This window comes from Ctenopharyngodon idella, chromosome 9 (assembly GCF_019924925.1).
Source record: "Ctenopharyngodon idella isolate HZGC_01 chromosome 9, HZGC01, whole genome shotgun sequence".
NCBI classification, from domain to species: domain Eukaryota; kingdom Metazoa; phylum Chordata; class Actinopteri; order Cypriniformes; family Xenocyprididae; genus Ctenopharyngodon; species Ctenopharyngodon idella.
Window position 1 is genome coordinate 13,737,509 of NC_067228.1, and position 240,937 is coordinate 13,978,445.

General features: G+C 36.4%; 2 long non-coding RNA genes across 3 annotated transcripts; both read left to right on the plus strand.

Moving 5' to 3' along the window:
• Positions 1-100,831: 100,831 nt before the first annotated feature.
• On the plus strand, positions 100,832-227,659 carry LOC127519331 (uncharacterized). The gene is made up of 4 exons (XR_007931785.1): positions 100,832-101,038; positions 142,797-142,926; positions 226,835-226,871; positions 227,011-227,659. It is a non-coding gene; the product is annotated as an uncharacterized LOC127519331 (long non-coding RNA).
• A 454-nt stretch (positions 227,660-228,113) lies between these two features.
• LOC127519225 (uncharacterized) lies at positions 228,114-229,842 on the plus strand. 2 transcript variants are annotated; one of them, XR_007931749.1, is made up of 3 exons: positions 228,114-228,535; positions 228,700-228,743; positions 229,035-229,842. It is a non-coding gene; the product is annotated as an uncharacterized LOC127519225 (long non-coding RNA). The 2 variants fall into 2 exon arrangements; XR_007931750.1 differs by lacking the exon at positions 229,035-229,842 and adding an exon at positions 228,824-228,969.
• The last annotated feature ends 11,095 nt before the right edge of the window (positions 229,843-240,937 follow it).

Genomic DNA, 240,937 nt, shown 5'->3' on the forward strand with positions numbered 1-240,937 from the left:
TCCAGGATCAACAAAATGTGTTGATCCAGGAACATATCTTACTTGGCAAAATCATGGTGACCGGCACGGCACCACCATTCAAAGCAGTATTTTCAAATGAATATCAAGATTAATATGAAAATCAATATTTTTACCCAGCCCTAATTAATGTAGTTTTTAGAGGCATCTGTCAAATGTCAGTGCCTAGAGGAAGAACGTGACACACATGAATATTTCCATGTCTTTTGTTGTCATTATTTAAGGCAAAGTTCACATGTACCATCTGCGTGCTTTAGCACTTGAGGGGAAACAAAAGAGGAAGTGAAGAATTATACTGAGCGAGTTCCTTCTCTCTCCTCAAGTTTATCTGAAGATCATCGCTCAGGCTGTACAAACATTCACTTCTTTGACTGCATGCTGAGATTTGTCATCCTGTGCTCTTTCTTGTTTATCCATGTTGTGAAGCAGTGGAGTATCTACACGGTGGTCTCCCTAGAGCACTTCCTTCCAGCACTCTGGAGAGCTTCTTCAACGCTCTTCTGTCTCTCTACACATTCTTCAATATCTTTCCCCCCCCTTTTGAAGTGGGAAATGAATCAAAGAGGTCTTTATAAAGGGTTTTCTTACTTTTGTGAAGAATAAAGGAACATTTTCAAGAAGTCATGAGTTTCAAGGTTCATAAATAGTCCCTCAAATCAATGACTAAAGCTTCTGGAAATCCTATTTGCGTGTCACACAAACAAGATGAAACATGATTAAACCTTGATTTAGGGTGAACAACTGCATAGCTCCAACTGTTCCTGTTAAACCACGTTACACATTGTATTCATTTAGCCTACCTCTGATTATATATGCCTAGATAAGCAAAAAAATGAATCTGTGGCTTTGAGAGGGAGCTTGAAGTCCCCGGAGATCCACTCGAAAATAATCTGTGCCGATTACTTTTAGAGGAGCCACATGTCGCAGTTAAACTCTTTGTTCCGGCAAAGTCTCCGGTGGGGAAGAATACAGAGCAAACATCAAACTGAGAAAGGATAATAATGTTATTGTTTCAAATCGTTGATTCTTTCTTTGTATAGGATTAACACTAGAGATCTTCTCTCTGGGATTTGCCATTCAAGGAGTGCCTAGTTCTCTTATCGCTCAATGTGTTGATAGTTCAGGACTTAAATGAAGGCCTGGGATGGATGTGAATTGGGAAACAAAGTTCGTATTGTCTCAGAGAGGACCAGAGGTGCAGTGCGGTCAGCATTAGTCTGACATCAAAACACAATTTTTGTAATATCATATGAATACGCTGTATGATTCAAGTAGAAAGCCTGTTCATACACATATGGCTCATGACAAAACAATTTGTCAGTGTTTACACTAAACACATGTAGACAATGTCAAAATTCCCCAATTGACAAGAGTCATTACTGCATGAATAATACGTTGTTTTTCACAACAAAAACTAAACAAACACACTGAGAGAAGAATCAGTGAAGCAATTTGGGATAAAACGAGTTTCATGTCCAGAATGTGGACGTCACGGTTGCTCATCTCCACACCTCGGCGTTAGGGAACGTGGCTGTCTTTATTTATAGCCATTGGTTGCGTTTCACATCACTCTGAATACTGAGCTTGTTTAACTGCTATTGTGAACCTGGACATGACAACACACACACATACGCCCTCTACTAGAGAAGACAAATGCTGAGTGTGTTTAAGCGCACGGCCTTGTGAGAGGTGCATTGGGTGTGTTTGGGTGTGTGTGGATCAGTATTTGTTTTCAGCAAGTGTAGTTTCAGGTTGGCCAATGTGAAAATGATTATCTGTCACTAAAATATGCTGACACATGAATGTCTGTAAATATGACTAAATAAATACAAAACCAAAATCAATCCCATAGGATTGGAGGAACAGCCCCACTATTTGTCAAGCTTGTAACTTTGTGCAATTACACCATGACCTTAATGGATTAGCACTGGTGAATGCTAATAGCAATAGACATGACAAGCTTCTCTTTGTAGTCTTGAATTGTATATGCCCAACATGCAGAATTAAAATATATAAGTTTAAATTAATTCTGCAGAATTCCACATATTTCTCACCAAAGTCAAACGTGGAAAAGTTAGAATTTGAATGGCCATGATTCTACATGCCCCAATATACCTTTTCTTTCAATACCTATTCTCTTTCTTTCTTTCTTTCTTTCTTTCTTTCTTTCTTTCTTTCTCATATTTTAAATAATTTCATATTTTTAAACATTTCTTTTTAAATTTTCTTAAATATTTCTTTCTTATGTACACTACCATTCCAGATTTTGGGGTCAGTAAAGATTTTTTTCAAGAAAAGTTCTTATAATGTTATAAGAGGTTTCTTTTAAAATAAATGCAATTCTTTTGAACTTTCTATTAATCAATAAATAAATAAAATCTGGGGGAAAAATAACAGTCTTCACAAAATATTAAGCAGCACAACGGTTTTCAGCATTGATAATAATAATAAAAAAACAATGTTTCTTGAGCACCAAATCAAAATATTAAAATTATTTCTGACACTGAAGACTGGAGTAATGGCTGCTTTTACATCACAGGAATAAATTACATTGTAAAATATACAGTTGCAAGAAAAAGTATGTGAACCCCTTGCAGAATCTTTGAAAATGTGAATAATTTTAACAAAATAAGAGAGATCATACAAAATGCATGTTATTTTTTAATTAGTACTGTCCTGAGTAAGATATTTTACATAAAAGATGTTTACATATAATCAAGACAAAAAAAAAAAAAAAAAAAATAGCTGTATTTATTAAAAGGACCCCATTCAAAAGTTTGTGAACCATTGATTCTTAATACTGTGTGTGGTTACCTGGATGATCTACGACTGTTTTTTTTTTTTTTGTTGTTGTGTGATGGTTCTTCATGAGTCCCTTGTTTGTTCTGAGCAGATAAACTGAGCTCTGTTCTTCAGAAAAAATCTCCAGGTCCTGCAGATTCTTCAGTTTTCAAGGATTTTATGGATATTTGAACCCTTTACAGCAGTGACTGAATGATTTTGAGATCCATCTTTTCACACTGAGGACAACTGAGGGACTCAAACACAACTATTAAAAAAGGTTCAAACATTCACTGATGCTCCAGAAGGAAACACAATGCATTAAGAGCCGGGGGGTGAAAACTTTTGAACAGGATGAAGATGTCCAAATTTTTCTTATTTCGTTTAAATATCCATTTTTTTTCATTTAATACTGCCCTTCTGAAGCAACAGAAGATACTTACATGTTTCCCAGAAGACAAATTAAGTACAATTTACCTTGATCTTCAAATTCAAAAAGTTCTTTTTTATTAGTTGTGTTTGAGTCCCTCAATTGTCCTCAATGTGAAAAGACAGATCTCAAAATCATTCAGTCACTGCTGGAAAGGGTTCAAATATGCAAAAAATGCTTGAAATCTGAAGAATCTGCAGGACCTGGAGGATTTTTCTGAAGAACAGAGCTCAGTTTAACTGCTCAGAACAAACAAGGGACTCATGAACAACCGTCACAAAACAAAGAAACAGTCGTAGATCATCCAGGAACCACACACAGTATTAAGAATCAATGGTTCACAAACTTTTGAATGGGGTACTTTTAATAAATTCAGCTATTTTTTGTCTTATGGATTATATGTAAACATTTTTTATGTAAAATATCTTACTCGGGACAGTACTAAATGAAAAATAACATGCATTTTGTATGATCTCTCTTATTTTGTGAAAATTTTTCACATTTTCACAAATTCTGCAAGTGGTTCACATACTTTTTCTTGCAACTGTATTTAAAACACTGATTTTAAATTATAATAATATTTCACAATATTACATTTTACTGTATTTTTTATCAAATGAATGCAGCCTTGGTGAGCATTATATGTTTAAAAAAACATTCTAAAAAAAATCCTACCAACCAAAACTTTTTGAACAATATAACCATGTATATATAGAATATACAACATATACATATTAAAATATTAATAGATTATTAATACACACACACACACACACACACACACACACACATATATATTTGAACGATATAGCCGTGTTTATATATACAATATATATTAAAATAGATTATTTAAAATATTACATATATATATATATATATAATTCTACAGATTTCTCCCCAAAGTCACCTTCAAAAATGTAAATAGCTCCATAGATTCCAGCTGGGCTTATTAGTAAACTAAACAACACTGTTTACTGTCTTCATTCCCACAGTGGCTCCTCTTCCACTGTCATGGACTGTCAAACGGCCCAACGTCTAGAGAGCTTCAGCTTACTGAAGCCTACCAATCAATGTGATTGACAGCTCTCAGGAGGCGTGTCACAATAGATACCCCACCCTCTGTCACTTCCACCTGTCACTGAAGAAGCTTTGAGCTGTCCATCAAAACGTTGTCATAGCAATCACACCATTTCGACTTAATGCGAAGAAATTTAGCTCATGCTTAAACACACACACACACACACACACACACACACACACACAACAATAATCATAAAACCTGATTCTAAAGCCCACGTGAGACCACCCTATTGCTCAAATAGCGCATAGGACACACTCTGGCTGTCTGTCCCCCTGTGCGCACACATTCAGGCAGAATTATGCATTTATTAAAATCATTTTTATTTCTAGAATTCCCTCATGTGTGACTAAAGCTGAGGTCGGGATTCAAGACCACACTGGGGTTTGAGTGTAAAAGATCTGAATTAACACGCTGATTCTCCGCTCATTTGCATTGTTGGAATAACAGTGGTGGATCTTTGCATACATAAATATAAATTGATGAATTAGCTCCTTGCCTCTGTGATTAGATAGTATTAAGCCTTTGATCATGTGATCTCTGTTAAAGTGACCTGCATTCTCACAATGTGTATGAACCCTTCATACAGTACTACAGACTATTTATTATATGAAAGAGCAATTGATTTTTAGATTTGTGACATACAAGTCATGTTTTTTCATCTTAACCACATAACAAATCATTAACAAAACTGTGTAAATTCATCTAAATACAGTTTCATTAAACTGTGAGACATGTTTGACATGAATTCAATTTTTGTTCATGTGCTCCACAGAAAACTGTCTATCTGAAAACTATCATACCATGTAATGTGCCTCATTATGTGTTTGTGTTTGATACCCACGTCACAGCAGCAAGTCTGAACATGAGATTGTAATGATGATTTACTAATCAGCGATACAATAAAGCTGTACTGATTCAGATGGGATAGGGATCTCATTATTTTTACTAAGATGGGAGTGTCTGTCTGGATGTGAGCATCATGAAAGATCAAGTGCATCACGAAACCTACCTAAATAAACAAGACTTATATATGTGTGTGTGTGATATATTTATACCATTATGTATATTGGAAGGGATTCATTAAGGTGAAGATCATGTGGGCTTTTTTGAGCAGTTTCTGTGATTAGACTCTCCTTATTGATTTCATTTTCTTTTTATGTCGGATGGGATGCCAGCAGCACTTGAACCACCATCTGTTACATTACCCCGAAACTTGGCAAAAAGGTCTAAATCCATAATGAAGGTGCACCAGGCAGCTCAACGAGAAATTTTATATTTAGTCACGGTATTCAACGAAGGTCAAAACAAACGAGGAGACTCCAATCATAGACATTCCTATCCGGGACCCCAGAGTGTGCCAAATATTTCCCACTGGACCCTAGAGTGAGCAGGACAACAGCAGGAAATTTGCTCTGTAATTTTTATCGAGGTTGTGCAAGAAAAACACAGACATGTTTGATTCAGACAGGATTGAAAATACATCTGTCAAACACAAATTTACCTGAGCTCCTCACGGCCAAATTACTCATTTAAACAAATACACCTGCATGATGAAAGTAAGAAATATCAGTTTAATTAATCAGAGACAAGTCACAACATGTATGTCACAGTAGCATCTACAAGTACAAAACATAATAACCATCAACAGGTTATTACCAATTTTAAAATATAAACATTGTTTGACAACTCATATACAGATTACGTATAAAAATAACAATATTTTTATATTAAAAAATATATGTTTAGCTCATGCCGGTGAAAGCACCAAAGTGCCTTTTTGGCTGTAAGCTGTACTTGGAGTTTTAGGCATATACACAAAGAAGATTTCCCATATTTCAGATCTTGTTCCATTAAACGTGACAGTCTGAACAATATCATGCATTTTAGATGTTAATGATTCTCTGCCATACAAGTAAAATCACACTTTTTTGTTCTCTGCTCTGCTTTTTTCAACCCTGTTACAATTGTCTGTCCATGACTTTACTTCTTCTCCATCTGGAGTGAGCGTGAGAAACTTCTCTGTTGATTCATTTGTATTTTTTACAGAAAGAATGACACCCGGTTTGTTCATGGTTATCTTAAGTTGAGTTCTTTTGAAATCTTCTGTCTCTCCCTGCAATGTATTTCCAGTTATATAGGGTTCCTCCTGTCTTTATAAGTTGAGTCATGTCAAAAACTCCTTCAAAATGTGGCGTTGGTCATGACAGAGCAAGTAAGGAGTAAACCGGCCACTTATTTAAAAGTTACACACTTATATGGTGAATGTAGGAAGGTCAAATTGTTCTACTGGTAAAGTTTTGCCTTTATGTAATTTTATTTATTTTTTTAATGACATTTTTTATTGTAACATAAGCTCAGTTTTCAACTCTTTCCCTGGTTAAGGGTTAGCATGATTTTGATTACAACATTAGCATGATAATATTAGCATTTTCACTTCTAAACCATTCATTATATTGGTAACACTTTACAATAAGGTTTCATTAGCTAACATTAGTTAACTAATTTAGTTAACATGAACTAAGAATGAACAATACTTCTACAGCATTTATTAATCTTAATGTTAATTTCAACATTTACTAATACATTATTAAAATCAAAAGTTTGCTAACATTATATATTGCACTGTGAACTAACACGAACAAACAATGAACAACTGAATTTGTATTAACTAACATTAACAAAGATGAATAAATACTGTAACAAATAATTCATGTTAGTTAGTTAACTAATGTTAACAAACGAGACCTTGTAAAGTGTTTTTAAGTTTTATTCTACTACTTCTTTATGTCTGAAGCTGGTACTTCTAACTCAATTTTTCTCACATTCTTGTTGTGATGGACGTCCCTATCATACTCCTGTCGCACTTCTGTCAGCCTGTCATCTCGTGGCAGGTCATCTGAAGACAATCAGGTACAGAGAGAGGAACGGAGCAAGGGAACGCAGTGAAAGATGAGTGTGAGAGGAGGAGAGGAGAACAATGCGAGGGCTGTTGAGTAAAGAATCACAGAACAGGACATTAGCCAGGAAAAGACTGAGAGAGAGAATGCTGAAGATGACGGTACTAGATTACACGCTAATGGAATGAAAGGACACCTGTGGAAGATCGAATCTGGATGTGGGAATCCATTAAAATGCAGTATTATATTAAATCTAATTAAATTATACTAGAAGTAAAAAAATCTATATCGTACAAAGGCTTTTATATTTCTGAATTAATTAAGCTTGATTTGTTAAATTACCTCCCTCAGTCATTACAGTCAATTTAATTTACATTTGCATCAAAATGCATTTGAGCAGAAAAGTAAAACTTTTATTTACATTCTAAATTTATATTATATAACTTAGTTAAATGATATAATATTTATAATGTTGTAATTTAATTAATAATTCAATTTTCTGCACATCGCTACACAAGTAGGTGGCTGTTCAACCAAAAAACACAGATTCGGTCAGAAACTAAATGGGTGAGTCATTGAATCATTCACACAAGCGATTCGTTCAACAACTGATTAATTCATGAATTAAACGCCACTGCTGCGTGTTGCTAGGAAACACAAAGGTGAATTCTACTGTGGATTTGTTTGGAAATATTTTCATTGGTGTCTAAAATGTAAGTTACAGTATTAACTACTTGTTTATTGAACTGTTGTATAAAAGCAATATCGCATTTGCAATAGTAGGCCTACAATAGTACTCTTGCTCATTGAAGTTCTTATAATAAGTTTAATATCGCTCTTTTTCAGAATGTTCTATTTTTGTTTTATTGTTTCTCACTTGGTTCATAGGGAATATGCTCATTTGTTTGTGTGTGTAATGTGGGCTATAAATGCCAGTCTCACAATGGGCAGCATTGTTTAGACACACACACACACACACACACACACACACACTAATATATATGCAAACAGGAGTGAATGGAGACAGATGGAGGGAAAAAAGGGGGAAAATGATGAATAACTTTACAGTAAAGAGCCGTAATGCCTCCCAGCTTTAGCTTACATTTCAGTGCTTAGATAGCATCTCAAAAGCGCTGAGTTTAATCTATAGGGTCATATACATTTTCCTTTTATTTCCATCTCGCCAGCATTATAAATTCGGCTGGAGAAAAGCCACTTAATAGCTAAAACGGGTGTTAGCTACATCAAGAGACTTGAGCGGTAAAACTGAAGCAGCTGCTTTTAAATTGGCCTTAATGAGATGCTGTTACTGACGCATGGAGCTCTGACACGCAACCCCCCCCCATACACACACACACACCTTTGCTGCCTGAAGATAGCTCAAAGTTTCTTACATGATCAGGGGGTTGCTTCAATTTTTTTTTTTTTTTTTTTGATTTACACCACAAACCCACATATCATACCATGTTCACGGCGCTCTCATTCATGTTTAGAGTTAGACATACACAGATGAGACCCTCGGCTATGTTTTAGCTGTGGGTCTTACACCCCTCTTGTTGCCATGGGTACACTTTGGACTGTGGAATCCACCCCAGGAGTGTGTGTGTGAGTGTCTGTGTGTGCGTGTGCGTGCCCAGAACCCAACAGAGATCAGAAGAGCATCACTCTCAAGTTAAGATCGATATCTTACCCCCCACCCTTCTGAACTTCTACACCTCATCACACACACACACAGAGATAGATGGGTATTGTGCATGCCGCTCATGAGCACTGTATCTCAGGATTAGACTGAATACGAGGACAAAAATTGTTGTTGTGAAAATGAAATAATAAGGAATGGGAAGAAGAAACTGGATGGGTGTAATTGCAATTTATTTCCACTTCAGAGCCTGTGGGGTAAAAGAGAGAGAGAGATAGAGAGAGAGAGAGAAATAAAGAGGGAAATCCTTTAATATTCACAGCCTTGAGATGAGATGAGAGAATACAGCCATACCTTCAGGTCCATGAACATAATGAGCTTTTTATTTCACCCTGTATGTGTGTGTGAGAGAGCTTTGTGGTCAGGAATTAGGATCATCCACGTCTGAATGCTCTGCGCAGTAATTTATGTGTTCATGGAAGCATCTGCCTCTATCTCTGTTTCTGTGTAGAAAAATCAAGTTGCTCTTTATTTACAGTATGAAAGTAAAAGAGTCATGTCATGACACCAGCAGTCTGAGAAACCTTATTCACTGGCGTATTCTTTGAAAATGAATCCGGCGTAATAGCATATAACTTCTGTCTGTCTGTCTCTCCATTACACATGCACACATGCTTCAATAGATGTATGTTGTGGCGTTTGTAAATCAATGGAGCAGCGTGTAATATCTCTGACTGGTAATGATCGATCACTGTGGTCTTGTTATGTTGCATTAGTTTGAGACCAACTGCCGACAGGCGCTTTCAAACTAATCTGGTCTACTGGGAGGTCTTCATCCTTTCAACTTTCATTCCATCGATTGGGCCCATTTAAACGCACATGCGTTCATTAGTGAAAATGTACTCAACTTGAGAATATACTGCTCATTCGCATATCTTTGCTGTAATTTAATTCACATTTGTACATTAACAACATTATCCCAAGAAACCTATTTGATGTCAAATAAGAATGGTAGAGTAATATTGCCTTAATTTACATAAAAATAATTTTACATTATATTAATATAATATTCAAACTTGATATGTGAATTGTTGCTGTTGCTGTCAGTTGTCTCTGTATAGGCCACTATCTGTCAGTGTTACTCAGATGATTCCACTGCTGAATTTAAGTATGACATTAGCATGTAAGCTAATAACAAACAAGACAGCTCACTAGGTTTTAGAATAGAGCCATTGTGTAGAGTCCTCCCTCTAAATGTTTCAACATTGTTTTGCTCTCATGTGCTCTTTGTACAAACTCAGTGAAATCACCACTTGAACAAAGAATGAAAAGCAGAGAGGAATAGACAAAAAGTTGATAATGAGGGTCTCTCTCTCTCTCTCTCTCTCTCTCTCTCTCTCTCTCTCTCTCTCTCTCTACAGATGTACTCACTCTTATCATACCATATCGTCCCCCTGGAATTATAAGGTTCTGCATTCTGAGCAGTTTTGAGATATTGAGCTTCAAAATTTTTGCATTCCATTCAACTTTGTAGATAGAACCTTATGATTTTCTAAATAAAAAGTCCCAAAATGTACACAGCATTAAAAAAACATCACATAATGTAAATAAGTTGTCACAGAATAAGAATATGTGAATAAATCAATTTTGACAAAAATGTCAGATATAACCTTATAATTCCAAGGGGACAATATGCCTTATATAATACCTCTTTCTTCTCATATTATACAATAATTGCAACATTTATATATTTATTATTGATCTAAGGTGTAATGGTACACAAAACTGATGGTTTGGTACAGCACGGGGGAGAAAGCTAAACATAAAATTGCTTTAATTTTTTTTTTATTATTAAACTGTGGTTTCTTGAACAAATTGTGTCTCTGTTTTAAATGAATTCAATTATAATTAAAAGTTTCTTAAGGATAAAAAAATTATCTCTGCTAATGCTGTAAATATAGGGACCCCTTACATGCACATTACTATGATATTAAAGGTTAACAACAGAGCCCAAACTATTAGCCTAAATTCATTTGCTACTTATTTTTTAGTTATAATAATCAACACTCAAATAACAAATTGTATGCAAACATGTAAACTGCACATAAGGCAGTTTTTGCATTAACTTCTACTTCTACTTTTACTCCAATGCATTGTTGAAATATCATTTACAACATTATTTAAAACATACATTAAACAATCAAGACATCACTAACAGGTTAAGTAAAATATAATGAATATATTAATATAGTGCATATATTTAGTGAAAGAGGTCATTTCTCTAGGGAACTAACCAGCTGTGGACACTGAATGACTTGCCGTAATGCTACGTGATATAGGCCTAGTGTTTACAAGCTGTTTTATTGATGTCTTTCTGCCGTTGAAACACTGATTGAGCGATTACACAGGATATGATACAGTTCAGTAAGTTGTACTGTATCTTTCAACATACATTCTGATGTTCATTCATGTTCATTCTGTAACTAGTATTAAAGTAGTATCTGCACTGCCTTGAGCTGAGATGCCTATACAGTGATCTGTCATGCCACATTAAAGAGCATCAAAAATGGCACTTTTTGTTTGAATTTCTTGATAAAATGGACAGAATTTGAAAGATGACACTTTGTTAATTAGCGAAAGTAACAAAACGCGGAGCTTATTGAGATTATTGGTGGTTATTGGTGGTTAGGCTACAACGCTGTATTCGTTGTGTACACATGCGAAATGAACTATAAGACACGTACCGTGAAAAGGCATAATAGAGGGAATAGTATACTGACTATATCCTAAAGTCTCTCTCTCTCTCTTTGTCTCTCTCTGTTCAGCAGCAGCCCTACAGCACACTTGTTTCATACTACAGGTGGATGGGCTGATCTCATCCTAATTATATTCATCAGTGTGTGTGTGTGTGGTCCTGTTAACTCTACGTTGTAGGGACAAAATGTACCCACAAAGATGGCAATATCCGAAATCCTTGCCCTTGTGGGGACATTTTTGGTCCCAATGTGGAAAACAGCTTATAAATCATATTAAATTATGTGTTTTGAAAATATAAAAATGCAGAAAATTTTCTGTGATGGGTAGGTTTAGGGTTAGGGGATAGAATATACAGTTTGTACAGTATAAAAATCATTATGGTTATGGAAAATCCCCATAAAACATGAAAACCCAACCTCTCTCTCTGTGTGTGTGTGTGTGTGTGTGTTGAAGAGTGCAATCTCCTCTCATAACAAAGAGAACAAGTCTCCATTGTCTTTTTCGTATGGATGGGCTACAGGCTTTTATATGTGAAATAACAGTGTGTGTATGTGGTGTGTGTGTGTGTGTGTGTGTGTGTGTGTGTGTTCCTCATGACATGCTTTATTCTAGCAGCACTCAAGCTGATGAAAACAATTTTTCTCTATCCTCTCTCACTTCCCCTCTCTCACTCACTCACACACATGCAGGTATATGATGACAACAGGACAATGCTGAATGTGTGTGTCGAGTTTAACAGCCTGTAGCGGTAAGATAGGACGACATATCTGCTGTCCGACCCAGAACATTCCTGTAATGTAAGAATGACGTTGAACTAGGACACTTCACACATACACACACACACAGTAAAAACTCTACATATCCGCAGTGTGTGTGTGGGGGAGGATATTTGGGTGTGTGAGTCTCATCCAGCCGGTGGGAGTGTGTGGGAACCTGTCACAATAAACGGAAGAGTGGTGTAACATTACACCTAACTGCTGTGTTCAGTAACACACACACACACACACACGCTCACACTCGCACAAATGCACCGTCACTCAAAACCCCAAACACACTTTCACCCCAGACCCTTCAGGTAGAGCGCCAGTGTCACATTACAATGTCTGTGAGAAAACACTCACTAAAGCTGTTTACAGTCCTGAGCTTTGGTTTACTGCAATAAAGAGACTGATAGAGCTCTCTCATCTGATGCAATCACAGAAGGGAGTAGGGTATCCAAACAATTCACTGGATGTGAATTTAAAAAATCCAGATTCATGTACAAACTATGCAGGTTTATTTTATACAGTGTAACATAACTGATTGTTTAAATGCAGTTAAAGTACATAAAGTCAGAACAGAAGTGCTTGAGCGCAGTTTAGAGGGGTTCAAACTCTTTTTAATAGGGCTGTATATCAATGTACAATATATCGATGCATCGCGATTCGTGGATCGTTTCTGATATTTTCCAAATGCATCGTGAATTGATTCTGAGCTTAGTTTTAACAGCAGATGGCGCTCTAGGCAATTTTTTAACCGCACACTCAAATGCTCACGAAGAAGAGCGCTCGTGTGTTCGGCTGAGTCTGAGAATGTATTTGCAACTCAGAATGCTTTTATGACGTGAGATTAATGTAAACAGCCCACTGCAAACACCCTTGTAATTCGCTTGAACCTTTTTGAACTTTATAAATGATTATTTTATAGAAGGTTCAAGTGGTGTGTGTAAGGATTTGGAAGGAAGCAGAGTAAGGCTGTTTCTAAAGCATGCAGTGCTTAAAATTAAAGCTATCTATCCATCCATCCATCCATCCATCCATTTGGCTTAAAACCCTTAAACTTCAAGCTTTTAAAACCAACCTACTTAAAACTCTTTTGGCCAGGCTTTCAGCATCATATTTTGTCTTGACAGGCTTTTTTTTTTTTTTTTTAATCTGGTTATATTTGTAGAAATATAAAATACTACTCATTTATGACTGTACTTCAGTCCAGTAACTGAATATGGGGGTCAAATGGAGTCCAACAGTGTGTGAATGTTTATCTATCTTCCTTTTTTGAGGGTTAGATGATATGTGCCTGGCATATTCTTGACTTTTACACAAAACATCATTGTTCTCTCTAATACTGTAAACAGGGCTTAAAACTATAAGAGTTCATTTTGACCGACAGCTCTATAAAATGTGCTTATATATGAGTGACTATAAACATGAGGGTTTAGGTGTGCTGTTGAGGGCAGGTGGATTATAGTCCCTATAGAAATACACGAACATATTTATTGTTATGTTAATGCATTACTCACATACACCATATACAACCACCTGTGAATTGGCATGGTAACCGTCTCCTTATTTGTTTTGTTTATATGACCTCTGACCTCAGAAAGAGGCCAAACATGACGTATGGCTTATGTTTATGTGCAGCTATAGTGCTAAAACTAACAAAATTGAGTGTTGATACCGCTCAGACTTTTAAAGCAACAGTTTTACTGTTAAAAGTCTTATTGGATATAAAAACACTGTAGATAAATGCAGTTGTCTTTCCTCTCTGTGTTTATTCATTGTACACACAAAGTTTGGTTATTTGAGTAGTGACAACTAAACTTTTTTAAATACGTATAGTGTGTATAGAACATTAAGTAACACACCAACACTGGAACTGAGAAAAATGGCTTCAAAGTTTATTGATTCAGACTTAAATAATAAATTCAATAAAAAAAAAAAAAGAAGTGTTTCAAGGCTGCCATGGCTCTCTTCCAAGAAGTTTTAGGTCGGCATAACACTGGCATCTTAAATGCAGTTAAATCAGTTCTTGTTCAATTCAAATTAGATTAATTCTTTTCATACATTATAAACTGCTTTTGCAACTTTGGCCTCATATTACGACTGATTTCTTATCAATTTTCACTTTCCATTTCATGGTTGAGCCAAACCCATTTGTCACAGGTCAGATCATAAGAGATCAAAACGTTGCTATATCAATGTCAAACACTGCAATTCCTGCATTTGTAAAAACATAAAATACAAGTAGTATTATGTTATGACTGTATGACTGTACTGTGTTATGACTGTACTTCAGTCCAGTGACTGAATATGGGGGTCAAATGGAGATGTGTGAATGTTTATCTATCTTCACACGCAATCATAACTTTATGTGATTCACTCCCACATTTAAATGCATTTGCCACTCCCAAAACTTAGTATATGTGGTGTTTGTTACCTCTACTTTTGTCTACAACACACACCCACACACACATTTGCATTTGCTATTGTGTAGCTTCCCTCATCTCTCTGTCTAAAGCTGACTGAAGTGTGACTAAACACATTTCCATAAGTCTCATCTCTCCACTGCACGTAATCTTCCTCTGCCTCTCTGGCTTTCAGTTCACTTTAGCTTCTTTGTTTGTGAATGTTCAGTATTCATTGTCTTCAAAATATCGAGATCTTCACACAGTATGGGATCAATCAGACTTTTATGGCAGTGGTCCTCAGAGCTTTAATTGTTTACGATGGCAGAGGAGATTTTATCTGGATCAGGTACCGTTTACATAATGTCTCACTGTGCTGCTAGAATTTTCATAAAATATGCATGTGTGCATGATGGAGGTGACGAGAGAGTGTGTGCATTTGCCTGATTGAGGTCTCTTAAATGGATAGTTCGCCTTTACTCATCCTTATGTAGTTGCAAACCTGTATGACTTTCATCTGTGATAAAAGGAAATTAAAAGGAAAAGGAAACCAGTTTTGGTTACCATTGACTTCTGCTGTAAGAAAGAAAAAAAACTTTTCATAATGTTCAAAAGATCTTTTATGTTCCACAAAAGAAAGTCTGTGGTTTGGAACGACAGTAAATGATTTTTGGGTGAACTATCCTTTAAAGCTGCAGTGTGTAATTTCAGAGACACTAGTCGCACCAAAAAAATGGCTGCATCTGAAGCGAAATCGCATTCCCTCAGAGTGGCAATCGCATCCCCCCCAACAGTAATAGAATGATGGAGATGATGATAATAACAGTAATGAATCAGATGATACTTGATTTAACTCACTCATGTTTTGGAAGCATGATGACTGTTTTGATTTGGGTGACTGTTCTGGACGTTGTCTATGATCCTACACCAACACAGAGGACAGAAGGATCATCTTACAAGACAGCCCGTCACTTAACAGTAAGATTAACCAATAATCTACCTGCAAACAATCCCAAACCCAAGTTTAAAGAGATTAAACGACATCTGTAGTACCTCTCTGTCAAACCTAGATGAAAGGAATGAAAAGAGAGATGAATGGAGAACCTGAAGAGGTGAACCATTTATGAAGAGAAGAAAAAGACTCTGGGATTAAAATGTATAAATAGAAAATAGTGAAAATACACAGACGCACAGATACATTGCCCACAAACCTATGCATAATAAAAGTACAACATTATGAGCTCATGATGAGCAACATTATGAGCACACAAATATACACCAATCAGGCATAACTTTATGACCACTGACAGCTGAAGTGAATAACACTCTTCATCACAGCACCTGTTAGTGGGAGGGATATATTAGGCAGCAAGTGAGCATTTTGTCCTCAAAGTTGATGTGTTAGAAGCAGGAAAAATGGGCAAGCGTAAGGATTTGAGCGAGTTTGACAAGGGCCAAATTGTGATGGCTAGACCACTGGGTCAGAGCATCTCCAAAACTGCAGCTCTTGTGGGGTGTTCCAGGTCTACAGTGGTCAGTATTTATCAAAAGTGGTTCAAGGAAGGAACAGTGGTGAACTGGCGACAAAGCTGACCCGTGTGGTCTGATCCAACAGACGAGCTACTGTAGCTCAAATTGCTCAAGAAGTTAATGCTGGTTCTGACAGAAAGGTTTCAGAATACACAGTTTGTTGCGTATGGGGCTGCATAGCCGCAGACCAGTCAGGGTATCCATGCTGACCCCTGTCCACCACCGAAAGCACCAACAGTGGGCACGTGAGCATCAGAACTGGACCACGGAGCAATGGAAGAAGGTGGCCTGGTCTGAAGGTGCCCTGCTACAAAGCAAAAATGGTTCAGGAATGGTTTGAGGAGCACAACAACGAGTTTGAGGTGTTGACTTGGCCTCAAAATTCCCCAGATCTCAATCCAATCGAGCATCTGTGGGATGTGCTGAACAAACAAATCTGATCCATGGAGGCCCCACCTCACAACTTACAGGACTTAAAGGATCTGCTGCTAACATCTTGGTGCCAGATACCACAGCACACCTTCAGGGGTCTAGTGGAGTCCATGCCTTGAAGGGTCAGGGCTGTTTGGCAGCAAAAGGGGGGCCGATACAATATTAGGAAGGTGGTCATAATGTTATGCCTGATCAGTGTACATCACACACACAAGTTATGATGTCTGAAAGAACAGATCAAGACTATCATTTACATACATTCAACAAAATAACTTAATACATAACACATACTGTACAGGTACATAACAACAAAATAAGACTTTTTTCAAGACTGTCTACCTCCCAATTACACAAGTTTTAGACTTGCATAGCATTAGCATGTCGTTAAACTGATCATTTTAATCTTAAATTAATCATTTTTAATGATAAGTTTTAATAACTTTATGTAATTTTGTCATTTTTATTAGTTTTGTAGCTATATAGCTTTAATCTAATTTTATTCAACTTAAACTTATATTATGTCAGTTATTTTCCTATTTCAATTAATAAAAATGATTTTTAATTGTTTTAGTTTTAGTTAACAATAACAACATGTGGAAAGAGAATCACAAACTCCTCCTCTTTCATATAGCGCAGGAGGCTGTAGGCAATTTTAGCTGAAAAAGCATGCACAAACACACATTTTAAAACTTTGCCAGAAATAGTACACCAGCTTGGAACTTTTTCATACTGTACAGTGTGCTATGAATTGATACATACAGTGGGTAAAACCTAAAAATGGCTGTCCACCAACATTTACCATCCAACCTGGCAGAACTGGAGAGGATCTGCAAGGAGGAATGGCAGAGGATCCCCAAATCCAGGTGTGAAAAACTTTCCCAAAAAGACTCATGGCTGTATTAGATCAAAAGGGTGCTTCTACTAAATACTGAGCAAAGGGTCTGAATACTTAGGACCATGTGATATTTCAGTTTTTCTTTTTTAATAAATCTGCAAAAATTTCAACAATTCTGTGTTTTTCTGTCAATATGGGGTGCTGTGTGTACATTAATGAGGAAAAAAATGAACTTAAATGATTTTAGCAAATGGCTGCAATATAACAAAGAGTGAAAAATTTAAGGGGGTCTGAATACTTTCCGTACCCACTGTACTAATTCTAATCTCTCTGTTTGTCTTCAGTGCATTTGTTTTCACCTTTGACTTCCTGTGATTCTTATAAAATTCTTATAAAAAGGTTTTTTTTTAGGTTTACATGTTAACAGCATTTGTTCTACCTGTCAGCATCTGCTTTATGCGACATCAAAGGTTAGATGTGGATGTACATATGGTTGCACTCACAGCACACAAACACAAAACTGACATGTTTATGGACCAGAAAAATCGACACAGTAACAGAGATCAGAACAAAGGACCCTGGGAAAGTTCAGAGGTCACTGACAGCTGTCACCCCTCACATTAACACCTCAAGATGTGAGGAAGATTCTGATCGGACACGGTGGTCCCCTGGGGCACAGGTACAGGAAGAAAATCTGTCATCAGATGGGTCAGCTGTACAACAGAGACGAGCCTAAAGAGAGTTAGTGATGGGACGTCCGACTCATTTCAAATTAGTTCTGTGTCAAGGAACCTGTGCAAAAAATGTTTCAGCGGTTCTTTTTTGTCATCACTAGTGTGCTGGTATTGAAAATGCCTATTTTCAATATCAGGCAGCATAACGAGCCGTTTTGTACAACTAAAAATAACTGGAAGCGAATGACACCGGAAGCCAGACACATTAAATTTACAAATGGCCGCGCCCGCTCTTACCTAAAAATAAGGTGGATATGGGATTGTCTGCGGGTCCCATAATGGCCCCATGCCAATTGCCCACATGGATTTCATGCAGGATTGCACTTGCCACTAGGTGGGCCTCAACCGAGCAACATGCACAAGACCCATCTCAGTCCTAGCTTTAAGTTTTATGTGGGTACTACTAAGTGTCTACATGGGCTGAAATAAGGGTTGGAAATGGGTTTGTCCACAGGTATGTTGGCCACGTGCCAATTGCCCATGTGGGCAGTTGAATCACCCATACATTTTTTTTTTTACTTCATGCTGTCCAAAAAATGAATTCAGAAAATAAAAACATTCTTAATTTATAGAGTTGTATGGACTTCTGAACTGCATTTTCAATGTATTTATAAATAAATGAATAGAACTTGAAAAACAATGAATGTCACATTAAGGATCCATCTATTAAAATCAGCTATTTTTTTTTCCTGATTTATCATTCGCCAAATGAAAATCTGTCCAACAGCTTCAGAATCTCTAATGCACATTAAAACACACACACCTACACTATAGTCTCTGATTTTTTACACTGACTGGGTAAATCATGTTGCACGTGTCTCAGTTCACTACTGCATGATTGCACACACACTCGATTGCACTCACCGTTGGGTCACATTGCCCCTATTCAGACAGGAAATGACAGAAACATGTTATGATGGGGAAATGTAAAATATATGTCAATCAATTTGACAAGCCTGTGACAGAATGCAAATGAAAGAGGCTGTTCTCACATTCTTGTGCATGTGTGTGTGGTGCAATTGGGCCTTTGGTAAAACCCATACCAAGCCGAGTCAATGTTTGTAATTGTGTTTGTGTTTAAATTGATATTGAGCGAAATGTTCTCTTGCAGAGGCTCAAACAACATGATGCTCAGCTTTCAGTATCTAACCTCATCACAAGACAAAAAGAAAGATAAAGCTATTGAAGTGAGCCCACCGCAGACACTCGGAGAGAGAGAGAGAGAGAGAGAGAGAGAGAGAGAGAGAGAGAGAGAGACAGAACAGAAAGGTTAATGATAAAAAACACATTGGGACTCAAAGAAGCTGACAGAAGCAAAAAATGGACAGGCGCTGGAAAATAAGTGAACACGAAGAAGCAAATTGAACAGAAAATGCTCAATCTTCCCTTCATTCTCTCTCTCTGTATTGATCTTTTTCTTTTGACTGATGAAGTCAAGCAGAGATGATAAACAGATGCTGATGGTTTTCTCTGTTAGCACAGCTCTGACGCACTGTGATGCTAACACACTTTACACAGCAGAATAAGAACTCTGACGGAGCGTTTGATGGAGAGGAATGCGTAAAGATGCTTTAAGAGAATGCAAAGAGTCAGCTCATTCTGAAACCAAGCTGAAATTCTGAGAAATAGATTTTTGAAAGCTCAACTGGACCTGTCTCTCTGATACTATCAGTGATCAGAGTTCTGAACATTTGGTCGCATCAAATGAAAATACATTTTATTAGTCAGATCTGAGTTAAAGAATTAATATTAATGATAACATGTTTGTCAGATTTTCAAGGAGATTCAAGCAGAAAGGAGCTCTACTTGCTTGACTGCACTATCAAGATGGTCTTATGGTCCCAATATACTCATGGTGAAGTTATTTTTTGTTCTTTACCAAGGAGTAAAAGAAGTTTGAAATATATTTTCAGCAGTGTACCATTAGCAAACATCCAGATGTCACCCACGCTGCAGAGATTGCCATTTAGATGGATAGCCTATGTAAAGCATTTAATCATAGCGATGCGGATATGTATGCACAAGCTGTGCAATTCAACACTCCAGTAAAGTCAAGTCACGTCAAACACTTAACATATATATATATATATATATATATATATATATATATAATGGTATATAAACATTTATTTATATACCACTTTATGCAATATATTGCTTAAAAGCAAGCAGCTTTACAGTATTAAACATGAAAAACAGTGTCAATGTCACTTTCAGTAAGCATTACAACTTCAATTTCTACTATAAAGCAGTGTGAACATGTTTTTAAAGGGTTAGTTCACACAAAAATGAAAATAATGTCATTTATTACTCACCCTCATGCCATTCCACACTCATAAGACCTTCGTTCATCTTTGGAACACAAATTAAGATATTTTGGTTGAAATCCGATGGCTCAGTGAGGCCTGCATAGCCAGCAATGACATTTCCTTTCTCAAGATCCATAAAGGTACTAAAAACATATTTAAATCAGTTCATGTGAGCACAGTGGTTCAATATTAATATTATAAAGCGATGAGAATATTTTTGGTGCGCCAAAAAAAAACAAAATAACGACTTATATAGTGATGACTGATTTCAAAACACTGCTCCATGAAGCTTCGGAGCGTTATGAATCTTTTGTGTCGAATCATGATTGTGTGCTATATAAGCTATATAAGTCGTTATTTTGTTTTTTTGGCGCACCAAAAATATTCTCGTCGCTTTATAATATTAATATTGAGCCATCGGATTTCAACAAAAATATCTTAATTTGTGTTCTGAAGATGAATGAAGGTCTTACGGGTGTGGAACGGCATGAGGGTGAGTAATAAATGACATTATTTTCATTTTTGGGTGAACTAACCCTTTAATTGTGTCTGACATCGATGAACTGAACAGAATGAACCAGAAAAGATCAGAGAAGGCAAAGCCCCAGAGTCTACCTATTACAGTATGTAATCGCCACAGACAAACAGTAGTTCTAAGGTGTTTACCATTTCGAGCTTTGGCCTGATTTTGTTTGAGACTACGTCACACCAGTAAACTGAATGTGTCTGGCTTTCGGTGTCATCTGCTTCCAGTTATTTTTAGGAGTACAAAACAGCTCATTATGCTGCTTGATATTGCAAACTGCTATTTCGTTACCATATTATTTTAATGTATTGTCGAAATTATAAAAACACACTGGTTTGTAGTGAAAAATAGCTTTTCCATTTACTGCACTTCAAGTTATTCTTCAAGTTATTTACCTATAGCGGCTAATCAATCTAAAATCTTGCACATTCACAGCAAATAGCTTACTTCCGCCTTGCAAAATAAGGTGATATCGGGACATTTAAGCTTAGAGTATACTTTTTAGGCATATGCTAGGGTATGTGTACAATGTGTACAAATAAATTTCATCATCAGTGTACTATGTGCTTACCGTGTGGGTGAAGATAGATTTTTCCAAAGCCCAAATTATACTTCAGTTTTGACGCAAGCACTTATCATATATGTACAGCCGAATGCATAGCCATCAAAGTATACTTCATTCATATGCATTTTACATTTACATTTAGTCATTTAGCAGACGCTTTTCTCCAAAGCGACTTACAAATAAGAATAGTAGAAGCAATCAAATCAACATGAGTACAACAGTATGTAAGTGCCGTGTCAAGTCACAGTTTCATCAGCGAAGTGCTTGTAGAAAGAGTAAATAAATAGATGGAGAAAGAGAATAAAAATCGAAAAAAGAAAAGTAAAATATAAATAAAGAGTAAGTGCTAATATTACTAGGTCAATATGCACACTAGAAAGATTCATCCTTGTTCATTGTCTGCATTATTTCTCTCCAGAAGTTATGAACATGCTCGTTTTTGGACTCGTTTAAGCTAGATCTTATAACTCCCTTACACATGCGTCAACAACACAGGCATTTATTGTTGTTGCTGTCTCTAGTAGTTTGCTGTTGTTCCATATTATGCTGATGATGAAATTTACATCACATGCACTATGCACATACTCTAGCGTATGCATAAAAAATTAAGTATACTTTGGGCTTAACAGTACATATTCTGTACGTAGGGGCAGACTTAACTAATAAGCGAGGTAAGCGAGCCCCATAATTGGAATTTGCTTAGGGTCCCCAAATCACTAAGTCTGCCCGCTCTGTACGCTCAGCTCACAAATGCACCTTGAATTTTTTTGCACTAATTAGATGGCAGCTCTTCCCTTGCCTGCAGTTTCATTGTTAAAAATGAACAGATGAGATGGAACAACAATAACAACTATTAGAGATAGCAACAACAATAGACGCCTGGGTTGGCATCTTTGTTCTAGGTTGGCACCTACGCAGGCACACAAGCCTGTGTGTGAGAAGGTTAAGTTTAAATGAATACAAAGACATTTTATCACTCATAACATCTGGAGAGAAAAAATGCAGACACTGGACAAAGATGAAACTTTGTAGTGCACGTGTGTCGAACACCTGTGTTCATGTACGATATCAAATGGAGTATACCTTAAAAGGCAAGCGTGTTTGGCTAGTGTTCGTGTCAAAACTGAAGTATACTTTTTTGGGCTTTACTTGTCTGAAAGGGATTCTTGAGGAAGTAATGAAGGAAGAAAAAAGGATGATAACTCACCCTCTTTGATTTTGTTGTTGGATGTTGTTGACACGAGAGCTGCGTCAGACTTAATGATGATGAAAGGAACCTTTCTTCTTCAGACCATGTGCTGGTGTGCATTCCAGCACTTTCACTACACACACACACACACACACACACACACACACACACACACACACACACACACACACACACACACACACACACACACACACACAGGTTTGTTTTGCTATCAAAGTGAGGACATTCCATAGGCATAATGGTTTTTATACTGTACAAACTGTACATTCTATCCCCCTAAACCTACCCATCACAGAAAACATTCTGCATGTTTACATTTTTAATAAAACATAGTTTTGTAAGTTTTTAATGCTATTTTAAATATGAGGAATGTCCTCATATTTCATGTTTACATCGTAATACCAGTGTAATACCCATGTCATTATACAAATTTGTGTCCTCATAAATCACAAAAACGCTCACACACACGCACGCACGCACGCACGCACACACACACACACACACACACACACACTAAACCTAACCCTACCCATCACAGAAAACTTTCTGCATTTTTACATTTTCAAAAAACGTAATTTCGTTATAAGCTGTTTTCCCCATGGGGACCAAAAAAATGTCCACACAAGCTGAAAAATTATTGCTATTATTTGGTCCCCATAACGTACGGAATGCCGGGTACACACACACACACACACACACACACAAACACACACATACACACACACAGAGAGAGAGAGAGAGAGAGAGAGAGAGAGAGAGAGAGAGACCTACAGGGTTCATAGCTCTTGGTTTGAGGTAAATTTGCTCAGAAAGAGTGTGGACAGGCATTTTTGTATGTCTTTTTACAAGAGAGATACCATGAATGCACTGCAAGTCCCTTTGGATAACAGCAGCTGCCAAAAATATACATGTAAATGCACATCTGAATCAGGATATCTTCAGTGCTTGTGTGGGAGAGTCACATTAAATTCTTATCCAAATCAGATGAAACTTTTTTTTTATGCTGTCCTGATAGTGCTCACATTAACGATGAAGATCCAACAGTGGTAGTGGTTTTTCTACACATCTCAACTGCCGAGTGTTCAAAATCAAAATGTATTCCTAAATAATCCATCAGCAGCATCAAACCAGCTCCTGCAGGTCTGAATGTGAAACCACAGCAGAACACATTTGTCAATAGCATACAGGCCTCAGGATTAGGAAACTGATTTCTCAAGTGGCTAAACCCGAACAAAGGGAAGTTTTGTCAATTAGTAAATGGAGTAAAAATGGAGTTAGAGGAGGTCTGATCGATCATACCACCATTCCCTGAGCGTACACAGAAAATAATCAGGAAACAGACCAGGAAAAAAGACAGAACTAATTTGAGCTGACTAACTTCAGAAAATTCAGCAGTAAGCGCAGGACAGCATAGGGGCCAATATGTAGTGAGACTTTTGAGGCAAGAGGAAATGAAAAGGCTGAACCATCAGAACAGTAAATTAAAGGATAAAGAAAGGCCTATGTGTCACTTTTCAAGCCACTAAATATCAAATGATTTAATAATCAGTCATTAGGGACCTCCATCAGGAAAAAAGAAACCTTTTTCTGTCACGATCATCTCAACAATGGCCTCATCAGATAAAGCCGAACGCACTTCATGTCTGAACATCAACACCTCCGGAATCTCAGTGGAATCAATAATCACATTTTCATAATCCATAATACAGTGTTTCCCCACCGATCCCAGATCTCATCAGTATCTCATTACAACGTCTCCATTGTCTCGTTGGAGAGTCGAGCGGCGTCTCGCTTGCACCATCTCAACTGAATATATCAGAGACTCCCTGATGGCTCAAAGACTGTTTTGTGCATGTGGAGAACTGTGTTATTCTGTTGAGCAGTGTCATTCTTTAAACCAATTACTCTAGATGCTCGATGACATGCAGATGAAGTGAGGGAATCATTGAGACGGCCAAAGGAGGAGAAAGGGATTGATAGAGAAGCCATCACTTAGGTTTTGGAGAGAGATAAAACAGAATGAGAGAGAAAACGCAAAAGAAAGACACTGTCAGATTATGTTCAGAATGAAATGCTAGCATTACTGTACACTGCCTATATCATAAAACAAGACATATTAGTATGTTTTTACAAGTTTTATTCAGTATGTTGTAATTTTGTGTGAAAATGTCTCTTTACAAAATATTCTAAAATGTGAAGCTATTAGTTAATCTACATTATTTTCGAGGTGGTAGGGTTGCTAGTTTGTATAGCCTATTTTAGTAGCAAAGCTATTTTGCTGATTAAGTGGCTGTGTAGTGTTGATTAAAGTGTTTGAGTTTTCAGTCAGCTGTTTAGAATCAGAATTAACAATGTCCGGTTCGTGAATGAATCATTCTTATGAGTCGGTTCCTTGCAATTAATCGGTAAAATGATCGGCAGTTCACTCCTTTGGAGTGGTTTCTCTATCTGTAAAACGCTAACGGTAAACGTCAAAACACAAAGAACAAAAACAGTGCTGGTTGAATTAAGTATTTACCTAAAATAATTTCAAACAAGCCTGCAAATGCATTCTATTGTTTAATTGCCAGCACTGAATAAGGTTTAAAGGGTTAGTTCACCCAAAAATGAAATTCTGCCATTAATTACTCACCCTCATGTCATTCCAAACCCGTAAGACCTTCGTTCATCTTCGGAACACAAATTAAGATATTTTGATTAAATTCAAGAGGTTTTTTTTATCCCCAATAGAAAGCAATATAATTACCATCATTCAAAGACCAGAAAAGTAATAAAGACATTGTTAAAATAGTTAACGTGACTGGTTCAACCTCAATGTTATGACGAGAATACTTTTTGTGCGCAAAAACAACACAAAAATAATGGCTTTATTCAACAATTTCTTCTCTACCCTGTCAGACTCGTACGCATTTGACGCAGTTCAGCGCTTCCGTGTTTATGTCAGAACGCTGGCTCACTATTGGCCGACTCCAGTGTCAGCATCACGTGCATGCGTCTTGGTGCTCACGTGAACTGCTCGGCCAATACTGAGCTGGCGTTCGGAAGAGTGTTGAGCTTTCTCCTACGTCCTATTCTTCTGCAAACCAGAATGGCAGCACAGCTGTAAGGTTTGTTTGAGTTGCGCCCTCTACTGTACAGGAGTGAATTTGCATTTCCTTCAGTCTGAGGTTTATTTATTTTACTTTTGGTGTGTAAGGGCCTTTACATTTGCCAAAAATAGAACTTTTTTTTTTTTTTTTTTAATTAAAAAACAAACAAGCAAGCCCAGCCCAGATAAGAAAAAAAGTAAAGCAAAAGTAACGTAACACATTACTTTACATAAAACGTAACCAAGCAACACAATTAGTTACTTTTTTTAGGGAGTAACGCAATATTGTTATGCATTACTTTTAAAAGTAACTTTCCCCAACATTGCATTTATAATAAGAGCAGTATAGTAGTATACTACTACTACAGTGTTCCGCACATTACCTCAGTTGGTCTGGGGTGAACTGATGCGATCTTGACACAATCATCATGGAGGAATGGCAGAAGCCATATGGCTGAATCACACATGACAGATGAGAGAGTCTGTGATTTCAGAAAGAGGTGGAGGGCAAGAGTGGGAGAGAATAATATTACTCAAGAGAAGAGAGCAGACCTTCAAGACATTAAGAGGCAGGAAATAGCCTCACTCTCTGTCCTGTCAGGATCTGTAGAGGCTGACCCTTAAAGTGACTCTTTAAAACACAATCCCTCAAGACGCTCTGCTGTTTGACCCATTTCAGGAAGTCGCGATGGTGTAAACGAGCTAAATGAAAGAAATAAAAGATTGAAACACACTCACACACATAAGTGCACATACCCTCAGCTCTCTCTAGGTGCGTTTAATAGCCTGTATCCCTAGATAACACCTTGCCAAGTCAACTTCATAGGGAATTCAGCTATTGTAAGAGATATTGTTCATGTTCAGTCTGAAGGCCACTTCACACAACACAGGGAACAATATTACTTCACAGGAACTGGAGAGAGAAAGTGCACAAAATACGACAGTTAAAACACCATTATCAGGACCATGCATGAAGAGACATACACAATATAATTTACCTAAATTAACTAAAGTCTCTTATGCTCGTTAAGTCTGCAGTTATTTCATAATACAGAAAAAACAATAATATTGTGAAATATTATTACAATTTAAAATTATGGTTTTCTATTTTAATATACTTTAAAATAAATGTAATGTTGAAAACAGTTGTGTTGCTTAATATTTTTTTGGAACCTGTGATACTTTTTTCAGGATTCATTGATGAATAAAAGGTTAAAAAGAACAGCATTTATTTAAAATATAAATCTTTTCTAACAAGATAAATCTTTACTATCACTTTTTATCAATTTAACACATCCGTGCTGAATAAAAGTATTAATTTCTTTCAAAAAAAAAGAAAGAAAAAAATTACTGACCCCAAACTTTTGAACGGTAGTGTATATTGTTACAAAAGATTTCTATTTTAAATAAATGCTGATATTTTTAAACTTTTTATTCATCAAAGAATCCTGAAAAAGTATCACAGGTTATAAAATAATATTAAGCAGCACAACTGTTTCCAACATTGATAATAAATCAGCATATTACAATGATTTCTGAAGGATCATGTGACACTGAAGACTGGAGTAATGATGCTGACAATTCAGCTTTGCATCACAGAAATAAATTATATTTTAAAGTATTAAAATAGAAAACCATAATTTTAAATTGTAATAATATTTCACAATATTATTGTTTTTTCTTTCTTTCTGTATTTATTATGAAATAAATGCAGCCTTAATGAGCATAAGAGACTTTGTTCAAAAACATAAAAAATAGTAATGTTTCCAAACTTTTGACTGGTAGTGTACATGGAGGTGTTCACTCTGACATACACACTTTATATATATATATATATATATATATATATATATATATATATCAAACCAAACATTTTTGATATTTTTGACATTTTTGATATTTTTGATATAGTTTTTGCTAGTGGGTGCAGGACACTATAGTTCATTTATGTAAGTGAGGATAGCAAAATAAAGTAAACTGTGACATATTATACCCAAAAATTCTTCATACAGTGGACTACCAGTAAAATTGATAAAAATTTGGAACCAAAAATTAATCAGACACTTTGACCTGACCATGTTTTGCTTAAATGTTATCTGACATAACATAACAATAATTTTTTTCTGACACAGTTTAACTCTGAGATTTTGTCATATTTTATTACCATTTTTTAAACTATAGTAAATAAACTCTATTAATGAATGAAATGTTCAAGGTGTCTGAATACATTTTGGTTTGACTGTATATTCCTGTTTACTGATCCCTATACACTTGAGTTTCAAGTAAGCTGACACACACACACACACACACACAAATATATGTAACTTACATGAAACTCATGAGCGTATAAGCATCAGTAAACATAAGGACACTCTGAATAGGAACACTGATTCTTTCCTGCTTTTAATATTCCAATCATACACAAACACTCAGTGCCCACGTGGGTCGGCACTACATTCAACCTAAAAAGCCTATTTGATCAGTCTCCACACATTTTTTTTATTTTTTTTTTATCTAGGATGTATTTTTTCCCCGTTTTTATCATCAAAAATCACCCTTGTGCATTTTAGCTCTTTGGATTTTGAGTTTCAGCTGTGTTTTTCTCCTAGAATGTAAATCAGAGAGTGTATACAGGACTGTGTATGTTTAACTTTGCTCTTTGCTGTATACGCATGTACACACACACACACACAACAAACAACCGCTAACAGCACAGCAGCGATACACAAAGAGCCTGCTGGAAGTAACCTATGCAGCCAGCATGTTAATGTCATCCAGCGTTAAGGAGTCGTGTACGTGCGTGTGTGTGTTGGTATGAGTGTGTGAGTGTGTTTTCTCCTCAGCGTCATGACAAACAGAGGGCAGAAAGCCGCCCAGTGGCCATGTTAGATGTGCTGTTCTCTTTAGATTCAGTGAATACCTGCCGATCGCTCCCCACGGCGTTAATAAACCCCGTGACCTGCTGCTTTGCTCATTTGTGCTTGTACACTCGTTAATATTTATGCTGCCATTAAACATTAATGCCCGGAGTCAACATTACGACAGAAGCTCCAATCAAATTCAACTTACTTAACTTTATCTCATAAAGTTGCTATTTGTTTCACTGTTGCCTCGTTATTCTGTGATTTACAGTCCACAAACATGACCCAGAGAGGTTTCTGTGTGGGTTTGGTTGGTCTATTTATGGAAATCTGCCTGCGTTACATTCATGAAATGTGTGTGTAATAGTGATGTTTCATTTATCTTTCCCTCTATGACAGCAGTGGGAACCAGAGCACAGCAGAAGTGAGGTCACCTTCCCATCTGAAACAACAAGGACATGTTTGTTGGGGGAGGAGATGCACAGGAAATGTGTGTTAAGTGTTGAGGTCCTTCTGGATAACTGGTCTCGTTCTCACGGGGGTCTTAATAGCGTCTCAGGGGAGCGCATTCTGATCTGTTTACCTCGTGTTGTCTCTCGGATGTCGTTCTCTTACTGACCCTCTCTCTTTCTCTCGCTCTGATGTGACAGATGCGACAGGTAAAAGAGATTGACGGCGGCGGGTAACACGGAGAGCGTCTGTGTTCACGCGCATTCCCAGAATCCTGCTGGGTTGTGAATGGCAGGTCAGCTCCCATTAGCTCCTGTGTCCTGCTGGACAAACAAACTTTTATAGGGTCGCAAACAACCTCCCTCACACAAACACATGAATAAACATCTCTGACCCCTCTTGAGTACTGAGTTAATAAAGGAATGTCCGCTCACACACATACATACGTTTAGATAGCTGTTTAAATGAGGACATCAATAGACTTCTATTGTTTTTATTTAAAGCTAGTTATAATGACTACAGACTTACCCACACCCTACCCTTAAAATACAACTGAAAAACACGATTTAAAGGAAGGCTTTGTCAGATTTAGCAAACTTTTGAGGACAACTGACCCTTTGCTAACCCTTGCCTTCCAGACCAATAGTACTTTAGCAGCTGTCGCCATCCACCAAGAGCTTTGCTCTTCTAAAGTACATTTATGGAGGATCTGTGTTTGTGTATAGTTTTAGGTGCAATTTTATGGAAATTATCCCAAAATACAGTAACATTTTGGGTCACTTATAATAGTGACACAAGGCATACAAGTGAATAAACATAAAATTAAAGCAGAATTAAAATACACTGAAACAAAACTAGTTGTTGCCTCAAAAACCAAAGTTAAGCCCTACCAAAGTTAACCCTAACCCCAGGCTTGAAGTCTGAAGGGCTGTAGGCGATAGATAGATAGATAGATAGATAGATAGATAGATAGATAGATAGATAGATAGATCAACGCTATCTCACGACCAATTCATACATATTCGTACATAATGTACAAAGTGGCTAATTCATACAAATTCATACGACGTCACTCGTACGAATTCATACGATTTGTCTAAACCCCAGTGACGGGTTGGTTTAGGGGTGGGGTTAGGGGTAGGTCATTCGTACAAATTCATATGAATTTGGCAACCGTAAAATATGTATAATTTAGCAAAAAAAAGAACAAATTCGTGCGAGTGAAGTTGTACGAATTCGTATGAATTAGCCACCTCGTTAAATACGTACAAATTGCTGTGAGATCGTGATGATAGATAGATAGATAGATAGATAGATAGATAGATAGATAGATAGATAGATAGATAGATAGATAGATAGATAGATTGATTGATTGATTGATTGATTGAGTCCAACTCTGGTTACTGCAAAAACTTTTTTTGGCAAATAAAATGTTTTGCTATGTTAAAAAAAATTACATCAAAATATATACATATATGACTGACCACTTAGTCATTTTGCAAGCACATACAGTATTTACTCATAAGCATCTATAATTCATTTCACACATGCTCAAGGTGTTGAGTAGGATCTCACACCTCTCGGCCACATAAAAAGACTAATGATAAACACACACACCTTACACACCACACACACATGCAGTGCTGAATGATGAGGATTAGGAGGTAAAAGAGGACGAGAGATGTGAAGAACCTGTGATGATAGATGCGCACACAGAGCCATTCACATCAGGCTTATAAATGTGTGTGTTTTTGGAGCGTTTAGATTAGAACACTTAAATAAATTCTTCTCTAAATTCATCTCCGTTTGATGTAGCTGCAGAAAACGAGTGAAAAGAGATTCAATTATTTACGATGATGAAGGTTCAGCTGGAAAAGTGCAGCATATGTGAGACAAAATGTATTTAAGAAGCAACGGCTGATATATTTTTTATTAAAATACTTGGAACATTTCAGTTCCTCTCCTTATTTCACCCAGCACCACACACATACAGAGGTGAGTGGTTAAACTCATTCGGCATTTACCAAACTGGGAAGTGCAGAGATAAGCAGGATTAGTTACAACAACAGCTGTTTGACTTGAGATGGAGTCAGTCTGTCAGTGTCTCTCTCCTAAGGCAACAGGAAACTTCAGAGATGGGAAGGTTAACATGGCTCTGAGTGACAGAAGAGAACATGAGAGATTGGCGGTTAAATAAGGAAGGGTGGAGGAAGAAAACAAAACAAAAAACAACCAAAATATCCCCCTCCTTCAGAATGGAGAAACGGGATGTCCTCAGGACGGGACTGAAGTGGAGAGAAGCAGGACAGGAGGGCAGAAAAAGAAGTCATAACTTGCTGACCAGTGCAGTTCATTTTTATGTCCACATAAAATACGGAAATTTATTTCTTAATATATTGGAAACAGTATTAAAAATTTTAGGAGTAAACAATATTAAAGATTTTAAAAGATGGACATTATATCTTTATATTATTTCATGTTATATAATATAATCTTTATATTATATTTTATAGTTCATTTAAATATCATAATTAAGTTAACATGGGGTGAATCTCACTACTTTGCTTTGGACAGATGTTGTCTTTTTGCCATGTCTCCAGGTGCTTTGCAACTTTTAACACGAAAAACAGGCAATTAAGAAACTATTCCATTTTTTAATGGAATAAATTAAAAATGTCAATAAAAATGTTTCAAACAAAACATGTTTTTGGCAGAGAATGTGATCTATTGGTTTTACCTGTGTCCTCTATTTTACTGCCTTCCTGTTGGTAATATACCTTTAAATAATAAAAGTTCAGTCCTTATGACACCAACTTCCAGGAAGTGACATTGTTTTGGAGGGCAAACACCTGCACAGGCTTCAGTAAGTACTAGCAATGTTTTTTTTTTAGTTCTAGTTCTGTGGTTTGTTGTGGTATACTACCACTGGTATTAGTTGGTTTGTCTCAATGTTAAACTTCATAAAATCACACAAATCATTATGATTATAAACATTATGAAGTCAAAATGTCAAAACGTGATTATGGGACTAATTATGAAATCACAGTTTATACAATAATGACTTTATATTTTACATATATTTAAGGCTAAAATCATTTTCCAAAATTAATTTTCTACATCTGACCTTTGACCTTTTTTTAGGGTTTCGTCATTTCTAACTGGCATTGTCCTATTAGGGCAAATTGTCTGAAACTTCACACACATTCAAATGCATTTTCACTATCTGAAAAGTAGTGAAAAGGTCTTAGTGTTTCAAAAAAAAAAAAAAACATTTAAATGTTTTATTAACTAGAAGGCCAAAAGTTACATAAGTGTACTTTAACAAAACATTATTTGTGTAAATAGGCCTGTTGTACAAACCAAATTATGCGAAAAAGCTTTCCTTAATTTAATTAAGTTCATTGAACAAATGAAGAGACCGCTGTTCATAAAGAGACCGCTGTGACTTTATTTGAATTCATTTTTAGTTTGTGTGTGAATTTTGTTTTATCCAATTTTTTATTGTAATGAGAAATATCAAAACTCTCTCAGTTTGATCCCAAATTTAACAACACCAGTTGCACACAATTGTTTGTTTTAGTGCACTGTTAGCATACACAAATACCATTTGGCAACTTGTTTGGTGAGTTTAATGTTTTCTGGCATGTCAGCAAGTTTTAAGCTAGTTCAAAAAGCAAGACAGTCAATGTAAATGACGCCTCATTTTGCGCATTGTTCTCATTGTGTGAACTGAATGTTATGTTCATATATTTTAAGTGCTCTAAGATGAATTGGATAATGATAGTTCTGTTTCGCCCTGAAGGAAAGGTGCAGGTTGTCTTCAGCACACACACACAAACAAGTAACTCATGCAGGAAAAAAAAAAAAAAAAAAAATTCTCACCTTACTTTTCCAAAGTAATGTGCACAGCACACCTACCACCTACACAAATACATGCTCCAGTCACAAGCTCTTTTATCTGTACACTGTATGTTACAACTTCTTTATGAGCAGGCTTATCAGCCTATTGTGACAGAAAGCGGATCCAAATATTCAATTTGTGACAGTACTTCTTTAACACGGCACATTACAGCAAATCCCAAAAGCTGCTACTTGAGATTAGCAACACATTTTAAGCATAATGTTGGTGTAACATGCTCTAGTTGAGCTGCAAGAATGTTTTCATGCTGTTGACAGACTGATTGAGTTTAATTATTTCGCCGACGTGTCGGGTTTGGTTTTGTTATGTCTGCGAGTCTGTTGGGCCTGATATCCGTCACTGAGGTGCCGTGGGGAGGCACATGTAAACATGACTGACACGTGTATGGAGGTTAAACACAAGATTAGAGAGTTCTCAAAGCTTTATGACCCTCACTTCCCCTCTGTGGTTTTAAAATGCATTGATCTTTGAAGGTTTCTTCTTTTTTTTGAGTGGCACATTTCAGATTGTGTACTTCCAGGGGTCCTAATGCTAACCAAGCAATATTATAACTTTTCCACAGTTTTCTGTCACCTGTTTATCATTTTCAGAGTCTGGCTGAATAGATAACACCCATCCAAGTATTTCCTTTCTCATCTTCTCTCCTGTCCTGTATTCTGTTCCCTCATTCCCTGCAAGAGTTGTCAAAATCAAATAAGAGACTCAAGACTAGTCTGCCTATTCTGAATTAGATATGGCAGGTTGTTAAACCAAGTTGTCTGAGCGTGGAGAATTGGCCAACCAACAGAGTTTGTGTCGTAAATCTGATATTATTCTGCCTGACCAAAGATTTTCACATTCAGCCCACAACAGTTACTATAATTATATTGTCACCGCTCACAAAATGAAGTCTAAAGATTTCAACCTTTGTCAGGCTTTTCGGATGCTTTTCATTATCTGTAAATATAGTGATTAAAATTTACATGATATGCTGATTAATTAATCTAATTAATTGCAAATGAATCACAGATCAACATGAGAAATTACCCCCAAAAGATAATTTAAAGTCATTATTGTGTTAAATGGGAAAGGCATTAAATAGACATTACAAAAAAGTAGCTTTAGAAAGAAATATTTTATTTAAAGAAATTTAAAGAAATAGTTTATTTTTGTGCAAACTATCCCCAAAATATGAAATGATTTTTTTTAATGAAGTGATACTCTAAATAAGATACTAAAACTGCCAGTAGGTGGCGGTAAATGTCTTCTAAATCAATAAGTCATTGAATCATTCATTCATTCGATTCGATTCATTCAGGAATTAAGTAAATGGTTCTCTTTATGAATGGGCCATTGAATCATTAGTTAACCCTATTGATTCGCTCAATACGCGAATTCATTCGGAAACAAAACAGCAGGTGTGTTCGACTTGAAGCGGCACTACACAATCAGACGATCAGCCGTCTGCTCTCTAATCGCTCTTGCGGTACCGATCGGTGTGCTCAGCACCGCTTCAAGTCGAAAACACCTATAGTGCTGCTCGGAGATGCACAACAGTTCTGCTGTGGCTTTATAGGTAGGCTAATATTTTCGTTCGCAAAATTGAGCAAAAACAGACAATCTTGTGTCTAAAATATACCACAATATTAATTTATTATTTATTGAACATTTGTAAATCAATATCACATTTGCATTTGTGCTATTCGAACAAACACGGCACTCATGTCAAGGGGGCATAATGAATTTTATCTTTATTTTTTTTTTTAATTTGGCCATTTTACCTGATTTCCATTACTTTAGTGATTTGGGTGGGAAAACACAGACAAAACATATGAATAAATGGTGCTATCATTGGGTGCAGATTATTCTCAATGAATTCCTCGCTAAGTGTGAGTTTGTTTGGACAGATCAGACTGAGATAGAGACTCTTGTTGGTGCTGTGAAAAAGTCCATGCTGACAAGCTGTCGTTTAGCTTTCCTGTCATCCCATTTTGAGTGTTCCCCACACCTCATTCATCCATAACCCTAAGGTTCACAGGTCATTGTACTTCACCGCTCCTAGCCAGAGGTCAGAGGTCAACACCTCCTTTCAGCATGGCACAAGACACTGTAGACACGCTTATGATAACAATGTGATCCAGATGTGGAGAGATGGAGAGAGAGAGGCAATTAATGCCTTGTACAACCCTAAAGCATCCTAGTAGGGTTGACTGAACCTCTAAGATAGGACCTTTGGTGTCGGCATGGTAACCGCCATGGTAGCAGAATGTGGGCGGAGTCACGGGGGGTGTCGAGTGAGAAATCGGCTCCATAGCTAATGAGCAGCTGCTGGCAGTTTCTCTGCAGGACAGCAGACAGGCAGAAACAATATTTCAAACTCCTTCAAATGAAATAATATGATAACAAAGACTCCTGGGGCAATGTGTGTGTTCTGGAACGTGTTTGGACAGGGGGTGCAACTCCTCCCGGTGAATAATCACGCACTGGCACACACACACATGCAGACACGGCTTTCATACCTCTCTCACTACTGAAGAATGTGTATAGACTATGTAATTAATCTAAAATTCATAATCCAGACTGTGATCTGGCATATGAGAAAAATAAGAAGACATGCATACACTCGTACACATTCAGGAGCATTTTGGACAGGAATGCAAATTTAAATTATGGATGGGTCATGATTTTTGAGTGGTTTATTAGTTGTTCAAAAACTGAATAGTTAATTAGTAAGCTATTATTATTTTTTATTTCTTTTTTTGTAGTGGTGTTTTAATGGCAATGAATTTAAGGACGCAACTTCTCAATGAACATTTTAGCATGCTGATAACATGCTGCCGTTTAAAGCAACAAATGTCACTACAACATATAAGCGCATTTTGTTTTATTAAGTAAAATTTAAATGTACACATACAGAGCAGGGATGGCACTCTACTTGCACTGGCACTGTACTGTTCTATATGTTGGAAAAACTTGAATAAGTGATAGTGAGAGTTATGTTAGTGCTCTAAGTTTTCTTTGTAAGGGGGCTGGGGTTCAAATCTCAACCTTACCTCTGTTTTGTATGGTCAGCTAACATAACCTTAACTCATAAATATGGCAACAGAGCTGCAGTAGGTTGCAGGAGAATATGGCAGAAACAGAAATAAAACATTGTAAATATTACATGCCAGAAGTCAGTGAATTGGCCAGTGCTTCAGGTGTCAGTGCTCAAGATGACATGATGGACATATATGACGCTTGTCAGATAAAACAGAGTTTAATCAGTAGCTTGTTTACCCACCACGCAAAGCACGCAATTGCGTGGGGGCCCCGCGATTTCTCTCGAGGGGGACCCCACGGTGGTGTAGTTTACGTGATACGCAGGTATGCCGTATACTCACTAGGAAAGGTCAAGGATTTGCATATACCCGCTTTAAAAAGCTCAAGGAAACGGATTTGGTGCTCTTTAATGTGCCGTGATAGATCGTAATGCCTTAGTTCTAGAGAAGCGGCAGCCTGATGCACACGTGAACTGATCCTCTCCTCCGCTTTAATACCAGTTACAGCGCGAAATAAACATGAATGAACTAAAGGTATGTTAAAAGATACAGAACAACTTACCGAAGTCCATATCATGTCTCGTGTAATCGCGCACAATCATTGTTTCAACCGCGGAAAGACGTTACTAAAATATCGTAATAAACAAATGTAACGTCACATTTACCTCAGAACAAACATATTCATCATGACCATAAACTCGTTAGTCAGCTAGAAAAATGAACTCTAGATAGGAGCATTTAGCTTAATAGCCTATATGCACCATATAACATATTAATTATAATTTTTAATGTTCTTTAATAGCCTATATTATGCATGTTTGAAAAAATCCATCAAGTTGACAGCCACCATTTAAATGTTTATATTTAAAAAAAACCGAATTGGAGTAGAAATAATTTTAAAGTTAGTAGGCCTATTAAAACTTTATTATTATAAAAATTTCCTTAAGTGTAATTTAAGTTTGTATACAAATAAGATCATTTTAACCTACAATATTAATGTACTACCAACTTTATTAGGCCTATTATAAAAATTTCCTTAAGTGTAATTTAAGTTTGTATACAAATAAGATAATTTTAACCTACAGTATTAATGTAGTGCTAACTGATCCATGTATATTTTACAGCATTAGTTGAGAGATTTTTTTTCTTGAGAAAATTTGCCATGTACTGTACCTGATATACAGTATATCCAAAATAACTGATGCTGAATCGAATTGCAAGCTTGTGAATCAAAATGCATGACTATGATGAAAGACTGGCAGGAAATGATGCAAAACAGAAAACAAAGTCCAAACAGGGTGATATTGTGATATACTGATAAGCCTAATCTTTCCATTATTGTTAATAATAGTTGCAACCTGCACTCTTAAATGTGCATTGAAACTTGCCAGCTGATAAACCCCCCCGGGAACGCGATCACGGGTCCCCCTCCCGGAGATTTGCTTAGGGCCCCCAATAACCTAAACACGCCACTGAGTTTAATCATACAGAACTGGCTAAATATGTTGGCTTTTAGGTATTTTTTAGGCTGTTTAGAATTAGAGTGACAGCAAATCTCAAGCCAAAAGTTGGTTAATGGTTGCAACTGTTCTCAGTTTAATGTACTGGTGACTCGACTGGGATATCGGATAACCTGCATATATACAGGGAATTGTTGATACTCCAATTGTTATAATAAGAGTATGTGATGTAATGTAAATATTTTATTTAGTCGACATACCATGACGTCACTGCCCTATTCTAAACAAGGGATAATGTAAATGGACATTTTTGGCTGTTGTCTAGTATCTCGGTGTGTTTTTTTCTTTGTAAAAAAAAAAGTCTTTGTAAAATTAACCCCTTCTAGACTAGAGATTTTGATGTCAAAGATTTCCAGATATGATATAAAGCCAAGATAATTATTGAAATTATTCACTGACAGTGAATAATTTCCCCAACCTTAATTAATGTTAGATGTAAGCTTGCAGAGAAAAGTTTCAGTTCAGTTTCAATTCCCTGCAATTTTTGTTAATTTGCATAGTTAAAAAAGCAGTTTTACAACCTTAGTGTAGTGAGCAAGATGACAAAGGCAAGAATAAAACTGCAATAATATAAAATGTAAATGCGTAAAATGATTGCATTAAACGTCTAATAAGTTATTTAAGTTAACACATTTTTTTTCACTCTCTGGGCCCCAGTTTGTAAACCCCTTTTTCAGACAGCTGGCGACTAGTCAAAATTTAAAATATGTAGTTTTGCACATCCCTAATTTTCAATATCCTTGACACTTCATCAATTTCCAATTACAGTCTCTTTCTAGTTTTCTTTTCAAACGCCTACTCTCTTCCTGAGTATTTTCAGTGGTTTTTCCACTCATTTTTTGGCATCCTTCCTCTCACGGGGGCAACTTGACAATCTAGTCCGTGCCAAGAACAAGAGAGTGAGAAAGAGAGCAGGACTCCAGCAGCATTCATCTGTGATAATTAAAAGTCATAAATCTGTGATGGTTTTTGGCTATAGGCCTTTAGACCTGACGTTCTTCAAAGAAACACTGAGACAAACCTCAAACACAGATGACATAGACACTCCACTATTGATTCTAAAGGCTCTTTGAAGTCTAAAAGATGTGGTCTCATAATGGAAGAAGGAAGTATATTTTTAATGCCTCGTCCCTCCCTCTCTCGCTTTAGGGGGGGAATTCTCTAACTTTCTGTCATGGAGAGGGAGGGAAGGGCTGAAGCGAGGGAGAGAGCTGAAAGACAGGGCCTCATTGTTTACACAAGGGCACCAGGGTTGAACTGACGTGTGCATTCATCTTTAATGTTCACGCTTAAAATATGAACCTGCAAGAACCGCGCTGACAGACACACACGTACCTTCTCTCTCACTCGCTTTCTTTTTTCTTTCACTTCACACTTGCATTACCATGCTGCCGGGTTGGACTGAGGGATTACAGGCATCTGGTGGTTGGAAGAAGTGAAAAGACATGATAAATAATGAAAGGAAAAGAGTGACCTGAAATAACAAAATAAATAACTGAATCACCTCCCTATGTCATTTCCTCTCAAGAGTCTGAACCTTTAAAAAATATGTCGTTTTTCTACAGTAAATACTTATTCGTCAATATAAACACATTTCCAAGCAGGTTTGAAGAAATAATTTCTCTTGAGGTCTGTGTGTGTGAGAGAGATTCAAAAAGCCAGTATTGTTCAGTCATACTTTAATAAATATGCAGTGAAACATAGTGGCAATGAATGAAAATTCGAACTGTTAGAACACTGTAGTGAAAATAATCTATAATGCAATATATATATAAACAGACTAAATGGATAGACGGGCAATGGATGTCTGACAAGAAAGGAAAAAGGGCTTTCACTCAAAGCAAATCCCTTTATATATATGAAAAGGGCTAAAAGGGCTTTTCTTTGAGTGTACATTGTAATTTCATTACAGTGTACATAGTTTGATGAAGTATTTCTTCAAATTCATAGTTCTGTGTAGCTTTGTGTCTGAAGTTAATTTTTTTATTTAGATTGATCTTGTCACATTTCATCATGGTTTGTTTTGTAAATCTGTCTCAATGTGATGCAGGTTTTGCAAAGAGGTGGTTATTCAAGGGTCAGGATTTTAAAAACTATATTGGTCTTGACTGAAAACCTACAACTTGCAAGAGAGTGTAGCAAAGCACCATATTTCATTCTGTTTGCAATTATGTGGTTTATATACAAATCTTAAAGGGATAGTCCACCCAAAAATGAAAATACTGTTATCATTTACTCACCTTCATGGGGTTCCAAAACTATATGACTTTTTTTCTTCTGCGGTACACAAAATAAGATTTTTTAAAGAACTTCAGGAACCAAACAACATTGAGATATTTTTTGAAAATATTTTCTTTTGTTGTGCGAAAGAAAAAGTCATACAGGTTTGGAATGACATGAGGGTGAGTAAATGATGACAGAATTTTAGTTTTTGGGTGAACTATCCCTTTAAAGGTACAGCAGCAAAACAATGGTCTGTTTAAAAATTAATATCAGAGGGAGACAATGGTTATAAAAAGCTAAATTCTAAGTAATTTTTTCATCGTAAAAAACACTAACATTTGAAGCGGACCTCAGAAAAATAAAAAATAAAATGTATATGCTGTGATAATATAGTTAAGTTAATAATATTACTCCAACTTCAGGCTGTTTGAGGTTGACAAACCTTGCAGCAACTTGACGCTTTAATGTAGTGACAGGTGTGCATTTATCTGCATTTACAACAGCTTTACGTATGAGAATTTAGTGCCAAAACTCTGTTTTATAATGAGCATTCTGACATAGGCCTCATACAGTAATTAACCCCCCATAGCACCCGAACAAAGCCCTGTTAATGCCTCCCGGGCCGACAGAGGGTGTGCAGCATGGTGTGTCTGACAGAATGGGGTGATAATGATGATCGGGAAAGAGCTGCTGTATCTGTCTGCTGTGCTGCTGTCTGTTAAAACCTGAATCTCTCCAGGTTCCTTGAAGTATCTGTATATAGATGTTTTTCTAAAGCACCATAGCACTTAAAACGGTTCTTCTAAGGCATCATAATGTAAACTTTTATTGTTAAGATGTATTATCCATCAGACTTTAGATTATGTGCTTCTATGGAACTACATACAGATACTTTACAGCAAAATTAGTTTTGCACTTTGTCCATTGACTCTTTAAAATTTCCAAATGTGTTTGCCACATTAAAGTGTCTCTTAAGAGAGAAGAAAGATGTTCATTTGTCTGCTCACTGCATTACTGTAATTAAGAATGTTGTGAAAGCTGACATTATTAACAGTGACACATAAAATAAGCAGTTACAAGCAGCTCTTGCTGCCCTAGCTTTAAAACCTTAAAATAAGATTTAATAGGAAGTGAATTTGTAAACATGCTTTCAAATGATAATTTAGTTATTATAAAACATGCCCTATCTGCTGCTATATTTATTTAATTGACAATTAACAAGTTTCTACATTTCACATGATTGAATTAAATGTGAGAAATGTATTTGTGAACAATTTTTGTGTTTGTTTTGAAATTACAATAAAGTTTCTGTAACAATCACTGTAAATGCATTAGCACAAACACACTAGAAAAAAACATATTTTAAGGATTGTGAATTTGTATTTTATATGGCACCTGGTAAAAAAAAAAAAAAAAAAAAAAAAATCTTTCATTTTACCCAGCAACATTAGAATTAAATAATTAATATTTATGAACTAATAAGTTTCATAAATTTGCACATTGGAAGTGGAAAGGTCATGAATAAAGTGGACAAATATCAAGGTTAAACATGATGTTGTTCATAATGTTCATTTTGACACTTCTGGTTTAAGTGTGAAATATATTCAGTGATATTTTCATTTTCTGCAGTGATATTTTTTGATGTTGTATTCTTGTTAGTGCAAGTCAGTGTCTGTTGAATATTTTTATTAGTTTATTGTTTCTGCTTTGAACCATCTCTGATTGATTGATTGATTGACTAATCGACTGGTCCAGACTGATTATTCGGTCTTTGTCAGGGTATTATTACTTGTCAGGGTGTTAACTGTCCCTGTGAACCGAGACTTGGATTAGTCAGTGTATGAGGAATTCATAATGAGTCATGAGGTGCATTTGAGTGAAAGTAAGTACAAACAAACATTAAGAGCTCATATAACAATCACAACGTCTTTGACAACAGGTGTCAACCTCAAGTCTGCGTGTGTTAATACAAAGACGCCACTGGGTTTTCTGATAAGAGAGTTCTTTTTTCCCCCCAAAATAGTCTGGAGGTTGAATAGATCTTTATCTCTTCAATCATTTACAATTAGTGAAGCGAAGGGCAATCATTTCATTTCCCTTTAACTCTGCCTTTATCTTCCTATCAGAGCATGTGCTGACATGAACACATTCATTCCATCGGCACGTGGAAAGTCCCGCACTCAATCTCAAATTCTCTCGCTCTATAATCATCTGTTAAACATGATGTAATTAATCTTGATACTAGATAAGATGTTTTTATGCTTTATTCAGAGGGGCACAGGTGTCATGAGTGACATACGTAAATATTTGTTCACTGTTATGTTACTTATTTTGACTTTTTATTTTATAAATTATTTCATTTTAATCTTAATTTAATGTTGTATTGCTATAAAATAACAAAACCATTTATATAAAAAAAGTTGTGTTTAGAATTCCAAAATTGCAAACCTCATATAATATGAATAGAAAATAAAAAAACCTCATTTATATTTAGTTTGACCTCCTGCAGTTGACAGTCAACATTTTCTGAAGGGTTAAGCAGCTCCTTTCACTGACTGTGAAGACTTTTTTAGGCCCTGTTTTGTACCCTATTATGCAAAAATTGTCTTATGCTTTCATTTCAATCTGTCTTTTGACTTCTTTTCATGTGAAATCAAACATAAAAAAGAGACTGAGACAGCATGTGGGTGTTTTATATATTTTTTCTGACTTTGAATCTTATCAGTTGAGATGATCGAGGTTATCAATAGTCTGTCCACCATGCATGACCCGCTGGCAGCAGCTGGAGAGAACAGAACAAACAGGCCTCTCATTTCAGCCTTTTATCCTGATCTGTCAGCTGCTGTTAGGAACAATCGCTTTATATTTCTGGTTATTATCTTTCAACTGTAGTATTTTATTTATTAATTATTATTTATTAATTTGCTTTCAAATGGATTCATAAATGTGATTTCATTGTTAATCTTAGTGGGATAGTGTTACAAAAGCTATAAATAATGTCATTTGTTTTCTTTTAAATGGTTTGCCATTTTCAGAGTGTCTGTTTACACTAGGTGCAAATAGCGTCCCTTGTTGACAAACGCTATTTACACTAGCTCCGCCCACCAATGTCTGGTTGAGCCACTCAAGTTTTAAAAAAGTTCAACATTTTCAGTGGCGCAGCAGTAGTGAGTAAGGCTCACAGACCTGCCTTTTACCGCGATCGATGCGGGTTCGAATCCGCCTTTTGCCGAGCTCACTCTTCTCCATTTTTCAATCACATATCACATCAGAAAGACATTTATTTTCAATAAAAATAAAAATAACGTTCTAAAAGTGGAAATAAACTGCCTAACGAGTATTTAATATTATCAAAAGTGTTTATTGGGTAGGGTTAGGGGAAGGTGTGGGAGGGTTTTTATTCTCCCAATAAGGCAGCATCCATTTAATAATTTTAATAAATATTATCATTTACACTCTATGATATTATTGCATCCTGTTAAAGTACAAAAATACTGAGGTGCAAATAGTATCTGCCAATATAAAGTATATATAGCATCTAATTACTATTTACACTTATTGCAAAGAACTGCTATTTTCACCTAGTGTAAATAGCATATCGCTAAGAAAATGCTGCTATTGTCACTTAGTGTAAATAGCATCTAATTTCTATTTACACTTAGTGTAAATAGCATCTATTGCAAATAGCCGCTGCTTTACATTTATGTTGTTTGTTATATAATTTTTTTTTATTAGAGTGGAAATCCATTTACTAAATAATGTTAACTGGACTGACTGCTTCATTTCAAGCTTACACATGTTAGGCACATACGGCTTGCACATTAAACACACTTTTTAATCGTCAGCAAAAGACTGCCACTTAATGAAACTGACCTCTGTTCTTCTTCATTGATGTTAGGAGGAGAACAGTGGCCACTTGGAACTCATGTCAGAAAAAGTTTCCTTGCTTACATCTTTCAGTGAAATGGTGTGTTTTCACAAGCATGAATTTACATAGCCTACCTTTTTCCTTTAGCACAGGCCAAGTGTCTTTGCATGCGGCTGCGTGTGTACATACTTGCGGCTCTTTCTTTTAAGAGCCGAATACCTTTTAAAGGCAGTTACAACAGATCCTCATCTCAGAAACACGCAAAACGGTTACTTAGCCGGTGTGTGTAATGACTTGTTGGGTTCCTTTCCTGTTGATTGTTGCCATTCACTGTTTAGCCTTGAAGTCAGATTCTTCTACCCGCACACAAACACATACAAGAATGTGGCTGTATGAATATTATGGAGGTATGGTGGTTCAGGAGGAGTCATGGGGGAAATATGCTGCTCTTTGATGCTTGTTTAATGTGTTGAGGAAATAAATACAAATGTGTTATTGTGCAAGTGACACCAGGCTTCTTTTTCTCTCTGTTTCCTCCTCTGAGGCTTCACAGTTGATGAACTATTGCACATTGTGTGACCTTACCAAATCGTGGAATGAATGCCTTATGTTTTCAAGTATAAATTTTGCTCAATAGGCTTGTTGGGATGCCTTGAACCATACCTAACAAAATTCGAAGCATGCATTATCGACGTGAATTCTGGTGACCTCTTGAGACCAGGGAAGTTTGAATGAGCTTAAGGTGGTTCTGTTTACCCTGTTACACAGTAACCTAGTTAAACAGAAGAAAGAATTTCTTGCTTGTATCACTAATATGTGCAAAGAAACTGACACAAACCTCTTTGTACTTGTGCACTTTCATGTTTGCATCGGCAGACTTGCTCAGGGGCATGCTTTGAAAAACACAGAGTAAGCCTTATATGTAGTGTGCAGTCATGTTTTCACACAGTATCACTGCAATTCAGCAAGTGATTTATTTCCCTTTTGATAAATGAATTTCAAATAAAGTTCGAAGGAGTTTGCTTGTACTAATTCTAGTCTGTATGGATACATTACAGGTTTCTTTTGTTGTTTGTAGTAGATTTGCCTAGCTAAGCATACTGTATCTTAGCTTGTCCAACCAGTTCACCCGTCTGTTTGATCAGTCTTATCGTGACATATAATCACTTTTTTATTTTTTTTTTTTTTTTTACTGTTGTAGATCTGTTATCATTCTATTTGCCTGCCACTGTGCTTATCCAAACATTACTAATAATATTGAGTAAATATATAATAATAATTATAATATAATTATAATAATAATAATAATAATAATAATAATTGAGTAATATGACACATAATATAATACAGTTTGATAATTTCTTATAATATTAGTCAAGGCTTTCTTAGTTTTAATTTTTGTTGTGTAGTTTTAGTTATTTAAATTTTACTGCCATCGTTCAAATGTTTGGGGTCAGTAAGATGTTTTATTATTTGTTATTTATTCCTGTGAATTTTCAGCATCATTATTCTAATTTTCAGTGTCACATGATCCTTCAGAAATCATTCTGATTGGTTCTCAAGAAACATTTCTTCTTCTTATTAATGTTAAAAAACAGTTTTTCTGATTATTATTATTCTTTGTGTGTGTGTGTTTTTACACACACACACACAAAATAGTTTTTTTTTTTTAATGTAATGTTTTCTCTATGTATTATGTAAGTAGGTTTTTTTTTTGCCCTGCTTTTTTTTTTTTTTTTTTTTCCCTGCTATACCTTAAATGTGTTAGCATCGTATTTGCATGAGGACTGACTATCAACACTGCATTTTTCTCACAGGCAGCAGGTTTGCACTGACTCATCCTTCAGTAACAGCTTCTTCGCAAAGCCTGAATCACATTGTGACTGGATCACAAAACAATCTGTGCTGCATAAACTAAGATCAAACTGAAATGACCAGGGACCTTGTTAAAAATAAACTTCAGAAACCCTTTCCTAGCCAGGGCTCCAGACTAACATTTGAGAGCAGTGGCGCTGGTGCCACTGCCAAGTTCTACAGAAGGTGGCGCCAGCACCTGATTTGGTGGTGCTGTTTTTTTTTAATCATAAAGGTAATTTAATCACTTTAGTATTTTTTTGCATTAATAAGTGCAGTTACTAATAATATTACATGTTTATTTATTGGAAATTTGACAGTAAAGCACTTAACTTGAATTGAGATGCAGATAAAATTTACTTATTAACAGTAACATGCAAAAACATTTCTATAGGGAAAAATTTAAATATTGTACTCTTATAAAATGTACCGTACTGAACTGACTGACAGCTTCAGTGATTATAAAAGAAACGCTCTTGCCTTCTGTGTAATTCAGTCACGATTTGAAGAAGTTTTTGTTTTTCATGAGACTTTTTCTACTTTTCCACATATTAGGGAGTCAATAAGTGCTGCTCTGCCACCATTTCATGTCTTTTTTTTTTTATCGTTATTCATGTCTTTTTCATGTCGTTATTTTTCCTTAATCTTTAAACTTTTAGTTTTACAAATCATCACAATAAAAATAACATTAAAATTGGATAATATTTAGAGCTTTTAAAGTGTGAAGCACTTTAAAAAGTCCTTAAAAATGCTTGAATTTCACTCTCAAAAGTTCGCATGAACCCTGAAATTAATATTGTAAAAGCATTAGAGTATTTCTGCCACAATACAATGGTTACTACATTAAATCCATGGTGATCTGTGGACTGGAGAGCCTTAACTTGTCACAGTGTTTTTCCTGGTTTCAACGTCAGCGCTATTTGATCTGATATCTGTGGTTTATAGAGAATTATGCGCAGAATTTGAATGCTTCCAACTAGATCTTGCAGCAATGTTATTAATTTTTGCAGCAAATTCGAACGCTTTTTCACTGGATCTCCCAGCATTGGTAGTAAGCAGTGTCACGTGATCGCTGCACTGTTTATTATTGCTCAATGCTGATAAACGGTCGTTTCACTTTTGTTACGTTTGCCGTTTGATGTTTCTCATATGAAACAGAAATTGCAGCTCTTATCAGTTGTGCAATTTGGTGGCCGTACCAGTGCAACCTCTTACAAAATTTAATCGCACTGACAGAAGAAAAGGTAGCAAAATGCGACCATTCAGTCGCCGTCTGAAGCCCTGCTAATGTTAAGATCCTTCAGAAGGATAAGTAAAGCAATGCTTTAATATAACATGCTTACCAAAGCCCTGTTTTTTCACTCTTTGACGCGCTTTATTCTGTGCTTCTGGGAGACACATTAACATCATAGTTTGAGCTTGAAAAAAGAGAAAGAAGAGTGAAATATGAAAAGCTGCATGAAATCCTTCATCCAATCCTACTAATTATCCTGACATGAGGAGGAACATAGCAGGATAATGACAGTGTGCGTTTTGATCTCTGTGATTGTGTGTGTGTTATAAAGACTGGAGACAGTCCAGAGAAAACAGGATTATGGTCCAGTCTCTATGGGATGTTAGTCACACATGCTGGAATCAGTGTCCAACAGTCAGAACCAGCACTGAAACTTTGGGCCGTTTTCCCATTGGGCGAGTTCAGAAGACTGTGTGTTTAAGTAAAACACAAAGCGATTTTGTGTGTGTGTGTGTGTGTGTGTTACATGTGAGGCTCTGAGAGGCGCGTTGAGGCGTGTTTCTGTGCCATCTGTGGGTTCTGTTGTAATTAACATGTCAGATCTCTCTCTCGTGTTCAGTCTAGCTCGTTGTGTGTGTACTCATATGTGGTAATTAAATGTTTTCTCACTGGATGAGTGTGTGTATGAGTGATAATTTAGATGTCATGTGGTACACATATGCAGTAGTCATTTATGTGTTGCTGTGAGCTTGTCTTTAATTGTTGATGAGTGTGTTTGTGTGCAGCTTTACTAAACTTGAGTGAAAATTAAAGTGAAAATTCAGATTCTGACATCATTTACCCACCTTCATGTCGTTCCAAACCTATATGACTCTTTTTTCCTTGGAACATAAATGGAGATCATGTTTTTCAAAGAATGCTCATACAGTGATAGTCAAGAAAGCTCCAATTATTATTAAATAATTGTTTCCAAGCTGAACAGCTTTAGAATTTTAATGATGTATTATGATATATTGTAATTTATATTAAAATTTGAAGTAATTTTAAGTACTGAGGCCCCCTGTTTGAAAATCACTGTCCTAAATGGATCATCGAAAGTAGCTCATATGACTTCCAAATCTTCAGAAATAGGGATGTTCTTTATTAAATTGGTACCACATCAGTATTATTATCGATTTTCTTTTTTATTTGATCAGTTTTGGTTGATATTGTATGTTTAATTTTGCATACTAATTTCCCCTGTTTTACATTGAGATTAACTTTGCTGTCATTGGATAGTCAAAGTTAATCTTTAACAACAATAATTTAATTACACTGTTAAATGTAATCTTTAGCAAATCTCAAAATGAATGTCCACATTTCATAGTGTACAATATAATTTTGTGATGCCTAAATTAGCCTAGAGTAATTTAAAACGATTGTTTTTAGTCTGCTATTTTTCTTTTATTTTGACATAAATAATATGTATATAAACTGTCCCTTCAAAATCTCAAGAGAGTAGGCGTGTTTGTGTACTCTCACCGTCAGTCGCTGTCAAGGTTTCAGATGTAGACGTTAATGCATAGAGCTGCATGTTTGTATTTAGATTGTCATGTAGAGACGGTTTCCCCTTCTAATCTTCATCAGACCAGGTGTTACCTCAGTAATCTGTGTCTCTGAGAGCGTGATATATTGGAAAAGCTCTCTTTTAGCTACAGCAACTGTGAAACTGGGAGTTACTAGCTGTCATAGTTCGGCGCATTATGAATGCTTTAGCACTGGCTTAATAACTAGCTGTCAGAGTTGACCACCGGCATTAAGAGATCTGGCTACGACAGCGATTTTATGCAGTCTATAATAGTAACTGTGTGTATCTTGGGGCAGAAAATCCCCTTATTGACTTTTAGAAGATGTCAGAAGACAGGAGATTTGTTCAGAGTTTGAGAGTGCCAACAAAAGCTAACATTAACAAAGAGTACCGTGGTACTGCCTTGTTTTGGCCATTTTTAGAGATTTTACTGGGAGGACTTTCATTTGTATGTCACGTACACATATTTTGAATTAATCATTTTAAACAGTTATAATTATTAGTGTACTAATAAGATCCTCAAAGTCAAACAACAGTTATGTTATTATGCTAGCTTGCTGACATGTTTTACTCCACACAAACATTCACATTTCCAGCTGATGAAATATTTCAGAGCAGAGCAAATTTAGAAAGCCTGTATTCACTTTAGACATTTTAACAACCTTTCCGTGGCTTTTTAAGATTATACTTATATTAGGTGCTTAGGTCTTCCATGACCGTGGGAACCCTGTGGATTGTTTCAGATGCATTACATCAGTCTGATTGTATTAGAAGTTCCTCTGCTTCTTCATTTTGCCAGAAAACGAGCCGAGAGATTTGATATTTATCTCCATTTACAGACGTACACACAAACTCAGGAGTGTTCCTGCTTTGAAGTGCTTATCTCTGACCACAAACACAAAGAGCACAGTGTTGGGGATCCGAGTGATTTTATTCTTGCCGATGTGAGAGAGAATAAAAGCTAGAGGAAAAGGAGAATATAGTGACATTCTGTTCATCTGATAAAACTCATTTATGTGAAAAAATGCACTGTTCAGGATTCAAAGAGAATTTGTAAAATGGCAACCTTGTCATATTTTCTCTCTCTTATTTGTTCGTGTAAACCTATTATGCTCTACTGAATATAAAAAATACTGACATATACATCTCTTGTTCTGTAGCTCTTTGACCCTGAAGTGCTCGTCTCTTTTGATAGTGACAGGACTTTGCATTGCCCCGGTCCAGCTGCGTTTCTGTACCGTCAGCAGAAAAATGACTAGACATGTCTATCTGCATTTACTATTCATATATTGTAAGGGAGAAACTAAGTGTAAACACTGTGATGCTTTTAAAAAATTGCTCCTTTTGTTTGGGCAACCCGACATGTCAACTTCTGACTTGAACAGTGGTGTGAGTTAGGAAACTGAAATTAAATTATATTTATAGTAATTTATATATTTATAGTATTTATATTTTTCCCCAAATCATGCAGCCCTAGATTTTTTTACCTCCAGGAACCAACTGTTACATTGTATTTGACTGAAGATTTAAATAATGAGTTATAGAAGAGTGTGCTTTATGCTATTCAGCATTTTTTTTTTTTTTTTTTTTGGTAATGTCTCACCATTTTCATTAAGACAAACACCAAAAATCAGGATACAGCACAGTATAGAGTGTGTATGTTTGTGTAGAGGTGCATCTGTGTGTGGGAATGCCATTGTTTCCATTACTAGCCTACCTAAACATCACACGACCATCTCGTCATTAAAATCCCATTTCAACATCACGGGTGACGATTCTCTCTTTAACCTGTGACCTTTCCCACCACTGTCACCAGCATTGCTGGGCACAGTTAGCATCCTGATGATAAGAACGTTCGCACTTAACATTTTTTTCTGCAGAATGATGGGAAAATCGTTGTAGCTGTCAGTCATTTCCTATTCCATGCTGGACTGCCAGACCGTTGACCCCTGACCTCTGAATACATCACAGCTGCAAGTTGTTAGGAGGTTATCCAGTGGTTGTGTGTAGGTTATCAGCAGGTTTAGTGGAGTATGGCAGACAGAAGCCACACACACGCACCCTACTAAGAGCGAGTTTAGTTTGAGTGTACGTGAGCAATATGGCAGAAGCTGTGAAGTTTGTTTACATTCACAGTGATGTTCTGTTTTAAACCTAATGAGCTGCCTACATTGGCAATGTTTTATAGTGTACATTTAATTATGCTGCCTCTTAGGGGTAACATTTACCGTGGTTCAGATAATTTTTGTGAGCAAAATCCAGTTATTTCAGTAGGAATCCATGCCATCTGAAATTTGAAAGTTCTCTGCATTGACCAACAGAGAGCTGCTTGGTTTGAAAGTGATATTTGTGTGGGTCACAGTCTGGCAAATGGGTCCACTTCACCACACTGTGAAACTTCTCATTCAAAGTTGTGTTATGTTTTTGTCTGATGTGTACGATAAACGCTCTGTTCCGCTCGGAAGGGAAGCTCGCGCAGATAAGATCCTCTCTGTGTGTCGCTATTGTTACCATGACAAACAGAATGACAGTGCTACGATCGTTATTATCATTATCAAAAGAGGGTTTGATTACCTGCCAGCGCATACTGACTGCAGCAGCTGTGGCATCGTGGGATATCAATGAGACACTCTGAGAGACATATGAGCAATGCACTCAATAGAAGGATAAGAAAAATTACCGGCGTAACAGATAAGGCTTTATGAAAGCGCTGAAGATGGAGATAAGGGCGATGACAAAGCATGAATGCCACATTGAAATGACTTCATAAATTAAAATATTTAAGCTCTGCTCCAAAACCTAGTGAGCTGCCTCACTGCCTACATGGACAGCTGCCTTCTAAGGGAGTATGCTAACCAGTGACAGATTTAAACATATGCATCAACTCTGTGAATAGGGGTGGCCGATATGACAAATCATATCATATCACAAGTTTTTTCATGCAGGATCTCTATCCACGATCTTATGATAATTCTTTTTCATGTTGGTCCAGCAGAAATCTCTTTATAAAACCCAATCAGAAAGCACCTGAAGTTTATTTTATGTCCTTCCTTGAGCAAGGATTGCTGGTGTCTCTTTCAGCCCCGCTTTCTTCAGCTGTTTTGGGGTTAGCTAGTGTAAACGCCCCAGGGCCAGCCTCCATCACACTCTCTGCCTTAGCACCTATGTAGTAACTCAACAGCTCTTAAGTGCAGTTCTTCTGGACTTTTTCCTACATTTCCTGTAGAGCTGCTCGATTCTGGGTAAAATGAGAATCACGATTTTTTGGTTTCAAATATAGATCACGATTCTGAATATACAACTAAGCAAAATAATACGATATTTACTAGAGGTTCTGACAAAATACTAATTGCTGGACTCTTCAAAATTTGAATGAATTATTATTATTATTTTTTTTTTTTAAATGTTTTTTTAATGAATTCAATGATTTATTAATAAATACTTGTTTCATTACTGGATGAATCAGTGTTTTTGAACGAATCTTTTAAATGAATGATTCAATGACAAATATATATATTTCTTAACAGTCACTTGTCACCACCTAGTGGCGTAAGATGTAATCGATACAAGTCTGCGGTTTTCCGCTGAATTGGGCTACTTTTACACTGTTGCCGCGGGTTGAATCGACCAAAAATAACGTTAGATTTAGTCCCTGGAATGCGAATTTTACCAGGGGAGCCCCGCCAAAAACGCGAAATTTCCCGGAACGCGATTTTTACCGTGGGACCCCCCTGAAGTGCGATTGGGCTACTTTTGGGCGGTTTTTGTTGTGAAAACCTGGCAAACCTGACCGTTATTTGAAGCGCCAAGCTAGTTTCAAAAAGTGCTTTGTTCTTTCATCGCTATCGTAAACATCAGTGTTTATATTCTAACTTTAAACTTTTATCTCCAAACTTTTTATTTGTAACAGAAATAACTACTGTGTGGTTCAAACCTGCTCTCTCTGTCTCAGTGCGGCAGCATGAAAATAGATTTGAAGGTTCCGATATGATTTTGTCAAAGGTTTAAGAGACACGGGCGATTCGTTGTCATTAATAAAATAAGATCGCGTGGGTGTCTAAATCGAGATCGTGATCTTTTTATGATTAATTGCGCAGCTGTATGCTCCTTTAGTATCCCAATCGATGAAAAATATTTCAATGCCTGAATAAACTTGAATAAATAAATCAAACTGAATCACAACCCATTTTAGACCATAAAATGTTCATCCAATATAATCGGTCCAGTGAAATAATACAATGTCTTACCTGCCTGTCAATGTATGTTTTTACATAGACATCATACATCATCAGCGCATTTCATGCTATGCAGAGTTTATACAGACAGACCTGCAGTCATGAGCACCGCAAACAAACAGCACCCACCTTTTACAGTTCCTGCTGAATCAATACAACGAGCTTATGCTGCGTTCATGCCATAACTACCGTAATTAAGAGATGGCAACCATGACATTCTAACCAGAGCTGTTCAATCAGACTCAGATGCTGTGTTCGAAATCGCCCCCTATACCCTCATTCACTATTCCCTACATTACTCCACTTATATATTAGTCCACTTGAAGGAGTGAATGAAACGAGTGAGTGAATTCGGACACTGAGTGCACCGAAAGGGCTGCCGATTTCGTATAGTTTGTGCTGTTGTTTAATAATCTTTTGAAATGTAGGAAACTGGCAGCTCCAGTAGTAATGAATATTTATGTTGAACTAGCATGTTCAAACCTTTTAAACGATTTAATGATCAATTAAAAAGGAATTTATACCTGTATGATAATGCTGGACCAGCGCGGTTTGGAAAATGAATGGATGATTGATTCAACTGCGGGCGCCATCTCCTGGCGAGACGCGGGAATTCATTCAGCGCGCAACTCTCACGGTGCATTATGGGTATTCTCTAGCTGTTGAACGTGCATTGGTTGTACACTCGTTATTGCGGTGCATTGTGGGATTGAATGAGTGCACTCAACATCGTCCGCTATGGTTTCGGACACCACTACAAATGGCTGTCCCCTCAAATAGTGCCATATTTAAGGGTATAGGGGGCAATTTCAGACACAGCCAGTATTTTGGCCCTGTCCCAAATGGCACACTTCTATGCACTTTCGGTCTTGTGGACTTACAATGGCGGCCGCACGCGCGTGTCCGTTAAGTCCACGAGACCGTAGGGTGTCCCATTTGTCAATTTTAAGCTTCAGAAGGGTGCTCGCTATCGCCCCCTTTGCGGCCGATATGCGCCCTCGATGCGCACTTTTGCTGAGCCCACACTGGCGCGAGCTCTGCGGCAGACTTATTCCCGACAGTCAAAGCATCGTTACGTCATGAAAGTGCGGACTCGTAGGAAGGCCGTGAGTGTTTAGGGTGCCATTTGGGACAGGGCCTATGTGTTTCCATCAAATGTGCCACACGAGTCCTGAAAAGTGAAGCTAAAGCCTCTCGATTGCCCCCAGGTGGCTGGATGCAGTATAGGTTATAAACCCCGCTCTCTCCATGTAATATAATGGGACGCGAGACAAACTAAACAGTCAAATTATACGTCAAATATATTTTTTTTTCCAAAGATGGTTTCTGTCATTTTAGGCAGCTTTTATTACGCTGATGTTAGTTAAAGTGTTCGTTCTTTAAATAAGTTTGTTTTTAGTTAGTTATTTGATGCTATAAAAATGCGGGTTTTGACGTCATGATTGACAGCTGAGATTGACAGCTTCTCTGAGCGAAGTAGTCACTGAAGCACCAACAGACTTCTTTCTGGATCTTTGGGAGGAGATTGGAGCTTTAACTTTAATTTCTATATTTCCAGAACTGTTTATTTCACACCGACATAATCAGCTGTTCTGCAGTATTAACCGTTTCTGTGGGAGTGTGGGTGGGACTTGATATCGTTCTCACTACTGCACAAACTTGGGCTCCAACTTCACTATGCGCAGACTTGAAACTCAAGATGTCAGCACCATATTGGCACACTGGCGGCTTAACTTACTACAATGGAAGAGAGTGAAGGTGTGTTGTCCATTTTTTTTTTCAGTCTATGGTTTCCATATCAACATCGAAATGAATCTGCAGCAGTCAAGCTATCTACGTTGTTATGTTCATTTTTATTGTAATGTTATGTGCTTTGAGACATGAGATAGTTTATCGCTGTCTCTTGTTACGCTTTGATGAGAACAGCTGTGTGTCTTTGGAGATGCTCTGAAGGGAGGGTGGGGATGTTATGATTTAAAAAGCTAGCTCGCTATCACTAGCCTCTCTGAAAATGTCCTATTGCACCTTTAATAGATATATTTTACTGTGTACAGCAGCAATACCTTGGGAAATACATGATGTGCCCCGGTAAAAGTGTTTTTTAAATGACAAAAAATATAGATATACTGTTCAAAATGAAGATAAACAGTATTTTACACAGTTAATGTGATGAATTACACTTCTGGCTACTGCAACTGACTTCATGCAGTATATCCACTCAAAATGACCTTGGCATAAGTTATACATACCGTTTGAGAGAAAATGGAGTTTTATAATATTCTCACAGTGTTGTGGAGTGATTGTGCATCTGGAGGTGAATTGAACGGTTGGTGGTATGTGTTTTTCCCTAACAAATGCTGCTAGTGCAGAGAAGAATCTACCCACAAAACACACACACACACACACACACACACACACACACACACACACACACACACGTACGTTCCAAAGCAGATAAACACAAAGGAACTGGAAGAAACTGCTGTGCAATTAGTGTCATTGTTGTGTCATTTTAATTCCAGCGGTGAAATTACACAGATTCTTCATTTATCGCACCCTTTCTTCTCTACCTCTGCAGACATGGCCAATCGCTCCTTTTCTTTTGTCTGCACAAATCATCCTGTGGTTCTAAAGCAGGATGGGCCCAAATCACAGGGGACGAGAAGCAGATAATGAAGTCAATCCTCTCTCTCTGTCTTTCAATCTCCGGTTCAGTTTTTCTACTGCTATGTCTGTTTTCTGCCTTTATTTTTTGTCTCTCTCTCTCACACATGCACACACTTGTTTAATCCTCTGCTGCTCTGTGCTAAATGCATTTTTTTTTTTTTTTTTTACAAATACACCAAAGACACCTTGCTTTCTCTCACGTGTTTCTTTTTATCATTATTCTCGTTTTGTCTCTCTCTGCACCTGAAGTAATGGATTGATTGGCCATAGAGCACACTGGGACTTTTACATACACTACTGTTCAAAAGTTTGGTCAGTAAGTGTTTGTTTGTTTTTTCTTGTTCAACAAGGATGCATTTATTTTGATCAAAAGTGACAGTAAAGACATTTATAATGTTACAAATGATTTCTATTTCGAATAAACTACACACTGTACTTTTGAACTTCCTATTCACAAAAAAAAAAAAAAAAAAAGTTTCCACAAAAATATTAAACAGCACAACTGTTTTCGACACTGATAATAATAAGAAATGTCTATTGGGCACCAAATTAGCATATTAGAATGATTTCTGAAGGGTCATGTGACACTGAAGACTGGAATAATGATGCTGAAAATTCAGTTTTGCTTCACAGGAATAAATTACATTTATAATATATTACAATAGAAAACAGTTATTTTAAATTGCAATAATATTTCACAATATTACTGTTTTTACTGTATTTTGATCAAATAATTGTAGTCTTTGTGAACATAAGAGACTTTCAAGAACATTTAAAAAAAAATCTTACCGACCCTAAACTTTTGAAAAGTAGTATACATAAATACAGTTAACATAAATATAAACAAAAAGATTTAAATGGAGAAAGGGTTTTGACAGTGTAGTTTTTTCTGCTTTGTAGAATGATACCTGAAATGATACACCTGGTTCCTTGTGACCGGTTTCTGTTTTCCTCCTTTTCTTCCTATTCTCTGTCTTTTGTTCTCCATCTAATCATAAGCATTTGTTTGTGGCACAGCTGTAAAACTTTAAGAAACTCCTCATTTTTCTCTCTCACATCACACACACACACATGCGCACACACACACACACACATGCGCACACACACACACACACACACACACACACACACACACACACACACACACACACACACTGACTGCCATGACCAAAACACATTCAGCTAACATCACAAAACATTTGTGGTAATGTTTGTAACTGAAATGTTGCAGATGGTCATTTGTTATTTATAACTTATTCAAATGTATATTATGCAGAAAGTCGAATGTAATTGAGTATGGGAGCTTATGAATATATCTGGCAGGTTTAATGTAGCTTCAGCTTCCTGATAATTGAACAGCTTTTCCTGCTGCGAGAGCACAATACTTGGTTATTGTAACATTTCCTGCTTTATGCATTTGTTTGTTCTGCTTTATTAGTTTCTTCCCTGGAATGCTGTTTAGTTTTCATTTTCACAGCTGTCTTTCAGTTTACCACGATGAATAATGAGACTTTAACTGTGGGGTTTTTCTGGAAAATTTGAAAAATGTGCTCTTTATTTTAATAAATCACAGGTAGCTTCCAATTACAAAACACAGTTCCCATGAAGCCAATTCTTTCAGTCTCTGTAAACCTAGAGTTATGTCAATTCTGTATTTACTTTTTCATATTTGACAAGAATATTTTCTAAAACCATAATGCCATGTTACATTAACTATGAATTGTGCTAGATCAATAATGGCTAATCCAGTTAATCATCAAATATTTGTCTGCCGATTACCAGAAGTGGTCATTACCCAACTGTGAATTTTGAGTAAATATTGTCTATTCACTTCTTAAAGTATTCATTTAAATTTAGAAATGTTTCATTTGCCATCATTAAATTGAATTATAGCCTTTATATAACATTGACATCTCAGCATCAGCCATTAAAATAAATGAATAAAAAATAATAATAATTAATTTATTCCTGTAATGGCAAAGCTGAATTTTCAGCAGCCATTACTCCATCTTCAATGTCACATGATTCTTCAGAAATCATTATAATATGCTAATTTTTTTATTATTTATTATTAATAATGTTGTAAACAGTTGTGCTGCTTAATATTTTTATTTATTTATTTTTAATATGTGGAAACTGTGATACATTGTATTCGTCAGAGAATCCTGTAAAAAAGGTTAAAAAAGAACAGCCTTTATTAGAAATACAAATCTTTTGGAACATTATAAATGTCTTTATTGTCACTTTTGATCGAAGTATTCATTTTTCAGAAAAAAAAAAAAAAAAAAAAAAAAAAAAGAATCTTATTGACCCCAAACTTTTAAATGGTAGTGTAAATGAAAATATCGCAAATACCTAAAATACAAAATTTGGCTTTGCAATTCAGTAAAATGATTGCTTAAATCGGCTAGGGGTTGGAATACATTTATAATTGTTGTATGGTCATTGATAGAGAGAAGTGATTCATTCTCTTTGCTAACTGTGTGTTTCCTGCTTAGTGCAGAAAGCCATTTTAAAATGGCAATGGCAAAGTAATGGCTGATAATGCACTTCTGTTATTAGCAGTTAAATAAGGCATTTCGTTATTTGTGGTTGAACAGGCACCATGAAAATGCTGAGCGCACACATGATTAATGATGTGGAAGGCTCAGGAGGAATATTCTTTCCTACTTCCTTCTGTTTTGACACTGGATTTCTGAGCTGTTCTGCCGGTCTATTGCAGTCCGTTTAGTTGCTGCGTTTTGGATTTTTCCTAACATCACCCGAGGCAGTTACATTACCCCATCTCGGTGTCCCAGTAGCAATACATGTTCTTTCTGAGTGACATGTTTATTGGAAGAGGAACCGGAGTCACACACAAACACTCTTTACATTCTTTTCCTGCCCAACACATACAAACATATTAGACATCTTGTCTCGTTCTGTGTGTATATTCATGTTAAGTGTGTGTATTTACTGTCCCACTTGCATAAATATTCAAACATCACTGATTTGGTCGAATATGAGAATTCTGTTTGATTTTGTAATTACACACATTATACACCGCAAAGAATGCAGTCGTATTCCAGGGAGCTTGATGAACTTTGACCCCTAACTGCGGTTCTCAGGCATGAAACATAATGACCATGATGAGACAAAACTTCTTAAGCAAAGAAAATATTAATATGAGGTTTTATTTAATGTTTGACAGTGTAAAAGTGTTGATGTTACAGTAATGGTGCAGAAAATGTATGAAAATATAGTTAAACTTTTCTTGACAGGCCAGTGCAGCGCTCTTGAAACTCCACTAATTAACTACTGCAAGCTTAATAAAAATGAATTAAGGACACTCTCGTGTCTCTGTCACCTCCATCCTGTCTTTCATCTCTCTGTTTTCTTTTGATGTCTTTTCCTTCTCTTTCTCATCCTCCTCTACAGCCTTATGTGTGATTTTCTCTCAAGGGGCGTTCAATGTGACAGCGATTTGTAGTGACAAAAGACTGGTAGTCATTTATTTTTAAATAGACTTGAGACCATTGGTGTGATGTGGTGTGGGCATGTCTTGGTGAACTTTATGCTAATGTGAATATCTTATGAGCCACAATGTTTGTCTGATACTTCAGTCAATGGAGGATGTTAGTGCGGTCAAATAGGAGGTGGAAGAGGAAGAGATGGACATTTTGCTAACATAGTTAGCAATATATCTAATATATCCCACATATATTTTTAATATATTTTAACATCCAAACATGAGACAACTTTAAACAACACCATTATAACACCTCAACACAGGTGAGAATGTGAACAGTGAGGAAGAAATTCAGCTTTCAGGTGTAGGAGTTAATTTTAGCAATGCAGTGTGATGCTTTTCCTAGCGTTATGTGAAGGCTTTTCACATTCGTCGCCGGCTCCCATGAGCACCTGGGTTAGATGACAATCTTTATTTATCTGTCTTGCAGGAAGTGTGTTTTCCTACAGGAGAGAAGTGTGTGTGATGGACAGGTGATTATTTGAGGAGCAGCTTGTGTCAGTCTCTCGATTGCCAACGCCAAATATTTACGTCTGTGGTGGACTGTCTCCTCTACAACCGTCCCCTTTGTAGCTTAGGGTCCAAAGGTCAAATGTTGAGGGAATGTTTCCCATAATCCTCCCATCCACTTATATTCTCTGTTTTGTGCACTGTTTCTCTCTTTCAGTTTCCCTCTCATTTGTTTGTCAGTGTAAATGTCGTTCTCACACTTCCAAGTAATGAGATCGGTATAGGCGTTTGACTCAGGTTACAAATATTAAACACACAAACAGTCTCACACCCGTCATGTCATGATCATAATCCTGATGCACACTGGTTCTTCCTCTCTCATTGGGAAAGGAAAGGTGTGGTCCCTTGTTTCTAAATAAGACCAATGGAGACTCTATATATAGGTGCTGTTTTGGTAAACACAGGAAGTTGAGCTGTGCAAGTCAGGACAGGGAGGGTGTGTGTTTATGTGTGTTCGTCCATAGAAACCCTCACTCCTCAAACCACTAACTGATAAAGCTAAAGATAAAACACAAAAAAGTCAAGTCAACACAAAGAAAGTCCTCTGAATGTTTTTGTAGAGTGTTAAAGACATGGGATGACATGCGAGAATGTTAAAGGCCCTTTTTGGGCTGACCTTTGACCTGTTCAGGAAAAAGTAAATGCACTCGCTTTCATAATATAGCATGTTTTGTGGAAATATGTAAAGAAAGCATTACAGATCCTTTAGCTCCTTTCATTTTGTTTATGTTTTATTTAATTCTAATGAAATAGCTGCGAGTGCTGAATTACTATTCATACAGGTCACTTAACTTGACGAATTAAAATTGTGGGGTAACACAGCGCTGTTTTACTTGGTCAAAACCATCATACTAAAAATACATTTGAGTGTGTTGAAAGTTACACTGGTTAAAATAGCTGATTTCTCTGGATTTAAACATTGCTGGAAACATTTGGAATAATGCAAGTACACAAAGTCAACAAAATATATAACACTGTTCTAGTGTTTTTTGGATATTTTAATGCAAAAATCTTACATTTTGTACCTTTAAAGTGGGTAAAACTATCACTAATGATGACAAAGCTAAATGTGACATTTATTGTAATGGGTTTGTGTGATGTATTGAAATTTAAAAGTTTCAAAAATAATATTAAATGGCTATGATTTATTCATTTTATTCTCAAAAAAAAAAAAAAAAAAAAAAATCACAAAAACAACTTAATAAAGGTATCAGTATTGGTATCGGTAATAGCTACTTTGTAATAACTCCTTGTTAATACTTGGTATTGGAGCGAAAAAAAAAAAAAAAAAAAAAAAACAGGTATCACCCATTCCTGTAGAGCATGTTTTGAGGAAATGAATGCATATGTAAATGAAGCAGCAGTGATGCATCACTCTGTTAAACGAGTCTGTTTATCTCCAGACAGGTCTAAACAAGTCACCTCAGTGGAGAAGCACAGATGCTGCTGCCCTCTAGTCTAGTTTGGTGAAAATGAGGAAACAAAAGACAGATGAGAATCTCATTCTATTTTCACCGTTTTACTTCTCTAAATAAATGTGAGAAAGAGAGTGACAGAGCTGCTGTACATATGTGACAGAAATAGAGATGGAGATAGAACAAAAGCTGGACAGCTCATGAAGGCCTGCCACTTGTTTATTTTCCCTCATTGTGTGTGGACACAGTCATCTTTTCTGTTAGATTGATGCTCAAGCACAAACAGACAGTGTCTGGAAGAGAGACGTGAGAGAGAACAATCATTTATAGCATGTTGCACAGTGTCTGCACCAGCTTTCAATCAGAAAATCATTTATTTACATAACTAATCAGAACATTTTTAATGTTTAAAGGGTTAGTTCACCCAAAAATGAAAATAATGTAATTTATTACTCCCCCTCATGTTGCTCCACACCCGTAAGACCTTCGTTCATCTTCGGAACACAAATTTAGATATTTTGATGAAATCCGATGGCTCAGTGAGGCCACTATTGAGAGCAAAGCCACTGAAATTCTCAAGATCCATAAAGGTACTAAAAACATATTTAAAACAGTTCATGAGAGTTCAGTGGTTCTACCTTAATATTATAAAGCGGAGAATACTTTTTGTGTGCCAAAAAAACAAAATAACGACTTTTCAACAATATCTTGTGACGACTGATTTCAAAACACTGCTTCTGAGCTTTACGAATCTTTTGTTTCGAATTAGTGATTTGGTTCTCCTATCAAACTGCTAAACTGCTGAGATCACGTGACTTTGGAGCTCCAAACCACTGATTCGATTTGTAAAGCTCCGAAGCAGTGTTTTGAAATCGGCCATCACTAGATATTGTTGAAAAGTCGTTATTTTATTTTTTGGCGCACAAAAAGTATTCTCGTCGCTTTATAATATTAAGGTAGAACCACTGAACTCTTAAATATGTTTTTAGTACCTTTATGGACCTTGAGAGGTTCAGTGGCTTTGCCTCTTTGAGCCATTGGATTTCTTCAAAAATATCTTAATTTGTGTTCCGAAGATGAATGAAGGTCTTACAGGTGTGGAACGACATGAGGGTGAGTAATAAATTACATAATTTTCATTTTTGGGTGAACTAACCCTTTAAGAAAAAGTTATGTGGAGGTCCGTATACAGAAAACACATATAAATAAAATAAAATAAAATAAAATAAAATAAATAAATAAATAAAATAAAATAATAAATAAAATAAAATAAATAAATAAATAAAATAAATAAAATCACTTTAATGATTCAGGTTCTGGCTCCTCTTAATGATTCCGGTTCTTTAATGGTTCCATTACAGATTCTTTAAGTATTTTAAGGAATAAATGTCTGGAAAAAAGAAATCTAATTCCATTGCCAAATGATGAGATAATTGAAATAATAAACACAATTCAAATAATTATTTCAAAAGGACTTTCCACTGACTTTTTAATGACTTTTTTTTTACAGACATTATAAAGGAAATCCTATAATTTGCCTTAATATTAAACAACAATACTAAACAAACTATTTTCTTTTTTTAATTAACACCATTTTATATAATATATATAGTAAGTTAATTTAACTACACATTGTCATATAATCAACCACTCAGTAACCATACAAGTCTCATAGTTAATTTTAAGCTGCATGTGTTTGATTCAATTAAAAGAACCAGCTCCTGAAATGTATTTGTTTTGTAACCCAACTACGCTGGTTTGTTTCATGCTGTAGAATCAGTTGTAATGTTGTTACGTCATTGTATAAGTATTGCAATAAACTATTTTAGTTTCATCTGCATTGGTGCAATAACCGTTATTGGAACGCAATGTTGTTTGCAACCCTACAATGGATCACATTGAGACATGGCCAGCTTTTATCTTGTCATGCCTGGTTAGGACCCTTTAAGGCAAGTCAGTTCACTCGCCGGTCATCTTGGTAACATCCCCAGGCAGCTGTTTTTTTCCTTCTTACTTGAATGTAGTTCTATTACATGTTATATTATATGTTACGTGTTGTGATTTATCCCATTTGTGTGACAGAAATTAGGAACGCTGAAACAAACACAACTTGCATATTTTTCAGAGAAGTGTATGTTAAGAGCGTTTGGTCATCCTGTTATAGATTCAGTACATATGTCAAGAATTTTTATTTGTTTTACACACAATGTGAGACACATGCACACATGAGTACATATGTTCCTTCACTTTGCTCATTCCACCTGCCATTGCAGCCATCGGTATTTTGACATAGAGAGAGAGAGAGATTGGATGGTTTGGAATGATGTAAAGGAAAACTGACAGAAGAATGGATGAGTGGAAAGTGAAAGAGAGAGAGCTGATATATGTTACTATATATATCTGTGCAGACCCAGACAGAAAAGGACATGAAGACATACATAGATATAAACCTCAGAGCTGAATGGAAGACAGACATGTGACAGTTGAAAGAAGCTAAAGAGAAAGAGAGAGTGTGTGATAAAAGGAGGAAGAGAGGGAGGTGAAAGAGAAAGAATGTTCCGCTCACATTCAGATGGTGATTTATGGGTGGTTCTGGCTTCAGGCAAAATAGTTCGAAAATTATTAAATGGCTGCAATTAAAGTCATAAAATTGAGGAAAGAAAAGGGGCGGTGGAGATGAACTTGACGTCTGTCTGGTCTACTAAATTTTACAGTGTCTGTCTTTGTTTGTGTTTTCTTTCTCTCTCTTTCATTTCATCTTGCATTTTTAGTTTTATAGACTTTTACTTTGATTACAAAAGTATATGTCTGTTCTCTCATATTCAGTCGTAGCTTCTAAAAAAAAGCTGGATAGCGGCTCTTTTGTGCTGCTTTATTAGCAGACTGTGATCGCTTTGGGCATTTTGGCGTCTGTAAAAATGTTGTGGGATTTGTTCAATCAGTTTGATGCAAGTGAGAGTTTTGACTCCTCCAATAAAAGGCCAGTAAAATGCTGAAATACAATGGATATTGATTGAAGTCCTGGATGGATAGATTGTGTGTGCGTGTGTGTGCGTGTGTATGTGTGTACATTATTTCCATCTCACACATCACATTTGTAATTTAGAATCTGAGAGATCACAGCATAGATTAGAGAATGTTGCTGGTTGTTTTCAGTATAGTGATGATTACCAGTCACTGCTCATCACACTTGATGTGTGTCAGACCCTATTTATGCCTGATATTAAAGGGAAAGTTCACCTAAAAAAATATTTTTTTCTCTCCTCATTTACTCTCCCACATGCTATTCCAAGCCTGTGTGACTTTTATTCTTCTGTGGAACACAATAGGAGATATTTTGAAGAATGTCCACGCTGCTCTTTTCCATACAGTTAAAGTGAAAGGGGACCTAAAACATCATAAAAGTACCATTAAAATAGTTAATACAAATTGTGTGGCTTATTCCAATTATTCTTAAGCTATATGATAGCTTTCTCAAGAGAAAATTATTTTACGGGTTGATTATGAATTCATATCATTTGATTCATATTTTTTTTAAAGCATGAACGTCCACCTCTTAAACCTAATCCACATTTGGGTGTAAGCAGATAATAGGGCTGGGACAATATATCGATGCATCGCAATTCGTGGATCGATTCTGATATTTTCCAGATTCATCGTAAATCGATTCTGAGCTTATAACAGCAGATGGCGCTCTAGGCTATTTTTTAACTCAAATGCTCATGAAGAAGAGCGCTCGTGCATTCGTCTGAGAATGTACTTGCATCTCAGAATGCTTTAATGATGCGAGATTAATGTAAACACCCCACTGCAAACACCCTTGTAATTCGCTTCAATCTTTTCGAACTTTATGAATGATTATTTTATAGAAGGTTCAAGTGGTGTGTGTAAGGATTTGGAAGGAAGCAGAGTATGGCTGTTTCTAAAGCATGCAGTGCCATCTGCTGTTGAAAACTAAGCCCAGAATTGATTCGAGAGAGAATCGTGATACATATGGAAAATATCAAAATCAATCCAGAATCATTTCTAGATTCGTGATGAATCGATATTGTCCCAGCCCTAATATGAAAACATACAAATGACATTATACAAATTCATATGAACTGTCCACCAATTCGCCAAAACATAAATTGATTTTGATTGAAATTGACAAATTTCCATGAAAATATATTGTGAGGAGCAGACCGAAAACTCCCCATAGCTACCAACTATTCATGCAAGTTGAATTTGTAGTGACATTTAATCTAATGCCCTGTATGTGAATCTATGTGATGACAGAGTTTCATTTTTGGATTATTTATCCCTTTAACATCTGCTTTAGGATGATCGGATCACAAGTGGTCAGCGGAGACAGAATGATTTATGCTCGGTTCATGACACATGCATTTTTTACACACATGTTAAAAAAAAATCACACAGTTGCTCCCAAATATACCTGAATGTTGATATCACCACAAATGCGATATTTCAAGCTTTTTCAAGTTTTGTTTTTAAAGAGAAAGCACATCTCCTTAGTTTTACCCTGGAGTCTGTTGCATTCTGATATCAGGCAAACCAGAGATATTCCAGAGATAGTCCTGTGCACGTATACATATGGAGCTTTTCCAAGAGTTTGATTGGACGGTTGTTTTCTTTTAGAGCCGTGCACAGCTGGAAAAGTTTAAAACTCATGTTTTGGTGGAATTATTATATGTTTCACAAGTAGACAGTGATTTGATGTTGTCCAGGATGCATCAGGACAGATTAACGTTTATACTTGGCAAACGTGATTTATTTTTGACTATCTCTGAATGTGGTTTAAGCGATCTGTTTACACCTGCTGCCCACTTTTGATCAGATAACTTGGGATGGATGTCAATACTAGATGTAAACAAGATCTAAGTGGAAGGAGAGAGAAACGGAGGTTTTCATATCTGACAGATGTTTTCATATGCCCTGATCCCTAATCCAATCTTCTCTTCAGTATATCTTCCTCACCCCGAATCTTTGTCTCGGCTCATCTCTCAGAATCGCATCCACACATGGCCGATCCCCATCATTATCCAATCACATCCATCCACCGCCCTCCATGTCAGCGGCAATACAATCAGTGCCATATGGTAGCCACATTCGCGAGACCCCGCACTTCCTGATCGCTTCCTTTCGGGAGGCGGCGCTGGGCAGACATGCGGGAAGATGTAATCAGACGTTTGGCAGAATCTGCAGCAATCAGGCACGCCATCAGACGGTTTTTGGTCCTCGGCCACCGGGGCTTAAGGGTATCTGGGGTGTGTGTGCGGGTAACATCAAAGTTCCTGGATAAGAGAAAGAGTTGGAGAGGGAGGAGATTACATGGATTAGGACGGAGGGGGAAGGAATAATGTAATTAAACACTTGTCGAGATTTTATTCCACCCCATAGACATGAGAGAGACTCTGTAGGGGCTGATATGCTGATTATAACTCACGCTGCTCCATATTTGTTGACAGAATACTGTGTGTTGGGCATTTGCCCTGGGAATGACTCTTAATGCCGTCATATTAGAAAGAAAGATGGAGTATTATAGGAGCATAAATGTGGCGAGACAATGAAATTGCATTCCTTCTGAGTTGCGCACACACTTTCCATCTTTCAGCACCCTCTGTAATGTTAATGGCCGCCCGTCTGTTGGACGCTACCTTTGTGTTCCAGCTCAAGCGAGGATATGATGTCATCAGGGCTTTTGTGTGTCAAATCCAGTGCAAACATTAGATGTCTAAAGTGCTGATGTATGTGTGTACATACCTCAGGTACACACATTTCTCACATACATACAATGCCGCTCAGTGATCAGCTCCAAAGAGCCATATTATAGATTTGTTTTACAGTGTTTGCAAGGCATCTCTGTATTGAAAGTCATCTTATTATTATTTACTGTATCTTCTCAACATACAGACTGCATTCAATTCAATTTTATTTTGCAAACAAATTCCTAGGTGTGCTAGCCATTTCATCTTAAAGGGTTAGTTCACACAAAAATGAAAATGATGTCATTAATTACTCACCCTCATGTCATTCCAAACCCTTAAGACCTTCGTTCATCTTCGGAACACAAATTAAGATATTTTTAATAAAATCAGATGGCTCGTGAGGCCTGCATTGAGAGCAAGTTAACTTAGACTTTCAAACACCCAGAAAGGTACTAAAGATGTTTTTAAAACAGTTAATGTGACTACAGTGGTTCAACCTTAATTTATGAAGTGACGAGAATACTTTCTGTGCGCCAAAAGAACAAAATAACAACTTTATTCAACAATATCTAGTGATGGGCGATTTCAAAACACTGCTTCATGAAGCTTCGAAGCTTTACGAATCTTTTGTTTCAAATCAGTGGTTAGGAGCGTGTATCAAACGATCTCAAACTGCCAAAGTCACGTGATATCAGTAAACGAGGCTTCGTTTCATCATAAGTGTTTCAAAATTTCAATGGTTCACGTGACTTTGGCAGTTTGATACACGCTCCGAACCACTGATTCGAAACAAAAGATTCATAAATCTTCTAAGCTTCAAGAAGCAGTGTTTTGAAATCACCCATCACTAGATATTGTTGAATGAAGTCGTTTTTTTGTTTTTTTGGCGCACAAAAAGTATTCTCGTCCCTTCATAATATTAAGGTTGAACCACTGTAGTCACATGAACTGTTTTAAATATGTCTTTAGTACCTTTCTGTGCATTTGAAAGTCTAAGTTAACCTTAAAAGTCTAAGTAGGCCTCACGAGCTATCGGATTTTATCAAAAATATCTTAATTTGTGTTCCGAAGATGAACGAAGGTCTTACAGTTGTGGAACGACATGAGGGTGAGTAATTAAAGACAGAATTTTCATTTTTGGGTGAACTAACCCTTTCATGTCACAGACCTAGTGCTGGGTAAAAATATACAGTACCATTCAAAAGTTTGGGGTCTGTAAGATTTATTTTTATTTTTTTATTTTAAAGAAAGATCGTAGTTTATATTTTGTATGATTAATCGTGTTCTTTGTTTGATATCAATATCGATAATTAAAATCCCAAGATCAATCTCTTACATTTGTACAACAATTCCCATCCTGCAGATGCCACTGCGTTCTGCTGAACTAACTTACTCAGCCGCATAATTTGGACCATGTTCATTTATTTTTTAATTAATGTGAGTTTGCCGTCTATATTGAGTATTATGCAAAACAATTTGTTTGTAAACCCCATTTACAAACAATAGACTCATATGAGCCAGTTCTTTATAGTGAATCAAAAGCCTACAATTCAACCAGTGTATTGTAAGTCTAATTGTTGAACTGAATGAGTCTTTTGAGTCAGATTTTACAGTATGCACATTATTGAGTCAACTCGAGCTGTTAACTTGACCTAAACACAAAAACACACTCTCTCTTCTGCATGTGTACTGGGAGGGCACATTATTCTCCTGCCTCACATCTACACATTCACACCACTAGCTCTCTTCTCCATTCTTTCATGCTGTTGTACATCCTTATCTGCTGTTCTTTCATGCCTGCAGTGTTGCCTCAGGTAAGACAGGCCTCAGGTAAAAGACAGTAAGCATCTTGAGTCCACATCCACACAGTATATTATGTGCCGAAGATGCCTGAAAGAGAGACATACCATTTAGATGTTTTCCTGGTACAAAAAGAAGTTTATTAATGGTAGTAAAAGTGTAACAAGACCACCTGCCCTCATCTAAATAACAATGTATGGCTTAATTAAGCATAATTTAATTGCAGCACAATACCTTTAATGGACAGTGCTTTTAATCACGCCATGGCCTCTTCACAAAGCTATAAAGCACTCTGTCGATTGATGGCCTACTATGTCATTTTCTCTTAATGGACATCCTGATCTTAATGCTGCTGTCACTTTTAACGTGTGCACTCTCATTTATGTCCTCGAACAAGTTCTTGGCTGGCTTGACATTTGGTTTTCTTGCTTATCCAATCGGTTGTGTGGTAAATATTAGAATGACACCTCCATTGTTGTTTCTTACTCACAAAAGCGCAGACTACAATGGAAAAATGTGTTTGGCTTTTGACTGAAACATGTTTGTTCATGTTTTAATGTGTTTACAGCACACAATCAATTTCTGTTTGATGAAAAGAAATGCACAAACGTGTAGACAAAAAACACCCACAATTGGAGCATTTCATATTTACAGAGCCCTTTTTCTTTTATGAGCATAAATTGCCTTTGCGATACATAAACACGACTGCGAACATAAACACTGATAGTATAAATGACTCGGCTGCCATTGCAAATGACAAAGCAGTGCAAACAGACTGTTATTGTCTACAATAAAAATAATCACTACATACTTTGCGTCGACAATAAAATGCATCTTTGTTTCCAAATAGACCATTTTTGCAGCGCTACTGAAACTTGATTGGAAGCGGTGGCAGTATGTTTGGTGAGAGTTTCCCCTGTAAAAACTGTAACCGCTAAAAAGAATGAATTAATAAATAATGCATGAAGAGTAAACAGTGATCCACCTGAGGCTTGCTGTTTAAATGTAAATACTGAGCTGCGAGAGAGGCGTGGTGGGTTCAATTACCTTTTAAATCCACCCACTTTAATCATTGTAATGTCTTGTTTGATTTACCGTATTGTTTGGAGGCTGTTTGGGAAAGTTTGGGAACAGATGGCGGCATTAACACGCAAGACGGATCTAAGATTAACGTTGAAACTTGTTGTACCTCGACAAACATTTGCTTACCATCATTCCATTCCATTAAACGCTCTCACTGTACTTGCTTGTTAACGTTGATGCCAGTTTAAAATTCTCTCAAATGGATTTTTTTGTTCATTTTTTCTTTGTTCTTTAATTGTTTCTTTCCCCTTTTATTCAGTATAACTGTTTTGCAAAAGATAACGACTTGGGAAATAAACAATATAATCTTACAGAAGCTGGTTGGTGGTTGCCCAAGAAATGTTGTCGACTTTTGTGTAATATTGAATAGGACAGACACACCACACATGCCCTCCAGACATGTTTTGTAGCCTGGGTGATTTTGTCATCATCATGGCAATTGGAGTGAACACAAACAAGTATTTAAAAAATCTGACATCACGCTGAAAACTGTTGCCTACTTTTCATGCAGTCACAGACAATTTATGTTGATTATAATGGAAGTTACTTAGTTTTACATCACTCTGACTCTGTGTGTGGTGTAAACACAATGTAATTCTAGATTAATTTCAATTGACAAACAATGTCGAAACTTGGCAACCTAGAAATCAGCTGATTTGTGGTCAATGTTGTGTGTTTTTCAGGTGTTTTACTATGGCTTCAGTTGTAGCTCATCTAATCATATTTAGAATGTATTACTGGTTTGAGTCTTTCACTGTTTACTCAGGTGTTGCATGAAGTGAAGAAGCGTGATGGTAGACTTCTTATAATCTTATAAGATCTTAATAAGATAATCTTATATTTTGATTTGCACCCAATAAATTCCACATGAAAAGAAAACAATCATTTGTAAACAATTTAATTCATTGGATCAACATAAAAGCCAGGAAAATGCAAACTTAAATGTCACAGTCTGATTTAATACATTTTCAATTATAAGCAAGCATATAATTTTTCACTAACACAAAGATATTAATGAAATATGATTGGATTTAATTTTTGGACTTTGCTTTTTCAGAGTAGGATATGGTGTTATTTTAAACATTTGCCATTGTCTGAAAGCACTTGGTATTTGCTGTTGGCAAATGCTCTGACAGCCAATACAATTATGAATTACCATTATAAAAGTGCCATAATTATATATCTAGGCATTATTTATAGATACCTGAGGCAAAATTCAGATGCACAATGGTAGCATCTTCAAACATAAAGTGCAATCAATCTAGAATGTGGCAAGACAAAACATGGATACCACGGCTTTCTCCTCAGACTGCTAACACGCCTTTGAGGGTGAAAACACATTGGGTGGAGTCACTCTACATAAGTTGGAATATTATCATTTTGGCCCTTGTTGCAATACCACCAGCAGCCCACAGGTTGTACCAATTACATAGTGCGGCCATGTGACCCACATTTTCCCATGGTCATTAAGTTGCGACCCAAAAGTTTTAGGATTTTGAACCACACAAATTTATTTCATAAAAAAAAAAAAAAAAGTTAACACACACAGGTTTGTTTTGCTATCTTAGTGAGAACATTCCATAGGCGTAATGGTTTTTATACTGTACAAACTGTACATTCTATCCCCCTACATTAACCTACCCCTAAACTTACCCATCACAGAAAACATTCTGCATTTTTACATTTTTAATAAAACATTGATTAGTATGTTTTTAAAGCTATTTTAAATATGAGGACTCATATTTCATGTTTACGTCGTAATACCAGTGTAATACCCATATTGTTATACAAATTTGTGTCCTCATAAATCACAAAAACGCACACGCACACGCACACACACACACACACGCACACGCACACGCACACACACGCACACACACACACACACAGTACCATCCATCCCACTTTACTTAAAGGGGTCATGAAATATTTTTTTTTTATTTTCTGTTTCCTGAGGTGCACTTATAATGTTAATATGATTTATACCTCAAATAATTTTCATAATTAAGAAATAAATGGCTATTTTCTATTTTCTACTTTTTTCTGATTTTAGCCCTCTTATTTTTGAATGCTCTGTTTGAAGGGCCGTGTTTGTTGTTTGCAAGTCATCACTGACGTGACTAGGACGTTCGTTAAAAATAAACGGAATTCTATTTTTCTCTGACATCGGGATCCTTCGGCAGATTATGCAAAAATGATGTTTCTCTACAGCCAGGAACAGCACAACGTCTACGTGGCATCACAGTCTTGTTATTATTAAAAGTAGGCGTTGTTGTCTTGACGTCACATGCTACCTCTGTTCCAAACAAAGCTTTTTTACAGCTTGATTATATAAATGCTTTTTTATATTCATGACGAGGACATTTTAAGTTATGGAACTTGCAGGATGTATTAATGATACAAAGACCTCTTATATGCCAAAAGACCAAGAAAATTTTGATTTCTCATGTCATCATGACCCCTTTAGCATATAGATAAATTGTAAGAATATCACCGTACTCATAACATTGTTGAATAAACTGTAAGGTAAGGCTATTAAATAGCAATCCCAAACTAGTTTTTGTTAGTACATTAAAGTTAGTAAGTTGGTATGAGCCACCACAGTCCTCAAAATGTAGAATTGGCGGTTAAGGTTACAAAAACAGTTACCATGGTAAATACACAGTACTAATTTGAACTGTTAATAAAACCTATGGGCACTGATCCTGATGAATAGAATAAACATCATACCTGGATGCAAATCATTCCTAGCTAATACACTATACACCCCTTTCGAATTTATTGGCACTTTTATGACTTACTAATTGACATGCTCATAATTTTAACCACAAAAAAGTAATGACACTGACATTTAGCCTGACATCATCTCATTTGACAGCAGGTAATGAATCAGGACAATGCAAGACGCAGGTCAGTGCAACAAAAAAGAAAACACAAGGTCTGGTGGCACATTTTAAAAATTAAACTTCTTTTAATTTGAGCGCCTCATTTTTAGAATGAGACACTGCAAAAGATGAGAGTGCAATGGTCAAACACATCCATCTAGCACGTTTACATAAAAAACAATGTAGTGCAGTGGAATTGAAAAATACATTATGTCTGAAGCTGGAACACACCAAGCCGACGCTGATGAACTAGTGGCGATGAAAGCAGACTGCGACACACGAAACCGACGCTCGACACCCGATGGCCAAGTAGCACGTCCATTCTGCATCTGCGTAAGAAGAAATGCCTTTCCGTACCAGCAGGTGGCAGTAGCTGAACAGCCAATCAGAATGATCAGATGGTCGGACCGACAAGCTCCGACGCTGATTCATGTCGAATCGGCTGAAAAAAAGTAGACGAAGTCCAACTTCAGCCGACGGTGCGGAACACACTGAGAAAGCTTAGTCGGCCGATGAACAAAAACTGCGTGGTGTGTTCCGGGCTTGACAGAAGACCAAAGTCTTTGCAGAAGAGTCAGCTTTCACAGACGTCTTGGATCAGAAAAACATTTAGAATCAAGTTTGTTGTTGCTGTTAGTTTGACTACACACTCTGCAACCCACTCAAAATGATTTTGCGACCTGGTTGAGAAACACTTGTTAGTGTTTAATGCTCTGATGTGTTGGTAAAAGTTAGCTTTAGCAAAAAAAAAAAGAAAAGAAAAAAAGAAAAAGAATGTTTAAAAAAAGAATCCCTTTCTTTGTGTGGATAAAGGAACACTAAAACATCTTCTTCACATATTCTTCAAAATATCTTCTTTTATGTTCCACAGAAGAAATAAAGAAAGAATGTCAGATTTGGAATGACATGAGGGTGAGTAAAGGATCACAGAGTTTTATTATTTGTGGGTAAACTAAAACAGAACAGATCTTCTAGTTACATGTAAAAGAGAAGAGTTTGGTAGAGCATTTTGGATTATTGCTTCAGTTTTTATGGCTGCAAAGCTGTACGAGTAAAATTATGCCACAAAAAATAAATAAATAAATAAATAAATAACAATTATAGCATTTTGTCACAGCTACTCATCTGCAAAATTAGCTTGTTACTGGAAAGCTACACTATTTTCATTGTAGCTGAGCATTTATTGTAGCATTTATGCTTCTTCCTTGCTCAGCTACAATGAAAATAGTGTAGTTTTCCAGTAACAAGCTAATTTTGCAGATGAGCAGCTGTGACAAAATGCTATAATTGCTATTTTTTTGTGGCATAATATTACATGTAACACTACTGAAAAATGTAGTTAAGTTAGAAGTGTCTTTTAGTACTTCCCCAAACTGCTGCATTTATGCTTCTTCCTTGATATGGTAAGAGAACAGTCTCTGGAGTCATTGGAAAGCAGAGAGACAGAAAGAAAAAAAAAAAAAAAAAACGACAGAAAACACTGAAATCGTGCACATAATTCGACAGCTAAGAATCTTGTCAAAAATAATCTGATAACATGTAGACGATTTCAGAGCTGAGAAACGGAACCGACATTGTTTGTGACCCTGTAACGGGTTTCAACAAGAAAATGTTAAATGCTTCAACCCGAACAGATGAACAGAATGGCCTGCAGTGACAACACATTGAGGAGATAAACACTTCCTGGGGTACCATCACTGAGAGACATACATTTGGTGTAGTATCTGGTGTGTGTGATGCATACTCTGTGATGTTACAAATTGCTGTCTGCACCATGAAGATTAAATGAAGCCTCTTAAGTGTATATCCCAGATACTGTTATTGTATCAAATTTCTGAAAAATTCCCAGCAAGCATTTCACACGGTCCACTGAGTGACAGCTTAAAGTACTGCAGCACGGGGGGAATACCTGCTGTAAGGCAATACTTTACCACGACCGCTTGACTGCTTTTACACTGTGTATCAAGAGAAAAGATTGAAAACACAATGAAATGGAATACTGGTATATTGCGTACTGCACAGTATACTACCTAGTATTTGTTACATGTATTATGTAAAAACAGCATGCAACAGTAGTATGTTACATTATGACATTATCTCACATTGCAAGACTTTAGGTGTATTTCATTTTTTTTTTTTTTTTTGATACTACAACCTGAATTCCGGAAAAGTTGGGACGTTTTTTAAATTTGAATAAATCGAAAACTAAACACTTTCAAATCACATGAGCCAATATTTTATTCACAATAGAACATAGATAACATAACAAATGTTTAAACGAAGAAACTTTACACTTCTATGCACAAAATGAGCTAATTTCAAATTTGATGTCTGCTACAGGTCTCAAAATAGTTGGGACGGGGGCATGTTTACCATGGTGTAGCATCTCCTCTTCTTTTCAAAACAGTTTGAAGACATCTGGGCATCGAGGTTATGAGTTTCTGGAGTTTTAGTGTTGGAATTTGGTCCCATTCTTGCGTGATATAGGTTTCCAGCTGCTGAAGAGTTTGTGGTCATCTTTCGTTTAGTGATGTGCCAAATGTTCTCTATAGGTGAAAGATCTAGACTACAAGCAGGCCAATTCAGCACCCGGACTCTTCTACGACGAAGCCATGCTGTTGTAATAGCTGCAGTATGTGGTTTTGCATTGTCCTGCTGAAATACACAAGGCCTTCCCTGAAATAGACGTCGTCTGGAGGGGAGCATATGTTGCTCTAAAACCTTTATATAACTTTCAGCATTCACAGTGCCTTCCAAAACATGCAAGCATGCACTTATGCACCCCCATACTATCAGAGATGCTAGCTTTTGAACTGAACGCTGATAACATGCTGGAAGGTCTCCCTCCTTTTTAGCCCAGAGGTCACGGCGTGATTTCCAACAAGAATGTCAAATTTGGACTCATCTGACCATAGAACACTTTTCACTTTGAAACAATCCATTTTAAATGACCCTTGGCCCACAGGACATTACGTCGCTTCTGGATCGTGTTCACATATGGCTTCCTTTTTGCATGATAGAGCTTTAATTGGCATCTGCAGATGGCACAGCAGACTGTGTTTACTGATAGTGGTTTCTGGAAGTATTCCTGGGCCCATTTAGTAATGTCATTGACACAATCATGCCGATGAGTGATGCAGTGTCGTCTGAGGGCCCGAAGACCACAGGCATCCAATAAAGTTTCCGGAATTAGGGTTGTATTTTAATTCAGCTATTAAAGCTTCTATCATTTATTTCTAGAACAGATAATATAAATAATCTACTAGTTAAAAATGAAGAGTCATAAAAATATCAATGGGACCACATGGCTTATTAGTACAGTTGGTACACTTATTGTAAGTGGTGACAAAGGTCTCCATTGCAAACCTTCATATCTCTGAGAAATTTTGTCTTTTTAATAGACTTTTAAAAGAAAAATTGTATACCAACTGTATGTCTTTTGTATTTTTAACAATTTTGTGAGGTCCATTCAAATGATGAATGAAGAAAAAGATTGTGCAGTACTATTTCTGGTTCATTCGTCAAATTGAAACGGACGTTTTACCACATTGCATTGCGGCATACGGTGTTCCTCAGAGTGTGCTCTGTTGAATACTGCAAGTGTATAGATTCTATACATGCAGAAAAATTGCATGCAGGGCATACAAACTGCATACTGAAGAAATAATATGAATAGTTTAGTGAAATGCTTTTCCGAAGTTAGCTGCTGTCTTTCTCTCCCACATGGTTTCTCAAGTATGTGACCTCCCAGCGCAACTGAAGAACTTCTCAGCTTGAAGGACGCGGGCAGAGACAGAGAGCCAGGTAATCTCGGGTTTCCTCTGTGACAGCTCAGGTGAGACACAGAGCCACTCTTGTCTCTGATCTCCTGCAGAGCAGAGCATGCAGCGCTTTTTCTCTAATGCGCACACGATCATGTCCGCAGTATCAAAGCTTCTGAGAGCGAATGAGCTTTGAATTATCTTTTCCTGTGCCCTAGGAAACTACTGTTTATGCAGCTGTGTCAAAGGCACAATCAAGTCTGGTTTGAGTTTTAAGCCGCAGCATTAGCTGAAGATTTAAGCTTTTCCTCTAGGGCCGTCTTGACACTGACAGTTGAATGGTCGTTCCAAAAGGGCCTGAAGGTAAATATTGAATGGTTGTCATTGTTAGGTTGGGTTGGGTTGGCGGATGGTGCATTTGGCGGAGAGCCCGGAGGCGTATTGAAACCGAGTCCCGTATGAGAGAGACTGATCACTTAATCAGCGTATAAAGCTGAAATGGTAGAGAAAACAGCATGGAAAGGTCGAGAGGTGAGACAGAGGAATCTAATTCCATTTCCCACTGTTTCATAATGACTGGGGTTTATTAGGTGAAGAAACATTGGACTGGTTTATTCATGAGACTGAAGCTCAGCTAAAGCTTTTGGATTTAGTTTGATCATTGTGCCTTTTGTTAGACCTGAATGCAAGTGACAATCTGACTCTGGAATTTATTATTTGTAACATTTTGTTGAGGGATTGATTTCAGTCATGGAAAGCAACAATGGTAATGTTCTCTTCAGCACACATGGACATTTAGATCTGTCTTTTTTCCATGGCTCAATTAGTATTACGCCAAAAATAGCAACTTGGGGACTACACTTCTAAACATGTATGACATTTTCTTCTGTGGAACACAAATTAAGAAACAGTTTTGGTTACCATTGACATCCATTGAATGGACAAAAAACACTGCAAAATTTCTTATTTTTTTTGGTGATTTAGAAATTGAATGTCGTTTAGTTTATTTGTGGAAATTAGTTATTGTTTACATTTCAGTTTTGACATGATAAATACTGGACATAATAAATTGTCCACTACAGACCTGATTTCCAGAAAAATACATTACATAGAAAATGAGAATGATCTTAAGTTAAATTACCCATGTGCAACCTAATTATGTATGAGCTAAGCCTACCATTTTGGGATGACAACCAGCATGTCTGTGCATCAACTGACCCCACCACTTTTTAAATGTGATCCATGTCATAATACAGGTTTTGTTATGAATATCCAGTAGTGGATGGATTTTGTGAATTTCATTATGAAGAGTTTTGGAAGAGTAAAGATGACTGCGAGAACAGTAATGGTCACTCCTCATAGTAACACTCAATTGAAGAAGCTTTTCCAGGAAGAGCTGTCATCTGGTCGAATACCACCCTCAGTGTTCAGAGGCTATCATTTAACTGTCCTCATTTGTTTAACCAAAGCCCTGATTACGTGTGTGTTTGTTGGGTTTGATAAGCAGTGATGCAGCTTAGCTCTTGTTTCCTCTTACAGAGTGTTTGCTTTTTTTTATTTAATGAGGGCTGGCGGTTCAGCAGTATTCTAAAATTATAAAAAAAGCAAACAGTTACAGTGTAAGAATCATCTGATTTGTCTCTCAGACGTTTAGATAAGTCTAAAGGAACTGAATGGTCTGTAGTCGGCTGGTTTTGGGCAGTTTGGCCATTTGATTGCACAAACAAAATTTGCCTAAAAAATCTTATTCCCTTACTGTAAAGGACAGGCCACTGACGGCCCAACCAATCACCCCACCTCCCTGTGATTCATTTAGATATATTTACAGAGAGGATGAAATCTGCCTCAGGCTCAAGGCCTATTCACGTCAAGAAACAAACAAAAAGCACTCTGCTCATTCACATTCAAGTACAACTCATATGACAATTTGGATTTCACTCATTTTTATTGCGGTGTACGACTTGCTAACTTTTTCTAGAGTTAAAAGCGCACTGTCTTGCAGTCAGTCTTTTTTGCTGTTAGGGTTAGATGCAATTTCTATGCATGTCTTTTTCAGAGATATCTGTCAGCTAATAGGGATATTTTATGCATGCTATTCCATAATTTTTTTTAGCACCTTTAACAAAAAATTTAATTTATTTGACAGAAAAAGACTTGTTTTAAAACAAAACAGCCAATGACTTACAAGAGAAGAACATTTTTTTATTATTTAATGCAAAATTCAAACCACCTGATACAAATTTAATTTTAATATACGTTGTGATGTTATTTCCATCAAGGGATGCATCAATAAGATGTTGGGTAACACTTTATTTTAGCGTCTTTTAACTAGTTGCTTATTAGCTTGCATATTAATAGGATATTGTCTGTTTATTAGTACTTATTAAGCACATATTAATGGCTTATTCTGCATGACCTTATTCTACATTCTTAATCCTACCCCATACCTAAACTTAACAACTACTTTACTAACTATTAATAAGCAGTAAATTAGGAATTTATTGAGGGAAAAGTCATAATTAATAGTGAAATGTTCCCCATAATAAAGTATTACCAGATCTTGTATTGACAATGCAAGAGTCAAGCACTTTGTAAAATCTGATCCAGCACATCCCAAAGACTTTCAATGAATATAAAGGGTTGGTTCACCCAAAATGAAAATTCTGTCATTAATTATTCTGTCATTCAATTCATGTCATTCCACACCCGTAAGACCTTCGTTCATCTTCGGAACACAAATTAAGATATTTTTGATGAAATCCGAGAGGTATATGACTCCTCCATAGACAGCAATTTAACAACCACTGTCAAGGTCCAGGAAGGTACTAAAGACATCTTTAAAAAAGTTGGTGTGACTGCAGTGGTTCAACCTTAATGTTATGAAGTGACAAGAATACTTTTTATGCACAAAAACAAAACAAAAATAATGACTTTATTCAACAATATCTTCTCTTCTGTGTCATTCTCATACGTTGTTTATGTTCAGTGCTTCCAGGTTCTACGTCAGAACGCCGACTCATTATTGGCAGACGCTGTTCACGTGATGCTGAAGCAGGAGCTGGCCAATGAGCCGGCGTTCTAGAACCTGGAAGCGCTGAACATAAACAGCATAGGAGAATGACACTGAAGAGAAGATATAGACAAGCATAAGAGACATAAGAGAAAGCATTTTGAAAATCTTATATCAACCGCAAACTTTTGAACAGATTTTATATTTCTGGCTTGTTTGTTACAGTTATGATTCTTGTAAGTTTCCTTTATACCAGATCCAGACACATTATTGAAAAGATTTAAGAACAAAACAAACAAGTAATTTTATGAGTCTTGTTTATAGGGAATATTGAGTCTTGGAGTGAATATTCCTTTCTCTCTCATATTTTAACAAAATCGCAATACCTTTTCGAAACTAAAGATAATAAGAGAGGCTGACAGTTAAATCAGTATATTCTGGCTAAAGCCTAAAAGCACTGCAGTATCTGCTTCCACAACACTGGTTAAAAAGTAATGTCTTTAGACATGGTGCCATATTTATACCATGGATTTGTTCCTTGGAGTTCTTAGAAATACATTGAGTACCATGTAAAAACCACAGTACACACAATCCTTCATGTAATCCTTCAGTATACAAAAATATAAGGGTATTACCATCTGATACAATCACTGTACTATGACACCACTATGGTGTCTTCTGTAAGGGAGAAATCACACACAGAATTGTTGGCATACTTTTCTCTTTGTGTAGGCCGCTGTGTAACAAATCCATTGCAGCAAGTCAGCCGAGCAGAGAAAAGACATTTGTCAGAAAAGAGATGGCCAGACACAAAGCGAAGGAGAGCGGAAATGTTTTTCTGATAAGCACGCCTCCAGGAGCACTCCGCTGGCCCTCGGTGATTAGAGACGCGCTGGAGTACGTCCAGAACACGTCAGGCTGACCTTGACACGTGCTTCATCATGCTGTAAGCGTGTACTCCAGAGGGGCTGAGAGCTCAGGAGTGGATGACACAACAGGCTGTGTAATCACAAATTACACCCCATCCTCCGATACGGAGTTACCACCGGCCGTCGTCTCCACGTTTGAAAAATCAGCTCCCATTCAACATTCATGCGACACACATAACGTTTATTCATCCACCAAATGCTGCATATCCCGAACTATACAGCGCATGCCAAGTCTGCGTGTTTCAATCTGTGGTATGAGCTCCACAACATGCTATCTAGACAAAGTCACGCATGCTGGAGAATCCTAATGCTCTATTGATTGACTCAGGCCTAAGGCTTTGAATCATATAGGCCTGCCAAAGGTTATCATAATCAATACGCAATAACCGTAATAGCGCTCTCAGCCCGACTACAAAAGAATAAAAGAACAATCATGCAAATTTGCTCGACCAGAGGTTATGGGGGCGATGATATCAGTGGTTACAAGGACAGGGTCCCAGCGTTCCTCAAGCTAGTTGAGCTCCCTAGTTTGGCTGCCATGGTAACCTTGACAAAAAGTGCCGGTTTGCAAAAGTGGGAAAGGAAGTGTCTATTTTTACCCACAGGATGGAGAGGGACACATAGAGCTGCATGATTTTGTGGATGAGAGATGTCGATGAATATCTTTAGCACATTTTTAGAGGTTTGTCTCTGTTTTGAGGGAATGTAACTGAGGTCTGTAAGTGTGTGTGTTGAGGTGGGAAATGAAGGTTTCTCTCATTGTGGTGTTATAGAAGTGTGACTGTTACACCTTTCCTGGAAGCTGTAAATTGGTTTTAACACTAAACGTCTTGCCTTAATTAAACAGAGAGTGTGTTGATATGACTCTTCAGAAAAAGAGTTTAACACACATTTGAATGGATGGCGCACACCTATAAACTGAATGGCTAGACTGGAACATTCCTCTGTTGACATGCCCTCGTTTTCATAAATGCTTTGGACATACCTAGAGACAGTTCTGATTTGCCTGGTGTTGTCTAAGGTCAACCATCTGTCTGTCTGTGTAAAATGTAAAATCATTATTGATTAGAATAACAGTAGTGTAAAAACAGTAGTTGTAGTAGTACGCTGTAAAAAATATTCTGGTAAATTTACTGTAGAAAACTGGCAGCTGTGGTTGCCAGAAATTCACCATAAAAATACTGTGGCATTGTTTCCAGTTTTACAGGATGCCTGTATATTTTACAACTTAAAACGAAACTGTATTTTATTAAGTGATATAATGTCATTATGTCATTATGTCTATGTATATATATATATATATATATATATATAGTCACCAAAACTGAACAGTTAAGAGATAAAGTTGCGCCTTCTCTCTCTTTCTTTCTGAGCTCATATAAAGTGGTAATGTGTGTTTTCAATGTCTTTGTGTGTCCAATAATGAGTGGAGTCCAGTGGGAGAACTACTGAGAACATTGATATTGATGATGTCGTTGTAGAACCCCCACAGATCAGAGTAATTATCATATTCTACCATCAACACTTGAAGAGACTCGGGGGACAAATGAATTGCGCTCACTGATAATGCTGTTTATTTGTACATGCAAGCTGTGCTGAATTAAAGGTAGGGTAAGCAATTTTTTTTATAAACACTTTTTGTTAAACTGGTTGAAACTCTCTTCACATCCTGATAGCAATCAATAATAGAAGTGGACTAAACACTAAAAAATGTACATATGTCTTCTGTGGATGTCTCAGGACCAAACAACGTTTGTCCAATCATTGCATTTGGACCGAATGCAATGATACGATGTCCTACTTGCCTGTCAACATATGTATTTCCACACCTCCTTTCACCCTACTCACGCAGACATCACACGTCATCAGCAAGTTCCATAAGACTATGAAGAGTTGTAGACACACAGTCACGGGGTCAGTTTAATACTCACAGGGCGCGCCGTCTGACAGCCAGCTTTCTGTGCGCGTGCTTCGGATGTGTGCGTTCAGAAAACCATATATCAGAAGTTTAAACTTTAAAACGCATGCAAATAATTAACTTTCCTGATGACAAAGAACTGCAATGTGACTTGAGCGTGGCCGCGATAGAGATGATAATCTAAGTATCCAAGGGAGGAGTGGTACAGGTTCTGCCCTCTTCTGGATGTGGGGTGGGGAGCAGCAGCTCATTTGCATTTAAAGATACATGCACAAAAACACTTTACAATAAGGTTCATTAGTTAAACATTAGTTAATGTATTAAGTAACATGAACTAACCATGAGCAATACATTTGTTACTGTATTTACTAATCTTCGTTAACGTTAGTTAATGAATATACAGTTGTTCATTGTTTGTTCATATTAGTTCACAGTGCATTAATTAATGTTAACAAGTTTTTAATAATGTATTAGTAAATGCTGAAATCCATATCTTAAAATATGTCAGTGCCATTGTTTTGTCTCAAGATGGACACCAATAATGTTTTTTTCTAGTGTACGTTTTTAAAAGCTATTTCAATACCCTAATTGAACTGATCCTGGCTTAGTCTAAGCCCTGTCTGTCAAATCAGGCCTACATCTTGTAAAAAGGGCTATAATAGATCCCCTTTAATGTTGTCTCTCATGACGCTTTTTCAGACTCTGTTGTGCGCGTTCATGTGTTTTGGAGGAGGTGTGGCTTTGGAAAGCACTATGAAGGGAGGGTGGGATCTAATGCGTTCAAAGCTAGCTCGCTATTGCTAGTCTCTCTGCAATTGCCTATCCTACCTTTAATTTTAGGGGTTGTAAGTAGATCAGTAATAATAATAATAATAATAGTAAGTAATTGGACTTTATTAATTGCACTTTATTTATCAAATGAATGTAGAATCAATATATATGTTTTTGATAATATTTATTTAGATTTAAGCTCTTTTTTAACTTAAACCTCAGAGACACCAATTATTCTGATAAACTCAAATGATTAAACTGGTTTGCAGGTGTTTTATAAACAGGCTTTTTGCTCTAAAATACTGCATAGGAGAAAGAAAGACATATTTTCAACCTGAAAAAAAAAAAAAAAAAAAAAAAAATCCATAATTGATTTTTGGTTCAGATGATGTGAGAACCGATAGGAAAGACTGTTTATGTTCTGTTCTGATTGGACTCATAAGTGTTTAATTTTGTTCAGTTCAAGAATGTCCTAAAATGAGGTCTGACTTTCCTCATATTAGGACACCCAGAGCGAGAGTCGAGGTTCTTTCTGTAGAGATCTGATGAAGCACAATTACCCTAGACATCTGTCTATATTTAGGATTCAGCAACTACACTCTACACTAGTGTGTGAGTGTGTTCAGTCTGCTCCTGTTTTACAGTGAAAGTAAATGAGGTTGTTAAATGTTTCCCCTTTGACCTCTATAAGATGTTTATAAGGTGAGAGTTCACATTTGGAGTTCATTGATGCATTGACAGGAAGTCACGTCTCCCCAAGGATTGCGGTTTGGAGTTCAGTATGAGATTTAATGGTTTTAGAAGGAAGTTGGAAGAAAAAAAGTGTGATAATGTATGCAAGTAGAATTTCTGACTGTATCATCATCAATATAGAAACATGATGAATCACACATCATTCCTTTATGTATGTAGCCCTGCATTCCAAGCGAACGGTCCTTGAGTCTTCTACATGTTAAGACAGACGGTTGTGTGTGTGCATGTGTTCAAGCCTGGGGGTTTTCTGGTTATGCATTAACATTTGAAAGGAAGGTCAAAAGCACATCTGGCAAGAAGTTCATGTACAGAACACACATGAGGAGACCTGTCAGGGTCCTGACCTCCCCACACACACACACACACACACACACACGCAAGTCAGTTTAACCTCTGCATCAATTTTATTCATCAAAGCTCAGTCAGCTATCATGAATACTGCATGATAAAGTACATCTTTGATTTTTAACACAGACACGCAACCTCATTTCTGTCCCTGTATGCTTGAAGTGTTCCCGTGTTAGTTCAGGATCAATGGGGGAAAATGGAAGCAACCAAAAGATGATAGATTAAACATTTGTAGAGTGGAGGAGAGATCAAATAAAAGAGAATATAGAAGAGCCTGAATGGCATCAGAAATGAGAGAGAAGAAGAATACCTTTTTATTATATGCATGCTCATTATTGTAATTATTGCCATATTTAGTCTTATTTTTTTATCTTTATTCCTTTGATTAATTTATTTTGCCCTTTACCAAAAGCCATGTTTAAAATTGGCATGAAATGGAAATTGTGATCATCGTTTCTCCTCTATTGTGATTTGTGACATCAGAAGGGCTTTTCACACTTAAAATAGTTAACATTGGGTCATTCTAAACCCCGGGTAAACAGAATCCTAGGTTATCTTGCTTCACGTTTCACATTGCTCATAATTTACCAGGGGTTAACAATTAATCCTGGGTATTCATAGACTGACGTTTAACATTGTACATTCCTAAACCCTGGGTTAATGTTCTTATTTGCATATTTGCGGTGTCAGTGTCATTGATTAGATAAATGCACGCAGCATGCGTCCTGTTTACATAGACTAGCTCTAGCATCGCGCATCCTTGTATTACCGACTGTACTATCAAGTTTATACTGAATGGACATTTCGGACTATAAAGGTAAGAATGAAATGTTCTCTTCTTTACATAAATTGTCACGTTTTCTGTCAGCATTTGACATTTTTCCTCTCAAACGTTAAATTTACTGTTTATATACAATGCGCAGTGTTTCCGTGACTGTCCAAAGCAGGAAAATATGACTATGTGTTTGGTTGTCTGTTGCTAAGTGAGTTTGGCACCACAATGCGGGGTTAACACCGCAAAAGCGGTGCTAACTCTGCTGCGGAGCAGGGTTTCATAACCCCGGGTAAAAAGCAGTGCTAAACCGCTTTTAAATTACAAGTGTGAAACATTTCTTTACCCGAGGTTAAAAGTGGTGTTTAGAGCGACAATAACCCGGGGTTAAGCGCAGTGTGAAAAGCCCTAGAGAGTGAAACGGCTTCTTGAACTAGAAAAACATGTAAGGCAGGACTTGATTTTGTTCATGGGGAATTAATTGGATCGTTTTTGTTTGCTAATTGCTTCAATCTTATAGTATGTGAGTGACAGGTTACTGGAAGACAGGGATTATTGTCCCACCCTTGTGCCAGTGCACACGTCATCAGTGAAAAGATGTCGTTGCGAGGGGTTGGGAAAGTTAATGTTTTTGATTAAAGATAAGGGCTAATGAATTTTTTTTTTTTTTAAAATGCATGGGTAAATCATTTATAAACACTGCAGTATTCTATTTGCACTGCAGTATTTTCCTTCTTTTTGTTTTATATATTTACTCCATTGCACTTTTGTTTTTACTTATTTTGCACTGATTTGGCATTACTCATGTGCAGTTAATATCTTGCCAGTAATGCATAGTAGAGAGAGCGAGGGACATGTGTCTTTAAGAAAGCGAGAGAGAGAGAGAGAGAGAGAGAGAGAGTGAGAGAGAGAGCATGTGTCGTTGAATTCTTCAGCTTTAAGCATTGTCATTTTTCAACACATGCAGTCATGTACAATGACACTGTGTGAGTGTGTGAGAGAGAGAGAGAGAGAGAGAGAGAGAGCTGGTACTGCTCTCACATTGTCAAGGCCAGAGAGCTGCTTTATGAGGCATCTAATCTATCAAAGATTCCTGACCGCAGCTTTCAGCCCGACCAGCCTCTGATCTCAAGTGTTTTTCATTCAACAACTTTTGCTCTTTTAGATGATAAAACTCCCACTGCAGCTAAGAATGTGCGCGCTCTGAAAGAGCCATGCAGTCGATTACAGAGCCACTCGTTCACCATTATGTGACTGAAACCTTGAGCGCTAGCGAGCATATTGTCATTACTGCTTAACAGTGATATGAGCATCCACGCACTCCTGCTTGTGCCTTCATTGTTTCATTTTTTATAGTGCCACATTTCGTCACATTTTGTAGACAATTATCAAGATCTCTTTTTTTAATTAGCATTGTAAAATAAGTATTGCTAAATTATTTATTTCTAATTCTGTGGCCTGCAAATTAGTTCTGTTAATATTTCTAGGAATTATTTTGAGCAGTCTAAGTACGTATTGTTGCTGTAAATCACATTGAGTGAATTTCCACCAGCAGTCTATCAGTGCGCACGTTAGTGTCCTGTTATATGAACTGCGTTTACCTTACCGGAGAACTCTGCAAATGCAGGCATAGCAAAGTTCAAGTGCTGTCGCATGTGACGGAGGCATTAGTGATGTACTGTCAGGACCCAGAAGCACTTCACTTGAAATCCGTGAATATAGTATTTCAGGGACTGGTCCATTAGAGCTGTAATGTCTGTGTGTGTGTTCACACACTGTTAGCTTGGCAGACACTTTAAAAAAGCATCCACTCTTGACTTCACGTCATGGTGGTAGTTTCTGATACAGAGATGCTATCGTAGCCATCTCGTCTCTTTTCTGTTCTTGTGTTTGTTTTTGACAAATGTATCTGAGCATGTAGGCGTCCATCCTGGTCTGTGACGTCACCTTATTTAGCGTGTGTATTTGTAGGCTGGACAGTGTCTCATTAAATGGACAGGTTTACCTCTCCATGGAAATTAAACATCTCCCACAGCCAATTAATGTTCATTTAAGTCCTGCTGACTAACATTATATTGCTGTGGTTTCATAGGACAAGTTGGTTCTTCTGAACTACTATCAGAGGATCTATAGAGATAAATTCATTGTTGTCTCGAACACTTGATGCCATCTTTATGTTTTTGACTCCCATGAAAAATTATTTGTGAGATATTTTGAGATTTAAGGTCAGCCAGAGGCAACTTGAGAGCTTAGTACTGACATTGAGGACCTGTAGAGGTTTCACCAAAGTCCCTGTAAAGACACCATTAACTTGCTTGACAAGTGCAGTTTTCTTTCCTCCAGGAATTCCTATTGAAACCGGACGTTTAGGTGGGACTTGACGAACTATGCTGTGCTACTTGGTAGTTGGTTTCAGGTAGTATTATGTATTAGAACATTGTCATTCTGGAGAGCATCTTATTGGACAAAAAACAAGGGCTGGGTATTAACACAAATTTCACGATTCGATTCAATTTCGATTCAGAAGCTTGTGATTTGATTCTGTTTTTTGAAATGTAAACATTTAAATGGTGGCTCTCATGAAACTTGACAGATTTATTAAAACATATACATTAAATATTGAAGAACGGTAAAAATATAATGAATATGTATGGTGCATATATTTAGCAAAATCCTCCTCTCTAGAGTTAATTTTTCTAGCTGACTAACAAGTTCATGGACATTGATGGCTTTTCTGATGTATTTATCTTTTTATAAATGTAATGTTATGTGACATTGTTTACAAGCTATTTTATTGACGTCTTTCCGCAGTTAAAACACGATACGGATTTCGATAAGTTGTGCTTTATCTTTCAACAAGCCTTCTGATGTTCATTCATCTTTATTTTGTGCTGTTACTAGTAATAAAGCAGAAGAGACGATCAGTTTACGTGCGCTTTGCGGTGCTGCTTCGCTTGATCTGAGGCGGCAACAGTGATCTGTCACGCCACATTAAAGAGCGTCAACATGATATTTATTGTTAGAATTTCATAATAAAATGGACAGAATTTGAATTCTGAGACTTTTTGTTTCATATCAAAAGTAACAAATTTTTCAGTTCATTCATCAACTGAAAACAGCACTGAGAAATCTTTTTTTTTTTTTTTTTTACCCAGCCCCACACAATCCCTGTAGTGCAAGATGAGTCATCAATAGTTTTGTTGCATTTTGTCAAAGTTTATACTCCTGTTAAAAAATTAAGTCAGAAAGACTTTTTTTTTTAAAGAAATTGTTACTTTTATTCGCCAAGGATGCATTAAATGGATGATCAAAAGTAACAAAGACTTCAGAAGGAATTTTAGATTTCAGAAGGATCCTCACAAACTTCTGCACACTTTTTGCAGACTTAGCAAGTATCTTATTCTTAAATCATGGCATTCCACCTAATGCACATGTACATTCTACATCAATAAGACAACAGTTTGCCTTTACCAATAAGAATGGAAGATGGGACTTCTTTGCTTCTCCCATTTAGTTTTCCACAAGTGCTCTGTCTCCTCCCCTTATGCCTCTGGTGTCACATGGGAGACTCTCACTTCTTATATTTTTCTACAATTCAGCCGGCAAACAAACACATGTGTTTTTAGGTTCTGTCCACATGGCTGACCTGAATTACTTTGATGCGTGACTGAAACTGACTCTTGTGCTGAGTCTCTTCGGAGAGATAGTGAAGAACGCTGGTAAATTATTGAGAGAAAAAATACAGAGCAGCTACACAGTCCCTGCATAATGAAACAAAAATAAATGAGGAAAATGGGACAGGCCTTGTAACTGGAGACTGTGTTTGTGTGTTTGTTGATACAGTCAGGTCATGATGCATCTACTTCAGTCACATTTTATGTCGGATTTTTACTGAGTGTCTACAATAGTTAAATACACATCACCAGTAATTAATTTTATCAGACAGTGCCGACTTTATGCAGAACACTGGCCTTTGGAAAAAATAACCTTCACAGGCCTCCCACACATGTGCTTGAAGATATTAAACAGGGTCAGTTGGAGATATGTAGCACCCGTCATGTTTGCACATCTGTGAGCAGAATATGGTCAGAACCATATAGAAATCTCATATTTCATTGTCATTCAGAAACCACCAGTCCTTAGACGTTCTTTTATGCTAGTCAATGTCTACTGTCAACGGTACACACATTTCCAACCCCTTTGAGCCTTCTCGGCTAAAAAAAAAAAAAAAAAAAAGCCCTAAATTATTTATGAATTTCCTGAAAATTTAAATAATAAAGTGAAATGTCGTGGCCTTTCTGAATTCCTCCGTCTTTAATAAGCTCTGTGGCGTATAACACGGGGTGCCACAGAATAACTTTACAAGATTAAAGGCGCTGGGTTTCCATATGAAGTGGATTACTGTAATCTGAATTTATTGAGTTTTCTGATACTGGGTGATGAGGAAAGTCTTTTAAGACTTTGTAATGACATCAATAAAAAAAGGGAAAGTAAGCGGTTTGAATTACAGTTTTAATTTGACTTAAATTAATAACTAATTGGGCTTTAGGCTAGTATCAGGGCAGTATCGACACATCGTTTCAATTGCAGTTTTTCAGCTCTGGCACATTTGGAGTAAAAATAAGAGTCATTTAAAAATAATCATTATTTAAATATCTTATTAAAATTTTGCTTTAAATTTTGGATTATGTTGGGAGCCTCACAGTCATGAACTTGTGTAAATGGTACAAACTGATCATGTATTGATTTTATTTGATCTTTTTATTTATTTTTTACTCTATAGTAATGTTCTGTTCTTGGACACATACAGTGGTAGTACCATGGCTTTTTTGAAGTAAATTTTATAATCATTTAGTATCATGGTTATATATTGGTACTTTTTGTAAAGGTTCTTGCATGGTGTAAAATGATGTCTATTGTAAGTCCATTTAAATGTACATGTAAATGTATGCATTTGGCAGAAACTTTTATCCAAAGCGACTTGCATTGTAATTGTAGGTATATATTTTATCAGTGCATGATAATTAATTAGACTTAGTTAAAGCTACAATATGTAAGATTTTTGCAGTAAAATATCCAAACACCACTAGACCAGTGTTATATATTTTGTTCAGTTGAGTACTTACAATATCCCAAATGTTTCCAACTATTTGTAAATCGTGAGAAAATCGCGATTTTAACCAAGGATACGGGACATGTACGGTTTTATTTTGTAGAAACACTAAAGACACTTTAATATATTACATGTTTTATTAGACAAGGGAACAACTGTTTGGTTACATTATAGACAGAAAACTAATTATTGTTATATAGCTCAACATGTTTAGTCTTATTGTTTAAATCTAGTTTTCCTGATTTTCTGAGAGAACCATGCTTTTACCATGCCTCAGAGAAAAACACTATTTTGTCAAGTAGCTAAGTAATACAGCATTTTCTCCATCATACAATACATTTTAAAATTAATTGCATGCCATTTATAGTAATACATCTTTGAAACACAACGTTAATCTGAAGTTAAACCTGCCTCCTGATAGGTTTAATTTAAGCCTCAATTTAGTCACGGAGTAGCTCTAGTCTTCCTCCAGGAAATCAGCTTATTAAACTCTGGACTAGACTAAGTCTAGGACTATTTTAAACCATGACAGAGAAAGCAGATTTCTGTTAATCTGGTTTAAAGGGCCATTTTATTCTAGGACTAGGCTTAATCTCTGTCCGGGAAACTGCCCCATTGTAGCTTTAGACTTAGACTTAGATTCACAAAATTACCCAAGTGCATTAATGTCAGTTAGGGATCAAAATTTGATTACAGCCCAGTGACAAATTCAAAAACAATTTCTGTGCTTTTGGAAAAGCCTCAGAGATGCTTTTTAGATTTTCTGCTGAGTAATTATGTTTACACCTTTTGTCAGAAGCAAGATGCATTGTTTCAGAGATGGAATAAACCAGGGCAAGATTTGTCATCAAAAGAGACCTAGCCCAAAATCAAAGAACATGCAGTGAACTAAAATGTGACTCAAATAAATATGCTGACTGTTGAATCGAGAAGAGACTCTATGAATGTAAATTAGCTAAGTGTGTGGCTCAATGTATCTCAATGTATCTCTGAGGGAAAGACTGTGAACAGGGCGAGATATGTATTGTTTGAGAGTGAAATCTATAACTGATATGAACGTCTGACTGTTTGCATTCCGACTCCAATGAACACTTCCAAACCATACTCATAATGTTTCCACACACTTCTGTGGCGACTCTGTCCATGTTTACAAATGGTTCTGTTTGGACCGATACAGATGTACTGTTTGATCAATAGCATGGTATTTAAACACTTTTTGATTGTGATCAGGTGTTCGTGAAAGACAGACTCGAGTTATTGTTTAGGCTACTGTCTCAAATATTTGTATAGTAAAGTTAGTAATGTGATGGGCTGTACATCAGCAAAACAAACTCTTAAAGGTTGACGTGAGCCTCTTCAAAGTGAGTGGGGAATTCACAAAGAATAAATTGCACACAGCGATAGCATTGTTTATTTGCATGTGCTGTCTTGGTTTTTTTGATTAATTGACTCACTCAATGGAAATGCGTAAATCGGGTAATGGCACAAATAGCCAAACATTTAAAGCTGAAAGGAATTTGAACCACACGTTTCCTATTCTTGCAGGCCAGATCTTACTGTGAGGTTGTGGACAATGTAGCAGACTACTGAGCTCTGGTATACTTATTGGAACTGTACACAATCACTACATGACTGCGATCTAGGCAGCTGAATTTACGTTTTTTTAAATGTTGGAAATGTGCTCGATTAAACAATACATCTCTCTCTCTCTGTGTGTGTGTGTGTGTGTGTTTGTGTGTATTTTTCCTCCATTTTTATGAATAACTGCTGTCATACTACCACTACTACAACTACTACTACTACCACTACCAATATACCACAAGTTCTTATTAAAAATGAATAGAACTAGTTGATTAAAAAGCTTCTAATGTCTTAAGTTTCAAACACCATCTAAACTTTGACCTTGACCTTGGTGAAACACAATTACTAATGAAGGTCCTATCCATATCATTACCATACTAATGACCATAACCATCTCCTCACTTCCCTCAGACATGACATCATCTGACGTGACAGTGTCAGAAACGTCTGTGGTAACACAGTCCAGATCTGTTCCTCACGCCAAGGGTTTTTAGTCGTTCCGGTCTGCAAAGAATGTCAGATCATCAGAGAAAATTACCATGGTAATTAAACTGATGGATGCTTATATTCTTGGAGTGACTTTCCACTCCCATTTAAATACCAGCTCTTTTAATACAGCCTCTATGCAGAGCTGAAGAGCAAAAGGTTGGTGTTGATTTTTATATGTGGTTTTTCATTGCCCTCTCACCCCGGCTTTCCGCTTTAAATGAGGTAGAGTTAAAAAAGATGAATCCAGCGCTCTTTCATCAAGACGTGTTGATGAGTGTCTTTCAAGCGAGTTAGGGTTGCTATTTGGAAGTCAATATTGCAGTACAAATATAAAAGTGTGAAGCAAAACAAAAATACAAATTTTCCAGCCATATCAAAATGTTTTTTTTTTTTTTGGAAATATTTAGACATATATCCTTTACTGTTGTAAAGGGTTCAAATATGCAAAAGATGGTGAAAAACTGAAGATTTTTTGGGACCTGGAGATTTTTTCTGAAGAACAGAGCTCAGTTTAACTGTTCAGAACAAACAAGGGACTCATGAACAACCATCCCAAAACAAAAAAACAGTCGTAGATCATCCAGGTAACCACACACAGTATTAAGAATCAATGGTTCACAAACTTTTGAACTGCGTCATTTTAATAAATTCAGCTATTTTTTTGTCTTATGGATTATATGTAAACATCTTTTATGTAAAATATCTTACTCAGGACAGTACTAAATAAAAAATAACATGCATTTTGTATGATCTCTCTTATTTTGTTAAAATTTTGCACATTTTCACAGATTCTGCAAGTGGTTCACATACTTTTTCTTGAAACTGTATATGCATTTGACAGATGGGTTTACCCAAAACAATATGTATTTTATCAGTTTATAAGTTCATGCATTCCCTGGCATTCAAACTCTTGATTTTGTTCTGCCGTTGCACGAATTTTAATGTATTATCAGGTGCTGCTTTTATTCACACACAGTAAAGAGAGAGCTGGAGCCATTTTTGGACTCAAGTGTCTTACTCTTAAGGGGGCACTTGTGAGAATTCATCTCACGATCTCTCATTTAATTTAACAAGGAGCACTGACGTGAAACCAAGAATATAGCTTGTGATCTTAAGAGCTGTTCTACATCAGCAAACCAAAAAAAAAAAAAAAAGATTCTACTGTTACTGTAGGCATTTTGTGTAAATTGTTTGTTAATATGGGCTACTGCATTAAGCCAAATCAAATGCCAATTCTGCATTCTACTTGTAGATTTAAACCATCACTGATAAAGTCAATAGCTCTTAATTTTAGAGCATGCTCTCATGTTAATCTCTCATTAATGCTTGGAAATCCATCAAATCTTGACTTCGAAATGATTTGGACGCTTCCTTTGGTCCACAGTCTTATGCAGACATATTTGGGGGCAATTATTCCTCAGGGAGATCTGGAAGACATTATCCCACCACAATGAAAACACCACTCTTCTTTCTCTCTTCTTCTCTTTGCCAGCTCTCATTTTTAGCTGGAGAGCATTTAGACTGCTTGTTCTCTGAGCTATCTAGCACTCAGCACATTGTGGATGTTATATTTGATTGTTTCTATTTACAGTCTGAATTACATCCATAAATCAGTTTAACATGACTGAAAAGTATGAACAGAGTACCATGAACAGAGTACCTTGTTTTCCAGAAAAAAAGGCACAAATCTCTTGTTTTTGTTCTGAGAAATCTTACAGAAATCTGTTTGAATGGTTATCTAGCATAACATTAATTAAAATAATGAATATTTTGACCTGTCCCACCTAAGTGGTGTTGTCTTTCTCAAATTAAATTAATTTCTCATTAAAATCTTTCTTTAAAAATGGTTTCTTGCTAGAAAATTACCAATTATTTTTTTAAACTATGTCTTGCATTGCGATAATTCTAAATTACAGAATATTATTATATTATTTAATTCTTATATAAGGTATTTTAATAACTAGCATCTCATTCTTGGTCATAATTAGACATTGTTCACAGGTAAACACATGGATATTACTGGACAGTGAGCGCTCGAGTGCTTGTGCTTTTGAAAATATACACTCTTAATGAACGGATATTTAAACCTCTTGATGAAGAGTGTTTAAGGCTTGACTCCGACACGAGTCGAGAGTGTTTGAGTTACGGGCAGTGTGAGTGCATGTGCACATTACATTAACTCATTTAGTGTGTCTAATGGGCTGTTGCAGGGGTCTCGCACACGCCATTACACCCCATTTACACCCTGCACACCCAATGTCACCACACACACACACACACTCACACTCACGGGGCATCTGGGCATATGGTCAGTTTGACTGTGTGAGCTCATGTGATTGACTCAACTCTTCAGAGACCAACTGACAGAAGTCCTGTAATTGCCATAACTTCATTAGCTGCGATTAGAGAACAAACAAACTCTCACTCAGACCGTGAAGACTAGAGAAAGTGATTGTGATGTTTTTAATGGTGACTTCACAGGGCAGAGGACGTACAGACATCTGTTTATTCTCAACATCAGGGACATTAGAGGACTATGGAATTAGTGAAGGAGGCAGTACAGAGGGAGAACGACTTCCTTCTCAGAGCGCTCAGCTGGCTTCTTTTTAGTGCGTCTGAGCCCCTCAGTGGCCTGTCAGGACCACACACACATCACTTACAAACACACACACACACACACACACACACACACACACAAGGTCTTCTTGGTCCTAAAGACTCGCTTTTAAAGGAAGACTCATGTAGAAAGCTTATAAAGCACTCCTTTAAAATTGACCTTCTACACATCTGAGGTAACATACAAAGTTATACGGTTGATGTCTGCAAATATTTGTGGGAATGAATCCTCTAAGTTCAGTGTGTACTGAATTTCCATCCATCCATCCATCCATCCATACATCCATCCATCCAAGTTGGAAAAAAATCATGTTTATTGCTAGAAAATTAACCAAGTACTTGTTGCTAGAAAATACCAAGCACGTTTCTAAACTACTTCTAAACTTATATTTTAAGCCATTTTATATAAACTAAATCAAACAGGTCATATATTATTTAGATTGGCCTCTTGAGGTTGATTATGAACATTTTTCTGAAGGTTAAGCACCTCATTTCAATGACAGTTTGATGAGAAAAATATTTATTTATTTTAAAATATGTATTTATTTATCCATGATTATATGTGAGAATGAATCCTCTACTTTCAATTTGTGCTGAATATAGGAGTCACACTCATAATGGTTGGAATGATAATTGTTGCAACATTACGGTATCTTGCGGCTGTCACCAAGTAACATCTCAATAGTTTAACCTGTTTGGCTTTGCTTTTTTCAATCAAAGTAATGTTTAGTGATGTATTATCGTTTGGCTGTTGACAGGAAATTTGGGATTTGTTTTCCCTGATGAGATCAGGTAAATTAGCATTCCACAGATGTAATTTGTGATTTAAATTCCAACCAAATCAAATGTTTGTATTTGTCTCACGAGTCCTCTGTAAAAAAAAAAAAAAAAAAAAAAAATTATGAAACAAATTATCTACTGTTTTTTCGGCTAATTTAGGAGTCCTCTGAGAAAACCAGTGCTGTCTGGAGAGGAATGTCTGCAGTTTTTTTTTCAATTATTATTATTATTATTATTTTTTTTTATGTTATTATTATTTTTTTTTTTAAATAGCTAATTTCTGATTTTGCTAACTTTCTGGCTGTAAAAAATGTTTGAGAGTCTGATCTCTGCAGTAGCAGCATCAGTTATGAATTAATTAGTTCCCTTGAAGGCATAGTTCAGCTAAAAATTGCAGCCAAAATGTCATTTTTATGCAGAACACAAGAGAAGATATTTTGAAAATCTGATATACAGGTTGCAAGTCATGCAGGTTTGTAATTACATGATAAGGGTGAGAAAATAATGTTTTTTTTTTTTTTTTTTTGGGTGGGGGGAGGGATGTTGTAAACTATGCCTTTTAATTATACATAATGTTATAGTTATATCACATATATAAGTTTTGTATATTTTAATGGTTTTCATCAACCAGACACCCGCATTTAGCAGCATTGTGTGTGTGTGTGTGTGTGTGTGTGTGTGTGTGTGTGTGTGTACATGGTCTCCAGCCACTGTATCTTATACATGCACTACCTTCATAAATGGAAATAAATAAATACACCACATATGACATTCAATCGCAAAACTTCACACATAACCGAACGCTTCCCTTGGGACGTTTATGTTATAGAAAGTATTAGCGGCTGTTTGCTCTGTGACGTTATGGAGGCTTTCAGGAGCTATTAAATGAAAACAGGAACTTAAAAGCTGAATCGGCCACAAAGGGTAACTGAAAAAGGGAAAAATGATAGAGTGTGAAAAGGGAAATTTCCACACAAAACCTAATCACGCATAAAAAGCGGAACATTGCGAGAAAATTGCTGCTATTACCGAGCCACTGCAGGAGTCAAATCCACATTATATCTGCTGGAAAATTTGTTACACCAATGGCATAGTTTGTTTTTACCTGCTTTTCAGTCCCCCTTTCTCTCTTTCTAGCTGTGTTTGGAATGACATACTACTGTAATTCTCATTCTAGTTTTGCAGTATGTTTACTGTATGCATATGTTCTGTATGCATGGAACACCAGGATAGAATTGTTAAATGTGCAGTATACTACCAGAGCGCATTGTGCTGGATTCTGTATCCCACAATGCAATGTGCTTAACTTACATTCCAAGTGTGACGAATGTACCACAAATAATATTAACAACGATTTTGAACTCTTTTTCTTGACTCTTGATAACCTTATTTATCACATAGACAGTGGTTGAATGCTACGTGCTGAACATTCAACATAGTGAGGTCATGTGACAACTATTCAGTAAACAACTATTATTGTTGCATACTGCAAACTTTTTCCACATACTAATTTATAAAAATACCTGCATGGAGTGTGTAATGTGCATTATGCAGTTAACAATAATATTTAATCATTAACATGGCTCTATCCATTCATCCATCTGAGATATATGCTATGATGGCTTACACAAACAGTTTAGCCCATTTTAACTTTTTAAATATATCTTTAACTTTATATCAGCACTAGTTCATCCACAACCATTTTTTGGCAACCCTTCTGAAGTGGTGTAAAATCAATGTTTAATTAGCACAATGGCTTTTACACATTTTTATAACAGGTACAGCAGGCACATTTTTTTTTCTGGAATAACTTGAGAAATAAGTGAAGGGAATGAAGAGAGAAGTGAGAGAAGGAAGGTGTGAGATTTGGCAAGTGTTCTCACAGCTGTTTTTGAAGTGTTTTTTTTTTTTTTCTGTTCACAACTGAGAGTTTGATCATGGTGAAGAAATGCAGAGCAAGAGAGAATATAAATGGAGGAATGTAGATGTACGCTGGAGAGCTCTCAAATACAAAACAGAGAAATGATAATGAGAGAGTGATGTTCATTAGAAAGGAAAACGAGATATGAGAGGACTGAAAAAGTCCAGAAGCTAGAACAGATGTGTGAGCTGTGCTATCATCCCACCTTGACATGCACATGTAACCTAGCAAACCATGAACACAGACATTTAAAGGTGCAATGTGTAAAATTTGGGAGGATCTATTGACAGAAATGCAATATAATATAAAGATCTTACATAATGAACCATTATGTTTTTATTACGTTAGAATGAGCCATTTATATCTACATACACTGCGGGTCCCCCCTCCATGTCAAGTCGTCATTTTGAGCTGGCATGTTTCTACAGCAGCCCTAAACGGATGGATGATATACTCTGTAATACTCAGTAAGTTCAGAATACTCAAAACATTTGAGGAAACGTATTACCTCAGACATTTAAGTAAACTAACTCATTTTTTTAAGTTAGTATAACTTAAAATGTTTGTGACAAATGGGGTGGGGCCAAGAGCTGTGAAAGTGGAGCAAGTCCAGTGTGGCACAGGTGTCTCTCATTAACAGTCACGTCACCAGCATCCCTTCGCTCCCACAGTTCTCAGCCTCGCTCCACTCATCATAATGTTAATTACATACAGTTCATTTACATAAACAACACATTCAGATTTTGGTTAAATGTTAGATAGCAAACAACACATGCTGTTATAACTATTAAAGAGATTGCATGTATATAATCAAACAACATATAGTATATATGGTCTTAAAGGGTTAGTTCACCCAAAAATGAAATTTGTCTCATTAATTACTCACCCTCATGTCGTTCCAAACCTGTAAGACCTTTGTTCATCTTCGGAACATAAATTAAGATATTTTTGATGAAATCCGGGAGGCATCAACACTTTCAAGGTCCAGAATAGTACTAAAGACTAGAGTACTAAAGATCTTTAAAACAGTCGACGTGACTACAGTGGTTCAACCTTTTTTTATGAAGTGACGAGAATATTTTTGTGCACAAAAACAAAACAAAAATAGCGACTTTATTAAACAATATCTTCTCTTCCCTGTCATTATCCTTATGCAGGTGACGCAGTAAGCACAGCAGTAAGCACCGTGTTTACGTCCAAATGCCAGCTCAGTATTGGCCAAAGCTGATCACGTGAGCAGCTCGACGCATGGGTGTGATGCTGACGCAGGAGCCGGCCTATAAATATTCGGCGTTCTGACGTAGAACCTGGAAGCGTTGGATGTAAACAATGTATGAGAATGACACAGAAAAGAAGATATTGTTGAATAAAGTCGCTATTTTTGTTTTGTTTTTGCGCACAAAATGTATTCTCGTTGCTTCATAAAATGAAGGTTGAACCACTGCAGTCACGTTGACGGTTTTAACTATGTCTTTAATACCTTTCTGGACCTTAAAAGTGTTGATTATATTGCTGTCTATGGACGAGTCATATACCTCTCGGATTTCATCAAAAATATCTTAATTTGTGTGCCGAAGATGAATGAAGGTCTTACGGGTGTGGAACGACATGAGAGTGAATATTTAATGACAGAATTTTCATTTTTGGGTGAACTAACCCTGTAAGGGGCGGTTTCCCAGACAGAGATTAAGCCTAGTCCTAGAATAAAATGGCCCTTTAAACCAGATTGACAGAAATCTGCTTTCTCTGTCATGGTTTAAAATAGTCCTAGACTCTAGGACTGACTCTAGTCCAGAGTTTAATAAGCTGATTTCCTGGAGGAAGACTAGAGCTACACCATGACTAAATTGAGGCTTAAATTAAACCTACCAGGAAGCAGGTTTAACTTCAGATTAACATTGTGTTTCAAAGAAGACACATGTATTACTTTGATATATATTGATATTGATATACACTGTGTGTATATATAATGCTGTTCACTTTATTTAAACAATTTATTTTGATTTAACACCATTGTTTCTGGTTCAAATGTTATTGCTTCATGTTAAATTGACTTGAAATGGTTACTAGAACTCACTTGATGTTTTCATTTTGAAATAATATGTTTCAGTCAAGTATCCCACAGGCTGAATTGGGAGAGTAAATGATGAAAAAGTGTTATTTTATGCATTTTTTAGAAAGATGAGAATATGAGAATATGGAGAGACTTCTTACTGTTTAATATTCTATTATGTAAAAGTTTTTGTTATGTTAGTGTTTTTTGGATATTACCATTGTGGTAAAGTGTTAAGCTTGTGCTTGGGTTGAGGACCTGCTAACAAGAATTGCCTTTTTTTTTTTTTTTTTGTAATGAAGCAACCACTATGATAGTGCTTTGGATCAAACCAGTATCATTTCTAGACTGCCAACACCGATTATCACATGTGTAAATAGTTATGTTTAGTTTGTTGCTATGTAAAGGATAAAACAAAAGCAGTAATAATCATAGGATTATTATATATATAGAATTCATCTATTTAAATAGGATTCATTACAAACAGATTTCCAGGCATTTCTCTTTTTTTCACAGCTGATGTATTTTGCTTGCTTTAAAATAAATGTCTCTTGTTTAGTTAAGTTTTTATATTGGAGTCTTTTTTGCTGCCATTGTTTTCCTTGGATTTGCTTCTGAGTTCAATGCAATTTTAAGCTTTTCTTGGTTTATTCCATGTTTTATAGGCAACCTCTCTCATGCTAATTCAGGTTTATTTTAATTCAGGACTCCATAGTCTGGGTTTTAGTAATCTGTACTTAATCTGTGTTTCAGAAAGCCATTTTTTAAACCACGGTTAACTATTCTGGATTAAGGCCTACTCTTGGCTTAATTTAAACCCTGTCCGGGAAACCACCCCTAAAAGTTTTGCAGCCCATCCTCAACCTAACCACAGGCTCTACTCTTCACCACAATGGTAACCCTACAAAACTAACATAACAGAACCCCCTGTAAATCCCAACATAATACAACATTAAACACTAACTTATGTCTCCCTATGTTAACCTTGTGCAAAAACACACAAAATAACACTTAATTTCAACATTTATTTATACAGTCTGATGCAAAGCATGCTGGGAATTAGAAATATCAACTAAATCATATAAAGTTCAGCTTACTACAATGAAATTTTGAGTTCACACAACTTTTTTTCTATTAAGTATAATGACCTTTATTATTTGAGTGAAACAAACTCATTTCATTTAATTAATTTCACTATTCGGTTTTACAGTATAGATATGAAATAGACAATGAATAAAATTATCAATTGTTTTACCAAAAGTGATCACTTGTTCATGATTGACTGCAAATGGATGTGGTAGGTAGAGGCTTCTGCTTCGTCTGAAATCCACTGTTTACCTTGCTGAATACTTTTATTTTTATTTTTTCACACTTCTGTCAATTAAAACAAAGCCCTTAAAATATAATGATGAAGCTGCACCTTGGTGCCCATTATATTGGGGACAAATTTACTCTCAAACTATACACACACATAGTGCTTGTGGTACATTTTTAGGAATTTTTGGGACCGGGCATGGGAAAGGCATAAACGGATACAGACAGCATTCCTGCTCACCGATAAGCAAAAGTGATAGGTCATTCATTTAACAGAGCACAGGGTGTGTGTATGTGTGTTTGTTTGTGTGTGTGTGATGAATACTGATATCTAAAGCTATGACTCAACCTAGAAAGCATCAGATCAGATCACACACACACTGAGACAGAGAGAGATCAATGCGGCTTGTTATCGCAGCTGCTTTTCCTTTATTTATCCTCTTTTGACAGAAAGAGGGAAAAGATGGCTTGAAAGAATGCGAGAGCGAGAGAGAATGAGGCATCTGAGGACGTGTCTGAATACAGGAAGTTATTTTAGAAGATCTGGGCGGTGGAGGAGCGCTTGTCTCGTTCTCAACCCTGGTAAAGTGAGTGACGTCATCCTCTCTCTTGACATAACTTAGATACAGCTGAGATCATTACCCATCAGCACTGTTATTTAAATGATTAGCCCATGTTTATTGTGGTTGAGCTTATCGTTTTAAACAGTTTGACATAGAATACATAAAATCTGCATAAAATCTCTTCCAGATGAAAGCTCTTTCTGGTCAAGAACCACACACTAATTCTTGTGCAAATATGCTTTTTATGGAAAGGCTTATCTGAAATATTAGATAGTTGGGAAGACACAATTTTTTGTTACCATTTTAATTATTGGCCAATAGAGTGGTGCAGGGACGACGTCAACACCCAGAAGACTAATTCGACAGTGGTTCGCTCGAGATTAAATGCAAATTAAATGTATTATTTATCAATATCAGTCAATATTGGCTATTTAATTGTGCAGGTCATTTTCATCTATTTTTACATTTAAATTACTTTTGCCATAATCTAACGCTCGCTTAAAAGTCTTTAAAAGCACTTATAATTTAATAACACTATTAAATAGCCGTTTTTCATTCTCATAATGTTGTGATGTCTAAGTTCACTTGTAGCATTTAACTTGATTGATTTTAAAAGACTTTTAGTATAAAATAGTGTATCATTTTAATATCAGCCATTTATCAATTATCAGCCATAACATGAAAATAATTATTGACTTATTGGTATTATCAGAATTTCACAAATTGTGCCAGTCCTGTACCTTGTAAAAAATGGCTGGTCTTTTCCAGTTTTATGTGCAATGTGTGTCTGTGAATGATTGTGGGTGGTCCTTGAGTGTGTTGAGTCTAAGACTATTAACACGTGTTCTTATAACTGGTGATATTTTATCATTTTGAAACAGCAATACTCCAGTCTCTAATTAGGAACACCAGTGCAGTGCAGATCACTATTTTGTTTTTATTTTTAAACCAGTTGTCCTTGGCAGCCAATTACAGAGCCCTGAATAGAGTTCATTTGACACACACACACACACACACACACACACACACACACACACACACACACACACAGAAATCTTATAATGTGGCCTGAAATCTAATTTCTTCCTCTGAAGTGACCCGTGAAATAGTGTGAGCTCTTTGCTCTCTCGCTCTATGTAAAATCATCAGATTGCCTATTTCAGAATCCAATATGAACCCTCTCCTGTGCTCTTTAAACACACATACACACACTTACAGTAATGGGTATTATGGGCCCCTCCTGACCTGTTAGATTACAGAGGAGAGGGAAAAACAGATACGAAATGAAAGACCGAAAAACAACTCAAATACTGAGGGGATGAGAGCATAGTGGAGAAAGAGCAAAAATAAGATGGAGAAAGTTAGTTACAGAGAGAACAATAAAAGAAAACAAAGGATTTGTTAAACAAGCAAGAACTAATCTGAGCAGATCAGATAATAGGAGCATAAAGCTCATGATAAAGACAATTAGGTAATATTTTACATTTGTTAACACTAGTTAATGTATTAAATAACATTAACTAACAATGAACAATACATTTGTTACAGTATTTAATAATCTTTGTTATTTTACTTGAACAAACAATGAATTACTGTATTTTTATTAGGTTAGCTCACAGTGTATTAACTAATGTTAATACATGCAACTTTTGATTTTAATAATGTATTAGTAAATGCTGAAATTAACATTAAGATTAATAATGCTGTAGAAGTATTCATTCTTAGGTCATGGATTACAATCATTTATGAACTACACTACACAAAAAAACTGTATGCAATTTTTGACAGGAATGAAAACACTGCTGTGAGGGATAGAAGTACAGTGTGTTCAATGGATTATACTGTTGTTTAACAACATACTGATTGTTCAGCTGACGATGAAACCGTTCTAAGAGTTGTGAAAATTACGTGGTACAGGTCTATCCCTCACAGGTATGTTTTTATCCGTGTTAAATTCAATATGCCATGTAACCTGACTAAGGTCTATGGCATTCAGTGGAGAAACGGATATAGTTGGACAGTAGTTGAATTATTGCTGGTATATTTGGTTTTGAAGATATAATAAGGTAAATCAGTGCTGTCATTTTGTAACCAGGCTGTGTAAACAAGCAGATATCATCTTATAAAGGCTAAGGAAAGGGAATAATTTAATAATATTCACAGTGGAGTTTGAGAGTAGGATAGAGGTCCACGCTATTTCACCAAGGTCCACTCACTTGAAGATTTCTGCTCTCTCAACTGCTACACATGTGACCCCCTTCCATTGTATCTTGAATATGAACAGGTTAAGGTGATATCTTGTAATATCACACACGGATGAGTTGGGATGGAGCTAACTGTGTGTTTTGACATAACCTTTCAGACTCTGTCTTCACCTTATACTTGATTTAACAAACAGACACTTTGAGTTAGTTTGAAGATAAACACACAGCTATGCCATACAAATACTCTCTGTTAGCATAACTTTCCAGCATGAGCTAGTTTTCCCAAGTAGCAGTGTAACATGACAAATCGCTACATTGCTGGACTGTTTCGTCACATTGTATAATGCACACAGCTTTAAAGTTAAATCAAGCATGCTCTTCTAAAACATCTTCATGTGACGTTGGGAAGTCCAACTAGTTTTCGTCAATTTGTTCATTTAGACAGACTTCTAAGGCAGCATAATGGTTTAATGGCCGATCGTTTGGAGCATTCCTATCAAGAAACATATATTTTTATTTATTTATTTATTTTTTTGTGTGTGTGTGTATGGCTGTCGCTCTAATTCAGATTCATTCAAAAATCCATTGTTTTTGAACCAGAGAAATGATAAATTATAAATCATCTAAAATACGTAATTTGAAAGATTTCACACCCATAAACAGCTACAATGTAATTGCTGCTACAATAGCTTGTGTATTATTTTTGGGTTAGTTTAAATTAGTAGCTGGTTTGGTAGTTTGCTTTTTTCACTCTGAAAGCACAAATGAATGGCTTCTGTTGGCAATGTCTACGTGGAGAAATAAGCCTCATAATAGAGCTATTCATATTTAAGTATTCTGCATTTGTTTTTGTCACTCCACAGGGTGATGCCTCCCATTTTTATAGCAGTCAGTGAATCTAATCTCTAATTTAACCTTCCCCTGTGTGTCTTCCTTCATTCCATTAGAGACCAATGCAAATCACAGCACACCTTGCAATCATCTCTGCTGCTCTTTATCCATAGAGACACCTCTAAATGGATGCTGAGCGCTTGCAACTGTACATTTGAGGCAGCAGGCGACAGAGGTTTGACAACAGAGAGCGTTTGTGACCCCAAAAGACCTGAGCTCCTGTGGAACAGTCACAGTTCCGGTCAAAGAGAATCAGAGGCAATAAAAGTGGGCAGAAATGATCCAAAATAAATGAATGCATGAATTAGAAATGAGTGATAATTAATGGTTGTGCTTAATGAGCTTCAGAGAGAAGTGGCGACCTAAGGTCAGATCAGAAAAAAATTATGGGGAAGAAGAATGGGAGAGCAGACGGATAATGGATGACAGAACAAGCATAAAATTGTCAAGTGCTTTAAATAAAAAAGTAGAGCAATTGTTTATCATTCTGATAGTTACTCTAATATTAAACCATATTCAATCTTTATTCTCAACCTCTGATTCTCAAGCTTTTAAAATATGCAGTTTTCTATCACTCCTCTGGGAAGAGTTTGATGTACAGTTTGTAGCCCAAATCATGTTGCAAATGCAGCTGAATATGGATTTATAGGTGCTTTGTGCCATTTTTTGGATGTTAAAATACTTTCTCCTGTCTCTGGTTGATGTACAAAGCGCTTGCAAAAGCATTGCTTTGTTTTGGCTTGAGCAGTCCGACATATCATCTGTCTCATCCTATGGTGTTTTTGATGGGGTCGAACAGTGCAGGCAGAAGAGGCAGTAGGGAAACAGTTTAATTTTTGTTAGTCAGTTTGTTGCTAATGATATGAATTAGTTTTACTATTTACAATTAAAACAGTTCTAATAGCTATAGGAACTACCATTCAAAAGTGTGGGGTCATTAAGATGATCATTAAATTAATTAAAAATTGACATTAAAGACATTTATAATTTTACAACAGATTTCTATTATATATATATATATATATATATATATATATATATATTTTTTTTTTTTTTTTTTTACAATAACACAACACAGTGGTACTGGTATCTCATAACAGCACATACAGCCATATAAGCCATGTCATCTTACAATCTTTGGATATACATGTTCATACGTAGGCATATAAAATGCAAAAACAAAATAATAAGAAGTAATAATAATAATAAAAATAATACAGCAGAGCATATCAAAGTAAATACATAACAGGGACATTTTATAGACCAATAATTAAAATGATATATCAGTCACTGAACATCTTCCAGAAAGGAAGACCAAGTGCGCCAGAAAACATCTGATCTTTGATGCAGATCGTAAGTTAGTTTTTCCAGAGGTAAAAGAGTAGCGGCCTGACTTATCCACATATTAAGTGAGGGTATCTGAGGAGTTGACCATAGTAATAATATACATTTTTTCGCTAAATATATACAAAAGTTCAGTACACTTTCTTTGTCACAGTCAAGGCGCAGACCAGCTTTACAGTTCAGAAGGCAAACATTTGGAGATAATGCAAAAGTCTTTCCAATAATCTTTTGAATAATCATATGGATCTCTTTCCAGTAACCTTTGATTTTATCACATGGACCCCAAACTTTTGAATGGTAGTGTATGTTTGGAAATGGCACATGCAAAGTGGGGTTTTAGAATCATTTTGTGATGACTTTGCATTTATAAGGGACAAGACAATCTATAAAAACGTGTTATTCAGAATAATAAACATATTTTGAAAACTAGGTATGTTTCCAAACCTTTGGAGTACACTGTATGTCTTACTCTGTACAATATTCAACTTGGTACTTTTTACTGGACCGTGTGAGCAGCTGTATTCTGACTATTTAAAAAAAAAGTTGAATGTCCTGGACTGCGCTTCACTGTACTGAACATTGGAATAATATATTATCTGGCTCTGACACACGTTTCTCAAAGATGTTTAGTCAACACTTTCAGCTCAGCCAGGAGCCCGTCAATATCAGCCGTAGTCCCGCTCCCTTCAGATTTCAGCAGCACTCATGCCGCTTGTAGGACTGAAGTTGACGGTCCATTTTTTTTTTTTTTTTTTTCTCGCTTCACTGCTCTCAGGAGTGTCTACTTGAGTTGTTTCTTCATTAGACACGTCTTATTCTACAGGCTGATGTGTGAATTACTCTTTATGCGCCAGATTCATGCATGTTAAATATGAGGACAGACCTGTTTGGAGGATGACAGTTTAAAAACTGAATGACAATAGTTTTACTCTGTTCCTGCAGTTATGGTCGGATATAGAAACTGGTGGATTAACATGTGGCGGACATGCAAATGCAGTGTGAATAATGTAGTGTGACTTACAATCTCTCAATAAGCAGATGCAGAAGTGTGTGTGAGAGAGAAAGAGAGAGAGTGCTTTACTGAAAAAGAATTTACTGCCCATTAGAATTTGACTAAGTCTCAGCCTCAGACGTCACGCCAACGGACCGTTGACTGAACGTCTGATGCATATGGCACACTTAACTAGAAACACTTCAGAATTTTTGAAGTCGTCATCTGGTTGGTTGAATTCTACAGGATGTCTGGGAGACGTGTGTGTCGAGTTCTTTAACGGTCCGCCTGGAAACAAATGCCATGACGCCAAACCCCCTCATGGAAGAAGAACACCACTGTGACAATGAGCACTTTCCAGGATCAACTACTTGCTGGATTTTCAAAAGTATGTGAAGTTCGCAGCTTCATTGTTTCAGTAAACTTGCACAATGTTCTTGAATGAATAATTTAGATGCATGCTGGTCTGTTATTGTAGGGACATCAACTTTACATTTTCACGCCTCTAAACATGACGCGGAACAAAACGAACTGTGACTGGTTGCATTTCACTCTACAAAAAAAATGGTGCTATATAGTACTAAAAGTGGTTCTTTGGCTCGTAATCATAGGGGAACCACTTTAAGTACTGTATAGCACCAAATCTTGGTGCTTCAGTGGTTCTTCAACAGTTCTTCAACAGTTCTTCACCGGTTCTTTGGGATGACTGAGGTGCTATATAGCACCGCTACTGTATACAGAACCGGTTAAGCCCCTGTATGGTTCTTCAGCGGTTCTTCAGTGGTTCTTTGGGGTGGCTAAGGTGCTGTATAGCACCACTGCGGTACAAAGAACCTATTAAGCCCCTTTAAAGGTTCTTTATGAGCCAAAGTTGGTGCTGTTTAGCACCATTCAGTCAAACGTCCTCTTGGGTGGTCCTTGGTCAATGAAAGCTATGATAGAGTCCAGACCTTCTGCCGTCAGTCTGAGACTAGAATTTGACTGGTATATTCGAAACAGTAGTAAAACTATTGCGTTACACAACTACTGTGATAGCTAAATTAAATTTTCAGCATCCATAACTCCAGTCTTCAGTGTCACATGATCCTTCAGAAATCATTCTAATATGCTAATTTGCTGCTTAAGAAACATTTCTTATTATCAATGTTGAACTCAGTTGTGCTGCTTAATATCTTTTGTGGAAATCATGGTACAATTTCTTTAGGATTTTTTGATGAATAAAAAAGAACAGCATTCAAATTTATTTGAAATAAAAATCTTTTGTTATTATTGTAAACATTGTACTGTCAACTGTACTGTGTACTTTTGAACTGTAGGGTATATGGCAGTGAATTATGGGGCTCTCTTTTGAATCATTAATTTTAAAAAAAGGGAAAATAATTGAAGGGAAAATTAGAAAGCAGAATATTCTCTATTGTTCCACATTTGTGCTATCACATTGGTCTAAAATCCCATTTTATAACAGTACATTAAACATTAGGTTTGACTACATTCTTGCCCTCTTGATGTATATGTTCACATTCCTTGTTCTCTCTCTCTCTCTCTCTCTCTCTCTCTCTCTGTGTGTGTGTGTGTGTGTGTGTGTGTGTGTGTTCTACATGCCTCTCTCTCCCTTTGAGCCTTTTGACTTCGTCATGCACAGAGTTTGCAATTAAGACTCCTCCACCTCGTTAGGAGTGCAGTTTCCTGTCAACCTCTGTCTCGCCCCCTCTTTCCCAGCTGTTCTTCTGCCCATCTCTCTCTTTCTCTCTCTCTGAGGTCCAGAGCTGAGATTTCTCTGAATGAGACGGCTGATCTGAGATCTGTCAGATGAAAGTGTGATGTGAAGCCTCTTCTGAAGGCCTCCTGCTTTTGAGGGTTGACGGGTATGTGTGTGTTTGTAAAGGTTTTGTGTGCCGATGAACGTGTCTGTATGTCAGAGTGTGTCCAGAGTAACATCTTATTTCTTAGAGTTTGCTTTTAATGGAGATCTCAGTTATGTGTCATTTGAGGATCATGTACAGATAAGCACAGAAACAATTGAGACATTTATAAAATTAGAGCTATAAAAATGAATGTATATAGTATCTTGGCAAATCTGAGCACAGTTTGAGATAGTTGAAATCTCTGCTGAAAGTCTGGATTATGTTAGATTATGGATTGGAATGTGCTGGTATTGAAAATTAGAATTCTATACTATATTATCTTAATAAAAACTAAAATCAGACTTTTAAAATGTTACAAGCATATTTACAACATTATAATGTTATAACTGACAGTGGGCAGTTGAATTATTGAAAAAAAAATACACACCTGACATTTTTGAAAAACTTAAAGGGTTAGTTCACCCAAAAATGAAAATTCTGTCATTAATTACTAACCCTCATGTCGTTCCACACCCATAAGACCTGCGTTAATCTTCGGAACACAAATGAAGATATTTTTGATGAAATCTGAGAGCTCTTTGACTCTTCAATAGACAGCAATTTAACCACCACTTTTAAGTTTCATTGTTAAAATAGTCAATGTGACTACAGTGGTTCGACCTTAATTTTATGAAGCAACAAGAATACATTTTATGTGCAAAAACTGAAACAAGAATGACTTTATTCAACAATAGCTTCTCTTCTGTGTCATTCTCGTACGCTGTTTACGTTCAGCACTTCCAGGTTCTACATCCAAATGCTGGCTCAGTATTGGCTGACACTGTTCACGCTGTTCATGACTAGCCGTTCTGACATAGTAAATGGAAGCGCTGAATGTAAACAGTTTAGGAGAATGACACAGAAGAGAGGATATTGTTGAATAAAATCATTATTTTTGTTTTTGCGCACAAAAAGTATTCTCATCGCTTCATAAAATGAAGGTTGAACCACTGCAGTCACTTTGACTATTTTAACAACGTCTTTAGTATCTTTCTGGACCTTGAAAGTGGTGGTTAAATTGCTGTTTATGGACGAGTCATATACCTCTCAGATTTCATCAAAAAAATCTTAATTTGTGTTCCGAAGATGAACGAAGGTCTTATGGATTTGGAACGACATGAGGGTGAGTAATTAATGACAGAATTTTCATTTTTGGGTGAACTAACCCTTTAAAATTTAAAAATAAAGCTAATTCTAAATATTAATAAAATCTATAATACTATACAAATAATACTAAAATAACACTTAAGTATATATTTTTCTGTGGAGACTTAATAAACAGGAGCTAAAGCAACAAATCTCCATTTGATCACCATGTAATCTCACAGCTTGGAGGAACAACTGAGATGTTAAAGAGATCTTTCCTACAGGTCGATCTAAAGTCCACGGGTTATTTATTTATTTTTTTTCTGAAAAAGGCTGTTGGTGTGAGATATTTCATATAAACATGTGAGACCTGATGCTTTTGAGAAAATAGTAGTATTGTCAGTTTGTAAAGCTCTGTATCAGAATGATTCTATTTAATTGAGTGACCATATAATACATGTCTACATTCACATACTGTATGCAGTTTAAGTGTGTGTGTATGTGTAGCCGTATATACTCAGCGTGTGGCCTTGACCCTTTAACACTCACGTTTGTACTAAGAAATCCTCTATTGATCCTCCAGTGAGCCCTTACTAGCGATCAATGGATGCTGACTGTGTATGTATGTGTGTCTCCACTGGCTAAAGTTGGTTTATCCAGGGAATTGAGTGTCTAATCACTGTCCCTACAGTATATGATGGAATCAGAGAGAGAGGGACGCTTGCCAAGAGTGTTGAGTTATTAATAAAGCCGTCTGTCCCCGTGGAGATGAGACAGCGATGTCATAATGGGTTGTGGTAAGGCAGAGGGCGGCAGTCACAGATGGTCTCGTGGATCATTACGGCTGTGGCGTTCTTCCGAAGGTCGAGTCGCCGTAGCAACGTGGCATTTAATCGCTCTCTTACGTGTTTTGCTGCTCCTTAATGCATGCATGTGCGTGTTTGTGCACGTCAGTGTTAAATAGATGGGAAAGACAGATGGGGAATTGATGCTGAGGTGGTGCGTGTTAAGAAAAAAATGACACAAAAAAGCATCCGAGGCAGGTGTTGATGGGAGGGGGGCTTTGAGGTGATTAGACAAGGTAAAACAAAACACTGTAGAGTAACTTGAGGCTACACACACACACAAACACACACACTTTGTGATGTTCCTGTGGAGGGGTGGCATGTGTTTGCATTTTTGGCTTGAGCCAATTGCAACCCTGAGCTCTTGTCAACGGTGGTATTTGAAAGTGCTGACATACACGTTTGAAAGCGCTAGACACTTTATTGTGATGATGTAATGATGGTTATTCTCTGAAAACAGCAGATACCACACATGCACTGCAGTCGTTTATCAGGGAACTGCACAGCTGAAGGTCAAGCATGTTTCCGCCACACAATATTCAATCCTCATGGAGTCACTGTTGGGGTTTTAATCAATGTCTGTTTGCTTTGAAGTCGTCTATATGGTGATGTGCTCCAACAGAAACATTTAGTAAATAACATTAGCAATTAGCAAACCATGTTTAATGACCACGATTGAATATGAACTAAAGGTAATTGACCACAACAGTGACTGCCCATTCTGTAAGCAGCTTTGGATTTGGAATTATTTTTTCCCATTCATTTCCTCCATAGTCCAAAAGTGCAAGCCTTGAACTAAACAAACCAGCTTTAAGATGATTGACAACATTTAGCTGTTACATTAGCATTAACATTAGCAGTTTAAGAGACAAAGTTTGAGTTTGAGTGTAATTCGAAATGCTTCGAAATGAGTGAGAATCTGTATGATTTTCATTTATACATATATATATATATATATATATATATAATGTTTTTTATTTTATATTTTCTATATATATATATATACACACACACACCAATCAGGCATAACATTATGACCACTGACAGGTGAAGTGAATAACACTGATTATCTCTTCATCACGGCACCTGTTAGTGGGTGGAATATATTAGGCAGCAAGTGAACATTTTGTCCTCAAAGTTGATGTGTTAGAAGCAGGAAAAATGGGCAAGCGTAAGGATTTGAACGAGTTTGACAAGGGCCAAATTGTGATGGCTAGAAGACTGGGTTAGAGCATCTCCAAAACTGCAGCTCTTGTGGGGTGTTCCTGGTCTGCAGTGGTCAGTATCTATCAAAAGTCTTCCAAGGAAGGAACAGTGGTGAACCGGCGACAGGGTCATTGATGCATGTGGGGAGCGAAGGCTGGCCCGTGTGGTCCGATCCAACAGACGAGCTACTGTAGCTTAAATTGCTCAAGAGGTTAATGCTGGTTCTGATAGAAAATTGCCAGAATACACAGTGCATCGCAGTTTGTTGCGTATGGGGCTGCATAGCTGCGAACCAGTCAGGGTGCCCATGCTGACCCCTGTCCACCGCCAAAAGTGCCAACAGTAGACACGTGAGCATCAGAACTGGACCACGGAGCAATGGAAGAAGGTGGCCTGGTCTGATAAATCACATTTTCTTTTACATCACGTGGATATCCGGGTGCGTTTGCTTCGCTTACCTGGGGAACACATGGCACCAGGATGCACTATGGGAAGAAGGCAAGCCAGTAGTGTGATGCTATGGGCAATGTTCTGCTGAAACCTTGGGTCCTGCCATCCATGTGGTTGTTACTTTGACACGTACCACCTACATAAGCATGTTGGACCTTTTTTTGCATATTTTACAAACGATCTTTTGTGCGTCGCGTCCGACCCAAACAATACAATCACAGCTCTTACAGGTGATTATGAAGGCATGTCTCAACAGGTAAATATAGGCTACTTTCAATAAAAGGTCCAATATATTAGAAATACTTCTTACTGTGTTGCTATGTGTCAAAAGAGTGAGCAAGTAATTATCTAACATAGCTTATAATAAACATATTCAACGTACATATCTGCACCGGGCACAGTTTTGACATGACAGCATACCCGGTTAAAAAAATTACCGCTCGCCACTGATATATACTACATACATTAAAATAGAAAACAGTTTTAAATTAACTTTACTGTATTTTTAATCAAATAAATTAAGTCTCTATGTGTGTATGTGTATGTGAAATGTAAGTCTGTTGTGAAAGGTCAGTACATTATAACTAAATGTAAATTTAACTTTGAAGAAAATGAATGTGATTTTATTCCAGTCCCAGACTATTGCACTATTAGTCATTTTTAATAAGCTAAAAGACAGGGTACTTCAATATGTTCCATCCCAACTTCCTGTTTAAATAGGAAATAATACAGCACAAGAAAGAAAATTGCATTTGTCCATATAATTTCACAGGTGAATTACAGGTGAGATAATTCAGGTGAGCTATAAAGTTCAGGTGAGCAAATTTGGACATTCTTACTTGACATCTTATGCAGTAACGTCAAAAGATTTCTTTGTATTTTACAATTTATATTTTGTATGTATTTTTATTTCTCAGATTCTAATGGGGATTTTCATTTGCAGACATGTCACACCTTCAGTGTCTTTCTACAAGACAATCAAACAGTGTGTTGGTGACCCCAGTGCCATATAGAAATTGTGTATTGTTTGAAGCCTATGTTCTCTACTCTGCTGTATTGTTAGAGAGAGAATGTGTGTGTGTTAGCAACAGATTATTCATTTCGTCCTGACAGTCCTGGTGAGAGGAGAGCCTCTGGACACATTTAGACTGATTCTGTACCTTATCACCTTCACACACACACACACACACACACACACACACACACACACACACACAGAGCGCAAAAGACAGAGGAACAGGCAACCACTCTGTCTCTCCGAAGTTGTTGAAGGAGAAAAAAAAGACAGAAGGACGTTTTTGAGGAGAAAAAGAGGAACAGGAGGGAGATAAGGATAGCACTGCATTGCAGCATGGGAGCCGAAATAGAAAAGACAACGAAAGAGGCAAAGTTTTTAATGATGCCCTTGGCACCTTGACTAATATACATCCATAAAAGAAGAGTTGACTTCATCGTTCAAATTCATTAAGTGTGTTGGAGTTAATGATCTTTCTCTCTCTCTTTCTCTCTCTTTTATACACACACACACACACCATCGTCCGGTGCAGGGTATCATTATGTCAGACAGTAATGTTCCACACCTCCACTGAGAGCTGATTATACATCACCTGTGCCACACACACACACACACACACACACACACACACACACACACACACACACACGTTTACTGCAGGCCGCTGACAGTGTAAAGGTGTGTTCAGGGGGTTGGAGACCTTGAGAGAGCAAAGCTAATTACTCTCAGTGGTAATTATAACAGCTACAGTCACAATGACCTTCCAGTATGAGGCCGCTCGTGCATGTGCATATGCAGCATGGCGTGGCGTGGCTCTGTGAAGCGTTTGCAGTATTCCTGGGAGTATCGAAAAGATGCTGACCTGTAGATGTTACTCAGAGGACAGACATGACGTGCTGAAGAGTACTTTTGTGCTTATACAGGTAGTGAGGAGAGGCTTTATAAGCAATTCCCCACAGAGACACTTAAATAGTTATTTTTAATGGTCGACAGCAGATACATAATATTTCTATTCTTGGAAAATATGCGAACATGATAAATAAATAGGTCATTGTTGAATTTTTTTGGGTGTATACATTCGCATAAACATTTATTCTTCATGTTTGTCGTGAGGTGGTTTTATGCTCTAGGTCGTGAGCTATTTCTCATTTCCAAGAACTCAAAGAACAGACTTGTGTTACCTTGAAATAACGAACTCGGAAGGACCCGAGGAGAACTCATCCCTGTGAGAATTGAGATGTGCTGCGATCTTGTTGCTCAATTGATCATCCCAGCATACTGGCAGCCAATGCACAATAAATACAACATAACATCACAAACAAATGTCATAACCTATTAAAACATTTCTTTCATATTATTATCAACATTATTTTCATATAATTTTAGATCATTTTTATTTTACTGCATTTATTTGTGAAAATGAGTATGTTACCTATGCTTTGTCAATGTTAAGATTCTTTTTAATATGCCAATAATTAATAATTAAATTAAATAAACAGACAAATGTTTACTTTCACGAGCCTGTTTACTTTTTGCGAGCTTGCAGCGGGAATCTCTTATTCGAGAATGAGAAGTTTAAAGCTTACAGGCTTCCGTACATCGTCCGCCTGCAGCATCTTCTGGGATTTCTAACAGTTCAATTCTCTCAAGTCTGCTTTCGATGCATCCTCGATATCAAGAACACATCTGGGTACTTTCACGCATCCTCTGTACTTGCGTTCTTGAGTATAGAATACCTCAGGAATGATGTGTTTTTGTAGGCCAACCCAGAAGTTAGCGGCGCACGGGTTCCCTATGCATTTTTCCCATAGACTTTTGGAAAATCTCAAAAAATAAGCTCTGTGTTTAACAAAGGGTTATAACACTTACACTTTGTCTATCAAGATAATCTTTACAAGTTAACACAGCACATACATTTTGAAGCCTAAATAAAGTCGTCAGATATAAAAAGCTAACAGTAGGCTATAAACAGACTACAGCACACCATGGTCGCGGATCAACGTCACCACCACCAAGCTTCCTCAAACTTTATTTAAAAAAACAACTTTATTTAAAAACATGCTTGCTGATTATGATTTGTGCTGTGTATGAATGCTTATCCACTTTTTCATGAGAAATGCTGTCCAAATATCCTGTTTGTCATGATGACGTCTAAAGTCCCCGCCAAAGGAATTAGTCCCTTTTAGCAATTTGTTAGCAACCGCTGTTTTTAAGGCACAATAAAGGTTTAAAAAAATCGCAAGCGTGTTATAACTGGTGTGTTTTATGTTATTTACGTGAAAATATTTAGAGGCTTTGTTAACTACAGACCTTATTTCAGGCAATTTAGCAAAAACCCATTCAAAAAACCCATAGACTTTAGGGCGATGGAACCGGAAGTCCTAAAATGCTAACTCGCTTCCGGGTTTTGCATACAAAAACACGTCATCCCTGAGGTACTCTATTGGAATTGAACTTCAATGGTTGATGATGACGTAGTACGAGAACAAAAGGATGCAAGATCGCTTAAGAACGCATATTGAGAAACAGCCATGATTTCTTGACTTTTTATATACTCTCATGTAGCTTAAAAACTGATATTATTTTGTGTACAAAGCTGCCTTTATTAAAATTGTACATACTGTAATTTTAATATTGGCCTTTTATCTGTGATCAGCTTATCGGTATCAATCAGTTGTTGTTGTTGTTTTTTTTTTTGTATTGGTTCATTACCCACCCATGATTGGAAATCCGAAATTAACACTCGACCACCAGTGCTCAAGTTAAAGTTAAATCATGACTATTTTTTTGTCTTTTTTATTTGCAATGAATTGTGCCATTTGTTACAAATATACAAGTAAATAAATAGATAAATGAATGATTCAAAAATAATTTTAAAAAGTTGCTGTTTGGATTTAAATAGGCAAATTTGCTGCATTTACATGGACCCTAATAATCCAATTGTAATCAGTAGCACAATCGGAATAAAAAAGTTACATGTAACCACTTCAATCAGAATGAATTGGCCAGATCTGATTAAAATTTCATTCAGATTGTAAGTGGTGGTTTATTCCTTTTGTAATCTGATCAAGAGAACATGTAAACACTTGACTGGATTGAGAACTGAAACTGGAGAGTACTGCGCATGTGCAGTGACGTAGAAATAGCGTAATGATGTGTGACGCGCAGAAGGAGCTTTTCTTCCTGTTGAATAAAGTGTCATAAATGAGTGTCCTGTCATTCTGAAATTCTCTTTCCACTCATCGTCTGTGAAGTGGAGCAGGACAATGTCCCACCAGTCCTTGTTTCAGACTCTCATCCACAGACGACTGGTTTTGGGCCCGGGAAGGGGCGCTTTTACTGCTTAATAAATACAAGCAGCACGGCTTAACGGTTTGTGTGCTCGTCGTCTCTTAATTAGGACCCGAAATAGATAAATAGTCTTCTTTTTAAAACAAAGAAAAGGAGGATGGTTAGTATGCAACAACAGCAGGAAACTCTGTATATTTGTGCAGTGTGCGCATTAGAAGCTTGTGACATATAAATGCGCACATCAACTCAATCACTTTATTTAGCATTAATGTTACATGTTACATGTTCATTTTCATTTAGTGTTCACACTACGTTCGGATTCATCAATCGGAATGAATTCATTCAGATTGAAGCAAAAAGTGTCCATGTAAACGTATCTGATTGGATCATTATTGCAGTGATTATTATGTTTCTAGCATGTTATATGTTTGGCAACAGTTCTTTTAACCCTAATTGATGGAGTGTGTAGCTTTTCATTTCTTAAACAACCATGTAGAAAGACATCATGGCCATATTCCATGATGACAAAGCCAAGATTCATCAGGCTCAAATTGTGAAAGAATGATTGAGAGGGAGCATGAAGAATCATTTTCACACATGAATTGGCACCTCTGAGTCCAGACCTTAAATTCATTGAAAGTCTTTGGGATGTGCTCAAGGAGACTTTACAGAGTGCTTGACTCTTGCATTGTCAATACAAGATATTGACCAAAAATTGATGCATGGAAATACATTTTGTGATGTTATTTCCATCAAAAGGTGCATTAATTTTTGGTCAACTCAAGCACTCTGTAAAGTCTACTCCAGCACATCCCAAAGACTTTCAATGAATTTAAGGTCTGGACTCAGAGGTGCCAATTCATGTGTGAAAATGATTCTTCATGCTCCCTCTCAACCATTCTTTCACATTTTGAGCCTGATGAATCCTGGCTTTGTCATCCTGGAATACGGCCATGATACATCTTCCGTATCTTAAGTATTTGTCTATTTAGATTCAGGGTAGTGTGTGCTGTATTTATATTAATGACTGTTAAATTCTGTATTTACTTTCCATTGCCAGATTTGGCAAAAGTTTTGGACACTCCCTGTGCTGCACATTCACACAGCAGTTACACTTGTACAACTTGTGTGAACAAAGCCCCATATTAAAGTCATATATCATTGTATGTCTGGGACCACATTTCTTTTTCTAATGAATAATTTTGAACATGATAAAGTGTTGTTTCCTATATTTCTGGTAGAGTTAAATATGTCGGAGCTTAGGCAGATGCTTAGTCTGAGAACATTCAACAGCACTGACGACATTACAGATTGCTGTTGCTCAACTGTGTGCTGCTCTGGGTCACACCTGACATGCTGCTCATTTTACACTGTGTTCTTGCCAGGATAACAATCTTTCAATATAGGAGGATTTATGGATTTGCACACACACAAACCTGTGGTTGTCCAGGAGGCATACAGGAACATAGTGCTTCTCAGAGAGGGTCGACAGAGCATGCCAAAGTCATTTCACCATTTTCCCCCTCACTCTGTCTCTTTCCCCATCTTTTCTTTCGAAATAACACACACTATACACTTGCTCCTGAGGCAGGATAGATACTGTAGCCAGGAGAAAACATGCTTGATTAGTCAGGGTTAAAGTGTAATGACTGTCTCTTACAGGGGGAGCAGCACAGCACTGAACAAATCAAACTGAATGTTAGTGATTGTTTACCAACCCCATAAGAGCAGAGACAGAGAGATAAAGGAAAAAAGGGATGAGGTGCAAGAAAGTGAAATCAACATAGCAGACAACGGTCAAGGTTCAACTCAAAGCAGCAGAATGTTGTATTTCCAATTACACTGTGGTTATCCTGTGCATGTGACTGATACAGTAACTGTTGTGCTGCATGTCTTTACTTTCTGAAATCTGAAATGACTTACTGACAAATTTCATGTGTTAATTTGTTGCCATGGATTTTATTTATAAATTTAAAGAATTTCTAACAATTAGAGGAATGCCAAATCATGATATGTCTAGTGCAAATTTAAATCTTTTTTCCCCTTCTAACTTCAAAGCCTGTCAGTTAATTAATTAACATTACAATTATTTATATGATGTATACACTACTGTTGAAAAGAAAACAGTATTTTTTTTTTTTCTTTGAAAGAAATACATTTATTCAGTAAGAATGCATTAAACTAATCGAAAGGAACAGTACAATGTTAAAAAAGATTTATTTTTCAAATAAATATATATACACACCTCGGTTGGTGAACTATATAGAGCCTTTGCTTCAAATGTAGACAGATTCAAAATGTTTTGGAAATACAATTTTTTGCAGTTGTTTCACAATTGCATAATCAGTGATTATGCAACTTATAGATATACCAATGTTAGACCTACATACAAAAAATACACTTTTATTGAGCCGCATACTCTTATTATGACTTCTTGTCAGCAAACATTAACAATATTTTTATGCTTATCTGACTGGTTTACGTACCTATTTGTGTTTGGAGTGTATCAGGGAATGGTAAGACCAAACAGAGGTTGTGGTGCGGTCAAAGGTGAAAGGGGAAAATTCCATGTGCTGTGTGTCTTCCTCTAATCCTTCTCTCCTCCCTCTGAGTCTGTTTGACTAGTTAATCCTTCGCTCTGTTCAGGCCTGCTGGATTCTGAATGGGTGATTTAAAACTTGCGACTGTTCTCTGTAACTGATGGACCTCCACCCTATGACAGTCTGTCTGCTTGTCACACTGGTGTGGGATTGTTGCATTAGGAATTGTAAGTTATGGCTTATGAAACGGAAAGAATATCTGCTTTAAAATCTGACTGAGTTAAGCTATTGTAAACTGTAAGTATGCACACCTGTCACGGCACATTAAATCAGATGAATTTGGAATGAATGTGGCAAGTCTACATATCTAAGATACTAAATTAGGCTAATGCAGGGGTTTTCAAACTTTTTGTTGCCGAGGATGATGCTTTTTGAAGATCCCAACAACATTAGCAACATTGTATAATTTCATGCATAAAGATCCATTTATAATCTTTACTTATATGAGAAAAATTTAAGTATCAGACAATTAATTTTCTTCTAAAATTAAACAACTATTTTTTAATATTGTCAATGTACTGAGAAAATGTCCCCCCCCACCCCCCACTTTTCAAAATCCTGTTTGTGTCCCCCCACTTTCAAATTAGTTTGTTATGATTTTTAACCGCATGCTGTCATTGCTACGGAGGAGCAGGAACGAGCAGAACACAGAATGCCTGCCTGTGTCGATGCGCGCGTCCGCATTTAGGAATGTCGTGTCCACGCTGTAAAAATAGCTCACTGAAAGTTCTAATGAGCAGGTATCGCGGTTGCGGCACAGTCAGCAGTGAAACGCCAGAAACAACAACGGATGACTTTAATGTCATCATGGATAAAAACAAAGAAAGGAAATGTGTGTTGGTTGATTCAGTAAATTAGCTCAGGTCAGGATAATCATATTTTCTGTCTACACCTGTTGATGTTAGCCTAACGTTGACTGAGCTAGTCAACATTCTTAGAATATTCTGTGTACCATGAAAACGAGTCCATTACAAACATTAAAACCATGTTCAAACATTAACGGAGTGTCTATTTACACTAAGTGCAAATAGCGTCCCTTGTTGGCAACCGCTATTTACACTAGCTCTGCCCACCATAGTCTGGTTGGGCCACTTTTAAAAAAGACGCACTGACTTCAATGTCTTCAGTGGTGAATCAGTTGCGAGTAAGGCTTACAGACCTGGCTCGAATCGACGCGGGCTCGAATCTGCCTTGTGCTGAGCTCGCATTTATTTTCAATAAAAATGAAAATAATGTTCTAAATGTGGAAATAAACTGCGAACGAGTTTTTAATAATATTAAAAGTATTTATTGGGTAGGGCTAGGGCAAGGTGTAGGGAGGGTTTTTATTCTTCCAATAAGGCAGCATCCATTTAATAATTTTAATAAATATAATCATTTACACTGCATCCTGTTAATGTACAAAGAGTATCTGCCTATATAAAGTATAGATAGCATCTTTACTCTTATTGCAAAGAACTGATACTTTTACATGGTGTAAATAGAATATATTGCTATTTTCACCTAGTGTAAATAGCATATTGCTAAGAAAATGCTGCTATTGTCACTTAGTGTAAATAGACTATATTGCTATTTGCACTTAGTGTAAATAGCATCTATCGCTAAGAAAATATGCTCTTTTCACTTAGTGTAAATAGCATCTGCCAAACATTAATGGTGAACATTTCTGACTTTAAAAAATGATTCTCTCAAGTCTTGGCAATCGACTCCTATTAAACAAGGAAGTAAGACATCTTTTTCATACATAGTTTAGTAGCCTACTATTATTTTAGGCAGAATTTATCATTATAATCAACTTAACTATTTCCTGGATTTTGTATCACCATAGTCCCTAAATGTATGTAAATGCGAAAACATTTCCCCCCATTTTGGGTTCCCCTCACTTCTCAAACCAAGTTACACCCTTGACTGAAACTAAGGGAAATTATTAAAATATTATTTAGAGAATATTTACTTTGTATTAAGTTACAGCATTTCTTCAATTATTAATGTTATTTAAGTTTCTTACTGTTTAAGGATTCTACTGTTTTATAAAAGTAGTAAGCCACAAGAAATTGTGCATTATTGTGAATTTACAACATTTTGGGCACTATTGTGTGTGTTTTTTATTTTTTTTATTTATTTATTTATTTATTTTTTGCTTTTACAGTGGAAACTACTTTGTTCACCAAAAATAAATATGTTAGCTAAACATGATTATTATATGTGTGACTCTTCTCACTGAGTAGAATTATGATACTTGCAAACATACCAAGCTAGTTTATATGCTTTCTTTCTCATTCAGTCCTTTTCCTTTATGTACCCTGCTTGTCACTGATGTGATTTGTACAAGCAGCAAATCTAGACAAATACAGCATGATTTAAATGTTTCTGTCAACACTGAGCCCAGTTCTGGGAGCACACAATGCATCTTATGATGACAAATTTTGTAGCTCGAATGAAAGCCTCCCGTTCTGCCACCTGACACCAATAGAAACTAAAATAAAGTCAGAGAAAGAGACCCTTATAAATCATTTTTAGGATTCAAAGATAACACATTTAAACTGAAAAGAGAGGTGTTTAACAAAAACATTTATAGTAGAGTTTACCACACACCCTCTCTTCCTGTTCCTGTACGGTACAGTAGAGCTATTAGACAGGGCAGAAGATGACTGTGATGAGTGTTTGTTAGTGAAATTACCCCATGATTGCTCTATTTCTTACCAAAGCCTCTGGAAGCACATTAATGAGCTCAGTGCTTATCCACATGACCATCGGGGGACAAATCCAATTTCGCCTGTAAAATAATGACAGCCCCTTCTTGGACATCAAAAGAGACAGGCCAAATTACAGCCAACACTTGATCATCTGCTTCAAAATGACCATGTATTTCTCTAGAGGGAGGCTAAAATCGGCTTTGATACTTTGCCTCCAGACAAGAATGAATTTGTGGTAGAGAAGTACAGATGCTGTTAATATGTGGAGAATGCTTACAAGTAAGGATTTCCAGTTGGGACTTGATTAAGGTCAGTGTTTAGGATTTGTGGTTTAAATATAAAATCGTTTGTTTACTGTTAGTGAAAATCAAAAGGATATACTAAGAGCTTTGTGTCTTTGGCATTGCTCAGTGATACATTGAGCATCAAATACTGGGATTTTTTAACAATAACTTATAAACCTTTCTAAACAGATACAATTAGATCTGATTTCCGATGTTGTTGGTATACTACTGTTCAAATGTTTGTGGTTAATATTATATATATATATATTTTTTTTTTTTTTTTTAAGAAATTAATAATTGTATTCAGTAATTTGTCATAAAATGTGACAGTAAATGCATTTTTTAAAAATATTTCTCTTTTAAAAAGTAAATGTTGTTCTTTTTAACTTTATTTATGGATATATATTAAAATCTAATTTATTTGTGTTGGCAAAGCTGAATTTTCAGCATCATTACTCCAGTCTTCAGTGTCGCATGATCCTTCAGAAATCATTCTAATTTGATGATTTGCTGCTCAAGAAATATGTCTTATTATTATCAATGTTAAAAGCAGTTTTGCTGCTTAACATTTTTGTGGAAACAGTGATGCATTTTGTTCTCAGGATTCTTTGATGAAGAGACAGAAACAGTATTTATTTGAAATAGATTTTTTTTTTTTTTTTTTTTGGTAACAATTAAGTCTTCACTGTCACTATAATCAATTTAATGTATCCTTGCTGAAATCTTCCCCAGGCTTTTGATCTGTGTAGTGGTTTGCTGTGATTATCAGCATTGATGAATTTAAAATCTGCTTTGTGTTTTGCTCGGGAACATCCCTTAACTGTGTAAATTCACCTCTTGTGGTTTATTGCTTTAATATGCAGTACTGCATCAAATATGCTTAGACCATCTCACAGCAGAAGAACAAATAAAAGTCATTCCACCCTTTTTGTGAATGTAGGCTTCAGTGATTTCATTTAAAAAGACATAATATCTGTTAGAGGATGCTCTTCACATCAGGAGGTGAAATATGGCCCAAAACAAGGGTGAAGTAGATTATCTCATTAACTTTAACAGGCTCATTTTTTTTCTCGCTGAGATCTAATGGAGATGATTCGGTCAGTAGATTTTAGAGGAGGCGCCTCAGTCCGGTAACTGTGTTTGTGAGAGGAGGTGTTAATAGCAAAGAAAGAGAAAGACAGAGGGAGACGCATTTGTTGTGGGTTATTAACTTGTGAACGAGAGAAAGTGAATCGCTGTGTTTGTATGGAGCATTACCTCCCAATTATGCAGTGAACATCTGTGATTATATCACAGTTAGCTCATCTATCTATCTATCTATCTATCTATCTTGCGAAAGTTACTTTGACAGTATATAAATTAATAGCAAACTGTAAAATACACTATGATACATACTGTGAAGATCTAATCATCAAGAATATCTTAAACTTAAGTGTTTATGCAATCCTTCTCAGCATGCGAGTGTGTGGGATGTTTCTAGCTCGGCGTCATATGTGCTGTCACACTATAATTTAAGGAACTAAAAGCTGAGGACAAGTAGACTGTCTGAGAGGCCATCTAAGAAAAAAAAAAAAACCTGCAAGCAATTGAGCTGCTGTGAATTCTGTGCTTTAAACTCGCCAAACACTGAATCAGCCAACCGCTGTTCTGCTTGGAAACCCCGAATCTGACAAAAAGAGTAACCCAAGCACACCTCTTCCCAGACCAAAGGCGTTAATTATGTTTAATTGTAGTATATTTTATAGTAACTATCTTTAATGGGTAACACTTGTCAAAGTCAGGTCCTACTCTGTTGGGTTTTGGTGTACAGTGCTCTGTCTGTGTGTGTGTGTGTGTGATTTCCCTCAGGAGATCTTACACCATCTGAAAGCAAAGTAGCTATAGTTTTGGACTTGGTAGCTATAATTTTGGACCAAAAACAGATATATACACTACTGTTTAACTTTGTGGTTGGCAAAATTATTAAAAGTTATTAAAATAGTTATTAAAAGAGTTTCTCACTAAGACTGCATTTATTTGATCAAAATTACAGTAAAACTATTTAATGTAACTGTTTTCTATTTTTAAAAGTGTAATTTATTCCTGTGATGGCAAAGTGGAAATTTTTAGCCATTTTTAGCAGTCTCTATGTCACATGACAGAAATCATTCTAATATGCTGATTTGGTGCTAACAGTTGTGCTGCTTAATTTTTTTTTTTTTTTTTTTTTTTTTGTGGAAACCAACATTTTTTAGGTTTCTTTGATGAATAGAAAGTTCAACAGAACATAATTTATTTAAAACAGAAATATGTCTTTACTTTTGATCAATTTAATATTTCCTTGCTGAATAAAATTATTAATTTTCGTCAAAATGTTTTCTGACCCCAAACATTTGAACAGTAGTAATATAGCATACATATTTTCAAAAATAAAATTCTGTTATCATTTATTCAGTCTGTTTTCAAAACTAATTGAATTTCTTTTTGTTAGCTTTAGTCAAAGCTGCTCTCATCAATACAATAAAAATGGATGGTGAACAGGGCCCGGCGCAATGCGACGCCAAGTGCGACGTAAGTATTTTTTGCTAGTTTCAGCCCGACACAGTTATCATTTCCACGTCCAGCACTCACATTGTTTAAATAGCAAATGCACTCACGGCCATCTGTTCGCCCATGGCCGTGCTGGTCTGAAAACAAGGTGTGTTCAGGTGCATTGTTGGCGCGGTGCTATTTTGAGGCAACTGAAAACGACTGCGCCATTGACCAACTGAAACCGGGTCTAAAGTCAATTGTGCTATATCTTTTTGTTATTTAAAGGGTGCGTTAGTAATATGCGCCTATAGGCGGGTACACAACGCGCGTACACTCCGCTTATTTCCTTAAAAATAAAAGGATTACTCTCTGGAGAAGCATTCAGTCTTTCTGTTTGCAAATTCCACCATGTAAATAGCGAATCCGCCATGGTGCAAGTGCACCTGGCTTTTAAAGGGAATGGGAGATGAGACTCTGATTGGTTTATTGCACATTATGCCCAAAACACACCCATGATTCATTATGAGACTAGGTACAACCCTTTTGGACCATGCGCCTGGCGCACCAACCAGTTTTTCCGTCGTTAAACTAGCAAAAGTGGATTCGGACACGCCCTAAGTGCACCTGCGCCATACGCTTCAGACATGCTCTTAGATCGTTAAAATAGGGCCCAAAGTCTTTAAAATGGTGTGGGCATATTCACTTCCTTTGTATGGGAACATTTTGCCAAATCGCCTCTTCCATCCACGGAAGAAAGAATCCATTTCTTTAAATATTGTCTCTGATATTTTCACTTCATATTTAATCATGTTTCTTGAGTTTAATTCATGCTGTCTGTCATAATTCTGTCTCTTTTGTGTGCAGTAACCCCCGTGGTCATGACATGTGGTCTCAGTCCAGATCAAGTTCACTTCCACTTGACTTTGCTCCTCCAAAGTTTTAACACAGGCCATCCTCTGTTTACACACACAGCATTTCACATGACTTCAATTTGGATTTGAAGTTTCAATTGGCAGCATGAATATTGACCTTGAGTCTCTCAGCACATATCAAATCATGCCCTTCTCCGGGTGAGTCTGGGCTTATAGTGACGATTTGCCCTAGGAGACAAGTTGGAAGGAAAATTTTTGCTCTGTCCATGCCAAACTTATGGCTGACTACTTAGAAGCATCTCAATTTAATTACACCGCCCTTTCACGTTTTCCTTTCACACATTCTTTTGTTCAGCCAGCACGTTTAATTATCTCTGCTTGATTCCGGTATTATTTTACAAGAATGAAGACTTGACTGTGCCCTCAACCTCCTAATATTGCAGTCTATCCAAATGAATGTGCTATATTGGCATGGCACGCTCTCTCTCTCTCTCTCTCTCTCTCTCTCTCTCTCTCTCTCATTTCATCAGCCAGAGTATTCCCTCACTGTCCACCCTCGTTTCCCACATCAAACGTTGTAGTGCCACATTTCTCTCTCCTCACCCTTTGGGTCCAGCTGGCAGCAGTGATCTGTATGCCATATGGGCCACTGCTATATATAGACCAGCACATTCACGTCTACTGTACATCCCTCCATCTACTCCGCATCATATAGGGCTGATTAAGGTCATGAACTTACAAAACGTGCAAAACAAAAAGATGTCTATGGAGGTTAAATCTCAGAGCACGAGAAAGCGATAGAGACAGTTGGATTATCTTACCTTGCCGTGTGTATGCACCTTGGTCAATGGACGCGCTGCTAATTCGTAGGATTAAGCAATGTAATATGAAATTGTTTGTACAGGGCTGGGATATGATCAGTCTGTGGTTTTTTTAAACTAATTGTTTGGAGGAGAAGAAAGCTGGAGGCAGAAGGTTATCTTCGGAGCAAAGTTTTAATTTCCTGTGTTGTCTGCCTATTTGGTCTGGGAATTTCGACCTGTTGAAGTAAGGCTGAACAATATTTCGAAATAAAATTGATATTGCGATATGGCTTAGTGCGATTATCAAATTTTAATTAAATAAATGCGCTGCGGTTTCAGAGTTAAGCAAGACACTGTTCTTTTACATGTGTGCAGCTCATGATACAGTGTTGAGCATTTTACAGCAGCTCTGTTCATTTTCTGTGCTACAAAACCACCCAAAAAAAAAAAAAAAACTTTGAAAATGAAGAAATTAAGATGTAAATATTAGTATTATAATTTTACAGTTTTACTATAAAATTATTTATCATTTTTTATGAAATAATAATAAGGCTCGCTGAAGTGTCTTGGAACGTGAACATTCTTTATTCAATCATTATTCAATGTGTTGACGTAATTTCAACTGAAACAGGAAGACAGGGTGGGCGATATCAAACAGCCCCGCCCCTTTTTTTAAAATAGCCAATAGCGTTTTGTTTATAACACAGCTCGTCCTGAGCCGTTAAACTCGGCAAAACCTCCGTTTCCTTCTAATCTCTAGCCTATTTCTCCTCCTAATGCCATCTATATCACTTTAAAATACAGCATTCTGTGCAGAATTTAAATAGGTCCGATACCTTCTGTGGTCTGAGCCGACTTGCGGTCCGCGGATATGATCCGCTCTGTGCTCTCGTGTCTGTGGACCAGAGCAGACTGTGCTCGCGCTGCGGCAGTTCACGCGAAACTAACGCAAAAATGGACTTCATTCGTGTCAATGGAAAGAATATTTACACTGTCTGAATCGTTCCCTATTCTCTATATAGTGCACTATGTGCCATTCACCATGTAGAAACTAGTAAATGGGCGAACAAGTGACCGATTTCAGCCCCAGCTTCAGCGTCTGTTGATAGTGTAGGAGGGGGCGGGACTTCAGATTCTAGAGAGCATTTGATTGGACAGAAGATCTGACGAGAAGCTGAAGCGCGATGTGATGTCATGAAAATCCGTGATTCATTTTAGCGGAAGTGAGAGACTTAGTTTTGAATGCTTATATCTCCTAAATGCGAATTTTGTCATTGTTTTGGAACACCAGCTTATTCATAACCTTAATGCTAACATATTCATACTAAAAGCTAAAAAACTCAAATTTTGATTTCTTTAAAGTATAATATCATTATTACAGTATATTTCTTATTTTGTTTAATATTTTTTGATAATAATCACAATAAAAATCGTAATTATTCGTCATATTGAATGGGTTGTTGAAACAGTTCAATATTGAAACTTTGTGGCAAGAGACATTGTGACTTTATGCTTACTGAAAGTTTTTCCTTCAGCTTTAAAAGGAAAAAAAAAAAAAATTCAGCTTTTGTTAGAATTAATTTTTCTATGCAGATGCACTTCTCTACAAAATCTCCCCAATCAATCTATGATGATTATTTCCAATTAGAGCTATTCAAGTCATCTGGTGAAAATTCATGTCTTTTATATTATTTTGTGACTGCTCTGTGTGGCAAACGTTTATTTTCGAACAATTTGCTTTGTTATAAACAGCATAATGAGTGCTTTCATTCCATAAGGAGCGCCAGAGTTTCGTGCAGACAGGCGTGATCGGGTGGGTGAATTTGAAATGGGGCAGTAAAGGAAAACCATCAGAGATTCCATATATACTGATGTTCCACATACCACACACACACACACACACACAGAGAGACACGGGATAAAGTTGGTGGAAAGATCCATTCAAGACACTCATATTTGTGTAATTATTTCTATTTTATGAGACAGTGATGTTGCCTGTCATGTGTGCTTGGAATTTATTTTTTTATTTTTTTTAGTGAACTCAATGTCCATTTACGGCACAAGCATGTTTTTGGTGGAAAAGGGCAACTGTGAACCATTAAAAGAGAAAAAAAAATCAATAACTATAATATGTAGGAGTTGCTAGTTTACAGCAGATGAACCTGATTTTCAAAATTTGCCTTTTTCTTTGATTCGTCTGTGATTTTGTTTGATGTATTGATTGATGTATTTGTATGAATAGATTTTCCCGACAATGCCATATATATTTCATTATAAAGTCATAACACAGATCCCATTCATCTGTCTATTATAAGGAGCACATTTAAGCAGACACACACAGAGAGAGAGAGAGAGAGAGAGAGAAAGAGAGAAATGATAGATGTCTTATTATATCTGCCGGTCTGTATCGATTAATCTGTCACCATCGTTTGCTCCGTACATGCACATTGTTAGTGTAGATATATGGCAGGGTGGTTTCTACTCCAAACACACACAGATGATTTGTGGGCCGGATTATGGTATATCTCTGAACTGTTCCCCTGTTGTTCTGTGGTTCGAGGCTCCACACCAACACACACATGGAGTCGGTTTAGAGGGGGGAAGCATCCTGTCCACTTTTATGGGTTGACCCAGTGTGCCAAAAACACAGAACAGGCCTTCATTCTCCAGATAAAGGACATTACTGTCTTACGTTTATTTTCATGTCCAGACGTTTTCATCAACATAGTCAGTATTCTAGAATTCAGTCCAATATCTGCCCTATAACAGCACAGGAATGTTTACTTAATATTATTAAAAAAAAAAAAAAAAAAAAAATACACAGCATATCTTCTGTGAGTTGTAGTTTATTATTATGAAAATATTAAATAATAATAAGCTACTTGCACTGCCTAGGTACCATAGAAAAGCACATTTATGAAACAAATATCTAATTTAATAAACTATTAATAATGGATTTCAAAGCTATCATATGATTTCAGCATAGTCGTATAGATGCTCAGAATACTTTTATGCTACTTTTTGCCACAATAAACCACCATTCTTGTATGAACAAGAGTAGCGCTGGCATTCTGCCAAAGATCTCCAGTTGTGTTTCATTTAAAATGTAAAATAATAAAATCATACAGGGTTGGAGCAACATGAAGGACGGGTAAACGAGGACAAAATATTCTTTTTGGGATGAACTTTTCCTTTAAAGGCTCATTGAGCAGCTCATCTTGGTAGGTGGGCAGCAGCTGGCACACGGGGACAGAGAGCACAGCAGTTGTCTCTGGATCAAACACTCTGGGCACAATCAGTCTGAGAGGATCACATTGCTTCTGCATTCCTCCAACTTTTGCAGAGGATTTAGAGCACAAAGGCAGATCTCTGTGAACTCTACTAGACAGAATCCAGCACACACATATATTTATCTATCTGCACAGCAGTTTCTTTTGTTCTTAAGCTAAACATAATTACTACATTCTAACCCAAACTGTAACCCCATAAAAAACGTTTTTTTTTTTCTTTTTTCTTTTAGATTTAGTAAATTTTGTGTCATAGACTGTATTTTACAGGATGAAGCCACATCGTATTTTGTGTTTATCATTGAAGATACAGTTTTTCTTTTAGCATTACCAAGCAACAATAAACTCGGGTGCTTCTGAAATGAGAGAAATGTTCTAGTGCCAGTATAAAACTAGTACTGCCATGACAAGCATCCAGTATAGTGCGCATTTCTATGGTAATACTATTATTCATGCAAAAGCTTTTAAAACTAGTATAAAGGGCGTAACAATGTTGCCAACAATAAGCCTGAATAAATTAAGACAGGTTTTTCTGTATGACTTTTGGGTTGGGTGTTTGAACTAATTTTTAACAAATTAACTTTTTTTTCTTTTTTTTATCCATGAATTATACTATGGCCTGGCTTCACAGACAGCGCTTTATAAACGTGCCTTAGAAAAAAATATTACTGGTCTGAATCTTGAGACAAAACAATGCCGCTGACTTATTTTAAGATATGCCAGTGCAAGTTGCTTTCAGTTAAAACAGCTTTAGTCTGGGACTAGGCTTAAGCCTTGTCTGTGAACCTGGGGGTATGTGTATACTACAGTAGGGCTGCCCTCAACTAAAGATTTTTCTGTTTGACTAGTAATTTTAAGCAATTAGTCGACTAATCAAACGTTTATTAATAAACCATATAAATCATAACTTTAATACCTACATAGCCTAATCAGTGCTCAAGCACGCATAAAGCTTGCCATGGTGCACCGGCAGAAGTAATGATTATGAATGTGTCAGGGAAAAACAGCAAGGAGACTGCTTTAACATTTTAAAAATTAATTGATAAACTAGTGTTTTCTGTATTTTCGACTGCAGTGATGAAGTTGACGATGCTGACTCCTCTTTGCAGTTAGTGGATGCGTCTATATGCATGTTTCATACGGATTACATAACCTGAGAATATTTGTTTTCCATTTGAATTGGTTCATTTAAAAGTAGACATTTCATTTTCTATAGATATATTTTTTCATGTCTGTGAGGCAAGTTTACATGGAGTTTCGGTTGTTTTTTTCTTCTTTTTTTTTTTGGTGCACTCAAGTTCACACAGAGAGACGGCAGAAAGCGCACCGTTTGCTTTCATTATTTTACAAAAGCACAACCTTTTGTTGTTATTGTGAGGGCACACAAATAAAAGTAGACTCTTCACATATTCAAAAGATGTATTACTCTCATCTGTTTGACCAAAAAATGACTGAGTATTTTAAGTGCAAGTGATCGCACCGGCGCCTCCATGTTAGCTGTCATGCTACTATTCAGCTTTCACACTCCGCACAAACACTTGAATAGCACACATTTTTCTAGGTTAACGTTAAAGCGAGCGGCCCTGTAAAGCTACTACTTACATGTTTCAGATGATACGCCATATTTGAGGTCGTTGAATGATAGGCGAGCGTTTGGATGTCCTGCCCGATGTACTGTAATTACCACACAGACCAGCTGTTAACAATCTGTCCGTCACAGACTGCGTGACTTCGCCACTTCACCTGTGTGTGAAGAATTTTGTTTTACTGCGATAAAGCGACTGATAAAATTTTGGTCGACTAAGCCTCTTCTTGTCGGCTAACGGTTAGTCGACTATTATGGGGCAGCCCTAATGTATACTATAACTTATACTATATTATTACTTATTATGTTTTTTCTGCTTATTCACTACCTTTCATATGTTTGGGGTCAGTGTTTCTTTTTTTTCTTTTTTACTTTTCATCACATTGATCAAAAGTGACTGTAAAGACATTTATAATGTAACAAAAAAAAATTCTGTCAAATAAATGTTGTTCTTTTGAACTTTCTATTCATCATGGTTTCCACAAAAATATTAAGCTGTACAACTGTTTTCAACACTGATAATAATAAGAAATGTTTCTTGAGCACCAAATCAGCATATTAGAATATACAAGAATAAATTACATTTTCAAATGTATCAAAATAAAAAAAAACAGTTATTTTAAATTGTAAAGATATTTCACAATATTGCTGTTTTACTGTATGCTTGATCAAATAAATGTAGCCTTGGTGAGCAGAAGAGACGTGAAAATAATCAATGAAGAAGTTTTCTGCAGGCACTAGAGCTTTGTGCATTTCACTGACAGCTAAAGTTTGGATTTGACTAACAGAAACTGTTCCTAGATCAGTGGTTATTATGGGCATGCTGTATATTGGAAAAGCAAATGAAAGCAGTTAGGCTGTGGATGGATGGCTACAAAATGTTGTATGCAAGCTGAGGTCATAAATCAAATGCCATCATGTGCATGTTGGAGGCATGAAAGCAGAATGCCACGACTGCAAATTATGAGACTGAATTGCAAGATCATGCATGATTACTAGTGTTGATGCATGGATTTTATGTTTATTCTCTGGGTCAGCGAAATCCGTTTTGCCAATGTACTTTATTACAATTTAAACTGAGAGCGCTCCCATGTAGAGCTGTGCCTGCATCATGCACAAAACATACTGTAGAAAGAGATGGGACAATGGATGAAAGATGTTCTTGTTCATCTTTGTTTTCTGTTCTCTGTCTCCAGCCTCATCTCAGAATGAAGTGGCTCAGTGTTTCAGAGTGTTTTAGCCCACCTGCCTTCCATGTACACAAACACACTCATACACCTGCTCCACTCATATATAATGATCTCTCCCTTAAGTGCTCAAGACCAACCATATACCTGCAGCTGCAAGTCTGACAGATGGGATAACAGGCAAGGATCCAACGCATATTGACACGTAATAGATTGGATCTCTTCAGGTGTACAAACCAGAAGAGGAAGAAATTAGACATTACATTTAAAAAGATGAAAATCTTTGCTTCTTAACAGGCACAGTCAGATAGTATTCCCTCATTCCTGTGAATAACATCACTCACATTAACAAATGATTTTGTCTAGAGTGAGAGTCAGTCCAGCAGAGCCATTAATACACCTATGGAAGAACAGAAATCTGAAGCTTTGTTTGTTTGTTAATGCATTCATATGAAAATGTTTGTTTTGAGGTGACAGTAATTTTTTGGAGTGGATTAACTTGCCGCCTTAGACAGCTTGATTGATATTTACATTGACCAGTCTATATATATATATATATATATATATATATATATATATATATATATATAATTATTATTATTATTATTATTCATTTAAGACTAAAGTCGAAAATTCCCTTCTTTTGGCCCTGAAGGTAATGCTAATTTCTGAACAGCCTACTGTGTATCATGATCTCCTGCCTTAAAGAAAGCTTAAATTTATGGTCTGGGTAGGCAGTCACTTTCCGTCTAATTAAAATAGAGTGCTTGTGTTGAATGGCTTGTTCCATCTCTCTCTCACACACACACACTGAGAGAATTTATAAAGATGTAAACAACCTCAGTAAAGCCATATGACGTCTGGTTTGTACCATACAGTACAGAAGCCTGTATAAATAATGTAAACGATCCCCTGACAATTCAGTAAAGAACTGGGGAACTGCTCATGAACTTCACTCTCATGATATACTGGAGCCATTAACCAAGAGTGTGTTTGAATGCGTGTATATTGCTTGTGTGTTTGATGACGATTAATGGCCAGGGCTTAGGCGATCAGGATCAGGAGGGTTAGAGGTTACATATCCGAGCAGACTTGCATATATTTTAATGTTTCTGACTCTCCTTCACTGTGTGTCCTGCTTTTTTTTTACTTAGGTGGCTCCTGCCTCTTGCAATCTGAGCCGAGCTGAGTGCAGAAATAAAATCATAACGGTGATTTGTCAATGAAGTGTGTGTGTGTGTGTGTGTATGAAGTGACTGTGAACCCTAAAGGCGACATCAATCTAGATGAGACAACTCCCATTTGTTTTCATCAGTAGAAACGTGTGTGTGTGTGTGTGTGTGTGTGTGTGTGTGTGTGTGTGTGTGCTGACTCAGTCACATCAGCTCCTTTGAGGCAGGACCGCTGGGCTGTTTACATCACTGTCGTCATGACAACTCCTTACCACCACACACACACACACACACACACACACAGTCTGAGCCATCAATCATCTCCAGGAAATGAAAATGCGTGCTGATCCCCGCACTGTTTTGTTTGACATAGCATTCTCACACACACAGGTACACTATAAAACATGTTAATAAATTAAATGGAAAGCAATGTAAAAACATTGCTGTAAAAATGTTTTAATCGGTTAGCTGTAAATAACCTTACTAAAATTAAATCACATTTTAAGAAATTTTTTTTTTTATTTTACTGTAAAGTACTGTACAAATTATATTTTTGAGAAACATATATTACCTTCTAATTTACAGTGAATGTTAATTTATTAATATTCATTATATTTAAAAAGATAATACTATACATATACTTTTACATGTACATATATAATAATAATAATAATAATAATAATAATAACAACAATAATAATTAGTATAAAGTACCAAAAATACAGACACCAAAATGTGTCACTTAATTCCTGAAATGCTGTTGTCACCATATTTTACTTTCTGGCAACCACAACAGAATGTACTTTCTGGCAAACACTCCCCCCCCCCCCCCCCCCCATATATAATAAGGTTCCCACCCACCCAAGTGTACATCATTTCTAAAAGCCACAAGTGTCATTGTTTTGCTTTCCTTTTCTAACCTATTTTCATGATTCTTATGCTGACACAAAGTAACAGAAGGGGCAATTTGTTGTTGAAAGTCATTGGTGATTTAAAATGAAATTCTCTATTTTTTACATAAAAACAGTGTTTCAAGGGCTTTCATATGAAAATCAGCCCTGTGACAATTCAACCGTCATCTGAAATGTGTCTTACAGGCACAAAAATAATACGACTTTGCCAGGAAATGTGATTAAATCAGATACAAACTATATTTCACTTTCAAATCAGACATTTATTTGAGCAAGTTCTATATAAAAAAGGATTTCCTTTGTGATCATTATAATTCAGAGCAAATAGCATTTTTCTGAAGGAAGAGAAAGGGGCTTCTGAACTGAGAAAGGAAGGACTGTAGACCAAACCGGACAGCACATATGCTTTCAAGAAATTCAGCATCAAGCCACTTTTAATGTTCAAAATTAACAAAATTTTGCCATTAATAATGTAATGTTTTGCACTTTTAATTACACTAAACACGTCCCAGCTGTGGTTTTAAGTAATTAATTTCATATCATCATCTTTTCATGCGTTATCTTCATAAAAACACACATTTCCTGAGTGAAGCAGCATTTTGAGAGGATACAAGCTGAAATCACTGACGCTAATGATTGCTCATTAATCATATGTCTTGATAAAGTTTCTACAAGACATACTCCTACAGGCTCTGAGAGAGAGAGTGATGAGAGATGGAATTTTCATTTTTACCACATTCTAAAAAAATAATGTGTTGGCTCAAAAAAAAAAAAAACTAGTTTGCATAATTTTTTTTTGAGTTATGACAACAGTGAAATTAAGTTCAACCAACAAGATACACTGAGTTAGAGGAACTTAATAATTTGTAGCATGAACACACATTTTTAATTTGATTACTCAAAAAAATTAAGTCTCTCCAACTACTTGGAACTAGCTGGAACTAGGGATGTGATCAAGCATCAATCTGTTAAGCGTATAAAGTGATCGCGTCTCTTCAGAAAACTTGTAATACTTGTTAATTATTTTGTGTTTTAATTGTATCATTTAAAATTTACCATTTAAATTCAGCTGGAAAGCCATTAAATAAACTATTAAAAAGTTTCATGGCACAGCTTGACAACTTGCCCCATATAGGTCAGCGTGTGTTAATTGCACTGTTTTCCTGGGCAATCTCAGTGGAAATATTCAGTAGATTTGTAGCCAAGACTTTGTATGTGCCTACAGAAATTGATCCTGAGAAATTCTCACTGGTGTAAAAAGGGTGACAACTTGCCTAATGGCTTTCCTATAGCACTCACTATACACCAACTTAAAGTGTGCATATGGATGCGTGTGTATATTAACATGTGAGTATGCATGTAAAGACAGTAATCTTATATTAGCAGACACACAGATGTTGGGTTTCAGTTTTAGAGAATGTCATTACTTTTTCATTACTTTGTCATTACTTTTTATAGTTTCCAAGAATGTTATTACAGAATTTCTTTGAATTGCAGTTAAATTGGTCCATTCGATTCAAATTCCAACTCGTGAAATGAAAGGAGCCCAATAATCTTAGACTAGCAACATATAGGTGTTGGGTTTCAGTTTGAACTGTAATAGAGTCCACAAACACACACAGAGAGAGAGACAGAGAGAGAGAAAGGAAGGCACGTCCCATCGTGTTGGGGCCGGTAAGGAAACAGGAGATAAATGTGAAGGGGTTAGATAAACTGAGCTCTGGCACATAGACCAGCTTGAAGAATAATACTCACATAACAATATACCCATCTCATAAATCTATAAAGAACGAGAAAGAGAGTGATAATATCCCAGCAATGGAAGCCCTTAAGTACATTACAGTGACCAGTCACAGAAACAGGGAATTTGAGCTTGTAAAATCTCCGTATTTGCTATAGATTTAGTTCCTTAACATCCTTCGGTTTTTCTCTACAGAAAGAGAAATGCTGAACTAAGTCGCCCATTCATCAGGCGAGCACCTTGTTTTGACAGATACTTTCCTTCCTCCTTTCCAGTGCAGTGCAGTACGTGTGCATTTGTAACTGTGTTTTGATACAAGTTATTTTTTTGGCTTATGACCTTTTGTTTAATGTAATTTAATATCCTATTACATATTGAAGCACTACATTTCTTTGTCATGTCATTTCAGCTGAATGTTTTGAGAATTAATTTCTCTGTTGAACATTGACATTCTGGCTCATTCTTTCAGTGCCATACCCAACGTGATCTCATGAGAAAACGTGTGTATTTTTACGTAAATTGTGGTTCTACCACACGTACATTTACTTGCGTTTTCATACACACAAAAACGTACATTGACGTATTTATAGCACTAAAACGTAAAAATACTTGTATTAACAGCAAAAAACATAAATCATGTAACGTAAAGGGTGAATGTATATGAATTCCCATGTATTAATATTAAAATCGTGGCTTTAATGATTTAACGATGTTTTTAGTCGAATTTATTGAATGCAGTTTACTCATCTACTTAATATGAAATAACATTTCTGTTCGTGACTTGTGCTGCTCGTTTCGGAGGATTACATACTGTTAAACAAGACTACAATTTGAAACCTTATGAATAAAATTTCTGTAATTGTTTAACCATTTTGTAATATTTAGTTTGTTTGCTATGAGACACAGAAGGCGTTTTCTCCTATGCAGCGACTGACAATACAACCATAAGATACACCAAAGCACAACATAAATTCACAAATCACATCCATTTTATTTGTTAGTTGTACTCCAAATCTTTAGAATCCATATGTTTGTAAGGAACAGATCCAAATTCATCCCTTTATTCATCAATCTTCATCTTCATTCTCAGCAACAGCAACCGTCACAGTCAAAGCTCGCGCTCGTTATGATTCAAATTTGAAAGTAGCGCCGCCCTCGAGAAGCGTTACGACATTGTTTACGGCACTGATATCGAACGCTCATTGGTTCTCATTTGCTTCGTCACAGATTGCGACATGCCGTGTTTCAGTGGATTGACATTTGAAATGAGTGCGCGCCTTCACGGAAAGTAGCCGGATTTATCATATTTTCATGAATTAATAAGTTAAATTTTGCTCTGTACCCTATAAAAAACTATTACCGCCAGAGAGGACTATGCCTGGAGCTCATCATTTGAACTACTTTTGGTACCACTTTTGACATTTTCGCAAAAAATAAATTATTGTGATTAGCCTACGCTTGTTTGTCTGTCAATCTTTTATTTATAACAGTAGGTAGTTTAAAGAAATGGTTATGGGTAGGTTTAGGGGTAGGTGTAGGATTAGTGGCTCAAAATATCGTTTTAATGTTATATTTTTACTAAAATTGTCATTTTCCTACACATTTCTGTTCTTTATGTTTTATTCTTTTAACATTCTGTATAAAATGGGTAGGTTTAGGTTCGGGATGGGGTTTAGGGATCTTACATTTATCTACAAAACGATAAAATGGAAATTATACATCTTTATGACATGAAAGATTCGTAAATATTTTACGTTTTTTCGCTGTAAAAACATAAGTATTTTTACGTTTTAGTGCCATAATTACGTCAATATTGTACGTTTTGTGTCTTTGAAAGTTACGTATTAATACCTACGTATTAACAATGAGACCAGGCTGCCATACCAAACAAAACAAATGTTTTATACTACGAGTAGGCTAATAGCTCATAAAATTTGCAAAAATCCGGAAGAGAAAATAATTGAATAACGAGGGGACTAATGACAGTAGAAATAACAATGAAACATTCATTCAGGATTCATGTGATGTGACTCGTCATTACTCCAGTCTTAAGTGTCACATGATCCTTCAGAAATCATTCTAATATGCTGATTTGATGTTCAAAATAACAGCATATATTTAAAGTAGAAATCTTTTGCAACATTATAAATGTCTTTACTGTCACTTTTGATCAATATAATGCGTCCTTGATAAATAACAGTCATTTTCTTAAAAAAAAAAAAAATCTTGCTCCAAACTTTTGCACATAGTGTTTTCAGTATATAATATGTATTTAATACATAAACCTTCCTTTTATGGACAAATATGGAACAACATTTTATTTCCCAGAATGTCTTTACTTGTTTTGAATTTCTTTAAATTGCTATGGAATTGGTTCATTTGATTCAAGTTCCAACTCATGAAATAAAAAAGAAACCCAATTCACAAATTCTGAACATAGACGTGCACACAGTAATTTCTACGGGGGTAGCTACGGGCAATCAGGTGTGAGTTTGAATAAAGACAGGTGAAGATGGATACCTGCCTTTCAGCTATCAGTCTGTGGAAGATGAGAACAGAATGAAATGCATTTCCTGTGCAACACTCACTGCTGTAATTCTCTCATCTCACTTCACTTCATTTGAACTTCAGTCCTGCTGGTGCAAAACCCATACATTACTGCACCATCACACCCGTTCTGTCTATTCAGTTCAATTCCAGTTCAGTCAGTTACTTTATACCAGTCTGGATTATTTTATGGTACTTTTATAGTGCTTCATTGTCACATTTTGAAGCTTCAGTACACTAGTCACCATCTGTTTTTGTTGTATGGAAAAGAGCAAAATGACATTCTGCAATATATATGCTTTTGCATTTAACAATATGGCTTGATATCAAACTCATTGCTTTCAAATTTCTTTGTGTATTTACTCTGGTATCAAAGGACTCTTGCATCTGCATATAGTGTGATGTTAAAATTTACACTCTCTTTCCATTTGTCAAGGTCATGTCTGTCTGCTTTAACATGTGAACATTTGTTCTTTAATAGATTGCCGTAGCCCTCAGAGGACAAAGCACACTTTGTAAAAATCTGCCCGTTGTTTTAATGGCACATTTTACTATTAATATGTGTTGGAAGTCTTTATGAATGTATTCTCCACACCTTTTATTGGAACTAATATTACATCATTTCTTAACGGTCCTTCCCAAGGTCACCTCTAAGACGCTTTATGAGAGTAGTAAAAACATGGCTTTAATGAGAAAACAGTGTGTACAGAGTGAATGTCTGGAATCTACAGTATCAGCCTTCTAGTGTTCATGTATGTAAGTGTGTATGTGTGTGTGTACAGCTGTGTGTTGTTGTGTTGCGTGTCCTTGTCCAGAAATTGCTGATGTTACAGAGGACACAGTTTGGAGCTGCTAAATGTTTGTTGCTGATGTTATTGGCTATCAAGAAGAGTAAATAAAGCACATGACCATTCAGAGCACTTATTACACTTGCGTCATGCAATTGACAGGCAGTATTTCTCTCTCTCCACAAAACACCGCTATTACTGACAATATATTTAGTGCTTTCTGCTAATGCACTTTGGTTGACCAGCTTCACCAGCCAAGTTTTGCTATAGTTAACAGCATGACTATGTTCTTACACCATGTAGATCACCACCAAACCAGTTAGACTAACCAGACTGGATCCACATGGAAATTCAGCATAGAGATAGGGAGGGATGGAATACTGTACTGTCTGTTCAAAAAGTTGCACCTATTTCTTTGGTCTAATTTTTACAACCATTTTTTTGGGGGATGTTTTTGCCTCTAATGGAAGATGAAGATGTATGTCAGTGTTTAATCAGCTAAATTATCAACACCACAAACAGAGCCTTATTTTCATTTGTATTAAATTAAATATGGCATCTACCCTAAATAAATCTCCTACTACCACTGCAGACATAATTTCCCTTAATTGTCTAAGAATAAAAAATTCAAGAAAATGCATTTGTTTGAATTAAAAAAAGAAAGCAATATGCTGTTTTTAAGCCAAATTATTTGATATTCTTTCAAGACTCTTCAGATTGTGTTATAAAACACTTTTCTGTATGTTTTTTCTTTTACAAAGTTATTTTTTTTTTATTTTTTATTTTTTTCCACACATCAACTTTGTTTAACATATTGAGGAGAATAAATGTTATATCGCATCTCTTCACCACAGTGGAACTGCGATAATGCATTTTCTCATTGGCTATTTTTTTATATAAATTATTTAATAATAGTATATGCATAAATAATACAGTTATGGTATGTTTCATGCACTAGGATCCGCTAGGTTTGAATTCAGGTTAGTTGCAGTCATCTCAATGGGAAAAAGTGTCCCAATTAACCTGAATTCACTCCTACACTGTAAAAAAAAAAAATCCTAATTTTACGGAAAATAACTGATTTTTTTTTTTTTTACAGTCATTTTCTTTTATTTTTAAAATTACACTCAAAACTCTAAAATTACAATGTATGTAAATTAACAACTCAGCTGTTATTTTATGTATTATGACATTAATGAAAAATTACAGTAATTCACATTTTTTACAGAAAATTTACTGTATTTTTTATATATACACTATATTTTTACACTGTATTTTTTATAATGTATGTAAAATTACAAAAATAATCAGTAATTAAACAGTAACAAAGCAGTGAAATGATAAAACGGTCAAATGAATGGCAGCCAAAAAACCCTGTAGAATTAAAGTAAAATATGCTAATTTAAATAAACCGAAAAACACTGTTTTACAGGTATTTCCTGAATTATTACCTTTGCTTTAAAAAAATCCTAAAAAAAAAAAAATGGTCAATGACTGTCAGCTACGGCTGCCAAACAAAAACCATAAAATTAAAGTAAAATATCCTAATTTAAATAAAGTGCAAAAAACTTTAACAAAAATTTTCTTTAAATGTTAAAAATATTCTTTTATTCTACAGGTATTGTCCTGATTTGATTCAAATGACTGGCAAAAACGGAACATCAAACACTAACAGATCTCTCAAGATCTCAGCATCTTCACTTATTACAGACTTTATTTCTTTTATACAAAGGTTCTTACTGCGAATTAACAAAGATTTAGATGTTGATGTCTTGAAAAAAAAAGTTTGATGTCACCGTTATGGAGGTGAGCGTTTGCTTTAGTTGGGCTCTTGACCCTTTCCATGTTAGTTTTACTTTGGCGATTTATTGATGATATCGTTGTCATGAAGTGGCCAGATTCACTGATGTCACATAGTGTCAAATTTCTGTGTATATTAACCATTAATTTCATATGATTTACTGTAACCTTGTGATATTGTGGAATTATATTATGATAACCTGGTATTCTGATTTTTTTAGTCATTATGCAGAAAATGTTTTCAGCCATGCTTTTTTCTTTTTCTTTGGGAACACAGAGACATCAATAATCAACATATGAATCTCAACAATGGTGACAATCAACAAAGCTTTTTTGTGACATTAGTAGCTTGTTTTGTGACGTTGTGAGTTAATCTGAATTTTTTTTTTTTTTTTTAATTGTCACCATTGTTGAGATTCATACACTGATTCTTGGTGTCTGTGTGACCTTGACAAAACATTTTCTGCATAATGATTTAATAGAATTGTCTATAGTATCACAGCACTGCAGTAGTGTTGACCTGTTAAGTCACAACTAATATTAAACAAATTAGTCAGAGACCAGACTCCGGTAGCAGTGAATCAAACCACTTTATGATGACTATACCATCACTTAAAAAGTGATCAACATCATCTGATCAGAATTTCTCTTTTATTTATATAGCGTTTTTTGTTTGTTTGTTTTTTGTTATAACAAACATGTTTCAGAAACCCTAATGTCAAAGAGTAAAGGGTCAAGAGCCCAACTAAAGCCAGCACTAACCACCAGAATGGTGACTTCAAACTTTATTTTTTTATTCAATAAAACATCAACATCTAAACCTCTGTTAATTCTCAATAAGAACTTTTGTATGAAATAAAGTCTGGACTGTAATAAGTGAAGATGCTGAGATCTTGAGAGATCTGTTAGTGTTTCATGTTCTGTTGGGATTTAAAGGGTTTCTGTATTGTGTGTTTTGTGGGTCACCATTGTGCTGGAGAGTAGATCCTGTGCTTCAGTCCAGGAGGAGCCAGAAGACATTGGTGTTATGCTGCATGTTGCTTTATTTCAGAGGCAGTAACATATAGTTACATTAATTCATTCATGTGCGCTCAGGTTAAATACGAGAGATTCACATTTTACAGGAAATGTGTTTCGTTAGTAACAATTCAGGATGTACTTGTAAAACAACAGTGTTTTTTCTGTAAGAGTGTTTTGCATTTAAATTAGGATATTTTACAGACTTTGATTGGCAGCCTTTGCTGAAAGTCATTTGACTGTTTTTTTTTTTTTTTTTTAAGATTATGTTTTGCAGTGAAGGTGTTTTATTGTAATAATTCAGGGAATACCTGTAAAATAAGTTTTTCTGTAGAAAAAATTTAATGAAAATTTCTGTTAAAGTTTTTTACACTTTATTTAAATTAGAATATTTTACTTTAATTTTAAGGTTTTTGTTTGGCAGCCGTAGCTGACAGTCATTGACCATTTTTTTAAGAGTTTTTTTTTTTTTTTTTTTTACAGTGTATGTTTTTTAGAAACATATACTTTACACATGATACATTTAATATTTTAAAAATAATTTAAATTGTGACGTCGAACTTTCCAAAACTTTTTCACCTTTAACAATGTTTTATTTACATTTAAGCTGTTGTATAAATAAATTACATACTGTTACATAATGCATAACAGAGATAAATGTCGAGAAGAACCCTTATATCTGTGACGTCACAAAGCCATCTTGATTATAGTATGAAAACTAATGCTCTTTTCTCTCTTTCTCCTCCAATTATAGGTAAAACTAGACAGGACAGATGAGATTGAGGGGAAAAAGGTCAACATGTGTTGGTTCATCAACAGTATAACAGCACAATGTGCCAGAACACTGACACCACACGGATGAAGAGTGAAAGAGAGAGAGACAGGTAATCTCTAGCATGTCTAATCATTCTGCCTGTCAGAGCCTAATTTCCCAGTAACCTCTAAAACCTTTCCTCAACTGCATTAACAGCAGCAATTGTGGAACAACCTGCTCTTATTGTGCCTAACAATGCGGTAAATGAGTTCATTAAGCACCTAAATCACCATCTACAGCTTTTCTTTCTGTCATTCCTTTATTTAAGTGAGAGGTAAAATTGCATAAATTAAGGATATGGAGTGTGTCTTAGGAAAGTGATACATGGAAATTCAAGGCTTATGTTTCTGAGGTAACACCCAAATTTTTATATAAACAAGATGAGTGAGTTATGTGTGACTTGCGTCTCTGGGCGAACACACACTCACACACTTTCCCCTTTGGCTGCTTTGAGACAATGACGTTATTTGGCTAACCAGCAAGGTCAATGCACGGTGCTGTTAATATATTTACGGATTTGAATTTCTTTAAGGTCAGCAGCTCACTTTTTACTTTAAGGATATTTCTGATAGAAAGACATTTAAAACACACCTTCAATTTTAGATATGATTACTGTTCATTTTCAAATAAAAATTGTGTTTTTTCTGATTTGAAACAAGCATTTTAATGGTTCTTTTAGAAGAGCTCTTCAGGGCCGCATTGACTTTCACACATACACACACTGAACGGATGGGCAGCAGTGTTTTTCATGTCAGCATGGTTATACAGAGGTGTAGTAAAACATTTCCTCTTGTTTGTTGTTCTTTGAACGTTAAAACAGCGCGATCGTTCACTCACACACACATTGTACAAGAGGAAATGTGTGAAGTTTGTTCAGGGTGCCAAGAGTTTCTCAGCCAAAGTACATCACATGCACACATACACATAATTTTTCAATATTTCCTCTGTTTGACCGCTGTGGTCGCCACATTGACTGCAGTTTGACATTTTGTCAAAGATATAATAAAAAATAATCCACTTCAATATAATTTCGTGACTCTTTTCAGATTAATTAAAGCACAAGTATATTTCTCTAAAGGACAGTATTTTCACAGAAGGCTAGTTTTTACATCATGTCTTACTGCTTGTGCTGAAGTTGTTCCTTTGAGGATTAATTTGACTTTGGCAGACAGAATATTATATTTTTAAACACAGTCATTTCTTAATATGCTGGTGATATGTAAAGCTAGAATAAAATTTTTAATTTATTTTCAATGTTAAAGGTGCAGTATGTAGGATTTCTGTCCGCTAGAGGTCGCTAGAGGCCTATTCAAAACAAAGGCGTAGCTTGATGACGCCAAGTTTGAGCGCGCAATCTTGGGAGATGTGGTCTTCACCTCAACGGACGGTGCAAAAGAATAGGGATAGGACTCGGGAAGAAATCATGTTCATGGATGCGATTATTAACGTTATTGTAGTATGAAGCAAAGCAGGACCGAGTGTTGTGGAAGCTGAACGAGGCCGCTGGAGCGATTGTGCAACACACGCCTCACGAGCAGCGGAACTTTTATTATGCCACAGTCGCCGGCGCTGCTTCCGCTTTTCCGGTCATGAGTATGAGGTAACACAGCTCTGTTTATCATATTAGATACATTTGAGAGTGTTGAAAATGTTGTTATAACGTTACTCTGTGCGTTCTCTCAATGGCTGCTGTGAGACACTTGTTGCACACTGCAGTAAGCTAGATCGATTTTAGAATATCATATTAAATGCTGGATGGCTTGTGTTGATAAATGGCATGCAATTCATTTTAAAACGTATTGTATGATGGAGAGAATTCTGTATTACTGTTACTAAAAATAAAGCTGCATCTGATTATGCTATGTTAGCTACTTGACAAAATAGTGTTTTTCTCTGAGGCATGGTAAAGCATGGTACTCGCAAAAAAATCAAGAAAATTAGATTTAAACAATAAGACTAAACGTGTTGAGCTATATAACAATTAGTTTTCTGTCTATAAATATATCAAAACAGTTGTTCCCTTGTCTATTAAAACGTGTAATATATTAAAGCGTCTATGGTGTTTCCATGGTTTCTACAAAATAAAACCGGAAACCGAGGCAGACGCGGGTATGACGCAATTGACAAGCGACGAATCACACGTCCCGGAGCCTTGGTTAAAAATGCAATTGTCACATGATTTACAAACAGTTGGAAACATTTGGGATATTGTAAGTACTCAAGTGAACCAAATATATAACACTGGCCTAGTGGTTTTTGGATATTTTACTGCAAAAATCTTACATATTGCACCTTTAAAGGGATAGTTCACCCTAAAATCAAAATTAACTCAAAATTACTCACCCTGGTGTTGTTCTAATGCCATATGTCCTTCTATCTTTTATGTACCATAAAATGAGATTTTTTTTTTCCCTAATTTTCTTTCTTTTTTTTTAATTGTCTCTCTTGCACTCGTCCATAATGGCAGTGAATAGCGACTAGCATCAAGCTTTTTAAAAAAGATGCTAAAGTATCACAGAATGATCCCATATGACACATGTCGTATATTCCAAGTGTTCTGGGGGTATACGATATGAAATTTAACTCCTGACCTTGGCCGTTGGTCTTCTGTGCACGACTACGCGAGGTGTTCGTTCATGTGACTGTTAGCGCTGCAGTTCACTCTGTTTTGCCCAGAAAAAGCACACAAGTTATGAGAAAGATTAACATAAACTCAACATGAAATACAACTCACATACCTTCTCCTCTGAGGTGAATATATCTGTTGTGTTTGTCATAACAAAAAGTTATCACATCTGTCATCAGACAAACTGAATTCTGGTCAAGAGATATTTAACTCAGTGAAGAAAGTTCGGAGTGAACTACGACGCTAACGAGCACGTCACAAAGCCGTGCACAGAAGACCAACAGCCAAGGTCAGGAGTTAATCTTTTTTAAAAAGCTTGATTCTGATTGCTATTCACTATATGGACGATCATGAGCAGGACATTTTTAAAAAATTCTCCTTTTGTGATCCATAAAAGAAAGAAGGGCATATAGAATTAGAACAACACCAAGGTGAGTAACTTATGAATTAATTTTTATTTTAGGGTGAACTATCCCTTTAATTTGTCAAGCAGCTTAATGTCACTATGGTTACCCTCATCTGAAAGCCCCTCTGTGGTGAAAATCAAGTTTTTAATGTTGTTCACGTCTATCTGGTGTTTTTAACATTCTTTAAGACAAATCATATGCATATTCACAAAAGTGGATACAGGCAGTGAGACAGAGCGCAACGGGTCATATTACTATAAGAAATGCGTTGGAGGGGAACGTATTCGGCGACAGGTGAAATAATTCTTTGACATGGTTAAAAATAATTAATGTTTTTTTTCTTTGTTTGTTTAGCATAACCTGTCGCCGATTTCGTTCCCCTCCAATTTATTTCTTATAGTAATATGACCCGTTGCGCTCTGTCTTACTGCCTGTATCCACTTTTGTGTCCTTAAACATTCGTTTTTTGGGGTCGACAGCTTATAAAAACTTAGTTCTGGGTTTTTTAGCTTGTTTGCTGTACACCATGTCACATAGTAGCTTTTAGACATTGTTCTGTTTTTTGTAATAAGTCAGAAATGACAAGGAGGCAGCCTCACACAATACAAAGTCAATGGAGACGGTTGGATTGTTTTCCTCTTCGGTGGGCGTGGTTTTCAGATTATACTAAATGCGCTCTGTCTCTATGGCTATATGCAGTGATATATCTGTGCTCTGACTAACCTGTCATCTAATTGTTCTTATAAAAAACAGCAGAATCAGTGTCTATGATATGGCTAAAAAATATACTGTCTGAACTATACTGTCTTTTTTTTGTTGATTATGCTCAGATGGAATTTATGTACACACACACATATATAAATACACACACACCGTAGCCTAATGGTCCAGCCTGCTTGTAAAAGATGGATGATATCTGCTTCTGACCTTTGAGCTTGTCATGGTGAAAGTCAGTTTGGCTGGGCTTGGTGAGAAATTGATTCAGTTATATGTGTGACTTCAGCTGTTGGCAGAACCTGCATAGTCTATTACAGATGTGCACCATGAATATTCATACCTTTATCTAATGACAGCTTCTGTCTGCAGTTTACATCTGTTAATTTAAAAAGCAGTATTATATTGAGATTCATCTTTCTTCTCCACAATTTTCAGCAATGAATTCAGCTTAAATTGTTTGACGTAGAGACTCAATTCAAAGTTTTTTGTTTGTTTTTTGTGTCTGGCTTTATAAAATTTTGTAAGATTAAAGTCTAGAACTTTGATAACATATATACATTGATAATGTTCACCTTTATTGGTCACCGACATTGATGATATCATTATAATATTTGCATACTGAATTGTAATTTGTCTTTTTAAATTCTTCTTTAGCAACCAGTACTGACATGTTTATTCTCACTCACAGCTGACAGAAAATAAGACGTGTGCTGAGTATAATGAGTACGGCAGTTTGTGGAGGCTGTGATAGCATTTAATTCACACAGAACTAAAGCCTAAAACCTAAATTTACTTAACACTTTAACACTATTTGCTGCTGCCCTGCAAGTACAGATAATTCCTTCAGGAAAAACAAGTCTAGTTCCAATAAATGCACAAATTATTAGTTTTGAAAACAGACAGAACTGAAACACACAGTCTGTTTATAGACTTTGGTATTTATTTTTAATTGGCAGCACATTTATGAGAGGCCAAATCAGTATAACATAGGGTTTGTTGTATATGTGGTGCTTTTGGCAGTGAAATTTGTTTGCACTCTCTCAGCCTTTCTGCCTTAAATATATGATTGGCAAAAAACATAAAGTAAATTAAATCCAATAAAACATAGGCTTTAGCCTCTCTCGAATTTGGCTCTATCTCTTTCCCTTGTTGCCCAGTTACACTAATTAAACAAATAGGAATATTCATAAGTACACAAATGGACGGCAGAAACACATCTACATCAACACCTAAATCAATCAACTGCTTCCAAATGCTAGCTAAATTATTACCATATTTAGTGAGATTTGGTGTACCAGTCGAATGAAATGCCAGCCCTCTAATGGCACAGTTTCAGTAATGATTTCAAATCCATGCAAAATCAACTGCTTAACCAGTAATTTTTGGCTTCAGGAACAGATGTAGTGCTGAATGCAAATTTTATGTGCTATACATTGTGGTTCTGCTAAACCCTATACATTATGGGGACCAAATGTCCTCACAAATACAGCAATACCATACATTTTTTTGGCCTTGTGGGGACATTTTTTTGGTCCCCATGATGAAAACAGCTTATAAATCATACTAAGTGATGTTTCTTGAAAATGTAGAAATGCAGAAAGTTTTCTGTGATTTGTATGTTTAGGGTTAGAGGATAGAACATTTCATTAGCTCAGTACAAAACCATTATGTCTATAGAATGTCCTCATAATGATAGGTGTACCAACGTGTGTGTGTGTGGGTGTGGGTGTGGGTGTGCGTGTGCGTGTATACCTACTTACTTTTGGTGACAAATTTGTACCAGAAGTGAGCTAAACCTGACAAAAATTCCCAAAACCTCGTTTGGGGACATCCCATTTGTAAAAACTGATTTAAAAAAAAAAAAAAGTGTTTTTATTTATTTATTTTTAAATCATTAAAATGCAGAAAGGTTTCTGTTAGGGTTAGGGTGTGGCTTAAATTTATAGTATTTGTAATTAGCTGTGCATAAAGCGATAGAAGTCTATGCAATGTCCACATTTAGATAGCTAAGTAAACGTGTATGTGTGAGTGTATGTTCAATCATTGATCCTGTACTTTCCTGAGGGGGTCAGTCCTGCTCCTGGAGATTCAGTTCAGCTTAATTTAACATTCAGGCTTGGATGCAATGACCAGGGGCCTGTATCATTAAGCTGGTTTAGGTGGCTACCCAGGTATGTTTCAGTTTGGCTTTTAGCGGTATTTATTGCCAAAGTAACTTGCGCTCCACGGCTAACTCCGGGGCAGGTTATGTTCTGGGTAAGAGATCTCAAACCAAAATTGGACCAATCAGCTGTGGGCAAAGTGACACATATCTGACACAATAAAATTGGTCTCCAAGTTTCTCTTGCTCCAAATTAAAGGTCACTACATAGTAAAAGATTTTTAAATACAAAATTGTCTAGCTATAGAGATGATTTATTATAATTATTTTAAATGACTTAGTATGATAATTATTATACCCTTAATCCATTACACATGAGCAGTTTTATTTTAACAATTATCATCAAGCATGTACAGTTGAAGTGGATCAAGTGGATCAAAACCTTTCATCAAAGTTGTCCTAAAACCAAAATGCAATACCCGTTCTTGTCTTAGGACAACTTTGATGATTTTTTTTGATCCACTTCAAATGTTGACTACTGTAGTTTAAATAAGCAATAAGGTACAAGAGGCTGTGCTGTATCATGAACAAGTCTCAGCCGTGACTTATTTACGATACAGCACTAGCCTTGAGTACCTTATTGCTTTTATAAAATGGTTACCACACAAAACAAATATTAAAGCCAAAAATATGTATCAATGCAACTTTCATGAAGTAAACTTTCACTAAAAGCCTTCCTTCCACCAGAATAAATAGTCCCTGACCGTGAACAGCAATAGAAGACTGTCTTTATGAGTGTGTCAGTCAGTAGCGAAGATTTTTACATTGAAAAAACTGAATTGTTGTGAACACAGAACAAGATGCAACTGACAAATGCTTTGACTAGCGCTGTCAGTCACGGGAAAACCCCTTAACTGTTAAAAGGACAAGATAATACATCGGACATTTAAACAGATTTTTTATTATGAACATAGGACTGACCTGAAGGAAAATGCTAAATCTGAATGCAGATAATAAACTTGCTCACTCAATCTCTTTCTCACAATACTCTTCTACATAATACAGTAAGCTTCAATGAACAATATCAATTGAGAACAAACAGTTTACGTTGCAAACAGAGTGGTTGCTAAGGTTGTTGTCTAGTGATACTTTATCGTGAATAAAACATAGCTATTGACCAATCAGAATTAAGGATAGGAACTAACCGTTTTATAAATGAATATAAATATATACAGATAACATGTAATGTGAATAAGATTTGGAATCGGTAGATAAAGTTATAAAAATGACTACATGTCCAAGTCTGGTTTGTTTTTGTCATCTTGAAACTAATCCTGTAATCCTGAGTTTGCTCAACTACAATCATGGTATAGGCCCCAGAACTGAGGTAAAACTCAAACAGGTTTGTTTGCAGATATGACATGAACACAACGCATAAACAGGTAAGTGATGATACTTGAGATTGTTAGCAGATGAGAAGGACCTGAGACAAGGGATGAGACAAAGGATGACTAGAGATCAGCTTGGATGAGGTAACAGCAGCTAGCAAGGACCATTAAGCTAAGTAGTCTGTAGCATCAGATGAGGTACTGAGGGAGTGTGTGTGCTCTATATAGTACTATTGATGAGGGCTAGATGAGTTCCAGGTGTGCGTGGTTAGGTGCCAGGGAGGATGATGGGAAATGCAGTCCGTGACAGGTAGTATAGTACAGTAAGTAATAAATACATTTTATCAAACAAGCCATTCAGCTCATACATGCAGCTAAACAACTAGTATAAGTACTTTTATCTGCCAGATTTCTGTCTTGTCAGTGATGTTGAGTTTAAGTATAACGTGTAAAATGTTCTTATAAAGCAAGTTGCATTCATGTATACACTGTGAAATGAAAACAGGCTACACAGCCTTCAATTCTGACCAATCTAAGTAACATGATTTACTGTACATAAACTACTAATCTATCCACAGACCTGTTTTGTTTTGGAGTTCAGACTTAAAGGGATCGTTCCCTTAAAAATGAACATTCAGTCATTACAGTATTTACTCACCCTGGATTTGTTCTAATGTGTAACACCTTTTTTTTTTCGAACCACAAAAGAGCATATTTAAAAATACATAAAAAATGTCCTGCTCACGCTCATCTATAAATGGCCATGAACAGAAAAAAAAAAGACGCTAAAGTATCACCAACATATTCCAGTGATTGTGATGTATATTTCAAGGGTTCTGAAGGCATACAGGGAAAACAACAACAACAAAACACCTGAAATTTTATTTATTATTTAGCAAAATCCTGACCTTGGTGCTCATGAGAGGCCACAAATCCATAAGTACAAGTTCGCAAAACTGTGGGAATGGATTGTGAAAGCATGGGCATGGATTGGAAATTTGTAGGTATGGTTTATTAATTAATGAGCGCAGTTTGATAAACAATTTAAGAATATGTGAGTATGGTTTATAAAGTGAGGGGACAAGTTGCAAAACTGTGGCAATGGATTTGCGGATCTTTTTTTTTTTTTTTTTTTTTTTTACAGGTGACTTTCCGGGCTCCGTAAGGTTGAGATTTTCGCTAAATAATAAATTAAATTTGGGTTTGTTTGGGATGAACTATCCCTTTAAGACCTCTCTCTTTGTGAAATACTGTATTGTGTTTACCCAAATCACAAAGTTGGCAAAGTATTATGCAAAATGTCCAAAAGGACATTAGAAACCCATCAGTGGCATCACTCCAGCTTCCCTCTGACTCAACTGGTCGAAAGCAATCCGATTCTTATTGACCCCATGCCAGCACAACATCACTGTGTGGCCTGACGAGACCGCTGAGAGCATAATGGCTGAACCAGAGACTAATTAAGCTTCATCTAAAGCTTAACCTTCCTGAATTCTTCTGGAGGGGGGGGAAACACAATTATAATCGAAAAAAAGGAAAAAGCATTTGGACCAGGTAGAAGAAAACAAAACAAACACAGTACTGTGTTTTCAACTGATGTTTTGTAGGAAAATCAAAAAAAGTAATTGCACAAACAGATTAGAAACTGGACTCAATCAAACCATCTGTTTGTATCTGTGTGTGATTGTGTGTGTGAATAAACTTCTTGAAAGGAAATAGCTTGAATCAATTCTTTGTTTCATTTGGAACTCAATATGAAATGAAGAAAACACATTTTGCTTGTTATTCGTGCTTTTTGAGCACTGAGCAGAGTTTAATCACAGTTCACTGTTCTGCCTTGCCTTGCTATCTATCTAGTCAGTAAATATTGTAAAATATTGAACTGCAACAATATTTCGTTACCATTACAAAATGCAATATCACATTTATTTTAAATCAAAACTGGTCGCTTAGTTTCAGAAGACAACAATATTTACCTATATTGGCCAATCCTAGCCAAGGGATCTTTTATTATAGTTCAGGATAAAACTTTGTGTTAAGCTGACAAAGAACATCTGTGCCTGAGCATAATTAAAGTTTCAAGTGATATTCATCTAGACATTGGCTGCATATGGTAGACAAAATATCAGCAGAAATATAGTTTAGTGGTGGTTTCTGTGTATGCAGACATACAGTTACCACAGAAACACTAGGACACAAATCCTCCTGATGTCAGTGCTGCTGTGTTTAGGACGGCACAGATACGGGATCAGTGGGAAGGTTACACTAACATGTACTAACTAATGTCATGCCAAAGTCACTATAGAGCATCTATGGGTGCTGTTTAACATTTTGGCAAAGCACATGCTGGTGTAAATTTGATATAAATCCAATATAACCCACTTTAGATAGATCAACACTGAAGTGTGCATATGTGTCTTTGTGTTAAATGATCTTAAATTCAAATGTGGTCAAAGGACTAATTCACCCAAAAATTAAAATTATGTCATGATTTATCCTCCTTTATGTCTATACCAGTATGTTGTTATTTTTGGAATCCTGCTGTTAAGCACTGAATAGGACAAAATACACTATAAAATTAAAGTCCATAACTTGGCCTCAATATCCCAGGTCTTCTGGAGCCAAACAACAGCTTTGGATGAAGAAAAGACCAACATTTAAGTCAAGATTCACAGACATTTCACAGTCTAGGCTTTTTTTTTTTTTTTTTTTTTTTTATATTTCTTGTATTTTATTTTGTATTTAATATTCCTATTTATTTTATATATTTAGGTGATTCTTGTTGAATCATGAAATTTATTTTGCAATTCTCCAATGTTTTATAGCTATTGTAACATCTAATTCAGACAGAAGCAGAATAAAGAACAAGGTCATCAGAGCTGGAGGTTGAACCACCATGAGCAAAGAGTCAGCGCTCTTAACTTAAAGCTCGCAAAGAGAAACAGAAAATTGTCCTGAGGCGCTCTCTCTCTGTCCCTTCTCCTTTCTCTTTCTCTTTCTCTTTCTCTCTCTCTCTCTCTCTCTCTCTCTCTCTCTCTCTCTCTCTCTCTCTCTCTCACTCTTTTTTTTTTCTTTCGCCTGATTACACACACACTGTATGGAGAAACTGCTGAGGTGTACTGCTAAGTATGTGAGGGTACCGTTACAAAGTGTCTGGTGCTTTGACACACAGCAGGAGAACAGCATATTTACTTTTAAATTGAGTTCAAAGGGATCAAGACAGAACCACCAGGGCTTTATCCTGAGGCTGGAAGGAATTGCTTTGATGGGTTCGAGGGAATGCTGATATGTCCTTAAATGTATGTGCGGGCACGTGTGTGGTGGCAAACACAGCAGGTTGATGTATATCCAGTGCATGTCGTGTGATGTGTGTTTGGCAACATGCGCAAATGAATGATCGTCATTGATTTCTTTTTCATGGAAGCTTCCCAGAGAAACTGGTTTCTTCAGAGACTCATTAGGAAAGGGTGAGGAGTGACCCATTGCATTTTTTATTTTAATCCATGGGAGTGCCACAGCAGTCATTTCTCATTTGCCACAGTGGGTAGAAACATGTTTCACAGCTGAGACAATTGGAGCATGTTTTACTACCCTCAAAACAGCTCTGGGTTTTAAAAGACTCAATAGCAGTGGTCAGAGGAGGAACAATACTCATTAATCAGTACAGTGTGACAGCTATGTTTACATATCAGGGATTATAACTTCAAGCAGATGGATGACATGTAATTATATAATATATGTAATATATAAAAATGTAGTGTCCTTTAATATTATTTTATTGATAAATATACATGCATGCCTATTTGTTCATTTATTTAAGGTTATGATTAGGCACTGTGGTAATCAATATTATGCCAAAAGTGTTGTTGAAAACCAAAGAAATGGACTATTAAAATAATAATAATAATAATAACCCTCAATACAGAAATACTGCTGTTCAAACGTTCAGTTAATCTATGGATTCAGAGTCTGTTTTTGCTTTTGTAACATGTATTGTTGTCATGTTGTAAAAATTGGAATTGAATTTGAGACTGTATTATGTTGCTAGGTAATTGTATTAATTATCATAACTAGGAAGAAAGATTAATAGTTTTAGCAGGTATGAACATGCCGTAGAGCAAGAGAAATTAGCTCTTCCTGATGCTGCTGATTGTTGGATTAATAGCGGCTTAATTGCCAAATCAATCAAAAAATTAATCAAAACATTCTCCATGCTTAAGACTATGTACAGAATAATATACAAGCTTACTATAGTATATTGTATACTGCATACTGTATACTATCTTTTTTTAGCAAGTGAAACATTATTCTACAGTAAGCATGCTACTTTACATTATCACATGGCCTGACTAAGTTTGTGACATGATCTCATTACATTGCATGTTTAAATCAGCAAGTGGAGTCCATTTAGAATATTGGAAATAAAAAGGTTGTTCTGCATTTTTATTAAATTTTATGTAAAAATATTGCAGCTTCTGCTAGTCAAGAAAGAGATGTACTTATTAAGATTTACTTATTTTATTTTATTTATTTACATTTTTGAAGACATTTTGAAGTGTAGCATGCTATAGCTGTTTCATTCATTGTATGACGGATCACAGTGTTATGTCCCTTATGGGGCTCCACGTATAATAACTGCCCTGCCTTTGCAATTTATTTGGCTGACGTATTCTTTCTAATCTATAAAACAGATTGTGAAATAATCAAAATTGTAATTGACCTCCACTAATGGTTTACAGCGCTTGCATTGGAAATGACTGGGAATGTTAATAATTTAATCAATTAAGCTTATCGACCGTCAATAAATCAATTTCAACCCAAATGCATTCAGTAATTATCCCGGCAGTGGTCCAAAATACTGTCTGTACGGTCATCTGAAGACAGAGCGCGCACTGGAGCTCACACTGCACGTCACATCCACTACGTGCACTTTTGGCTTGTAAAATATAGCAGATTAGAATGATTAGGGCTGTCGAAATTAACGTGTTAATGCAGCCGATTCATTTTTTCAGTTTAACGCGTTAAAAATTTTTAATGCAATTAATGCAGCATATGTTTTTTTTTCCGTCATAATTTGGCTAATTTTAAAAACTCCAATGTGTTTAATCACGATTAATTACAGAAAAATGTGTGATAATTCGTTATTTTTTTTAATTGACAGCACTAATAATTTATTAAAATTATAAAAGCTCTCATATCTCATATCTGATTTTTTAAAGTCATGTCTATCAAACAGTTTAAGAAACGTTTAGCTTTTTAAAATCTTGTATATACACAAAACTACACACCCACTTGCACATACAATCAGAGGCTCTAAATTACAGGGTTCACAGCCGCACATAATGCCATGATGCAATGATTTCTCACCCAAATCCCAAAGGAAGGCCAAGTTACCCACAATGCACCAGGCATAATATGTAACTGGTAAGTACCCTGCTGTGGCTTTCGGTTTAACATTTTTAATGGCCACCATTACTCAACCATCAATTGTGAAAGTAATCCCTTCTAACCCATAAAGACAAGGACTGCAGGACCTAAAATAGTCACATTCTACAGTTCTATTTATTTTTATCCCTTTATTTCTCTGTCCTATTTGCCAGCTTAATGCAGTGAATGTTATTTTATGAAATGTTTTGTCGCACATGACACAGTTCTAGTTTGTCTCAAAGGAAACACTTAATTAGAAAAGAAGACAAGGCCGTTCAACATTTTTTTTTTTTTTTTTTTCTGACTGCAGCACAAACACACACATACATACTCACTTTTAAATACTTTGGCATGACATAATTTGGCTGAAAATAATTGTTTAATAATATCACTACCTACGTCTTCATTCGCTTATACATTTTCCTTGTCACCATTTCTGCATCTTAAAGATTTTTTTTATGATTGTGAGGTTCTGGCATTCTCTTGTAAATGGATCACCCAGTCAAGGGATAAAAGTTAATGACCAAAACATCTTATTTCCAGAGCCCTTGGTAAGGGTGGCATGCCTTTAAAAGGCACCTCGGCAAGAGAGTCACACATCCAAAACGAGAGAGTCACACATGCAGGGATTATGAAATGGAGGGATAATGAGCCCCACCATTACTGTAAAACTGAGAATGGTTGCACCTCGTAAAAACAGACAGAGCGAGAGAATGAGTGGGGACTTGATGAAAAAGAGAATGAGAGTGTGGGAGGGCAGAGGGCGGCTGGGGAAGATTAGCGCCCATTATTTTCTCGTCGTGTCGTCTTGATGGTGAAGTCTGTTTTCCAAAGTTTCTGAGTTACATTAATGATGGGAATTTTGATTTTTAGAGCAATCAGGCCCTGTTTGATGGAGAAATTAAACTTAAGTTAGTGCACTCTGTATGGATTTTGCCACAATTTTGCTGTGTGAGATAAATTCAGATATTGTAAAAGACATTTTGGGTTGTAGTCCTGCATTGTAAATGCCTATTGGATGGCCGTCTAATGAAAAATCAATAGGAAAACAGCAATTAAAGATGTTGGTGTCTATGTGAGAAACATTAATTTAAAAATGTCATATAAGCTTGTTTATATGATATGCAACTAACAATTTGTTAATATCTCATTCCATTTATGTTATAATTGTAATTACTTTGAGTTCGCTCTGAAGAATGAGCATAAATTCCCTCTTTCATCAGCCATGACAGACTCCAGTCTTTTCCACATTAATGCAAAGGCTTTCTTGTGTTTTTGCGCTACCATTTCAGTTTTGCATGTCAATGAGAATGTCAGAATGTGATGCGATTGATGATAAAACGCAGAATCAGTCAATCATGACCAAAGTCTGTGTGAAGATGTATATCCTACTGTCTGACATAAAAGATTGTTGATGTCTGCCTTGGCTTTTACCCAGGATCTCACTGGGGTCATATAACACAATCTGACAAGACAACAATCATAAAGGATTGAAAAAATTGCACAGAGAGCAATAAACCCTGATAAAATAATGTAGCCTAGATTTGTTTCATGGATGTTCAATACAGCTTTTTTCTCGTTCAAATAGATATATAGATAGACAGACAGACATATATAGAGACGAGTAGATGGATAGACAATTAGGTGATGGATGGATGGATGGATGGATGGATGGATGGATGGATGGGTGGATGACTGCAGCAGGTAGTGTTTCTCTGCTGTAGGGGATACTTCCTTTCTGATGCTATCATTATGTGTGATGTGTGTCCTGTTGTGCTGTGGGCTAAAGGTGCGATGAAGCTGTGGAGTGGATGTGGGTAATTGTTCATTACTGGACTCCAGCTCTGCCACTGGCCTTCACAACATTTTTTTTCAGGTGTTTGGAGTCTGCTGAGATATAGCGCATAGGAAAGAAAATACACTGGCTACTACAAACAGCCATATCGCTAACAACCTGCACACACCGAAAGGTCTGACCTGCAGGTCTCACCATGAGCGACATCCTTCACGTCCTCCTCCTTTAAGCAAAAAAATATCATTAGTGGTGTTTGCAAAGGCAAGCATTGCTATTACTATTGTTCATACTAGGGTTATGGGGCTTTCAGGCTTATTTAGAAAAAGTGCACTATTGCTTTTCTAGACATTCAGACGATTTTCGCATGATGGACGATTGAACGAAAAATCTCATAGACTTGCATTAAAGGACTGGGTCATAAAGTATCTGTCCAAATTATTAAATAATCGTGTGTCTGGGTGCTTTTGACTTAGATTAGCAAGCAGCTGTCTAGGAAATACCAATAACCACTAATGCTAAAAAACTAATGCTAGCAACTGCATAGCAACACCTTGATCTGATTTTTTTCATTATTATTATTAAAAAAATCAATATTTATATTCTTTATTACAGCAAAGTCATCAACAAACATCTGCTCACTTCGGACAGTTGTGTAAAGTACACATCTGTTAGCAACAGGTAATTTGGCTCTGACGTTTAGATGTGCTATCTCTCAAAGGCTGACATTAATCCAAAATCTGTTCATTGTGAAGAGAATGTCGCCTCTTAACGCAATTCAGTCTCAGCATGATCACCAGCAGCAAAGCTCTTATGAGAAATCCAGCATGCAAGTAGCTGTAAAGTTGCAAACGAAGACAAATGTTGTTTGTTTACTTTTGGCTTTTATTTGAGCCAGCTGTTGTTTGTTGTCAGTTGTGTTGCTTGCCCAAACTAAATACTAGTTAATTGTGATCTGAATACAGTGCTACAAATGCAGAAGACGTGGCGCTGAGAATAATCTTTATAATTCATAACAAAACAAAACAAAAACAAAACTTACTGAAACCAAACTTTTGAATGATAGCTTGTGATTATATATATATATATATATATATATATATATATATATATATATATATAAATATATATCACAATCTATCATTCAGAAGTTTGGGGTCAGTACATTTTTTTTTTTTATGAAATTAAGTTTCATTCAGCAAGAATGCATTAAATTGATTAAAAGTGACTGTAAAGACATTTAGTTACAAAACATTTTTATTTTAAATAAATTCTTTTTACATTTTTATTCATCAAATCACCCTAAAAATATCACGGTTTCCGCAAAAATATTGGGTGGCACAACTGTTTCTGTTTACATTCTGATAATAATAAGAAATGTTACTTAGGCACCAAATTCAGCATATTAGAATGATTTCTGAAGGATCATGTGACCATGAATTAATGGCTGCTAATCACAGCTTTGCCATCACATGAATAAATTATAATTTATTATAATTTATTTAAAATTATTTAAATTTATTTTCAAATTTTACAGAACTCAATCTTTTGAACAGTATATACACACACACACACACACACACATGCACACACTGTTTTTGTAATAAGCAAGTTTGATTATTATATCAAGAACATGGTCTGCTTAAAATATGAATGGGAGACACAAAAAGGACATTGTACTGTATTTTTGGCAGGTTCGGAATGAATTGTTTGACGTAATGTTTCATTCTTACGGTTGTTGGACACCAGTCGAATGCAAAATAGAGAAATAAATACAATATAATTTGCCCAAAATTGAGAAATGGGGTTTCTCAAGACAGCAAAAACGTGCTGGCACAGACTTGCGGTTTACTTTGCAAGCTCTGCTCTATTCTCTGTCCTGTTATCACTGCAATCAACAGCTCTAACTCAGCCAAAGCCAGACTGAGCCCCTCCAATAACCCTGCTCTTCATTTTCATTTAGAAATATGATAATGCTCTAATAGTGCCATCTGTTTCATATTGCTGAGCTTCTGGTACAAACAATTTAAGTACTGATGAACAGTACAAGAGAAGAAAAGCAGACTGTAGCTTTTAAGTAGATGTTAAAAGTTGCATTTCACTTCATATTATACATTTATTAAAGGGTTAGTTCACCCAAAAATGAAATTTCTGTCTCACCCTCATGTCGTTCCACACCCGTAAGACCTTCGTTCACCTTTGGAACACAAATGAAGATGTTTTTGATGAAATCCGAGAGTATCTGATCCACACATCTGACTACAGTGGTTCAACCTTATTGTTATGAAGTGACGTGAATATCTTTTGTGCAAAACAAAAATAACGACTTTATTCAACAATTTGAGCTGTTATCATATGTAGTGAACTCAGTGCAGGCTTCCTTGTTTACGTCCAAACGCCAACTCAGTATTGGCCGAAAGCTGAATACGTAAGCAGCTCGACGCATACATGTGATGCTGACGCAGGATCTGGCCAATAATGAGCCGGCATTCGGACGTAAACAAGGAAGCCTGCACTGAGTTCATTATATAACAGTTCAAATTGTTCTCAAAGTATTCTCTTTGTTTCATAACATTAAGGTTGAACCACTGCAGTCACATTGACTATTTTAACCATGTTTTTAACTACTCTTCTAGACTTCAAAAGGTATAATGACATTGCTGCCTATGTGTGGATCAGATACTCTCTGATTTCATCAAAAACATCTTAATTTGTGTCCCGAAGATAAACAAAGGTCTTACGGGTGTGGAACGACATGAGGGTGAGTAATTAATGACAGAAATTTCATTTTCGGGTGAACTAACCCTTTAACTCACAAAATGTTACATAATATATATATATATATATATATATATATATATATAAAACATATGTTTATTTATTGAAATGAAACATACTATTTATGTTTGATGGTACAGAAAATTGTAATGGAAGTTATAATTCATCCTTTTGTTAATTTTAGATTAAAGTGAGCTTTCCATCTGCATGTTTTTCTGCTGTTAAATCTTACTCTTTACTGTTAAATGTTACTCTTTATATAATTTCTTCATCTCTCATGATCATGAACCTCTACTGGATGAAAAAAAAAAAAAAAAAAAAAAACCTTTACACATGTTTTCCTTTGAATCCTTTGAATCACAGTTGTGCAATTATCTTTATTGTGTTTAATTGCGTTGACCAATATTTTGGCAGGATATAAACCCATTTTATGAGCAGAGTAGACTACCAGGACCACACATGTTTTTGGAGGGGGGGTAAAAACAGCAGAAGTTCATCCGAGGTTGGTAAATTGGAGTGTTTTAATGTAACATTGCATGCAGACCATATACTGTAACTTTTCTTTTCACTCTGGAATTCTCTGCTGCCACTATAGGAGCTGGAAAATTGGTGCTCTCTCTCTCTCTCTCTCTCTCTCTCTCTCTCTATTTATATATATATATATATATATATATATATATAACAAGTTTGAAAATAACATTCCTAACACCTGTTGTGACTATGTGTACCATTCCACAGTCCTTCTGAATTCTAGCTGGTTTAACAAGTGAATATTCAAACAAATCGTCCAATAATGTGTATAATGTGAGAAACAGGCTGTTGTTTTTTCAAAGCTAACACATGTTTCTGTGCTCACCTCCGAACACTGTTGTGTATTCATTCACCAATTATGTGCATCAATCAAGTGGATCCCACACAAGACTTCAATGTCCTGGGTCTTAATGCTGAATAGACAAGCACAAATAAACAGAACCTTCTTAGAACGCCCAAGTAGATGCCAAAGTTAAAATAAAACATCTTCTCTTTATATATAATGTTTGTTTGTTTGTATTTTAAAGGGGTTTAAATTGGAAAAAAACAAAACAAAAAAAAACCAGTGGTAAATTGGTAAATTTCCTCGAATCATCCTTAAGATTTGCAAACCAGTATAAACACATTTCTCAAAACAAACAGCACCACACAATGGATTACCCGCAAAAGCCTGTAACTTGCTCACAATCCTTAGTTCATCTCTCAAAAGTAAGTATTTATGTGAATGAACATATCAGTGCCATCAGAATAACAAGTCACTGTTCACAAACAAGATAGCCAAAATGCTTAGTCATGTTGTCAATATAACAGATAGATAGATAGATAGATAGATAGATAGATAGATAGAATAGTCTAAAATTTGGCTCAGAAGAAGAATAAGTTTATATAGTCAGTGAGTTGGCTTTTTCAACCCAAAAAATAAAAAGTTTAATAGAAATGCATTTAAAATATGCTTGACAGTTTATGACAACAAGTTCAATCATTTTGCATGTAATGACTTATGCAAGGAACTAATGTCTAGATGTTTTGAGGGGTAAGACTATTCAACAGAGAACCAGTATAATATATTTTGATTAACATAACATAAGCAACTGATAATAACAGCAGACAATTGTACATAATCAATTGCATTTTGTACCAAAACATTTGCAATTTGTTCAAAAGAATGAGAAATTGCTTTTATGATGTGCTCAAGTGACTTGGTGGAGGTTGAACAAGTAGTTTTAAGAATTTCAGTTGTGATGTGAGAAATGCACCAAAGAGACTGAGAAAAAATGTAAAAGTTTTTTTAGCCTTTAAGATTTTCTTGTTTCTTACCTGGTGTGTGTGTGTGTGTGTGTGTGTGTGTGTGTGTATTAATATAATAATTGATCTGACTGTCATGCTGGGTAAAATAGACCTGTTCTGGCACTCTGTAATTGGAGTTTAAACGTCCTTCAACCCTCTGCATTTTAAAGGAACACACACACACACACACACACACACACACACACACACATTCTGATCCAGCTGCTGCCCACCCGTAACTTACTTGCTTCTTATGATCTCAATTGTAAAAACTACACAAGTTGGAGGGACATCAAAGAAACATCCCATCACGGCTGTTAAACTCTGTCAGCACACCCGGAGGACTATGTGTCCATTTCTGATGCTTTTCCACGCATTATTTGATCGTTTATATCTTGGCGACATTGTCTTCCAAGGCTGTGTACAAGCTTTTATAGGAAAATCTGGTCTCATTTGCCCAAGGGTGAACGGAAGAGGAATGTGAAGGGGAAATTATCTGGTTACAGATGGTGCAGACACACGCATTTATCTCGCTAAATGAGAATAGACTTCTGATGTTTTTATGTATGATTACTACAGACTACCCAAAACTCTACTCCTAAAACAATAAAGTAACTTCACTATTATTTTTACTGCTTTTAGCAAATCAGCCCGTTTAAAGGGTTTCAGTGAGTTTTCAAAGAAAAAAGTAAACAAAAGTAGAAATTCGCAAATTCGTTTTTGTTCACAAAGTCCCTGTAGAGTAGATACATTTTTTAAAAAGCAAATATTTTGTTAAGTACTGATATTTATAACTATGGTTTTAATTCATTTATTTGACTTAGAGTGCTTTCTTAGTTTATTTAGTATTATTATTTAGTTTGATGCTGTCTCTGTAATAATTGGATGGATGGATACAGACACCTTTCGGGAAATTATTCGTATTCAAAAATAATCTAAACTGCACTAATGTCAGCAAGTACACTAATGCATTGTTTAGTCTTAAGTAAATCTGTTTAATGAAATAATATAAAGTGGTGCTTTTATCTTTGATTCATAGATTTGTTAATTTGTGAGCTTCATTAAAGCTTTTTTTGCAAACTTTATTTTTCTCTACTTTTACTTTCTGCAGGCCTGCTGTAGATTATAACCATTTCAAACCAACAAAAAAGAGTCTAAACAGATGAGAGAAATGATTATGTGTTAAACTATGACTCTATCGGCCGTGTGTGGAGATGAGACCTCCTTTATTTATTTTCTGCACCTCCCTTTGATCTCGCTATCTGTCTCCTTCACACCATCTGATTCCTCTCACCTTCAACATGCTGAACACGACCACTATCATCTCCCCATCTCACGCTTTCTAATTCAGTTTAAACGCACGCGCACAAACACATCAAAAGGTGTTGATTAAACACGTCTCAATTTGGAGTTCATTGCAGTCTGTTTTAATTGAAAATCGTATGCAGGTTTCAACCTGTTCATGAAAAGATGCTCTACATACAGGAAGCTATTAACACCCCCGAAAGCCTTTTGGGATTTTAGGATTTTAAGCTCTGCAGCAGCATGCTAGTGCTCAGAGTCACAAATACAATGTTACTTGCTTCACTTTGGTCCTCTGTTGGAAATTATGTAGAGAAAAAGGGAAATGTTATATTTATTTACAATACAATTTTTTAAATATAATGATATATTTGGGTGTTTTGAGTAAGGATGTTTATATACTACCTTTTAAAAGTTTGGGATTGGTAAGATTTTTGTCTCTTGTGCTCACCAACACTGTTGAACTGTTGAAAATGTTGAATTTACATGATTTAATAGTGTACATTGGTCCCACATGAATCAATTAAGTTAAACAAATATAATTTGTTAATGTAACTTCAACATGATGAAATTAAATAATTTTAAGTGACCCAATTAAGTAGTCTCAAAGTGAATTTTGTGAAGTTTATTGATTCATCCATCCAATATATTCTTTCATTCAATTCAACTTCATAAATGTATTACATTATGCGACTCAATCATTAGACTGTACTAGGTAGTCAACAACTTATTAGCTAACAATAGTGCATATACTAAAATGTTAAATGTTAGTTTTCAATGCAAAGCAAATATTGAATGCAAAGCACCAGTCCACAGCCTAAGCAAATGCTCCACTCTTCTCCACCCAGTGAAATTTAAAACGTTCTAATAATTCCAATATAAGTGAACACTGAACACTATTAAACACTATCAAGCATCCCCCGTTTTCATCTTACTGCAAAACACATGAAACAACATCACATTGTTGATCTAGCTTGATCCAGCCATATGCAATGCATGCTGGGAACTAACAAGCACCACCCATTTTCAGTTAATGGAACAAAATTCATTAATGTAATCCTAACACAAACAGATTAAGTAAACTTAAATATTACATATATTTAAGTAGATTGAACACAATGAAATTAAGCAAGGACAAAATGTGTAGGAATTGTGTTGCTTTAGCTCATTTTAATTTGAACAAGCAGCAAAAATCTTTTTTTTTTTTTTTTTTGTGAAGAAGTAGTTTTTTTTTTTCAACAATGCACTTTACTGTCATTTATTTTTTTATCAATTCAATGCACCCTTGTTGGATATTATTGTAAAAATCGTCCTTATTCAAAACATATATTGTAAAATATTTTAATATATAATAAGCGCACCAATTTAGTTAAATCACTTTTTGCATAACCTCAGCATAACTGAAAAATGTACGTTTTTTTCTCTTTACACACACGTGACGGTATCAAATTTTCATGTTGCGATAATTGCTGAAGCTTTTATCATGGTATACGGTATTATCACGATATTGAAATAAGTTGCAAATAAAAAAAAGTTTGTAATAACTTTTTAACAACTTTTTTTCTTGTAACAAAAAGAACTCAGAACATATAAATACAATTTAAAGCAATACACAAACAGTTATAAAGTAAACAAATGTTTCAAATATAATTAAATTGCAAAGGAAATATAAAGAACATTAGGTATAACTTTACAATAAGGTCTCATTAGTTTAACAATGAGCAATAGCTACATTTGTTACAGAAATTATTATTCTTTGTTAAAGTTGGTTAAAAAATACAACTGTTAGTTCACGTTAGCTCAGGTCCATTAAACAATACAGTTACAACATTTGATTTTAAATTAAAAGTGTTATTAAATGTTGAAATTAAGATTAATAAATGCTTTAGAAGTATTTTTCATTGTCAGTTTGTTAACTGATGAATTAACTAATGTTAAAAAATGGAGCCTTATTGTAAAGTGTGACTGAACAATAAAGAATCAGAACATATTCAAATAATATCTAGGGCATGTTGTAGCCCAAATTAAAATATAAAAATGTTTAAGTTTGAAAATAAATAGCTGTTTAAAACATTTTTAATACTGTAGTAGCTGTAGCCAAAGTCTATAAGTTGCGTCCCAAATGAAACACTGGTCTGATACCCCCTCCCCCTCCGCAACATAATTAAATCTGCGACAGTTGAGTGCATGAAGTGTCCAACATTCCACACTCTGTTTTTTCCGTTAATTTAGTGCATCATCCAGGTATTTAAAGTGCACTTTTTCTTTTTGGAATTTTCTGTGTGAACACACTACTCGCACTATTTGTACTTAAAAACGTCATAGAATAGTGCATACGCACCTGTTGTCTTTGCTGTATCCCAGCTGTTTTGTTTACGGGGGTTACCGGGGTAACCGCTGCATTTCTGCTGTTCCATCAGCGCCATCTGCTGTCAGAGAGTGAAAGTGCATTTTCATTCAGCGCGTCTCCTTCACTCATTCCACCATGTGCTTCTCATGCACTTTGGGTTTGTTTACATCAGTGTGCGTGCCTCTTTGACGCAGGATACAGCAGTCTTGTGCATTTTAAATGGCTGATGGGTAAAGTATTCTTAAAATGCATTCTAAAAATCTGAAAAAATCGTAATAAATAACTATTCACGGTATTTTGAAGTGCCCACGATAACAATATCGCCCATATTCATTATCGTGATATATCGTATTACCGTACCGGCACATGTCTACCCACACACAGCTATAAAACTGTCATTCGAAATTATGATTTTTATAATTAAATAAATTATTAAAAGTTCATGAGATGAACTTTTAATAATTAAAAACTTGTGCGTGATGATCTCATATATCTGGACAATTTTACTGTGACAGATAGGCAGGTTTGTTGTAGTCGTTTGTGTTGCTAGTGTTTAGAGAGAAACTGCAATCTTTTAAAAGGGCTTTTAGTCTCATTGTAATATTTGTAAAAATGCTAAGTATTTTTAGTAGTTGATTGTGTGTTAATGGCACAGCAGTGTGTGTTTTAAGTAGTCCTGAATAGCTTTCATGCCAGTATTGTGACTGTATGTGAGAATGGCTCTGTGTAGTTGTGAGTGTTGGGTGGATGCACACTGTGTGTTTAGTCTGTAGGGCTCAGAGTTATGTGCCCTCCTGTAGAGAACCGACTAAAAGTGAATCTTTCGCTTTGTGCTTTGACCGCTATCGACTCAAATCAACCTCAGATTCTAACTCATTCCAGACCTCTCTATTATTTCTGTCTCTCTCTCACTCCTTGGGGTACAACTAAGTCGAAATACTTTCATTAATATACTAAATTCTTCCCAAACGCCACAAAATGCTGGTTTGAATTACTTTTGTTAATTCCCTTTTTCTCTGAAGGGGGCAGTTATAACACAGGTCATGGTTGTTTAGAGAGACTGCAAATGGGAAACCGATACAAAAAACGGGGGCCGTGAGACCGCTGCAAAACAAATAAGGGTGGATTCAGATTGGCTGGCGCCAGAGGAAGTCGGGCCTCTAGGCACTTCCTAGTGGCTAGGAACCAGTACTGGCGGCCATCTTGGCTCAAAGGCTGGCAGTTTCCTCTGGCCTGCTTTCAGGAGAGAGAGGCCTGCGTGCCGCTGCACCGCAGATCGGTCACGCTGCTTCAGAGGTATCTCATGTATTACAGGGGCTCATCAAAGCCATTCATTCTGCTCTGGGGAAATGCGTATATGTGTGCGTCTCTGTTTAGAAGAGATGGAAAGAGAGATCAATCAAAATGAGACTTTATCTGACACAGAAATCTGACATGCACACATTGGATGTTTTACAGTTAGTGATATTAAGTTAATATAAATAATGCATTATATATTATACCTTTTCTGGGTAAAATGTTATTAGAGTACAGCCCCAAGTCATTCAGAGCTTATAGTGTTACTAGTGCTGCTTCTGTCATTTTCATAAAGGACATTGTTACCAGGAAAATCGTTAGTAATTTCATCATTTGTCATTTTGAAGTAGTGAATCATATTTTTAAATGTAATAAGTTTCCAGAGCCTGTCCAGTCTTCAATATATGCTGTTCTAACCAATGATCTTTTAGCTGATTCAACTTTAATTCATTCTCCAGTATGATTCTTGTTCTGCACACAGACGTTTGAGCGAGTGGATATGGCATAATTTCCTGGACTGGCTAATCTTGTGCTTTAAGTAATGATTCATGGTTCAAAATAGTTATTAAATTTGGACTAGGCTTAATATATATGGGAAGATTTGCCCTAAGGGTAAAATGATTGCGGGGAAGGAGTCAGACCTCTGGAATCAGTGGGATCAAACTGCAACATTTGCGTAACCTGTCGGGATCCTTATTATCTTGAAATATTTTTAATGAATGGATAACATGTCCATGTTTTAATAAATAAAGTTTTAGCTAACATTAATTGTTATGCCACCTGTTGTGCTCAAATTAAGAGACCATCTGTGTGATTTCTGAAACTGCAGATGGTGTAATGGTTTCAGTGAAGTTCATGTTGCAACTCCTGGTATGATGTCAATAATCCAAGCCCTGAATATATGAGTCATAGGCTTGTTTGGACATATTAATCCAGTTCCAAGAAAAAAATGAAATTGTGTCATATCCAGGTGTGAGGCCACATAAGGGCCAAGGTGGTATTAGTCCACCCAGATTACCCAATCAAAGCTTCTGGAATGCATGCTACTGTTCAAAAGTTTGGTAAGAATGAAATTAATACTTTTATTAACCAAGGATGTATTAAATTGATCAAAGAGGACAGTTACGACATACAATGTTGCACAAGATTTCCTTTGTATCTTTGTAGATCTATTTCAAATAAATTCTGAAGTCATCAAAGAATTCTGAAAAAGAAGTATCAAGGTTTTCACAAACAGCAAAACTGTTTTCAACATTGATAATAATAAGAAATGTTTCTTGAGCACCAAATCAGCATATTAGAATGATTTCTGAAGGATCATATAACACTGAAGATTCAGAATTGCCATTTTAAAATTTTAACAGTTATTTTAACAGTTATCATTGGTGAGCATAAGAGACTTCTGTCAAAAACATTTTAAAAATGTAATGACCTCAAATTTTTGAAAAGTTGTTTAATAATTCTCGCAATGCATACAGCAGTATAACATTCCTTTTACTGCATTTAGTTTCAGAAATGTATTTTTCATTTTAAATTACATATTTAATGAACTGCCCAGTGAAGCCAGTAAGTCTCAACCGCTGTTTCTTCAGCAACAGTGAATCTTTTCATAAATTTTAGTGTATATTTGTCTCTCGATAATATGTAAGTCATGAAGGACACAAGAAACTGTCATCATTTACTCACTCATGTTGTACCAAACTGTTTCTTCTGCAGTACATATTGTACTAACTAGGCCTATTTATTCTATATTCATCACAGATTTATTCAATGAAAAAAATCACTGTACCATGATTTCCACAAAAATATTAAGCAGATTGATTGTTTTCAACATTGATAATAGTAAGAAATGTTTCTTGAGCAGCATATCAGCATATTAGAATGATTTCTGAAGGATCATGTGACACTGAAGACTGGAGTAATGTCTGCTGATAATTCAGCTTTGTCATCACAGAAATAAATAGTTTTTAAAATATATTTAAACAGAAAAGAGTTATTTTAAATTATAATAATGTTTTGCAATATTACTGTTTTTGCTATATTGGGGCAGTTGTGGCCTAAAGGTTAGAGAGTTGGACTTGTAACTTGAAGGTCATGGGTTTGAGTCTCAGTACTGACAGGAAATGTAAGTGGGGAGAGTGAATGAACAGCACTCTCATTACTCACAGCAATGAAAGCCAGTGGGGTCTAAAACAGCATTGCACCCCACTGACTGTCTTTATATGGATAAAAAATATATATTCTTACATTAAAGCATACTCTAACTTTCTTGTAATCTACTTTCTCACACACAGTCTGACGTTCTGCTGGTCTCAGCATTATTTGCTCTTTTGTCTTTTAATCTTCTCAAAACCCCCACTGACAGGAAAACACACAATCTCTGGTTCTTTCTAATTCCCTGCTGGCTTTCATGTACACACACACACACACACACACACAAACACTCACACTCACACTCACTTCTTTCTAATTAATAAACAATTTGTCTGAGAGAAAACACTCATAAGGGAAACAATTAATCCACAGAAATAGCTGTCAAGCACAAAACTATTTTCAAAGATTTTCTCACCTACTTCAGAGACAGAGCCGAGAGTGTTGTGTCTCCACGGTACATTCAGTGAATTCGTTATACATCATTAACAAACCTCTTCATTCTGACTTAACGGCGGGACAGGTGCTTATCAGAGACAGTTTGGCTCTGCATCTATGCGAGCATGTCAGTTGCGTTCTCCTTCATTTTATTAGCATCATCTCGGGTGATGACGGGGCGCCATATGCTCAAAGTTGTAATCGAGTGATTCATTTCAAAACTTCTCCACGTCTGCTTACTTCCTCCTTTCTCTTCCTAGTTCCCTCTCTTCTTTCTTAGCAATATCTGTCCTACGGGGGCGGATGAGAACGGTTATTCACGGAGCAGAACACCGTTAAATTGGTTTGTAAATAATGCAATAAGCGAGATTGCTCTCTTTCCTCCTAAAAATGATGGCGAGGGAGAGAATGAGAGATTAGAGGAGAACCCTCCTTTCAGGTGTGGGCAGCACCTGTATTCATTTGGAGATTTTGCAGAGGTAGATGGGTGATTTATCCGTAATCTACTGCATCGACGACCCTTTAGGAGCGAACGAGAGAGAGTTATTGAAGGAGCGATGGGAGGAATGGGCTGATAGATGGACAGATTGAAAGGGAGAAAGTGGGAAGAGAGAGAGAGGGAGGACAGATGCTTATTTACGATGCTTATCTGTGCATTCCTGTGGTGAGTTGATGGGAACGGGGCTGTATCAGAGATTGCATCACGGCTCACACATACAAACTGAACATCACACGCAACCTGATTATATACGGTGGCATAATGTACAACATATCCAACCAAGCATCTGCAAACAAACGAAACGATAGTAGGACTTTTTTCAAAACTAACTTATCTAAACTATAGTTTTGCAGTGAATTTTAATTTTCACCTAGTGTCCTAGCCGAGTAAACAAAGGAGTAGTGAATATGATCCACTATGGACATACTAGTGTTTGAGAACTTCAAATACATAACTAGGCCTATTTATTCTACCTATATTTATTTGAACTATTTATGTCTAAATAACAGTATATATTTTTTGTTGATTTAAAAACTTTTTCTTGTGATTTTTTTTTTTCTCTTGAAGGGTATTTGTACCAATGTCCTGTCAAATAAATATCAATTGGTTTGATATTTTGTAATCTAATGCAGTGACATTACTATGTTGTGTGTCTCAATACATTTTTCGACCCACTGTTTTGACTATTTTTATTCAGCATGGATACATTAAATTAAACAAAAGTGGCAGCAAAGACTTTTAATATTTATAATATGCTGTTATATTTCATCACAGGATACTGAAAAATCACTGTACCATGATTTCCACAAAAATATGAAGCAGCATGACTGTTTCCAACATTGATAATAACAAGAAATGTTTCTTGAGCAGCAAATCAGCATATTGATTTCTGAAATATGTGACACTGAAGACTGTAATGATGCTGAAAATTCAGCTTTGTCATCACAGAAAATAAATTAGATTTTAAAATATATTTTAAATATAAACAGTTATTTTAAATTATAATAATATTTCACAATATTACAGTTTTTGTTTTGATGAAATGCAGCCTTGATAAGCACAAGAGGCTCTTTAAAAAACATTAAAAATCTTACTGACCTCAAACTTTTGAACGGCAGTGTTCAAAATGCAAATTGCTGAAACATTTTGGACATTTACCAGATTTTGAAGACATTGAAAATGTTTGGACAGTTTCTTTTCTTTACAAAACTCTCAATGGATAATCATTAATATGACAGAAGTAAAATGGTAAATTGAATCTATAGTGAAATAATCTGATATATAATCAGATAATGTTGAGTAAATCTCAAGAGTAAAATGTCTTTTTTATAGTGCAAGTGCAGAATAACTTCAGAGACTCGAATAGCTTTAAAGACTCAGTCCATCCAACTTGATTTATATAATTATTAGCAGTATAATCACATTAAATATTATTTATGTCACTCAGTGCAAATAACAAAACCAAATTTGTATTTAAACCTTTAATAAATGTGCTCAGAATCCACCCCTGACCACCTCCTAATGTGTTTTTAGTGATTTGATCACTGTGCATCTTGGGTGAATTTATACTTCTTCTTCTTCTTCTTTTTTTTTTTTTTTTTTTTTAAATGTTCATATTCTAGGAGTTAATGGGGCTCAAGAGATCTGATTTTGGGCTTTACTCATTTCTGACACAGTTTTGACAAGGTGTTTTGATTGCGAAAGGCCCTATACCTCACGTCTCATCTCCTCTGGAATGTTTTCAGTTCTTCTCTGTTTGCTCAGACATATTCTCCAGGTTTAATCATGAGTGACTCCCTCCTTCTGTTTGACCCAGGTGGCAGGCAGTAAGTGGAAGTTTCAGGGTCAAACAGATTAACATTTTATTAAACGATAGCAAGGAAAGCTATTTATTTCATTTCACCCCTCTGCCCCGCTTGAACTGTTTTTTAAGATGATTTGTTTATATGACGCAACCTTGGTTTGCTTTGTTCAGCATTCTCGCACTCGTGTCCTTGGCGTCTCCTGACAGAGGCGGAGGGAGGGCAGGGTTGGGAGTGCAGTTCTCCAGGGGAAGCTCCTCCAGGTGGCCCTGTTCTCACGCGCACCCTCGCTGGGGCCGGTGCTTAATCAAGCCCCAGGTTTCGATCCCAGAGGGCCTGACTCGCATGCTCTACACCATCTGTACAGAAGAGTAGCTAATAAAGTGTCTGTCCTCCCATCTTCAGTGCGCTATAGTCCCCTCAGTACTCAGACAGGATGGTTAATAGTCTCTTTCTCACATAAACAATAATTTATACCGTTTTTGTTTCTGCTGAACAAAAACATTGGAACTGTTGATATGTGTTTGTGCTGTCTGATGATATAGAAAATAAGTGTTGTAACAAGTGATATAAGAATGATGCCTTGGCAAACCCTAGACAGCATGTTAAGGCATAAATGCTTTTGTCTGCAGGTTTACATGATCTTAAAGGGACCATATCATGAAAAACCTGAATTTGTTTCCTTGTTTTAAAAAAAAGAGTATGATATACTCCAACATTTGCATATAATTTCCTATTTGGCAACTCAGATGGCAAACTTTTGACTCATTTCACATGTGAAAAGATTAGACAATCACAACTAATTAAATAAATGATTAAAGAATTAATTAAATTAGAATAGCCCATGTCCCCTTTAATCATTTTATAGCCGTAGGAAATGTTTTCTCACACAAATCAATTGTATGACTCCAGAAGTCTGTAGAAAGTAGAAAGTTTCACATTTACTTTCTTCCATACTTTAACTTCTGCCTTTTGCTGCAAACTTTTCATCACTTTTTCCCCGTAATCCCTCTGTTTCACTGACTTTCCATTTATAGTCTCGTCTTTAATGAAAAATCAGTAGGGGAGCGCAAAATAAATGGACACATGAGCAGAGAGCGAGGGATGAGGTATGAAGAAAAAAGAAGAATGGATAGTGGCAGCTGGCAAGTGATACGTCTAAAGCCCAGGATTTAACAGTGAGTGGAAAAGAGGAATTCTATTGGACCAACCTGTGGATTGAGTGTCAGTTAATACCATTCCTTAATGCCTGTCAACAGAGGGAGAGAGAGAAAGAGAAATGAACGAGAAACAGCGGAGAGGTGGATTGGTGATGAGATTTTGTGGTATGGCGAAATTGAAAATGTGTGGGAGAGCATGAGAAAAGGAGGATGAGGGAAGGACGGATGGATAAAGGAGGAGTTGAGTAATGAGGGCTGTTGTTTGTCAAAGTTTTTTTTTTTTTTTTTTTTCCATTACCTTGTTTCTCAACGCAGCGAATACAAGCGGTGACCCCACCCCCCACCCCGGGTGACCTTTAACCTTCAAAAGGGATTAGCAACGCGAACTCAGAACTGACCACGTCACACACGGTAGAGTGAGAAATTAGATACTCTTTTTTTTTTCTAAAGGATTAGCCTATTTTCAAGTTTGCATTATTGAGTCTGAAAACATAATGTGTGTGTATGTGCATGCTTTTGTGTGTGGGTGTGGGTGTGTGTGTGTGTGGGTGTGTGTGCATGCTCAGGCAGACCTATCTGTCAACTCACTGGAGTTTGTTTGTCTCATTCTCAGAGAGGAAACTCTTGGTCTTGACTAAATAAACAAAAGGAAACTCTCACACAGCCTCTTACACAAGGGAAACAGTGTATTTGCCTTCTTAGAGAGGTACTTTAATGGCAAAAACATCAGAGATGGAGACACACACTAGTCTGTGTGTGGTATAGATCACTTTTACACACATCACGGTCACAACCACACCTCTTATACCACACGCTTACTGACTAGAAACACCAGGTTCCTCCATCCACACACATGAGCATTTTATGACCTCCACAACCCAGACTGAAACATAAAAGTCAACAGCTCTGTTCCAAAGGCAACTGCCTTCTAAGCCAGCATACTAACTAGAATGGAACCTCATAAGTGGCTGATTTGGAAGATCCTACTTAGGCAGGAATGACATTATTCTGTATTTAATACAGATGAGGAACAATTCAACATTAAATTGTTGTTAAATAGTAATTAACTAATTATATGAGATAATGATATTTTCTTTTATTTTCTTTTAGTTTTTTTTCTTTTTTTTTCTTTTATTTTCTTTTTTCTTTTCTTTTCTTTTCTTTTCTTTTCTTTTCTTTTCTTTTCTTTTCTTTTCTTTTTATTTGGCAGATGCTTTTTGCCCGACATCTTGAATTATTTTTTTCCTCTTATCTCATCACAATGATGCGATGATGCCTTAAAATACTGCCTACTTGTCAGCTGACGGGGTTTGGGAACAGAGCAAATGTTTTTGCACTCATGCGTTTTGCAGTGAAGAAAAAAAAAAACTGCTCCCTCTTCTTTCCCCTCGGACATCCCATAACACTACTACTACATTGCCTGAGGCCACGTTGTGGCGTCAATCACGGTTGGGTCAGTGTGGTCTAAGCCAGCTGAAATTGACTCTTTCAAATCTGTAAACACATTTCACAGAAGTCACCTACAGCCCGAGGAAACAACTGATGCCTCTTAACACAGACTCTCACAATCTGGTTGGCTACACAAGAAATGTGAGTTGGTAGTAAAGGAAAATTGTGATTGATTAAAATATTATCTCTGTATTTAGTCTGTTTTTGTTTTATTAGCAAAACAAGTTGAAAAGTTTAATTGAAAAATTAAATTCTAGAATTTGTTATAACATTTCTTTGTTTTATTTATTTAGTTTTAAATACTAAAACTTTTATGTTTATTTCCAGGTTTACATGATATTTTTATGTGGTCTCAGACTATATATTAATGGCATCATCTCCTGCTTTGTGGCATATCAGTTTTTTTTTTTTTTGGCCAATGAAATGTGGTTTAGCATGAGAATGGCCCTCTTTCTAGTATCTTCTGCCACCTAGTACACTGTCAGAAAAAAAAAAAATGGTACAAAAGATGTCAATAGGATGGTCCACTTTAATTTAAGTACTAAGATGTACACTTTTGGTACCAGTATGTACCTTTAAGGTACTAATATGCAGTCTTTAGGTACAAAGGTGTACCTTTTGAAAGTGTACCTTGAGGGTATCTTTTTTGTTGTTGTTGTTGTTGTTGTTGTTAGAGTTTAGCATTGCCATGTAGTAAATCAAGGTTTGCTGGACTGCAATATAAATTAACTAACTTTTTTTTTTAAGCCAAAGTCCTTCAATATTTCCTGCCCAACTTCCTGTTTCAGTTGGAAATATGTCAACATAGGTCAGGTCAAACCATTTCATGGGTTTATGAAATGTTAAAATGTGAATTTAACAGCTTGGCGAGTCTCATATTCGGCAGGGCTTCTTTTAAAATGTGTTATTTGACCCAAGAGTCAGAGTTTCATTTCAACCAAAACCCATGGCACAAAGGAAGAGCATCAGCTTTTCTGCCTCATCCCCTGAAAGCGGCCACTCTGAAACTATCAGAGTGAGTTTCTAGCCGACAGTAAACAAGCACAAATAAAGGGCTGAGATTGAGTCTTGAGAGGGCTTTTTGTTATCCGTAGTGTTGTGGAGCGGCGCTGGCAGTCCTCCCGGTGACTACCCAATAGCACTTTCCTTTTCTTATTTTTCATACCATTTTTGGAGAGGACAACAGGCAGAGTGTATAGCTTGATCCACAGCAGACCATCCATACCATAAATGTCATCTTTGTGTGTGTAAGTGTGTGTGTATCTGGAGTTGTCCAAACTCACGTCCCTTTCCTCTTATTGTGTTATTACAGGCTGCTGACGCAGAACCAGCTGTATTTATTTTCTTTGGCGGATTGAGTTGAAAGAGGCGTGACTGAGACTGATCTCTGGTCAGTCTGGAATCACCATCTCCATCTTCACTACAAACGTGACATTTCACTATGCAAGATGTGGAAAATCAGTGCGAGGAGGAAAAACGTTTCACAATCACTGTCAAATGAACATGATGAGAATAAATACAGAGCGGTTGAAGGAAGCTGGTATAATGCTCACATAGGATGATGGTGGGTAATTTCCTGTAGAAAAACATGTCACTGTCATTACAAAAAAGAAGGAAAAAAGTCATAAACAGCAAATGTAATTGTGAGAATCGGATATGAGCTCTCAGCGAAGCTCATTTGTCTGGTGCTGTTATGATGGTCTGATATGAAGCGCAGTGTTGTTCGGTTATTTAGAAAGATCAAGAGCAAACGGAAGCATTTCTTCCTTTTATCACATGGAGAGGCTTTTAGTAGCTTGCCCGCATTTCCGTTCTCCTTCTCTCGCTCTTTCCTTTTCTGTCTGACTCTCCATGCCCCCGCTTCCCTCTCTCCCACGGTAGCGTTCACCCGGGTAATCATGGGTAATCTTCACCATCCCTGCCCTTTTTATCTCCTGTCATTTTCTCTGATAGTGACTTTTTCCTCCTTCCTTTCAACCTCCTGCATGCAGTCGGGATTGAGGCATGATAGAAATGAAATGATGAAGAAATGAAATGAAATAGGATTGGCAAACAAGCCATGGGCCAGAGTCACGCCTTGTGCATTGATGCCCCATGTGCGTTTATTTCCATCCATTTCCATGAGTCCTGAATTTATCAAAGCAACCCACTCAGATTCGATGATGGCTTATGTACTTATGCATTATGGTTTGCATACTTTGCAATATCATTGATGATGGATGGATAGATGACGGATGGAATGATGGGTTGTTAAACTAAGAAGACCTTTATGATCTTTTTGTACTTGGTCCCATCCATCATTTAAACCAAGATTAGGCCTAAATTGCTCTGTGAAAATAACCCTTCTACATATCTTCAGAAACATCAGAATGAAAATTACGTTTATGATGAGAACTCTGCTTACCCACACAGTCAGTAGGGCCAGGAATGTTATTTCCCCTCAAATATAGACACCGGTATTTAACCCTCCTACACTGAGCCGTGTTGCTTGTAATTACGCTGCTAGTCAGTGAGAGGTTGTCCATTTCCTGTGCCCCACTGATTGGGGAATAGAAGGATGGATACGTGTGGCCGCCGCTAGACCTTTATTACCATTCGATTCCAGCAGGAGGAAGGAAGTTTCTGCGAAATGACAGACACCACCTACCTAACCTGTGTGTGTGTGTGTTCAACACATTGAAAGTTTGAGTAAAGCTAGTCTTTGTAGAAATGATTTGTTCTGTAGACTTTATATTGAAAAGGACATGTCAAATTGACACAGTTCCAAGATATATTTGCTTAGCATGATAGAATACTTAAGTGAGGGGAAAGAAATGATAAGGGTTGGTCTTTATTTTATGTTAGCACCCTAAGATATACGCACAGCTCATTTTGAGGAGGGATGGCACAGGGAGGGATGATAGGTACTTTTTCTTTCAAAGGAAGGCTTCATTACTGAGTGAAATGAATATTTCCTAAGACAGTCAGCAAATACCTATGGATTCTTGCTTATAATGTTACACATTAATTTCACTTTGTGAGATATAAAGTCACAATCAAAATAAATAAAGTCTCAATTGTGTTTCCACTAAAATATTTAGCAGCACAACTGTTTTTAACAATGATAATATTAAGAAATGTTTCTTGAGCACCAAATCAGCATAGTAGAATGATTTCTGAAGGATCATGTGACGCTGAAGACTGGAGTAATGATGCTGAAATTCAGCTTTGATCACAGGAATAAATTACGTTTTAAAATATATCACAATAGAAAACAGTCATTTTAAATTTTAATAATATTTCACAGAATTATTGTTTTTACTGTATTTTTAATCAAATAAATGCAGCCTTGTAAGCATAAGACTTCTTTTAAAAATATATATAAAAAAAATCTTACCTACCTCAAACTTTTGAACAATTATTTAAAATAATCCTGCACCTAAATGGCAGTAAAAACAAAACAGACTGTGATTGCTTTGTTGATTAATGTTGCTTTATGTGTTGGTGACACAGACCTTTCTTGTCTAAGCATTTCTTGGTATTTCTTGGGCCAGAATAAGCTACAAATTGGACCATGCCCATAGTCAAAAGTCTGGCTGCATGAGACTAACTGCCATCTGACCCTTCATCCTGAGTCTCAGCGAGGCTCCTGTGTTCATTGCTCGTGGAGGATTTGCTTCCCAGTGGCTGGTAAACAGGCAATCGATCAGAGCAGCTTGCATACAAACAAACCTGAATGCGGGCTCACACCTCACTATAGGGAAGGGAGAAAGATTGATCGTAATTGGTGGGTGGGAAGAGTTTATGTACGAGAGTGAAACGTATGCGACTGAGAGTGAGAGAGGAAATTTGGAGATAAATGCGGAGGTGATTGAAGGGTCACATCAAATTCCTAGCACAACTCCCTGTTTCTGTGATTGCGTGCTTATGCATTTATAGGAGCACAAGTTTGATGCCAAGTTTCTTGATAATGATGTGTGTGTTAGTGATGGGAAGATTTGTTTTTGTGAATCGGTTCTTTCAAACTGTTTAAATGAACTGCTTTAAAATCTCTAAATTGTTCCAATTATGTAGACACATTTTGTTATTTTTATTCTTTTTCCAGTTATCTTTTTTTAATAAGGCTGTTTGTATTTTCATGTGTTGCCTACCAGTTCAGTTTGTTGCATCATGTTCATTATTATTCAGTTAATTTAAACCCCAAATATTATATATAATTTTAGTCATGTCCAAAACAGACTGTCCTCTGTTTAATGAACTACTGAGTCATTGATTGAGGATCACTCTGACAAATTCACTCTAATTTGTGAACATGTAATTTAGAGTAGTTTTGTAAACCAGTTCAACTGATTCTTTGAAAAGATCTGTTTCAGTAAAATAACTCATTCATGAATCAGACATTGCTTGTGTGTGTGTTCGTGTGTGTGTTTGTGCGCGTGCAGCCTTTATCCCTCAAAGAAAATGTTTACCTCAACATTTCTCAGTTTCTCAGCTGGCATGGTTCTCTCAACAGATTTCCGATCAATAATTATGTGTTTTTGAACATCACACAATATCTCTCAAATACATCAAAGTCAGTGAGAATATGTGGTTTCCCTTTCTACTCTTTCTTTCTGTCTCATTCTCTTTTTCTCTCTCTTTTCTTCTTCCATGACTCATTTTAGCCAGGATCGATTTTCCTGCAGGCTATAATCAGGGCAGGCCTTTCATGTCAGCTCTTTGTGACATTAGGGGAAGGTGTCTGGACCGCTTGAAGGACCCCATGTGTTTTCAGAACAGGGTTGGCCCTACAGTGATCATGCGTTCATTACCCTCAGGGTGCGGCCTGAATGCGTCTGTGCCACACTTTGGGCTAAAACACCCCTAATTTAGGAGTGTACTTTTGTAAAGTGTTATGATCAAGCATCATACTACATCAATATGCATATATATTTAGTTTTATTATGAATCATTATTATTTTGTTGATATTTTAATTGTGATTAACTTTCATTAATTTCTAAATGTTCTAAATTTATATATATATATATATATATATATATATATATGATCTAAATCTAATTATAATATAAAGTAAAAAAACATTAAATAAATAGATATTTTTCTAAAATATTAAATAAATTGATTACATATTATTGCTGTGGTACTAAAGCTTTTTGAGTGTTGAGGTGATGTTTCTTCAACACTCATTCATATGTATTACTGCTAACAGAAACAAAAACAAGTTTTATAATTCAGATAACAGATAACTTTTTTAGGATCATTTGTCATTAGCGACAAGCCGGTAGACTAATTCCAAGACTTCTGATTGGCCTTTGCATTCATGAGCGCATCAGAGATTTCCATGATTGGTTACAATGCTCAACTGCTTGACTCAACAGAACTAGACCTAAATACAATAATGTAATGGACACTCTTTATAATTAGTTATGATTTCTCAATACCTTTGAGAACATCTCAGTATGTTGTTTATAGTTGAGTTTGAGTGCTAATGTGTGTTCTTAGTTTCAGATTCACTGCTTCTGTGGCACATAGCAAAGGAAATGTGTTTTGTTTTTGTCTGACTGCTGGTTTAAACAGATTGCTGTAGACAAACATCACTAATGTGCTTATTGCTTTTTCAAGTTTACAAATGTTTCCTAGTATTTGTTTAAATCCTTCTTTTCCTGCTCTGTACCCGTCACCCCATGCCACACAAATGCTAAGACACGCTTTCCATCTCCCCATGCTTCCCCGAACCCTCACGGGAATAATCCCAGCGGTTCAGAGGTCAGTCTGGCAGAGAGTCCCCCGGCTAGTTCATATTTCGCGTTCCTAAAGCACATAATATCTCTCATTACACTTTTCAGTGCGAAGGTCATTTAGGCCCAGGCTTAAATTGAGAAGTGACAACCTACATAAGAACCCAAAGGGGGAAAAGACCCCACTTAGCCCAGGATCAGAGCCATTCCTTGGGTTAGCGGGCTGACCCGTGTGCCCTGTCTGGACTAGCTGTAATTATATTAGCACAGGCGCTAGGAGCGTTAGCTTAAGCTCAGATGGTCTCCCAGACTTTGGCTTTTCAACACCAGCTGATATGAGGGGCCCTGTATTTCAGGTTATTATGGAAAGCCCCTATCATCAAATCTATTTGTAGGACAAGGTCGCACCACATCACAACGAGATGAAGGGATTAAGATTGCCGTCTCTTTCGCGCTCTCGCACATTTTTTCTCAGCTGCTCTTCAAGAGCAGTTTTGTGATGGGGATAGGGGATGATTGGCAGCTGTTGCCCACCCTGGATGGGGCGGACAAAATGTGTGGTCAGTTCTTATACATAGTGATTGGCCATAGCACACAATCTTGGCACTTAGACCCTTACAAAAAGTACTGTGGTGGTACCTTGGTTTGATGTTTGATATAACAAATGCTATTTGGCCAATGACAGATAAAGAAACATAAAAGATAAAGAAAAGGAAAAATCCAATTAAAATAAAAAAAATAAAAAACGTAGAAATGTAGTCATTATTTTCAGTTTTTTAATATATTTTTTCAACATAGAAGGTATATTTTTTTACAAATATTATGAATTATTAATTCACAAATGTCAGTTTTGCAAGGTTTTTGTAAGCTGCACCATTTTTATTTGCATCCTGTTAAAAACATGCTGGTATATTCAAGTTTTTGTGTATATGAATTGCATTCAGTTTTATTGCATTTATGTTTATATATATATATATATATATATATATATATATATATTAGTGTTATTTTAGTATTATTTATATACTATTATGGTATTTATTAATATTTTGAATTAGCTGTTATTTTATTATACTTTTAGTTTTCATTTTAATTTTAGTTCAAATTTTGTTATATCTTTTGTTATTTTTTTTTTGTTTGTTTCTGTTTAGCTTTAATTTATTTTTAAATTCATTTAATATTTATATTTTATTTTATTTCAGATTTATTTCAGTTAACAAAAATGACTTTTTAGTTTTGCTTAACAATAGCAACACTGATTAGACAGGACAAAAAAAAGAAAGACAAAAATATACCATGAATAATACTGAATAATTTGGATATTCACTATCCATTAATCATGTTGATCAAAAAATACTATAAAGAATACAGTGGTACTTTCATGGTCATCATGTCTAATACCATGTTCAAAAAGCTACAGTAGCAATGGATTTTAGCTATAGTGTAGACTGGAACAGAAATCACTAAGGTTATATGTGAAATGTATACATTTAGATTAACTCAGTGATATGTTATAGTGCTCTTTTGCTTGTTTAGTCATGTGGTTGTGTTTGGTTAAATGACCAGAGGCATGCTCTGTGACCTCTGGGTACCTCTAGAGCCAACTGATTTGACCTTTCACCTCTGCTGGTGAGAGAGTGAGTCCTATTCTCTAAAAATGTTTCACATCATAATGGACCAATCAGTGACAGACCCCCCAAGGAGGTCAATAATACCTGGAGAAATGCTATCCGGTAGCATTCCTATTTATCTCAATGGCACTTATTCAGCTGGTGGAGGACCCCTGAAATCAGTTTTGCTCATGGACCCTCAGGTCTAGACAAGATTATTTTTGAACAGCTTAATATTTTAAAAAGAGAGCTAAAAAATTATTTTCACCCTGGCTTTTTAACTAGTATTCTATGTATTATGTTGCCGTCACTTGTTTTTTATGTGATGTACTTGATGTTTGTTTTTTGTGTAAAGGACAGTCCCAAACCCTAGAAAATTATGAAGCTCATTTCATGCTTTCATGTTGCTTTTTAACAAATGTAGTTGAGGACAGTGCCAACAATGCCAAAATCATTAATTGAAATCCAAGGGAACACATTTAATAGTAAACTGAGTGCAATGTAAGTCTCTTTGGATAAAACACCTGCCAAATGCATCAAATGAATGACTGAAGGTATGTGTAAGATTTTCAATGTATTACTCGCTTTTTTATTGCCAATGTGTGAACAGCTTGTAATGAAATTTAAAAACAAGACCTTCCCGACTTCCTAGGTTGTCTACGAAAGCCTGTAGACTTATGTTAATGTGAAGGACTTGGGACGTATTTGGCAGGAAAATCAAAAGGATGTGATGTTTACGTACACTCCCGAGAGCCTGTCTTCTGTTCAATGACTCATGAAATGAATGCTTACAATGATGCCGAAAGAGCCATTCTGTACAATGTGCCATGCAAAGAAAAGGAATTAGTTCAAATTAGTCTCATATAGCCAGATCTATATAGTCTGTAGTCTCAAATATACTTAAGTGTAATTTTAATTACCTCATCTGTTGACATGATGCCGGTTAATTGCGGTGGTTGTGCAAACATATCCGTGATATCTATGATCAGATGCTTTCTTAACTACTGTTTTCTCACCGCTGTCATTTATGTGTTTATTTTGTTATTGAGAGGAATGCACACAGCACATATTTACATCTAAACATTGCTCTCAGCAGCGTGGATGGTATCTGGATGTTCATTAACAGTATATAGCTGTTGTCCAACTTCTTTTTGTGAAGAACAAAAGCTGTGAGTGTATCGAGGCCTTGAATCACGTTCAGTCTCTTGTATGTTACCTGTGCACAAGTGTGAGCATGAACAATAAGTGACTGGCTGTAGTTCACAGCCACCACTGTCACTAATAACAAGGGTTTCTGAATTCTACAAATGGGCTAAATGTAGAATTCAGAAACTCTTGTTATTAGCGGAGAAACATGCTTTAATGGAGAGACATGCTTTTTGCTCCCACAGTGTGTAGTTATGGCATCTACCAGCAGAAGCTAATGTGGCTATGCTAATTAGCCAAACCTTGACCTCTTAAATCCTCCAAATAGCCTTTTTGTGTTTCTTTATTTGCCTTGTGTTACTTTCTTTGTGTGTCCAGACAATTCCGTCTGTTTTTTTCTCTTACATAGTTCCATAAATTGCTTCATTTTAATCTGCTGTCAATCTTCCTGATGATCCATTTCTGCTTGTGTTTCTTCTCACTCTCACTCTCTCTTGATCTCTTTGTGTCCATTCCTCTCCTTCTGTTTTAACTGCATTTTGAGGACATAACTGCAGGCCGTGGATCAGAAATATCTCCAGTGAATATAACATGGCGTGGCTTGAGAGTTTAATCATGCTCTACTATCTGTACGTGGCAGTTGGTGGCGTGCTACATTAGCGTGTTCCCAGAGGATGTGATCGAAATGGAGCTTGCCTGCCAGCTAATTACACAGCTTCTGCAAATTACAGCGACCTTCGTCAACCCCACGTTAGCAGTACTATAGCGAGGAATGTTTGTTTCATATATTTAACTGCTGTATCTGCACATGAAAAGATGAGAACTATCTACATTAAATACTCAGAGCAGACAAAGTGCTTCAATTGTTTGTCTGTCTGTGTGTGTGTGTGTGTGTGTGTGTGTATATATATATATATATATATATATATAATGTATATGCACACATATTATATTATATTATATTATATCATATTATTTATTCACAGACTGCATATAAATATGTTTGGCTTTGATTAGAAGAAATTTTTCTCTCTCTTTCACTCTCTCATTTTCAAAAAACATCATTCTGTATGATTTATAAGCTGTTTTTCTCATGGGGACTAAAAAAATAAAAATAAATAATTACTATACTTATGGAGACATTTGGTCCACATAACGTTAGGGTCACAAACAAACACGCACACACACTCATTCAATGGATATTAATGACATGAGCGAAAGCAAAGTTAATGTGTTATTGGTGATGCACGGCTTATCTGATGCCGTAAAAGCTTCGACAGTGTTCACACATGCACTTATGTACAATTATTCTGCTAACATGCTGCATTGGTTTAATAAATTAGCTGTTCTTTGTAGCAGCAGCAGGGCTATTTTGGGGAGCACTTTAACATATTTATGGGCATAATAATAGTAAAGCCATTACAGGTGGATGCTGGATGAATGTGGTTTGCTAGCAGTTTTTATTAAATCAAACAGACTAGAGTTTTGTGTGGCTAAATCTCAGCCAATCACAGTAGCCTACTTGTGGGGAAAAGATTACCTCCAAAATTATTACAGCTAGCAAGACTCTTGTTGTGTTTTAAATTTTCATACTGTATAGTAGGTACTAAATTTGGTCTGAAACGTACTTCACAACTGTTAAAAAAAAAGTATTTTTTACATAGTATGTAGATAGCAACTTTGTGCCGGCCCAGATCCAGCTTACATCTGCCACACGTGGTATGATGATCTGGGTATGATGGCCGCTCCTGTTTGCCAGATCTGAGCCACAAGCAGGCCATAGCAATGCCACGTGTCAGCCAAGAGCAAATAAATAAACCAGAACTGGACCTTATTTGAGCCACAAAACCTTTATACATTATTTATAGAATCATCTTAGCATTAACAAGCCTGTTAACAAGCAGAATCACTGAAGGAAAGAAGAGAACAGAAAATAGAGACAAACAGAAACACAAGACTACAACTGCCACAGCCTTAGATAAAATTGACTGAAGATAAAAGAAGACATCTCTCCAGATCTCAGCAGAGGAGGATTAAACAACTCCACAAACAGCATTATAGCTTCACATATTACTAACCAGATTGACTTTATTTCTGTCATTCATCTACAGAAGTTCTCATTGAGAATTAACAGAAGTTTAACGCTCATGTTTGTTTCATTTGAAGTCACCATAATGGTGATTGGTGTATCCATTAGGGCTATTAACTCTTATAATATGTTTGTCTTTTCTGGCTGCTGTGACAGTGTGATTGTCAAACACATTTGCAGTTGCAAAGAAAGCTGAAATGTGGTCAGATGATTTTTAGCTATTGATGGGCTTTATAATCATCATGAAATAGCCTGAATTGCTGATAATAACTGTTGTGCCACTAATACATTTGAATTAAAAGCCCTGTTTCACTACAACATAAGACCACACTTTAATGCATAAACCACTTAAAAAATTGAAAATAAAATAGAAAACAATAAACTACAATGACAAACACAGATATGAGCAATCAGCATATGAACCTCAACAATGGTGACATCAAAATATTCAGGCAATCAGATCAACTCTGAACATCACAAAAAAGCTAATAAAAAGACAGAACAAAAACCACAGCAAAAAATAAAAGCAAATAGTTACAATTAAAGAAAATAATAGGACAATTCAGCTGCATCATTTATTCATGCTGTGAGGCATGCTGGGAGTTTTGTTCCCAGCATGCATTGCGTTATGACACTTTTGATTGTCAGCTTTGTTGAGATTCATGTGCTGATTCTTAATGTCTTTGTGTGTCATCCAATGGCAGAACCAGGATTTTTTCATAGGGGTGGCCAGGCAGGGGTCAGCAACCTGCTTGGTTGCTGGCAGTTAACTACATATTGTGATTCAAAGATTATTCAATCTCCATTGAATTTTATATAATCAATGAAATTTTCACCATTTCCGAATTTGTTTCAAAAACTTACAACCTCAAAAAATAAATAGTCAAATGTTTAACTTTCTATATTAGTCAAAAAAAAAAAAAAAAAACTGCAACAGTTTTATCATACCTAAACTCAGTACAAAGGAAATTAGTTAGAGATTAGTTCAGAGACATGACACACATATAACAAATACATGCATGCACAGATTTAAAGTGCCCCTATTATGCATTTTCGAATATTATCTTTCATGCAGTGTATAATGTAGCTGTCTGTGAATGTAAATGATCTGCAAAGTTGTGAAGCTGACAGTGCATGATAAATAAAATTATTGTCTCTCTCAAAAAAAGAAAAAAACAAAACAAAACAAAGAATCGACTCTGAACAGCCTAAACTTTTTGTCAGGAATTCCAGTCTCACTTCTGTGATGGCCACACGTCACTGGGTAGCATAATGCCTGCTTATGTTCTACGTTGTCCGCCAGCAACTTGACCTACCCACAAACCCTATAGCATTTCCGTATGTTCCGCAATTCCGTATGTCCTACACTGTGAAAGTAAATGTGTTTTATTTTCACTTCCGAGTGATAAGGCTGCAAAGAATCAATGGTTAGGTTTTGTTTTGTCATGAGATTTCAATGATGGTTGGTTCTGTTCTGCTTCTAGATTTCAATGACGGTCAGTTTTGTTCCTTTATGAGATCTCAATGACAGTTTGGTTCCGTTATGACATTTTAGTGACGGTTGAATTTGAAACACATCAAACTGTCAGTTTTGTTTAATTATGAGATTTCAGTGATGGTCAGTTTTGTTCAGTTACAAGATTTCAACAACGGTCGGGTTTGTTCCTTTGCGAGATTTCAAAGATGGTTGGTTTTGTTCCATTACGAGATTTCAATGACACCCGGTGTTCATTGTCAGTCAGTTAAATTTTCATTTGTTAGAGATTTCAATGACGTTGGCTTTGCTGGGTTATGAGATTTCAATGACTGTCAGTCGTTCGATTTCGAGATTTCAATGACAGCTGTTTTATTTGATTATGAGATTTTAGTGAAGGCCGGTTTTGTTCTGTTACAAGATTTCAATAACAGTCGCTTTTCATTGTAAGTCAGTTTTGTTCAGTTACGAGATCTCAATACGGTATGTTTTTTTCTTTTACGAGATTTTAATGACAGTTGGTTTCGTTCCATTCTGAGATTTCAATGATGGTCAGTTTTTTTCCGTTACAAGATTTCAATGACAGTTGGTTTTATTCGCTTAGGATATTTCAATAATGGTCAGTTTTGCTGGGTTATGAGATTTCAATGACTGTCGGTTTTGTTCCTTTACAAGATCTCAATGTCAAGAAAACCAGTCTTGGTTTTCTTTCCTAATGAGATTTTAATAACGGTCGGCTTTGTTTCTTGACAAGATTTTAATGACAGTTGGTTTTATTCTGTTACGAGATATAAATGATGGTCAGTTTTGTTCGGTTACGAGATCTCAATGACGGTTGATTTTCAGTGTCAGTCGGTTTTGTTCAATTATGATATTTCAAAGACGGTCAGTTTTGTTCCTTTGTTTTTTCACAAAATTTCAAAGTCAGTCGGTTTTGTTTTGTTATGAGATTTCAACGATGGTCAGTTTTGTTCGGTTACGAGATCTCAGTGACGGATGGTTTTCAGTGTCAGTCAGGTTTGTTCTATAATGAGATTTCAGTTTTGTTTTTTTCATTGCAATATCTTAATGTCAGTCGGTATCGTTTCGAGATTTCAGTGCCTCTTGGTTTTGTTTCTTAATGAGATTTTAATGATGCTTTGTTTCTTGCAAGATTTTAATGACAGTTGGTTTTGTTCTGTTACGAGATTTCAAAGATGGTAAGTTTTGTTCGGTTACGAGATTTCAGTGACGACCGGTTTTGTTCAGTTACGAGATCTTAATGACAGTTGTTTTCAGTGGTCACGAGATGGTCACGAGATCTCAATGATGGTTGGTTTTCAGTGTCAGACGGTTTTGTTCTGTTATAAGATTTCATTGACAGTCGGTTTTGTTCTGTTACGAGATTTCAACAACGTCTGTTTTATTCGGTTATGAGATTTCAGTGATGTCCGGTTAAAAAATCTTAATGACAGTTAGTTTTATTCTTTTAATGAGATTTCCGTTTCATTGTCAGCCAGTTTTGATCTTTTGTGAGATTTTAATGACAGATGGTTTTGTTTTTATAAGAGATTTCAATGATGGTCAGTTTTGTTCAGTCACAAGATCTCAATGACAGTTAGTTTTCAGTGGTCACGAGATGGTCACGAGATCTCAATGACGGTTGGTTTTCAATGTTAGTCGGTTTTGTTCTGTTATGAGATTTCAAAGTCAGTCGGTTTTGTTCCTTTGTTCTTTCATGAGATTTCAAAAGACAGGCGGTTTTGTATCGTTGCGAGATTTCAATGATGGTCGATTTTATTCGGTTTCGAAATTTCAATGACATCTGTTTTATTCGGTTATGAGATTTCAGTGTCAGTCGGTTTTGTTTCATTACAAGATCTAAATGACAGTCAGTTTTGTTCCTTTACAAAATCTCAATGTCAATCGGTTTTTATGACAGTCGGTTTTGTTCCTTTCTGAGATTTAAATAATGGCCGTTTTTTTTTTCCATTACGAGATTTCAGTGCTGCTTGGTTTTGTTTCCTAATGAGATTTTAATGACAGTTGTCTTTGTTTCTTAACAAGATTTTAATGACAGTTGGTCTTGTTCTGTTACGAGATTTCATTGATGGTGGGTTTTGTTTGGTTACGAGATCTGAATGATGGTTGGTTTTCAGTGTTAGTCAGTTTTGTTCTGTTATGAGATTTCAAAGGCTTTCGGTTTTGTTCCTTTGTTCTGTTACAAGATTCCATTGATGGTCGGTTTTGTTTGGTTACAAGATCTCAATGACGGTTGGTTTTTAGTGTCAGTCAGTTTTGTTCCGTTACGAGATTTCACTGACCGTCGGATTTATTCGGTTACGAGATATCAACCACGTCTGTTTTATTCGGTTATAAGATTTCAGCAACGGCCAGTTTTGTTCGGTTACGAGATCCTTTACGAGATTTCAGTTGGTTTTCATTGTCAACCAGTTTTGATCTTCTACAAGATTTTAATGACAGTTGGTTTTGTTCTGTTACAAGATTTCAATGATGGTCAGTTTTGCTCGGTCATGAGATCCCAATGATGGTTGGTTTTCAGTGGTCACGAGATGGTCACGAGATCTCGATGATGGTTGGTTTTCAGTGTCAGTCGGTTTTGTTCTATTATGAGATTTCAAAGACGGTCAGGTTTTGTTCTTTTACAAGATTTTAATTATAGTTGGTTTTGTTCTGTTACGAGATTTCAATGATGGTCGGTTTTGTTCGGTCACGAGATCTCAATGACGGTTGGTTTTCAGTGGTCATGAGATGGTCATGAGATCTCAATGATGCTTGGTTCTCAGTGTCAGTCAGTTTTGTTCTATTATGATATTTCAAGGACGGTTGGGTCGGTTTTGTTCCTTTGTTCTTTTTATAGACAATCGGTTTTGTTCAGTTACGAGATTTAAATGATGGTCAGTTTTATTCGGTTATGAGATTTCAGTGATGTCCGGTTGTGTTTGGTAATGAGATTTCATTACCGAACACAACCGGATGATGGTCAGTTTTCTTCCTTTACAAGATTTCACTGACGGTCGGTTTTGTTCTGTTACGAGATTTCAATGGTGGTGGGTTTTGTTCAATCACGAGATCTCAATGATGGTTGGTTTTCAGTGGTCACGAGATGGTCATGAGATCTCAATGATGGTTGGTTTTCAGTGTCAGTCAGTTTTGATCTATTATGAGATTTCAAAGACGGTTGGTTTTGTTCCTTTGTTCTTTTAGGAAATTTCAAAGGCAGTCAGTTTTATTCGGATATGAGATTTCAATGACGGTCGGTTTTGCTGGGTTATGAGATTTCGATGATGGTTGGTTTTCAGTGTCAGTTGGTTTTGTTCTGTTATGAGATTTCAGTGACAGCTGATTTTGTTCTGTTACAAGATCTCAATGACAATTAGTTTTCAGTGGTCACGAGTTGGTCACGAGATCTCAATGACGATTGGTTTTTAGTGTTCATGAGATGGTCACAAGACCTCAATGACGGTTGGTTTTCAGTGGTCACGAGATCTCAATGACGGTTTTCGTTTCTTAACAAGATTTTAATGACAGTTGGTTTTGTTCTGTTACGAGATTTCATTGATGGTCGGTTTTGTTTGGTTACAAGATCTCAATGACGGTCTGTTTTCAGTGTCAGTCGGTTTTGTTTCGTTACGAGACTTCACTGATGGCCGACTTTATTCGGCTTTGAGATTTCAGCAACAGCCAGTTTTGTTCAGTTACAAGATCTTTTACAAGATTTCAGTTGGTTATCATTATCAACCAGTTTTGATCTTTTACAAGATTTTAATTACAGTTGGATTTGTTCTGTTACAAGATTTCAATGATGGTCAGTTTTGTTCGGTCACGAGCTCTCAATGATGGTTGGTTTTCAGTGTCAGTCGGTTTTGTTCTGTTATGAGAATTCAAAGATAGTCGGTTTTGTTCCTTTGTTCTTTTTATAGACAGTCGGTTTTGTTCAGTTACGAGATTTAAATGATGGTCAGTTTTATTCGGTTATGAGATTTCAGTGATGTCCGGTTGTGTTCGGTAATGAGATTTCATTATCGAACACAACCGGATGATGGTCAGTTTTCTTCCTTTACAAGATTTCACTGATGGTCGGTTTTGTTCTGTTACGAGATTTCAATGGTGGTGGGTTTTGTTCAGTCTCAATGACGGTTGGTTTTCAGTGGTCACGAGATCTCAATGACAGTTTTTTTTCGTGTCAGTCGGTTTTGTTCTGTTATGAGAGTTCAAAGACAGTCAGTTTTGTTTCCTTACGAGATTTCAATGACGGTCGGTTTTATTCAGTTATGAGATTTCAGTCACGGCTGATTTGGTTTTGTTACGAGATCTCAATTATGATTAGTTTTCAGTGGTCACGAGATGGTCACGAGATCTCAATGACGGTTTTTGTTTTTTAACAAGATTTTAATGACAGTTGGTTTTATTCTGTTATGAGATTTCATTGATGGTTGGTTTTGTTTGGTTACAAAGTCTCAATGACTGTCTGTTTTCAGTGTCAGTCAGATGATCATGAGATCTCAATGACAGTTTTTGTTCCATTACAAGATTTCACTGACGGTCGATTTTATTCGGTTACGAGATTTCAATCAAGTCTGTTTTATTCGGCTATGAGATTGCAGTAACGTCCGGTTTTGTTCAGTTACAAGATCCTTTACGAGATTGCAGTTGGTTTTCATTTTCAGCCAGTTTTGATCTCTTATGAGATTTTAATTACAGTTGGTTTTGTTCTATTACGAGATTTCAATGATGGTTTTCAGTGGTCACGTGATCTCAATGATGGATGGTTTTCAGTATCAGTTGGTTTTGTTCTATTATGAAATTTCAAAGACGGTTGGTTTTGTTCTTTTAAGAAATTTCGAAGGCAGTCAGTTTTAGCTGGTTATGAAATTTCAATGACGGTCAGTTTTGTTCGGTCACAAGATCTCAATGACGTTTGGTTTTCAGTGGTAACGAGATGGTCACGAGATCTCAATGACGGTTGTTTTTTCAGTGTCAGTCAGTTTTGTTCTATTATGAGATTTCAAATAAGGTTAGTTTTGTTCCTTTGTTCTTTCACGAAACTTCAAAGGCGGTCAGTTTTATTCGGTTATGAGATTTCAATGACGGTCGATGTTGTTGCGTTATGAGATTTCAATGACGGTCGGCCTTGCTGGGTTATGAGATTTCAATGATGGTTGGTTTTCAGTGTCAGTCGGTTTTGTTCTGTAATGAGAATTCAAAGATAGTCGGTTTTGTTCCTTTGGTCTTTTTATAGACAGTCAGTTTTGTTCTGTTATGAGATTTAAATGATGGTTATGAGATTTCAATGATGTCCGGTTGTGTTCGGTAATGAGATTTCAGTGATGTCCGGTTGTGTTCGGTAATGAGATCTCAATGATGGTCAGTTTTCTTCCTTTACAAGATTTCACTGACAGTCGGATTTGTTCTTTTACGAGATTTCAATGGTGGTCGGTTTTGTTCAGTCACGAGATCTCAATGAAGGTTGGTTTTCAGTGGTCACGAGATCTCAGTGACCGTTGGTACGAGATTTCAATGGTGGTCAGTTTTGTTTCGTTACAAGATTTCAATGACGGACGGTTTTATTGAGTTATGAGATTTCAGTGACGGCTGGTTTTATTTTGTTACAAGATCTCAATGACGATTGGTTTTCAGTGGTCACGCGATGGTCACAAGATCTCAACGACGGCTGGTTTATTCTATTATGAGATTTCAGTGACGGCCGGTTTTGCCGTCTTTTCTTTTTTTCATTTTCAGTCTCAATACGGCATCTCGATACGGTATGTTTTGTTCTTTTACAAGACTTTTATGACAAAGATTTATGACAAGATTGTTCTATTCCGAGATTCAATGATGGTCAGTTTTGTTCTGTTACAAGATTTCAATGAAAGTCGGTTTTATTCGGTTATGAGATTTCAATGATGGTTGGCTTTGCTGGGTTATGAGATTTCAATGATGGTTGGTTTTCAGTGGCAGTCGGTTTTGTTCTGTTATGAGAATTCAAAGATGGTAGTTTTTGTTCCTTTGTTCTTTTACGAGATTTCAATGATGTGTGTTTTATTCGGTAATGAGATTTCAGTGATGTCCGGTTGTGTTCGGTAATGAGATCTCAATGATGGTCAGTTTTCTTCCTTTACAACATTTCACTGATGGTCAGTTTTGCTGAGTTACAAGATTCCAATGACGTCTGTTTTATTCGGTTATGAGATTTCAGTGACTGCTGGTTTTGTTCGGTTGCAAGATCTCAATGACAGGCAGTTTTGTTTCTTTATGAGATTCAGTTGGTTTTCATTGTCAGCCAGTTTTGATCTTTTTAAGATTTTAATGATAGTTGGTTTTGTTCTATAACGAGATTTCAATGGTGGTCGGTTTTGTTCAATCACAAGATCTCAATGACAGTTGGTTTTCAGTGTCAGTCAATTTTGTTTTTCATTATGAGATCTCAATGATGGTCAGTTTTATTCAGTTATGAGATTTCAGTGACAGCTGATTTTGTTCTGTTACAAGATCTCAATGACAATTAGTTTTCAGTGGTCACGAGTTGGTCACGAGATCTCAATGACGATTGGTTTTTAGTGTTCATGAGATGGTCACAAGACCTCAATGACGGTTGGTTTTCAGTGGTCACGAGATGGTCACAAGATCTCAATGACGGTTTTCGTTTCTTAACAAGATTTTAATGACAGTTGGTTTTGTTCTGTTACGAGATTTCATTGATGGTCGGTTTTGTTTGGTTACAAGATCTCAATGACGGTCTGTTTTCAGTGTCAGTCGGTTTTGTTTCGTTACGAGACTTCACTGATGGCCGACTTTATTCGGCTTTGAGATTTCAGCAACAGCCAGTTTTGTTCAGTTACAAGATCTTTTACAAGATTTCAGTTGGTTATCATTATCAACCAGTTTTGATCTTTTACAAGATTTTAATTACAGTTGGATTTGTTCTGTTACAAGATTTCAACGATGGTCAGTTTTGTTCGGTCACGAGCTCTCAATGATGGTTGGTTTTCAGTGGTCACGAGATCTCAATGACGGTTGGTTTTCAGTGTCAGTCGGTTTTGTTTTATCATGAGATTTCAAAGATGGCTGGTTTTGTTCCTTTGTTCTTTCACGAAATTTCAAAGGCAGTCAGTTTTATTTGGTTATGAGATTTCAATGACGGTTGGCATTGCTGGGTTATGAGATTTCAATGACGGTTGGCATTGCTGGGTTATGAGATTTCAATGATGGTTGGTTTTCAGTGTCAGTCGGTTTTGTTCTATTATGAGATTTCAAAGATGGTTGGTTTTGTTTCTTTGTTCTTTCAGGAAATTTCAAAGGCAGTCAGTTTTATTCGGTTATGAGATTTCAATGACGGTCGGTTTTCAGTGTCAGTCAGTTTTGTTCTGTTATGAGAATTCAAAGATAGTCAGTTTTGTTCAGTTATGAGATTTAAATGATGGTCAGTTTTATTCGGTTATGAGATTTCAGTGATGTTCGGTTGTGTTCAGTAATGAGATCTCAATGATGGTCAGTTTTCTTCCTTTACAAGATTTCACTGACAGTCAGTTTTGTTCTGTTACGAGATTTCAATGGTGGTTGGTTTTGTTCAATTATGAGATCTCAATGATGGTTGGTTTTCAGTGGTCACAAGATCTCAATGACGGTCGGTGTTATTTGGTTTCGAGATTTCAATGACATCGGTTTTATTCAGTTATGAGATTTCAGTGATGGCCGGTTTTGCCTCGGTTACAGAATTTCAGTGACAGTCTTTTTTCATTTTCAGTCAGTTTTGTTCAGTTATGACATCTCAATACGGTATGTTTTGTTATTTTACAAGATTTTTATGACAGTTGGTTTTGTTCCATTCCGAGATTCAATGATGATCAGTTTTTTTCGTTACAAGATTTCAATGACAGTTGGTATTATTCGGTTATGAGATTTCAATGACGGTCGGTTTTGCTTGGTTATGAGATTTCAATGACGGTCGGCTTTGCTGGGTTATGAGATTTTAATGATGGTTGGTTTTCAGTGTCAGTCGGTTTTGTTCTTTTTTTCTTTTACGAGATTTCAGAAACAAGTCGGTTTTGTTCTGTTACAAGATTTCAATGACGTCTATTTTATTCGGTTATGAGATTTCAGTGATGCCCTGTTGTGTTCGGTAACGAGATTTCAGGTATGTCCAGTTGTGTCGGTAATGAGATCTCAATGATGGTCAGTTTTCTGCCCTTACAAGACTTCACTGACGGTCAGTTTTGTTTTGTTACGAGATTTCAATGATGGTTGGTTTTCAGTGGTCACAAGATCTCAATGACGGTTGGTTTTATTTGGTTTCGAGATTTCAATGACATCTGTTTTATTCAGTCATGAGATTTCAGTGACGGACGGTTTTGCCTCGGTTACAAAATTTCACTGACAGTCTTTTTTCATTTTCAGTCAGTTTTGTTCAGTTATGACATCTCAATACGGTATGTTTTGTTATTTTACAAGATTTTTATGACAGTTGGTTTTGTTCCATTCAATGATGGTCAGTCTTGTTTCATTACAAGATTTCAATGACAGTCAGTATTATTCGGTTATGAGATTTCAATGACGGTCGGCTTTGCTGGGTTATGAGATTTTAATGATGGTTGGTTTTCAGAGTCAGTTGGTTTTGTTCCTTTTTTCTTTTACGAGATTTCAGAGACAAGTCGGTTTTGTTCTGTTATGAGATTTCAATGACGTCTATTTTATTCGGTTATGAGATTTCAGTGATGTGCAGTTGTGTTCGGTAACGAGATTTCAGTGATGTCTGGTTGTGTCGGTAATGAGATCTCAATGATGGTCAGTTTTCTTCCTTTACAAGATTTCAATGACGTTCGGTTTTGCTGAGTTATGAGATTTCAATAATGGTCAGTTTTCTTCTGTCACAAGATTTCAAAGACAGTTCGCTTTATTTCTTCATGAGATTTCATTGACTGTCTGTTTTGTTCCATTACAACATTTCAATGATGGTTGGCTTTGTTTCGTTACAAGATTTTAATGACAGTCGGTTTTGCTGGGTCATGAGATTTCAATAATGGTTGGTTTTGCTGGGTTATGAGATTTCAATGACTGTCAGTTTTGTTTCTTTACAAGATCTAAATAATGGTCGGTTTTGTTCTTTTACAAAATGTCAATGTCATTCGGTTTCATTTCGAGATTTCAGTGACGGTCGGTTTTGTTCCTTTATGAGATTTAAATAATGGCCGTTTTTTCCTTTACGAGATTTCAGTGCTTCTTGGTTTTGTTTCCTAATGAGATTTTAATGACAATTGTCTTTGTTTCTTAACAAGATTTTAATGACAGTTGGTTTTGTTCTGTTACAAGATTTCATTGATGGTCGGTTTTGTTTGGTTACAAGATCTCAATGTTTTCAGTGTCATTCAGTTTCGTTCTGTTACGAGATTTCATTGATGGTTGATTTTATTCGGTTACGATATTTCAATCACGTCTGTTTTATTCGGTTATGAGATTTCAGTCGGTTTTGTTCAGTTACAAGATCCTTTATGAGATTTCAGCTGGTTTTCATTGTCAGCCAGTTTTGATCATTTACAAGATTTTAATTACAGTTGGTTTTGTTCAGTCACAAGATTTCAATGGCAGTTGGTTTTCAGTGGTCACGAGATGGTCACGAGATCTTAACGACGGTTGGTTTTCAGTGTCAGTTGGTTTTGTTCTATTATGAGATTGCAAAGACGGTTGGTTTTGTTCCTTTGTTCTTTCACGAAATTTCAAAGGCAGTCAGTTTTATTCGGTTATGAGATTTCAATGACGGTCGGCTTTGCTGGGTTATGAGATTTCAATGATGGTTGGTTTTCAGTGTCAGTTGGTTTTGTTCTGTTATGAGAATTCAAAGATAGTTGGTTTTGTTCCTTTGTTCTTTTTATAGACAGTCGGTTTTGTTCAGTTACGAGATTTAAATGATGGTCAGTTTTATTCGGTTATGAGATTTCAGTGATGTCCGGTTGTGTTCGGTAATGAGATTTCAGTGATGTCTGGTTGTGTTCGGTAATGAGATCTCAATGATGGTCAGTTTTCTTCCTTTACAAGATTTCACTGACGGTCGGTTTTATTTGGTTACGAGATTTCAATGACGGTCGGCTTTGCTGGGTTATGAGATTTCAATGATGGTTGGTTTTCAGTGTCAGTCAGTTTTGTTCTGTCATGAGAATTCAAAGATGGTCGGTTTTGTTTGGTTACAAGATCTCAATGACAGTCTGTTGTCAGTGTCACTCGGTTTTGTTCCGTTACGGGATTTCACTGGTGGTCGGTTTTATTCGGTTATGAGATTTCAATCACGTCTGTTTTATTCGGTTATGAGATTTTAGTAATGGCCAGTTTTGTTCTATTATGAAATTTCAACGACGATCGGTTTTGTTCCTTTGTTCTTTCACGAAGTTTCAAAGGCAGTCGATTTTGATTTGTTAAGAGATTATAATGACAGTTGGTTTTATTCGGTTATGAGATTTCAGTGACCGCCGGTTTTGCCTCGGTTACAAGATTTCAATGACAGTCGTTTTTCATTTTCAGTCAGTTTTGTTCAGTTACAACATCTCAATATGTTATGTTTTGTTCTTTTACAAGATTTTTATGACAGTTGGTTTTGTTCCATTCTGAGATTCAATGATGGTCAGTTTTGTTCCGTTTTTGTTCAATGATGGTCAGTTTTGATTTCAATGACAGTTGGTTTTATGCGGTTATGAGATTTCAATGACGGTCGATTTTGCTGGGTTATGAGATTTCAATGATGGTTGGTTTTCAGTGTCAGCTGGTTTTGTTCTGTCATGAGAATTCAAAGATAGTCGGTTTTGTTCCTTTGTTCTTTTACGAGATTTCAAAGACAGTCGGTTTTGTTCTGTTACAAGATTTCATTGATGGTCAGTTTTGTTCCGTTACGAGATTTCAATGACGTCTGTTTTATTCGGTTATTAGATTTCAGTGACGAACGGTTTTCATCAGTTACAAGATCTCAATGACGGTCAGTTTTGTTCTTTTACGAGATTTTAGTTGGTTTTCATCGTCAGCCAGTTTTGATCTTTTACAAATTTTTAATGACAGTTGGTTTTGTTCTGTTACAAGATCTCATTGGCGGTTCGTTTTCAGTGATCAGGACTTTTCAATGATGGTTGGTTTTCATTGTCAGCCAGTTTTGATCTTTTACGAAATTTTAATTACAGTTGGTTCTGTTATGAGATTTCAAAGACGGTCGGTTTTGTTCCTTTGTTCTTTCATAAGATTTCAATGACAGTTGGTTTTATTCGGTTATGAGATTTCAGTGTCAGTCGGTTTTGTTCTGTCACGAGATTTCAAAGATGGTCGGTTTTGTTCCTTTGTTCTTTTACGAGATTTTAAAGACAGTCGGTTTTGTTCTGTTACAAGATTTCATTGATGGTCGGTTTTGTTCTGTTACAAGATTTCAATGATGGTCAGTTTTGTTCAGTCACGAGATCTCATTGGCGGTTGGTTTTCAGTGATCAGAACATCTCAAAGATGGTTGGTTTTCATTGTCAGCCAGTTTTGATCTTTTACAAAATTTTAATTGTAGTTGGTTTTGTTCATGTTATGATTTTGAATTTGTTTTCAAAGATGGTCAGTTTTGTTCCTTTGTTCTTTCATGAGATTTCATTGATGGTCGGTTTTAAGATACCAATGACATCTGTTTTATTTGGTTACGAGATTTCAGTGTTATTTGGTTTTGTTCAGTCACAAAAGCTCAATGATGGTTGGTTTTCAATGGTCAAGAGATGGTCACGAGATCTCAATGACGGTTGGTTTTATTCAGTTTCGAGATTTCAATGACATCTGTTTTATTCGGTTATGAGAATTCAGTGTCAGTTGGTTTTGTTCCGTTACGAGATTTCAATCACGTCTGTTTTATTCGGTTATGAGATTTCAGTGACAGCCGGTTTTGTTTGGTTACAAGATCTCAATGACGGTCAGTTTTTTTCCTTTACGAGATTTCATTTGGTTTTCATTGTCAGCCAGTTTTGATCTTTTACGAGATTTTAATGACAGTTTTGTTCTGTTACGAGATTTCAATGACGGTCGGTTTTAAGTGTCAATCGGTTTTGTTCTATTATGAGATGTCAAAGACAGTCAGTTTTGTTCCTTTGTTCTTCCACGAAATTTCAAAAGCAGTCAGTTTTATTCGGTTATGAGATTTCAGTGACGGCCGGTTTTGCCTTGGTTACGAAATTTCAATGACGGTCGTTTTTCATTTTCAGTCAGTTTTGTTCAGTTACGACAACTCTATTCGGCATGTTTTGTTCTTTTACAAGATTTCAATAACAGTTGGTTTTATTCGGTTATGAGATTTCAATGACAGTCAGTTTTATTTGGTTATGAGATTTCGATGACGTTGGCTTTGCTGGGTTATGAGATTTCAATGACTTTTGTTTCATTTCAAGATTTCAATGACGGTCAGTTTTGTTCCTTTACAAGATTTCAGTGACAGTCAGTTTTCATTGTCAGTCAGTTTTGTTCAGTTACGAGATCTCAATACAGTATGTTTTGATCTTTTACAAGATTTCAATGACATTTCATTTTTTTTCTGTTACGAGATTTTAATGACGATCAGCTTTGCTCCATTATGAAATTTCAACTTCAGACGATTTTGTTTCGTTACGAGATTTCAAAGATGGTCGCTTTTTTTCCCATTACGAGATTTCATTGCCACTTGGTTTTGTTTCCTAACAAGATTTTAATGACGGTCGGCTTTGTTTCTTAACAAGAATTTCTTAACTGTTGGTTTTGTTCCGTTACGAGATTTCATTGATAGTCGGTTTTGTTCTGTTATGAGATTTCAAAGACAGTCGGATTTGTTCCTTTGTTCTTTTACGAGATTTCAAAGACAGTTGGTTTAATTTTGTTACAAGATTTCAATGATGGTCAATTTTATTAAGTTATAAGATTTCAATCACATGTTTAATTCAGTTATGAAATTTCAGTGATGGCCGGTTTTGCTGAGTTATGAGATTTCAATGACTGTCAGTTTAATTTCAGCACAAGATCTCATTGACGGTCGGTTTTGTTCCTTTACAAGATTTCAATGGCGGTTGGTTTTGCTGAGTTATGAGATTTCAAAAACGGTCGGTTTTCTTCTTTTACGAGATTTCAAAGACAGTTCATTTTATTCCTTTACGAGATTTCAATGACATCTGTTTTATTCAGTTATGAGATTTCAGTGACGGCCAGTTTTGTTCTGTTATGAGATTTTAAAGACGGTTGGCTTTGTTCCTTTGTTCTTTCATGAGATTTGAAAGATAGTCGGTTTTGTTTCATTACGAAATTTCAATGATGGTCGGTTTTATTCAGTTTATTCAGTTTCGAGACTTCAATGACATCTGTTTTATTCGGTTATGAGATTTTAGTGTCAGTCGTTTTTTTTTTCGTTACGAGATTTCTATGATGGTCGGTTTTGTTCCGTTACAAGATTTCAATGACGTCTGTTTTATACGGTTATGAGATAATGACAGTTCTTTTTTTTTTCCCGTTACAAGATTTTAATGACGATCAGTTTTGCTCCATTATGATATTTTAACAACGGCCGGTTTCGTTACGTTACGAGATTTCTGTGATGGTTGGTTTTGACCACTGGCTTATATGTTCAATAAATTTTTAAATATGCAGTACCAAATCTTATCACATGAATTAAATATTTCGAGATCTCAGCAGAGGAGGATTAAACAACTCCACAAACAGCATTACCAGCTTCATTTTTGACTAAACAGATTGACTTCATTTCAGTCACCATTATGGTGGTGAGTATTTGCTTTAGTTGTGCAGTTTGACTTTTTAACGTTAGTTGTACTTTGGCTGTTGTGACTGTATTTGTTGTGGAAAACAAAGCTGATGATGTTATCTACTTGATAAAGATATAATCATGGTGTAATCTAGGATTCATTCAAATTATTAATTATAACAAGACTGTAATTCCATATTGTACACTAAGCATTTTGAACTGCAACACCTGTTAAACTTGCGCAGACACCAAAATATAAATCTCAACAATGGTGACATCCTTCGTGCCGCAATGCATTCTATAACAGACTGTTAAGTTGAAATTAACTGCATTACATCTACATGATAAAAACAACAACAACAAAAACTCTGTGCAAGATTAGACCACTAGATGATGATAACCATCATCAAGTTGTCAACATCATCTGACCACATTTTCCCTTGCTATTTTTGCCACAGCTAACACAATTTCAGCAGCAAGAGAAAAACTAACACTAAGGGTATGATAACGATGTACTAAAACGAAAACACTTTTTCTTTATACAGATGACAGCGTTATCAAAACTATCCCCATTCACATGGATCTGCGCAAAAGACTAAAAAACGCTGTATTATGCACGCCAGACAAGTAGTTGGCGATGTCACTTTGTACAGAAAGACTATGCGCCTGTGCATATATGCATTCTTTTACATAGCACTCGCGCCAAATGCACATGCCTATCTACCTTATTTTTACAGTTTACTGCAGAAGAATTGATATTATTCTCGTTATTTCCCTATGGCGACTAATAAATTGGAATTCTCGCACATTTACAGAAAACACTTTATTTCCGCATTGAAAAATATGGTGGATAATCTAAACACGTAATACGCGTGTGCATGCCATCAGATGATAACGGCATTTTCAAAAACTTCCACTTTGAAACCCATTTTCAAAAGCTTGGATTTACAAAACTTTTTTTTTTTTTTTTTTACATTTTTAGTTGAAAAACATGTTGCGTAAACTGCCCCTTAACCAAGAGTTAAACTGCACAACTAAAGCAAATACTAATCACAATGATGGTTACTTCAAACTAAACATTTTCAACAGAACATCATCATCTAAATCTCTGTTAATTCTCAATAAGAACTTCTGTAGATATCTGACAGAAATAAAGTCAATCTTCTTTTATCTTCAGTTGATTTCATCCAAGGCTGTGGCTGAAGTTGTAATGTCTTCAATTGTTAGTTCCATTAATGGTAAATGTTTGGCACCCTGTACTGTCATGGATTTTTTTTTTTTTTTTTTTCCTTTTTTTTTTCCCCAACATCTGCATGCCTAATGTTGGACCTTGATATCAAACAAACATTGGGTTAAGACGTCAACCCGAATTCCATTTTCAACCAAAATCCAATGTCTGATCGATGTTAGAGTCTACATCCTGCGCCTGCTGGGTAAAGGTGGAGATGGAGTGATGCTGGAAGAATATTTTCACTGGAGTGGCGTAAGCAGTTATGATTGACAGGTGATGAACATGCACATCCCAACTTCTGTTTACAGCTAAATTTGTTAAAATTTTATGATCATGTTTTGATTTACAGATATCTAAAGAAATAAAGTCAGTGGTTTGTAATAAGTTAAGCTGGTGATGCTGTTTGTGGAGTTGTCTAATCAGATCTTGAGAGATTGGATGTCTTCTTTTATCTTTAGTTAATTTCATCTAAGGCTGTGGCTGAAGTCAGTTGTAGCTGTTTCTGTTTGTCTCTTTTTTTCTGTTCTCTTCTTTCCTTCAGTGATTCTGCTTGTTAGCACGCTTGTTAATACTAAGATGATTCTATAAATAATATATAAAGATTCTGTGGCTCAGATAAGGTCCAGTTCTGGTTTATTTCATTGCTCTTGGCTGACATATGGCATTGCTATGGCCTGTTTGTGGCTCAGATCTGGCAAACAGGAGCCCAAGTGCCAACATTCCACACCACATGTGGCCCAGATCATCATACCATGCGTGGCAGATGTGGGCCGGATCTAGGCCGGCACAAATTTGCTATCTGGGTATGAAATTCAGATGTACTAAACAATACTTGAGTATTTTTTGGGAGAATCTGTACTTTACTTGAGTTTTTATATTTCTGTCAACTTTTACTTTTACTCCACTACATATCCTAAATAAAATGTATACTTTTACTCCGATACATTTTCCCAAAGCATTTTCGTTACTTCCTACAAAATAAAGTCGGAAGAACACAGACTGCAAGCAAGTTCAAACAAGTGCTCGCACAACCGCGTTGATTTCATTTTCCGGGTTGCGTCCATTGCTGGAGCAGCTGAGGAGAGTGCGCTGTCATTATACAGTACGAGAGCGGCCTCTAGAGGTGAAATAAAAACTATCACCGATGCCTCGTAGAGTTTGTTTTGACACGTGGCGTGAGGCTGCACGCTGCACAGAGCGGGACACTTCAAAAACGGATTGAAAACAGACATTAAAACGGTGTGTTATACAGTACACTACAGTACATGTTTTCATATCTCTATAAAGTAGCCTAATTAGTTTGTTGACTAGATGCTGCATTAGTGGAGAACAGTAACGTTAGTATGTTTGCCGGCGAGGCTGAGAGGATGCTAACATTAGTAGTACCTCAAGCGGTTAAAACAATGTGACATAAACACCAACTGTGTTTTTAGTTTATATCATAGTTTATGGCATAAATATATCCATTTGTTCGCTGTCATGCATTCGTTATCCAGCGAAGTTGCATATTTAAACTGTATCCTCATCATGCAGCGACAGAAACATATCAAATCAGAAATGTATTCGATTTCAGTTCTTTTTTTTTATTGGCACTGTAACACATATTTTGATTAGATAATCATCAAGTTTTCTAAAATAGAGACAAATAATGTGTGAAAGTACATATATAATAGATCTACACTGTAAAAAAAAAAAAAAATCTAATTTTACAGAAAATAACTATGATTTTTTTACGGTATTTTATTTTATTTTAAATTATACTCAAAACTCTGTAAAATTACAAACAATATATGTAAATTAACAACTCGGCTGTTATTTTAAGTATTATGACATTAATGAAAAATTACAGTAATTCACATGTTTTTTGCAAAAAATTTAATGTATTTTTATACAGTATTTTTTCTGTTTTCTTAAATTACAAACAAATGTATGTAAAATTACAAAAATAATCAGCAATTATCAAACGGTCAAATGAATGGAAGCCAAAAAACCCTGTAGAATTAAAGTAAAATATCCTAATTTAAATAAACTGCAAAACACTGTTATTTTACAGATATTTCCTGTCAAATACCTTCACTTTAAAAATGTCATAAAAAAAAAAAAAAAAACGGTCAATGACTGGCAGCTACGGCTGCCAAACAAAGACCGTAAAATTCAAGTAAAATATCCTAATTTAAATAAAGTGCAAAAAACTTTAACATAAATTTTCTTTAAATTTTAAAAAATACTGTTATTTTACAGGTATTTCCTGATTTGATTGAAATGACTGGCAACAACAGAACATCAAACACTAACAGATCTCAGCATCTTCACTTATTACAGTCCAGACTTTTATACTTTATTCTTTTATACAAATGTTCTTATTGAGAATTAACAAAGATTTAGATGTTGATGTCCACAGCTGAAAATGTTTTCAGCTGTGGATTTATTTATTTATTTATTTTTTTGGAGCACACAGATCAATAATCAACATATGAATCTCAACAATGGTGACAATCAACAAAGCTTTTTTGTGATATTAGAAGCTTGTTTTGTGACATTCAGAGTTGATCTGAATTTTTTTTATTTTTTTTTTATTGTCACCATTGTTGAGATTCATATGCTGATTCTTGATGTCTGTGTGAATCTGTCTGACCATGACAAGACATTTTCTGCATAATGATTTAATAAAATTGTTTATAAATTACAACTAATACCAAACAATTTAGTCAGAGACCAGACTCTGTCAGCAGTGCATCAGACCACTTTTTTTTTTTTTGTTGCTATAACAAATATGTTTACTAATGTTAAAAAAAATCAAGTGTCAAGAGCCCAACTAAAGCAAGCACTGACCACCAGAATGGTGACTTCAAACTTTATTATTTTATTCAATAAAATATCAACATCTAAACCTCTGTTAATTCTCAATAAGAACTTTTGTATGAAATAAATAAAGTCTGGATTGTAATAAGTGAAGATGCTGAGATCTTGAGAGATCTGTTAGTGTTTCATGTTCTGTTGGGATTTAAAGGGTTTCTGTATCGTGTATTTTGTGGGTCACCATTGTGCTGGAGAGTAGATCCTGTGCTTCAGTCTAGGATGCAACATTAGTGTTGTGTTGTATGTTGTTTCATTTCAGAGGCAATAATCTATAATTATGTTAATTCATGCATGTGTGCTATTTCAGGTTAAATGCAAAAGATTCACATTTTACAATGATTGTGTTTTGTTAGTAACAATTCAGGATATACCTCATAAACAACAGTGTTTTGTCTGTAAGAGTGTTTTGCACTTTATTTAAATTAGAATATTTTACTTTAATTTTAAGGTTTTTGTTTGGCAGCTATAGCTGACAGTCATTGACCATGTTTTTACAATTTATTTTTTTACAGTGTATGCGGTGTCTTTGTGTGTGAAGATGGCAATTTTTAAGCCTGACAGTTTGGATTTATATGAAATGGTAACACTTTACAATATGAGTACATTTGTAACATTAAATAAGGTTAATAAAAATATTGTTCATTGTTAACTTCAACATTTACATTTTAACATTTTAAAGTTGCCTTTTACATTAGTTATAATGCACTATGAATTAACATGAATGATCAATGTATAATTAATATATTAGTATTTTTTATATTTAAAACTTACAATAAACATTTTGCCATTTTTTTTAATTCTAAGAAAACAAAATGTAAAACTGAACACAATCTTGCTGCTCAAACTGTGTATAGAACAATAAAAAAAGTACATGTATTTTTACTTTCAATACTTAAGTACGTTTAATATATTAAAAAAAAAATACTTTTCATACTTAAGTACAAAAAATATCACATACTTTAAAACGTTTACTCAAGTAATATTCTAAACAGTGAATTTAACTTCTACCAAATTCATTTTCTGGTAAGATATATATACTTTTACTCAAGTATGGCTTTCAAGTGCTTTATCCACCACTGATTGTATCTGAGATTTGTACTCTACAAGTAGTATTTCAAGGGTGCCCGGATGGTGTACTTTGTCTGGTAGATTCTCAGAGTGTGGTTCTTTGCATGCTTTCATACTAATATTGCCTACAACTCATTGTGCTACAGAAGAGGAGTATCCAGAGATCTCCCAGCAGCAGAGTTGCTAGATAAGTTTGTAAATGAACCTAAAAGTAAACAGTTTTTTTTTTTTTTTTTTTTTTTTGAGGATACCAAATGTAGCTTTATGCTAATACTTATTAGCATGCTTTGAATGCAAACAGTAACAATAGGAGACATTTACATTTAGTCATTTAGCAGACGCTTTTCTCCAAAGCGACTTACAAATGAGAATAGTAGAAGCAATCAAATCAACATGAGTACAACAGTATGTAAGTGCTGTGTCAAGTCACAGTTTAATCAGTAAAGTGCTCGTAGCAAGGATTTTTTTTTTTTTTAAATACACAAATAGATGGAAAAAGAATAGAAACCGAAGAAAAGAAAGATAAATAAAAAGTAAGTGCTACTATTACTGGGTCAAGTGTTGACGAAAAAGATATGTCTTTAGCAGTTTTTTGAAAATGGCTAAGGACTCAGCTGCTCAGATAGAGCGTGGCAGGTCATTCCACCAACCAGGAACAGACCCGGAGAAGGTCCGTGAGAGTGATTTTGTGCCCCTTTGGGATGGCACCACAAGGCGCCGTTCACTTGCAAACTGATGAAGAGAGGTGTGACATGCACTCTCTTTGGTTCGTTAAAGACCAGTCTTGCTGCAGCATTCTGGATCAGTTTTAGAGGCTTGACAGTGCATGCTGGAAGGCCAGCCAAGAGAGCATTACAATAGTCCAGTCTGGATAGAACAAGAGCTTGGGCAAGAATTTGTGTGGAATGCTCAATTTCATCAATTTGGTAGCTCATTCAAATAATTGCATATTAATCTTTGAGGAAAGTTTATAAAGAAATTAGTGCATTAATTGAACATTGGACCTCTTTAACTTGTATTGTATGGGCGAGAATAGTTTTAAAGCATTCTTCAAGTCAAGTCAAGTCATCTTTATTTATATAGCGCTTTTTACAATGCAGATTGTGTCAAAGCAGCTTTACAGTGATAAATGGTATATAATTTTAGCTGCACAGCAACTCTTAAAGAAAATGGTGTCAATGCAGGCAGATGCAAAGCACTGTTCAAATGTCAAATGTCAAGTGTCCCCAACTAAGCAAGCCAAAGTCGACAGCGGCAAGGAACCCAAACTCCAACAGGTGACATCAGGTGGCAAACAGGTGTTAAAATGGAGAAAAAAACCTTGGGAGAAACCAGGCTTAGTCGGGGGGCCAGTTCTCCTCTGGCGAACAGTGCTTTGTTATGATTCATGTAGCTATCATAAGTCCGATGGGATCGCAACATTCAAAGTATTTATTCCAGTTCCATCCAGTTGAGGATCGTATTCATCACGCCGGTATGGATGGTTTGTTGAGGAACTATGCTACTGGTTGTCGTGTTGATAAGGCCTTCACAATGGATGGTCTCTGCTGATACTTCAGGGCTGCATTGTGGTCATGTCAAGGCGCAGGTCCTCGATCTCACCTGGATACAGCCCGGATTCGGTTGACTACGGTAAACCTCGAGATAAACAGAAAGACTAATATTAGTGTAGATGCCATTATTCTTCTGATGTAACGAATACATCCGGTGTTATAGGAAGTGTTCCCGGTTCCGGCTGACGTAACCCAGATAGCATCAATGATTGAAATAATGTTGAATCAATGTTAATGTTTCAACGTTAACTGCATTGAATCAATATCACTTTTGCACCCGCAATTAATGTTAAATCAATGTTGAAATTTCAACAAAAAATCAATGGTAATGGCATTGAATCAGGGTTACAATGTGATGTTGGTTCAACATCATGCTTACACTCTCAGAAAATGAAACACAACTACAACTGACTTAAAGCTACACAGCCTGAAATCAACTGAAGATAAAAGAAGACAATAAATCTCTCAAGATCTCAGCAGAAGTTCTTTTTGAGAATTAACAGAGTTTTAGATGTTGATGTTTTATTGAAAATGTTTGGTCACCATCATGGTGGTCAGTGGTTCCTTTAGTTGGGCAGTTTGACTCTTGGCTTTTTATGTGAGTTTGTGGTCATTGTAACAGTGTTTACCAAAACACATCATTTGTTGTAACGAAAACCAGAAACAAAATGATGGAGTGATAAAGTAAAGTCATTTAACAACAATACTTTCTTGCTACAGATCAGACATTCGGAATCTTGACTTTTAAGGTGCAATTTAAAAAAAAAAAAAAATCTTTAGACACAGACATCAAGAATCAGCATATGAATCTCAACAATGGTGACATCCTTCTTGCCGCAATGCATGCTGGGAGTCATGAGTTGTATACTATGGTGGCTCCCAGCATGCATTGCAGCATGAAGGAAGTCACCATTCTTGATGTCTGTGTCTAAAGATTTTTTTTAAAAATTTGCACCTTAAAAGTCAGGATTCAGAATGTCTGATTTGTAGCAAGAAAGTATTGTTGGTGAATGTTACCTATTAAAAACAAACATGCACTTTTGCTCAGAAGAACAACTAGTAAATGACTTTGCTTTATGATGATGAAAACTATATCACTTTGTTTCTGGTTTTCTTTGCAACAAATGATGTGTTTTGGTAAACACTGTTACAAAGACCACAAACTCACATAAAAAGCCAAGAGTCAAACTGCCCAACTAAAGGAACCACTGACCACCATGATGGTGACCAAACATTTTCAATAAAACATCAACATCTAAAACTCTGTTAATTCTCAAAAAGAACTTCTGCTGAGATCTTGAGAGATTTATTGTCTTCTTTTATCTTCAGTTGATTTCAGGCTGTGTAGCTTTAAGTCAGTTGTAGTTGTATTTCATTTTCTGAGAGTGTAAGCATGATGTTGAACCGACATTACATTGTAACCCTGATTCAATGCCATTACCACTGATTTTTTGTTGAAATTTCAACATTGATTCAACATTAATTGCGGGTGCAAAAGTGATATTGATTCAATACAGTTAACGTTGACACATTAACATTGATTCAACATTATTTCGATCATTGATGCTATCTGGGAATTTATTTCAAAATACGTTCTTAAGTAAGTGATGACAGAATGTTTATTTTTGAGTGATAGATCCCTTCAAATGCATGTCATTCTGAAGAAATACATAATTTAGCATTGTTTCTCATTTCACATGCAAAAAGGGCAGCAACGAAAAATAAACTGTTTACATCTAAGGCCCAGGGAAAAGGTAGAATATTGTCAAGAAAAAAAAAAGAAAATTTGTTTTTGGGAACAAAATATTTTATCTAATATTATAAGTGGATCTCAAAAATTATTGTATATTAAACAATGTATGATAGGGTATGACCCCCTATAAAGCCTATAGTATTCAAATGATATCAGTCTCTTTGCCATGTAAATGCGACAAGACAGTTTTCCTGCAACTCACATGTTCCCTGATTCCTATTCCTCTGATTCATCGACTTCTCAAACATCTGATGACCCAGTAGCACTGATATAAACATGCTGGAGTCAGATGAGACACACAGTGAGACATCAGTTCTGTTGCTTTCTGCTCGTCACAGAATAAAATGCTCTACTTGGAGCATCACAAATCTCATGATTTATTCACAACATTCTGTGGCCCATCTGACTCTTTGGCACGGGTGGACACACACACACACAGAGAGAGAGAGAGAGAGAGAGAGAGAGACGGTGTCTCTACACATGAAGTGCATATCTTGCTGTTGCCGTTGTTATGTAACATTCAAGTAAAATGTGCAGTTGTATTAAAATGTCTCTTCGAAGTTCAGAGACACACTGTCCCCATGTTCTCCCCATGTCCTTCACATGTTTAAATTCACTGGCAATGGAACTTTTTGATGATGACATTAATAGAAGTGCTAACTAACACTCTTGAGTGTGTGTATTTGTATAACTGACATCAAACCCCATTGTGGTTGAAATTTGGCCATTTCTAAGGGTTGTTTACACAAACAGATGGTCTGTATCTCCTTGATTGACACACCATCTGCAAAAAAGTTACCATGGAAACTGATTTACAACCATAATCTCCAGTAATTTATCTCACCTTCTTCTTAGCCACTTGTCTTCTCAGCCATGTCACCCTCAGCATCTACTCATCTCTCAGGCTTATATATGTATTTTTGCCTTATTATTTTATTTCATGTTTGTCAGGCAGCTTAAAGCTAGTTGTAACATCTAAATTAACTAAAATAATTACAATCACAAATATTATTTAATATGACTGAATCAACCTGACCACATTAGAAATGTGACACATGACAAATTTCATTTTTAAAGGTCAAACATGCAGTTACTTAAATAATATATATATATATATATATATATATATATATATATATATATATATATATATATATATATATATATTTAATAAAAATAAAATAGATAAAAAAGTTATTTAATAAATAAATACACTTATACTGTATTTATTTATTCATGCTGACTTACCTGGCAGATCATATATATATATATATATATATATAGCAGGTTTTCCGATCATTTAAACGCAGTGAATGGAGCCTTATGCAGAAATAAATGGAGTCTAAAATTGGTTCCCTAATGTTTTTATGTACGTTAAGTTTGATTTAACACAAAATTGCCTTAAAATGCAAAAAGCCTCTAGTTTTCCTCTTCCCACCTGTTGGGAGAGACAGAGATTCATCCACTCAGACTACAGCAGTTCTGTTGAGACTCCAATTACACTTGTCAGTGGTGTAAGTGTATATGTGTATGGATGGCTGCTTCTAACACATGCTGCCTTTATGACTTATACAGAAACACTTTGTGTGATTAAGGATCCCTGTTCTTCTCTCTCTCGCTGCCTGTCTTTCTCTGTGTGTGTGTCTGCTAGTGAGAAAGGCCACAGTGTCTCCCAGAGCCTCGGGCTACTTTGATAGACAGATGGACAGTCCGTGAAAGACAGACTTCCCTTTCAGCCAATGAGAAAACAGGACCCCTGCTGTCGGCATGGTGACAGTTGCCATGAGTGATTGCATCCGGACCTACAGTTGATGGTTTGGGGGTTCGACCTGTGTCTGTTTAGAGGTGAAGGGTGGAGAGGGCAGTACTGGCTTCGATCCCCTTAACGTTTCCATCAGGCCACGTTTGCAGTTGTGTTCTCGGGTCCATATGGCTCAAAGATGCCCATCAGGCCCCTGACAACCCCATGCTGAGGGTCTACAAGAATTTAACCCAAAACTCTTAGTTTATATTTAGACAGAAACAAAAAGGATGAGACTTTGGTGGTCTTCAGCCCCTGGCTCACTGGCACAGTGTGTTAGAGTTCTGCATTAGTCAGAAATCAACAGGCTAAATATGTGAAATCACATTTAAGTAGAGAATGAAGGAGAGAAACGTTTAATGAACAAACTAAATTAAACTACAATTACTCGGATGCTAAAATAGTTTTTCAAATCTTGCAAATGCAATATGATGTGGCATGTCTGTTGTTTATCTTGTAACATATTCACTTACTGTATATTGTTCAACTCTCAAGTCAGTAGAAATGTGGGTTGGTTTTGAGGAAGATTCACAGATCCCTGACTGAGCACCAACTCCAGCTCCGTTTAGGTAGAAATAATCTGTGCTTGATAATGTTGAACACGTTTGCTGTTTCTCCCTCACAGCCCTCAGTCACTCCATAAATCACACACATCTGGTCCCTTCAGCCTATATCCTCAAGAAGACAACGGTGTGTGAGAGAAACTCTCCATCTTGTATTTAATATCAATATAGTTAGCACACAATGATAATATAGATTGCACCAATGCTAAATTGTGATGATCTTCACAGATGCTGGTTAACTACAGTATTTCTGCAGTATAGAGGTACAATCTCACTGTTGTAACACCTTCCTCATTTTAAATTCCCCTGTTGTGATACAATATCTGAAAAAAATTAGTTCCTCAGGGACTAAAACAGCTTGTCACTGAGACAGTACTCTCTAAATGTATTAATATGCACTCTTTAAGGATAGATAAGGTAACTTTCAGGGTTCTATTTTTTGGCACTTTTTTTTCTTTTCTTTTCCCAGAGAGTAAATCAAAGTTCTCTCTTTTTTTCACAAAATATCAGATCATTTATAAGTTTTTATTTGCTGTTAGGAATATTATTTCACGATAGGAGAGTGGAACAGATTATGTTGCATAAAAACCATTTAATTTATAGATTTGATTACATGTTGAGTGCATTCATTTTATGTACGTGGATTTAAATGCACATTTTATGTTTACTATGGGTTACACTTTATAATATATTAGCTATAATTATTACTATAAAAACTACACAACTGTTTTCAACATTGATAACAAAAAGGAATGTTTCTTGAGCAGCAAATTCGCATATTAGAATGATTTCTGAAGGATCATGTGACACTGAAGACTGGAGTAATGGCCGCTGAAAATTCATTTTAAAATATATTTATGGGCATAAAAGACTTCTTTTAAAAACAGACGTCTTAAATGCATATTAGTTTTTACATGGTTTTATTTAGTTGTTCATAGTTTTTATGCCAACTTTACACTGTTAGTCTTATATCCTCTTTTTTTTTTTAGTTATATGTCACATGATGGAGCACATGAAACTAACTCGAGCGACTGACTCAATAATCTCAATAATCAGGCAGTAAAAATCTCCCTAAACTCAGTTAGGCCTCCTCTAATGTTGGGAAACTAGCGCAGTTGACATATGGTCTCTTCATAAAACAGCCGATCGATGCTGATTACAGTCCACATTTGGGGTCTCATCTCTGCCGTCTATGAATCCTTTGTGTTTCTTTGCATGTTTTCTCAAATTATAGTGAAGGAGCTGGTTTCATCAATAGCGGTAAGACACAATGAGGCTATTATCTCATGTGTTTCGCGTCTTGTGCGCTAACCTGTAATATCTGTGCTATGAACACGGCTATTAACTTCAGATGAAACCCCATGGGACATTCCAGTGTGTGTGTGTTTGCGCCGATGATTGATGATGCTGTTTTGAAGAAGTGAAAATGGACGTCGTTCCCCTCAGAAGCATACCAGAGGGGATAAAGAGCGCCATTGTGGGGCCTAATCCACTCTGCAGGGCTTTTCAGTGTGTGTGTGTATGTGTGTGTGTGTGTGTGTGTGTGTGTGTGTGCATGTGTGGTGGTAGTTTAGAGTATCTGCCAGTCATTTTTTGCCGTTATGTCAGTCAGGTTTGTGCGAGCGAGCTGCTAAAAGCTTCTCTAGGCTCCCAGCGGTACACGTCTGTATAGAGTCCGTCTCCATCCAGCCGCCGAGGAGACAAACTCCAGCAGGGCCGATGACTGACGAAGAAGAAGCTTCTTTCTCTCCTTCTTCCTCTCCGTCTTTCTCCCCCTCTCGTGTTCAACAACTGTCTTCTCTTTCGTTTTCTCTGGGTATTCGGTTCATCTATTCATCACTCGTTTCTATATCCAGGGCTTTTCCATTCTCAGGACTTATCCATTTGTATCTCTCTCTTTGAATGGAGGGTAACGTGAGGAGGTGAAAGTGGCCCTCCGAACTGATGCATTGTGGGGGATCTATTGTGCTCCGAGCAGGAGGGAGTGAGAGAAAGGGAACGAGGGATTGAGAAAGAGAGAAACAGAGCAAGAGAGCTAAGGTGACTCGCTGGCCTGGCACGCTCGATAAAACGGGTCAGCTCACCTTACTGCCACTGAATGAGACCTGTGTGTGTGTGTGTGTGTGTGTGTGTGTGTGTGTGTGTGTGTGTGTGTGGTAGATTATGAGAGTAGACTACAGACGGGACAGAGAAAATATGGATAGATAGCTGTCAAGAAAAAGAAACTCAAATGATTAATGAAAATAAAGAAATAAAATGATACTACTATAGCTAAAACACTAGCTCTGTTCCAAAACCTAGATTGCCTCATGGCCTTCTAAGGGCAGCATCCTAACCAACATGAAACTGCATAAATGACAGATTTGGAAGATTCTACATAGGCAGCAAGTCAGGCAGCTTAGGCAGCGAAGGGAGACTTGAACAGTTATTTTCAATATTGTTTGATGTTAGCATGTTGCTATGCTAACTGTGTGATACACTAATAAGCATAAAATACATAGCACAGATAAATATTGGGTAAAATAATGCATTTTATTTAGATCAAACTGTTTTTAATTGACATTTGTCAATAATGAATGACATTATAAGCAACATTTCTCTCAGAACAACCTTTGCGTGTGGGTTCAATATGATGTCTTAAAATACTGCTTTCATAGATTTTGGAACAGAGCAAATGTCTTTTTGAAGTAACCAGGGATTCCCAGAATAACATTTTATTCCTCAGATGTTGCTCTTTCATAACGCATGAGATTTAATGGAGTTCTCAGATATATAAAGGGATAATTTATCCAAAAATAAAAATTATGTCACATTGTTCCAAACTTGTATGATCTTCTTTCCTTTGTGAAACAAAAATGTGATATTTTGAGTGTTGTTTGTTTGTTTGTTTGTTAACCATCATTATTCAAAATATCTTATTTTATTTTACACAAGAAAAAAAAAAGTCATGCAGATTTGACCTGAGGGTGAGTAAATGATGACGGAATTTTCCTTTTGGGCTGAACAATCCCTTTAAGTATCTTTTAATAAGACCTCATTAATAAAGTAGTCACAAATTAGTCAGTTGTTGATATACAAAATGAAATGAAATGCTATGAAATAAATTTAGAAAACATCACTCAGACAATTTGGTCAAGTCAGGTCACCTTTATTTATATAGCACTTTATACAAAACATATTTTTACAGTGATAACAGGAAAATAATGATTCAATGACGTAAACAGAAATAGGTCTATAAAGACAATATTGTCATTATTCAGCTAAAGTCAGTTCAGTGTTGATTTAGTTTGGTTCGATAACTGTGTAAAGTTCATCAATTATGGAATGAATTTAGTTCATCTATAAAGCAGCTCTGGAGAAAATAGTGATGTCATCATCCACCCCAGTTCAGATCTCGTCCAATAGTGTCAGTGCAGTCAAATCATTAATGTATATTAAGTGTCCCCTGAATATTAAGTGTCCCCAACTAAGCAAGCCAGAGGCAACAGTGGCAAGGAACCCAAACTCCATCAGGTGACACTGACAGAAATGGAGAAAAAACACCATGTGAGAAGCCAGGCTCAGTCGGGGTGCCAGTTCTCCTCTGGCCAAAATATAAGATCAGACTGAGATCTCTGACTTTTGATTGCACTCTTTGGTATCTTGCCACATCTGAACACATTTTGAAATGTTGCTATCTCTTCTAAAACTCTAGAGGAGACATATGTGAGATTATTATGTTGATTTTCTAAGAAGAAACATCAGAGAAGCACTATATGCTTTCAATGATCTCAGTTTCAACCTGTTGTCTAGGAAAAACTTTAATTGAGATTAAAGAGATATAATTTGGGATTCATTATTTTCCTAATACTGTAAACTAAGATCTCAATGTACAGGTGCATCTAATCAATTCAAATAAATAATCTCATTCTTATATACGGCATGTTATAAACACTGTGACTGAAAAGACTCAATAGGATATGATATCATACTTGTTTTATGAGTAATTAAGAATGTTCTAATAATTATAATATAAATAAAATAAATAAGATTATTATTTATAAGTTTCAAGTGCAAAATACTGCTGTTAAAATATATTTCCTGACCACCTCATTTTGAGCACAAAATTGACTGAAATATTTGTGCCTGTTCTGTCACTCTTTCCAAATGCCACAGACAGCCTCAAATGACATGGAACCACACACACACACACACACACACACGCACACAGGCGAAAAGTTTTCCCTCCAGTTGTCCGACCTGCCGTCTCCGCTGTCATTTCTAAAAGTCAATCGCTCCATTTCAGCATTCCAAATGTGCCTTTCATGAATATTGCACGCGGAAGTCAATTAAGAGTGAATTATTAATTTGCTAAGTGTCAATATTTAGTAAACAATGATACTGTTGCTGCCGCGAGGAGCTCCCAGAGCAACTCTCTGTCTCTAAATGACTGTTAGTGCTCAGAAATTAGACAGAGAGCACACTCACACACACACACACACACACACACACTCGCGCACACACACACACACACACACACACACACACACATACACAAAGACACACACACACACACTCACACACTCAGCGGCGTCTCTTGAGGGGATTAAGCAGGTGGTATACGCTCACAGCAGGAGCGCAGTGAGATGTTTCTAAAGGCGAGTGATGTAGACAAGGGTAAGCGGAGTCTAGACTCACTCCAAGAGAATTATAAACATGGAAGAGGGAGTTTTATGCCATTTTTTAGGTTTTATGAAAGGCCCGTTCTATCTGCTAACTCACCTCTTGTGTCGACTTCAACACAATGTTCTAGGACATGATTTTTTCATTTGAACAGCAACAGAAATGTGAGTTATTCAGGACTGTTGTGTGCACTCTGTATATGTGAATAAAAGTATCATTAGAAAAGGCGCTGACATACACATACGCATTATACACATACACATAAATAGTGCTAAGTCCCACGTTAACATGTTTTTTCATATCATTCGACATTTTTTTTTTCTCAAATAATACTTTCAACTCAAATTAATATCAGGGTTATTATCATTAACTAAAACAAATAAATAATAAAATTATTTTGGTAAGTGAAATAAAGCTGAAATAAAATAAAATATAAACATAAGATGAAACTAGTATAAGCACTGAAATACTAACTGGAAATAAATAACTAAAGCAAAAACTGAAATAAAAAAATAAACCTAAAAATTAATTTTTAAAAAATGACAAAAGCACATAGGCTAATAAAATTACTAAAAATTAAACTAAAATTAAAATGAAAAGTGAAAATGTAAAAATAAAAGATAAAAGCTATAATCTGCACCAGAGATAAACATTTTAGAATTTAACTTCCATTTATATTTGGGACTTCCATTCCTACAGCTGCCATACTGAGCATTACTATTTCTCCCATTATTTTTTCTATGAGTGGTCCATCTCCTCCCCCTTATACTGTCTTATACTCTGACATACTCAGTGATCAAAAAATGATTACTCCTCATCTTTTAGACCTCTCTCTCTCTCTGTCTCTCTCTTGTGTTCGAGGTGCATGACAGGCCATAATCATAGATGTCACACCCACACGCAGAAAAGGCTAAAGATTATGCATCTCTTTTGGGAATATTATAATGCTGGTAATAACACAGACAATGATGATGATAATTTTACAATGTCAGTCACTTTTTTTTTTTTTTTTTTTTGAGAGGACTGGATGAATATTTGGAGCTTATGTTCTACGAAAGTTCTGAAAGAGTTGGAAAAGGAAGTGCAATTTGTGTGGCAAGTATAAGCTTTGAAGTTTATGCTTTTTTAAAGCGGTAGACAGCCAGAGGCGCAAGAGAGAAGGAGAGGGAGAAAGGTTTGTGAATCTCTTCTCTATGGATCTTGCTGTGAGGTCCCTCTGAGATGTCTTGATGATACTTAATGGTGATTGGAGCCAGAGATAAAACGCGCACACACACACACAGGGCTCCTGAAGAGCCAAGAGCTTCACGTCACAGTTCACCAGCACTATAATTTAACCCATTTCAATGTGTGTTTTTAGCGGCTATGACATATTGAGAGCGCTGTGAGTTAGACATTCCGTCTGAGCCGCCAATCATCCTGCTCTGAGCCAATCATCATCAAGTAAAGTGTTTTTTGGCCAGAGGCTTAGTTTCTATCCACAAAATTTCACCTGTTTCGCACAATTAGATTGCAGGTATGGGAATGTTAAACATGCATTGGCCAATCACGGCTCCAGAAATGGGCCTATACATTTACAATGATGCGATAAAAATGTCTAGTCTTTCCATTTAGTGAAAAAAATAGCCATTATCAGCACTGGAGAAATGGATAGTAGCAATGACTGTGAGGTAAAAAAAAAAGAGGAAATAAAGGCTGTTTATATCAGCCGTCTGCAATCGAGTCAGCCCTTTCAGGAAGTTTTCCAGGTGGTTTGAAAGACTAGATGAACTAAGCAGAGCTCTTACCTGGAACGATAGCATTCGAAAGAAGCACTTTCACTCACAGGTTTCAGCTTGCGGTGTGTGGAGATTTGACTGATAGATATGCAGAGAACAAATCTGCCTTTTAGTGGGATGGAGGGGAAGGGGATTTCAAGACATGCTTGGATAAGAAAAGGTTGTGATATGCGACAGAGAGTTTTTGGCTCCATGAGCTGTGCGCTCTTGATGGTTGTAAAGTAAGTTTGATTTACAAGCCCGATACACAAATATGTTTGTTTCACTATATTAATGAGGACATTGATTAGACTTCCACTGATTTTACTTCAGGTTAATGATCTTTTCTATGGCCTAACCCACAATCACTTTTCATTGTATAACATAATTTAAATGCTTCATGCTTTTGCATAGTTCATTCACTCATAAAAGATGCTATGATATACTTTTCTGATATTCAAATACTTTCTTTTTTACTGTTTTAAATTGCTTTTTTTCAAAGATGTAATGTTGTGATTCATGTCTTAACTGTTTAGCTAAAATTTATTGGTTAATTTCGGGCAAATGTAGCCATATTTTGATATATTCTGTTACAGTGATATCAGATGACTCTGACTGTGATTTGAGATTCTGGTCATACCACATAGCGCGCCGTTTTATCGGCTCATTAATATAAAACAATTACAATAAAAATGTACGGCCCCTTGAGGCTGAAGGGATCCTGCTTTTTGGCTCCAAAATTGAGTAGTCCTGCCTTAGCATATTATTTTTATTTCTCGCTGCTTTACTTAATGATATTTGCACAGACCCCAGTGTTTCGACAATCATCTCTCTTTCTCTCATTCTCTACCCACCATCCCTCCCTCTTAAGGCCAATTAGTCAACTTAAAATGTCTTCGTTTCTCATTTTAGTGTGCAGTGATCAGGATAATAAGAATTAATAAGCCATTCACATTGCGCTCAATAGAGAACGTACGCCTCTCATCCTGCGAGAGCTGGCTGCCGAGATCCGCACCAGAGATCAACACAATGCTTGTCTCGTTAAAGGGGTCAAGAGTGTACACACATACACACACGCTAATTTGTCCACAATTTACATAGTCATTATGCAGCTGATATCTCCCAGTTGATTATGTTGCTTACCATTCTGTTTATTTACATTTTCTGTCTTCATGGCTTCTGGGAATTAGATGACATGTTGACTGTTTTGAAAGGCTTTGTCTTCCATTCTGTTAGACCTTGAAATTTGTTCAGTGCTTTTATTAATAACTGGGAAAGGCCATATTGGAAGGATTTGAGACTTTATTTGGCAGTGTTTGAATAAAGAACAGCTTTTGTTTTGGCATATTCTCTGATTCTGAGGCAAGGAATTCAGTTTGAAATGGCATTCATCTTCTCAGATTTACTGTCATGTTGGACAAGAAAAATATTTTATTATTATTTTAATATTTTTGTTATTTTATTTAGTTAACATAGTTATTTATAGAGAATAGTTTATTTAAATTATAAAAATTATTTCACAACATTACTGTTTTACTGTATTTTTTGATCAAATAAATGTACTCTTGGTGAGCATGTTCAAAAACATCTTACCGACCCCAAGAGGCATCGGTAAACCAAGGCAGTGATGGCAGTGGGAGGAGCCAGGAGCAGGAGGAGCCTGGCGGGGACCCAGACTGCAGCCAGGACAATGGCCCAACGTGGAGTCAAGGGAAAGAAGAAGCCATGGTGGAGATTTGGCTGTCGAAACCAGGGGGATGACTGACAGAGACAAGGCCAATGGAGGTGGAGCCCTATGCGCAGATGGAGAGCAGATGGGACCGGGTGACACTGATGGTCCTGGAGGCCGAGGTAGAGCCATAGTGAAAAGATTCTGAGGTGGAGCCAGAGTGCCTGAGGTGGAGCCAGCGGGACTGAGGGCTGAGGTGGAACCAGAGGGAAGGCGGAGCCAGGCGGAGCTGAAGGGGTGGAGAGACGGAGCGCAGCGGACTGCTCGTAAGTCCATGGCGCAGTAGGGTGATGTCTGACCAAGGCGGAGCCGGAGGAATGAGGGAGCCCAGTGTACCCGTAAGGACGATGGTTTCTGCTGGAGCCGAGGGAGGGAGGAGTCCAGGCGGAGCCGATAGGTCGTCAGGCTGAGGTGGAGTGACGGTATCCATACAGTGGAGAGGTGTCAGAGGAGGAGCCAAGGGGCTGAGGGGAACCAGCGGAGATGGGGCAGAGGAACTGGCTGTAATTGAAAGAGGAGGCGGGAGAGGGAGACTGGGTGGAAACTTTGGAGACACGGGAGGCTTTGAGCTTGGCGGAACCAGCGGGGGCGCAGGAGACTTTGAGCTGGGCAGAGCCAGTGGAGTCACAGGAGACTTGAAGCTGGAGGGGACCAGAAGGGACAGGAGAAACAGGGAAACATCCTCTTCCAATTTATCATAAAACAATGCAGAGGCCAGCAGCAGCTCACCCTCAGTGGTGGGAGTGTGGACGGGGTCTTCCTCCATTCCCTCAAACTCCACTAGTACTCCCACGGTGGACAATGTTGCCAACTCACACACACCTGTTCAGACTCACAGTGGGGCTCTGGGGCGATGGCTGGCTCAGTTCTGTTGTCTGGCTCTGGCTTGTGCATTGTGGCAGGCTTAAGCCCTCCGTCTGCGGCGGGCTCTGGCTTCGTATCCATACAGTGGGGCGATGACTGGCTAGGCTCTGGCTCTGGAGCGGGCCTGGTGACATCCTCCTCAGTGGGGCAGATGGTGAACAGGGACCCACAGTTCACCAGCATCCACTCCACAAATGTGGCGAAATTCCCCTGAGGAGAATGGGTCAGGTCTTTAAGTATCAAATTGCAGAAATTTAGATAAAAATGAAATGCTAAAGGTTTGTAAATGAATCAAAACACAGAAAATAAATCTGATGGAGGTATCTAAAATCACATGGACTAAATTTTCAATATATCACCCTGAAGTCAGGATGCCGAGCCTTGGCAGTGAACTTTCATGTTCACTGATGGTCGTGCTGCACTACATTACAGCTGAAGTGCATCTCTTTCCTCTAGAGCTTTTGATGAAACATCCTCTTCATTTCCCTTCTCTATTTTGCTCAAGTGTGAAAGTTGTGAGCTCGCCTCTAGTCTGATAAAAATAACATCCACACAAGCCTGAAGAATCTCGACCATCTGTTGCTGTGATCTCAGTCTTTCTTTCACATTTCTTCCCCTCTTTTTGTCTCTCTTTCTCTCTTTTCTCCTCATCTCTCTTTCTGACTGACAGCAATTCACAATAGAACACGTTTTCAGTTAAATTGTTGATTAATTGGAGCTAATTAGTTTTTATGCTTAACTGTTTTTTATAAAATGAATAGTTCTGCTTTTAGTTGCTGATTGGTTGATACACCAGTGATGCTAGAATTAAGCAAAAATCACACACGCAAAAGCGCTGTACTGATTATCAGCTCACCATGAGACTGTAGTGTGATACTGCTTCTATACAACAGTTAAGTATATAGGAAGTAACTTACATTTCAGATAAAATTTAGACTAACTTGTGGATATAGTTTGCACCATTCACATACTCTAATCTGAAATGCCACAAATACGGTCAAGTGGAGTCAAGCGGAGTGATAAAAATCAACATTCAAAATCAACATTAATACTAATCATTAGTATGTAGCACACATAAATGTTTGTATGTTTGTGTAGACAACAAAATGTACATTATTTACAAATTTACAGCATCTAGAAATTAAACCTTTTATATATAAATATGTACAAATGTTTACACAGAAACACACACACTATATACTCTATATTTTCAAAAGTATTGGGACACCCCTCCAAATCATTAAATTCAGGTGTTCCAATCACTTCCATGGTCACAAATGTATAAAATCAAGCACCTAGGCATGCAGACTGCTTCTACAAACATTTGTGAAAGAATGGGTCGCTCTCAGAAGCTCAGTGAATTCAAGCGTGGTACCGTGATAGGTTTCCACCTGTGCAGTAAGTCCATTCATGAAATTTCCTCACTACTAAATATTCCACAGTCAACTGTTAGTGGTATCATAACAAAGTGGAAGCAATTGGGAACAACAGCAACTCAGCCACGAAGTGGTAGGCCACATCAAATCACAGAGTGGGGTCAGCGCATGCTGTGCACAGAAGTCGCCAACTTTCTGCAGAGTCAGTAGCTACAGACCTCCAAACTTTGTGTGGCCTTCAGATTAGTTCAAGAACAGTGTGTAGAGAGCTTCATGGAATGGGTTTCCATGGCCGAGCAGCTGCATCCAAGCCTTACATCACCAAGTGCAATGCAAAGCGTTGGATGCAGTGGTGTAAAGCATGCCGCCACTGGACTCTAGAGCAGTGGAGATGTGTTCTCTGGAGTGACGAATCACGCTTCTCTGTCTGGCAATCTGATGGACGAGCCTGGGTTTGGCGGTTGCCAGGAGAACGGTACTTGTCTGACTGCATTGTGCCAAGTGTAAAGTTTGGTGAAGGGGGGATTATGGTGTGAGGTTGTTTTTCAGGGGTTGGGCTTGGCCCCTTAGTTCCAGTAAAAGGAACTCTTAATGCTTCAGCATACCAAGACATTTTGGACAATTTCATGCTCCCAACTTTGTGGGAACAGTTTGGGGATGGCCCCTTCCTGTTCCAACATGACTGCGCACCAGTGCACAAAGCAAGGTCCATAAAGACATGGATGAGCAAGTTTGGTGTGGAGGAACTTGACTGGCCTGCACAGAGTCCTGACATCAACCCGCTAGAACACCTTTGGGATGAATTAGAGCAGAGACTGAGAGCCAGGCTTCTCGTCCAACATCAGTGCCTGACCTCACAAATGCACTTCTAGAAGAATTGTCAAAAATTCCCATAAACACACTCCTAAACCTTCTGGAAAGCCTTCCCAGAAGAGTTGAAGCTGTTATAGCTGCAAAGGGTGGGCCAACTCCATATTAAACCCTACGGATTAAGAATGGGATGTGTGTGTATATATATATATATATATATATATATATATATATATATATATATATTACACTTTTACATGTTTTATGTTAAATTATTATGGTTAGTTTTAGGATAATGGGGATGGGTTAGGAACTCTATATCTAATGTACTGTATATAATAGTAACATGTAACTTTACAGGGCTTTTCCTCCAAGGTAGCAAGGCAATAAATCACAAATTTTTCTAAAGTGACACTGTCCAACAACGACACTAGCAGGTAAAGTTACAGCAGGAGTCTGCATCTCTCGTGCTTCCCCTGAGCCCATTGACTTTACACGGACCAGCTAAAGCATGCGGCGAGCTTTGTGAGGGGTAACTGAGAATAAATGGGAAAAGTCACGTGAGAGGAGGCAATCTCCATCGCACTATGATTGGATATGATCGGTTTGGTTGGATATGATTGGTTTGTGCGATAAACCCGCCTCTTGTTTTTGTGCACATTCTCACGAATCGGTCTGAATGATGAAAATGATAGCGTGAATGGGAAGACTAATTACAAAGTAAGTAAACAACTGTAACTTAGATATCACCGTTTTGTCACGTCAAAATCAAACTTTAAGTGGCCCGAAAACATGATGAATGTGGGTTTTTTTTAGTGAGCAATCAGCATGGTGAAATTAAAGGTACATTTCATGTCTGTGACTGTCATGACACCTGCAGTGTTTACAAAGCTTCATGACTGATGAAAATAAGTTGAATATTGAAGAGAACAGCTGAACATCAGTTCACAAATTAGATATATTGTATAAACTGTTACCTTTAGTTCTTATTTTGGAGTAAATGTAAAATGCTTAAAAACACTAACTTGATGAGAGTTACTTGGTTTTAATAAATTATATAGTGTAAAAATACAAAATAAACTTGCATTTGGTCTCTCTTTTTATGTAATGTTTATTTAACCAGAAAAATGAGACAACATTAAATGTAAGAGGGACATCAATTTACATTTGATATATTCAAAAAAGTGTTTAAAAAATGTGAGGACTTTGCCTCCTCATTTTAAAACACCACTGCAGGCCACTGATGTGTATAATGTAATGTTCTAATGTTGTGTATATGCAAATATTTTTATATTTTCAATGCTGTGCCAATATATCCATTTTGTATGCAAATCAGGGTATTAGGCTTCACAAACAGTGAAACATCACAGTGCTGTGCTGTGTGTGTTGTACCTAATGCCCTTTAGCCCATTATTATAAACACAATATTCATCACAACAGTTTGACATACAGCTCTTACGAATGATTATTCCTATGAATGCCATGTTACGTATAAGTCAGAGTGCCATGAAACACAGAAAGCACTGGCATGTAGTCAGTTGTACTTAACAAGAGAGCTCTCTAATGAAGCACTCTCAAAAACACAACTAGGGTTAGTCTAAAAATACACCAGAGCTGAGGTTTATTTCCTGATGTCTTTTCCGGGTTTTTTTTTTTTTTTTTCTCCGTAGTATATTTAGCAGACACTATTGTCCAGAGCCATTTACAGAAAGCTCTCTAGTTTTCAACAGTGAGTATGGTAGTTGTAGTAAGCATAGCTGTAAGAGTGGCCAGTATGATAGCTTCACCTCTTCCAAGCGTGCACACATGCTGTCGGGCGCTGCGAGGAATGCATCTGTCAGCATTAACAGGATCACAGACAGCCTGGAGGAGGATGCAGGAGAAAAGAGAGTGTTTATTTCCTCTATGTTGCCATGCACACAAGCTCCATGACGACGGGAGTGGGTGGCTCGCTAGATGCTGGCCGCAAGACTCTCAGACTGCAGCATCTTCTCTTCTGACATCTACCCTGATCTCTCGTTTTCTGCTCTTTTCTCTCTCTCTCTTATCTCTTCTGTGCCGGCAGTTCTCTTTCTAGCTTTCTTCTTCTCATCTCTGAAAACTGTATTTATGTGTGTGTGTGTGTGTGTGTGTGTGTGTGTGTGTGTGTGTGTGTACATTGAAGGGATGGTTCACCCAAGATTAAGATTCTATCATAATTTACTTATCCTCATGTTGTTCTAAATCATGTAGTTTTTATAAATATTTTGTAGTAGTTTTTATATTTTCCATTTTCATTTTACTTTTAAAGGTTTAGTCGTTGTTTTTGTCATGTTTAGCAGTTTTTTTGTGTGCGTTTTTTGTAATGTCTACATAGTATTTATTAAGTTTTATTTCAGTTTTAGTTAAACTAAAATAAAATATGATTTTTTTAATGAATTTTTCAGTAACACTTTACAATAAGGTTTCATTAGTTAACATGAACTAATAATGAACTGCACTTCTACAGCATTTATTAATCTTTGTTAATGTTAATTTCAACATTTACTAATGCATTATTGTAATCAAAAGTTATATTTGTTAACATTAGTTAATGCACTGTAAAGTAACATGAACAAACAATGAATGGTAACACTTTAGTATAGGGAACACATAAACTATTAACTATGACTTTTTTCCTCAATAAACTCCTAATTTACGGCTTATTGACAGTTAGTAAGGTAGTTGTTAAGTTTAGGTATTGGGTAGGATTAAGAATGTAGAATAAGGTCATGCAGAATAAGGCATTAATATGTGCTTTATAAGTACTAATAAACAGCCAATATTCTGTTAATATGCATGCTAATAAGCAACTAGTTAAAAGACCCTAAAATAAAGTGTTACCGTTAGTTCTTGTTAGTGTCACGTACTGCTGCAGGCAAACAGGCGAGGAAGACAAAGATTCTCAAATACGTAGTTTAATAAATGAACAGACAGGCGAACAGGTAGCAACACATACACATTGACAATACCGGACAAAGAAGTGAACTCAGGCAGGAACTTAAATACACAAAGGAAAATGACGAACAGCTGTGAAGATGATTAGTGTCCGTGGTGACTGATGAGTGGCGGGAACTTAGAACAGAGAAGCACATGTGACGAATGACAACAAAAACAAACAGAACGTGACGGTGACTGTAACAATTAGTTAATACATTAACTAATGTTAACAAATGAGACCTTATTGTAAAGTGTTACCAATGTTTCAGTTAATGGGTAAGTTAAAGGGATAGTTCACCCAAAAATGAAAATTTGATGTTTATCTGCTTACCCCCAGGGCATCCAAGATGTAGGTGACTTTGTTTCTTCGGTAGAACACAAATGATAATTTTTAACTCAGTCGTATAATGCATGTCAATGGGAACTCCATCTATAAGAGTCAAAAAAACATGCACAGACAAATCCAAATTAAACCCTGCGGCTCGTGATGACACATTGATGTCCTAAGACACGAAACGATTGGTTTGTGCAAGAAAACGAACAGTATTTATATCTTTTTTTTACCTCTAATACACCACTATGTCCGACTGCCTTGTGCATCTGGTTGGTGAGGTCTAAAAACGCGCTCTGATGACGGAAGTGATCTCTCGCGTGTATATGTCAATGAGTGCGAGCGATCACTTCCAGCATCAGAGTGCATTCAGACCTTACACACCGGATGCCGTGCGTGCGCTCAAGGCAGTTGGATATAGTGGTGTATTAGGGGTAAAAAAATATATAAATACTGTTCGGTTTTTTGCACAAACCGATCGTTTCGTGTCTTAGGACATCAATGTGTTGTCACGAGCCGCAGGGTTTAATTTGGATTTGTCTGTGCATGTTTTTTTGACTCTTATAGATGGAGTTCCCATTGACATGCATTATACGACTGACAGAACGCAACGGTTGGAGTTAAAAATCATCATTTGTGTTCTACTGAAGAAACAAAGTCACCTACATCTTGGATGCCCTGGGGGTAAGCAGATAAACATTTACAAATTTTCATTTTTGGGTGAAGTATCCCTTTAACTATAATATCACTGGTTTCAAACCTGTAGGAATTTCTTTCTCAAAGCTCATTGCTTCTTGCAAGTCATGTGACCAAACATCATGAAGTTTAAGCTTTGTGTTGTCATATTTGATGTAGTCTCTGGCTGCGTCCGAAATCACATAATCTTTTGAGTAGGTACTTATTTTGAATAAGTAATTACTTCTCTGCCGCTAAAAAAAGTATGTTCTATATAGTATATGAGCGTGAATGTAATCCAGACAAACTACATTCACCATGCTGTCATCATGTGACCTACCAGCTTCAGTTGAAGCACTTCACTGCCATTCACAAATCCTCTCCTGTGGCCTCAAGGGATAGTAAAGTGGCCAGAAGAAGTAGGTCATCTGGGGACTTTTTTCCTACTCTTTAATGAGTACTGTGAATTTAGACATACTTCTTTTGTCACATGCTGTTTTTCGCCTACTATATAGTAAGGAAGTGTGCAATTTCGGATGCAGCCTCTGTATGTGTATTGCTCAATGTTTTGATCTGATTTAAGAGCAAGGCTTGAAGGCTTGATCTGTTTATCATTCAAGTTTGTGTGTCGCTTCAGAGACAGAATATACCACTCGAGTCCTGTAGCTTGACTTTAGCTTTTATGTCCTTGAGACAGTTTTCAAAAATATCTTCTTTTGTTCCACAGAAGAAAGAAAGTCATACAAGTTTGGAGTGACACAAGGGTGAGTGAATATGACAGAGTTTGACAAAAACAGGAACTGTCCCTTTTAAGATGTTAAGAAACTGCAAAAGACATATTCTCAAAAAGACATAAATATAAATAACCAGCTGGTTAATATAGTTTTTCATTCTCATCCACAGTTGCCAAGGTGATTTAGTTGTGACTGCACGCCACAAGCCCAAAGCCAAAAATTATCAGTGTCTGATGAATGACGCAGGGCTGCAGGTCAGGACCGTGGCAGGAGCTCAGTTTTGGGAGAGGATTGCAAAGATCTGCGGGCCGCTGATATGGGAAAACCCCTGTGTAAACACACACACACACACACTTCTAACCCAATCAGCTACACTTTTAAATCTGTCTGAATGCCACCTGTGTTGCTAAGAGCAAGTTTCTGATTGGATGTGGGTGTGCAGAGACAAACCCTGATAATAACATTAGCACAAAGTCACATCTGTCGTGTGGCATTTAACATCCCCCCTCGTTGAATTAGACCCAGCGATCCTGAGCAGATTCACTACTGTGCATCAACTTTAAGTCAATCACACCATTACAAGAGATTCGAAATGCTCCCTGAAGCACAAAAATGCCGTCGCAACGTGTGACAGATGTGTTTTTTTTGCCCAGAATAATTGAAGTAGAACTGAAATCAAGTCTCAATCAAATATTCATTACCGTTACTCACTACTGCTCGGAGACATGTTTTAAACGCACACCCGGGACCCGCCAGTGACAATCAAACTAAGCCAAAGTGTCAAACTCCATTAGGCACTGTGCCACTGGCAAACGAAAACTCTCACATTATGAATATAAATAGCAGAATTAATAAATAATAGCCAAGTTATATCAGTATGTAATTAATCATGCTAAAATATACTTCTCTGAAACTTTAACTATGAAAGCTCCAATAACTCTACTAAAGGTTAACCATTTGAGTTGGTATTCATTCATTTTTTAAGGTCAAAAAGTAGAACATGCAAAGTATAATTGGAAACACAAGTTTAATGCTATTTTTTTAATACAATATTCTTAAAGTGGCCAGAATGGTGCTCTTACAACAAAATTGCAACATATTTTCAAATTATGGTCTCAAATGATCATGTACCGATGATGATAATGATGGTGATTACTTATCATAATTAATAAGCACTGATCTTCATCGTCATCATAATTATCATCTTTTTTTAATGGCTGAAGGAGTTCTCCAGCTCACACTGAGCATTTTACATACTTTTTATGTAAAAAATAACCCACTGCGTGAGTAATAACTTAAAGAATGTGTTTCACATTAACACATTTTAATAATCAAAATACGCTTCATTTGCTTGAATCATTCCAGCACTTCATCTTGATTAGGGTTTTTGAGATAAATGAGATGAAAACATGTAAAGAACAAAATCTACATATTATAACTGACAACTTGGACATAAATTTAGACATTTCATATAAAACATGCAGAGAGCTTATAAAAAAATATCTCAAAATTAGCTGTTAAATATTCACCCCGCACCAGTTTTTTTCCGTGTTATGTGACAGAATTAGAAGTTTTTGCATGTTGTTAACTAATGTAACATCTCACTCTGTTCAACATATGTGTTATGTGCGTGTCTCATGTTTTATTTAGGTGGCCTGTGGACCAAACAGATGTTCTCAAGTCATTTGCATAACGTAAGAACATGCATTCTTTTATAGCATACTCTTGACATCAGTATTTTGGATGAAAATAACGTCATAAGAACTGAGCATACATCATTTAACCAACGATATTAGTCTTATTCAGAATTTAGCACAGAATTGAGATGCTAATAATATGAATTTTTCTTCATCTTAAGTTCACACATCAAGGCAGTCACGGAGGTGAGGGAAGATGCAGGCTGTAAGTTACTCTGTCCTCCCTATCATTGATTTCACTTCTTTTTTCATTTGTCCTCACAGAAGCCATTATTACTTTTATAGCTGTTTTTATGGCCCACCGAAGACTGCTGACCACACCGACAACCATCAGGCTTCTCACATCTCTCTCTGTCTCTCACGATGAATAGATTTAGGCCCCTCTGACTAATAAAATATTAAATGCGGGCATCCGTGTCACTGAGAAATATGCTTAGGAGTGTTTATCCATCTTTTAAACAAACAAAAATACTCCATTTCTCCTTTTCTCTTTCAGCCAACCACTATTACTGTAGTTCCTCAAAACCAAGCAGCTTCCAAGATGAAGCTCTGTGCCACATTTGAAGAGCATTAATGAGCTGGAGATCTCTGTATCGTGTGTTATTAATAGGGCTGCAGCAGGGATCGTCCCGTCCACACTCACTCACTCAGACGCTCTCCATCAGATGAACCGCGTGTCGTTGTTCTGAAACATTCATAAATGCACAATGCCGGAGGCCGCCTCAGCAGAAAGTGATGACAAGCCACGGCGAGAAGTGATGACATGTTACATGTGCCTGCTAGCGACGGCCGCGCAGCCATCAGCTGAGAGCATACTACCCAGAGAGGCATTAATAATCATCTATGAAAGGGAGATTCTTGTGTCTCATTTATACGATTAGCCCTTATAATGTGCCCTTTACTCAAGTTACCTGCTGCTTTACACAAACAAGGTATGAAAAAAGGATTTTTCTTTCCTCTTTCAATAAATAGTCAGTGACAGGAGGTGGCTTTAGGAAATGTTGATCGTAAAGCTCAAGAATCAAACTAATATTTGATCTATTTAGCAGTCTAAATATGGTTCATAATCCTGATTTGTGTTATTTTTAAGCAATAAATATACTAGGGTAACTAGTTTAAATGGTTGAGCTTGAAGAATGCAGTCAACATTGCAATTAAAAAACTGATAAAACGTAAGGAGATTATTTACTTAATTTACTTACGTAATGTGATTACTTACATCGCTACGCTTATGCTGTATGCTGAAAAGGGTCCAAATGATGTGGTATCACAATTTTAAGACATTATAACAAATCACTGCTTGAATTGGGGGATAGAGACATTGAGACAAAAATTAGTTTATTAATGTAATAGATTTCACATCAAAAAACATGGGAATTGTTTCTCTAATGCTTTAAAAAACTGTAAAAAGATCAAGCTGTTAGTACTTGAGCTTTTTACATGGAATTAATTTGACATATTCAAAGGTGTTAAAGCAGGATTTCACAGGTCTCAATATTCTTTTTTTGTCTCTAACTCTGAGTTTATTTCTCTCTCTCTCATTCTCTTTGTCTCTTTCTATGCGTGTACGTGTAAGAAATCGAATTTCAAATCCTCTTTGTTATACCGGCGCTCCATAAAAGCTGTCTTGATTAAACCCTCTGTAAAGAATGTACTGCTTTCTCTATAACAGCACATTTGTTGCGTAATGTTGATTAACACAGAAAATAATTTCAACTTGTGTGTGTGTGTGTGTGTGTGTGTGTGCGTGTTTTTGTGATTTATGAGGACACAAAATTTGTATAATGACATGGGTATTACACTGGTATTACGAAGTAAACATGAAATATGCGGACATTTCATGAGTCCTCATATTTAAAATGGCTTTAAAAAAATACTAAACAATGTTTTATGTAAAAATGCAGAATGTTTTCTGTGATGGGTAGGTTTAGGGGCAGGGGGAGTGTAGGGGGATAGAATGTACAGTATAAAAACCATTACATCTATGGAATGTCCTCACTTTGATAGCAAAACAAACCTGTGTGTGTGTGTGTGTGTGTGTGTGTGTGTGTGTGTGTGTGTGTGTGTGTGTGTGTGTGTGTGTGATGATAGGTCATCATGTAGTCTGTATATCAAAGCAGAAAGACTGATCCATGTACAGGCGATTATTATTTTCTGTGCTAATCACCATTATACCACAAATGCTAAAGATAATGTTTGATTTATATAGAACATGAAACATTCCTTTAATTAGACTGGGGTTTCTATGGTGCTTACTTGATGAGAAAGTCTTTGGTTTTACATGCATGCATACACATCATACCCAAGTTACAATTGATAATTTTCTCATCATATAATTATGCACAGCAGCACAAGGAAAGGCTGATTTGGGTCAATGTCCTGTGCAAATCCTGAACCTGTCTGATCTGAAACGTTGTCATGGGAACACAAGGATCTGTGATCACAGTTTCTTGCTGAAAACTCCATAGAGAGAGAGAGAGAGAGAGAGAGAGAGAGAGAGAGAGAGAGAGAGAGAGATTGTCTCACAAATGTCCCGTTCACATGAAGGGTATGTTTAACCTTTAATGTTTTTCTTGTCTGAGATTCCTTACAATCCATAGAGAAAGAATTATTGATGTAAATAAATTACTTTGGGGTGGAATTTCTCTCATATCTCATAACATAAATAATGCTGCCCATGTCTAAATGTATGAAAAGTAGGTTATATCAAAATTGGTGAACTTCTTGTTTGTTTTTAAAACTCACCCAAAATTGAAGCTGGTCATGTCATTCTAAACCTGTGGCCAGTTGCATAAACTGCTTAGACTAGTATTAAAAGTTAGTCATCAACCTTTTTTTCTTTAAGACTGGTCATAACTGCCTTTTAAAGGCAGTTACATAAAAAGGTAGATCGGTCTAATTTGAATTGGAGAAGACGGATAACCCAACTGCATGTTGGTCAAACTAGTTCTTAAGACACAGTCTTTACATATACCGTATAGTAGCTAATAAATATTATGCAACTGTACCCTGTATTTCTTTCTTCCTTGCGACAAAAACATGGCAGGTGTAAATATTGGGAACATGAATGAGATTCAAGTTACATGAGTGTAAATAAATAATGACATGAAGTGGTGAGTGAGTAAATGGTGACAGAAATAATGTATCTGCACTAGAAATCAGAGCAGTTAGTCACAAAAAAATGCAATTAAACCTTGTTTGGGTAAATATTTTTGGAGTAATTTGATTTAGAGACTAATAATTATGAGCTCAGCAGCCACGCCTCCCCCCACGCCACACGGGAATCATGGGAAAAGAATGTCGAGGGCTCTCTGTTCCCAATGCTGATCATATCAAGGCACAGGAAATGGCATTCTGGGTAAAAGCCAATGCCAGGGGGACAGAGGGGGACAGTGTGTTTGTGTGTGTGGTGCTGTGAGTCAGTGGCACCAGACAGTGATGTTGTTTTGGGACAGATACCGCCGAACAAGAGGTGATTTGACGAGGTGACGTCTCGAGAGAGATTAATGGATAGGGCAGCAACACAAAATGCCTTGGACTCGTCTGTGTGTGTTTGGCTAGCCTTGAGTCATTTTCCACACAGGACCTGAACGCCTTTCCTTCGCATTTTTTGCTCTTGGAAGGCGCTTTCACACAATAAAGATCCCAACATTTTTCATATATAGAGTTAAGGACCATATGTGTGTGAGCAGGGGACTGTAACTTGCAACACAACTTTATGTTAAGCTGCTTTAATTTTCACCTCATCACACACGAGCTAAATTTAAAGAAAGTACAGATGGCAGAAGCAGAGCGCAGCTGTATTCCTTTGTTTCTGATCTCTTCAATCTAACTTTATTTGCTGCTCAATTTGTGGCACTAGATTCATATTCTGCTTTCAATTTACTATTCACACCTGCCCCGTTCCTCACCAGCCACACTTTGATTTTTATGGATATACTTTAATATACAGTAACAATTGCTGTTGTATATCCATTGTTTAAAATACAGCACATGGAATTTATAAGATAATTATTCTGTATTCAGTCCAAGCAGGTCTAATACCTGGAGAAGAGATCTGTTAGCCCTTAGCAATGGTGGCTGACAGACTCAGGACTGTCCTAAAGCATTTGCTTTGAAATCGGCCGTTACACCTCGATGTGTGCATTATTTTCTAAGAATTCAACGACCCGGAGTCAATTATTCCACTTATACTATGGTTACCACACCTCAAGATACTGTTCCAATGTTGTATTTTAAGACATTTGACAGGTTTTTGTCCTTAAAATACTCTTGTGTGTGGGACTAATTTCTTACGCATCTCATCCCAAGCCTCTGTTGCTAATTCCAAAACGTCATTTCAGAACTAGTAACGAAGGCTTGAGCCTTGATAGCAGAATAATACCGTTAATACAGTTATTATAGAGAGAGAGAGAGAGAAAGAGAGAGAGAGAATAAGCAGCAAATGTGAACTAGCCTACCTGATCTGTGTGTCTCTAACGGCAGCAGTGTCTTTACTAATAGCGAAACTATAAGTTTATCTCAAGAACCGCACAGTTATAACCTCGCTGGTGAGTCATGTATCTTAAAAGAATAGTTCACTTTCAAATAAAAATGTCCTGATAATTTACTCACCCCCATGCCATGTCATCCAAGATGTCCATGTCCTTCTTTCTTCAGTCGAAAAGAAATTAAAGTTTTTAATGAAAACATTCCAGGATTTTTCTCCTTATAGTGGACTTTAATGGTCTCCAAACGGTTGAAGGTCAAAATTATAGTTTTAGTGCAGCTTCAAAGGGCTTTAAACGATACCAGACGAGGATTAAGGGTCTTATCTAGCAAAAATATTGGTCATTTTCGAAAAAAAAATCAAAATGTATATGCTTTATAGGCACAAATGATCCCATCACAAGTGCTTCCACCAGAACACGATTCCGTATTCCGATTCCGTATTCTTCAAAAAGCTTACGCTAAATATCCTACGCCTTCCCTATTTAACTTACGGAAAAACGGAACAGGCGCAGAGTCAGTTCAATCCTGGAATGTTTTCATCAAAAACCTTAATTTCTTTTCGACTGAAGAAAGAAAGACATGAACATCTTGGATGACATGGGGGTGAGTAAATTATCAGGAACATTTTATTTGAAAGTGAACTAATCCTTTAAGTTGCTAAACTATTTTACTGAATAATTCATCAGAGCAGCACTGACCAAACGTTTCTGTGCGAGTGTGTGTCCGTACTATACAGTAACGTTACGTTTGTACGTTTGAAAGAGAGAGAGACAGAGAGAGCGAGAAAGTATGAGCTTACAGGACACAATAAACCGTATTTTGTGGCAAAAACCATGACAATAATTTGTCATTTTCATCCTATTGTTTACTATATTTTTTTGCTTGGTCTGTGTCGTTATGGGCTTCGGTTCTTTTGTGGTTGTAGTAGGCACTAAGACCTATTGAAATAACTGAAATCTTTTGGCGAAGTGATATGGAACTGCAATGCGGTCATGACCTGCTAGAACTACTTTAGCTGTGTGTTTCCCTGAAAATAATAGACTCTTTTCACATGACATCACACAATTTCAGTTTGGACTCGAAGCAGTGGATCCTCACTTCCATCAGCATAGTGGAATACTAGTGCCGCTCGGATGAAGTGCACCTAATAGTTCGGCGAGATTTGCTGCTTGAAGTCGGAGGAGGAGTTGAATACGGTAGTAGTAACAGTAGTACTACTGCCCATAGTAACTTGCAAACTTTGCTGTCTTTATTGCAGATGAAGCTGTTTATATGTATTTGTCAGTATTTGTGAAATAAACTCACATTTCCGACATTTACGTGCAGAAAAAAAACTTTTCATTCAGTGCTTACAAATTATACAGTCTTAATATGTTGCACCAGTTAAGTTTAAACTGGTATGATGCAAAATTATCTAAAATCTTCACACTATTAATTCTTCTGAGTATTATATGTGGATGTGCTACTTTCATGTGTCCATTACTCGTAAATAAATCTCACAAGAACAGTACCGTTATCATAGCCTACCAATTTCTAAAAATAAAGATTTGTTTTTAAAGACAATATTCTTGTTATTCCAAATAGGCTAACAGATTTGTGTGTACACACAATCATTGTGATAAAACTCTGACAGCAATTCAAGGACACACCATTGCTAAAGTTTCTGCTCGTGGAAACCCTAAGCAAGGCAGTTAAAGAAAGGAAATAATAAATAACGTTACCAGAAGAACCCGACTGTGTAAATTCTTGACATAAACAGTTCGCATTTAAAGTTATTAAAGCATTTTCCTGAGAAGTTGCCGGCGCGAAGATAATACGGAACTAGAGATCCACTGCTTTGCAGATAGGTGGAAGTTAACTGACGTCATTGTGAAAAGGGCCTATTGCACACCTTAGAACGTTGGTCAACCAATCAGATTCGAGCATTCAACAGCCCCGTAGTATATATATATATATATATATATATATATATAAAATATGCTTAAATATACTATTAATTTTATTTCATGATTATTTACATATTAAATTTCAGTAAAAATGTATATAGTTGACAGTTACATGATGCAAAATAAGTGTTAAACATTGATAGCAATAAACTCAAATGTACAGCTTTTCAACACCACTTCTGTTTATAAATCTGGAGATGCAGTAAACCTGCTGATTGGCAAATGGTACCAGATTGCACACAGTCCCATATACAGCTTATTTTGAATGGTTGTCGATTAAAAAAAATGGCTTATTAGGTCCAGATGATGCTAGCCAGCCAAACCATGGATGAAATCAGCAGTATCCATCTGTGTCAAAAGTTGCATGTTAAACTTAGATGCACAATCAGATCTGCAGCGTCTTACGATGATGCACACTAATCTAATCCTAGGGTGACATTTTCTGCTGCTTACATAGAGTCTGATTCATATCTTACAGCTTTGGCATTCTGTCCAAAACTAAAATCAATAGGAACCCTGAAGAGCCCATGAGATTAGAGAGAAGGAAACATATTCACATTAAACACACTCTCAAGATAGACATAAAATTTTCAGACCGATGCAGATAAAAGACAATTGTCAGAAACACATCAAATTTAAGGGCAAAGTGAGATAAAGACTTCGAATCTTGAGGAGATGAATGGATACAATGGACAGAAATGGAAGTATATGAGCCCTATTGTGTCAGAAATCACAGCAGGCCTCGTCCTCTAGGAAGTGAGAGCTAGGTTAGCAGTACAACATGCTAATTAACATACACGCACATGCTTTGATATTGTACTGTGGCGTCCCAGTTTAATGGTGTAAATAGTTCTAATTGGCAGTTTTTGTCTCTTTTTCTTGTAGAAGCATAGTACATTTAATGGGGTGCTGCTGTGAATTTGTTTAGAGTAAGCTAGTTCTGTGTTTACCTCAGAAAATCTTCCCCCGTGACATTACAATACTATATCACTGATTACCATATTAATTTACCACGGTATTAATATAGTACTCCAACAGTGTCACAAACTTGACTACATTTTTCAGTAGGATGAATAGTATCAGCTGCTTTACAAACAGTGTAGTATTAGCATGTGCATAGCTAAACTGTACACAACAAAAATCTGCAACTCTCATGGCAAATCATATATGCATTCATTCAGACAATTCTTGTAAATGAACAGATTGAAAAAGATTCCTAAATGGCATTTTAACTATTTTTAATAGTGGAGTACCTTGTTTATTTTATCACTATGTCGTTGACTCCTTTGAATTATTATAGTTTTTAGTATTTATCTGTTTGAGTTTAATGTATCACCCTATTTCGGATTGTTTTTTCATTCAAAAAAAACACCTCGTTCAGGAGCGATTATTTTGGTGCGGGTCCAAGCACGATTGCTGTGTTCACATATGCCTAAACGAACCAAACCAAGGGAGAAAACGCACCTGGTTCCGAAACAAACGCTCAGGTGTGAAAGCACCCTAAAAGTACTTATTATTATGTTTTCACTTTTGTACCTTAGTGTACAACCCCAGTGATAAACACCATACCTTTTTTTCTGACAGTGTAGGCTCCAAAAGTGATGACATTGAACAGTAAATTAAAACTGTTAAAATACGTAACCTCTGTCTCAGCTAATCAGTAATCTGGCAATTACTTCCTGTGACATTAGTGAGCTTGAACTTCAGGCCTCCACAGCCCAGGATCACTCGATGTTTTTTGACATAACACACAGTTATATACAAAACCGCTTGTGTTGGATGGCCGAGATGTGCTTCTACACCGAGCGATGCTCTGTATGCTCACGAGTTATACAAATATACTCATGTTTCAACACATCTGTACATACAGCACACAGATAAATATGTCCAACATAAAGACATAGACGCAGTCTGAAAATAAACGTGAGAGGATGAGGAGGAGTGAGTATATAGAGAGAGAGAGACAGATGAGCTGATGGGGCAGATCTCAGAGAACTGTGTGAGCTGTTTATTATTGCAGGCTTCTAAAACAATCCCATCCTGCCAGGAATGCACCCCGCCGGAATTTAGGCAGCGTCTGGATTGCTGGACAGCGCTCATACATACAAACATGCACTCAGAAAAAGACACAATTGAATAAGAAAAAAGGCAATTTCTTGTCCATGTGTGCCTGTGCTTTTAACACCGAAATATTGTGTCCAAACATGACTGTGTCCTCAATATGAATAGGATTTTTTTCATTGTCCAGCATGTCAAAATTCCCTCAACCAGGTCCACATCTTGACAACAAACAATTTTTGCTTCAGTTTTACACTAGTATTTTCAGTCCTGTCACATTCCTTTGGGTCTATATTAGTGTGCCTGTTTAAAGTTTCAGCTTTATAAAACCTCTAGGACTTTAACCAAAATTGGACCTTAAATTGCAGTGTTGCATGTGCCAAAAGTATGCTGTACAGATCTGAGGCTGTAAAACTGTAGCAGGCCAGTGCGGTTTGAACACTCATTTTGTTTGCTTTTAATATCAGGTACAGAATTTAAGCTTAAGGGAACAGTTTGTCTCTGTTTGAGCATATTGACCCTTTTTTTTAAACAGGAGAATATTGATTTAGGTAAACATAAATTCATGTGTACTTTTTTTTTGTTTGTTTTTTTGAAGGTTGTGAAGAAGAATTGTCATTTAGCAGATAAAAGCAGATATTCTTTGCATTCATTCAGTTTTGTATTCTTCTTTTTTGTTTCTTTTTTCTTTTCAGCACAGTCCACTTCACTGTAGATTCAGCATAACATTTTCTGAATGTTAAAGGGTTAGTTCACCCAAAAATGAAAATTCTGTCATTAATTAGTCACCCTCATGTCGTTCCACACCCGTAAGACCTTCGTTCATCTTCGGAACACAAATTAAGATATTTTTGATAAAATCCGATGGCTCAATGAGGCCTGCATTGCCAGCAAGATAATTAACACTTTCAATGCCCAGAAAGCTACTAAAGATATATTTAAAACAGTTTGTGTGACTACAGTGGTTCAACCTTATTTTTATGAAGCGACGAGAATACTTTTTGTGCACCAAAAAACAAAATAACTTTATTCAACAATATCTAGTGATGGGCGATTTCAAAACACTGCTTCATGAAGCTTTGAAGCTTTATGAATCTTTTGTTCCGAATCAGTTGTTCGGAGCGTGTATCAAACTGCCAATGTCACGCCCCCCAGTGGTGAACCATTGAAATCTCAAAACACTTATGATGTAACGAAGCCTTGTTTACTGAAATCACATGACTTTGGCAGTTTGATAGTGCTCCGAACCACTGATTCAAAACAAAAAATTTGAAGCTTCATGAAGCAGTGTTTTGAAATCGCCCATCACTAGATATTGTTAAATAAAGTCATTATTTAGTTTTTTATTTAGCACAAAAAGAATTCTTGTCACTTCATAACATTAAGGTTGAACCACTGTAGTCACATGAACTGTTTTAAATATGTCTTTAGTAGCTATCTGGGCATCTGAAAGTGTTAATTGTCTTGGTGGCAATGGAGGCCTCACTGAGCCATCGAATTTTATCAAAAATATCTTAATTTGTGTTCTGAAGATGAATGGGTGTGGAACGACATGAGTTAGTAATTGACAGAATTTTAATTTTTGAATCCTTTAAAATGCATTAAACTAACCCTTTAATGCAATAGCAAACACAAATGACAATTATTTGACAGCATTTATTAATCTAGGATGATTTTTGTTGGTTTAGTTATTTTTTATGTAACCTTACTGTAAACTGTTACTGGATGCAGTTTGAGTTGTTGCCCTAAAACATGCTTTTTGCAATTGAGTTTTGAGCTGAATTCCTGCATTTGCTTTTGACTTTGCCAAAGTGTTCATTTCCAGTACTGTAAACTCTATAGTTTGCCTTTTATTTATTAATTCTTTTCCATCTATTTTTTTGGGTTGTGGGAGAGCTTAGCGCAGTGAAATGTGTTATTGGCAGTCAGTATTAATGGATGTGGATTAAAGGGCTCTAATTCTCATAACCCTGCTCCTAATGGATTGGAGCGGTGGGTTCGGCCATTAAACTCTCTGACGAGACTTTTACTGCCGCTCTCAAACTCTCAACCCCTGAGTTCCCTCATCGGCAAGGTTATACCTGTATTATCCCTGCCAACACTCACTGGTGAGAACGTTCTGCAAAACACACACTTGATGTCCCAAGGGCTCCACATTGACTTAAAGGAGCACTAAGTCATTTTTGTTTGTTTTGCTGGCTCATACAATTAACAGTGATCTTGAACTATACTGACCTTGTCGTTGTGGACACAGCATTGGTTACTGATACAGAAATACCCTATTGGCCATATCTTAAATCCATATGTCATGGGTTACATATACAACATTTTTATATCTTCTCCTGTTTTGTTGGAAGCCACGTGCCAATATTATATCTCAGTTACCTCTAACTATTATGAACAAATGGTAAACCTGGCTACATCTTTTTCAAGTCGCTTGTGCGTAATAATTTGTTCTTTTATTATTGTTCTGGGTAAATCTTGTTTAGTGTATGGGTAAGAGTTTTATATACTTTTTCATATGTATCTTTCTTAGTAAGCCTTTTGTTGTCATGTAGCTCTGAATGAATTTGATTTTGTTGCAGAGTCTATGCTAGAAAGAGAGAAGAATGAGTTCTTCTTCTTCTGGTTTGTATTACTACAGTGTAATTTTCAGGAAGAAAAATTATTTGTTTGTGAAATATATTTTTGAAAAAAAGTATGATATGTTGGACATAACTGCAAGATACCTTACAATATATGGTGAACAACTGTAAATAGTTTGCATTTTATGTAATTTTACTGTGTAAAAAAAGCATACATTTAAATGTGTGCTTTTTGGTAGTAAAAACTATTAATTACCATATAATTTACAGTCAAAAACAGTAAAAGGATATTTATAGAAGTCCCTGCGTGACATATCACATATGATTATATTTATTTTAATAGTTTTGTTTGTTCTTATGTTGCTGTTTTTTTGGTTTTTTACCATAAATGTAACAAGATATTTTTACAATGTGCTATTAATGTTTTTAAAATACAGAAAATGTCTCATGAGAATCACCATTGTGAATAATGAGGAATTACAAATAAATTAATAGACCCTCAAAAATAAAACAAGTAGACACATTGGAGCTATGAGAATTTGGGAGAAATGTGTGTTTTTATGGTTGTTTGATTTTGGGGTGAAATGTGACCTGGGCATGTTTTAGTGAGATTCACCCCACACAGATCAAACTGAAGCCTGTTTCCTTTGTATCCTTCTTTGAAGAGGCTCATTTTTGGCCAGACGCTGGGACCAGGTCAAAGGTACACACAGCAGTCATGCAAAAACTGAGTGAGAAAAAAAGACACAACATCAAACCAATTCAGAAAGGTCCAGCAGCACAACACCAGCTCTGAGCATTCTTATCCTGTTAGCTCAACCTGGGCCTGCTGTCAGACAGAAAGAAAATCTAAAGTAAATGAGAGAGCTTTCCTTTCCTTTTAGCTAGAGCGATGATTTTGACAAACAGACCTTGGAATAGGCGTCTGAAGCCCCGGGTCAAATATGTTCATTGTGTGTAAAGTCTAGTGGTGCCTCTGAAGACTTTAGTGGGTAATTCCACCACTCAGAGTTGTCAAAATATTCTCCTCCTTTCTATTCTGTCTTCTTTTTCTACTCTGTCTTCAGTTCAGTCAGGCCACAGACATGCTTCAGCTCATTTATTTCACTGAGCTGCACTTTAATCATTTTGTACTTTGGTACTGTATATATAGTCTCACCGTACCATGGTATCACCACAGTACTTTTATTTAAGTTGAATTCAATGTATTAACAGTGAATAAATCACTGGATGTGTGTGTTTTTCAAAGTAAATTACAGTCAGCGAGAGCAGCAGTACAACAAACAAATCATTTTGAACCTTCTCTCTCTGACCTTTCA